This window comes from Platichthys flesus, chromosome 2 (genome assembly GCF_949316205.1).
Source record: "Platichthys flesus chromosome 2, fPlaFle2.1, whole genome shotgun sequence".
NCBI classification, from domain to species: Eukaryota; Metazoa; Chordata; class Actinopteri; order Pleuronectiformes; family Pleuronectidae; genus Platichthys; species Platichthys flesus.
This window is the reverse complement of record NC_084946.1, coordinates 24,369,365-24,652,975: the sequence shown is the minus strand read 5'-3', so window position 1 is coordinate 24,652,975 and position 283,611 is coordinate 24,369,365. Positions and strand designations below refer to the sequence as shown.

At 42.0% G+C, this 283,611-nt stretch overlaps 20 protein-coding genes, 1 long non-coding RNA gene and 1 other non-coding gene across 38 annotated transcripts; 14 read left to right on the top strand and 8 right to left on the bottom strand.

Moving 5' to 3' along the window:
* The first annotated feature begins 16,516 nt into the window (after positions 1-16,516).
* On the top strand, positions 16,517-33,807 carry lactbl1b (lactamase, beta-like 1b). The gene is made up of 8 exons (XM_062411808.1): positions 16,517-16,642; positions 20,382-20,457; positions 23,560-23,734; positions 24,964-25,070; positions 26,686-26,843; positions 29,366-29,613; positions 31,087-31,192; positions 31,875-33,807. The coding sequence occupies exons 2-8, from the start codon at positions 20,398-20,400 to the stop codon at positions 32,851-32,853; spliced, it is 1,833 nt and encodes a 610-aa protein (XP_062267792.1). The 5' UTR covers positions 16,517-16,642; positions 20,382-20,397; the 3' UTR covers positions 32,854-33,807.
* Positions 33,808-35,582: 1,775 nt separating this feature from the next.
* Positions 35,583-38,672, bottom strand: nmur3 (neuromedin U receptor 3). Its single transcript, XM_062411820.1, has 2 exons — positions 37,811-38,672; positions 35,583-36,030 (listed from the first exon to the last, which is right to left on the bottom strand). The coding sequence occupies exons 1-2, from the start codon at positions 38,655-38,657 to the stop codon at positions 35,600-35,602; spliced, it is 1,278 nt and encodes a 425-aa protein (XP_062267804.1). The 5' UTR covers positions 38,658-38,672; the 3' UTR covers positions 35,583-35,599.
* Positions 38,673-56,249: 17,577 nt separating this feature from the next.
* LOC133973802 (guanylin-like) lies at positions 56,250-57,339 on the top strand. Its single transcript, XM_062411861.1, has 3 exons — positions 56,250-56,409; positions 56,560-56,752; positions 56,887-57,339. Exons 1-3 carry the CDS (start codon positions 56,335-56,337, stop codon positions 56,943-56,945), a joined length of 327 nt encoding a protein of 108 aa, XP_062267845.1. The 5' UTR covers positions 56,250-56,334; the 3' UTR covers positions 56,946-57,339.
* Positions 57,340-60,794: 3,455 nt separating this feature from the next.
* Positions 60,795-62,217, top strand: LOC133973748 (guanylin-like). Its single transcript, XM_062411784.1, has 3 exons — positions 60,795-60,946; positions 61,066-61,252; positions 61,939-62,217. Exons 1-3 carry the CDS (start codon positions 60,869-60,871, stop codon positions 62,007-62,009), a joined length of 336 nt encoding a protein of 111 aa, XP_062267768.1. The 5' UTR covers positions 60,795-60,868; the 3' UTR covers positions 62,010-62,217.
* Positions 62,218-63,831: 1,614 nt separating this feature from the next.
* On the top strand, positions 63,832-63,903 carry trnap-agg (transfer RNA proline (anticodon AGG)). The gene has a single exon. It is a non-coding gene; the product is annotated as a tRNA-Pro (tRNA).
* A 16,955-nt stretch (positions 63,904-80,858) lies between these two features.
* On the bottom strand, positions 80,859-95,475 carry alpl (alkaline phosphatase, biomineralization associated). 3 transcript variants are annotated; one of them, XM_062407542.1, is made up of 12 exons: positions 95,337-95,475; positions 92,226-92,393; positions 91,273-91,392; positions 90,007-90,122; positions 87,455-87,629; positions 85,975-86,150; positions 84,789-84,929; positions 84,564-84,633; positions 84,293-84,427; positions 82,226-82,417; positions 82,024-82,143; positions 80,859-81,341 (listed from the first exon to the last, which is right to left on the bottom strand). In XM_062407542.1, exons 2-12 carry the CDS (start codon positions 92,344-92,346, stop codon positions 81,073-81,075), a joined length of 1,635 nt encoding a protein of 544 aa, XP_062263526.1. In that variant the 5' UTR covers positions 92,347-92,393; positions 95,337-95,475; the 3' UTR covers positions 80,859-81,072. The 3 variants fall into 3 exon arrangements, with proteins under 3 accessions (XP_062263526.1, XP_062263534.1, XP_062263517.1); XM_062407550.1 differs by lacking the exon at positions 95,337-95,475 and adding an exon at positions 94,016-94,211; XM_062407533.1 differs by lacking the exon at positions 95,337-95,475 and adding an exon at positions 93,753-93,955.
* Positions 95,476-97,085: 1,610 nt separating this feature from the next.
* ece1 (endothelin converting enzyme 1) lies at positions 97,086-119,221 on the top strand. 3 transcript variants are annotated; one of them, XM_062407520.1, is made up of 19 exons: positions 97,086-97,231; positions 104,302-104,388; positions 106,579-106,717; positions 108,902-109,114; positions 109,257-109,381; positions 109,479-109,625; positions 109,755-109,820; positions 110,131-110,319; positions 110,524-110,666; positions 110,879-110,993; positions 114,082-114,192; positions 114,278-114,376; positions 115,595-115,672; positions 115,768-115,871; positions 116,134-116,244; positions 116,619-116,686; positions 116,795-116,985; positions 117,564-117,659; positions 118,278-119,221. In XM_062407520.1, exons 2-19 carry the CDS (start codon positions 104,302-104,304, stop codon positions 118,452-118,454), a joined length of 2,259 nt encoding a protein of 752 aa, XP_062263504.1. In that variant the 5' UTR covers positions 97,086-97,231; the 3' UTR covers positions 118,455-119,221. The 3 variants fall into 3 exon arrangements, with proteins under 3 accessions (XP_062263504.1, XP_062263495.1, XP_062263487.1); XM_062407511.1 differs by lacking the exon at positions 97,086-97,231 and having other exon boundaries at positions 104,245-104,388; positions 108,926-109,114; XM_062407503.1 differs by lacking the exon at positions 97,086-97,231 and having other exon boundaries at positions 104,245-104,388.
* A 1,319-nt stretch (positions 119,222-120,540) lies between these two features.
* On the top strand, positions 120,541-164,617 carry LOC133970562 (eukaryotic translation initiation factor 4 gamma 3-like). 6 transcript variants are annotated; one of them, XM_062407480.1, is made up of 34 exons: positions 120,541-121,202; positions 133,444-133,611; positions 135,265-135,357; positions 136,182-136,214; positions 139,646-139,666; positions 141,757-141,933; positions 143,162-143,273; positions 143,454-143,614; positions 144,188-144,313; positions 145,890-146,340; positions 147,145-147,915; positions 148,792-148,880; positions 150,171-150,453; positions 150,572-150,696; positions 152,544-152,663; positions 153,110-153,265; positions 153,957-154,154; positions 154,660-154,806; positions 154,892-155,125; positions 155,880-155,984; positions 156,617-156,755; positions 157,093-157,214; positions 158,460-158,550; positions 158,957-159,074; positions 159,390-159,613; positions 159,725-159,834; positions 159,952-160,124; positions 160,609-160,734; positions 160,851-160,932; positions 161,311-161,409; positions 161,612-161,758; positions 162,729-162,810; positions 162,925-163,068; positions 163,600-164,617. In XM_062407480.1, the coding sequence occupies exons 1-34, from the start codon at positions 120,990-120,992 to the stop codon at positions 163,779-163,781; spliced, it is 5,622 nt and encodes a 1,873-aa protein (XP_062263464.1). In that variant the 5' UTR covers positions 120,541-120,989; the 3' UTR covers positions 163,782-164,617. The 6 variants fall into 6 exon arrangements, with proteins under 6 accessions (XP_062263464.1, XP_062263441.1, XP_062263432.1 ...); XM_062407457.1 differs by having other exon boundaries at positions 143,135-143,273; positions 145,893-146,340; XM_062407448.1 differs by having other exon boundaries at positions 143,135-143,273.
* A 3,333-nt stretch (positions 164,618-167,950) lies between these two features.
* LOC133962975 (eukaryotic translation initiation factor 4 gamma 3-like) lies at positions 167,951-183,004 on the top strand. Its single transcript, XM_062398219.1, has 29 exons — positions 167,951-167,956; positions 168,652-168,813; positions 169,223-169,337; positions 169,953-170,077; positions 170,454-170,573; positions 171,020-171,175; positions 171,365-171,562; positions 172,267-172,413; positions 172,499-172,732; positions 173,314-173,418; positions 173,956-174,094; positions 174,430-174,551; positions 175,307-175,397; positions 175,921-176,038; positions 176,222-176,325; positions 176,439-176,548; positions 176,667-176,839; positions 177,202-177,327; positions 177,444-177,525; positions 177,923-178,021; positions 178,211-178,292; positions 178,677-178,989; positions 179,281-179,539; positions 180,119-180,200; positions 180,585-180,897; positions 181,182-181,440; positions 181,944-182,025; positions 182,141-182,284; positions 182,819-183,004. Exons 1-29 carry the CDS (start codon positions 167,951-167,953, stop codon positions 182,980-182,982), a joined length of 4,230 nt encoding a protein of 1,409 aa, XP_062254203.1. The 3' UTR covers positions 182,983-183,004.
* Positions 183,005-187,237: 4,233 nt separating this feature from the next.
* LOC133962885 (eukaryotic translation initiation factor 4 gamma 3-like) lies at positions 187,238-201,669 on the top strand. The gene is made up of 28 exons (XM_062398214.1): positions 187,238-187,285; positions 187,690-187,804; positions 188,420-188,544; positions 188,932-189,051; positions 189,543-189,698; positions 189,888-190,085; positions 190,790-190,936; positions 191,022-191,255; positions 191,837-191,941; positions 192,478-192,616; positions 192,952-193,073; positions 193,826-193,916; positions 194,424-194,541; positions 194,725-194,828; positions 194,942-195,051; positions 195,171-195,343; positions 195,828-195,953; positions 196,070-196,151; positions 196,551-196,649; positions 196,837-196,918; positions 197,303-197,615; positions 197,907-198,165; positions 198,745-198,826; positions 199,211-199,523; positions 199,808-200,066; positions 200,570-200,651; positions 200,767-200,910; positions 201,440-201,669. The coding sequence occupies exons 1-28, from the start codon at positions 187,238-187,240 to the stop codon at positions 201,601-201,603; spliced, it is 4,110 nt and encodes a 1,369-aa protein (XP_062254198.1). The 3' UTR covers positions 201,604-201,669.
* A 1,429-nt stretch (positions 201,670-203,098) lies between these two features.
* On the top strand, positions 203,099-212,829 carry hp1bp3 (heterochromatin protein 1, binding protein 3). Of its 2 annotated transcripts, XM_062407426.1 has the most exons (13): positions 203,099-203,182; positions 203,639-203,723; positions 206,288-206,492; positions 207,221-207,283; positions 207,395-207,551; positions 207,641-207,784; positions 207,901-207,960; positions 208,163-208,302; positions 208,754-208,844; positions 209,480-209,639; positions 210,151-210,262; positions 210,604-210,774; positions 211,495-212,829. In XM_062407426.1, exons 1-13 carry the CDS (start codon positions 203,108-203,110, stop codon positions 211,988-211,990), a joined length of 1,959 nt encoding a protein of 652 aa, XP_062263410.1. In that variant the 5' UTR covers positions 203,099-203,107; the 3' UTR covers positions 211,991-212,829. The 2 variants fall into 2 exon arrangements, with proteins under 2 accessions (XP_062263410.1, XP_062263419.1); XM_062407435.1 differs by lacking the exon at positions 207,221-207,283.
* A 2,967-nt stretch (positions 212,830-215,796) lies between these two features.
* sh2d5 (SH2 domain containing 5) lies at positions 215,797-221,310 on the top strand. 3 transcript variants are annotated; one of them, XM_062407406.1, is made up of 10 exons: positions 215,797-215,945; positions 216,390-216,455; positions 217,387-217,467; positions 217,575-217,649; positions 217,754-217,900; positions 218,241-218,441; positions 218,824-219,004; positions 219,483-219,588; positions 219,678-219,837; positions 220,238-221,310. In XM_062407406.1, exons 2-10 carry the CDS (start codon positions 216,405-216,407, stop codon positions 220,439-220,441), a joined length of 1,206 nt encoding a protein of 401 aa, XP_062263390.1. In that variant the 5' UTR covers positions 215,797-215,945; positions 216,390-216,404; the 3' UTR covers positions 220,442-221,310. The 3 variants fall into 3 exon arrangements, with proteins under 3 accessions (XP_062263390.1, XP_062263398.1, XP_062263382.1); XM_062407414.1 differs by lacking the exon at positions 215,797-215,945 and adding an exon at positions 216,036-216,054; XM_062407398.1 differs by lacking the exons at positions 215,797-215,945; positions 216,390-216,455 and having other exon boundaries at positions 216,469-217,467.
* A 1,075-nt stretch (positions 221,311-222,385) lies between these two features.
* Positions 222,386-228,866, top strand: kif17 (kinesin family member 17). The gene is made up of 14 exons (XM_062398208.1): positions 222,386-222,616; positions 223,149-223,295; positions 223,765-223,866; positions 224,113-224,302; positions 224,907-225,359; positions 225,494-225,588; positions 225,729-225,930; positions 226,021-226,124; positions 226,270-226,385; positions 226,714-226,942; positions 227,519-227,777; positions 227,894-227,955; positions 228,043-228,166; positions 228,457-228,866. Exons 1-14 carry the CDS (start codon positions 222,386-222,388, stop codon positions 228,645-228,647), a joined length of 2,505 nt encoding a protein of 834 aa, XP_062254192.1. The 3' UTR covers positions 228,648-228,866.
* A 556-nt stretch (positions 228,867-229,422) lies between these two features.
* On the bottom strand, positions 229,423-236,199 carry zgc:158258 (uncharacterized protein LOC791186 homolog). The gene is made up of 4 exons (XM_062411770.1): positions 236,155-236,199; positions 232,917-233,072; positions 232,483-232,678; positions 229,423-232,369 (listed from the first exon to the last, which is right to left on the bottom strand). The coding sequence occupies exons 2-4, from the start codon at positions 233,019-233,021 to the stop codon at positions 231,270-231,272; spliced, it is 1,401 nt and encodes a 466-aa protein (XP_062267754.1). The 5' UTR covers positions 233,022-233,072; positions 236,155-236,199; the 3' UTR covers positions 229,423-231,269.
* A 1,870-nt stretch (positions 236,200-238,069) lies between these two features.
* yod1 (YOD1 deubiquitinase) lies at positions 238,070-242,399 on the bottom strand. 3 transcript variants are annotated; one of them, XM_062407370.1, is made up of 3 exons: positions 242,280-242,399; positions 241,123-241,335; positions 238,070-240,755 (listed from the first exon to the last, which is right to left on the bottom strand). In XM_062407370.1, the coding sequence occupies exons 2-3, from the start codon at positions 241,328-241,330 to the stop codon at positions 240,058-240,060; spliced, it is 906 nt and encodes a 301-aa protein (XP_062263354.1). In that variant the 5' UTR covers positions 241,331-241,335; positions 242,280-242,399; the 3' UTR covers positions 238,070-240,057. The 3 variants fall into 3 exon arrangements, with proteins under 3 accessions (XP_062263354.1, XP_062263362.1, XP_062263371.1); XM_062407378.1 differs by having other exon boundaries at positions 241,123-241,331; positions 242,280-242,391; XM_062407387.1 differs by lacking the exon at positions 242,280-242,399 and adding an exon at positions 242,063-242,210.
* Positions 242,400-243,415: 1,016 nt separating this feature from the next.
* Positions 243,416-251,686, top strand: LOC133970497 (oocyte zinc finger protein XlCOF7.1-like). The gene is made up of 2 exons (XM_062407337.1): positions 243,416-243,756; positions 248,836-251,686. Exons 1-2 carry the CDS (start codon positions 243,447-243,449, stop codon positions 249,915-249,917), a joined length of 1,392 nt encoding a protein of 463 aa, XP_062263321.1. The 5' UTR covers positions 243,416-243,446; the 3' UTR covers positions 249,918-251,686.
* Positions 244,742-247,121, bottom strand: LOC133970503 (uncharacterized). The gene is made up of 4 exons (XM_062407350.1): positions 247,015-247,121; positions 246,238-246,383; positions 245,727-245,995; positions 244,742-245,558 (listed from the first exon to the last, which is right to left on the bottom strand). The coding sequence occupies exons 3-4, from the start codon at positions 245,857-245,859 to the stop codon at positions 245,089-245,091; spliced, it is 603 nt and encodes a 200-aa protein (XP_062263334.1). The 5' UTR covers positions 245,860-245,995; positions 246,238-246,383; positions 247,015-247,121; the 3' UTR covers positions 244,742-245,088.
* A 2,150-nt stretch (positions 251,687-253,836) lies between the features above and the next one.
* On the bottom strand, positions 253,837-261,154 carry pfkfb2b (6-phosphofructo-2-kinase/fructose-2,6-biphosphatase 2b). 3 transcript variants are annotated; one of them, XM_062407324.1, is made up of 15 exons: positions 260,979-261,154; positions 260,715-260,807; positions 259,904-260,029; positions 259,196-259,292; positions 258,170-258,236; positions 257,944-258,018; positions 257,624-257,680; positions 257,391-257,515; positions 257,003-257,210; positions 256,675-256,821; positions 256,037-256,141; positions 255,818-255,947; positions 255,673-255,735; positions 255,513-255,577; positions 253,837-253,878 (listed from the first exon to the last, which is right to left on the bottom strand). In XM_062407324.1, the coding sequence occupies exons 2-15, from the start codon at positions 260,782-260,784 to the stop codon at positions 253,852-253,854; spliced, it is 1,362 nt and encodes a 453-aa protein (XP_062263308.1). In that variant the 5' UTR covers positions 260,785-260,807; positions 260,979-261,154; the 3' UTR covers positions 253,837-253,851. The 3 variants fall into 3 exon arrangements, with proteins under 3 accessions (XP_062263308.1, XP_062263299.1, XP_062263292.1); XM_062407315.1 differs by lacking the exon at positions 253,837-253,878 and adding an exon at positions 255,057-255,231; XM_062407308.1 differs by lacking the exon at positions 253,837-253,878 and having other exon boundaries at positions 255,057-255,577.
* Positions 260,368-261,335, top strand: LOC133970510 (uncharacterized). Its single transcript, XR_009924314.1, has 2 exons — positions 260,368-260,478; positions 260,565-261,335. It is a non-coding gene; the product is annotated as an uncharacterized LOC133970510 (long non-coding RNA).
* Positions 261,336-261,655: 320 nt separating this feature from the next.
* Positions 261,656-269,098, bottom strand: phtf1 (putative homeodomain transcription factor 1). Its single transcript, XM_062407295.1, has 17 exons — positions 268,787-269,098; positions 268,512-268,669; positions 267,655-267,711; positions 267,504-267,573; positions 267,158-267,316; positions 266,480-266,660; positions 266,180-266,300; positions 265,320-265,499; positions 264,961-265,206; positions 264,545-264,673; positions 264,164-264,433; positions 263,631-263,762; positions 263,438-263,524; positions 263,178-263,333; positions 262,925-263,020; positions 262,491-262,616; positions 261,656-262,345 (listed from the first exon to the last, which is right to left on the bottom strand). Exons 2-17 carry the CDS (start codon positions 268,539-268,541, stop codon positions 262,325-262,327), a joined length of 2,061 nt encoding a protein of 686 aa, XP_062263279.1. The 5' UTR covers positions 268,542-268,669; positions 268,787-269,098; the 3' UTR covers positions 261,656-262,324.
* Positions 269,099-270,481: 1,383 nt separating this feature from the next.
* Positions 270,482-271,423, bottom strand: LOC133974061 (olfactory receptor class A-like protein 1). Its single transcript, XM_062412139.1, has one exon. It carries the CDS (start codon positions 271,421-271,423, stop codon positions 270,482-270,484), a length of 942 nt encoding a protein of 313 aa, XP_062268123.1.
* A 5,296-nt stretch (positions 271,424-276,719) lies between these two features.
* LOC133973918 (olfactory receptor class A-like protein 1) lies at positions 276,720-277,685 on the top strand. The gene has a single exon (XM_062411996.1). It carries the CDS (start codon positions 276,720-276,722, stop codon positions 277,683-277,685), a length of 966 nt encoding a protein of 321 aa, XP_062267980.1.
* The last annotated feature ends 5,926 nt before the right edge of the window (positions 277,686-283,611 follow it).

Below are 283,611 nucleotides of genomic sequence, written 5' to 3'. Positions count from 1 at the left end.
TGGAAACAATTGGTTGCTGTGTATTAAATATTTGCCTGGTACAAGTTAAAATTCAGAGACGTATATATTTCCCTGTAAATCGCGGATAGCGCTGACTCCCGCCGTGACGTCACCAGCAGACCTGGTAACTTTCCAAGGCCGAAAGCTTGTGGCGAGAGTTTTTCTCTCTTTGCTGGCGAGCACAAATTTGTCAGCACTGACCAGAGTTTGTCTGGAGGCTTAAACATCTTAAGATGACGCTCAGCTCGGGAGGACTCGCCAAAACGTGTTAGAAACGACATATGGTTGTAGAGAATATCTCAAACAGCATGAAAAGATATAAGAATGTCCTTTGGCTGAAACATCCTGGTTTGATCAAGAAGGAACATGCATGCAAAAACTGATGCATGCGTGTGTGTGCGTTTTATATGAGTAAATATGTGTGCGTTGCGCGGGGGGGTTGTTTGTGCGTTTGCGGCTATGCATACACATGTATGTGTCAGCATGCATGCGAGTGTCCAAATGCCACTGCCTGTAAACGTCTGTGTGTGGTTGGAGAGGGAACAGAGGGAAAGGGCTGAAACTGTTACAAAAGAGGAGTGGGGAAGTAGAGCAGAAGAATCTGGGCCTGACATAAAGAAAAATCCTGGATAATTCTGCCCTGAGACGTGAGAGGAGCGCAGAGAGCAGAGTGGAGCATCCAGAGGTCGTTCCCATGGCAACCTCTGCCCAAGGAGATCACTGACCCCCCCCCCGCCCCCGTCCCCCACCCCCACCCCCGCCCCGCAGGACAAGCGGAGCACAGATTGTAGGTCACATATGGCACCAGCGATCCAATCAGGCCTAATCTGGCTTGACTCGTGGGTCATAAATTATACTGGAAAGCTGGTTTACACCGTGGCTTATCTCGGCGTTCGCCTCAACTGTAGGATAATGGCTGTGTTTATGGTAACATGATGAACTGACCTATTAAACGTATATGTCAACAAATTCATGTTGTGTCTATAGGTGGAGAAACTAGAGTAGTCCGGGGGCGAGTGATATCCTGTGGAGTATTAAAGCACCATTATGAAGATTTGAGGGGTTGAAATTAATCCTGTGCACTGTATTTGTTCAAATTACAAACATGACTCACCTCATTTTCTCTAATCGGGGCATTTTCAAAATGTTTCATATTTTCTCCATAGTTAAATCTCTTTAACAGTTATGTCAATTTAATAACAATATATATTTTAATTATTTCACTTTTGAATCATATTGCAGTTATAAAAACAATGCATATGAGTTTTTAATTCTTTACCCTGAATCTTGATTCCAGTATAGTTAAGAAGAAATTGATTTTTTTTTTTTGTACTGACTTAACATTGGCTCATTTGTCCTCAGTTCCACCTATTGTGTGTTGAAAAAATTATATATATATATATATATATATATATAATAACTGCAATTTCTACCCATTATCATCCAATATTTTGCATATTTGATAGTGTATAGCTAATATATCAAAATCCTTATGTGAAAAACACAAAAATTATCATAAAGAACTGTAATTATGAACAAAAATGGTTAATATGTACAGAATAGTATCCATATATTGATATAACTCACAATATCTTTGGAGCCAGACACCTGGGAAATCTCACTCTCACAAAGATATTTGGGAGGATGGTACTATAAGAATTAGTAATACGAAACAGATTTTACAAATTTTTAAAATCCATTGTATTTATACCTGTGTAACAGCTGGAGTTTTTAAGACCAGAGACATAAGATAATGTCTAATTTATTTCCCCAGACTTACAAACACGTCCTCAGTTCAAACTCAGGTTTATGAGCCATTCTTATGAAATCAGTTATCAGATATCAAGCTGTTAAAGAGGATCCTGTGTCTCCAGGAGCCCAAACACAACATTAGGGTTGAAGGATTCTCCTCATATGTTAAATATTAGGGTTCCGTGTGTGCTTTATCTGGCTCTTTAGTGAAAAAATATATTTTTTGACATCTTATAAAAGCTATCGACCTGTGTTCGTACCAAGCGTCTCGAGATGTAACTTGATAAATCCAACCTCACACAGAGTCATCAGTGCGAAACACTCGGGGAAGCACTCTATCCAGGATGTGAGACTCGGAGCCGGCGGCCATGCGGCAGAAACACAGATATGATTTGAATGATTTATACGCCATGTTTCTGGAGTATTGGAGTATAGTGCGGCTAGCCAGCCTCAGAGGGGCCTTCGAGTTTTATGTGACTTTGGTTAAGGGTTTCCAGATACGCTCCCATCCTGCAAAGTGGGAGCTTAATACAAACTCCTACTTTCTGAGGTTCAGAGAAGCTGTTAAATCATATTTAAGTCAAGTCAGCTTCATGGTCTGGATCATCTAAATTCTTAACACTCACTTATGCATTAATAAAAGTTTGATTTGTATATGGGAAGACATTCATTTTCTGCAGGCGTGGCTGCAGAGGATTCTTTTTTCACCTTTATCTGCAACTCTCACAAATACTCCTGATTCAGCTTTGTTGTGCTGATACAAACCCTGAATCGAATCTGGATGTAATAAACACAGCGCTGCAGGAAATGGAAGGAAAAGCTTCTCGGCAAGAGTATAAATATTTCATGTGTGTGAATTTAGATTAAGACAGTATTGGCTGTGGATGACTGCTTGGCATATTTTCTTTTCAAACTGCAGACAATGAAAATATATATATGTTTTCTCTCCTGGTGTGTGTCAGATGTCGGAGCTGAGCAGAGCAGTGTGTGAGTACGGGTTCAGCCTCGGCCTGATCTCTGACGCCTTCCTCCATCACTGCCCCGTGGTTGGCAATTTCATGAGTGAGCTGGTAATAATCACGGGTGACTGGATTCTCACCTTTTTCGCTGGGATCTATAGGAGAGAGGGCAGCTACACTTGTCGGGCCCTTCGGAGCCATATGTGGATGCTTGAGGTCTGAAGTCAGAGGAATCTCACATCTGCTTTTCATCGCTTTATCTGCTTCGTGTTCGCTTCCAAGTCGAAGAAATAACAGATCGTATCAGGGACGATTGCTACGGCTATTAAACTAAAAGTGAATGTGTCTTATCGAAGCTGTTGGGATGAAGAAGACGTTACACATTGTGAGATAATAAGCTTTTAAATGGGGAGACCAAATATGAATGCGTGTAATTTTACACATCTTGAAATATGTGAGAAAAGTATTTGTAGATGTTAGTAAGTATAACTGCAGTGTGGAGCAAAAAATTCCCTCATTTGAATTTAATCTTTCTCTTTTCTGGAGGCAAAATATTTCACATGCAACAGAAAATGTGTTGCAGTCAAATATAAGTGACGTTTTAAATGGAATATTTTAGAAGTACTTCAGTGTGCTTGTTGGATAATCATTTTATGCAGAATTAAACCCCTTCATCCCTTGATTCTTTGCAGCGTTGGCGCCTGCACATAATGCATCATGCAAACCGGGCACTGCCTCGCCTGCAGACACGGCCTCGCTCTTTCTTTCAGCTGAAGCCACGATCTTCACCAGTGTTGACATCTGCCTACACAAGAATAACTCTGCACACCGCCCAGTCTGCACAGAGGAAAAAAACCAAAGCAACCGAGCTGTCTCGTTGTCTCTATCGTCAAACTCTCTTACACTCCAGTCCCTTTTCATTTGGAGGATATTCTGTGTATCTAGTTTGAATATATTTTAATAAATGACTAGTGACTATTCAAATGTACTGCATGGGGTCCTCAAAAAAATGTACCCGTTTAAATGTTTTTTTTAATTGAATTGTAGTAATTTCTCAAACTGTTTCAGAAACAAATATTTTAAATATTTAAACTCCATCTACAGACATTTTAAACTCTTAAAATATATGATATTTATGAACATGATAAGTTATTTAAAAAAGTCGGCTATGTTTCAAATATTCAGCTCCGGTGGAAAATAACTAGCTAACTCTGTAAAACTCTTTGTACATATTTTCAAAATTCAAATTTGATTTATTGATTAAATCCAGATATAACTTCTTCCATGAAAACAGTTTATTTTTCTGTTATGATTGTTGTAAACTTTTGAAATTAGGTTTAATTATTTTCTGGTTTAAAACATATAAAAAAACAGAGGATGATGTGGAATGCCCGGGAGCCATCAGGCTCGATCATAACACATCAGTCTAGACAGTTCCCAGCTCCCACGCTGCCCTTCTGAACTCTGCGGCTGAATCTTTAAAATGTCTTCAAAGTTCACTGAGCTTGGATGGAACTTTCTGGTCCAGTCAACTGCACAGGGCGTGAGCGGCCGGGCCACATCTCGTTACTGAATCATGCCATGTTCAAGCTCTCAGACTGCTTGTTTTGGGGACTGACTCCTCCCCACCTGAACGCAGGAAAGAGGTATGTGACGGCGTAGAGGAGGAAAAAGGTGACAAGAGCAGAACGGTGACGCTAATGCAATCTGAAATGGCCTCTAATGCCTGGTTTCTAAATTGGAAAAATTGACCTTCCTGCTGAGAGGTGACACAAGCCTGCACTTGGAGACGTTTCAGGGGCTAAGTGGAGGTTTTCGGAGCAGAGCCTGGAGGCCAAGCAAATATTTTATGAGTAATTTAATATCTGGAACAGGAGAGCGCACTCCACTCCGGATGCTGGCCCGGATATAGACAGTGATCTGGGAAGAAGGAGGGAGAGAAAGGCGAAAGGGCAAACCAATGAGTAGTTAATGCCGTACAACAAGTCTCCTCCGGGGCTGCTCGAGGGATGAAGTACGACCTCTACCTTCAATAAATCTGGTTCTGTGCCTGGGAACCAGGTCTGAAAGCCTCCTGTTGGAAGGGACCTTTCAAAATGAAAAGAAATATTTGAAAGAATTGTTCACAATCTGCCCCGATGCTTTTGTTTCTGCAGCCTCCGACATTCATTGACCTCAGCCTGTAAATCCCCTGACATTTAAAAGCATTCAACTTTATTTGAATAGTTTTTTTTTCTATCAGCAACAAGGAAAAAGCATAAAACATGCCAAGTTTTCAATAGGTCTCCTCACTGAGCAGGGAAATAAATGTTTCTGTTTACCAGCGTGAAACCATCTTGCTTCGCCTTCCACTCATGGATGGATTACTGGTTGTGCTGGTTGAGCAGCTTCCACTGCAGCGGACGGCCACTGGGTTTTATGAACTGGATCCAGTGTCGAGTTCATAAAATACCTCGCATCCATGGTTTCACTGGACCGCGCTGCAACGTGGCAGCGGAGAGAGAGTCCTCTGAGCTTCTGTTACTGTTCGACTGAAAACAAGTTTTAGGGGAAAGTTCCCAAATTGAAAGTTGAAGAAATTATGATGCTGGGAAGTGCTGACTGGAGGCAGACATGTTTGATTTGAGATACAAGAGAAGCTAATCACATTAATGATCCTGTAGCTCCTCTCCTCCATCGCTGGAACCTCTGCATGTGAATGGAATGTTATCAGTGTTATCAAAACACCAGAGGCTGTTTCCTGTCCACAGATATAAAATCAGCTCTGAAAAAAGGCTTGTGTCATGTGAGTGAGTTTCTATTTCTAATATTCTGACTCATTTGAAAACTCTGATATTTATCTATTAACAGTTACTTTTAATCAAGGCAAATAAAATGCTCTAATAATAACAAGATCAAAAGATGACATCAACTGTACAAATCTATCTATCTATCTATCTATCTATCTATCTATCTATCTATCTATCTATCTATCTATCTATCTATCTATCTATCTATCTATCTATCTATCTATCTATCTATCTATCTATCTATCTATCTATCTATCTATCTATCTATCTATCTATCTATCTATCTATCTATCTATTTCACTATCTATCTATCTATCTATCTATCTAAGCATCCATCCACCCAACCATCTGTCATGCAGCTGAACTGTAATCTACCATGACTGTGACAGAGATTTCATTCATGATAAAGTTTGTCTTGTAAATACAAAGTCAGCAGATGGAGATAAAGACCTGAGGCAGAAGAGAATGTTCATGTCCTTCATGTGTGAAGTGACAAAATCACTCCTGAGTCATTTCACTCAGCAGAGAAGCGTTTAGACTTCCAGGAGCAGGGAGTCACAGGCGGAGGCTCGGGAGTCACATGGGGTCAGTGATGGGAGGGTCACGTAACACTGGGAGGTTCACACTGTTCCCGTTGCAATGAAGTGGGATGAGGCATCATCTGTTTTCGCTGCAGTCAGAGCCATGTATTATTGAGAGGAACAGCTCTCCGAACACAGCGAGGGAGCATGTTGACGTGTTGTTCAGAGCAGAGATGTGCTGTAACACAATACCAGGCTCTGATACACAAGTAAACTCGGCCACAACACTAAAAACGACTGTCCCCCACATGTCAACACAATCGATCCAGGCTTGGTGACTGCACGGACTCTGGAGGTTCCTGTGGTATCGGGTCCTTTAAGATCCGAACCTGCAGTAACTTCATCACTTTTATATCGCTGCTGAAGAGCACAGCCTTTTATCAAATCAAATAATTACTCATTTCTTACACTGTTACTCTGAATTCTTAGTTTTTTCAAAGTTGCTCTTAAGTTTTGTCACAATTTTATATATTTTTATCTTTAAAGCTTTTTATTAGCATTGCTGTTTGACGCAAATCCCAGAGACTCTTTATCGAGCTCTTCTCCATGTTCCTCAAACTGTTCTTGACGTTTTCCAGTAGATGTATAATACAACAGGCCTCCTTTTCTTCTTGTCTTGAACATGTAGCTTTAATTGTCTTCTTTGGGCATTTACCAGTTATTATTTATGTTTATTTACGGAGCACTCACGTTTATTCAAGACCATTTTTGAAAAGAATCAGCTGAAAATAAAACAACCAACTTTTAGCACAAGCACAGAAATGGGGGTTAGCAAATAGATTTTATTCATATTTTTTCTTTTTGAATTACCAAACATCAAAATATGATTTAATAAATCCAATAAAATTCTGTCATCATGTGGCACAAATACAAAAATCAATCACATTCCATGACGCTGGATGGAGGGGTACTGCTAGGGCTGCAGCATCACCTGCTGGCCAGGGGTGTAACTGCACGGTAAAGACTTATATTATTAAATTACATTTTCAACAGTAGCATAGTAGCATGTCATGTAATGATTGATTCCATTTTTAGAACATTTAGCACATTTTGGTGTATTTAATTAGAACATGATGCAGCTCGAGTTCTGCGTAATGTCTGTGTGAACTACAGCTGAATATGAAAATGTGGTTTCTTGTCTGTTGTGGTGTAAAATGTTAATGACCACTTTAATTGACGCTACATTTAACACAGTGTCATTATCTTAATCTTTCTCTCCGCAGCCCATCTCTGACTGGCCTCCAGCGTCCCTCATTACCCGTACTTATATTTCTTAATCCATATCTTCCTTACAGGGTTAATACTGACCCGCTCAGTCTCTGATATCTTCCCTGATAACGACTGCACAGAGTCTCTTGAACGGGCCCTTTGTCCCCATGTGATTTCCAGCCCTCCTCTGTCGTGACTAAGTGCCTCGTCAGTCACTCTCCACCAACAATGTCTTCTCCCACCTCAGGAGGACGCCGTGAAGCTGCTGACATGAAAATCGATCGCTGTCATCACGCCGCCACTCCCGATGCCACGAGGGACATTGATGGCCGGGTGTGAAGGCCTGCAGACGAGGACACGTGTCCCTGGTGGGCCGGAGAGGACCGGAGGGGGGGGGGGCCACAGCACAGGAGAATGTGCAGGTTTTCATGCACTAACGTGTCACTTCCCAGTTTAAGGTGTTTCTTGATGTGACTTCACAGCTGGTTCAGGGGCTCATGGGATCAATGACCTTTGTAAAGCTGCAGGTGTAATAGGTTTGAACACCTTTAAAATTGCAATGTGACTTAACTGTGTTAGACTTCTTATAGTGAAGGAATTTTCTCATAATTCAATTTGACATGGGAAGAAAATAATATCTACTTAAGGATTTTAGACCTTTTTGCTTTCTTGCTCTCTCCTTTTTTTATTAAAATCATTTTTCCAAATTTTATTTAAAAGTAAACTATAACAAATTATTATATTTAAAGGGTACTTTCGACCTTTGTACGTGTAGTTTTTACTAATTTAATTAAATATATTTTTTATTTGTTGCATTGTTTTGTATTGTAATCCCTTGTAGGATCTAGAAATAAAAAATTCAAACAACTTAAGTAAACATAATTATTATTGCCGTTGTTTTAATATAATTGAGAAATAGTGTTGTTTATAAGAATTGCAATAAATCACAATTAATATTCTCAGTGGCTTAATTTCATAATGAGATATTACATCAACGTTGTGTTTTCTTAATAATTCATCCCAATGCTTCACAACTGTTTGTTGGACGTTAAGTTTTTGTGTGCGGTTGCGTGCGTACGTGCTTGCGTGTGTGAGTGTGTGTGTGTTTGTTTGTGTGTGTGTGTGTGGGTGAGTCTGTGTGAGAGAGAGTGGCTACGAGGCAGAGTGCTCATCCTTCCTCGGCTTCGAGCGTCACCATAAGCCGCTCGCTGGCTGGAATCCGGAGTGTCACACTGGGGTCATCGGGAGTTTGCTTCCATGAACCCTCCGATGTGAGCTGGAGCATGGAAGCATCGATGCCCCTGGAGCCACTGCTGCCCGCCGAATCTGGGTCAAACTTCATGAACCCGATACGTCTCCTCTGCACCGCAAAAACCATCAGAGACCTCGGCTGCTGGCCTGTGTTGGTGGAGCCAGATCAATGGGCCGCCCATGGTTATTGAGCGGTGTAAATGACCAGTGACAGAGTCGGTGAAACTACAGGCTCGGATTTGGCTGCAAAAGGCATTAATACGTATATCGAATGAACTTTTTCTAACAATCCTTAGTTTTAGGCAGTTTATTGTGATACCAACACTATATGAAATGATCTCCAGTTATGAAAAGGAGTTCTTATCAGTGACACTGCAATGACTGCTTCACACACGCTGAGGAGATGTGGTATTTCTCTGAAGAGCTGAAGGATTAAATCAGAGCTGAACACTGACGAACACACACGTGGAGAGAAGAGGAGATTTTCTTTTTTGCTGCCCATGATTTCTGCTTGTTTACCATCCAGTAGTCACTTGTGTGTGTGTGTAAGATTTGTTGTATGGAGTTTGTTCTGGGTTCTTTGTGAAGGATTTTAAGCAGAATCCAGTTAAATATAATAATTAACGTCATTAAATGCATGTTACAAACGTTTGATCATGCAAACCACATGAACGGCTGAACAAGCGTGAAGCATAAAGAATCATTGGCAACAGATGGACTTTTCCCCCAGTGCAGTGGCCTCCTGTGAAATGCACATCAACCCTGCAATTAGTTGGCTGCACACTCACAAACACACACTCACAAACAAACACACACACGCACAGAGTCGTCCATTCTTGATCTGTTTATGGTTTGCAAGTGAAACTGAGGGCCATCCGCTGACCTACATAGAGCATGGCGTTTGTGTGGCTCGCACGGGAACGCGCGTCCAGATGCCCTGCTCTCTGTTCTGGAGTGGAAATAGGTCAGAGGTCAGGAGGAAAAACCGGAGAACGAAGAGAACGAGGAGAACGAGCACACGATCACACGTAATGTGCTGCAGGGACGAGAACACAAAGCCTTGGATGCTTGTTTGTGCCATGTTTGCAGCAGGATTGACTTGTCTGGACGCACACAACAGACACCACAGGCGTGAAACTGTGTGGGTGTGTGTGTGTGTGTGTGTGTGTGTGTGTGTGTGTGTGTGTGTGTGTGTGTCAGTGAGCCTCAGAAATATCCTTTAGTAAGTCAGTTGTGGATCAATTAAAGGTGATTAAACATTTTGCATCTCTGCTGCCTGAATTCTAACAATTTATCTCCATACCAGTTTAACACAAAAGTCAGCGACTGTAAATAAAGTTCTTCTTCTACTAATTTGGATCATGTCACATATCTGCCAATATTGAGGAAGTAGGGTTTATGACATGTACCACAGCCAGCCACCAGGGGGCGATGCAGACGATTTTTTAAAGATTTTTAAGCCAAATCAGCTCTGATGGAGGTTCAGATTTTTAGTAGCCTTTCGCTCAACAAGTATGATGCTGATCAGCCACTGGTTGAAAGGATGGTGGTGATGGTTTTGTCAAATATTGTGATAGTGTTGAGTTTTCACTCCTTTATTAACATTAGACAGAAGTAGGCTTCATATGGACGTCATGAAAGAATGACACTTTCAGGCAGGTTCAGTAACTTTACCTGGTTTCTATCATTTTGGTTTGGTTTTAAATTATCACCTCCACCAAGGAGATTTTAATAAAAATAATAATAATAATTGATTGATTGATTGATTGATTGATTGATTGATAATAATAATAACAACAACATCCTGTTTGTTTGTTCCTCAGCTAGACAAAAAACCACAAAACACATTTTCACTAAACTTGGTGGAAGGATGTCGAAAGAAGAATGAATCTGTTGATTTGGAGGATTTTTCTTCTTTCACTTTCTTTTACATTTCAAATCAGGGCGATTTCAACATTCTTAACATTTTCCAGGAGAGTGATTGATGGATCTTGATGAAAGAAATCAGGCAGAGCGAGGTTGGTGATGAATATGTGACATTCTCTGCAGCTTGATTGGATTTAAAGGAACATTCTAGTTCTCTCCTTTAATTAGGTGAAATAATAATAGTGACAGCTCACAAGTAATTTGTGGTTGTTCTTCCTGTAGCTTGTTTGTGGAAAAAGTGACGTTAAAAGTGAGAGAATGGAAAGAAGAAGATAACTCAGCTGCCTCTTGGTCCAGCGGCTCCTCTGTTATTATAATTGCTTCTATTTGACTCATTTAAGTGAATTTCTCTCCGTCTGCTCTTTGTTCGTCAAAATAAATTCTTTAGAAGGAAGAGGAGCCTTCTAAATAACAGTTCTGGGACTTTTCCCCCCCTCCACACACTTTTTAATAAAATGTCCTCCCTGTAATTTCCTGAACGATCAGACGTGACCTTCAGTGCGGTGCGTGGATGCTCTCAGAGCTGGTGCTGCTCCAGAATGAAGTTAGAGAACCACACTGGGGATCTGTGTGATAGTGTAATTGAGTGTCACATGTTGGTGCATTAGCTGGAATGTTCCTAATCCAATACCATGCTCACCACTTCTCCCATGAGCCGCCGTCACGTGATCGCTCTGGCAATTGGTACTGGTTCATTTTCCACCACCACCCCCCCCCCACCACCACCACCCCCATCCTCCTCTCTTAAAGCTCCCGGCTCGACATGCTGACTGGCAGCCGGCTCCACCGAGACCTCGTCGCCGTCCACACAACATCACAAACATGAGAACCCCAACTTTCCCCCGAGGACCTGACTCGACTTGATTGCAATTTTTTGTACCAGGCATTGGAAAAGTCCTGTGGGTTTTTCTCTGTGCGTTGGTGGCAACTGTTGGCAGAAGCTGCAGAGACCTCACAGATATCCAATAAAAGGGCAGGGTGGGAGGCCAAGTGGCAACACAAGCCACTGCTGCTCTCTACTGCAGTTATTATTCTCCTCTGTGCTGGAACACAGATGGAGGCTAACTGGGAACAATGGGAGTTTAGCTGTGTATTGATGAGTTCTTCTGCCACACACTGTTTTGTTATATAAGACCATCACCTTCATGTGTGTGGTCACTCAGGAATCTTCACATGTGATCTGTGCTTCATCTGAGGGGGTCATTTTTAAAAACCTGAGTGGAGCGTGAGCGGCCTCTAGTGGCGAGGACATGCCACTACACATCAGTATTTCATTCATGAAGCGGTTCTCTCTCTCTCTCTCTCTCTCTCTCTCTCTCTGTTGAATTCTGTTCAAGAGTGAAAACAAAACTTCTTTGGCAGAGGTAAAAATGAAAACGCACAGATTTCATGATAAACAGTTTCCATGTTAAAAACCCTGCTGTTAAAGAAGCATGATATATTTATAAAGCTAATTTGTGAAATAAAGGTTTTAGTATTTTAAGATATCAAAAAAGATATTATAGACCTCAGAGCTGAAGCAGCTAAAGGTACTTCCACCATTCTTATATAAATGTTTTACGATTCTCCTCTTCTACTGTGAAAATCGTCCATCTTACTCGACTGTGAGGGTGATGATGATGATGATGATGATGATAATGATGATGACGATGATGATAATGAGGATGACCTTGACCTGATTTGACCAAGAAGTATTAATTTAAACTAAATTGAAAACACGTATATTGGGTGAATCTACACCTTCTTTTAGATGAATTTGAAAAAGAAGACATCAGGTTCCCCACAGCTGAGAAATTATGTTTTAATTTCTATGAGGTGCTAATATTGAATCTTTTTTACCTCAAATTTTCACTCCCGATTTTCTTGAACTCATCTGTTCTTTGCTTTTTATGTTTTATGAACAGAATAAACCTTCTTTCTCGTGTGCATTGCAACCCAGTGGGAATTAAAGAATTTTGCAAATGGATTTGTTGATTCAGTCTGATAAACGAGTCAGGATCAACTGGTCTGGACCAACAGTGTGATTACATTTCCATTCTTGTGATGATTGAACAGAAAACTCACAGTGCAGAAACGACACAGGAGCATCCACCTGCTCAGCAACAACAAAATGGATATTTGCTAAAACTGTTCAATTCAATAATTAAATCATATCCAGTTTTCACTGAACCCCACAAATGACCTTGTGTTGAAGATTTAAATTAGTTTACTTCATTCCAAAGCTCAGCTGGAGTCCACAGACCTCAAAGCCACAAAGAGAAGTCGTGCAGAAGCCAATCAGCTTTCAAACAGATTCACTCTCACTGGGACTGTAGCTTTGAAGTCGCCACAGGGATCAGATCATCAAAGCGTCCTCACATCATCTTGTCTCACCTTTTAGGAAAAAGGAAATTAAAATATCAGACGATGCTGTCGTTGATATTTCAGATTGAAATCCTGGGATACATCTAAACAGTCTGACGGTGCCACGCACATGAACACATATTAACCACTAGAGGCCGCTATAAGCTGTTCAATGCAGTCTGAAATAATCTGTTGATCCTGGAAACATTCGTTCTCTTCCACGTCCATCATTCTAAAAAACGTCAGCCCTGAATGTGTTTGTAGGTGCAGAGCTGTGAGGGGAAGTAAATACACTTCAGATACAGGTTGAGATCGAAACCCTGACCTGTGATATAGTTAGTTATAGACAGTAATTACTTGTTGAAAACACCAGAAACACAACAAATCAGGTAAAAGTTAAGTTATTTCTTCTTCTTCTTCTTCTTCTTCTTCTTCTTCTTCTTCTTCTTCTTCTTCTTCTTCTTCTTCTTCTTCTTCTTCTTCGTCTTCTTCTTCTTCGTCTTCTTCTTCTTCCTCAAGATCCATGAGTTATTTCCTTGGAAATTCGTGAAAATCAAAGGATCGGCCCCTTTTGACCGGATCGACGCCAACGTTTAATGGGTTCTTCTAGGCTCATGTTCCGCCCCCCCCCCGTCACTGAGTTTTATGTAAATCACTAGATTTTGTGTAATCCTGCTCTGAAACAAACATTAAAAAAAAAAAAAAAACATAATCTCCTTTGTAGAGGTATTTAAAATAGTCTGAGGGAAACAGTGAAATACATCACGACCACTTTCACTGGTGGAAGAGTTGATGTACAATGTTCATTGAAATAACAAACAGCCTGGTTTGAGTTCATCACAACCTCAAACAGCTTTTGATTTCACCCGAACACTTAATGTGAAATGTGTGCAGGCCATCACCACTCTGCTCCCGTCAGGAACTTTTAATGAGACTGACATTTAACTTCCATATGTCTAATTTCTATTTTCAGTTTCATAGACTTTGGCCTTGTTGTTTTCCTTGCGTTTGGTTTTTATATCTCACTTGTCTCCCCTTTGGGTTCATTATTTCCTGTTTTTGCCCTTGTGTGTCTGTTTTATTGTTCTTCATGAGTTTGGTCTGTTTTCCCTGCTCCCGGGATTGTCTGCAGCTGCTCTAACGTGTCACAATCCTCCTCCATCATCCAGCCTCATTTTGTGGGAAATAGCCTCTTAGCTCCCTTCTCTGCTTTCTCACTTCATCTCTTATTGTCCAGGGAGTTGCCTGCTGCTCAGGTACTTTTCATCTGCCAGGCAGTGTTGGAGTAAATCTGCTGGGACCTGTCTCTGGATTCCAGACCTGATCAACCTTTAAGCTGTATTTACCTCCAACCCTCGACCCTGAGAGCTGACACCTGGCAGCCTGACCAGGCCCTTGTGTTTACCTGTTGTCTGTTCAGGCTGCAGCTGCCTCCACTGGTGAGACGATCAGGTGTCGTCTCACCCATCTGACCCAGTGCACCTTGAAAGCTTAGCAAGGTTAAATCCTCACCTCAGCCATGACACTTGCCAGCAGGACCCCAGGGAGCCAGACAAAGATGGACGACGCTTTTCACTTCCTCCCACTTTTCAGAAATGAAGCCAAAATAGACCGATACTACGGTCGCCATCTTGGACATTTTAAACCACAATCTGGACCAGAAACAATCTAATATAATAATGGATAATGGTGAGTGGGAACCGTTGATACACGCTTATACCCTGATTGTCTCATTTGCTGTTGTAGGAAATAAAGAGGAATCATATTAAAGTGATGTTACAAAAAATCCAGTTTGTGAACAGGAATGAAAAAAATTACTTAAAACTGAAACCTTTTGTATTATAATGCAACTGCTAAATAAATTAAAAAAGTTGTTCTATTCTAGTTTACAGCTCGAAAAACCAACAAATGAATAATTTCACTAATGCACACGAGCACTGTCTCTGATTAGTGATGAAAAACAAAGGATTGTATTTTTTCCATTTCTGTAAATGCAGAAGTCTGACGGATTACTGATGTCAGCCTCGCTAATGATGGATTGTGATCACACATCATACCTCTGCATTTAATGAATGTAGAAGTAATCAAATGGAGTGGAGATCAGAGACAGATGCACTCGCCGAGAGGATAAGAATGGATTTTTACATTTTATTGTGATAAAAATATCAAAATGGTGACTATCTCTATTATTGCTCACGTATCGACTGTGTGTGTATATATATATGAATATTAATATCAAGGATGTTGCTTGGGAACACGAGCAAATTGTGTTTTCCAGAGGCTGTTAGCGATTCCCACATAGCTTGTTTGTGCTTGTAAAACGTATGAGCTCAAATGTGCATAAAACACATTAACACACACTCCACCAAATATTACTCTCCCGTGGTTTGTTCCATATCTATAATTTCCTCCAGGCCTGTGTGAGGTACCAGAGTAAAGAGCGGTTTGATTACTAACACTCATCCTGCAGGGGCCGTGCAACACAGCAGCCTCTCTCTCATATTACCTGTGATTGAAGGCATAATCAAAGTGGACGCAGCAACACGCCTGCAACTTCATGCAATGAGCTACATGCACTGAATGAGAGCTGCCTGCGTATGAGCCGTAACCCCCCCCCCCCGGCCCTCGCCCATTTTTAGATCCGAAGTGTCTGTCTCCCTCGTGCTCGCAGGAAACAAGGGACAAACTGTGCAGCCGACGTTACAGCGGGTCACCCATCTTAGTTTTCACGTTGCTGTTGTCAGGGACAGCACTTATCTGAGATCATCAGGTTGGTATTAAAATGCATCTGACCCCCCCCCCCACCCTCCATGTTCCTACTCAACATGAAACGAGAACATTGAGGATAATTAGGTCAGACGTCGTCTAGAGATCCTAAAAAAAAAACTAGAACCAGAGGCAGGGGAAGGAGTTTGGACGTCTTGAGATTCTCGGCGTCCGCTGGTTTTCTGTGTGAAACATCATGAGGCGAAGGAAAGTGCTTTGTGTGTGCCAACAATACGGCTCCCTGCAAGGGCGTGATGAACTGGTTTGGTAAGCAGGCTGCAAAACAACCCCCCCACCCCGACATGACAGAGCCCTGGAAAAGGGATGTTTTATTTCTATCATTCATTATTCTGGATCCGATGTGCTCCCTCCATCTCTGTCTCTAAATCTGGCCTGGGGACAGGTTTTTTCTATCCAGTGGCCTTTTTGACTCACTAATCTTTCAATCTGTTGTCTGATAACTGTTTATTTGTCTCTTGTTTTTTCGTTATGCTTTTTTTCTCTTGACTCACTTGCTAATATTCCAACTTCCTTTTTTTACAGCACTTTGCGCAGCTTTAAAGTGCTTTAGAATTAAACTTTACTCACTTTTCCATGGGAGGATGTTCTCTATATAAAACTAATAACATCTAAACTGTGTAATCTTTCCCCATCTGTAGGGAGAAAAAAAACAAAATCAGCCCAGGGAAAAGCACCAATGGCTTTTTTGGCTCTTTGCTCAATTGAATGACCTTGTCCTTCAAAATCCAAAGGCTATGCAAAGCAAAAAAAAGAAAAGAGAAATCACAAATACGCACACACACACATAAACACACACACACACACATACACACAACGAATAGGAATCCATTTTTGTGCCGTGGCAGATGTGGCCATTGGCTGTATTAGTTAATCCAGAACGCTGGGTTCGCTACAAGCAGGACTTAGCCATAACCATGATACTAACATCTGTCGGGATCCCGTCCTGAGCTCCCAAACCCACACGGTGAAACAAAAGCGGAATGTTTTTGTCTCAGCATCTTGATAGAGAAGAGGGGAAAGGCGGTTAATAGATTCATAACCTGAGGTAAGTTTACCAGGAATTAATCAACGAAGAACGTTTCCCCGGACGAGAGAAGAGGTGGTTTGATTCATGACAACTTATGTAACATGTTTTTTTTCCCCCCCACACAGTCTGGTTCTCGATGCTCGGTGCGTGTGACGCATCGCTTCATTTACAACTGCTCTGCATTTTGGATAAAAGTTGAATCCATAGGACAAAAAAAGCTTTGGGTACTCGGACAGCAGTTTAGTGTTGATGCTTATTGTCCTGGATACAACAAATATATTATATAAAAATTAATCTGACAGCTTCAATTAGGCAGAATTTTATTATACGCCTGTCACTGCTTTGTTTGAATCAGTGTGTGAATTGTGTTTACTAACAAGTTACTTTATATTTAGAATTTGTTTTATTGATAGGAAGTTATTTGAGCTGATGAACTAATCAGGGGATTTGTTGTAAAGCTCTTTCCTCTCAGTTGATGTTGGTTTTACTCTGTATTTACTCCAACTCACTAAGATCTGCTTTTATCATCATCTCATGTATAGTTTGAAATGTGAATGTTTATCTTCCACTGCAAATAATGCTGTGCACAATTCTATAGATCGTGAAGTTAAAATCCTCACCAGTAAGTCGCGTGACAACTGATATTTTAAACGTCATTAATTCTTAACAGAAGACAGGTTTTATCATGAGGCTCCAGCGTTACACCCTCATTGGATAGAGGTCACGCCTGTTTTGTCACAATATGAGAAATGTATTTGTATTATAAATATGACGACAGTGAGAGCAGCAGTGGACGTTCTAATCTTACACCGATCGATGAAATGAAAAGTCGAACGATCATAACTAGACATTAGGTCATTGCAGCCGCAGACGGATGAATGAATATAATAATAAGCAAGTGTCCGAGAATAATCAATTTAATGAATCATTCCAAATCAACCTGCTGATCCACTTATTTTCATCTTGTGTCGTTTATCTGAAACTGGAGTTTATGACCAAAATAATAAACTAAGGAAAGTCTTGTCGGCCTTAATTATTTAGCTAAAATAAGACGCTTAACATGATTAACATCATATCTATCTATCTTAATTTTAACGTGTTGCACTGGGGTAAACAGTTAGCTCAAAGCGCAGCAGTGCATTGAAACAGCCTCACAGAGCTGGACTCATTTAGACCATCACCTATTGTTGTCCCAAGCCTCATCTCTCTGCAGGCAGTGGATGAACTTGATGTCAGACTTCCATATAAACACGTGCATCTGAAATCACAGCCGCACGACCATCACGTCCAACCGCGACCTAATGACATTGACGAAAGGATGCAGCTGAGTCAGCACACTGTGGATGTGCTCAGTGAGAGTATGGGCTAAAAAGCCAGGTCAGGTTTTAGCTTGATGCTGAATTTCAAATGGACTTTTAATTGGTTTGGAGGCAGAGAAATGTAGGTCAGCCTTGTTTTTATATTCCGCCTCTTGTATAAGGATTAAAGATGAACATGCATAATCCGGTTTGACTATTTTAAACATGAAATATTATGTCTTAATATCAAAAATCAAAGTGATGCATTTTCTTTCTAATTGGCTCAATTATCAGCTGATGCCGGGATTAGAAGAGAACACAAGGCATAATCCAGTTCTTTTTTATTTCATTAATTTATGACTGATCTGATTTTATAGTTATGTTTTAACTTGTGTGTTTCATCTAAATTGTACAAATTACTGTGTATTGCCCTCAATCAGGCCATTTATATTTAAATACTTTGTATTTACATCTGGAGCAGGTCCTCTCTACGGAGGCCGCCATGTTGTTTACAGTAGCCCAGACTGGACAAACTAAACATCTTTTGACAGCAGCATGCAACTAACCACTAGATAATTCTACTCACTGAACCATTCAGGTGAAGAATCACAGACACGTAGGCCGCCATCTTGCACTTTTGCGTTCATTTAGAATCAGAGTCGTATCGTTGTCCCCGACCAATCACGAGTCAATTAACTAAATGAAAACAAACTTCATGGACAATTGAACACTTGAACAAACTTCATTAAATGGTCTGGTTGGTTCTTTTTAGGGCGGTTGATATGTCCTCCATCTTTATTAGCAGTCATTGTATCAGGATGCTAATACGCTTTAGTGACTCTGCTAATATTCAGATGTTAAAGGGGACATATTATGAAAATTCCACTTTTGTAGTGCTTCTACACGTTAATTTGGGTATCTGGCATGTCTACCGTCCCAAAAACTCTGGAAAAAAACAACTCCCGCGATTTGTTGTGGTTCCCCTATTTCAGAAAAGATACGCTAGAGTGCGTCCAATGGGATTACGATCGAAATAAGCGTCATAGTCACACCATGCCCATGTAGGGAGTCTCGCTACATGACCTTGGATGAGTAAGCTAACACTAGCTGGGCTCCACTGGCCCGGTAAGCTTGTGAGCTAACACTAGCCGGGGAGACGGGCTCCATAGGGGTTCCCTGAGGAGATAGCGTTAGCTCGCGAGCTAACCGGGCCGGTGGAGACCGGCTGGCATTAGCTTGTTGCTGCTACCCGTCAGACATATAAGTGGCCCACTGCGGGGCTGTGCTGGGGAGCTGGGGCTCTCGCAGCCAGGCTCACCGGGGCTGAGGGGGACGGGGCACTCAAAACAGGTCAATCTGAGGAGGGCTGTTTTAAACAGGGTAAAAAGGTGCTGCTTTAAATGATCCTTGTGGTTTTTTGACCAAAATATGTTACAGACATTTCATTAAGACCCCAAGGAGCCATATCAACTGTGGTAAAATGGGCATAATATGTCCCCTTTAAAAGTCTTGATTTCTCATGATAGCATGCTAACATGCTAATACTTGCTGGGTGACTGACAGAATCAAAGAATCGACTGAAGGTCCTGATGAGTCTTGGCTCCCACCATCATGAGCCGGCTTTTACATTTAAATATTAGACTGCTGTCTTTTCATTCGCGGCCAGCAGCTGCTTCTGACCCTTTTATTTCCTGAAATTGACCATTGTCTGACCAACGTTTGCTTTGTGGTCCCAGTTTGTACGACATCATGTCTCGCCCCTTTGTGACAGAAAGCCAGTCTGCCAGGCCTGAGTGGAAAGTGGTCAGACAACCTCACGCTGCTCACACTGTTTCATTTCAAGCATTATCTGACCTCAGGGCAAAGTGTGGGGGAGGAATCTGTTGGCCATTCCATCCTGCAGACGTGTTGCAGAATAGAGTCTGTGTGATCTCTTGGGCAACCTGAGCCCACCTCTGCCTCCACTGGGTCTTGTTTAGAGAGAAACTGGTCAGAGTGAGCAGGAGGTCAGCGGCTGCATCGTGTGTTTCCTGTTCCTCCACTGGAGGCTGAAAGCAGACGTGCATCTGGCTGTCTCCCTGCAGGTCTCTGTCTCCTTTCCCACCGCTCCAGTGACTGGCTGTCAGCTCCTGCCCCGCACTCAACAACACTGGGTGGATGAAGTGCTCCTGCTGAAGTGGATAATGGTCAAGTAGAGCAGCTCTCCATCAGGCCCTGTGCCTTTTAATATACTGAGAAAGGGGAGAGCACTTTCTTCTTCTTGCTCATTATGAGTCATTAAGTGCTTGGTGGTCCATTATGTCGCCTTGTTATTTGTAAGAGTGTAAAGTAAATGTGCGGCAGAAATGGTATGTGCAATGGTAATGCATTGTCATTCTAGTCTGACTATTTCTATTTAAAACATTCCATTATGCAGTGTGAAAAAGAAAAGTAAGGACTTTGTTTTTTCTGTGTAACAGCTGGTGAAGTGGAGCCATGGGCAAGGCGGGGAGTAAAGTCCCGAGGGAGACGCCTGTGGACGGGGTGCAAGCACCGGTAAATGCAGCCCTCACACACACATACACACACACACACACACACACACACACACACATACACACATACACACAAGCTGTACAAAGTCCTTCCTGCACAAGTACAAACTCAACACTTGCAGGAATTGAACCGGTACAGATAGAAGCAAAGGTGTATTAAACTAAAAAACGTGTGTGTGCCCTACCCAGCTGCTGTGCTCTGCAGCAGCCACAGGTTATGTAACCAGGATCAGCAGCAGCTTGCTTTCACACATTCCCACATCCTGCATCATCATCAAATCTATAATCATGCAAACACATCAGTGAGCTTTGAACAAACCATTTATATCTGATTCAGCTGAAGGAAAGATGGTCACTGGATGTTCTCGGGGAAGAAATTATATTTAGAGTGTATTTTATTTATATAAGCCACTCACCACAAGTAGATTGATCAAAACTCTATCTCTAATGGCAGGAAAGACTGAACCTGAATAACTGTGTATGGTCAGCTGCTGAAGCGGAACTGAAGCATTACACTGTGTCCGCATCAGAAGTTTTGGTCTCGTCACTTACAGCCGCCATTATCCCTTTGAAAAACATTAAGTCACCTGCATGCAGTGAATCCTGGGAAAGGTTATCTGGAGAAGGAAGGTCGGCCCTTTGTGGGACACCTCCAGATATTTAACAACCTGTTTTGCAATCAAAGACCTCGAAGAGTTTTTGTGGTAAATCCAATAATTCCACAAAGAGTTTCTTAATGCTCATCTTGTATCTGCGTTTAACAAGTTGTGTCCAATATTCAACAAAAGCTCATTTCAGACATGCATTGGATTCCTGAGATCAATGCACTTTCTCCGTAGGGGGTGTATGTGTGAACGCATATCTCGGAGTGAGAGGCCTGATTATCTGCAGAAGATCAGGAAAATCCGATGTGAGAACACAGCAGGAGGTTCATTGCTGGATTCACAGTGATGAGAAGGGGGGGGGGGGGGACACTTCTAACACCAACGAAGAAGTCTAGAGAGTTTGTGGTGGTGGGAGCTGATGTTGATGTGTTCACAAAAGCAGAATGAATACGTCACTTCCTGTCTCTGTCTGCTGCAACCGGCTGCTCCACCTCTCATCTCAATAATACAGATGATTTGTCGCTCCCGCTGCGCTGGACCCAATTCTGCAGAAATCCTTTGCAGGACACATCTGAAAATGGCTTAAGACACTCACACGTTATTGAAATAAAACCAAGAATCAACTTCTAAGCACTCATTCAGTTCTGCTATCAATGACTGGGTTGGAGTTATTACCAGAATATTACAAATAACTCCCATTGTTTCGTTCTCTCACCAGCAGCATTATCACTCTTTAACATATCATCTTCTACCATCACCCAAATATCACCTTTCAATTTCTATGATTCCAGATGTTCCATTTGTTCCATTTTGCATATTCTCTGAGTTATAATCAATGTAAATATCCTCATAAGTAAGAAGATATTAGTCAGTAAATGTAATGTTTTTGGACTCAAGACTCATCTTGCAAACAGGAGCTGTACTATTGAAATACAGCAGTACTGTGATACTACATGGGACAAGTACTGCTCTACCAAATCAAATTCCTGGAAGGATAAACACTTTGGTAGAAACCGTAAATCTCATCATCTCATGGTATCATCATCATCATCATCATATCATCCAAACCTACCGTCCACTTCTATTTAAGAAGATAAGACGAGCAGGCTTAGCAACCGCAGACATCAATATTCAACACAAAATACAGAAGAGAATATCATTTATTTAACGAGTCAATTTCCCTGGTTTATGGATTTTTCATCAATTCATCAAAAAAAGACTCTAAATGCAAATACATAAAAGAAGAATAATCGAAGCAATTCCAAAAGGGTCGTGGCTCTGTAACTGCTCGGGCGCTAATGAAGGAGTCAGTAAATCAGCCTATATAAGTTTATCACTATATTTGTACCCAGTTTAGTTAATTACCTATTTCTGCCACCAGAGAAACTTCCAAAGTTTATCTTGAATATTGAAAGTAAAAAATTCGTTGATTTCTCAAAGAATAATTCATGGATCTTGATGTCTGATGCACTGATCTGTATGAGTGTGAGTAATTTGGTGCATGATCCAAATACAAATCAGAATCTATATGGTGAATTTAAATTTGGTTGCATTAGGAGCCTGCTGGGCCCTTTTGGCGTTCTGAGTGTTAATCCAGTTAATCTTGTATGTTCATATTTGATAAAAAGATTGATAGATGGACGTGTTATTACATGATACTTGAAACTGTTCGATATTTGTGCTGTCCAGAAGAACCCAGTGCGATGGATGCCGTGTCTGTGTGTCGGCCAGCAGTGGTCAGTGCTCGTCTAAACTCCCCTCGACAGCCCGAAGAGTCTCATCCCCTCACAGAGTTGATCCATATTCAGTGCACGTCTTGGTATTTCCAGCTCATGCTCACGCTCTGCCCCCCAAAAGGCCCACCCTATCACCCCCATCCCGATTGGTATTGGCTGAGTGGGTTCCATCTTTGTCAGCTTGTGCGGCTGGGCGGTGGTCTCCACAAGGCGAGGCTGGACTGAAGTGAATTGATTCACTGGGATTAAGGATTAAGATTTCCCCCGGCCGCTCCGTTAGAGTAAATCTGGGGGATTATGATGTCAACAGCCTGTGGCTGCTGGAGAGGAAATTGAATTGTGAGAGACGGCAGCGCCGATGGCCCAAAGTTACAACAGAGTCAGTGGGAAATTGAAGCTGGGAATCCATATCTGTTCCTTTCTCCTGCTCAGGGAAACCTCCCTGTGGAAACCAAGACGGCCTTCAGGGCGTAGGACTCACTTACACAGCAGAACTAACTCTGAGTAAATGTCTGGGATGTTGATTGAGCGATAAGAGGCTTTCTGTGTCGCTGGTAATCCGTCCTGCTCGGGCCTGGGAAGCATCAAGTGGTGAGTCCGACTAAGTGCAGCAGAGATCACTTGTATAGTGAACAAGGTGACAGGGATTTCTTCTCTCGCAGCCGGAGTCCACAGATAACGTGTGGGAGATCATGGAGAGGAAACGGATCTACACATTCAGTGCTAACCTAGTAGGTGCTTTGTGTGTGTGTGTTATTTAAGACGCCTCCTGCTGCTGCGGCTGCTCCTGCTGCCACCGTTAAGTTTGAGGGACTCACAAAAAGCAGCAGGATGAAGGTGAAGTGGACCCAGCTGGGGTTGGTCTTCTTCCTGGTCCTGTCCCTGGTGATGACCGGATGCTTCTTCTGGCAGTACCAGCTGCCCAAGGTCCTGCAGGGTGAGTACCAGCACACTTTCTCACAACAGGTGATGCACCATGTAGCATGGGATGAGATTCACTCTCAAATATTGTTGCTGTCCGGTGAACAACGCCTGGAAGGAACTGTATGCAAAACAGCTCAGGCCACATTATCCATATCACTGAAACATTAAATATGCAAACAACACAGTGATTTATTTGCCTTATTTAAGATTTGACTGGCTTAATATTTCATCTTTCTTGAGACTTGAAAGACGAATACAGCAAAACGTTTAAAATGTTCTTCCCATGACGCCTAGTTCAGGTTCATCTTTATTTATTACACTTAACATTAAGACATAGCTTGAAGCTCAAACTCTGGATGCTCGTTGTCTCTCTGCAACAACAACTACACAACCTCATCCTCCACTGATAATCACTACTTCACTTTTTCCCCTATTAAAAGATACAGATCCTTATTGTGCAGATTTTAGAGGAGTCCTAACTTGACAGGATATCCGCCGGCAGGTGTGGTGCTGGCTGAGGGTTTGTAACCGCATTGAGATCTAATTAAGGCAGCCTTGATTAAAACTGAGTTAACAATCAGTTCACTGCAGTAGGTTGATCATTTAAATTCTTAAAATCGAATCATTAAAGGCAACATTCATATTAGAAATGTGAAGTGTTTTCAGTCGTGGCAAAATCAGTGTTGGTGCGTCATCCCTCCATATGAGGCTCTTTGACATCTGATATGTCTTTAAACAGAGCTCACAAACAACTTCATGTCCGGGTCCCGACTCTGTGTGAGTGTCCTTCACGGGGACATCAGGAGATATCGTTCCCTGGGGGGAAGCAGCAGCTCCCTGCAGGCTCTGATTCATAAATCCCTATAAGCACTAATGCATCTCTTTATATTCCGAAAAACGAATTTCTTCATGTATGGCCGTCCTTTAGAATGGAGATGCAGATCATGGCCTGAAGCTGCAGTGAAACATATTGTAATATCATCTGGAGTTCACAATGGGAGCGGGGCCACGTCTCTTTTGATCAGCGCCTTGTAAACAGTACGTCCTATCAACTGCTCTCCTGTATGATCAACAGGGTTCATCAGCCAGCAGAGAGAACAAATGAAGCCCCCATTCAGCCAACTGTATTACACCACATTAATTCTATGAAATACGGAGTGAGAATTACAAAGCCCCCGTCCCCTCATTGTACTTCCTTTAATGTCCCCTGTTTTTCTGTCTCTTTTCTCATTTTCTTTCCAGACGAGGGGATGGGTCGCAGCGCCAATGCAGAGATGATATGTCCTCGCTTCCCGGAGCCCCTCCCGCTGGAGCATCCCCTCCCCAGTCTGAAAGAGGCCCTGGAAAAGGTGAGAGGAGTCGACCCATCGAGACACTGATCTAAAACACGCCCCCTTTGCCACGTGTGAGGAAATGTACAGGCTGTGCGTGCTGTAATCCTTCACACCTAAAGCCGCTGCAGTCGACAGAAGGAGATTAAAAGATACAGTGGATGAAAAAGTTACTGAGGAAAAGGGGTTTGTGATCAGCTGCTTTCAGATACTCGCTCGACTCCGGAGAGCCAGACATTCTCCGGAGGGGCTGCACGTGTAAACGCAAAATGTCCGACTAAGAGCTTCCCGACTTTCCGCGGAGTTTCTCTTAGTATGTCTGCAGATTGTCTGAAGGAACCGATGTGAGAACACGGCAAGAGATCCTTCACAGGCTCCTCAACAAGCGAGGGGGTGACGCTTCTAACCTGCATGTGTTATGAAGATGCCATCAAGAGCTCTTGGTGACAATGGCCGACACCATAGTCGATGTGTTGTAAACAAAAACGTCATCAGCAGCAGAATGAATATGTTATATCTGCCTGGTTCTGTGCTGTTGTCAATGCATCTGAGTGAAGAATCTCCTGCTGGGTTGTTCACGTGTGAAAGGCAAAGTCCAGAGAATGTCCAGAGAAAGCTCGGACCCAATTCTCTTTTTAAGATACATTTATTAATCCCACACACAGACACACTCATGCAAATGGGGGGAAATAATTTGTCCTCTGCTTTTGACCCATCTGGTGAACACAGCACCCGGGGCGCAGATGTTGGGGGAGTAAGATGCCTTGCCAAGGGCACTTAGACAGTGGGGGTAGGGAGAGTCCTCTTGGACTTTTTTGGACAGATCCAGGGGTTGTCGATCCAGGTGTGTTTTTTTTTGTTCAGAGACCATCCAGCCTGATTTTCTGCTCATGGTCCAATTACACGGCCACCGCCTCTCGCTTTCTGGAGTTCATGACTAAAACTGATTTTCTCTGTGCACCTGGAGCAGCAGTGGTCCCAAATGGTCAATGACATTTAAATATATAAAAAGAAGATGAATATCAACGAAGAAATTTCATTATTGGAGCCAGTTTAATTTGAGTTTGCGAACCTTTCATCTGGGCAGTGACCAAACACTTGAAGCCAGAGAAATAATGAAAATCAAATACATGAATTGTTTGATGTTCATTAAAGTGAAAAGGTTTGTGCAGAAGTTGAAATCAAATTAAATCTTTTTTTTCAATTAAATTTGAAGAGTGATGTTGTTTTACCTGGGTTGCTCATTTTAATAAACCAATGGCTGTAAACAGTTTGGTTCCTTGGGTAAAAAAGGTCTGTATACAGATTTTAATCATCAGTCAATATATTTTTACCATCCGAGGTAGTGATATATGCTCCTTATGTCCTTATCCACCAACTGGGTTTTAATAAAAATGGGTTTTATCCCCAATATGATGCTCATGTATGGATGCATTAAATCATGAATAGTACCCAATAATGTCATAAGAAACAACACAACAGAGCTTAAATATCGTTTTTTTTACCAGTTCTATTCTACAAGTGGTTCCAAAACCCAGCAGCCTGTTAGCTTACTGTAGCTTTAAGTCTGGTATAGGGAAACAAGAGGTGTTTCATTGGACGCCCCCTGACTTCCTGCTCTGTCTCTTTCCAGGTGGACACTTTGCTTCGGCAGAGCATCAACCCCGTCAGCCTTCCCGCTCTGTCGGCCATCGTGATTTTAAACGACACCGTTTTATGGACCGGCAACTTCGGCAAGAGGAACAGCAGCGACCCTCTCTCAGGCTCCCCCAATGAGTACACCATCTACAGGTGAGCGCTGGACCACAGCCCACATCAGAAATGTCCCAGTTAATTCCCTTTTAACCATCACAAACCTCCTGGTCTAAAGAGGACTCTTATCAAACTAGAAACTCTTACTAGACCTGCAGAGGCACCAGATAAAACCTCAGTGTGGTCATTTTGGATTTGCTGTCAGAAGAAGCTGAGTCCATGTCGTCTCCTCGTTGTCTTTTCATCCTCAGTGTTCCTCCTCATTCTCTCCCACCAGTTGTTGCATTGCTGATTTTTTTTTTCATGAAACCCACTGGTTGCTATGCTACTGGGAAAGTTCTTTGTTATGAGATGAGCATTTTTATATCATTAAGATTCCGTCTAATGGGAACAAAGGTGATTCCACGACTCTTTTGTGTAATTGATGCTGTGTGATGACAATGCCGTTGCTCGTGACAATGATATGGACGCAAAGGATCTGCTCGATGTGTCTTTGCAGGGAAAAGCAAGCTACATAAAAACTGAAATTTGCAGTTGAAGTCATTTATGGCAGGGACAGATTGTTTTTTTTTTTATAATTAAATTTAATAAATTGCCGTATAATAAAATGACAGAAACAGGGTAAGCCAATAAAGATTTACAGTAGTTGTTACAAAAAGTGTTTTTTGAGTTTGTTCACGTTACGTTTAGGACGATGTGGCCATGTGACGATGACTCAAAAGCAACAGGAGACATGAAGCAGCCCTGTTAATAGGCTGAGACGGAGCCTATCAAATAAGAATCAGAATCAGAATTATTTGTATTGCCATGTATATTTGCACATACAGGTAATTGCCTTGGTGTGGTTGGTGCACTGTACAAACAGTACAACTCAGTCTGTGTTTTTCATGTGTGTAATTTGGTGAAATGCCTCTTTTACGGTTGATGGGTACATCAGTCATTTGTGAGCTGTCACAAGAAAGTGTGATTAATCTGGAACAAATCTATATTCAAATATTCCAGCAGTTGTTTGTCTCACATTATTTGACAGGAACACAAACGTTGATAAAACCAACGCACGTTCGGCAGTAAATTGCTCCTATTGCTCAGTAAATGGAAATCTTTAAAAGGTTCTCTGACATATTAGCAGCTGCTCCTGAAAGTGTCCATGTTCCATTGAAGTCAATTTTCCAAAATTGAATATATTTATATTTATCTTACCATGTATTCACTGTAAGACTAAAAGATTGTTTTACTTTGCTTTATATGTAGAAAGCAGCCTTTGTGATATCTACATGGCTTCAGCACAGTTTCCATATTGGACCAGTCTGTGTTTAGAAGTAGTATTTAACCTCAGGAGACACATAACTAGAGTAGGTTTTAGTCACAGACTGTATAGAAAGACTGTTCCCCAGAAGTGAAGCCAAGGTGTCTTGATCGCCTCCTGGTGGCTGGCTGCAGTATAGGTCATAAAACACACCTCCTTCCTGTTTGTGGACAGGACATGGGTCAAACTAAAAAGTCAAAGTACGTGTGAATAATAATTTTTCTTGTATGTTTTACTTTAAGCAGTTATTAGATGCTATAAAAACAAGGTGAAATAGGTTGTTATCCTTCTTTATACACGGTCTATGCCTGATTTTAACTGCTGCCGTGTGTATTGATATGAAAATACATTTTGCACCAAATCACAAACTTCACAGATAAAAAGTGTCCCAAAAAATAAGTACCCAACTTCACCCAGGATAATAATGTCTCGACCTTGTTTGGTTTGGTTTAACCTGATTGTATCCGGACGCAGCAGATTGCTTGTTACACAGAACCATCTGTGAAGGCTCCATTTGAAACCACGTTGAAAGTGTGAGTGCGTTGAAGCATCATTTGGCAGGTGAGCGAATGAGCCATCTGTTCGACCCGTTCATCACGGCTGTCAAAGGGAAGAGAGTGAAAACACATCATCCACGAAGAGAAACTTTCTGTGTTCTTTGTCCTGCTTCTCTCAGTGGCAGCATTCAGGTCAAAAACCCTGAGCCCACTATTTATGCTTCCATTGACGTAACCGTCTCTGCGTCATCCTTCCATGTGGTGGTTGTTCAGCAATACATCCACTAGAGGGCAGCACCCTTTATCTGTCAACAACAAACATGGCAGTAATGGAGGTCGTGACAATGTGCCACTTAAGAAAGAAACAAAAGAACCCACATTGTTTAGTCTTTCTTGAAAGAAAATTTTGACATTGTCGAGATTTCTTCATCATTTCCAATGGTCGTCTCGCTTGCACTATCAGCCACACTGCCCCCTTTGATTTCCAGTGGAACTGCATCATTTTGTCTATATCTGTAAGCTTTGAGAATACGTGCACAATATAAACAGAATGCATAGAGGAGCTTTGAGTGGGGAATTAAAGGAAAGAAACAAACAATCAAATAAATAAAAAATGTCAAGTTGCAAACGTGAGAAGATGCTAAACACTGCATCAGTGGAAACACAAAGATTATCTTGAAGGTGTTTTTTTGTTGCTGTTGTTGTCAGATAAAAAAATAAAAAAAAACAATCCCGTTGCTTCCTTATCCGTCTTTCAGAATTGCCAGCTTATCCAAAATCTTCCCGACACTGATGCTGTACAAACTGTGGGAGGAAGGGAAGATCGGCTCCCTAGATGACCCCCTGGAGAAGTACGTGGAGAACTTCACCATCAAGAACCCTCTGGGGAAGTCACGCGACTCGGAGCTGAAATATGTGACAGATGGTCTGATATTTCTGGACAGTGGGGAGGTTCAGATCCGCTCGTCCTCCGTCACCCTGCGCAGGATGGCCAGCCAGCTCTCAGGTACTGAGACACAATGGGTTATAACGAACTAACTGAATTTAACCAAACTCCATTCCTAGTGTGGGCACACACACATATACAGTCTCACATTTACATGGCAAAAGCTAATTCTGATTCTTTGAGGATTAAACAAAACGTGTAAATACGAGTTTACAGCGTTTCAACAACACCGTTACAGCTTGTTCCAATAGTCACACGATAATGAAGAAGAAAGAAAATGGATCACATGTGATGGACAAAGATAATTTAAAACATACAGATGTTAATCATAAAAACTACTGCATCAGATATAAACATGTGTGAGACATGTAAAAGCATTGAACATGTCACAATTTCACCAAATTATCTTAAGCGGTTTGTACGTTCTGATTTTTTAGTCAGGAACTACATATTCCGATCATTGCAAAACCTTATGAATGCCCAATCTAATCCACAAGATGGATGACATGATAGTTCCCTTAAAGTGAAGCCAAAAGGTTTTGATCGCCCCCTGGTGGCATGCAGTAGAAAAGTTATTAAACCTAGCTTCCTCCATGTTATTGGATCAGACATGAACCAAGCTGAAACATATTGATTGGCAGCTGAGTTTGCCTGAATTCTAGTACTGAATATGGACATGAGTATACCCACAGGAGCTTTTATATATATATATTATATATACAAACACTTAGTTTCTTATTTAGGAAAGAATTTAATACAATTATTCTAAGCTTCTTGAATCTGAGACTTTGCTGCTTGTCCTAAATCACACTACATGTTGGGGATGGTTTTATTATACAATCTTTAGTTTAATTTTTTCTGTTCATCAGATCAAAAGACAACTTGGTCTCAGGAAACTACAATAAACAGATTTGAGTTAGTTCACTTAGTTTGGTTGACTTCCCTCTTTTCTGCCATTTAAAGTCACCGACATAAAAACATATCTTCTTAAAACATGTTTGTTGTCGATATCTTAAACGATATGTGTATAAATTGTTCCAAAAGACTGATAAAAACAAAGTAGACTATACAAATGAAATATGAATATTCCACTCCTGTATTTAGAAGCTTACAGACATACCTGCAGTAGAGACACTGAACACTTTAGATTCCTGCCGTCACATTTGTTTTTCAGCAGCTGCGTCTATATAACCCGCTCAACAGAAGAGTTGAATGTATGATACTTTTCTATGTGTAATGAATTCAAATGAAAGATGAAAGAGATTCCTGAGAGACGAAGAATCATAAATCTTTAACGGATCCTCCCTGTCTCAGGTTATCATCGAGGTATCGGGTCATCAATCGAGTCTGAAGAATTCTGAATCTTTCACGCACCAATAATGTATTTTCACAAGTTCAAAAAAAGAATCACACTGAAATAAGAAGCTCAGGATGAAATGTCTGCTTTTTTGTGTTGTTTTCATGTATAATTCTTAGTTTTTAATAAATAACTGTTTTCTGTTGTTGTTCTTTTTTTACCCCGGGCTGATCCAGGCCTGCCCAGGAGACTCCGGGCAACAAATCTGCTTTGGAAAGGAAAAACACAATCTGCAATCAATCTGCTGCAAGACGATGTGCTCGTCGCAGACCCAGGCACCAAGTGAGAGTCCTTCCACTTTGTTAAGACATACACTACTTCACAGAAAACTCAAACCAACACATTCATAGACAGTTTCTTCCCCAAGTTCATTCAACCTCTTAACCAAAATCAAACAAACAGCACAACCCTCTGGACTTTATTCTTATTTTACTCTTTTAAGACTTTAATTGTTCTTTCTGAGACTACGTCATATCCTTCTGAAGACAAAATAGACTTTATTTGATAGAGTGATTAGAGGGGGAAGTTCTTCTTCCTCTACGACTGTGTGATGCAGTCAACAACACCCACTCTGATTGGTTGGATGTGTCCATGCTCATTGAAATTCCATTACTTATGTGAAAGTTTGCTTTGACGTGATACAGATTTCAAAATGAACCACACACACAAAAAAACCACCCGTCGTGTTCAAAGGCATTAAATGTTCTTTTCACAGCATTTCACTGTTAGAAAAATGACACAGACCCAAACTCACTTTTACTTCAATCATGATCAAAATCCTGTGATTTACTCAGAAATGACCAAATTGATGATCATAAAAGTCTGACGTGTAAATTCCTTACTAGTGTTTCACACTTTGAAGATGTGTTGGAAAAAGATTTAGTTACATTTGGACTCCTCCAGGCTTTGTGCTAAGCTAACTGAATGCTAACTGTTCTAACTAAAGCACTTTCAATCCATCTAGATGTCACTACAGCAACCTCGCCTTCTCTCTGCTTGCTCACGTGATGGCTGAGCGGGTGGCCGGCGTGGACTACCAGCGCTGGATCGCAGACAACATCCTGGACCGGCTGGGAATGGAGGACACCGGCTTCGACATCACCCCCGGGCTGCAGAGTCAAATGGCTGTAGGCGTGTACACCAACGGGAAGCCGGCGCCGCTCTACGACCTGGGCTGGTACCGGCCTTCTGGTCAGATGTTCTCCACGGCGGCGGACTTGGCCAAACTTGCCATGATGCTGCTGGGCGCTTATCACCGCAAGCTGCTGGAGCCAGACTCTCTGAAGATCATGTTGATGCCACTCCTCAGGTGCGATAAGGACTACTTCGCCAACCGCACCGGGACACCGTGGGAGGTGAACGAGCTGATGGGCTACGAGATGATGAGGAAAGATGGCGATCTGGACGGGTACTCTGCCACCTTCTCTCTGGTTCCCAGGCTGAAGCTGGGTCTCGTGGTGCTCATGGCTGGCGGCAGGTCTCAGAACCAGGATGTGGTCACCAAAGCCTACAGCCACATCATCCCAGCCATAGAAAAAGCCTTCAGGGAGGCAAAGAAGATCCTCTTTGCTCCGCCAAACCCAGACCCTTACATCGGCTTCTTCACCTACGGCAACATCACTTTCTACGAAATCAAAGTGGGGTCGGACGGCGTCCTCATCATGCAGCAGTTTGGGCCTCAGATCGAAGAGCTGATCCCCGAAAAGTTTAGGACAATAAAGCTCAACTACCTGGTCGACCGGGTCTTCAGAGTGGTGTTTGAGAAAGAATACCCTTGTGTTCTGAAGGTCGGCTCGGCCTCGGTGTCCCTGGAAGCCCAGGATGGTCAATTATTTAACTTCTACACGTTTGACAAGCGTGGTCTTTCCACTGGGTTCGACGCTCCGGGACTGAATACGTATAATGTGGTCAGAATAGCCCGCAAGCCGTCCTTCTCAAGCTGAACTGCTGCAAACGACTGTGGCCTAAAGACAAAGGGACTGACACTGTGTGAGGTCTGTGAACAATGAGAGACAGAAATTTAAATGTGAGCGGTCGGAGGAAGGACCGAGCTCTGGATATCCAGAGTGCAAACAGGGACAGTGTTGCGTTCTCCCTGCTCTGAACTGTCTCACACAGAAAATGAGTGGATTTCTCTTTCTGAATGATGTGTAATGTGATTGTTCTTTGTCCTTCATTGTCTCCTGATTGAACATGATGGTGATTCAGTGCTTGTGCTTTTCCTGCCTTTGTTTAAACTAGTCGCTGCCGTCCTTAAGTTTTCATGAGTGAGGACAGAAGAATGGACTTGCAGCTTTTATCTAATGTGCACATTTATCTACCGACATTTCACTCTTCATTCTTTGGACCAGATTTGCAGCTCAACCAACATCATGGTCTCATACATATTTATCCTCCATCTATTGTGAGAAACAAACCGATTACATCTCTCTGAGGTGCTGTTTTTTTGACGGGTAAAATTGGAATATTTCATGACAAATGTGTTTAAACAAAATCGTGAGCTGCGGATTTTATGTCGACAAACATGCACTTAGATGAGAATGAGTGTGAAATATTTTGGCTCCCAAAATATCAGTGATTGAGGACAGAGAGGCTTTCGGTTGCCTGTCTGATGCTTTCCTTTTTAATCCCCTGAAAATGGAGTCCTGATTCATCCTGACCTTTCACACCAATATAAATAATACACTGCACTGGCTGCGGCTGCTGCTGGATGACAGATTCAAGTGGACAAAAGAAAACGCTGCACACAAGACAGCAGCTGATCTCCTGTGATTGATTGACTGTCTGGGGATGTGATGGAAACAGAGATTGAAAATGTTGCCTCGTCCTAAAGCATCAGGTGGAAACGAGCAGAATCGAGGAAGTGTGAAAAACATATTAAAAAATAAATGTGTTGTGTCCACTTTATCCGACTCTGTGTGAAATACTGGGGCTCACCTTTGCAATCCACGGCCTGCAGAATGAGGCTTGTTCTGATTAATAGTGGGAAGGAAAATAACCAGTTGGCTCATGCAGTATTCACCATTGTAGTAAACCAGGCATTAACAGAGGTGAAGGGAGAAAACAGCCACATGTGGATAGCGGAGACATTTATTGTGAAGCTTTTCACATTAGGCACTGCACAATAGCCATAATCACTTTTCATTTCTGCAATCACGGTGAACAAGAGCTTACCAGTCATTCAAGAGACAAAACCAAAGGCAGAAGCCCACGATAAAGAATTACATTCATGTGGTTGTTTGACACACACATTGATTTGACCTGTTTTTCTCCGCCTAGCAACACAACATCAATGTTCCAAAAGAATAAAGAGGGGATGATTCAAGTACAACATTACGATTCAGGTCAGATAGCGTCCTATAAGGCAAACAGCAGTTATGCTTCTAGACAGCAGGTGGAATGTGCAGGCACTGTTGATCGAGAGCATCCATCGTCAATCAGGGCGTTCGCTGTGCGAGTTGAGCCCGATTTTGTGTCGGACCGAATTCCAGCCTCGTTGTGCGTTGTTTGTCTTGCAGTGAAAAACAACGCATCAAAGGAACCAAACCAAAGTTTACGTACAAGCTTTGCAATGACACGCAGTAAGATTAAAGGTATCAGCTTAAAGACTGGAATCCAGGGGACACATGTAGCCAGGATCTGTCCGTGAGCAGAAAACAGGGCAACACACTTTAATAGTTTAAAACTGAAGGACACTGTAGCAGGGGTGCCATGGCCCCATGTTCTTTTGTGTCTGTGTGGGTTTCCTCCCAAAGTCCATGGACACGTAGATAAGGCTGGTTGGAGACGATGTCTTTAGGTGTGAATGATTGTTTGTTACATGTTGGCCCAGTGCTACTGTGGCAACCTTCCACTATGGTGAACAACATATATCACATTAGATTCATAAGACATTAATGAAAATACACTGACCACAACAAAAACAAGTATTGTTCCTTGTTACATTATTTAAGATTTTCAATTGGTTTGTTTTCTTTTTTTTGTCAGGAACAATTTCCAACCTTTTTATTTTTCTTCCAGTTGAAAAAAGACTTTACATTCCCGACAGTAACAGACAACTGGGACGTCCCTGTGAACTGATTCTGTCTGTATCTCTGTCAGGTTTTCCACATCGAGAGATGGAAAACTTCAGGAGACTCTCTCCAGTTTGGCCTTTTTCAAAGTATGTTGCTTCATTTTTGAAAACATTTAGTGTTCCCTGATTTTTTCTTCTGAATATCTCTGTATTACATATAAACTTTAAAAGCCCCAGGATTGGTTCCAGGCAAAGTCAACGAGAAATAGATGATTATTAGCAGGTGAGTCTTTGCAGCATCCAAGTAATTATCATCATGAGCAGGATGCATTAATGTATAATAATGTTAATGCATAACAATGTACATGAATACCTGTAGAAACATAAAGTTGCAGTTTTAAGGGGTTATTTGCTGGACATTTTAAGTTATTTACAAATTAAATACACAATAACCAATAAATAAGTAAACGTTTTGTTGTCTCAACAGAACCAGGGCAGTTTTTACCACAAGTCTTTATGCATCTCTCTGCTAAACCAAGCTGGAGCTTCTAGCTTCAAACTAACTTGTATCCATCTGCTCATAGAACTCTCAGCAAGAAACAACAAGCTAATTTCCTCAAATGTCTTTTAAAGTGGTTGATTTGCTCGTTAGTTAATTCAAATCAAAATCTCAGTTAGAACACAGAGGTCTGGCAGGTCAGCTCTTTGCATGCACACGTAAGGATGGCGGTGTCCATGCTCAGCGTCATGTTGGGCGACAGCAGGGGGATAAAACCATTTGAGTCGTTGCCCTTCGCCTGAGCTCGGGACCCTGAGACGGAGGGACCGAGGAGGATTTTGGGGAATGGCGGCGAGTCTCTGACGGAGCTGTTGTCCTCCGTCTGGGAGCACACGAGCTCTCGGAAACTCTCCCTGAAGCGCGTGGACAGCAGGCTGTAGATGATGGGATTGACCGCGGAGCTGAGGTAGAAGAGGACGCCCGACAGGATGTGGACGTACTGATAAATGTTGTGCATCAAGTCGGTCCACTGGCTGATGGAGCTCCACAGGAGCCGCTCGATGTGAAAGGGCGCCCAGCACACTCCGAACACAGCCACCACGATCGCTAGAGGAGCAGAGAGAAGACAGGCTGTTACACATTCATAGATTTTCTTTCTCAAAGCTCTATTTTAATGGTATTTATTATTAAAATGTGATTTCGATGACATTCTCCCTTTGATTAAATGAGACAGAGTTAGAAAAGTTATTCACATGAGACCGTGTACCATGCTATTAATAAAACAGGTCAGGATACATGACGATCCAGGGATTGAAGGCTTAGTGCAGTTTTATGTTTTGTTTTTTTACTACATTTATCTCAAAGCTGTACTTACATCTCAGGTTAAGCTCGTTGAATATATGTCAAGGATTAAATCAGTTTTGCAGATTTTGCCACAGAACTTGTAGGTTTAATCATGGGGGCTGAAAAAAGGTAAATTTATTGGGCGCAACACATCCAACAGACAAAGACAAACAACTATTCACACCTATGGTATAATTAGTGTCTCCAATTAACCTAACCTTAGACTGTGAGAGGAGTGCTCAGAGAAAACCCACGCAGACAACATGCGAACTCCGAATATAGAAGAACCTCATCTGAAGACTTCTCCTCCACACAAATAACCATCTCATAACCCGATGGATTTATCTTGTCACTCTTTAAAAGGGCACGGCTGCTTAGCTGTGAGCCACTGAAATGAACTAACTTTATATAAAGTGTTTTTAGAGTTATTGAATGCAAAATAACATTTCCAGAGGGGCAGTACTTGCTGCAGTTTAACAGAAGTCTGCAGAAAATTCCCAAGGAGCCGAAGTGAGAACACAGAGATGTGTTGATGGCTTTTCTAATACGCAAAAAATTGCAATAAAACAATTCACTGGATGAAAAAGTGACACTGACAAATATGATAAGAGAGTTTTTGGTGATATGAGCCGACGCCAGAGTCGATGTAAAAAGCAATATGTGATCTCCAAAAATGTATAAGTTAAATCTTGACTCTGCCTCCTGAATGTGAGGGGCGACCTCCGGACAAAGTAATTGTGAGGCCATTCTCCAAATTCATGTCTGAAAACACTTCTTTATAGTCACCATATCAACTTCGTAAGTTATGAAACTGACAAAAAGTCCATGAAAGAAGGAATTTCGATTTAGAACATTAAATTATGGTTTGAACCTCCTACTGAAACCTCATTACCTCAAAATCGAGTTTCATCAGGATCAGCAGCAGTGACCATGTGAGCAAAGAACTGTGGTTTCCCCCTCATCAGAATTGAATCGCATTTATCAAAGTCATTATTCTCCTCACATGTATTTTTTTTACTCTCCACCGAGCGCTGCCCACTTCAAACCAGTGAGGAGAGCAGAGAGAGGAGCACGGAGGGAGGGATGCATCGTTTCTAACCAGTGAAGATTACATTGTTTTCATGTTGGTTTCAATCAGTGAAAACCTTGTTAAGAAAACTCAGCCTATATGGAGACGGATCCGACCAGAATTCCCTCTCAGGCGTTTTATTCCCTGTCGTCAAAGTGTTGTGTGTAGAAAGGCTTTACACTGTGTATTTGATGCACTGTCGAGTGTAAGAACTACACTAACACTGTACACTCAATCACATCGAGCTCCAGAGCTCAGCGGATGTGATATGACAGCAGAGGCCCCTTCAGAATACAAATGGTTCTTACAGAAAAGCCTCTCTCTTTCCCACACTATGTGTTTAGCTCAGCTTCTGTCTCTTGAACATGTCTTGGCACTGACAAGGCAGATTAAAGAGGGATCTGCTCTGGAATCACAGCCTGTCATGTCGCCTGTCAGGTTTCCTGCGGGAGGAGGGAATGAGGAGAAACTCACAGAGCATCTTGATGACCTGTCTCCTGCGGCCGCTCTCCGCGCTGATCTGCCTCCGGGTGCTGCTGCTGCAGTTCTTTCCCAGGTTGCCGCAGGGCTGCCGCGTCTCCCTGCCCAGGTGAAGGCCCATCACCAGGTACAGGACGCTGATCACCATCATGGGCACGAAGTAGAAGCACACGGTGGTGATCTGCATGACCATGTTGTAGATCCACAGGGGCTTCAGCACGGTGCATATGGCCGACTCCTCCCTTCTCTCCGGCAGGTAGAAGATGCCGTGCAGTGAGGTGTTGGGGATGGCGCAGGTCATCGACGCCGCCCACACGACGGTGATGACCTGCTTGGCGTGCTGGTTGGTCGACAGGTACCGCGTTTTCAGGGGATGCACCACGGCGATGTACCGCTCCACGCTCAGCGCCGTCACGTTGAGGACCGAGGCGAAGCAGACCGTCTCGAACAGGAAGGTCTTGAAGTAGCATCCGCCCTCGCCGAAGGGGAAGGGGTAGTTCTGCCACAGGTCGTAAATCTCCAGGGGCATCCCGAACAGCAGCACCAGCAGGTCCGACATGGCCAGGCTCACCAGGTACAGGTTGGTGGGGTTACGCATCTTCTTGTGCTTCGCTATCACCACACACGTGAGCAGGTTTCCAGACAGGCCCGTGAGGAAGATGAGGAGGTACACGCTGGTCACCTGGAGAAAGAAGGGGGATCGTTTCGGACCCAGGATATCCAGGAGGTTGACGTCGGTGAACTGGTCGTTGGTGTAGTTCCCAGTTCCATTTAGTAGCATGCTGGTGTTGAGGAGAGTTTGGGAAAGGTTTGAAGCGGAGCCCTGCAGAGAGATCTCCATTTCAGAGACGAGAGCTGGAGACTCAACGGGAGACGTCAGCGCATCCTGTGCAGATGTGAAGGTTCACTCAACACCAGGGACCTGCGACATACAAAATACTATCAGGAGAGGATTTGATGAATTCAACCTCCTATGGGGGTCCAAATTCAGTTCAACAATTTAGTTTTGTTCCATAAATTCACTTTTCAACTCAAACTCAGGGATTTGCATAGTTCTAGGATTATCTTTACAAATAATTTCAGTTTCAGATGTTTTGAACTAAGAGATTAATCGTTGGGCAGCGGCAAGGACAGCAAGAAGGTTATTGGTTCCAATCTGCAACCTTCTGAAGATGTTATGAGTCAGAAATGAGTCACAGCAAAGTGGAGGTTTTAAAAATGGTACATTTTCAAATTCTGTGTTTTAACTGACACAGGTAGAAACAAACGCCATATGTTTTGAAGTTTAAAATCACATATGATTCAGAAAACCAGCAAATTCTTCACGACTAAGAAGCTGCTAAAATGGGAGACGTTGTAAAACGAAAATGATGATGGGAACACTGGACCAGTGAGCGGTTTAATTACTAATCCGTGAAACCACTTTGTGGAGAACCATTTCGAACAACAACACTTTTGCGGGATAATCATCACCTGCAGGCAGAACACGAAGTCAAACATGTTTCTTTACAGCAAAATCATATTATCCAGATAAGATCGGGATCACCTGGTTCAGAATGCATCACTCCAAACAATCAAAACAGCACTCAGGTTGTGTGTTTACCCTGTGTGCATTTATTCCTCCATGTCTTTAGGTAGACGGATACACATCATTTGACTGTGTGGTTCATGTCATGTCTCACCAACACACACACACACGCACACACACACACACACAGACACACACACACACACTCGGCGACCTGAGGATAATTGTCATTACACTGCAGAGGTGGAAGCTTGGCCACTTCCCCCGAGAAGGTCAATTGTTTTGGCAAATCTCGTGCGTCACGCTGCACAGCCAAGGTTATGCGCAAAATACAAAGTATGAGGGAGATGCTGCTTTAATGCGTGTGGGCTGCGCGTTATCTAACAGGGAAACCGAATGGCAGTTAGACAGGGGATTGAGCTCTTAGTCCATTTAGCCAAAGAAAATTCTACTTTCTTTGTATTCTTTCAGAAATGACGGCTCACTGTCCAGGTTGGTTTCTCCACACACTTACACGCGCCAGTCAGAAAGAAAATGAAAACAAAACATCTTCATCTTCATCTAGTAGCCGATAACTAATCACAGGCAAATATAATTAACGAGAATTTAAATCCTCACCTTGCTGCTGCAGCCGATTCCTAGTGCGCGCTCTGCGTGGCCATGGCGGGAGGTGAGAGCACGATCCCGCGCGAATTAAATCAATTAAAACATAAAGATGGGATGTGGCTGTAGATTGGAGAAAAGTTGATGAACAAGAGGAGAGGAGGCAGATGGAGGCAGCAGAGGAGGCGCGTTACAGCCACGTCCAGTTCCCACTGCTACTTAAAGGGTGAGATGCAAAGGAGAGAGAGGCAAGAGAGAGACACGAGAGAGGGGGAGAGAGAGGGACGAGAGAGGCAGAGAGATAGATGCAGAGAGAGACTGGGGGTGAGCAAGAAATAGAGACATGAAAGAGAGGAAGAGATAGAAAGAAAGAAGCTTGAAAGAGGGAGAGAGAGGCATGAGAGAGTGGAGAGAAATAGAGACAGAGATAGAGAGAGAGAGAGAGAGAGAGAGAGAGATGCAAAGAGAGAAGAAGGATGAGAGACAGATAGAGAAGAAGAAAAAGAAAGAGAGGGAGTCAGAGACAGAGGGAGGAGGGGCCCATGAGACCCACATTTGCTTTCTATATGTAGGGAAGCGTGCATGAGCCTTCATACACTGTAAAAAAAATATATATATATATTAATCATGTTACACACATGAGAGGCTGCAGCTAATTGTGCATTTGTATGATTCACATTATAAAATATCAGTTCATTAACAATTCAATATCCAAACTGGAAACATACAATTTATCAGGAACATATAGGGTACCATGGAGCAGTGGTGCAGTGGCCACGGCACTGTTGCCTCAAGGTTCCCGGTTTGAATCCCAGTTTAGCCATAGATTTGTGCTCCTCGTGTTAGTGTGAGTTTTAAACTTTGTCTTCCTCCCACAGTCCAAAGTTAGGTGTGTTCATTTAACTGAAGATTCCAACTTGACTGTAGGTGTGAATGGTTCATTATTGATTCACTGGTGTCCCCTGCTCTCTCCCAGTGTCTGCTGGGATTTACTCCATATTCCCCCCACGGTTATTATTCCCAATCCAACCTGCCTATTAAGGGCAGTCAAAACTTTTATCAATGTGTATTTAGCTCCACAATACTGTTGTCGACTTTTTTTGTGAACCTTGTGTGTTTGTATCGACTTCAGCCTTTGTATTTTGTATTTATTACTTCCTGTTTTATTTTGTACATACCTGTGTTTCTTTGTTCAAAGCACTTCATTTCCTGCTATCGTCTGTTGTCCCCGCCCCCTGTCGGTTGCGTACCGCCCCCCCATACTTCCACCTGTGTCTGTGTATCCTATCCCTGTGTTTCAGTTTCCCAGTCAGCATTTTCCTCCTGTTAGCTCTAATAAGTTTACTCTTTTAACTTTTGTATTTCTGATACCTTTGCCTTTCTGTGTTAAGAATCTGAAGATCATTTTCTGGGTCTTTTTCATCGGGTGAAGTCTGCATCTGGGTCCCCACCTGCTCTAAGTGTAACAGTGAGTATCTTCTGATGATTGCATTGAACATAATTTAGTCTTTTAAGGTCAGACAAGTCAAATGTGCAGCACACATCTTGTAAATATATCTACAAAGCTCCGTTAGTGGAAAAAAACGAATTAAGTGTTGTTAATGTTGAGAATACACAGAGCAAACTTATTTTGGGGAAATTCAAAGCACAGTGCGATGCCTTGTATTCACAGTATGGATGATCTGGATTTTAGCTTCTGGCCTCAACAGGCTGCTGAGACACTTCCTGTCGGCCATGGATGTTCAAACTAGAACAGAAAAGCAGAACGCATACAAAAGCAGAATCTCCACTTAATCTGTTCTCTTAAGATTTGATCCTCTATTTAAAAAGATAAAAGACAAACGACAGAAGTAGGTGCGTGATGATTCATTCAGCACCAGTGAAGAGCGAGTGGCCTGATTAGATACTTCACATCCAATCTCTCCAAGAAGACTTAGTGATACACACAGAGATGTGATTCTCATTGGTATTCACTGCTGATCGGCCTTTTCCCATTTTACATGTTTCTCAGAGTTCTCCCCATTAAAAATGCTTGACTTTGTCTGATTTCTGATCCTTACCCCTGCGCGGCATTTTTATTAATTGGTTTGGTGTCAGAAAGCTCACTCGAGGAAATTTGTCTTCTTATAGATTTAATTGAATGTGGCTCCACATGGTATATTTTATTCTATAGTCCTTGAAACCTACTTAATAGAGAGGAAAATATTCCTCTCTATGCCAGTTGCTGGATAAGCCATAAATAATCCATAATAATCCAATCCTGACTGGAAATGTATATATGGGAGTAGGAGGAAATGCCAAATTACATTAGTGTTGTATTTGGACAGATGCTCCCATCGGCTCGCGCTGCACTTCAGAATACATGATTACATTTCATTGACACAATCAAATCAAATGATGATTGACATTTGCCAGCGCCCAGACTGAAGATGAATATTGACGATGCAGCTCTACTTTCTCCCGTCGTGTAAAAAAACTATTCCAGACACGAACGCTGCTGTCTTGTGCTTCCAAGGAAATTCAGAGCAGTGACCGAACAGTGGTCCTTCTAAAACACGAGACTTGACCAAAAGTGAGTCTGTCTCAGCTGTCAGTCACGATGCTTTGCCTTGTTTAAAGAACACCAGAAAATTAACGCAAACCAAACTTATCAGAAAACTTTACAGTTGGACATCGTTGTGGTAAGAACTATCTAATATACAAGAAAGCATCTTTGATCATGTATTTAAAGTGTACTTTGGCTTTTTAGTTTGCACCATTTCCCATCTACTCACATGGATGACTCTTGGTTTATAACCGATACTGCAGCCGGCCACCAGGGGGCAATTGAGACAATTTGGCTCCATTTTTCTTCACCATCTTTTTATAAAGTCTACAGTTGCAATCAGAAATATTCAACCCCCTCACCTAGACATTAAAGTGATGTGGATGACAGATAATGACAATAAATGACAAAAAAAACTCATCAAACAACAAAAGATATTTATTGATGCGTATTTTAGTTATTTTGACAACAGAAGTTGACTTAACTTTGAAGTTCAAATGAAAAATGTGACTCTTTCAACACATGTGCATGTGCAGTATTATCCAACCCCCCAGCTTCAGTACTTTGTGGCGCATCCTCTACCTTTTATAACTTCTAAAAAATGTTTTCGGCAAGTGCGGACAAGCTTCCTACACCTCTCGATTGGAATCTTTGTCCATTTTTCAAGTGCAAAAGCCTCTAGATCAGTGATGTTTGATGGCTTCTGTGCTGCAACTGCCTTCTATAAATCCCACCAAAGATTTTCAATCAAATTTGAATCTGGTGACTGTGAATGCAACTCCAGGACGTTCCAGGATCTTTTTCTCAACCAAGCTTTGGTGGACTTGGAGATTTTGCTTTGGAAAATTGTCTTGCTGGAAAGTCCAATGATCATCAAGGTTCAATTTGTCAACAGAAGGAATCACATTCCTCTTTAAAATGGCCTGGTATTTCTGTGACTCCATGATGCCATGTACACAATAAAGATTGCTAGTTCCTGCCGCAGAAAAACAGCCCAACATCATCTTTGACCAACCTCCATGCTGGACTGTGGGGATGGTATTCTTCTGGTCATAAGCCTGTCCTTTCACACACCAGACATAACGCTGGTCCATACGTCCAAACAGTTCCAGTTTGGTTTCATCAGTCCATAGAACTGTCACCCAAAACTCTGTAGGCTTATCCAAATTCCTCCTGGCATATTCTAGTCGACTTTTGATGTTGCTTGTGTTCAAGAGCTGAGTGCGTCTTGGAGCCGGCCATTAAGTCCTTTATTATTCAGTGCACGTCTTATAGTTGCCACTGCAGCACTTGCACCAGCCTTCATCAGGTCATCCTGTAGGTGTCTTGCAGTCACACAGGGATGTATCTGAGTTGTTCTGACTAAGTTGCTGAGGGTCCTTGATGAAATGCTGGGCTTTCTTCCACGGCCAGGCAGGTTTGAAGCTGCTCCATCAGTTGTAAACTTCCTATTTTTTGGGGAATTCTTCTTCTACCCAAGGCCTTTCAGGTGTGATGAAATAATCTCCTCTCTCAGCTTTTGTGTAAGCTCCTTTGTCTTTCCCATGATTGCAACTCACCTTGAATACCTTCATGGGTGGGGTTTATATATTCATCCCAGCTGAAGCAAATGAAGGATCAGTATAGAGTTCCCAAAGGCTTAATAATGTTTCAACTCAACTTTAGGACAAAAAGCTTTAAAAACAACAATATAATATAGGGGTTGAATAATTGTGACATGGCTATCTTAACAAAATATACTGCTACACACAAATACTACATAATGCATTTTCCGTGTTGATTTTCTTTATCACTCAACTCATAAAGAAGTCATCCGAAGCAGAATCTTGATCAAAGAACAAGATTCTGTCTACTTTAATTGATAAATCCTTAAAATCTTTGGGGGGTTGAATATTTCTGATTGCAACTGTATGTTGTTAACATTTTCTCTAAAGTATATTTCCATTTAGAAGAACTACACTGTCCTGGCATAAAAATGCAATAGAAAATACTACATGTCATTTTGTGGAAAATAATCTTTATTAAAAGAAAAACATAAGAAAATGTTAAAATTACATTAAAAAGAAATTTAAAAAAAGGAGAAGACATAGAAGTAAATTTAAGAACATATATAAAAACTGAAAATGAAGAATGTTCAAAAAGAATAATAGAGTGCAGGCCAGTGAAAGATAAGCGCAGAGCCAAGCAGCGATAGTTTCGGCGTCGAGTATATTTTTTCCGCTTGACGCGAGCATATCGAAACAGGAAACATACTGAAAAATGATTTTAAACGATATTGACGACATATTTTAAATGATATAAATGATCAAATATGCATCCCATACTTTGTATTCACCTTCTGTTGTCCAGAAGTTTTAATTTTACCACTTTTACCAACCACATTATTAAATGTCCCCCTCTGCCCATCCACTACTGCCACACAAGCAGTCATAAAGATAAAAAGAGATGGAAGTTCTTCAACACGGATGACATTAAATTAATAATTGAAGTGGAGAAGTACAGTGAGTTGTATGATCCTCTGCACATGTTGTATAAAGACAACACTAAAAAGGACACATGTGGGGACGCTGTTGCAGTTAATTTTGGAGCAACAAGTAAGTAAATGCTTGAAAAAAAGTATTAAATGCCGTTTTTACTGCAGGCTGATAACAGCAAAAGAATTTGCTAGTATTAGCGCTTACGCCACGCTTCGGCGTCGCTTCCGCGTCCGGTGTGAACCCGGCGTCAGTTGAAGGCTGAGGCAGAGAGAAATGTCAAACTCAATGATTCAGGTCATACAGTCGTTTTTCTCTGTTAACTCCTGAGGGAAATATGAGAGAGCACCAAACACACACAGAGGTCCAGTGCTACAGGATGAACCTGCCAGAACAAGCACAGGTTGTCAACCTGTGACCTGAGAACAATAAATAGTCTGCGATGCTCATTGCAAGAATCATACTTAACTCTAAAGATACTACCAGGAACTTATTAAAGCTGGGTTATCGTTCCACTGATGATCTTCATCTAATGAAGCTGCTTATCACACAGGAAGAGGAACTAACAATCATTGATCAATACAGCCATAAATAAAAAAAAAATACTATTCAGTATCTTGAGAGGATCTAGGCTGTGACTTTGTCTTTTATCTTGGTGACATCATTTACCTTATATCATTCAATGTGGAATCATTTTCTCGTCAATGTAAGTTTGACCTTGTCTCTGTTCTCCTGTTATTTGCAGAGATGTGTTTGAAAATGTGCTTTTCTGATCATATTTCTGCTCGACCTTGACCAATCAGCTCCCTCCAAAAAAACACTCAAATGGAAAAAGAACAACAAGATAAATGGCTCACCTTCCACCTGATAAAACACTGAGTCACTGCTGGTTTTGTGTTGAACTGAAAAGTTTAGCTCTGAAGACAAACATCACTTAAAGAACTCTGAAAGGACACAGCCCGTCTAGTTCAGTCACATCATGTCCTTTAACTCTGTACAAACCGGAGCCATGTTTTTCAGTTTGTAAAAAGGTATAAACAAACTCTTGTTTCATAAACTCTCCACCACTGCACTTGAATTTCCTTCATTGAAATCAGGCTGTTTCTCCTCTTTGTCTCAAAGCTGAATGCTCCAGCTCACACACACACACACACACACACACTGCAGCAGGTTTTCTTACCATATGCTGCCCCTGCCAACAGGGGGCGCAGTCAGGTCAGTTTGTGTCATGAGTGTGTGTTGATAAAGCATCAGTTCAAGGTTGTGTTAGTAACCATCAGCTGAGATAATAATGTAAATACAAACACATGCTGCTCTTTGGTAGATGGTTTGAGAAAAATAGATGAAAAGAGATAGAAATAGATTGATAGATGGAGGAAATATTGCATGTACTGTATGTGGACTTGTCTGCAGTGATGAAGTCCTGGAGATTATCACCCAACTCTTCTGCTCCAGGACCTGTCAGCACCTGTTTAAATTACCTTACTTTTGTTTTTTCCTTGTTTGTGTCGCTCTCCACCAGCAGCAGGCAGGTGTTTCAGCTAGAAGGTTAAATAAGTCTCCTCTACCGAGCAGCACCAGCAGCAGGACACAGCCTCTAGCTGGTGAATACAGCAGAGCAGTTAGCAGCTTAAGAGACTGATATTTCCCTCAGGAGTCAGTGGGAAGAGAACAGAGCTGATGGAGTAAATATGTTGGACCTGTATTGATTATTGGGCACAAACATGACTCCTAATGAATGCTAATGTCGTCAAGGACCTTAATGGCATCTGCTTGCTAACACGCCTGTTGAGTTGCCCTCTACTGGCATCTTGCACGGCATAGGATTTGTTTTTTTTGGCTCACACATTAATAGTAACGCCTTGTGGAGGAAGCCTCTCTCTGCCACAACCAGACACAACCCCCGTGCATGTGAAGTTCATGAAGAAAAGAGTCTCCCAGTTTGATGTGGAGCCACTTGACTGGGCCGCACAGAGCCCTGACCCTCAACCCCATCCATCATGCTTAAGACGGGAAGAAAAGCCCACCGGGACGCGAACCCTCATCACCTCTCAACATCCGTGGCTGACCCCATTAATGCTCTTTTGTCTCAAATCCCAGAATAGTGGAGGAAGATGTGTGTCTATCCTGTGTATAGACTAAAATTGTTGATATAATAGAATGTATAAAACATTTTTTACGTAGACTCCAGGTCCCGAATGTGAAGCCAATGCTGGTGCACCTGAAACCTGTATTCTGTAAAATGGCCAGCAGAGGGGGACTCCACTAGACTCCAAATTTCTAGAGAAGTCTATGATTGAAAAAATGTCATACTTGATTTATTTCACACTTTCATACTGCGTTAAGCATGAGAATAAAGTTAATTTGGAAAGTTATCGTCCCATTCAGAGTAAAATTCACGACAAAGCTTGATATGTGTATGCATATGATTGACAGCTATACTGTCCAGAGGGTGCAGGTGTAGGGGGGCTGACTCACACGCTGTCAGTCTCCACCCCCACTTCTCCAAATATGGTTATTTGGTGTCTCACAATGTCAAACTCGAGTTATAAAACAACAAACTAATGGGTGATGCCATGCTGGGTGGACACAGACCTGACACACCTTGATGAATAATACTTAATCGCAGCCAGGGAATTTGTATCCTGATCTGGTGTCGTAAAAATCTTTTTTGGTTTATTTATGATTCACATGTAAGCCTCAACGTTTTTGAAGCTCTCCCGATATGTTTTTTTCATTTGCATGCTCGCAGATTCCAGCAAAGTGAATAAAACACTCACATCTACATCTATCCTTCCTATGTTCTTCACATTGGCTTCTCACAAAGATCATACAAATCTGCCCGAGAGAAGGATTTTAAGTATGTCAGGGGCTTGTTGACAAGTGATGGGGAAATGGAGCCGGTGATGGACAGGTGGATCAGTGGAGTCTCAGCAGTAACGGCTTTGTACCAGGCTGATGGGGGTAAAGAGGGAGCTCGGCTGCAACTCATTAACTTTACCGATCAATCTACAAATGTTATGAGCTCTGAAATAATGAGACTGTGGGTATGAATGGCTGCAGTGAGAAGTTTGGACATGTGAAGGGAGCTCAGAGCGGAGGTGCTGCTTTAACACGTCAAGAGGAGACGTCAGGATTCCCTGGGAGGTTTTACCAGGCTCGCCCAACGGAGGAGGAGACCCTGAGGTACACCCATGATCTTGGGGCTGATCTGAATTCTCTGTCTCTTTCTTAAATGTTGCGAGAGGTGTGTCTATGTGTGTGTGTGTGTGTGTATGTGTATGTAATTTGGTTAACTATTGGATGATAGTGTCCCTCTGGTTCAAACTGGCATTTGTCTTTTACTGACTAGTTCTCCAAATGTGTTTTATTGATCTGATCTTTATACTTTTCTCAAACACAAATAAAATGCACCGAAACGTCAAGTATAAACAACTTACTTCAGCAAAAGAGTAATAAATGTAAAAAAGCTGATTTAACTTAATGCACCGAAGAAACATGAGGGTTATTCATCTTTCATAAATGATCTGTCTCTGGTTCCTTTGCAGCACTTCCTCTTATCTTTATCATGTGATAATATTTGTTCCCTTGAAAAGACGGAAATATATGGACATCAATCAAAATGACTGCGCTCTTTGCTTTGAGTTGATGATTTACAGAGGAGCAGTCGGTATCGTCTGCCTGAAAACAAAACAAGATATGTGTGCAGATGTAAAATAGCATAATGCGTTCTGTTCCCTCAATAAAACGGGGCTGATTGTGCGAGGAGGGCGCTGCACAGTTTCCTTGACCTCGACTTCAGAGCTTGTGTCATTTCTTTTTTTTTCAAGGCTCAACAATCTCAGAAACGTTTGTCCGTGTAACTGTCCTTTTATTGTGTGTGTGTGTGGTGAGTAACCACGACAATAGAGGAAACATTGCTTCACAGACTAGTAACACACCAGGGGCCTTTCTTTTATGAGCTGACACATTAACCACATCAACAATTCCACTCACTCCATTCATCTGACTTAACTTAACCTAGATTTGGAACTTCAGACCATTCACACAGATAAAATATAAGGAAACACATCAGAATAACAATGAATTGCCTGTAAATCAACAATAAATATGAAATGATTGACATAATGTAAATGTCTGTATTCATTCAGAAATCATTGAGAGTCCCTCGGCTGCAGTATTGATCTGTTTTGTAACGTTTGTGAAAGAGGGGCCGACCACCTGCTGAGTAATGCATCCAGTTACTGCTATGACCAGGATATGTTACAGCGAGGGGAAAGACCTTGTGACAGCGGAGGAGAGACAGCTGATCACAGGGAACAGACAGGGGTTAGGAGACATCCACCTAAAGCTACAACAAAAATGTCCTCTGTTCCACAATGTTGTTCGATGTGTTCCTTAAACACATTGTGTGAGTGGGACTCGATCCAGACTCAGTTCGTTCAAAAGTCAGTATCTCAGGAAATGCTTCTCCCACAGCAGCTTCTGAAATGTTCAGATTAATGTTGATGATATTTACCCTTTGCTCTCTTCTCAACTGTGTCTTCACTTTATATTAAACATGTTTTACAACTTGTTTTGGTTGCTCACTTTAATCAGCGCCTGGCCGATTAGATTAACTTGGCACTGACTGATAATTGGAGACGATAAAGGAATAATAATAATCAACGTGCAACTGCAAAGCTGTAACATTTTACGACAATTTCCTCCTGTTGCTCCATCGGGAGAGTGTTTTTCCTCCGCTGGCTCCTCAACACCTCAACAGATGAACATTTGATGAACGGATTTATTGCATAAAACTGTGATTTGATGAAGAGACTGTAGAAATGAACGGGGGGTGGGGGCTGAAAAATGCAGAGGCCAAGGCCACACAAACTCTACCCCTGGCCCTGATTATCCTATTGTCTAGCATTAGACCAAAACTGTTCCTGCACATAAAGGTCACAAAAGCAGATGCAGTCTGTGAATCACCTCGACTGTGGAGCTTCCTCTGAGCAGCTTGTCTTATCAATGCAGAGAGATAATAAGTGACTTCTCTCAGATAAGGAACTGTCTGATTGTTTTGTGCAAGGCAAACACTGGCACTGCTCGGCATTAATTCCCTGACAGATAAAATCGATGGCCACTGAAAATGGAAAACGGATCTGCAACCTGTCAGATTCTTCACTTGTGTGTTTAAGTGAAACACATTGGAAACACAAGTTCAGTTTTCCTGACCAGTTTGGATATTGAATATTATATGTTCTATGTATTTAAAAGTGATGGAGCACTGCTAACCAGTCCTGGACATTTGACAAATAAAAAAACTTTAAACCCCTTTTAATGGAAGTCTGATAAAATGAATGATCTGTACATCATGTTCCTCATCTCGTACCCTTCAGATTTGTCTCTTGGGAGATCACGCAACATGCAACATTGAATTTGTACATTTATCTATGCATACAGTCTTAAAGTAACTTCACATCTTATTAATATATTTCATACATCATATTTCACAGTGTTCTTAAGAAGAAGGTACAATCAGACTTCTACCCATGTCGTCTCTACTCACATGTGTTTCTGTGGCGATATAAGGCTCCATCAAAGTGATGGGAATAGACACAACACAAACACAATCTAGTCTGATAACCCTACGCTGATTTATTGGTGAGAATTAAATCAGTAAATCCAACACCCTCTGTAAATCTCCACTTTATGACGTCCCAGTAAAGCCGCCACTGTCGCTCCCAAGTCCCATAAATGGTGGGAAAAACGAAAGCGTGAGTGTGAAGAGTGTGAGACCTATGATCAGCGATGAGATCGTCTGTAACACCACAAGACTTTTTAAGTAACGTATCGATAGAGTATGTTTGGTTGACACCCACACCGGCAGCCGCCAAGTGATATTCCTGGTATTGTGTCTCACGGTGGCTGAGCCAGAACAACATGCTGCGAATTAATATAAAACACATGCAAATGGAAAATTACGTGCAAATTAAGAAAAATCAATGTGACGACACATGTGCTGCAAAAGGTCACAGCTCAATTAAACTCAGAAAACATGAAGACGTTTTTTCTCGGTTGTTTTACCATTTGCATGTGTTCTCTAAATTTGAGCTCTTCCGCCCACCGTAGTTTCTACTTTTCGGAAAATAACATAATCTGGTTTAAATAATTAGAATTAAATGCTGACACAGCAGTGAAACTTTAGTTTAGTTCTTCTTCTGTACGTTTTCCATTCTCCCAACAACTCCTTGCACACTTCCACTGATTTAAAACATTCGAAGACCGGGCTGCTCTCCTTTTTCTATCATCAACTCCTCCATACTTTCTGAAATATTTAGCTTTTAAAGCAATTCTATGGGAGGCTTCTATAGTGGCGACATCAGGCAAGGGCCTGGTGACATCATCACATGTCTTGGCCGTGTGACATCGTCATGTATATTCTGCTTGATTCAGCAAAGAGTCACAGCAACTCTTCATTTTCTTGTCTAGTTAAGATTGCTCCTCCAATTAAAGACACTATTAAACACGGGAAAATGTCACATTCAATGTTCCATCTCTTTTCTACAATGCACTTTTAAGTGTTCTGCCAAGTCAGTGTCAAGATGTTTGAGAATCATTATCTCTTTATTGTCTGTGCTGTGATGTAACATGACATGAACAGGGAGGATTTCTCCAGTTTACACCTTCAGATACGACCCAGCGTTAGATAAGAGGTCACACATACCATAACTGTGACACCTGAATCTGATGTACAAACCTATGGTTTATGTAACTGCCAGTCACTGGGTTTATTCTTCGGATCGGAGATATTTATTCTGCTTCTCTTAAACGTCAGCTTTCCAGTTAAAATGTCTTTAAAGTGCTTTTTTGTTTAATATTGTTTGATTTATGTCAAAACTATCGATGACTCACATGTATCACAAACAGCTGGTTAGCATAGCTTAGCACACGGACTGGAACCCAGAAGAAACAGTTTCTTCTCAGTCTCGAGGTAACTCAACACTTCTAAAGCTTTCAGGTTTCTTTGTATAGTTGTTTTGAAGTTGTTCATTTTTATTTTTGTCAGGTTTCCAAGCTCAGCACCAAGGAAACTGGAGCTACTTAAGAAGCTTACAGTCACTTCTACCAGTTTCAATCTTCTCCCTAATCAGTGAGGGCACATTTTAAGAACCGAGGTTCGTTTTATCTGAGTTCAGTTATTTCTCTGCTTCAGTCCCTCTCACTCGGACGAATCACTTTTATCCTCCTGGGAATTCACAAGAGATGTGTGATTCAGTTAGGTTTTGTCCTGTATCGTAGCAGCGAGGATCAAATGATGGCCACCAACAGATTTTATTATCGCTGATAAAGCACTCAATCAATCAACAATCAAGTTTTATTTGTATGGCCCATATTCACTCATCACGATTTGCCTCAAGGTTAAAACTACCAAACAAACTCTTTGCCAACATAATAAATATTCTCCGACAACACAACGAACCCCCTCAACTACTTCTCCGTTATCAGAGACCAACCTGCTCAGAGTTGGATAATCAAAACACAACAGTGTGAAGCTGCGTTTCACTTATCATGCTCCTCACAGCTGGATTCAAACACCAGAGGATTTCAGATGTGCCGCGAATGTGGATACTTTTAAAATACAGGCTTAAAACCTTTACTTGCATGTTTCGGTACTTTTTAATTTGTCCATGCTTTTCATTTGCTTTGGTTTTTGGTGGCACCTTGTCAACAATGATCTACAGCTTGAAGATGATAAACAATAACTCATCAGGCTTTTCAATCCCTTTCTCACCGACATGCTGTCAGGTTATTGCCTCTTTTTTCCCCAATTCTAGAAACGGAGCTCCAACTATCTCTTCAGCATGAGATTAATGATTTATCCAGGTCGCACACATCTGGATGACTCACGGCTCCACGTCACCACACATTAAGTGTAAAAACGAAAGTGGTTATCTCACAGTAGCTGATAACAATTAATGTTTTGACTCTATTTAAACTCTATTCTAATATGATGCAGACTCACATTCCCTTATGAGTGGGTGGAGACCAAAACAGAGTTAGAGAGTAGATATTAGACCAGAGAAACAGGGCTAGTAGTGAATCCCCTGTTTTTGTTGAACGTGTCGAGTGATAGAGAACATTTTTAATGGACGTTAATACGTGGTGATTAATCCTTCTTAGGATTAAGATGCATTTATTAGTTTATTAGACATGCAAAGGCACACTCATGCAGGTAGGGAAATTTGATCTCTGCTTTTGACCCATCTGGTGCAGGACACACAGAGCAGTGAGCGACCATGTACGGCGCTCGGGGAGCAGATGTTGGGGGAGTAAGGTGCCTTGCTCAGGGGCACTAGACAGGGTAGGGAGACTCTTGTTTGTCTTTTGTTGTCTCTCCGTGGAGTCGAACCAGAGACCTTCTCTGCCCATAGTCCAAGTTTCTGCCACTAGACCACCGCCTCTCCTCTTTTGCTGCCTGATGTGAATTAACGATTGTAGGTTTAAAGAATTTCGATCATCTTTTCCTCGGGTCACAGGTTCACGCCCAGACGTTAGAAGAGCTTGATGGAGCGTCTCTGAAGAGATATAAACACTGCTTGCTCACCCACTTGACTGTAAAAAGTCTGTGGCGAGAGGAGGTCAGATAAATACTCGTTTTCTATTCACACCCGGGCTGATGATTTACCTCCCTCTGGCCTGAGTGGCCGTCATTAGTCTTACCTGTCTGAATCACTGCCCTCTCCCATGACTCGGAGCCGGGACTAAAGCATCATACCTGTGGACTAGAACAGCTACACCAGTAACAGACTGCTGTTTGCTCTTTGAAGTTTGGAAGGATTCGTTTTTGTTTGCATTTTAGTTTTGAAGAGTCCGGTTTTGGATCTACTTATTTCTTTCGATTTAAACAGCATCCACTCGTTCCGTTAATTATTTTGTTAATCATTTATCTAACCTCCCTTATATATATCTTTTATTTTTAAAGACAAATCCCGGGTTTATGTTGCTCCCTATACCTCTCACAAGCCACATCGGAGTATAAGTTCCACCTCAAGGGAAGAAAAATATCAGATTTCCCGGGAAAAAAGTGATATCTCGAGAAAAAGTCATAAATACACGAGAATGAAGTCATACTACTAGAAAAAAGTTTAATAAATGTAGCCAGGAAAAAAAAGTCCTCATTCTCCAAGGATGGAGTCGGAATTTAACCCCCAAAAAATATGATCGAATAAAGAAGTGAAACAAAAACCTCACAGGCGACCACCATCAAACATTTCCTTCTCTACTGATGAGGCAACTTCCTCCAAGTCTGTGTGATTAATTCTTCAAAGTCCTGATACATTTTAATATTACGGCTTAATTCTCAGAAAATCAAGAAACTGACTTGACACCAACATTAAGTCAATGAGCTTCATGTTTTTGATCATAGGTTTCTTCGAGGACACGTTTTCTAGTCGGGGTTTATCAGGAGGTTACTAAAGTGCAGTGAAGCATCAGAACACGCTTTCACCTTCAGGCCCAACATTTCCTCACATCACATCAGGGTGTGAAAATGCTGAGTTTTGAATATTTCAACAACAGTGAAATATTAACATGATTTCCTGGCTGCTGTGCGTCAAACTCCATCACCCACACAGTTCAGCCCTGCTTTCATGGCAGCCGGCGGGCCACACCTGATTGGATAGAGCCCTACCTGTCTGAAGATTATTGATTAATAACAGCTATCTCGGCCTCAAACACTCCTCCCCCATGTCTGTGTGATGCATACAGTGTGATTAGTGGAGACTAACTTGAGCTTTAACACTGCAGCTTTTATCAAACCATCATGAGAAACTGCTCTTCCTGCGAGTTGTCATCGGGGGGCAGCAGCCAGCCCCGTCACACACGTGGGTGAGAGGTCAATGGTTTATCTGATGCAGACGTGACACATGCAGCACACCCAGTATGGATGTGATTAGACTGTGGTGTGCATCCTGTGTCTGTGAGGTAGACGGTCACGTCCCTCATGCTCTGCGTAAAGAATTGAGTTTAATGAGCTCATCACAAACCTCACCCATGTGTCGCCGGCTCGTCACGCGCCCGCACTGCTGTGTATGTGCATGAACGCTCGGTGCCTCTCGCAGGTCGAATCGATTGATTTGTCTTTTTTCCTTGAGAGGCGTAGCGATTGGGCGCTTGTGCTGTTGTCGGAAGGTCACAGGTTTGATTCCTGCATCATGCCGACGAGTCCGTCTCAGCTGGAAATGCTGTCGACCTTTCTCGCCGGACTTCTGTCCACAGAAATGATGAATCTTTAGCTCCTAAGGAAATGCCACCGGATGCACTGATGGAGTTTCTAAATCTTGTTATTCAGCTGACAGCACATCTCCCCTAACCTTCCGTGAATGTTGTTTAACATGCGCAGCGTCTCGTTGGCCTAAAAACCTCCTGGAAAGTAACACATCCTACATACGTTTCCAAAAAGTTCATTCAGATCTGCTCGGAGCCAGAGGCCGAGGATATAAATTCAACTTAATGTTTTATGCAGCAGATGCAGAGAGTCTTGCAGCAGCAGAAAAATAAATACTGAGTAATTCACTTTCGGGCTAGTGGGAACACTGAGGCAGGAAACGATAATTTAGCACTGTCTCCTCACAGCGAGTAGGTTACCGGTTCAAATCCCAGCTTAATGCATGGAGTTTCCATCTTCTCCCCACCTGTGCCTTGGTTTACTCTGGCCTCCCCCACAGTGACCTAACATCGAGTGGGATTGCCTGCAGCTCCTCCGGGAACCCAGGATAAGCTGTGTAGATAATGAGTGGATGCATGGCCTTATTAGGTGCAAACGGGTGCGTCCACTTCCATAAGAAGATAAGAAAGGCAAAGATAGGACAGGAGAGTATTTGACATTTAATTGTGGTGATGCTATTTCCAGTTTTTCATTGTGAAACCGTAAAAGTGACCTGAAGTAATTGAGTCGCTGCGGGTAAAGACCGGCTGCATGACCCTGAAGCTTTGGCCCCGCTGTCCAAATCACACCAAATTCAAGGTGGAGGTATGAAACCGTGCTTTCTCACAATGGGCTGGTGCCGGTACATCAGTGGAGCTCATGGTCACTCTCCATCCAGCGATGGGACTAATCCTGCGGAACAGAGCAGGACATGTGGTTCCACTAAAACGATCAGGCAGGTGCTGAGGTCAAAGTAGATTTATGAATTCCTCTTTACAACCCCCGCCGCTACTCATTAACCCGTGAGAACGACAGCTCTGGTCACATGACTCTGTGGGGCTGCGGGGCAGACGTGTTTAAAAGGGAAGCGTGTGGACGGAAGGAACGCAGACATCGAGCTGAGCACTTGTTGAGCGATCACACAGCAACAGACCAACGAGACAAACTGCTGTCAAGATGAAGGCCACACTCGCCACCCTCGCTCTCCTGGTCCTGGCTCTCGGCTGGACTTCTGAGGCCGTGCGGGTCGAGGTGAGTGCATCATTTAGCGTTTCAGACGACTGATGTCTTCGAACCTGTAAACCTGTTTATTGTGCAAACCAAGATCTATTATCCCATTGCTGCAATAACTGTGTGCGCCTTATAGTTTGGTGGATACAAAAACCTGCCTCTTTCTTCCAGGAGAATGGCTTGTCGTTCTCGCTGGAGGCTGTGAAGAGGCTTCAGGAGCTGGCGGTGAGCCGGGCGTCACCAGGCCAGCTGAACCCTCGTTTCAGGGCGAGCACCGTGACCCTCTGCGCCGACCCCATGCTGCCACAGGAGTTCCTGCCGCTCTGCAAGCAGAGAGGAGCGTCAGCCTCTCTCGCCAGACTCGGTGAGACCTTTGTAAATCGAGCAGCTCCCGTCTTTGTGATGGAATTTCAAGTGAACTTGTCAGATCGTGATTATTAGATCGCTGGTGATTCTGTGATCTCTGTGGCTCACCTGTCGTATCTCCTTTTATTTCAGGCATGGTTCCCCTGGACGTCTGTGAGATCTGTGCTTTTGCCGCCTGCACCGGCTGCTAAACAACCGCAGCAAACCACCGACATCTTGCCGAGCTTCAGACTTGTGATTTTTTTCTTTCTCCTTTAAAGCTACTTCAGGGAATTTCTAATTTGTTTTGCCCCCAATGATAAAACATTCTTTCTCCTCAATACTGAGGTTGCGACCCCGGCCCACACCGTGACTTTATAGATTTAAAAGTTGTGTTTTATTTTATATGTTTTGCTGTGGCAAACTGTTACTTCATAGCATAGTTACTATTTTATTTTCCTGCTGGAAGTTCTCTCTCTCATGAATTTTTATATTTGCAATAACATTGTTTGTTACATCCAACCAAGCTTCATATATGTATTTAAAGGAGGTTCTTGTTGAATTCTTCTCCTTTTTTATTGTCATAGTTTTGAATAAAAAGCCTTCATTGAAAGATTGTGTGTGCTTTGTGTGAACTTCATGCTGCATGCACTGATCTTTAGCCAATAGGGGGCAGAAAAGACTCAAAACAAAGTGACATAAGAACTCAACACTGCCACTGTGTCGACATCCACACTTAATACATTTTAGTTTGAAAACCCAGAGTCAACACTACTCTACTCTGCTCTTTTCAAGCCTCTAAAACGCTGATGACCTTGTTTTATTTTGAAAATCCTGGGTTTTGTTGTGGTCTGGAAAAGCAGAAACAGAGATTTTAGGTAACGATTACTGACGTCGTTTTCACACATGAACTCCAGATAATATCCAGACCTAATTTCCATATACTACCAAATCAATTCTGATGTGAAAATCATAGCTTTTTGTTTACAGAGCATCATTGTCGGCTGTTATTGTCAAAAGCTCTCGAATCTCGTTGTCGTTTTCAGTCTCGCATCTCTTGCTTGTTAGAAACGTCTTGAGCACGCCCAGGTGAATCCTGCAGGTGAACTCCTGCTCTGTTCTCACAGCAGGAGAGACTCAGCAGACTCTCACTCAGACAGCTCCGATCCGCAGAATGTCAGGAGATTACCCAGAGTTCAGTGCGTGTCTGAAAGCAACCTGTGCAATGTTTATTTTCAAGCTACTAAACAAGCTATAGCCCCATTATTATTAACACAACTTACAGCATCTGCTCGACCCTGCACTGCGTTTGAATTCTGCCTCAAACACGTCTTTGTCTATGAATAATGTATCTTATGCACCGTATCTGACACGGCTCCTTCTGCAGATATACCGTCCTGCAAATCAAAGGCACATAACTAATGTAATGATATTTACGCTTACGTATGATACCATAAAAACAAGCTATGCAGTATTTTTATTTCTTGCTTTCTAAGGAAAACAATTTATTGCAGTTTCCCTTACCCCTTTATTATTGGGTTTAAGACACACACGGAAATACAGCACTGAAAAAAAAGACTTTACAAACTGAAAGCACCGTGAACTCTGGATTATCTGGAAACTGGGGGATTCGATCAAACAAATCCTTGCTTGGCTGATTCCAGCTGATTGTTAAAATATATTTTTTTATCTGGAAATATCTCTCAGCATCTGTGTGTGGAAGTATTTGAAACAGCACTTAGGGAAATAAGATTAATAAGGGTTATATCTAAACAGGTAAACTACTTGATATGATTTGAGGGGAAAAAGCTGAACTTTTTTTTTGTGACTGTTCCAAAAACGTCTTTGCGCAGTGAAACAGAAGCAGCTTCCCTGATGTGTAGTTTAAGATCCACTAATGTTCCCTTCAAATGTATTTTATGAATCCCTGTTCACCGCTTTATTACCAACTTGCCAGTTTTATTACTTGTGTTGTTTTAAAGCTGTATTTATTCGTATTTACCCCAGTCCTGAAATGTTTCATCCTGTTCCAACCATGTAAAACGCGGTGTTTTGAGAAGTTTTGTATAAATAACAGAAAACGTTATTTCAGATGTAAAGTTCATCTCATCATTTTTAAGAAAACTGAACATTTCTCCGAATGCAGTCATAATGAGACCTGCTCTCACGGGGGACCGCCGCACGAAGGGACTAACAAGAGGTACCGTCTCTGAGAGTTTGTTTAAGTCCCAATTAACAGCAGAGTTCAAGCAGCAGACACATCTCAACAGCAACAGCACAAAGAGAACTGCATAAATCAGGTCGTCCTGAAGGAGCTGCTGCAGAGAGGCCACTTCGGAGGATAAGAATCACTGTGGAAGAATCTGTAGTTTAGTTTGAGGAGTTTAAGATTTCTGGGTCTGAGATGCAGAGAAAGTGAAAGAATAGAGTATGACCTTTTTACATTAGAAAAGTCTACTTGTACTACTATGTACTATTTGTAGTACACGTGTATCAAGTTCCTGCAGCCTGTTCCTCTGCATTGTCCCTGTGAAATAAACAAATATATAAATAAAGAGTGTTTCTGTTCCTGGTTCCCACAGGGACAGGAGGAGGAGGAGGAGGAGGAGGAGGAGGAGGAAGAGGACGTGTGATAGCATGTGATTTTATTTAGAATTTAGAATGATTGTCGTGACCACAGAAAACTGAACCCCCTCAGGTTTGCACTCATCGACTTTTCAACATTTTCCTCCTTGCGAAATCAATCACCGAGAATCCCGAATTAGTTAGAAATGTTTTTCTGTGATTATTATTAACTTTGTTTACACCTTTCATAACTTAAATGCTTTTTTGAAGCACCACGAACAAAAGATGATTTCGGCAAGAAGAGATAAACACGACAGCTTATTGTGAAAGACAATTTAATAAATTGGATTAAATGAAAGTCAATGAAATAAAACACTTTTTAAATAAGTCGAATAAAAAAATGTTTTTTTCTTATTTGAATCTGTCCAAAGGAGATTGCCTGTCACCTCTCAAATGACATTGCAGAGAATGTTGTGTTTAAATCTCCACCAGGACCAGATGAACTGTACATTCTGACTTATATAATGAACATTCGATGAAAACCTTTGGAAGTCAATGAAAATTTCTCACATTATTCATTGATTTCCCAAACAACACCTGTCAGTACCAGTCAGTTTAGCTTTTGCAATAAGAGCTGTGCGCGTGTGTGTGTGTGTGTGTGTGTGTGTGTGTGTGTGTGTGTGTGTGTGTGTGTGAGAGAGAGATATCACATTGTAGAACCTCAATTTCTATTCTTAAAGTGTGGAAATTGAAACGAACCCGAACTCACTAGGAGTAAAAGCTGAGAGAAACTTTGAGACTAATGTGAACTCAAGGACTTTGAGTTCACACGCTCCGACCACAAACTGCTGCCGACCGACTCATTGTGACATCACAGGTGGACATCATAAACTATGGGATGGATCGGCCCCCCCTCAGACCAATGCTGCACTGAACAATGATGAACAATAGTTTTCTTATCTAGTATTTTCCGTTATAGTTGGAAATAAGATAGTAAAGTGTCTTTTAAAATCAAGTGTTTTTCCTGTATTTCAAACTCACATAGGAGATTTAGTTTCATGGTGCACGTTTGTCCGTGTGAGCAAACTGAAGGATTTACAATTTGGGTCAGGATAAAATATATGCAAATATCACAACTATTCAAACAAGTGACCTACATGGCTCAGCTCTGCAGGTAGATAGCCCCTCGCTTATCAGGCCGCTCCGTGAAGACTTGAATGATGAGATTTATTAGGTTGCACTGTGGGTGGGGGGTGAGTTAGTATGAAACCCAAAGTAAACAGTGAGATATCGCACTGACGGAGGAAGCAACAGCGATAGAGGTTATAAATAAATTGAGAGAATAGTGGTTATAAACTTAAAAACAGGATCCACAGCCCTTTGAGTAAAGTGAGGTTATCTTTGACCCCCCCCCCCTACCTTGACTCTCCTCCACCCGCCAGCCGCCTCGTTAATAAATCATTCACTAATCTGCCCAGACACTTTATAAGAGGCAGCGCAGATCCACAGAGAGAGAGAGCACAGAAGAAACCCTCCTCTGCACCGACAAGGCAACTTGCATCATCTGAAGATGAGATCCCTCAGTGTGGTTGTCGTTGGGGTTGTGTTGCTCTGTGTTGGCACTGGAGCTCTGGGTGTGCAGGTGAAGGTGAGTATCCACTGCTCTTGGAAGTACTCACAGTGTTCGTTAAGCTTTAAAGTGACCATCTTTATCCCCCTGAACTGAATCTGAACCTTCTCTTTCCTCTTGTTCCTGATCCTCTCCAGGTCGGAGACAGGAGCTTCCCCCTTGAGGCGGTGAAGCAGCTGAAGGAGCTGATGGATTTAAATGAAGACCTCAACCCTCGCCTCGCCGAGACAAGTGTCACGGCGGCTTGTGAGAACCCTCTGCTGCCTCAGGTCTTTCAGCCAGTTTGCCAGGGGAGGGGCACAGGCACTGTTTTCTCCCGACTAGGTAAGACCGGACTGAGCCTAGGGTAAATTAAGAAATATCGACATTATATTATATTATATATATGGATTTATTTGGGCACAAAGTGGACATTTAATCATACAGAGGATTGATTTTTTCCATTTCTCAGAATTTGCTACTTTCCCCACTAACTATAACTTTCAGACGTGAATCCTTTCATTTCCATTGGAGTTGTAAATCATTAAAAAATTTCGAGCTGTTTTGTAAATAGTAAAACGATGCCAACAATGGAGCTGTGAGGAGCAGAGGAGACTCAGTTGTGTCAGGGTTTCAGGGTTTCAGCTACACTGACAATACTTGATTCAATTAATTGTTGGTTTTGCTCTTTTGGTGAAATCAAATTATATTAACTTTTATTTGTACCTCAACCCCTGTTGTCCATCAGACTTGAGCTTAAGGACACAAACAACAGGCAGAAGCTGCAGTGACTTCACCTTTAATTAATACCTCGAGTTCAGTGTTTACACATTACACACATCCTATAACCACTGCACCGTAAAGCAGCTCTGGAATGATAATGTCAGACCAGAGGCCAATGAAAAGCAGTGTAAACAGTCCTTTGGAACAATAAAAAGCTCAGAGACGGCATCTTTGTCCCTGCTCTGACACGGATATGGATCCTAGAAGCTTGTGTGTAACAGGTGATGTTTCATTTTGTTTCTCTCCAGTGTATATCATCACACCTTCGGATCCCTGTGAGATATGTGCCAACCCCTCCTGCTTCGGGTGTCTGAACTGAGGCCGCCACCGGCAAAACACGCAACATTCCGGATTTTAAAAGTTTTGTTTCAAATGTTTTGGTAGATTTGGTTTCCTGTAAAGTGTCTAACAGGTGTTCTAGTAATCTGGAGTTTTCAAATTGCTTTCATATTGAATTTTTTTATTTATTGAGTCTATTGCAGCCTCTTCAGAATAAAAAAATGAATCTATTCTTTGCACAATAGAAAGGATTTCTTGTTGTGTCTAAATTAAACACACACATACACACACAAACACACACAAAGGGAGGATGCTGCTTCATACTGAAAGGGGAAAAATGAAAGACTTTAAGTTAAGTCTGATGAAAACAACTGATAAAAGAATTAGAACTTGAACTTTCGCTGGTTCCTGTTATTAAATCGAAGATTGTCCATGAGTCACTAAGTGGTTCACATACTGGGCTGCAAATCTACTCATTACTCTCCCACTGACCAGTTTCCCTTTGTGTTGCTATATGTGACTGATTTTGACGCAGGGAAGCCAACTAGAGCAGCTAATTTATTTAAAGTCGATCAGGAAAAAATACTTTGCTGACGTCAGGTGTCAATATACATATCATCATCGACCTGCTTTCCCGACCACAGAGGCTCATGAGGATCCTGTGTCCCAAGACTCAGATACAGAGACTCCTCACTCCTCTCATTATTCAACGCTGCACTGTTGAATGCATCGGGTTCAATTTGCATCGGCAGATCAATAAACAGTAATAATGTGAGTTTAATCGATAGGATGATGCACTGGTCTAATGAAGGTGATCGACCTCAACAACCGCTGTTTTGACAGCTGATGTGTTTCCCTCCGTTCTGTGCAATGAGAAATAAAGACATTTCTTTACTAGAGGTACTGACACACAGATTTAAAAAATTCACTCCCATGGTATGGGTTTGGTTCTTATCCTTCTTCAGTCATATTTGGATTCGTCCAGGTTTTTTCAAACCAGGAGAGAATGTTTACATGTGCCAAAGATAACCTGGATTCTCTTTTTGAATAGTTTTTGGCCCATCTAACACTGGCCTGTGTACTTATAGATACATCTTAATAGTGTTGTGTATTAACTGCATAAACTGAGGCCCCTTTTTTAAAAGACTGACAATAAAGAAACACTACACAGGGCCATTTAAATACAAAAATTAAATATTAATATTAAAGCTTTATTTATTTGGTCATTTTTTTGGATGTTATATGAAGTAAGTTCCATAAACAAGAAAAATAACATCAGCTCAAACACTGGAGATAATATGTCATTAATCACATAATGGATTATTTGAACAAAAGTCGATTTAATAATTAGATTTATTAATTATAGAAAAAGACACAAGAACAAACATTTAAGATTATAAAGAACACGTGTCTGTGTGTTTTCTTATTCGCTCTTTCCTTAACTTATCTTATCTTGTCTTATTTTAGAGGAAGTAGGAAGTGAGTTCTTCCTGTTCGGATGCTCTTCTCACCGTTAGATGGCATCGTGACGCGACTATAAATACAGGGACCCACGTGATCTCTGTTGCTCATTCAACGTCGAGCTGCTTCTTAAAATGAACTGAAAATGAAGTTAAATTAAAAGATAAAGTTTCAGGAGCAGCAGGAAACTGTTCAGCTGGATGTGTGTGAACCCGGGTGAGTCAACCTAGAAGGAATGACCGAAACCTGAGGTGGTGAGTGAATCATATTTAAGAGTCGACAAGTTGTCATATTAATTTCTGTGTCTAGGTCTGAAACGAGCATTTTACCCCCCACCGTAGTCAGTTCGTCATTTTTGCATTTACTTAATCTAGGATAGTACGCTTTGTGGAAAGTCACGTGGCTCGTTGGTCTAGGGGTATGATTCTCGCTTAGGGTGCGAGAGGTCCCGGGTTCAAATCCCGGACGAGCCCTCACCTTTTTTATCCGCAGGAGAAAATCTCGTTTCCTTTAATTTTGCAAATATTAAACATTCAGTCTATTAACACTTCATTAATTCAACTGCATTCATGTTTCTATACATGCTGCACTCTCACATGTGTTTATGCTCTCATATGAATGGAGAACGGTTTTGAAACTTGCATCCAGGTGAAATGATAATTCAAAGCAATGAATAATAGTAAAACAGAACAGAAGGTTGATTAATACACTGTGTAGATCTTCTTTTAGTTTCTGTATTTGTGTATGTTTTTTTTCCATCTGCAAATGGTAATTTGGAGGCTGAGGAGTATTTGTTCAATAGAATGCAAAAACCTTAATTACCATAATACACTCCATTAGCGCTGTATAAATACAGATAATTTACAGTAAATAAAAAACACGACCACAACATGATCATGGGTGAGGCAGTGTTGACGCACTGAGGGATACTTGAAGATTAAGACGTTTATTTTTGGTGCTTAAATAAATAAATACTGTTCAAAAATCCATTTAAGTGGTTTGACACATTTTCTTGAGCCCAAAAAAGTGTTTCACGTCTTTTAAAAATACCTTTTTGGAAGCTTTACTCATCATGAACCCAGATTCAGTAAACGATTGCTGATTATTTTGTCTGATAAAAACCGTCCCAACCGAAGGATCTGGACACATGCATGGTGGACAGCACGAAGAGGCAGTGCAGGGCGCAGAGCCTTAGAAAGAACTATTTAAAAAATAAATAAGCAGCTTTATATGTTAAAAACATCAGCTCTGATGTGTTAATGTCTCTATTTGCTGTAGTCAGTGGGCCGTGTGCTGATTCCTCTCGATATCCAGGAGAGGGCACAATTCACTAGAGTATTTTTTCTACACACTTCAGATTTCTGTGTTGGTGACATTATGCATATACCCTCTGCTTCCATTCATTCCTGTAACTTAACCATAAACAAGGGAAACAACTGGTGATTTGCATGCTGCCATGAGAATAGATGATTTAACTATATAACATAATGTTTTATTAGTCGTCAATGGCACAGGAACACACTTGACTGTATTTTACCTTTCACCATACTACCGTAGTATTAATAAGAATAGAAAGTTAAATTTGATTTAACAAATACATATTAACGTGTCCACACCTCATTTGCCTCCCATATGTTTGCTGTACGATCACCTGGCTCCTTTTAATAGTCAACAACATCAGAGGTCCCTGATGCTACACGCGTGTGAAGTTCGGACTGGTTTCCTGTCTCAAACAGCTATGACAATGAGAAACATACGTGTCCCACATTGAACGTTATGTAACTTCTCTGGAATCTGAGGTTTTTTATTCTCATAGCGTGATTCATATGGTCAACGGGAACAGTGCATCCATTCCTCCTGTGGCTTTTCTCATCATTCTGCTCAGGGTTGAGCCGCTGGAGCCTGTCACAGTGCAGAATTGGTCATTTTTGATATTTGTGTCAAGGCCAAAACACACATGTGGACACACGAACAATCGGATTCACACGAAGATTGAGGGTTTTCTGTTCGGTTTAATGTTTGTCTTTAGACTGTGAGAGAACAAGCAGTGTCAACATGGAAAAGCCCCGGCCAGCAGATCACATTTAAACCCAAGGACTTGTTGTTGTAAGGCGATATATGGGGAACCATGTGAAAAGGGGTATTTCACAGCCTTAGCAGCGTTGAAAGGCTTGTGTTTTTCTTTTTGAGTCATATCCCAGGTATTTTGTCATAAACCGATTTCCACAGCTTTACAAATCTTTATTTCAGCATGTTGCGGTTGCATCACATGATCAAACCTCCTGCACTTCCCCCTTTCGTGCCATAAAAAAAAGCCAAACTTGATCAATTTCATCTTGTAGCTTGAAGTACCTGTAGATTTCTCAGTTGCTTGTTTGCCAAACTCTGCCTCCTGCAGTGACGGTTGCTACACCTTTCACTGCTCTGCGGTTTGCAATGATCATGCTGCCACTTGAAGTTATTGTGTATCATCGAAACTGCTGGTGTCAGACATGGGTTGGTAAATACAGTATTCCCGTATTCCCGGTTACGTGACACCGGAGAAAACAGAGACTGACTATTGCCCAAATGTTCTGTTTAATACAAGAAAAGCCATCGAAGAGTTGCACTTAAGACTGGAGCTTTGAAAGACTAGCACGCTATCTCACCAAGTTAAAGATAGAAATATCTGGATTGGGTTCTTCCAGGAGTCATGTCGGTTTTAATGGTTTTTCAGTGATCCAGCAGTCAGACAAACAAATAGCAATGAAATCCCAGATTTGCGGAGGTCAAATGACATTCTAGAGCGGGGGAAGTGAGATCTGATCATAAATGTTCATTCTAATGCCTCCTCTGAACCGACGTACTTCGAGCTGTCCGCTTGTGATCACACAAGATGCATATTAATGCCAGGTATCAACTCGCTCAGTGTAGCTAAGCTGGGACTTGACACTGGCTGTTTGGGGGAAGGATTTAGTAAATGTCAATATGGTCAATACGCTGGTCCCTGCCTGCCACATCTGTCTCCTGCTTTGGTAAAGGACAAGCTGCACCTACCTGTGAATGTGAACCGTCCTCTTTCATTGCTCATGTGGAAGAATCCTGCATTTCACCGGAGTCGCTCTGTATTCAGGACACAACTGCTGCACATCGCCCTTCACCTTGGAGGGACACACGTGAGCAAGTTAACGCTTCAGTTTGTCCGTCTCTCTGCCTCATTCGTCAACACTCTCTCTTGTCTCTGCGAATCTACGTCCATCGCTCTCATTGTGGCCCTGACTGTGTTATCCTGACTGGCTTGATTATCTGTAGGATGTGCAATCCAAAGTTATCTCCTTCAGTTGTAAATCAAAACTAGAACGGAAGTAGAGCCGATACCTCCGCTGAATGTCTCCTTCTCAAAACCACATTTAAATCAACTACATCTACATTTTAAACGGTTCTTAAATCACAAAAGTTTAAGTCTAGAAATGTCAAATCGAGCCGCTTTTTGATTCACTTTTAGGTTTGAATTAAATGCTTCACTTCAATTTCTTAATCACACTTTCAATAACAAGACCTAAAAGTTGGCAGCGTGGGTTTATGGGCTTTAAGTGGCAGTGACACTCGTAATCATCTCAATGCTAAACGCATAGTTCCCTCATTTATACAGCATGTGTCTGACAGAGCTCCATTAAAAGTCACTGGATGTTTTCTGGACTAAAATCTTTGACCCAAACCCCTGAGCACACAGAACTTGTAGCCTCTTCTGCTGTGTGAGGATAAAGTCCCGGCTTGAATTATTCCCTCAGCATCTCAAGTCTGACTCAAGCACAAATTACACACCTCAAACTATATGATATTTTCCCCGACATGACAGCCTGCAATAAGTCGATGGTTTACAGAGCGTCTGGAGTGCAGCTGTTATTACTGCTGATATTTGGTTTTAATGTCACATCAAGCAAACAAAACCACTTCAGAATACAGGGGTTCTCTGGTCCTCTGGGGTTCTCTTGTTGTTATTGCCAATAGGATGAATTTTAAACACTCTTTAATGTATTTTTTTATCTTAAAATAATTAGATTACTTCATTTTGCCTTGTTGAAACATTGTCTGGATAGATTACCAGACTTTTCTTTTGCTTATTGGTATAACTTTAAGGCCTTAATTTAACATTTCTCCTGATTTTCTTGCCATCAGATCTTTTAGGACTGTCAGGTTTTCACAGAGGCCTGAACCAGTGTTCCAAAGCTAACGTCATTGAATCAAACTTGGCGTTGTCCTTCCACATTTTCTCATTTCCGGCTACAGTACTTTCCGCATAACTTGAGGGGGACGGTGAAAATCCCCCAGTGAATGAGTGATGAAGAGTTTCCATTATTTCATCAGCAAGTTTGCCATCGCATTGACCTTGTGTTCGCAGCATACGGCCTCTAAATCCATGTGAAACGATTTTGTTAAATGCTTGGTCTTTAGGACATCTGTAAAAATAGTAATCCTGCGTATTTATTTAATATCCAGACATCCCAAGGAACAAACCATTGAAACTTAACTTGAATTAACTGAGCCTTCCAGTTTCTGTAAGGTGACCAATTCACCCTTGCGTAAAATACACTCTTCAAATACAAAGTTGAAAATAATATGCTTTACCTCCCAAGAGCCATCCTTAGACATATCACAAAACTTGTGAACACGTCAATTCCATAGTTGTACTCACACATGCAATAACAGTGCAATTATAAGGTTTTGACTTAAAGTGCCTCGAGACAATGTATATTACGATTTGGCACAAGACAAATAACATTTAATTGAAATGAATTAAAATGAAACAATAAACATTTGTTTTTTCAAAAAGCCTTGTGAGCGTCTCTATGATGTGTTGTGCAGCTGCAGGGTTACACAAAAACTACCCATCTCCCTATAAAAAAGCTCAACCCCACATTTACCTAGATATAATAACCCAGCTCCTTCGTGTGTGTAGCGCTGGTAGCTGGTTATTATGGGAATCTTATACAATAACATCACATTTGTTAAAAATTCTTGTTTAAAGTAAAAAGCAAAACTGGAATGCAAGCTAGCTAGCTAATCGTTTCATTTTCGACTATAAGTAAAAATTCAGTTTTAAATTCATCTTAACTTTACATTAGGGAGTGACAAGTCAAGCGATTCAACACTGAAGTTGTTCCTCCTGGCCTTTCTGGGAAACACCTCATCTTCAACAGTCCAATGGGATGTGCTGCAGCAGAATCACCAACCCAGTCCAGAAGAGGATATTTGTCTGTGAATCATCTGAGCTGTGTGACGTGTGCTGCTATTTGATCCATGTTTAACTGTTTTGAAAAAGTCAAAAGCATCTTGTTTTGGAGATCTATATTTTTTAATTAACTATGATAAGCATTTTTAGACCATCTTTTTCTTTTAATGTATCGTGTCTTATTTCCTGATGTAGAGACCTGAAAAAAAATTAAAAAAAAGTTAATATTTTGTTCGATATCTTTAATTCTCAAGTTTGTATGACAAAATGTAAACAGAGTAGCAACATGTTTTAGAGACATTAAATTAAGTTGGAAAATGAGTCGTCCTTCATACAAACAATCATTAGCCTGTGAATTTTTGTCATGAGCGACCATTTGATCTTTATTTGGTTTGGCTGAACAAAACGTTCCACCGCACAAGTTTATGGAAAGGAAACATAATCATCTGTGTTATGTGCTCTGGCTCTTCTGCCAGTGTAACAAACTCCCTTCTCCTTTTCTCCAGATGTTGTGAAGGAAGAAAAGATCTTTAACCCAAACACAAACTTAAAAGTCTCATGAGCATTTCAAAGTCTGAGAAAATTCTGTAACTGCACGTCATATTCTATGCTGGACCATGCTGTGTTATATAAGTTTCCTACCATAACAAAAAAATGGCACTATAGACCGTACCTCTGCCAAATTAGTCCCCTTATAAAACCAGATTTAAATCAGCTATATCCAGATTTCTATTTGGATCTGCACAAATGTCCACATTCTTATAGAAATCCATTCCCCAAATATGTCTGATTTGCTTTATAAACACCGATGAATCATTTCTCAGATATCTGCATAAATATATATAACGCTGTTAAATAAAGTGCCACAAAAAATGTAGTCTGGATCTGCTCCAGTTCTTTCTCGGACCAACATGTTTCGTACAAATGTTTTGCATAATCTTGCTAACAGACAAACAAACAAAACTATCAATAAGCAAACAAACAGACAGGGATGAAAACAGAACCTCCGAGCTGGAGGCAATAATAAAAATGTGCAACCAGCAGAATTTAGCTTGTTTGTGCTGGGACAGCCGCAAATTGTTACCAGAACCTAAAAATGGTTCTAATCATTGATGAAAGAAACAGAAACGACTACAAAACACAAATCAATTCCTTTTAAGCTGTCTCTCTTCTTCTTTCATTGTTCGCTTTATATATATATATATTTATGTCACTGGGTTTGATCCTGTTTCCCTCCCCCTCCATTTTTCAACAGTAATCAGTGGTTAATCCCAATTTATGGCCAGATGGACAGATATGGTCTGGGTTCTTAGAAGCATGGGATTACCTTCTGATTACTGTCTACTTATCAGCATGGTATGGAACTCATATTTTATAATGGTCTTTCACTTTCCAGTGCACTCATGCATATACTGGAGTTAAATTAGATAAAATAAACTTTTTTTTCGCAAATGGGGACGATGACAGAAACAAAGACTTGATGATGAGTCTGGAACCAGGATGTTGCAGAGTCCACATTGAGCCACAGGGTAAAACACAAGCAGATGTCTACACGAGCTATTAAGTGTATAGTACGGCTCCAGTCAGTCGAAGGGAATGAAGAATGTGTATATGTATACAATGGTTAGCCCCCAACGTTTGTTTGGTAATACATTGACCCAAAAGTCACTCATTACCATGTTACCCCATCAAAGAGGCCCTTGTTTCTGGAGAATTCAGCAGCCATTCACATGCTGACATCTAGAATGAGTGTATAGAACCTACAGCATTCAAACTAGTAACAGGACCTAATATTAATTACCATGTAACGAGGCAAAGGCCCAGAATGTGGTGTTTAAATTGGGGGCATTATCAACAGGAGCAGCCTGTGGATGAAGGGATTTGGGTTCAGCAGTTGGGTTAATTGGATATTAACTGAACTTGGCAAGTTGTTCTCCCTGATCATCAGAGGAATAAAGCAGTTGTGAGACCTCAGTCAAAGTGTGGCGCTCAGCTGACGCCGGCCCCGCAGCAAAAAACATCTTGAAGCGATCGATCCCGGTGGTGACGTGTGATAATTCAAGAGGAAAACACAGATGGGAGTTCTGGATGATTGTTTTTTCTAGTCCTGCTAGTGGGAATTGTGTTTTATCCCTTCATAGAACAGATTTATGGGGAGTCGGGATGAGAAACTGGTCGTTCTGTGACTTCGTCATGAGTGAAACCACCTTCCTGACCTTGGCTCTCCAGCTAGAGTCAGATCTGATTGTCCCATCTCCCAGTCGCCACACAAAATGTCATGTACAAGATTAAAAAAGATGTTGAGTTGATCCTCTTCGCCAAAGGATTGTTAAAGCAAAGCTGGAAGATGCCAAAGGTCACAGATAAATCCACTAAGCCATGACCTATGGTCAGTTCAGACAATAAATGTTTTGTCAAACAAGGGCTGAAGAAGAAAGAACATATATTTCCCGTTATGACTTAACCACAGAGCGTGTGAGCTTGGTATAGACACTGTTGTACATTTTAAATTAACATTTCTATTTAATAGTTTAAACTTTATTGATTGCAAAAGCAATGAAGCTTTGCATTTTGCATGATATTAATTTTGCATGGTATTCAATGGATGTGACCAAACTCTTGTATCCCAATTGTGTTCATTTCAGATATATGAGTGTAAACTGGGGCCATGTCTTTAAGTAACCATATCTCCATTCCATTTTTGTGAAAGTTTGAGGTATGATACGTCACGGGTAAAAAGCTTCCAGCAACCATTTAACTGACTGTCAGGATTACATCGCTCTGTGTCACGTTCACTGTCCTCAATGTTTTCTTGTGTTGCCTTCATGCAAATGTCCGACCTGTATCTGTGTTTTGTGGAAGAACGCAAAGTGATGTACAGAGAATAGTAATAATCTTGGTGAATTCTGTGAATTTATTGGTTTTATTTTATCTGCAATTATACCTGACATCAGACCTACGATGCTGGGAACTCCAACAAGTCTCATCAGCGCTCTGTGTCCCGTTTGATCTATTGCCAACACTGCTTCCTGGCTTTAAAAGCTCATTAAAGGTCGTCCTCTCTCCCACTGGGTCTTCCACGGAAACAAGAGGGGGATAGTACTATGTTCACTATGTGGATCCGCTTGTGTATGCAGCAGTGGAATAAAGTCAAGACGCTGGCGGGGGGAGGTGAGGGAGGACTAAAAGGAGAGGGCAGGGGGTTGTGTGGGACCCAGGAGACTACAAAAGAGATCGGGCTCCTCATCTCAAAGCTCTGCTCTCGGGAAACATACGAAGTAAAGAAAGCTGGTGGGGACGTGAAGCATTCGACCAAACAACAGAAACATCCATCAAAACTGTCCCATTCCAACAACCATAGACTTCAAGTGGACCACTTTATTAAGGTTTGTTTTTGAAAGGACCCTCGTCTCGTTAGAATCGTATAAATTGTGATTCAAATTATGTTTTGATGGAATACTGAGTTTTCTGATATGACACATGAACTTGTGTCACCACTTAATACTCAAAACTTCTCTGGCATCTCTACAGGTATTTCAGCGGCTTTAGATAACTGTTGACTCGACTGCATTAAACCTGTGGTAGTCTTATTACAGCTCAGGAAATCTCAGACATCCTGCATTCATCCCTTTGGTCCGTTTTATTGTAGTTTCCATATATTTGTATCTTTGTGTCCAGGACAGGTTTAATTGTTATTTCTCATTAGACCTGAATCACTGAAGCTCTGCTGCCGGTAAGGTCGTCACACACAAAGTCACAATCATTCTCTCTCTATCTGTATTTCCCTCACCCCACCTCCCCTCACTCTCCAAGCCTCAATTACAGCAACTAACTTCTCAAGGTCTCCTAGATGTCCGTTCGGTGTATGTGCTGAACATAAATCTGGTATTTCCACACATCCCTGGAAAACGTATATATAGATACATGATAAATGCAAGCCATGATCTAGCACATGCTAAGGGTTAGTGCAATTAAAGGAATTACCAGGGAAAGGACAAGGGGCAGTCTACCCGTCCTTCAACAGCAGACCATGTGCAGTTTTAGAGCCTGTAGGATTGGCCTCATGGTATTGAAGCCTGTGCGAGCTGGGTGGTTTCAAGATGGCTTCCTCTCCTCCGATTGGAAGGCTCCAAGCTGGGTTCGGTTTGGATTGTGTTTCATTGAGACCTTGGTTCATAGTTCAGGTAATATAGGTTAACACCACCATGGTCTATCAATATTCGTGACCTAATACGTCAAATTTGCCAATGATTAAATTAATTTATTATTAAATTAGGGATTTGGCAACATATTTGGCAGCACCACTTCTCAAAAACTGACAAGATACAAAAAAAAGGCTGAGTTAAGGGGAATTGTACAAGGTGGAGCTGTTTATGCCAAGTTCCAGGCAAAGGTATGTGCTCCACTCAGTCAAAAGCTGTATCTTATCTCATTGTCATTGATAACTTCACAGCTAACCAAACAACTTGTCTAAGGCTGCTATAGATTTATAGCAGGCCCTTGTGATAAGACACAGCCCTGGCTTCATCGGCGCACCTCCCTCCCCCCACTCCTCTTGCGTTCAAAGAGATGATTCGACCCTGAAAATTTCCAAACTGCAATTATAAAATGGAGACTTGTGCATTTACTCCACTAACTGTTCTACAAATCGACCCCAACACCACTCCATAGCAATAAAATCCATCTGGTAGACTATCTGAAAGAGACGACTACACAGTCACTTACAGTTTTTTTCGATTGCTTAAGCACGATTTTCAAAACAGGGCCCGGTGTTTCAAACACTAAACACAATCAGCACATCCACACACCCAATCAGCAGAACACCTCAGATCCTTTGCAAAACTAAACACTCTTGTAATAACTATACACTTTTTTATCAAAACAATATTATTTTGCCATATGAAACACACACGCTTCATATTACTTAATTCTGCTTTAGCCAGTTACACACTGCTGTTGCTTACCTTAAACACTTTGAGCAATTCCAGTTCTCAGTGATTAGACTACTGTAAGTGAAGTACTCTGAGAAAGTGCAAATATACAATAAATTCACCAAACACTACACAAGACCAATGCTTCAGACTCATGAAAATATAATTTATTTCTCTCCATATCCCCAAATCAGTCAACATGTCAACATGGAGAATCACAACAAAACATGTCCCAGTTGTCATGCTACTACAGGAGTGTGCATAACACTGTAAGCTCGACAAATATCAGACAAGCAGAAAAATCTGTATCCAGTACAGTTTCAATGAGGGGAACCTGAGCCTGGGGCCGGAGATCGTAAACCCTCCACCGCCATGCAGAGAAAAACTCTTTGATTGGGTTTAGAGACGGAGAGTATGGTGGAAGGTATGGTAATGTTAACTGTGGATGGCGTTGAAACCAGTTCTGGACCAGAGCAGAGCGGTGGAATGACTCATTGTCCCAGTTGACAATGGATTGCATCTGGTGCATGTGGTTTACTGCTGTGACGATGTTGTGTAATCGGTCAAAACATTTGAGAATGTGAGGTGTGTTGTAAGGACCCATGTTGGTGTGGCGGAGGAGGACCACATTCTGTGTAGTGGCAGCACAAAGGGTGATGTTACCCCCACGTTTTCCTGGGACATGGATTATAGCCCCGTGGCCAATGATATGTCTGCCTCTCCTTTTTGATTTTGTCCTATGAACCCTGCCTCATCTATTTATATGAATTCATGTGATTTCCTCATCCATCTGTAAAACTCAGAAATACAGTGAAAGACAAGATTGTGTAGTTCAGCATAGGTCTGGAATACAGTACATTTACATTATGAAAGTTATGTGTGCAGTATGCAACATCACACACACCATCATTACTAATGCCACAGCCGCAGCCTTCTTCACCTCCGAGGATTCTCCCTCTTACCCTCTCTCTTCTTCTTTTTTGAGCACAAGCTCCATTTTGGTTGAAAAGCGGTGAACTCAGCTGCTGCATTGCTATAGTGCTTAAAACTGATTGGTGTGTCTACAATTAAGCAATGCTGTGTTTAAATGCCAAATGGTTAAACATGTTGTGTTTAACCAATTGGCCCATAGGGGTGGTCATTTGACAGGTTGTGCTTAGGAATTGCAAGGAAGTGACATCTTGATATCCTTCTGTGTTTAATGTATACAAGTGTGTTTAGTGTTTTGCAGATCACTGTGTGTTTTGTTTTGCAAAAAGTGTGAAGCTGACATTGTGCTTATAGTGGTGCAGATCTGGGCCATGTTTTGCTCCTTGAGTGTCAGGTTTGATTATTGTGTTATACTTTGGATTTTAGTGTTTATGCATTCGTAAAAAACTGTAATTCTGCTTTAGCCAGTTACACACTGCTGTTGCTAACCTTAAACACTTTGAGCAATTCCAGTTCTCAGTGATTAGACTACTGTAAGTGAAGTACTCTGAGAAAGTTCAAATATACAATAAATTCACCAAACACTACACAAGACCAATGCTTCAGACTCATGAAAATATAATTTATTTCTCTCCATATCCCCAAATCAGTCAACATGTCAACATGGAGAATCACAACAAAACATGTCCCAGTTGTCATGCTACTACAGGAGTGTGCATAACACTGTAAGCTCGACAAATATCAGACAAGCAGAAAAATCTGTATCCAGTACAGTTTCAATGAGGGGAACCTGAGCCTGGGGCCGGAGATCGTAAACCCTCCACCGCCATGCAGAGAAAAACTCTTTGATTGGGTTTAGAGACGGAGAGTATGGTGGAAGGTATGGTAATGTTAACTGTGGATGGTGTTGAAACCAGTTCTGGACCATAGCAGAGCGGTGGAATGACTCATTGTCCCAGATGACAATGGATTGCATCTGGTGCATGTGGTTTACTGCTGTGACGATGTTGTGTAATCGGTCAAAACATTTGAGAATGTGAGGTGTGTTGTAAGGACCCATGTTGGTGTGGCGGAGGAGGACCACATTCTGTGTAGTGGCAGCACAAAGGGTGATGTTACCCCCACGTTTTCCTGGGACATGGATTATAGCCCGTGGCCAATGATATGTCTGCCTCTCCTTTTTGATTTTGTCCTATGAACCCTGCCTCATCTATTTATATGAATTCATGTGATTTCCTCATCCATCTGTAAAACTCAGAAATACAGTGAAAGACAAGATTGTATAGTTCAGCATAGGTCTGGAATACAGTACATTAACATTATGAAAGTTATGTGTGCAGTATGCAACATCACACACACCATCATTACTAATGCCACAGCCGCAGCCTTCTTCACCTCCGAGGATTCTCCCTCTTACCCTCTCTCTTCTTCTTTTTTGAGCACAAGCTCCAGTTTGGTGGAAAAGCGGTGAACTCAGCTGCTGCATTGCTATAGTGCTTAAAACTGATTGGTGTGTCTACAGTAAGCAATGCTGTGTTTAAATGCCAAATGGTTAAACATGTTGTGTTTAACCAATTGGCCCATAGGGGTGGTCATTTGACAGGTTGTGCTTAGGAATTGCAAGGAAGTGACATCTTGATATCCTTCTGTGTTTAATGTATACAAGTGTGTTTAGTGTTTTGCAGATCACTGTGTGTTTTGTTTTGCAAAAAGTGTGAAGCTGACATTGTGCTTATAGTGGTGCAGATCTGGGCCATGTTTTGCTCCTTGAGTGTCAGGTTTGATAATTGTGTTATACTTTGGATTTTAGTGTTTATGCAATCGTAAAATTGTAACACACCTGGAATCTAAAGGTGTTCTTCTGGGTCAAGGTGACTGTGCAAAAAAACACACTTTTCATTTTCATTTCCCTCGTGCCTGTGTTCTCAATATGCACCAGCGTGTTCCTGAGTCGAAAGCTGTTCTTAATCAGCGATGCCAACGATCAGGTCTCTCTGAAGCTGTTCCACTCTGGAGCAAATGGGAGGCTGATAACAGATTACCTTATCAATGGCCAACAGTTGGCGAATGCAGCCGCCGAAATGAGTTTGGTTGACAGGCAGACAGAACAAAGGAGGAGACTCAGGCAGAAGTCACTCTCAACAATTAGTGGGTTGAAATCTGCCCCACAATCACTCACACAGCAGGTGCCTTGATTATTTGCTACACAACAAGCTGAAGAATCAAGGCTTTGTTTCACCTTAAGGCCTAATTATAGTCCTGCGACTGCAACCGCGGAAGGCCACGCAGCTGCATCGACGGACTCGTTGTGGTTTATACTTCTCTAACGTGCTCCACGTGTTGCAACGCAATTCACCGCCAGAACACTAGGCGGAGTAACGTTTTTTTTCAAAGACAAAACACACAAAGAAGAGACGTCTTCTTCTTCGTCGACTGTTTATTTACATCGCCACTGCGGCTCCTCATAGCCTATATCTGGTGGACAAATCGGCCAGTCAGTGACGGGTTATACAAGTGGTCATACTTTCGGATCTCTTCTGCCAAGTGCTCTTCTATTTGGTCCATATTCGTTCTTCTAAATCTTCCGTGATTTCCGCGTATTGTGGGACCTGAAACCGGAAACTAGACTCCGGACGGGATGTAGTAAGCAGACCAATCACAAGCCTTGCGGGCTGCGTGAGGCTCGCGTCGCTTCGTCGTGTTAAGCCTGAAACATGCTTCTGCGTTTTCACGGGCCCGTAAGCGCAAGAGCCCTTCCGGGTCCCTTACGTGCTTATGTATCCCTCCTTACGTGCTGACGGGTGTCGACCCCCTTTTCTAAAATTTACGGCAAAGCTCCGCAAGCTCACTCAGCCCGCAAGGCTGTGATTGGTCTGCTCTACATCCCTTCTGGAGCTGCATTTCCGGTTTCATGCCCCATAATACCGGCAGAAATCACGGAAGATTTAGAAGAACGAATATGGACCAAATAGAAGAGCACTTGGCAGAAGATATCCGAAAGTATGACCACTTGTATAACCTGTCACTGACTGGCGGATTTGTCCGCCAGAAAAAGGCTACGAGGAGCCGCAGTGGCTATGTAAATAAACAATCGACGAAGAAGAAAGAAGGCGTCTCCAAGGTCGTCTTCGACAAAAAGCATTACTCCGCCTAGTGTTCTGGCGTGGAATTGCTTTGTAAGACGCGCAACGGTTGGGGAAGCATGAATGAAAACTAGTCTTGTGCCACAGCGGTGTGAAAAGACGCAGACGCAGTCGCAGAAGCATGTTTCAGGCTTCAGAATAATTGTCGGACACACACAAGCCGCCAGAGGGCTCGAAAGGTGTCCCCTTATAGAGGGCTCGAAAGCAGCTATAAGGGGACACTATAGCTGCTTTCAGACATTCACCGAACTTTCTGACTTTCTCCGGCTGACCTCTTCGGTATAACGTCCGTAGAAATCCAGGAGAATTCGATGCATTCACAAGGAGTGGGGGTGGGGAACAAAAGGAAACAACTAACTACAGGTGAAAAATCCCTGACCCACACGTTGAAGACACTGACAAATAAGTCAGGAGAGTTTTGTGGTGAGAGCTGACAAACTGATTGGTGTGGATGTGATCACTTCATCAACCCAACAGAGTTAATGTATCACTTCCTGTCTCTGTCTGCTGCGCCCAGCTGCTCTGCCTCTCGCCTGAAAAACGTGGAGGATTTGATGCTGTTGTGAAGGCGTCTGAGAACGGCCCCCCGCTGTGCTGTGCATGTGTGAATTGCAAACCTATTCTCCAGATTTTACCAGCAGGTCGTGTCTGAAAACGGCCTATGGCTGGTCTCATTCTCAGATTCATTCAGCTCCTATAGACTTAAGCCCCGGCACATTTCCTCGGGGCACTTTCAGTTATTATATTCATGATTTTAAGGCTGCACTGAGAAGAATTTGAGAAGCCAAATGGAAATATGTGCTAAAGTCAGGGCCATGTCTTGATTCTCTCTGCCCTCACTGTCTGCAGAGGGATTAACCCTCATGCTAGCTGCCCCCAGAGGGATGATGGGAGCTGGGGGGTGTGGAGCACGGCGATTAGGACATGTTTAAATCTTCCCAGTTGGAAACAATAAGAGATTATAGAGATTATGAACAGGTTCAGAAATATGCAAGGAGAATGACAAGATAACTCAACATTGAATCCAAAGAAATAGAAAGTGTAATAGCTGGAGGTAAACCTAGGAAAAATCCATTTGAATATAAAACATTTAATCAAAATTACATTGCGATATGAGTTTTTTTCATTTTAAATACTAAACGAAACCTAAATAAATAAAGTGACTTGTGTTGTTGATCAGTGGTTAAAGTTCCCTGCCTGGTGCTGATTAAACCCTGAAAAGTCATCTCAGCGTCTCACCTGCAGCTCCAGCTCCGCTCAGCAAACACACAAACCTCTGTTTGTTTTCTGTCGTGAACCCGAAGAAGAGAACTGTATGAGGTCGCCTACACATCAGTGTATCAGAGTACAATATATAACTGATGTTTTGCTCTCTGCAGCCCTAGAAATGTATGTAGGGACACCATGAACCTTTGGAAACCTTGGTCCAGCTTGCACATTAAATATCTTCATATCATTAAAACTGCCGTACAGTCATGGTATCGCTGATCACCCAAGTGAACGGGGTCAATGACTCCATTTCTGCCCAGGGAAGGTTCTCTGCTTTGAAAAGGGGAGAATTAGCATCTTCTTGCAGCCTCAGTGCTCCTTTTATACAGCAGAATCACAGCTGTCAGCCCTACGTTGCTTTCTTAGTTTGATCTGTCTCAGGCTTTGTAATCTCAAAACACTCCTTTTCTTTTTCAATTTTTCAGCCGGGCCCACCACAACTCAAAGGGCTGTAGATCATGACACAGATTTGAGAGAGGCTCCTTAATAAAGAGACGGATAGATTGATTGATATAGAACCACTCAGAGTTAAAGGGGGGGGGAGAGAGAGAGAGAGAGAGAGAGCGAGAGAGAGAGAGAGAGAGAGAGAGAGATGGAAATGACTGAGCTGCTGGTCAGATAGATTGAGGTTTGATGAGAGACTTGAGAGATGATTTGATGACAGTCAGAACTTTTAGTGGGTCAATCAAGATCAGAATTTTTGGCAAAAGCATTTTTCAGTGAACGCTCTGTCACAGATGAGCAACTGATACATATGTCTAGCAAATTATGTATCTTGAAGTTTTGCATGGACAGAGATAATACTGCTCTATGTATATTAAAAGATTATGTTATTCAATGTAATATTTCGAGTCCAACAAAATGTCTGATTGGCTAAATACAACTTTAAAGAAGAATATTTCCCCTCTTAAGTAGCAGTAAGTTGGAAAACTGGCCTTAGTTCAACCTAACAGTTCCATATGCAATTTGTACAGGGAAAAAATATCACCACCTATTAAGCTCTGATTGGTTGATTATTTCTTCCTCAGAGGTTAATGTTTGTTGCCTTTTATTAATTTATCTCATCATTGATGAATTTAAAAACAACAACAAACAAAGTCCTTCTTTAGTTTCATCAGATCTTTCGTCATTTTAGAAAAAACAAACCGTTTTCATTATTCTGAGATTTTCATGACTGTGAGTCATGTAGAAATACATCTGAGAAGGAAGATGAAGTTGGGAGTTGAAAGCCCACTTGAATATTCATAACGTACAACCTGATACCCATAATTGCATATCTCTAAATATAGAATACAAAAGATAACACTGGATTACAGGGTAAGGATTTGTATAACTGCCAGGAAGCATAAGAGAAATCGGGAAAGCAAGTTCACAAAGTGGCCCCTGAGGCTTTCGGTGGATTCCAAGCAGCCATTGTGTGTGGTGATACTGAGGGTATAGTGGAGACTGCAGGAGAAGTTCATTTCATACACATTGAGCACTAACCTCCCCCTTTTCATGCTTCAGCCAACAGGAGTCCTCTGTTTTCCCAGAGAGCACGTGATGCCACAGAATGAGTGGCTTCAGTCCATTCACATTCCACACAGGCCACAACCGACTGGATGGAAGAGTACAACATACAACATGTGGTACATACAAAAAAAAAAGATATTCACTGTTACATCAGGTTATTTCGCTGCAGACGTGTGTTGAATGGTGAATTTGTGACATTTACAGGAAAAGAAAGAACACACAGTAGGATTTTGACCTTGTGTTGTCTGCAGAGTAATTATCCTTTTTTTTATTCGCAGTTTTGAGAGTTTTTGCTTTTTAAAAACGATTAAATGTCGACAAATTTAACTGCAGTAACATTTACATCTTTTCATTTTAAGGAGAAAGTGTATTTAGGAAATTAAAAAAATTAAAAATGTCAAGCATTAACTTGGCAACAACACTGACACGAATATCAGAAAAACAAACTTTTATTGGTCAAGAGAGTTTACAACTTCCAATACTGGACACAGCGGTATGTGAGGTTTTCAGTGCTTTCTCTATGCACAGGGTTGGGACACATCCTTATTTTTATTTATTTTTTACTGTTTCGCTAACTATACATTCAGTTGCTTCTGGATTCAGTGTCAAATTAGTCCTTCAAAATGTGTCGCTGTCGGAGGTAAGTCAGCAGAGAAGTCGGGCAGCTGTGAGAAGGGCTGCGATGCTGGAGAGGGCGGGGTGTAGAGGGGGCGCCTTCCCGCTGGACGACATACAGTGTTCCCTGTTCTGGCCGATGCAGGCGGCGTAAGCCATCACGTGGGGGATGTAGTTCTGCTCGTGGATCCCATGGAGCAGGTGAGCGAGGGGACCTTTGGCAAACACCGCAACATCCTCTCCGCCATGAGTCTCCATGCTTAGAGGTACAGCTGCCTGGGCCTGGTAGTTGTTTTCCTCTGTAAGGACACAACACGGAGACACATGTTAATAATATTCTTGATGGATAAATGAGGGATGGATAAAAGCACCTGTAGAGGTTTGGACTTCTAGTAACTCCAAGAGGATCCCCATGTTATTATGCACATGTGAAAGGATATAGAGACACATGCCACACAGCAAAAGATGACTAAAGAAACATGGACATAAACAAATGATGGTTTCAAAATACTCAAATAAAGTTGGCTTTTTCAAATGTTTTATGAAGCAAGAAATGTATTGAGATCACTTATGACCACGACAACTCCTGTAATGAATCATTTGTGGAATTTTACTCTACTTTTCTGAGTTACTGTGGATATAAACATCTGTCCTGAGGAACCTGATCAAAAGTCACAGCTCACACCTCAGTTCACCTCACAATCGGTTCATACCAGGCATTTGAAATCATCCCTGTGTGTCTCCAGTGACCACTTGTGATCGGATCTCCCCCCCACTCTATATGCAAATAAACGTACACTTTGAAGCCAGCAAAGACCAAACCAACCCCACACACATCCACAGCAGCAGGTGCAGCCTGTTGCATGTGTGCACGTGTGTCCAATCACAACCCTGCATGAACCCGTGCAGAAGTGTCTTTTAAATATATTAATCTTCCCTAAAAGTTATACACCAGTCTGGTGCCTACATGATTTCACTTACCATAATCAATAGTGGACACGTTCTCCCTCACACCACTGACAATTTTATAACCTGGTCCGTTCCCGTATAAAATGGAGGTAAAGGGCTTCTGGTCGACATCACTCATCATGGGGGCCAGACCTGCGGACGCAGAAGGGGCATTAAGCATTTTCACTAGGCCATCATTTTGCATCACTATGAGCACTGAATCGTGATTACATACCAAATATTGTGTTTCCTCTGGATGTGTAGCCTCCGAAGTTGAACATATGCGAATGGTCCGCAGTAACTACGGTCATTGTATTGTGGCTGCTTGTCAAGAGGCCTGCCTGGCCGATGGCCCGGTCCATTTCCACAGCTTCATGCAGAGCGTGCTTGGCCTTTCCCTCGTGGTGTCCATGGTCAATACGGCCGCCTGGAAGAGGAGGAAACACCTGAAGTCATTGTATGCTTTTAAATTAACTTCAGCTGTCCTGAGCTGTTTGACCAAGAGAGGCTCAGTGCAACAAGCCGTCCAATGGTTCTAGAAGTGTGAAACAGCCAAAGTGGTAGTGAGAAGAATGATAGTAATGGACGCTAAAAGAGACCCTGTTATGTTCTCATCCCCACGAAACTTGCTAATCACTGGGTAAGTAGGCATCAATATTAGACTGACGGTTTTACAAAGCCACAGAAACAAAAGTCCTACAATCAAAAAGGTGTTAGGGTTTCAATCAACACCATCTTAGAGACAAACTGACAGCCTGTAGCCGAACTCTTACTGACAAACTTGCAGGTGTTTGCCAAGTACAGAGGCTTATCAACAGCAAAAATCCTCTTACTACTATATATGCAGTAAAAATAAAACGTATATTTATACCACAAACTGTCACATTTACTTGTTTGCATAGTTGATAGATTCTGTTTTCTATTCTGTACCTACAACATCGTTTTCCTCTCCCGTCCTGCCGCTTTCTCTTGGCCCCACATGCATTTTGTGATTATGCAAATAAACACGTTCATCATTTCTGTTCACAAAGATTATGTCATGTTGTTTTTACGCAGTCTGAGTACATAAGTGTGTCTTATGTGTGTGTGTGTCTCTGTTTGAGGGAAGATTTGACCAATTTAAGGAAAGTATCGATCATTCTGTGGTGATCAGTATTGATATTGTGGCAGGGGTCACACACAAATCAATGAGAGGAGAAAAAAACTGTTTGATTCTTAGTGAAACTGCAGCAGCTCCGAGGACGTCAGCTGAGTGGGAGGACCTTCATATGTCCAGGAAGGATGTGGGTTCACAGGCGGGGAACTGTTTGTCTTACTTAGTTTTATTACCTTTCCCTTATTTGCAGCGTTTTCCCTTGACCTGAGTTTCCTTTTGCGTTGGCAATACCCGTGGGACTCAAGGTTGAGATAGGAAGCCAAACACGTAGCAACTAAAGGAAGTTACACATTTATCTCTGCAAAAATGCACTGTGAGTTTTTTTTGCAGAGATATTTTGGAAACATACAACAAGGAATAGGCGAGACGAGCCAATGTGCAGATATATTCTGTCAAATAGAGAAGCTCCAAATATAAGCCAAGAGCCAGCTTGAGCACCTTTCTAACGGTATCAATTCAGAGAGTGTAACCTCTGCAATTGGATTCAGAGAAGTGTAGATCTGACAACAGCTGTGTCCCAAATTAGACGCCAGCTCATTTGGGTGACTTGGTTAATGTTGTCACTGAAGGTGGCTCATAGACTGCGGTTGCAAGGCCAACTGAAAGGACACTATGTGTCAAGGATTTCCTCTTGGTGCCACCAGCTTGTTTGCCACTTTGAGCTGCTGCACTTAGCTTCATCACCATCAAGCAATAAAACCTGTGATAGGTTGACCTGAGGAGGATCAACCAGATCTTTTTTTTGGCCAACATTTTTTGTAAATATTTCTTAGCCACGTTGGAAGGAAGGCGCTGTCACTCTTCGGCCAACCTAAGAATGTGGCCCCTGAATTTAGAAACATATTCTATTTTCGGGCAATCTAATGAGCTTTAAGCTTTATGCTGCAACATCCAAGGTGTGGAGGTAAACAATTGTCCTCAAGCTCTCTTTGTGTCATTTTTCACACAACTACCTCCAATGATTTTTGTTTGTACAACCGAGTCCAGCACCACGGATGCCTTTTGATCTGAACAGGCAGCTCTACACATTTGTAGGGTTGGTTTAAGTCAAGAGAGAAAGGCATGAAGCATTTTACCCAGTAAGGACAAACTTTGAAACAGTACATCAAAAACTACTTTCAGTACAACACAGGTAAAAAAATGCACCTTCTACAAGCAGGTAAAATCCACTGGGGTTCCTCTTCAGGATCTTGATGGCCACCTCCACCATCTCTGTCAGTGAAGGATCAGTCTCTTGGTTCCTCTCCAAGTCAAAGGGCAGATCCCCAGGTTCAAAGAGACCTGGAATAACAGTTCAAGGAAAAGTAGAATATTACGAGCAGAGAATAAGCCCCCAGCAAATTCATGCAAGTACAGCATGGCTCTTCATTTACACTTCAATGAGAGTTGCATAATGACGCTAAGGCTGAAAACTCACCCAATAAGTAATCCACGTTGTTAGGGTTCAGTGATAAGAGCTGCTTCTTGTTCCATACATAATGGCCTTTCTGCATATAAAAAAAAAAGACAAACGTACAGCACAGTGTGAGCGGTCACGCCATAGTCACTTTGAACTCCAAAATATGCAAATGTGATTGGGAAGATAGAAGAGGGAGCAGAAAGAAGAGAGGAGCTAACAGAGGGAAGAGGAGGAGAATTTTACTTTAGCCTTCGTTCTGTCGATCCACTCCTCGACCAGGTTTCTGCCGTCTTTGCGCGTGCCGCTGTGCTTCGCCACGCTGGGGTACTCCACATCTGACTGGTTTTTGGGGAACATGTACTTCCTGCCTCCACCCATAATAACCTGAAAGGATCAGAAGAGAGGACACAATTAAAATGTCAATCGCAGCCATTTTTGGATCAAATGAGTGCATGCACAGGGAATGACAGCTTCACACAAAGGAGAGAAATTTAAAACTGCTATGGTAAAAGCATCAGGTACACTGTTTGGTTTGTTTCAGTACAAAAGCACCTGACAATTAAATGTTCATGTTTGTTTTAGCCCACTTGGGTTCCTTTAAGTTGAATGGAACCCGTATAATCCTAATACCACCTACAATTCGGAGAGCTACTCAGTTCACTTGCAAAATACTTTCTTGATTATTATATTAATTGCTTTGTCCATAAAATGCCCAAAATATCAAAAAAAGCCTCACAGTGGTGTAATATCAACTTTCTTGTTTTGTAAGACCAACACTTAAAAAGCTTTAGCAGGACACTTAACACCATGATAAGGATTTTTCGGGCTATTTAGAATCAGAAGTACTTCCAGCTAAATGCACATTCACCAATTTACGTAAGAATGCTAGTATGTAAACATCTGATGAACTCAATGTCCAGCTGAGACCATAGGGCATGTCATCCATTTGAAAGAAATCAATCAATAACAAAGTTAGACAATTAACATTATGACCTGATGGAGGCTCTGAAGGAAGTTATAACAGTTTATTCTGAGGGGACAATGATTTAATCTCGATCCATTCAACAGTTTTTTCTTTCAGATAATTCGCAATAAAACTACTCGCATGAATGTTAGTTGCTAGTACTGGTGGTGCTAGAGGAAAAATCAGAAGAGTCACTGGGTTTAATTCTTTGGATGTTGGGATGAATGCCTGTGAACATTTCAATCCATTGCAATCCATCACATACTTATTTTAATCTGAGTGATAGACCCAAATAGCCATAAAGCCTAAAACCATAAAGTAGCATGGTAAAAAACACACATAAAACAAAAATGTTTGGAATTTTTGACAAAAGTTACTAGTAAATCATCAAAAAGTTGTTTTTTGTTTAATTTATTCATCAGCGAGTTGTTTCAGCTCTGGTCAGAATCAATGCTTGTCACTCACATCAATGTTGGGAATGTTTTCGAAGAGCTGCCTGGCGATATCCCTGCAGCCGGACTGCAGCGCTTCCTCTGGCATCTCGTTGTCCGAGTACCAGTCTCTGTCCACACTGTGGGCGTAAGCGGCACTGGGAGTTGCGTGGTTGACCCGCGTCGTGGTCACAATTCCCACTGACTTGCCTGCATTTCACACAATCACATGCGGCGGTCATTTTCTGACAAAAGCAAAGGTCGGAAAATTCAAAATCATTATATGGACAATTCAACACACAAAATTCCAATTCTAGGAATCAATTCTTAGGCAGATAGAGGAGTCAATTACCATCAAGACAGAGGCAGCACTTATCCTTTAATCATGTAGAGGCCGTCGTAAAACATGAAAAACATCTTAGAGAGCTCAAATCAACTAATATTAAAGACGCACATCACATAACAAGTTTGTGTTCAATAGGTCCCCCAAGTATTTCTGATATCAATCAACCCTGGCCATAAAGACATGTTACGTCGACTAGGGCTCTGCAATTAACTGGAAATTATTGAATATTTGGCATTTAAAAAAAACAATTAATTCACCATAATTGAGGTATATTATGAAATAATAGTGATATTGATTTGAAGAGATATCACCCGGCCCTAATGTCAACCAATGATCACTGGTTGGAGGTATGTAGCCAGCATAAAAATGATCCATGCCAGACTCTGGTTACTCTTCTGGGTGCAAAAGGTTAAAAAACAAACGACTGGTAAAGCAAGAACGGGACAGTCTCGTAAAATGACCTGATGAAAACCACATTTCTCTTTGCTTTGTGCAGGAGGTCAGCTGCTGCCTGCCATGTCCCCTGAGGAATGATTGGATTTCTTATTATCTGTGACCTCTGAGCCCACACACACACACACACTCTTTCCCTCTCACTCTTTAACACACACACACACACACACACACACCATGACCCTCACCCACCCCCAAGTTATCACCACCGCCGCTCTCTAAAAATCCAAGGTTCAAATTCCTTTCACATCTTGTTTCCTCTTCTGTGGAGCCTTTCTCATTTGGTCTTCAAAGCGTTCAACGGATGAAATAGCACCGATGCATCCTTGAAAGATAAATGCTTGTACTCAGACAAATTAAAATGTCTAATAAACTCTAATGAAATGGGGCATGTTTGTGGCTTTTGACTGAAACAACTTGTATGAGATGTTGCTCTATGTTTTTGTCTGGCACTATGGATACAGCATTTAACTTATTATTGAAACTAGAGACCCTCAAACCCACATGTGAAAACCTTGTGGAACTTCATAGAAATGATGGGTAGACTACTTGAAAATCCACTTTTTAGTAGAATAAATGTCCCATACAGCTCTAACATAAATTGGGTTTGAAGGATGACCAAATAGGGAGGTGAATAAGAAAGTGAATAAGCAGCATTGACTTGAGGTAGAATTCTTCAAGGAAAGTGAAAAAGGCCGGTTTTAAATCACATTACCTGCATCTTTGGCCCATTTGAGGATGGAGGTGACCTCGTTCCCCTTTGCCGTCTTACAGTTGGATCGGACGGCAGCTGCACTCACGCCCACTGTGCCCTCGTTGGCCTTCACCCCGCAGAGGTAGGCTGTGGCTGTGCCAGCGCTGTCTGGCACCTGTGCATTCGTGTTGTATGTCTGCAGGGACACAGGGGCATTGGATCAGATCAGATAGTTTACAGTCACTCTGATGTAATTTGTGTAAACCTGCTATTCCATCAATAACAGCCACTGACTAAAACACGATGACTAGTCAATAAACTGATCTATTACTGATTGTTAAATTGCTGCTCTTCAATGTTCAATCATTGTAAACTGAATATCTATACATCATATCTCCTTTGGTTTAACATTAACTGGTAAATGGATAATGTTGTCTGCCATCTCAGCTCCTTCTTTACCACAACAGTCTGGTACAGAGCCATCCTCATATCTGCCACTACCCAAATCTGCCCTTCAATCTCCTGCTCTATTCTACGTTCTGTCATAAACAAGACCAAAATACAGAATCTCCAGCTTAAGATAAAAGAACCACAGGAAATTGATCCAAATTATACAACCCCACCCTCCCTGACCGCACGCCTTGAAATCCTGTCAATGAAAATACAGGTGGCAAGGGAATACATTGTTAGAGACCTTTGCCCTTAGGGAACTTGTTTGTCTTCCCAGGAATAGAAACAAGTTTACACAAGGGCAGGATGGCTCATAACAGCGGAACCTCCTATTCCCTCAATATTTATCTCATGATCACAGAAGAGACCGGTCATCGTTCTCCTCACAAATTTATAAAACATCTGTAGACTGGATTGGACAAACTCAAGCAACCCTGCAAGGGTCGGTCCACTGTGTTCCTCTACTGTTTCATCCACGTTGTTTCAAAGGAATCTGATGTTCGTCAGTGCACCCTGGCTTTCCTCTGGTGGCCGAACGGTGGCAACCACAAAGAACATTACTGGAGAGCAATCCTCCCCAGCTGAAAACAGTTTGGGCTAAGTTCTGTTTCCCATTCCTGAGATTGCCTGAGCTTTCTTGAGGCCAGCTGAAAGTCTTTCTCCATGGCCTCCTTGAACTCCCCCTACACAAAGGTTACCACGGCCCTCTCGGGTTCCCAAGTTTTACTAATCCGGGCACGATGATGCAGTCTCAAAGTCCCTGTTATTGTGAACCACTCTCGGTCTGGCCTCTCCCCTGGGACAACATTTGCCTTGGTAGACCCTACCAGGGGATAAGGCTCCTGACAATCCTGCTCTCCGGATCACTGAGATACATGAATCCGTCCACCATTTTAAGGCAGCAATTTTCTGAGAAGTACGGGAAACAACCCAATAAAATGCCAGGCCTTTCCACTAAAACATTTTTCACAAGTTGTACAATATAGTTTTCATGTTTATACAGTGATGTAATGTTAACATTTTTTGTTGAAACTCTGTTTCCTCCAAATCCAAATAGAGTTGATTTATCAAAAGGTTTCTATAAGTAGGCTGACTCTTTCTCTCACAATATTTACAGTCAAGGCTATGTAGTGCACTCGTAAGTGTACTCTATTGAGACCAGATTGAATTCAAGCTAATTCAAATTTCAGTTTCAGCTCTTGTCTGGGATGCCACCGATACACCACAGCTGCCACTGAATGCTCGTGCAATGAAGGAACATGTCATTACAAGTGTAATGTGCAGCTCAGTTATGTGTTTTCAATTAGGTTTGGACAACAATTAAGCTCCTTAGCATCGAGAAGCTATATCAGGCTTTGGTCACACAGATATTACTCATTGGTAAGATAAAGTCATTTTGTGGTTAACCAGGTAACTTCAGGTTTAACCCTGGGTTTATTGGCACAAAGTGTGTTGACCTCCTACTGGGGTTAATCACAGTGGGAACTTAAGGCTGACTCATGCTTCTGAGTCAAAGCTACGCCGTAGCACGTAGCCTATATGGACAGGGCAGAGCATTCATAGTTGTGCGTAGGTGTGTGTAGGGTTGCACTGCAATTACACCGCCGAAACGCTATTGGCGGTAGAGTTTCTATGCTGGTGGTGAGTGTGTTCCGGTTTCTGGTCTGCTTATTTACAAATTCTTTGTCATCTCTGTTTAGGCCACGGCATGGCTTCAACACAGAAGCATGGATTGAACTGTACATTGCTCCTCTAACTTTCTTGTAGCCGGATAGGAAACATTTCAGGGATTAGTCAAAGTTAGGTTTAGTGAAGCCAGATTAGGAAAATACATCTTCTAAGTACAGGCCCCTGGTTTTTTCATGAGAGTTTTTGACAGTGAGGAAATAATGAATATTGCCAAACTTGTTCTTAAACGAATACATGGCTATAAAGGTGTAAACAATGAAACTACTCTACAATATCTGTCTGACTAATATGAAATCTGTGTGACAGCCCGAATGACATAACCCACTAAATGACCTTGTTAACGGTCAGAGACCTTTGTCAGGGAATCATCAATGGCCAAAGCAAGATCAATACATTGTCCTATAGTGTGTTATATATAATGAATGAAATCAGACCTTAGCCAGAGACACAAAAGGGAACTTGTCCATCTCCAGCTGCGTCTCCTCTCCGCTAAATCCGCTCAGCTGACCCTTCAGGATTCGAGCAGCCGTCACCGTTGGAACGCCCATCCCTAAACACCAAAAGAATACTGTTAGGTGGTTTTATCTTTTTTCCTCAGGTTGGGAGATAAAGACAAACATTGGATGAAAAAAATCACTGCTGTGCTCATTTTGCAAAAATGTAACTGACTGTTTTTTTTTTGGCACTTTAGTGCAAAAGTAAATGTTTTGCTGTGAGACAAAACATTTACTTATAAAGAAACCCCTTTTAAAACCGATACTTTGGATGGGACAGGAAGAAAAGAGCTGGTATAGTTCATCTGCAGCCTGCTCGATTTAACTTTCCATAATTTTTTGTGTTGTTGCATTGTCTAGGATCAATCTGAAAGTCCCCCCTACACTCATGATGTGTCTTGTACCATTTTAGGTCACAAGAAGTGGAGATATCTTTGGAAATCGGACCTGGCAGAGCTGGGTGAATTCCAAAGTTCTCCACGGTCTTGTATTACTTGTTTGAAGAAAAACAAACTGTGATAAAACTCACATTAATGTGTAAGTCTGTCCTGCACAATTAAATCTAAGGCTCATAGCCACAATGGGTCAACGTGCAGCTGAGACTCATTACTTTCACCCGAGCCAGGGATTTTCTTGGGAAATGTTTGAGAATCAGTTTCTAGTTGGACAATCATCTCCCGTTGCGTACTGCCAACTTTTCTCTCAACACCATAAGATGCTGCGTGTTATTCTGTAACTATACTAACATGAGCACGTATGCTGCAGTGCACAAGAATGTCTCTCTGTGCATGTCCAAACAGAGGGAGCAGAGGCCCGATGGAGGATAAAAGTTATTATGCAACCAATGAGCGTCCCGGCACAAACAGAAGCCCAGTGATGTGGTGGCCGCGCAGTCTAGTTTACTGTTAACCATTAGAAAACAAATCTTGTTTATTTTCCACTGGGTAATTTTCAATTTACATAAAACTATTACCTTGACTGGGTTGTTTATAATTAATCACATCTATAAGCAAAAATGAGGGGGGCGAATGTGGTCAAGCCTGAAGAGAATCAGACATCTAGGGTGTTTACTGATGAGATTACTGAAAACATTTCCTCCTTTAAGTGGTTTTACAGATGGTTTGGGTTGGGGGGGTAGGGGGGGGATCACTTATTCAGTCTCTTCCAAAATCAGTACATGAAAAGAATGATGTCCTCCTGACTTACCATCTCCGAGGAAGAGGATGAGGTTGTCTGCTTTGTTTGTATTGAGTTTTTGCAGACTCAGGGCGTTTTTCAGGGTTCGCTGGGCCCACGCATTCCAAAACTTGGGCTCCTTTTCTTGATCTGTGCATCGCAATAAACAATATTAATACTGGTTGGCTGTGGATGGTTACAGGATTCAACACATACATAAATATTCCAGTAAATGTGGATCAGATTCGTCAGAATATAGAAATGTGTTATACTTAAAAAAAGGGGAAATATATTTACGACAATGGTCACAAACTGTCAAAAGAAATTACAACACTTTACCACAACATGTACAACAACTGAGATTAAAATCTATTTGGTTATTTAATTAATTGAATTTTGAAAATCAATGTATTAGATATACATATTACAGTTTAAGTTGATTTGAAGGAAGACAAGAAATTATATCAATTATTAATTTAATCATCTATAGATGTCATCTTAGGTTCTGGGGGAAATATGAATACGTTTCACGGTTTTGTGATATTTAAAAAAACAATTTATTCATTCAATTACTTGGGGAACTAGTCAGCTGATTAATTGATAATTAAGATAAGTGTCAGTCGCTGTTATAACTATAATCATGGTAGAGTCGGATTGACAAAAAGGATTGTACATTAGCATTTGACATGTTCAGAATCTGTGCTCGTAACAGTGGATAAGCTTTTATAAACAATTTACAAGAAAAGGTCTTTCCGGGATGAACCTTTTATAGAAACAATCAATTCCTGTTATTTTCTGTAGTGGCACAAAAGTCCTCTAGGAAAACAGGAAATCCTCTAGACAGAAAAACTTCCTTAAGACTTTCTAACATCCTCCAGCAAACTCAAACAACCTTGTGTGTTCTGAACATCTCTTCTCCAGTTACGCACGTTACTCAGTTGTTGTTTGTGCGGCGTCTGCTGACTAACAACACAGTAACTTACCAGGGAACTGCGGCTTCCCCAGACTCCCCGAGATCAGACAGGAGCAGATGATGAGCACGGCTGTCACCTTCATGTTTTCGTCTCCGCGCGGCTGACGTGTTTCTCTAGACGGCCATAACATGCCACTTGGAGAAGCTGAGGGAGCCCGTCTGCTGCACAGCCTCACAACTGTGGGAGAGAAGGGACACACACAGTAGTGGTTAAGTTTGTGTCATCTTGTCACACCATGACTCTTACGCACCGGTTTAATAATTTAGCTCACACTGTTGCCCTGCAGGTCGAGTTCTACCACAGGCGCATTTTGCAGAGTGACTTCAGTGATTTTAAGCGCACAAAATGTGGACATGACATTGGCAGTCAGATAAAGTGAAAGTAATTTAATCTGAATAAACAGGTATACATTTAGGCTCTGCACTCCAGGCTATGCAAAGACACATGAGCTGAGCAGATGCGCATGGAGACGTCAACGTGAAGATGAACAGATGAAGGAGGCAGGGATGATCCAGACAGGTGAAACACACAAATTAGACACAGACACTCAAGCGTGAAGAGGAAATAAAAGTCCTAAGAGTCCTTAAAGAGGCGCCCATCAGGACAACGCAACAACTGGAGCATTAGTTCTTTGCTCAGTGTGACCTTAAAGGAAATAGTGGAGAGACGTGGTGGTATTACTCATCCCCTTGCTGCCTCACATAGGCTTTCAGAATAAAACAAGAAAAAAACTTTGAAGGCAAACAGCACAAGGACACGAGCAGCAGATTGTTTCATGTCATCGAAGCAATATCTAATTTCTTAATTTTTTCTTATGCATTCGTGGCCTTGCTTGTTAAAAAGCCCAGTTCCCAGCCCAGCACTGGGCCTCGCAGCAGAAACAAAAGCAACGCTTGGTAAAGTGAGGCTTTGGGCCTTGCTGTGAATGCAAGCAGTCACAACAGGGGCCCTTGTGGGTCCTGGCCAGTAATGCTTTCATTTATAATTATCCACACCCTCCTGCTTTCTTCCCCATGCTTATAGTCAAGGTCACTTTAATGGGATTGAGCTCCATAGCACCGAGAGGTTTACGGGGCCATAACAAAGCCGATTAACACCAGATGATTGACTGGACACATCCGACCCTGTGAGAGAAACTCAGCACAGTTTTACTTTTATCTCAGAATTACCTGTGGTTCTTTTTATGTTGAGTATACACAAATATCTGATATACAAATCCTCCCCAACACAAACTGCAGGGTAAGTTCAACTCCTTGGATGTAGTTAACACACTCCAATTCCAACTCAAGTCTATAGACCTGATGTCGACAACTCTACATGCAGCTTGATACTGAACTGCCCTCTTCCATACTGACTATAAGATGTTTGTGCCACGTCTGCACCAGGATCGAATCTGAACCAGGACCTGTTAAACAGGTGTCCTGCACCAAGCAGACACAAGTCAGTGGATTTAATAACAACATAGATGATATTCAGTAGAGCTTATACCTCTGCCGGAACCACACCAAGTTACACACACTCATAGAAATCAATCACCTGTTTTTATATTCAAGATCCATGAATTACACCTTAGGAAATCAGTCGATATGTTAAAAAAAGGCTTATGTGGAAAATAAATTCCTTGATGATCCCTTTTGCCTTGATTTGTGCCAATAATCCCTCGTTCCATCCTTCCACCAAGTTTTGTGGCAATCCTTAGAGTAGTGTATGTGTTCTCCTGCTGACAGCCAGGCCACCGAACAACCAAGTGGACCAAGGCCACAACTTAACCTCCTTGGCAGTGTTGAGGTCCTGTTTACCATTCCTCAGATGCAGCAGACCAGAGTGACCTCACACGGTGCCAGGTCCACCCAGAGGCAGCGCACCGGCCAGTCTGCAGGTGAAAAAGCAGAGCAGAGCCACCACAGCTCCCAGCAGTATGCCACACAGGACAGTGGTCAGAATCACGTGAAGTCCCACTTCAATCATCGTGTCCCCGAGTGTCCCGCTGCTCCGAGGTGTCGACAGCCCGCAGCCGGTGTCACGTCTGGAGAGATTTCCCCCTCAGTGACTCTACATCCCCTCGGCTCCATGCTGAGCTGCTACCGAAGCCCCGGAGCCCGTTACTGCCCCAGCAGGTGGCAGCTTCAAAGCCTGGCTCGGGCTTTCATTTCTGCTCATGAGCGTGGAGTTGACTTCCATAAACATTCTATCACACCATTTATCACTGCTTCACTTAAAGACAAGGAAAGCCGACGAGTGCTCTGTGTGGCTGGCAGACACATTAACCCCCCCCCCCCACCCACCCACCCCCTCTCACTGGCGAGGACTCTTATCACAGTTGCCAGTTTTTAAATAAGCAACTTGGTTTGCTCCTCACACCAAAGTCTGCATCACCCAGAGTCGTGTATGCACACAGAATAACTAGCATTTAGAGAGGAGCTCTCTCTGAGGGGAACATCTTACTTATTCGGCTAAATACCTCATCTCTCACCATGTATGAATATGTATCAGTTGTTTTTTTTAAAGAGAGAAAGATAATAAAACAGGTTTGTATAATAAAACTGAAACTGTGTAAGGAATTAAACGAGTTTTTATTTCTGCAGTAGAGCATCCCAAACTTTGCCATACCCTCAAACCGTTCAATCGTGTCTATGGAAGTCTACACCACATATGGAAATCTGGCTTTTCAAACAAAAAATAACCCACAACTGGGCATTGAGTTGCATGCAGCCTCTTATATGAAAGGGGTTGGGGGTTGGGGCACCGAAGGGGGTGCAGGGAAACCCACCACATGCACTTTTACAATCTCCAATCGTCTAAATCACTTTTAGGATGTCAGCAAAATGACGTGTTCCAATAGGTTTTCACTTAAATTAGTACAAAAATAAATTAACTAGGAGAGCAAAAAACAGCAAGTGTCTGTGCAACAGGCAACGAGAAGCTCTTTAAATCAAATAAATGCAGATTGAATGATTCGACTCTGCGGAGCAAACTCACAGGAATGAGTGAATCAAGGAGGAAGATGCCAAAATGCAAAGACATAAATCTGAGGAAAAGCCACCTGTGCGCTTATTTATGTATCTATCCCCCAAACGCAACCTGTTATAATCTAAAAAAAGAAAAGAAAACTTTACTTACTGCAACTGCTTGTCCAGGAGGAAATCTACATGCAGCTCATTCACTCTCCTCTGGATTAAATGTGCACCGCTGCTTCCACGTCCCTTTTATAAGGCCACGATTGTTCCACACTGCTCCTCTGGAGGTCTGAGAATAGCGGTCTGTATCCCACGAGGGGGAAAAGACAAAAAAGAAAAAACCCTAGAAATAACGGAGCTGCTGATGCGGCTGCTGGGGGAGAAGATGGACCGAGAGCGCCGCCTGTCGGGCGACCCAAGAGTTGCTTCAAGGACAGAGCACCCACGCAGGACTGTCAGTGGTGTAAGAATTCAGATACTTCAAATAGATGTTACACAATGTACAAATACTCCATTGTGAGCAAAAGTTTGGTAATAGTACAGAGGTATTGTCAGAAATATCAATATTAGATCAAAAGTCTTCAAGCTGGAGAATGGTGATTTCTGTGTTTGTGATATATACGAGTGAGCTAGTGTGAAGTACTCACTCCTAAACTGGCCTTTAAAATACTAAACAGCACAATAAGGCCATAAAGTACTCAGAAATTAGAACATATCAAATGCATTCAAAACAGCACAGAACATGAAATTCAAAAAGATAAAACACACAAATACATAAAAAAGTATAACCAACAACAAAATACATGCAAAACAGCACATCAATATCATAGGGGTACATTGATACAAAACACAACTTTCAAAAGACAAAGAACATCCATAGCATTTCATATTGATACTTTTATTTAAGTACAGCAGTATAAATAAAGCAGGGAAGTCGAAAGTATACATTTCCCTCTGAAATTAGCTAGATTAAAAGTATACACAAAACATGAAATACAGATCAATTTGTTTATTTGTATAACCCACCTTTGCAAAACCCAATTTTCCTCGTATAGGGCTTAGCAATATGCAACATCCTCCACCTTTGTCCCCAGACAAGAAAACTTCAGGGCAAGTACCTAGAGTGAGGTACTTATCTTGTTTTTCAAGAAATATCTGGAACAAAAGTCTGTTTTCCTGTATTCATGTGAATTGTGATGATTGTATACTATATGTATGTGCTGTGTTTTGGTTTTTACTTAATTTGTATCTTCATATTGATGGATCTAAGATAAGTCAATATAAGATGAGATAATATATAGATAAGATAAAATAAGAAAATACTATTGCAAGTTTAGAAATAACAATAGAAATGAAAGTGAGTCTAAGATAAAGCTGAAAACTGATTCGCTGTTAAAGGTTCAAAGTGTAAGATTTAGGTTTAATAGGTCTATTGCCAGCGATTGAATATACATAATATATATATTATATATATTGATATCAGGAGTGGGTTTTCTCTACAGAGGCCGCCATGTTTTGTACAGTAGCCCAAACTGGACAAACTAAACTGAAGATGTTTGAGCAGAGGGGTATTCAGATGCAATATTACCCTTCACCACTAGATGTCACTAGACGTCCCTAAAGTCTACACACTGAACCTTTAATTTAAAAGGACCAACACACGTGCTCCAGCTCATATTAAATGGACCAATGCTCCCATGATGTGCTGTAAACAACATTTACACTCGAGTAGGTTATTTATTAGCTTTATTTAACCATTAATCAGACTGGCGAAACAGAGTTCCCCCGCTGTGACGCACGCTGTCTCTCCCACACAGGGAGACAGGACCATGGACAGGACCGCGGGAGGGTTTCGGGTTAAAGAGACGTCCGCGCGGACATGACTTCCGGGTTGTGGGCGGAGGGCGTGTTTTCAGTGAACCATCTTGACTGAGCAGCCGCAGCCTCTTTGGTCGCATTAACCCGCGGCTCGCGCACGGTTCCCGGTCAGAAGATCACCGGAGTCACGGCAGCAGCAGCAGCAGCAGTGGCACCGGAGCCCCCGGCAGCAGCAGCAGGGTAAGACCCCGGCTCCTCGCACCGAGACCCCGCACACACATGGGCGACTAATGGCGAGAGAGAAACCCTCCAGTGCAGATCCACGCGGGGACTCATCACTCGTGGCGTGTTGTTTACAGAAACGTCAACGTCACAGACAACGTGTGTAATTATTTAACAGTCCGGTGTTAAACAGTCGCGTGAAAGTGTGTATTTTCACCTCTTCTCTATTGGGACATTAATTTCTCCATTATAATACACCATATGCATTATCCCCCCCCTCAGGCAGATACAGATATTCACACATCTGCATTTGTCCTTCCTCTTTGAGTCAGTTTTTCGATTTGTTTCCCCCATCAGAGCCTCAGGGACGCTCAGGTTGCTTCCACTGACTTTTACAGTCAACATGAAATGACCAGACCAGTGTTTGAATCATTTCCAGTGGCCCTGTGCATCGTTTTCAAAGCCTCTTGGCTGCAACCACAGAACCAGAAGGACCCTGCAGCCACAACAAACTGGTGCATGTCAGTGTTTTGTATTTAATGGCTGCAGAGACATTAAAAAATTGATTAATCTTCCTATGGGAGGGGAGATAGAGTGAGCAGATGCATGAATTAGAAATGTCTGCAAGTGGCACATGTGACAGGTTTTGTTTTTGAGTTGTTTCTCTGAACTCAACTGTCAATGCTTAGCCCAGCAAACAATTATTCACAAACAAGGGTTCGTTTTTATTAATCGTGTAAGGAAAGAGTGGGAGAAAAGCATGCCAGCTAACTTTATTTATATAGTTCTTACAAGCAGAAGTTACACAGAAACTAAAGAACCTTAGATGGAATTTTAAGTGAACTGATTCTTGATATTGATGAAAGGATTTTTCCCAGAATCCAGATTAAGTTGCTTCATTTCATGTCGGCTTCCTGTGTGTGTCCGTTGCGTTTCCTTTTTATCCGAAGACCAGTTCTCCTTTAAAGTGTTGTTCCAAAGCAATTAAATGGTTGTTCATGCAGCAATCAAAGCTTTAAACAATCCCAGTGCTGCTAATTCAAAACAGGTTTGCAAATCCTGTTAAACAGCTTGCTTCAGTCTCTTTTTTTTTTTTTTAACTGCACCAGGCCTGGAACACACAGATCACCGATCACAGAAGCTGATGATCTCCCCCCGAGCGGGTGATTGATTGGTTCAATAACATTACAGGGCTCTGGGTTTGTCGCACTTGGAGGGAGATTGGTTTGCTTTGCAGTTATTCATTACCTCGATGAGATGGCGAGTGCGCTGCGGGGCACCATAACAACAGTGGGAACAGGTAATCTCCTGTTATCTGTCTCCACCTGGGGCTGGAACCACTCATTGTAAACAAGCTTCCGTGTGCCGCTCATATTAATGCTCACCTCACCCTGGCAGAAAGTCAGAGGAGGAGCTCTTCAAATTACATTTAGGAAACTAAATCTGATTTAATCAACTATATTAGAGATTAGACTGAGATATAGAACACCTGGTTGGGGGAGATTTGTTTATTGCTCTTAAACGTCCGAGCACCTGAAACGTGCCCATGGGAGAATGACTCGGGTTGTTCTGTCGATCCAAGAATCCGAAGAATTCCAGATCTGCTGCAGCCGGCATATTAATAACCATGTGAGGGGGAAAACGCAAGCTCTTTATTTCATTTAAAATAAAGCGCTAACCACTAAAAATATACCAAACTTGTTGTGATTCCGGTTAAACTCCCTCAGCTTAGTCTAACAATCCCACTCAAAGCTGATTCCCTGGGAAAGTAGCTTTGTTTTCTTGTGGTTTGTTAATACTTGACATTATTATCAGGGTGTTTTCCCCAAAGGAAACATCCCTGAGCTGCGAAAAGAAAGACAATTCCAGTGGTGTCTTGGCGTCAGAGGTCAGGAGCCGAAGCCTGGGACAACTCTGTCTTTATCTGCGGCCTTCAGGCAGAAACACGTGGGGTGGCTGGACCCAAAAGATAAAAGAGCTGCAGTGATTTTATGTTTTCATGAACGTGTTGCACGTTGAGCGATCGTCTGAATGTTTGTTTTGCTTCGGTCGATGCCTGAACGCTCAGACGAAAGCACGAACCGTACGCGGCCCTGACCTCACGTGGGCAGACTGTGCACTTTACCTTCAGCCGCCCAAAGAGCTGAGTCATGCGAAAGCTCTTTGAACCGTTCCTGTCAAGTCTTGTTGTCGTTGGAGCTCAATGTGGTTGTGTTTATGTATGACACGGCGGTATCTCTGGAATGTTTTTCCCAGCCTCACTCTTCCTCTGGGATTTACAAAAATAAAGAAACGCGTGTGTGGTTTTTACACCTGCAGATGAAGTGGTCTTGGGTCATTGCCGTCGCTTTGTGGCGTCTGTGTTTGCGCGGAGACGTGCCTTCAGTCACAGAGGTCACGGAACTTGTCACGCTGAATGTGAGGCTCGGGATTGTTTTACTGGTGCAGCCTTTAATTACTGATCCTCCTGTGGTCTGAAGCCACATCCATAGACTCGGCATCTGCCTGGATTACCACAGTGGTGTAATGAGCCGCCTTTCTTTGGAGGCAAAATGTGTTTACTGCCAGCTTGCATCAAACACACAGCCGTAAATCATCTGCAGGAGGAGTCTCCTTCCTCCTTCCTCCCTCACCTCCTCCTCGACAGCCCCTTCTATAGATTCTTGTCCTCAGAAAGGAAACGTACACTTCACGTATACACGCTGCAGCCAAACCCAAACACAAACATGCTCCAGTTATTCCTGGAGGAATGCCTCCCCCCCCCGCACCCTTGCGCTACAAATAATCGTCTGGTGTGAAGGATCGTGACGCATGTTTGTGGTTGACGGCCTCACTCAAAGGTCGCAGGCCACACGCTGCTTCCAGGAACCGCGGCATACTGACCCCCTCATACCAGGGGCTCCTCTGTGTGAAGACACCCTCACGCCCTGTAAGACACAATAGGAGGTTCCAGCACCGACCTTGACCACAGCCTCTTACGTGTGAGAACTGCGTCTTGCTGTGTTCTCAAATGGCTCCCAGGTGCCACTGCCGGCGCCTTTCAGCAACTAGAAGGGCATCAACAGGAACTCCTCTGTATCAGTCTCAGTTTTTGCAGATGTTACTTGACGCCGCTTCGATAGCAGTTGATTGTGACACAGATGTGTGTTCATGTGTGACTCCAAAGTTTCAGGATTGCGTCGTTTACGATCCTGACTTATTGCTTCAGACATAAAAGTCCAAGAAACGGCTGATATTAGTCATTGAGTATCGCCGACAGGAAAGGGAAGGCAGCGTTGGTCTGTGCAAAATCACATCTGCTCAATGCCAAGGAAGTGTTGGGAAACAGTGAGTGAGTGTGTGTGTGTGACGAGGACATCAACATGTTCTGTGCGGTTAGATACTGAGATCGGCTGCTCTGCATTGTGATTGCAACAGTCTCGACTCGGTTGTGTCAGCCAGTCTTTGTCTTCTCAGCTGCAACTAGTACAAAACACTGCAGCTCTGTTTTTTAACGGGCACAAGCAAGTGAGACCTCATTTCATCTGTTCAGGCTTCCATTAACCGGCTCCTGGTTCATTTAAGGATTTCATTGATCGGTTTAGTGCCTCTGATTGTTTAACTTTGCACTCGCGTGCACTCTGGGTTCCAAGGTCCAGAGTGAAGAATACAAGAGATCGGGCCTTTGCAGTCGCCCCCCTAACTGTGGAGCAGTAAAACATCAGGACACCAACCAGCTTTGGACACTTTTAAAACTCAACTCAACCCATTTTTACTCTCTGGTTTAAAATGGGTCCCGACTTAAATTTGTTTGGTTTCATTTCATATCACAGTTTTATTTGTTCACCAATTGGTGAGGGTCATTTTGAAGAAAAAAATAATAATTGAAGTTTGACACCTTTATGATGTTAATTCATTTTGAATATGTCATGTTTTGCTAAATGGAACAGCAGTAAGGTGAATTTTGTGTGTTTGTGTCTGTGTAATGAGAACAAAGTCAAGTAAAGTCAAACATCAATAGTCAACAATCAGTGTCCTCTCACGTCTTCCCCTCCCCCCCGCTCCGTCTCTGTGTCTCTCTGCATCTTTCATCACTTCAGTCGTCCATAAGCTGATAACAACACACCAGCACAGACAGGGTTCTGATGCTTGTGTAATGCTTAGTCGTTGTTGTGGTGTCGAGTTCCCTCCTGGGCCCTGATTTGTGGCATCTTGTCCTGACAGAAAACAAGATTTAACAGGAATCAGTCTCTCGCTTTGCCCGGAGTTCTCTGGAATGTTTGTGTTGAGGACCATGCTTTTTCTCCTCCGAGGGATGTTTATGTGAAACAAGTGGGAAACAAAATAAAGTGTGGATCTTGCAACTGGACTGGGCTCCCGGTTGTGTTTATGAGAAACTCTCATCCGTCTCCATTAAGTCAACATCTCTGTTCAGTCTCTGGATCGTCTTGTGTTGAGATGGATGATAAGATGGAGGCCGGAGAAGAAGAAGAACAGAGCCGGAGATTGTGCTGATAAAACAGAGACAGTCCTCGTGTGCTCTTTTAGAATCTGGCTACACATGTGATGTATATGTAAAACTCATACTGAATAGAATCTTTATTATTATCCCTTGAACTCACCTCTGCGTCAGATACAAAACCACTGCCTCTCTTGTTGTGCAGTGTATTGAGCAACCACCCTGGGGTGAGGTGTATTTCTGTCTGGCTGACAGGCAGCTGACGTTAATTATTGCCCTCCTTTCTCAGCGTTGGAGGCGTAGTGTCAGAATCAGATTTAAAGCTGCTGGACCTTTGGTTTAAGGTGGAGCAGTCTGTTTAGTGTTCAGACAATAAAATGCTCTGTGTGTGTGTCTAAAAGGATTGTCGCCGTGCCACAGAGGTTCAGCTTTCATCAGGATTACACACAAACTGCTGCATTTCTCACCGTGAAACGGAAAGATGTGGTGTTGGTCAGGGACAAACCCAGGAAATGTTGTTGTGTATCCAGGATTTTTTTCCACATACATCAACATTGTGATTTCAGCATTTTCACAGATTTTCAGTTATTTCTCAAAAAATTCACACACGTTTAGGAGAGTGAATGCAATTTGGTGCAGATCCAAATGAACATCTGGATCTGGTGAATTAAAAAGGAGACTGCTGGGCCTTGGTAGAGGTACAGTCTGTCCATTCGAGTTTTCCTTAGCGATGAATCTACCAATTACTTTCTCAATTTAGCTCTAATTTGTTAAGGCTATGAGCTGTGGTATATTGGCGGCAGTGGCTCAGAATACAGAGTGAGATGTCTGCTAACCAAAAGGTTGGCGGCCTCCCCCAGCCAGTGTGCCATAGTGTCCTTAGGAAAGAGCCTGAACCCTGAATTGCCCTGGAGGGCTGCGGCAGTGATGTGTGATAGAGAAAGGGTAAATACATGCACTGTAAATCACTTTGAGTGGTCATAAAGAGAAGTGTTGTATAAATGCAGACCATTCAGAGAACAAATGTGATTGTTAAACTTATATAATCTACACTAAATGGTGAAAAAAAGCCGAATAGCCTCACAATTGAGAAACTGATTTTGGCAAAAAAGTTATTTTTGAGGCGGATAATGCAAATTTATTACATTTGCTTTGAATCATGCTGTCTTGAACAAAATCAGGAATGTAGAAATTCTGCTCATCTCTTTTAAAACCAGTCTTTCCCACTACATCACAGCCTTGTTAACCTGCTGTGGTTTCATTCACATTCACTTACAACCTGTGAATGGAGCTGTGCTGGTTATTTGCAGATCACAGTTGGTGACTGAGCGTGACTGGGCCCAGGGCTGGGGAGGAATTACCCTACTGAGATCAGGCACGCAACATCCTTAACTGCATTTTAAATCTTCTTAAAACATTTTTTATCATAAAACATTGATGAACACTTCACATATGCAACTTAATTTGAGTCCCGATCTGTTTTATTAGCTGATTGTCTTCCTCTTGTTTTGATTATCTGTTATTTTTCTTTCAATGAAGCACTGTACCTTTTGTCAAAGGGCTACATGAATAAAGTTTATTATTGAATTTATTATAAGTAAGGTACATCTCAATTTAGCTGAGCTTGATTACTATATTTTAGCTGTAAAGTTGTAAAGTCCTGTGGCGCACACACACGTTCTCTTTACATCTTTTTAAATCAGGAGAGTTGAGCTGACAGACTCTTCCTGCCTTTAATGAGGAGTAAACGCAGGGTCTGGGTGACGTACCATTGGCCCTGGGGGGGTGTGTGTGTGTGTGTGTGTGTGTTAAACAGCACAAGGAGTGACTGTCGTGCCTATCAGGTAACCGTCACCAGGGGCAGCCACTCCAAGCATTTAGTGGGAGGAGGTGCATTTCTCCACGCTCCTCCCCCGGCTCTAGTTGTGACCTATAGAAAACGACCCTGGGTGTAAACTATACAGCTGTTGGGTTCCCTCCCATAACATAACTGAAACCACAATGGGGGGAATGTACACACCCGCCAACACACTCGCGCACACAAAAACACAATCACTCCCACACTCTCAGTCTCAGTCGTGCAAGTCGCTGTAGTCAGTGCTACTTCCTGTTTTTCACTAGTTCCGTCTTCTCCCGCGCCGTGTTTGCACAGACCGGGCTGAGGAGGAAGTCCTGAAAGAAGTTTGCGTGTTAGAGCCACGCAACGGGGCAGAGAGGGGAGCCACACGGCGTTTTTCAGAGGAGGACGTTCAGGATGAGGCTGTTGTCCGTGCTGTGACATTTGCCCCCCCGCCCCCTCCCCTCCCAGGGCTATCTGCCATCGGCCATGAGGGATTACAGAGATGGTGTTGAGGCGAGCAGGGAGAAACATACCTTTGAAAGGAGAGGAGCGACGCAGTCTGTGTAAGCAAACTGCAAAGTGTTTGAGGGGAAGAGCTCCAACCAGACAAACCAGATTCCTCCCCATGGATATTGGAGGGAAGCCCTGCCCAGGAGCCTCAGAGCCTGTCGACGAGTAGCCGTCAAACTGCAAGCCCTCTCTCTCTCTCTGAAAAACAAACCCACACACCAGGTGGGGGGAGAGTGAGGAGAGGAGAGGGGTTGAAGGATGGAAGCACTGAGAGAGACTTTTCTCCATTTTCCTTTTCAGATGTCAACGTACAAAAGAGCCACGTTGGACGAGGAGGACCTGGTGGACTCCACAGCCGACGACATCTATCCTTCATCTCCCATGCAGGTAAACATGCACAAAACACCTTGTGCTAAAAATGCACAGAACTTCTTAGAATTACTTGGAAGTGTGAAACTTCTCCCTGTACGTGTTCCAATGTAAAAATCTACTTAGAAGGATGGTCTCACTGCAGATGATCCTCTTTAACGGGGTTTGCCTGTTGTGTGATGCTTCTGATACGACGCTCACTCGTCCCTCTGTCTCCCGTGTCTGGAAGACGAGGACATACTTCTTTGGAGGCCTGAATTTCAAACTGAGGTTTATGTGCTAAGCTCATGCTTCAGGGTTGCACTGAGGATGCTGTATATTCTGTATTGACATAATGTACGTTATGGAATATGAGATGTAAATGATAATTTTCCATTCAGAAAACCTCGCTGAAATTTAGATTTCTTATAAAGGGACGGGCCTGACAACCAATTAAATGTCCACGTCAGCATAACGAGATAGATCAGTCTCACCGAGCTGCCTTTACGCAGACAGACACTGACTGAATCCTGTTAATCTTAAACCCTTGTGTCGGTTACGATTTAATTTTAATCCTGAGATTGTAGATTATTTGCTAAAATGGATCATGAGGATATTGGAACTGAATCCCTTTTGTCAAACAGCGCAATGTTCACACAGGCCTGTGGTCACAAAGCATATTGTATCAAAGTATTGAGTCACACCTGGATTTTCTGCTTCTTACTTCTGGGTTTAAAGATGACATGACTAAGCAGTGTTCTCTGGCCACTCTTTAAAATCTCCTTTTTAAAGGATTGAATTGTCTTTCATAGACTATAAGGGGCCTTAAAGTTTCAGGAGGTTGAATGAAGGAGATGTTTAACTGCAGTCAGATTCATATCTCCGATGATTTATTGGATCAGAGCTCAGAGAAAGTGCTTGAATTCAAGACACTGCCACGATTCTGCCTTCATCATATCTCAACCATGCGTTGGTGGTAGTTGCAGGTTTCTAGCTCTATTTGAAAACATGTAGCAGCTGAAAGAAAATCTACTTTACCAAATCCCCTGAATTCAAAGATTCAAGAGTTTATTATCAAATGCACAACAATAACATTAAGCAGTCGCTGGCAATGAAATGCTTGAGTCAATGTGTTAGATCCATAAAAATCTGTAAAAAAAACAACATTTTTGACAATGTTACAGTAAATGATAAAAACGAATCCTGGATCCACAGCCCAGTTTAGTGGGTTCTTTCTTGGCCTATGTTGCGGAGTTTCATGGAAATCCGTCCTGCAGTTTTTTCGTCATCCTGCTGAAGAACATACATACTAATGGACAGGGGTGAAAACTTGGCCAGTGTGGTTTGACTAAATTCAAAACGTTTAGCTCCAAACCAACCAAACACACCAAGCTCAAGAGATTAAGAAGCCACTGGGGCTCACAGCAGTAAATCTGATCCTTAAGCATTCACTCCTCAAGGGCTAATAGACCCCCACAAGATATGTGAGGCTCGATCTGCCCTTTATTTACACTTTAAGTGGTAAGTGGTGCCCTGTGAAGGGTTTGTGAGCGGCACGCTGGACTCATTCCTTTAGGAAATAAATTACCCTGGTGTCTTTCGCCGAAAGAGAAACCTTCACCAGAAAACATGGAGGAGCGGCGTTTGCTGTTGTGAGGTCGGCTGCACCAATCATTCCATCAACAGTAAAAAAAGTCCATTCATTTACCACAAAGACAGGAAGTTCCTCCAACTTCTAAATTCTTCTTCTGGGGAATGTTTCTTAAAAAACTTTTTCCTCTGGAATCAACTGGTGGTTTGGTTTGTCGTCCTCGTTTGACTCAGTTGCTCGACTTCCTCCTCACTTTATAGGTCAGCCACAAAATCATCAGACACGGTTCAGCAGGATTATTGTGTCGATTTCCCAATCTGGGGCAGAGGGAAACTTATCTCTATGACTCTGTGCTGAACCAGAGGAGAGGGAACAATAGGAAAATGCCTCTCAGTGTAGGAGGGTTGAAAAGGTCGCTGAGCTTTGAAACCAAATCTGTCATCAGATCCTGAAAGAAGCTGTTTGAAACCCACACAGTATTTTCCACAGTGCATTAGTCCAGCACGGTGACAGTATGAAGTGTCTATATTTGTTTATCTTAAAGTCTTTTTATGTCTGTTAATCTCTCCAAAATTGTCATATTTGACTTTTTAGGTGAAGCGCTTCAAGGTTTTTTTATTCTCTATTTGTTTGAGCAGGTGAATCTGCTGAACGGCCGCGGCCCCATGTGTTGTCGGCACCGGACCAAGAGCGAGAAGCGGGTGCTGTTTCTAGTGTGCGTCGTGACCCTGGGCCTTTTCATATCGCTCATCACAACGGGGGTCTTCTACAAACAGAGTGAGTCGGAGGTTCTATTCCAAATCTGGGATGCTGTGGAATACACTGGGAATACACCTGCGTTTCCTGTGTAGTGGGCTGACCAGGTGACTCCTGATTGAACTCCAGCTCGACCAATTACAAGCTCAACCAAATACACAATTACCTGATTATTTAAGTAGTATCAATACTGAATGTATCACGGTTCCAAATTGCTTCCTTTGGCCGATTACAAGTGAAAATTTAAAGCAACGGCCAAAGTCAGTATCGGTCGGGCTGTAGATCAAACTGCTTTTGTGCTATCTATTCTGATTTCTTTTTATTTATTGAATATGCTGTCAACCACCTTCCCAAAAACAAGACTAACTGACAATAAAAAAAACTCCCACACACTAAACGGAGGACGGCTTAAAGAAGTAGTTCAGCCGTTCCAGAAATATGAGCTTTAGTTTTTTTCTTGCTTAGAGTCGGATAAGAAGAATGATACCAGTCCCATATATGAAGCTGCAGCCAGGAGAGGGTTAGCTTAGCTTAGCAGTTAGCCTCGGCTCTCCCACACTGTTTTACAAGAGGTGTGTGCTGGACTACTTAATTGCCAGTGAACTGCTCTTTGTAGACTTTGTGCAGATGAAACAAACAGGATGTTCTTTGTTAATCAGTGAGCATTAGGGGTGTGGATCTTAATATCTTTGAACAGACAGACTCTTTGTGCAAAGATAATCTGGTGGTGGCGCCAGCTTCATATTTATCTTGCAAATATGAAGAGTGATGATGATCGACTCATCTGAACCGTCTGCCAGAAAGGGAATAAGGATTTTTCCTACAATGTCAACTGAGACTTTAAATTTTTAGTAACGTTTCCATCATCAGAACTGGTTTTGTACTGTCTGAAAACAACCATGTTTCTGTGTGTTATTGTTTGTAATTGTTTTATATATGAATATGTTATAAATCGGGTAAAAGCAACAAGTAAGTAATGAAGCTGATTCCATCAAAAGAAGTGAGCTGAAAGACAAAAGACCAGTCTAAAAAAAGATCTGGAAGCTCTGAGAGGCTTTTAAGTACAAACAGGACTGAGACAATTAATACAGTATATGCAGGGTATTATTTCTTTTAAAGCCACACCTTTGGCTAAGCCTGCGAAAAACAACTCTAAATCACTCCCCTGAGCTTTTTCATTATGGAAAAAGTGCTTGTGGATTTACCATCAACGGTCGGGCTTCCTCAGATGCACCATGGGAAACCTAATGCCACTTCCTCCCATTCAGAGCCGCATGTCAGGATCACGCTTTGAAATAATAAAAGGAACAAGGATGAGGTCTCCTCCGGGTTCTAATCTCATCAATGCTTGTTTCTGTGTCTCCTTCTTTGTCTCGTCGCCTTATATGGGCATGGGGTGAAAGTCTTTACACCGAGTCAAATATTAATTGTGAGCCGTTCGCCTGGGATCGCAGCGTCTGCTCCGGGACGACCGGCTCTTGCACTTCTCTAAACACTGACATTTTTCTAAAGCTCTTCTTGTTCTTCAGCTTTTGTGTTTAGACGTTAAAATATAACAGACCAGCCAGAACGCCTCCGGTCATCGCCTCTGAAAATGATTCTAGAGAGCAAACTAAATATCCATTCACTGAAAATATGTGTTTTTGGAAGCCACATGCAGGAACAGACACAGGAAGAGGAGCAATAACGTTTATCTGCTAGCCAGGTCAGATGAAAGTGATTAACCTGAAGTTTCCCAGGCTCCTTCACCCTCATCTGCTCTCTATTTATTTATCAGTCGGCAAAAGTGAACTTTCTACATGGGGAAATATTCCCTTCAGGTTGTATATCTTGGCTTTTACCGCGTTTGAGGTAATAATTTGTGGATGGTCTGAAAACCTGCATGACTACTTGGACGTCCAAAATGAAATATTCTCAGATTACTCAAAGTTGTTTTTGGGCTGGAGCAAAGCTGCAGGGCCTTAAGACCATGAACTTCACTCACTGACTGATGAAGTTAAATTCGAACAAAATGAAAGCACCTTGTAGCTTTCTGGAAAAACTTAAGCAACTTTCCAAAAAAGTCTCTTATTGTCCCTGTAATAATATCATTTCTCTCTGCGGGTACACCATTCTGTGTTGACTGACATGGATGTTTGAGACTTTTTCATTGGGTTGCTCGGTGGTGGTTAGTGGTAAATTTTGTTTAAATCTACTTTTGTACAGCTCACCCTGGCTTGTGCCTAACAGAGCCGTGCGTTACTGTGGCCAGTACAGTGATGGGAGCACTTGATCGATCCGTGGACCCCTGCAATGACTTCTACAACTTTGCCTGTGGGGGCTGGATGAAGAACAACCCCCTCCCCGAGGGCAAGTCCCGCTGGGGACCTTTCAGCAACCTCTGGGAGCACAACATGGTTGTAATGAAGCAATTATTAGGTAAAGGCCCTTGTCTGAATTCTGCACCGTGTCCTCAGCCGCCTTTACCCCAGGCAAAGGTAGCAAGATTATTTTTCCAGCGCTGGGGAAACGCCTTGTTTTTCATTCACACCCAATTTATTTTCTATCTTTATTTATTCAGAAAACAAGACGATGAAAAGTGTGAGTCAGGCTGAGGGAAAGGCCCAGCGATACTATCAGGCCTGCATGAATGAGGCCAAGATCGAGGAATTGGGAGCTAAACCACTACAGGAGCTAATCAGCCAGGTATGCCTAGTTCCCAAAGCTGTAAAAAAAAGTTCAATAATGAATTTCCCTGGATGCGGGTGACTTTGAGTGTCTGATTAATCCCTGTCTGTCTTAGATTGGGGGATGGGCCCTGACAGAACCCTGGGACAAGGACAACTTCGATGAAGTTTTGCAAATGGTGTCAGGCAATTACCGGACGTCGCCTTTCTTCACTGTGTTTGTCAGCACCGACTCGAAAAACTCCAACAGTAACATCATCCAGGTGAGCGGCTCAACCGGGGGCATGTTTTATCTTTGTTGAGACCCTGTAGCCTGCAGGCCTGGAAACACAGGGATGAAGCCAGAGGCGATTTGTGAGCTAAAAGTCATTGGATGTTTCTCTTGACTCCAGGTGGATCAGTCCAGCCTGGGACTTCCTTCACGGGATTACTACCTCAACAAAACGGCAAATGAAAAGGTACTGTGCACATTGTTAACAGTGTTACACTAGAAGTTAGACTGAGTTGGACAGAGTTGGAGAGCTAATCCAGATGTTCTCTGTAATGAAAATCATATCCAGTGGCTCATTGCTCATTTAGAGACAGTCTGGAAATATTAAAAGTTAAATATTTCAGCTTCAGGCAAAAAAAGAAAACAAAAAAAGCTCTGCATAGTTTCGCTTGTGTTTGCATCATTTAGGATTACTGACCTAATTACATTTTTAAAAAAACACTGAAACGACCCTCCTCTTCCCGACCTCGCCCATCTCCGCCTCGCTTCCTTTGCAGTATCTGACAGCTTACCTCAGCTTCCTAGTGGAGTTAGGGGTTCTTCTGGGAGGCACCAGGGAAACGTCTCAGGTAGTGATGATGGAGATTGTGGACTTTGAAACATCTCTGGCCAACATCACAGTACCTCAGGAGGAGAGGCGTGATGAGGAGCTCATCTACCACAAGATGGAGGCCAAGGATCTGTCGGTGAGTTTCTTAATGAACAACAGAAATGGCACACAGCTTTTCTACAAATCATGAATCTTAAGCCGTTTTCAGACATGAACTCTGGGTATTTTATCGGAGTTTGCTGATATATTGACACTGGAGAACGAATTACATGTTTGTGTTGAGACCTTTTCCATCGTGTGTGTGTGTGTGTGTGTGTGTGTGTTTTGTGTCTGTCTGTAGACTCTGGCTCCTGCAGTGAACTGGATGCCGTATCTCAGAGAAGTGTTCTCTCCAGTGCCGCTCAACGACTCGGAGCCCGTGGTTGTTTACGCCAAGGAGTACCTCCAGAAAGTCTCTAAGCTCATAGAGACAACAAACAAAAGGTCAGACGATCAGCCATGCCTCAGAGTTTTTCCATTGACGTGTGAAAAACAGCGAAGCTACTCAATGTGTGTTTACTTTGATTTATAATGACGTAGTTAAACCGGAATGAAGAAGCTACACTTTACACTGTAAACTGTGTATGTACAAGTACAACCCCTTCTACAAGCATTCAGGCAGTATTGAAGTAATCAACGTCATATTTTCTTTGCAGCCTCCTCAACAATTACATGATCATGAAGGTGGTGAGGAAGATGGTTTCCATTTTGGACCAAAAGTTCCAGGATGCTGAGCAGAGCTTCCTCGAGGTCATGTACGGAACCAAAAAGGTAAAAAAGATGCAGGCCCTCTTTTTTTTTTTTTTTTTAAACCCTGTGATCCAACGTGACTCACGTGGATTAAAACACAGGGATGGGATTAAGCGGTGAGAAAAGTAATCCTCTGTTCCTGTTTGACCTGCAGGCAGATTCTCATCCTGATAATGTATTTTTAGTTTCTGTTTGCTAACTGCTTGCTTTGTCAGTTTATTACGATCGACGGTTAATGTTTATTGGAGCTGCTACATGGCAGAGAAAATGATTTGAATTACTTTAAAAAGTCATTTAAACCCTGGTACCAGTGGGATTTCAGAGGTCCAGCACGGTCGGAGGAAGTGGCCCAGAGCCCAACATCTGGGCTTGCACAGCTTTTCTCCTGAACTCTTGTTCTTTTGTGTGATACTCGGCAGAGGATTCATTTCGGGTGCGAGCAGATAAAGGAGAACAAACAGAGAAGCGAAGCCTTTTCCCCTCCACTGTGACGAGATTTCACAAGAACTGTAAATCATCGGCCAGCGTTTTATGTCGGTCCTCTGTGGAACCTGAATCATTCAACTCCGTGTCAACAAATCAACCAAAATTGGTTCCAGAGTTTTCAAAGAGAGTGTGATTCACAGAGCTACAATTCAGCCAGAGAAAACTAAATTGTTGGTGTATTGATATAAATTAATCCAAAGACTCAGCACAGTGAGAGCAGCTTAATGAAGGAATGGAGGGAAACATTACAAACTGACAAGTAATTTAATAAATTCAAAAGAATTTATACAAATCCTCTCCTCGCACTGTGATAAAAAAAAATGGTCCAATTAAAAATTTTAAATATCAGTTCATGAAACTATAAAGGACATTATTACACTATATGTATCACCAACAGTTTATAATATTAGTGAATGAATGACACATTTTTTTATTTTGTAATGATGATATTGGCCGGTATAAATTTTCACAGACATATCGCTATCAGCATATTTGCAGAAAATCATTTTTTACATAATTAACAAGGACGAAAAGATTTATATTTCATGTTAAGATGATTAAAACAAGTCTTAGTTTTATATCATTGTTTGTTTTGTTTTAAATATTTATAATAAAGATTAAGGTTAAACTATAAAACATCACTAAATCATTAGTCATGTGTGTTAGTGAGTAATTACCTCTCATTGTATCCAACCCTGCGGATAATTTGGACCTTACATACTCGGGTTTAGTGATTTTGGCAAATACTCCACAAATAGCAATGGATTGAATTTTCTGGCATTCAAGATGTAAAGGAAAACCTAGAAGCGTCTTTCCAGGACCGGTGACCTGTCTTCTTTAGATAACTCACCGACCTCTCTGTGAACGGCTCTAAGTGGAACGACTCCTCGTAAGACCAGTGTGTTTTGGACGGAGATGTTACCGTTACATTTTGTCTCCAATGCGGTGAGCAACACTAACAAAACTCAGCTCAGCTGTGTTGTATTGGAGGCAGATGTCTCAGATCCACAGTAAATCCAAACAGTGTGTTGCTGCAGGACGCCACCACATCGCAGGTTGTGTAGCGGAGTTTGTACATTTGCTGAATTTACCCTTTAATTAGCAAACAAGGTTGTTTATCCACTAGAACCTGTGAGAAGGGAGAAATGTGTTGACTCTGCAGCAAGAAAAACTGATTTATTTCTTTAACTGTGGAGGCTCCAGTGACTGCAGCTCTTATCTGACCAAGATCCTGTTTCCTCTGCCTTGTTATCCACTGGGTTCAAGCTGTAATAACAAGTCCTTAACTTGCTGTGTGTCTCTTTTGTGTATCTTTTAAAAACAAGAGTGCGAAACTGTCTCTTTTTCCATCTGTGACTATGTGTCCGAGCACACTTTACAGCTTTGCCTGCTCAGAATACTCCTTGTTTCCTCACGGCGACCTTGTTCCTCTCTGTCTGCGTATACATGCAGCTCTTTTTGTCCTTGTCCTTCCCTTCACCTGATAATGACTTTGCCATATAGGGACTTTTACGTACCCACGGAAAGTGACAGAGTGGGTTGAACGGGAGGCTTGGATCAGTTCAAGATGTGAAATCGTTGTTATAAGAGTCATGTTTGTGTACGTGTTAACTGTATGTTTAGATCTTTCTACGTTTGAGATGGCAAGAAGAGGCTCATGAAAACAGATACAACTTTATGTCCAGAATGATTTCTTTGATCCCAAAAATCTTTTTTTGACTTTTGCCAAATAACAAGACATTTTCCTCACATTTATAATCAACTCAAAGTGCTTTGCTAGTCTTGTTTGGTCTTTGAGGCTCAAGGCTGTGTCACAGAACAGCTCGATAATAAGTAACATCCCTTCACAAATTAGGATTTTATCTATTTTTCCCACTGAAATCACTCCTGCACCATTCGTCTCCTCTTGTGTTCTGTCCTGGTGGTCGTCCCGCTTGCCTCGCTTCAGTCTTGAGTGTAAATTGACCAGGAGTTGGCCTGTGGCTTGTCCTGTTGTTGCTTTTTTATCTACCAAAAAAAAAAACACAGCACTTGTTCCTTTCGGCAGGAACACTGTGTCTCTCAGGCTGCTGAGGGATAACCGCTCACTGCTGCTTCACAGAGGTCATGAATTTCTCAAGATCGCAACTCTTTTCTTTGTTACTTGAATCCACTGAACAAAGGATCACTGGGATTTCTCAGTCTTCATTGGATTAAGGCCTATTAAAATATCAAAATTTAACAGAGGCAGTTTGTTAATGTTTGATGTATTGTATAAATCACAAAAGCCGAAATCTGACAAAAGACCAGTAAATACAAACTAATAAATACTTTGAAATAGAGCAGTGGTTTCACAGAATGGACATAGTTTGTTCTTGTCCAACACAAATGTCGTAGGTCCGTATTTGCATATATAGAGCAGGAAGTGAGATCAGATCACATGTGGTGACAGGTGACACATTCAGGAGGCCTTTTAATGTCCGATTTTAACAGACAAACTCAAAGCTGTGCACCTGTGATGTGACCGCTCAGGACAGACGTGGATACCAGGTCTGAACGAGGCCTGTGTTCTCTCCACAGCTCATTTTAATCAGATTGAAGATATCTTGAGGATGTATTCATGTCTTTCATTCTGATGTTGCAGAGCTGCACTCCTCGCTGGAAGCTGTGCGTCAGCGACACCGACATCGCCCTGGGCTTTGCTCTCGGAGCCATGTTCGTCAAAGACACCTTTGCTGAAGAGAGTAAAGCCATTGTAAGTCCCTCTCTCTCATCGGCCGCCTGCTGTGTGAGATGATCAGCTTTTTTCCTGACTTTCCTTTGTGTCCTCTGTGCTCCAGGCTGAGGACATGGTCGCAGACATTAAATGGGCGTTTGAGGACAGCCTGAAGGATGTGGGCTGGATGGACCCGGACACAAAGAAAGCAGCCAAAGAAAAGGTGGGTGAGAGATCCTGCTGTGTGTCCTCCTTCACACCTAAGACCTGAGCATTAGAGAGACAGGGACGCAATCTGAGAGCAGCAACACCAGAAATGACCTCCGACAATACTTGAGCTGCAGAAAAAACACTTTATGGTAGAAAATACTGGTAAAGGGACGTCTCTAAATCTGAATATTTCTAATCGTTAGAAAGAAAGCTACTGAACGAAGCTAACATGGAACTGTTTTAATAGACCCCTCTAAATAACTGGAACAAGTGTAACGGAGGATTACCAGTCTGTGGGTCCAGGACGATACAGAGAGCAGAGGGAGGAGCCTCAGGAGGTAGCTACAGTTCCTGAGACCTCCTAAATCCCCCTGCGCTCCTCTCCACTGTTCTCAGCCCACATCCCACAGACTGAGCCTCTCAACCACACCCCGGCCTCTTACCCCTCAGCCTCTGGTTGGGAAAGTCACTTCGGGAATGTTTGTTGGCTCTTCTCATGCAGCGACCTCCTCCCTGCTGGCCAGGATGATCCCACCCCCTCTGCCAGCCAAGCCAGAGGCGTAGGTGGTGTTACTGATGGAGGTTTGCAGAGACGTGTTCAAGCACTGGACATTTTTTAGAGCTGCTTCAATGAGACTTTATTGGCCTTCCCCAGATCATCATTGTCCACACAGGCACTGACAACCTGCAACAAGACACAACCCCAGGAGACTGAGCCGACCACTGGTAGCAGAGTCACGTCTTATTAGAGTCAATCAGGATGAGAGAGAAAGCGTTTCTGTTTTTGTCCCAACTATACCACACACCTTTTTCTGGGGCCACAGGGCCACCAGCATTTCCAATTTGTATGTTTCAGGAACTCAAAAGCTCCAATAGCATGGTCGGCAGTTTTTTATTATTTAGCATTCATCTTCGTTATTATTTGTATTAGTTTTTAAGCAAAGAAAACATGGTCCTGATAGAAGACTAATCAAAATGCTGACAGCACAGTGGGTCATTCTAAAATTATTCCATGCGTAAGTTGTGCAATTTAAATGATCAATATCAATTCCTGACATTTTGAATGGCTGCGACAGATCATAGAGACAAGACCTTCTTAGAAGGAGAATAGACACAACTAAGACCTGCATGCAGAATTTACACAGCCAGTAAGGAATAGTAGTACAATACAGCACTGCCACCTGGTGTGAATATGTGTCTTTTACAGTTTTTCCAACGTTATCCTTCACAGGCAGACGCAATCTACAACATGGTGGGATATCCAGACTTCATCATGAACGCCACCAAGCTGGACAAAGTGTTCAATGATGTAGGTAAACGTGGAACCACTTGGTCTGTCACTTTTATTTGATCTAAATAATAAATAAATAAAAACACTGACTATTTCTGTCCTCTACCTTTCAGTTTGAGGTGGTGTCAGATCTCTACTTCCAAAATGTCATGCAGTACTACAACTTCTCAGCCCGAGTGACGGCCGACCAGCTGAGGAAAACCCCCAACAGAAACCAGTGAGTGGCTCGTCCTGCCAGAGAGGAGGTCGCACGCTCGGCCCAGGAGAGACATTCTCATTATACTGACTCAGCAGAGCGCCGCTTCCATCCACAAATGTTCCCAGGCCACCAACTTCTGTCCGCTGAACTGGTCCTGATCTCTCAATTAGGCTGCGGGGGAGGGAGTGGGGCAGATCCACTAGACCAGGCACAATCAATATTCTTAATTTGTAGTGACCTTGTCTTCCGCCTCATGTTGTGGCTCTGTCCGTGTCTGCAGGTGGAGCATGACCCCGCCGACTGTGAATGCATATTACAACCCCACCAAGAACGAGATGGTTCTGCCTGCAGGAATTCTCCGGGCTCCGTTCTACAGTCCATCCTGGCCCAAGTAGGTCTTGATATAAAACATCATCGACACGCCCACTCGCTTGCTGTGGATTTTATGGACTTTTTCCTGCTGTATTTTCACATGGGTTCATTCAGACATCTTCAGGACATTTTACTAAGGGGCTGGAAGGAAAACTCCATTTGCATTCTAACACGTGCCTCAAGAAAATCTCAGAAAGTTCGGTGCATGTCTGAAAGCAGCTTATCTGAGATTCAGATGTGTTCTGTGCTTCCAGTTTCAATGCTAAGCTAAATTAACCTGCTGCAGCTTCATATTGAGTCTCAGTCTGTATCAGTTATCTTATCTCACTCATCTGCTTTTACAAACTTGCAGTCTTTAGACCAGATGTCACAGGTGTCTCTTTTGTTATCCAGGGCTCTTAACTTCGGTGGAATAGGCGTAGTCATGGGACATGAGCTGACGCATGCTTTTGATGACCAAGGTAGGTACTTTTTAATATTATTCTAAAATAACTATAATGACATAAAATAGTGTTAAAACACAAACTTGGTAGAGAACAGAGTTACATACCACTGTTCCATTCAAACAGGGAGGGAATACGATAAGGATGGGAACCTGCGTCCCTGGTGGAAGAACTCCTCTGTGGAGGCATTCAAGAAGCAGACTCAGTGCATGGTGGAGCAGTACGGAAACTACACCATCAACAAGGAGCCTCTGAATGGAAAACAAACCCTGGGAGAGAACATCGCTGACAACGGTGGACTCAAAGCTGCCTACAAGGTACAAGTCCAGGAAGGAGAATTCCCCTCAAATGTTGTCTGTGTTACATTCAGGAAAAATATGGCTTTTTGTCACTGAGGTGTAAAAACAACTAAATGCTAGAGCATTTTGATATGTGTGGACATTTTATATCGTTATCTCTTTGTCACCGAAGTCAACTTTGTCGGATTTTTGCGAGGTCACGAAACTGTCGCTGCGATCTCGGATTAATCCCCTGCTCCGGTTTATTTGTCAAGGCGGTTGTGTGTCGCATACATGAATCTGTATTGGAAAAAGCAGGTTGTCTGGTTTACAGTGAAGCCTGGAAATGCAACAGGGGGTTACGAGTGGCCTTGTCAGCCTCTGGTTACTTCTTCACACGCACACATTCTTTCCATGAATTGAAAGGTCATGGGCTAGGAAGCAGATGAGCGAATCATATGCAAGTAAAAGCGTCGCACATCAAATGGTGCATGTAAATCTGTAGAGGACCCAAAATGATTTTGATGTAGTCTTTGGTTTATGTGACTGTATAGTTTTCCCTGTGCTAAGCAAAGATTGATGGCACGTGTGTAACATGAGCATTTGCTTCCTGGAAGGCTTATGTGAACTGGATCGAAAAGAACGGAGACGAGCCCACGCTGCCCGCCCTGGGAATGACCAACCATCAGCTGTTTTTCGTAGGATTTGCACAGGTTTGTACCAATCAAGGTATTTTCTTTTTTACTTTATTCTACTGTAGACATGCTCATACTATAACTGTACTTACAATATCACTAAGGTTCCCCTCGAGACATGTTTTGAGACATGAAAATGTATTTTGCTATAATATCTGATGGGCAACAAAAATTAAGAATAAGAATTACGCCCCCCCCCCAGCTTCACTCACCTACAAAAAAAAAAATTTAACTGCTGGACAGAAAATGTCTCCTACTTCATTATAAAGACCATTCTCTGTGTATTTGCACTGAATCCTTCTGCAAGACGCCCACGGGACTGAATGATTCCAAACTAACTGCAAAATCCTCATGCTCCTGTGCACACATATTAAATTGTGGATTTAAGTTCGACAAACGAGTGTGAAACCGGCGTGCTAGTGTCAAAAAGTTTCGCATAAATCAGCCTGCACATTGAGGCTCAAACGTCACAGTCAGGTAACAAAATAGAAAATAAACCAAAATGTATGTATCTGCCAGGAAGTTTTCTAACTAAAATGTCGGAAACCAGGCCAGTGTCTCTACTCTCTCTATAATTCTCAAAAGAAATCAACAGTAAATAATCTTCTGATGTGTTTATTGGTTGTCACGCTGCAGGTATGGTGCTCCGTCAGGACACCGGAGAGCTCACACGAAGGCGTGATCACCGATCCTCACAGTCCGTCAAGATTCCGAGTCATTGGCACCGTCTCCAATTCACATGAGTTCTCAAAGCACTTTGGCTGCAAACCCAATGCTCCCATGAACCCTAAACACAAGTGTGAGCTCTGGTGATACCTCACCACTTGCTGCTGTTTATCACCGAGGAGTGAACAGACGTTTATGGGGGAGAACAGCTATTTTAATAGCTTGATACTGACAGTCTCTCTGGACAAGGAGCATGAGAACCACTGAAACTCCCGGTGTTGTTGCCACTATGAGGCTCCTTATCTGCACACACTGTGCCTGCTCTGTACAGAGGATTTCAAATCTTCGATGCTTCTCCTCAAGTACTGCTTGTATAGCAAACCGCTCTCCATGACTTCTGAAATCTGATCTGGATGTAATGTGCTTTTAGAACACTGGAAACCAAATAGATAGTCGCAGAAAGCAGGGGAACCACTGTCAAACAAGCTGTTTGTCACTATGTGACACTATGTGACAAACATAGTGACGAATGAGCAAGGTGACGTTTCTTTCACTTGTTACTTGTCACTACGCTCGGATCTGCTACGGTTTTATTGTTATTGTATTTTAGTAATGCCGATATTCTTTACTTGACAGTGAACCAGGAAGCTGCAAGATTTTTAAAATCTGGTAGAAGATGAAAATCTGGTTCACACCCGGTTTTTAAAGATTTAAATCCGTTTATTAAGTATTGGTTTTTAAAAACATTTAACAGTGCATCAACAGTTTGTCTTTGAATCTTTGTAATATTTCATGTTGCATACTCTGGTCAAATTTTATAGAGATTAAATCAGAACTTGGTCATGTAGACTAAGCCATAGCCATGTTTTTATGAGTCAAATATTATTTTGTATAATAAAACCAGTCGTAAAACATCTCTGCCTCGTGTCTACAGTTTGTTCAATTGTTTGAAATCTCTTTCTGACGCACAAACATAGCTTTGGTTCACATGTCATCTGTGAATAACAAATAACACAGTGTATATGGTACATGTGATTGGACTGTAGTTCAACGGAGAGCAAACAATAGGTCAGCAGCAAATACCCCCGCCTCCCTGATCCAGAGTTTTATTCAGACCATCAGTTTTGCAGTTTAAAATCAGAGCAGTGGGCCAACGTTAACAAATCTCATGATTCACAAGTGTGAATGTGTGGGCAAATCTGAATAGTGGGGGCTGCAAACTCTGCTCTGAGGTAACAGACCGAAGCAGGAGAGTGCAATGGTGTACAACCGAAAAAATTTACCTGGAAAACAAACTGCACTGGGGAAAAATTGTAAAAGTTGTAATAAAATGTGCTGTACTTTTGAAGACTGACAACTTTTTTTTTTACACATTATCTAAGGCTTCAAAACTAAATTTCAATCATGCAAAACCTTTTCATGAGATTTTTACAGTTCAAAGCCTCCTTCCTGCAGCCGTTAGACTGGACACGCAGCTCTGCTCCCAGTTATACTACATCCACCCATTATCGACTATGGTTAAACTCTCTTGACTGTGCAATATTAATATTCTCCCACTGCACACATTTCTCTTGTTTTTACACTGTATATACATTTTTATTCCATTTATATATATTTCATTACACTTAAGTAATGCATGTTACTTATTACTAACTGATGCCTATTTTTGAATCTTGCTGCTGTAATATTGCAAATGTCCCCGTAGTGGGATTAATAAAGGATCATTTATCTTGTCATATCTCATCTCATATGGAGAAGCGCTGACTAGATTCTGATAATTGCCAGTCTCAAAGGATCAATTAACCAAATCAGGGGTAACTGCAAGGCAACCAAACAGACAGTAGGTGGCGCAGTATTTACACACAGGTCCATGGAATAGTTTGCCGCAGAGAATCGGACATTAACCGAACCTCTCGGAAATAACTGAATAAAACATGTTAAATCTCCTGAACATTGATAATCACATATCAATATTTATTTAGTATTTATTGAAACTTTTCTTGAATTCTCACTTCATAAAGTTATTGTTCATCATTTATGAATTTTAAACCTTCCACCGCGACCTTTTCATTCTCTTTAAATACGTTGCGGACTAAAATACATGGAAAAATGGATTTTGCGCGTGAACCCGGTTTTTGAATCTCCGCGGTGGATCCGATTGGATCGAGCCCACCGAGCCGTGCTGTTGGCTGATTAGCCGAGCGATTCCGGAGCTGGCCGAGGATTCCCGAGTCGTCCTGTCCTGCCCGGACTGCTGGAAGCGGCCGCAACGCCATGTTGGCGAAGTCTCTCATCTGTGCGAGAAGGAAAATGATGGAGAACAGACCTGTCGAGAAGAGAAGGTAGATCGCCGACGGAGGCTGAAGACCGCGGCGATTATTCCGCCCCCCCGACCCGTGAGAGAAACGAACCGAGCCGGATCCGCGGAGGTTCCGGACGGACGAAGGGAGGCGAACCCTCCCACCGTCCCCATGAGCAGCACCGCTGACCCGAGCAGCGACTTTCCATGAGAAAAGAGACGTTTGTGTTGCTATCCGAGCTTCGCTGTCCCGCTTCGTTAAAGGGATCCGCGGCCTGCTTCGACATACCGCTACGCTTGCTCCATGCCTGCAGGCTAGCCGCCGCTCTTATCCGTATTTATTCAGCTATTGTTTTTATTTGTTTCATATTTTTTTTTTTGCAATGAGTTTGCCACCGAAAGTGGTCCCCAAACAAGCCGCTGTCGCAGTGAGCGGACCTGGAATTGGCCCCTCTCCGTCGAGCCAACTGCGGGCTACCCTGACCTCCGTGTCTCTGCCGCCGGGAGCCCCACAAGCTCCGCAGCCCGGCTCCGTGCCGCCGCCTCAGTATCCCTTCACGCGGCCATGGCTTGTGCTTTCAAACATTTCCCCCCATGTGAGTATCCCCACTTTGCTAGTTTTTTTAGCGGGGGGATCGGAGCGGCTGGATGCGGGGGATGATGGTTTCGGTCGGGGGGCAGCTGGGAGGGGAGGGGACAATTAGCTAGCTAAGTGTGCTAGCATTAGCTTACCGAGCCGGGTGTCAAAGCTAACGGAAATGTCAGCCTGGCTGTCGGTAGTTGTCGCTACACTTTTCCCCCGTGTAGTTTTATTTGTAATTAAACTCGAGAGCCCCTGGAGCACCGACACGAAAACAGCATTTATCACATGTTGGCTCCATCACCGGGAAGCTAAGTGGCTCTCCACACCGGCTGCCGGCTTTGTTCACTTACCGCTGTGGGCTAGCAAGGTACATTAGCCTCTCCGGTGCTAACATTTGTGCGGCTAGCAAGTGCACAAGTCACCACCGCAGAGCAGGAATGCTCCCAGTCCGTATCAGGGTGATGACCTGGCCCTTGTTAATGGGGACTAATGGTCGCCCCTACAAGGCCCGGCTTGTGGGAATCGCCCATTTCACACAACATTAGCTCGTTGGAAGGATGGGGTGGGGGTGTTCCCGTGCACCTTGACGGGCCTGTCAGTCCTTGGGCCGGGGAGAGTCTCTCTAGCCCGCATAGCTTAACGTAGAGGAGCCATTAGGAAGTGGCGGGGTAGTTTAATAAGCTGTAGCTACGTTTGCTTTATTATAAAACGTGCAGGAAACCATCACCCGCTCCTAAACGTGTTTTAAAATGCCTCCTGATGCATCGTAACTGTGTTTTACCCCCCCTCCCCACACATACACACACATGCAGTGAATGACTACATCAGCGTCTCTTCCCAGGGCTTCGTGCTGCCACTGCCCCCGGAATATTCATTCACCTTTTCGAGTTGACTCAGAGATGGACTCGGCGTCTCTCTCTCTCTCTAGCCTACTTTCGGTGGAATGAAGTCACTGGTTATGTCACCTAGGCTCCTGTTTTATTTACAGCATGGTGGCAGCAGCAGCGTGAGGGAGAGGATTAGATCCACGTCTCCTGTCTGTCAGTGGCACAGAGATGTGTCTGACAGCTTCCGCGGTGGCTTAGCTTTTCTTTTTTCTGGGGGGTGCCTCAACCTGATTTCCTGCCACACATGATCACAGTCTACCCCGTCTTCCCTGACGTGTGGTGCAGGGAAGCAAGCTGCAGGGTATGGCCATAAGAAAGCCCTTCCTCGCTCTTTAGATGAGTAAATCAAACAACACGGGAGATAATGGTCTCTGTATTTGTTGTGCCTTGTCCTCTGCTGACTCCTTCAGCCTTTTTTGAAACGACTATTTGAATTGGCTTAACCTACTTTAAGCTCTGTGATCTAAAGGAAGCTCCTACCAGTTGAGTGCATAACAGCATCCTCAGCATTTACCAGACGAATGTCTCGCTAAAGGCGTTGATGCGTAACGATAAAAGAGACTAATGGTAAATTCATATTTCTGTTTGTAAGGAAGAGAAATCGTAGCTTTTTGCTTTGAGGTTTGCTCTGAACACTCTGGCTAAATTAAAAAAATTAACTTAAGTGATTGGTCGGACCATGTTGCACCTGTAGCACACAGCCATCCCATCTATGTTGCACAGTAGCAAGTTAATTTATAAGAATATCTCTACATCTGCCATTTTCTGCATTTGTTTGTTAGTTAGCGGGAAGATGCAGAAGATACTCAACCAATATACATGACATTTTTTGGAGGGGTGGGGCTTGAACCAAGGAAGAACCCATTAAGTATTGGTTCAGATCCAGGAATTTTATTTTCACTCTCTTTAACATTGGTGATATTGATGGGGGGGGGGGGGGGAATCCGGCATACAAATGGGACTGATCAAAATAAAAATAAATCCTGATCAGGTACATTTATATGTTGGAGGCTGTTGGGCTTTGGCGGAGTTAAATGCTCTTTGAATGCCATTTTATTTACTATAGCTTTTAAAGGACATTAATAGACAGGATTTTGCCTGACTTTTCTATCGTAGTTTGACGGAATCGGGATGATATCATGACGACTATTAAATTCAATCCAGAATACCTAATTCCCTGTTGGGTTCATCTGATATCTCCTGGCGTACGCACCGGCGGGAGCTGACAAAACACGCCATAATGGTTACACCTGTCGAATATACCTTTTTAATTCAATCCAGCAAAGTGACCGTGCAATTAATCCTCATTCTATGAAATTAACCATTATTAGTGTTAATTTTGGCGTTATGTGTTGAAGGGTAGTTTGAGTTATTTAGCATATCTGGTGTTTCTGCTTTGCAGAGCTATTTCAGTGGATTTTATTGTATGTGGAATGTCTTTCAATATAATGAAGTGTGATTTATACGCGTATTATATCTTCTTTTCAGTAGGTGGAGAGTTCACAGGAGAATAAATTATACTTACATCAAATGATTGAATATGTATGGACATTTAAAACTAGTCTGTTTTGTCCTTGGAATTTTCTTGTAAGATCACCCTGATTCACTCAGTTCTATTTACCTCAGCAGTTGACTAGACAATATTTGATTTTCATTTCTGTATGAAAACAATCCGTCTGAGGGTCACCACTTGTCTGACCTCTCACTCTGCCTAGACCTCAGAGGTCGGGAGTGTGGGAGAATCTGACTGTCTGGCCGCGGCTTCTGGTGTATGGGGATTCCCATTGGAGGATGTCGTCTTGAGATGCAAAGAGGTTGTGAGGGGGGAGGCGTGTGTGTGTGTGTGCAGTGAAGGGGGGGGCAGTTTGTTACTCTTCCTGGTTGCCAGAGAAACGCCCAGCGCATGCGTCTGCTGCTGCACTTGCCAGACAATGGCAGCACTGCTTAACATTCAGAGTGAGAGGCCAAGGTGGCGCTTCCCACCATCTGCCAACAAAGGCCCAGGTCACTCAGCCGGCTTTGGCCCTCCCTTATTTCCTTCCATCCCCCCATAACTCACCTCATCCCACTGCTGGCCCAGCTGAGAAAACTGAGGCTTTCTCCCCACTTTCCCCTTCTTCTCTCTGTGTGCCCCTCCTCTTCCAACCCATCAGCTTTCATGATACAGTACTTTTCTCACTCTGTGAATGGACTCACTTCTTTTTCTGTCCCACAACCTTGCAAATGTTTCCCCCTTCTCTTCCCCCCATGATTTGTGTTAATGCTCAGACAAAAAGAACGACAGCATGTGCCTGTAAAGAGAAGAGAAATCCAATGTTGGCCAGGAACGCAGTGTCAGCCAGAGCTACTTCTGAGGTGTTGCAACGTCATGGGTGGACCCAGCTGGGAGGTCACACTGCGCAGTAGTTGTATATTCCAGGACAGGTGTGTGCAGCCTGCATGAGAAGATATTCTCATGAGTATACGCTCTGTGGGATGTTATAAATAAACTGCTGAGTTGTTGTGAGCCAGCATGCAGGACCGTTCTCTACAGAGAGGGAATGGCTTTTTGAATAAGACATCCTGCACACTGTCAGTGGTTTTATCTGAAGTGATGTTAAAACACACGACTGTGGATATATATAACTTCAGTCTAGAATTCCCTGTATTTGTTGTTTTCAAATCAACTTAGTAAATTATGATATTGGACATTTTACTGTCAACGCCTCTTACAGGACAGAGTATTTGTGTAGTTCGACACTTGACAGCATATAGGGCTTTAACTTTTGCCAAAACTTGTGTCAGAGCAGTAACTTTGTCTAGTTTCGTTCAAGGGCAGTTGCAAGTGTGGTAGATCTGCCAAGTCACAACTGTTGACAGCTAGCTATGCAAGTCATTTTAGGCATTCATCTGTCAGTTGACCATATGCAGGTCCTTGTAACCTCCTTCAAGAGGTCATGTTTTCACCTGTGTCCATTTGTATATTTTCATTGAATTTGACTGTTGGGCCTTGGTGGAGGTGTGAGCTCTACTGAGTCCCATTGTAGTTGGTTATTTGTTCTGGTCTTAATGCTACCATCATACATTAGGTACTATAATGGGTATTTCATGGTGAAACCTGGTATTTGATATTAATTGAATACCTTTTTATGGGCAATTTTGGCAATTGTTTTTTTCAGCTGGGTCATATTTTTTTATTGCTCTGCCTTGTGGTGCTGTTTGCTGAGTTCATTGCTGCTGCTGCTTTAAACATGACCCAGTAACCTAGTGATAATTTCTGTTCAATTTATCTGGCAGTGTAATTTTGGCTACTAATAAAATGATCACCTGTGTCTAACACCCACAAACAGTTAAACAGCACAACCCAACCACTTCAGATTTCCACCAGCAGTTGTGTTGACAGACTTTCCCAGAAGATAACTGCCACTGCAAAAAAAACTAAATTCCACCATGGTTGGGTACTAAATTATAGGAAGCAAAGATTGTCGTCAAAAACTATTTTCATGCATCTTGTGAAATGATTGTTAATGGAACACATGTGAACACATGCTGTTGAAAGTCTATTGCAAAAGAAAGAAGGGTTATGGTCACTCTGAGATCAGTTGGAGGAGAGTCACCCGGAGACTCGACTTTATGACATTATAAACTTGTGTTTAACAGGTGAAGCCCCTTCTGTGCTGCACATTCCATTCTTTTAAGTATTTAAGAAAAGTTATTTTCTTCATTTCATCTCTTCATCGTGATTTTAATCCCTGAACTCTATTAAGTGATACATTTAATGAGGATTTGACCTTGTCATACTAATTGACGGAAGGAGGACAAGTAAGTGGAGCTTAATCATCTTGATTGCTCCCTGGTGGTTGGCTATAGTAAAGACCATAAACCCCCCCTCCTCCATGTGAGCAGATGTGACATTGACCAAACCAAAAAAGTTACTGTGCACATCAAATAAATGTGACTGTCCTTTTAGGTAGTTATCAAATTGATGTGTGTTTAAGCGTTCATTTTTCTGGTAAGTTTATTTATAATTAGTTTTAATCTAAACTGGGTGGAGTATGATTTACTTCTACGAATCTCATTTGGTCAAGCATGTGTATCGGCAGGTCCTCGATATTGCACCTCAATCAATTATTCATCACACAGTAAGTGGAGACGTGTTCATAGTGGTAATGATATTATTCAGGTATTTATTTACTTTGTTGCATTTATATCCTCAGACGTAAAAGATTTCTGTCCCTTTTTTAATTTAACAACAAAAGCAAATACAGTCGGAGCTACAAAGATCCAGAACTATTGTTGCCTAAGATCTGTTTTGGAAGAATTGAAACCATCAACTGAGTCCCAGCAGCAGCAGCAGGCAGGCAGGGAGTCAGTAAGGGACTGAGTTGCCAGCAGGCCAGCAGGAGGAAGGAGGGATTGTCTCAGCACCATCTGGGTCGTCTCCACTCACTTCCTGTGCCTCACCTCTGAACCCTTGGCACTGACACTTCGAGGTAGACGGCATCATTTAAATGAGACATAGCGCGTTCTTTTATTGTTATTATAATTTTTTTATGCTGTTATGAAATAACCTGTGAGTAATGTGGGTGACATTTGTCTTCAGAGCAGCTAAATCAGCTCACCTCATCTCACAGGGATGAGGGTATTAACCACACAGCTGTGATCCATTACGTTTTTCAGTATTTTGTTAGTTTATTGAGCTGTATCATCCTCTTGATCCCACCCTGCTCCTTGTAAGGCTGCAGCTCCTCTCCAGTCTTCCCCTTTCTCTCCCCCTCAGAACTTAAGTGGCTTTACAGTAAGCTAATGATGAAGCAGCAGCCGCAGCAGCTTTTTCCTCCTAAATGTGGCTTACAGGTCAGGAAGGGGACGGGACGGGGGACAGGGAGGAGTGGCCGAAGCTACTTTATGGTCTCCTCGGGGAAGCAGGGTCAGAGCCAGGCTCGTTTCATTAGACGTTACATTGTTAACAGTAAACTAAAAGACAGCTTGGCCCTCTGTCAACACATTTTTTCTTTTTTCCTCGATTTCTCAGAGAATAATTCATGGATCGTGGTAAAAAATATATCAGACATTTTTAGGGTACAGATTTGAGTGTTCAATTTGTTGCAGATCTAGTGAATTTGAATGGGGTTTCATAAGGGCTGTTGGGCCTTGTTGATGGTATGTGCCATTCTTGTTGGATTAGGATTATACACCCATTCATTTCCCATTATCTAAACATTGCAATTCCTCTCAGAGCTTCAACCACTCGTGTATTTCTGTCCAGTTTGATGTTCGCCGATACGGTCGTGCTGACCGCAAGTGTCCCTGTCCTAAATCCTTCAGTTGACATTGTGCCTACCCTCTCTCCTCAAGCAGAACATTAACGGAGATCAAACTAACGACTAATTTATAATTAGTGCGGTCAGCCACTTTCATGCTTACGCCTGATGCAAGAACTTTAACTGCATGGTCAGCAACCATATGGTCACCTGGCCGCCAGCACGGACGGCCTGACATAGATTATGTTTTACCTCAGGAATTGTGTTGACTCAGCGTGATCACCTTGATGTGACGCTGCAATGGAGCTGTTATGAGACAACACCGATATCTTTACCGGCGCCGCCAGCTGTCAATCCTGCACTGTGCCTTATTTATGTCAATAATATGAGGTAAAAAAAGATTTTCTACTCCATCTCCTTGATTGAGATTCAAAACAGCTTTCTCCTTAATATATTCTGCAATTACTACACATGTTTGTCTTCTGAGATGACAAAAATCAACATACTGCTTTTCAGCCTTTTTAATTAATGTCAGTTATTTTTTACAATTTAGCTGCAGTCTTAACAAGAGTAGCTCAAATCCCTAAGTCTCTCATTGTAACTGATCGTTTGCTTTTCCTGCCCTCGCTGCTGTTGATGATGACCCCTGAACTCCACATGGAAGTGAACCTGTCGCGCTGGCAGGTTTAGCCCCAGGTTCACCTGTGCACGTCCTGCTCCCTTCTCTCTGTTTATCAGTCCTCTACACAGCAGACGGATCAAGTTGCGTGACTGCCGCACGCTCTCCTCTCTCGGTCTGTCACCCACCAGATGTGGCTGGGTTGTGAAATATTTGCAAATAACCATAACTGTGAACTTTTTTCTTTTCATTTGTGCTTTGTGGCTTAGATAAGCATTATTGTGGCTTTCAGACAATGAAAGGTAATCTGTGAATTATGGGGAAACCATAACGAGTCACATTATGTGTGGAAATCTCCTCTATTGGTTTTTCATAACATGACAAAATGAAAGTAAAAATTGTAAACACTATGTTCCTCATAGCTCACTGTTATTGTGCTCCTTCTCCCTTCGACTTCCATGTGAGAGTCTGAGTCACTAATTACTCCTAATTCCAGCGTACAACATTTACTGTGTGTGGGGATAGGCGTGTTGTTTTTCCAAATTCCCTGGCGATGAAACAGATAATGCTTCCTGCTGTGCTTCTGCTTCTTTTTTTTATCACAGCCCTCTTTTTAAATGATTCTTTTCACTCTTTATTCTCCCCCTCCCTCTCTCCCTCTTGTGTTGTCGGTTACAAGTAGAGGTGCTGGCAGGGGGCCAAGGGAGATGACGGCCCCCGCAGGCGAGAGCAGAGTAAAAGAAGAGGACTTAGGGGAAAGGAAGGCCTGATTTGGATGAAAGGAAGAAAGCCAGACGTTCGGTTTCCCTTAAACCATATGACCAGCAGTGTGCGAGTCTGTCTGTTGGTCACAGACCACTGCTCAGGCAGGTTATTAACCACAGGGCCTCCTTATTTATGTCACATTCCGTCTTTGGACAATATCTGATTTATGTGATACTCATATTTTATGTCTTTAGTTATAAGACTTAACGAAACCTCGATTGTTACAGGTTTATTCAGTGTCGTGACAGGAGAGTTATATTTGCCCTATTAATGTTTACAAACTAAAGGGAATTAGTATAGACAGTTTGTTCTTCCCATTAAAGGCGTGAGCAGTTGTCTAATCTGCTCTCTGTGTCCCCCTGCCTGAAGCAGTCCAGAAATCCATTTCTGCTTTTCCCTTTAACTCTTGCAAAATGGTGAAGGTACATAGTGTACTCTCAGAGATGGGGCATTTTGGGCGGGGTGGTGGTGGGGTGGGGGTCGGCCGGGGGATCCTTGAAACCCATCTAGCTGTGCCATTGGGGTCTTTAGGAAAGCCCTCTGGATCAGCTAACGCATTGCTCAAAAACACAAATGTAAAATCAGACAATCAGCAGAGTTACATTAGCGTACGGAAAACTCTCAAACATACCGGGTGAACTCTTCTCACAATGGTTTAGTCAATAACATGTAGATTAATCAGTGCCTCTGACATGACTGTAGAATTGTACCTGTCAAACCTTCAGACTAATCTGTATAGTGAAACTTGTTTTCAGTTTCTAGTTACTTTGAGAGTTCTCCTTAATGGAACCTTTCCAGAATCCCACGGGTTCAGCCATCACTGGACGATCACATCTTCCCCACACAGCCTGGAGTCACTGCAGTCTACAGCGTGAATCACTGCATGCAGCCAAACACGCTCAAACTCTGTACATATCCACCTGTAAGGATACCGCATTAGACTCATATGACTCATAACTACACTATGCATACAACTTTTAAAAGCTGTTTTCATCCTTACCGACTCACCTGGAAGTGCACAGCAAATGACCATTAATGCACAATGGTCATGCACATATACGTGATGCAGCAAATGGTTGCTTAGTTGCAAAAAAATACTATCAATGAGAAACAACAATGGTTAGAATAAGGATGAGCGATTTCTTTTCATAGACCAACGGCGAGGTGGAACTGTTACTGACAGTAAGTGTTGGCAACACTCTGCTCTCACTGCTGCTAGTTGAGTTTCTGGTGAGACCCATTCAGGGTTCGAATGAGTCATCGTATCCAAACTCCTCTGTTTCTGCCCATCAAGACTAAAACCCAGAACCTCAGATTCAAACAAAAGCAAAGACGGCGGCGTTTCCGAATTTCTCTGAAAATTCGGTAGTAGCGTGGATGGCAGGTGTAAATGTAAGTGTTTTAAAATGTAAACTGATTTATATGGAAGAGTTTGGTAGCATCCAAGATAAAACTGTACTCGCCCTTTAAATGTTTTCAGAATGTATAATTTCATCATACTGTCACAGTATTTGTAATTAAGGTTTTCGATAGAGCAATTCTTCATTTTGGTTGAGTAGCTTTTACAGGCACAGTAAACATTAGTGTGAAGGAGAAGACATGATGTTGTGATCTGAACGCTGCAGGCCTGTTGTGCAAACTCGACACTTCAGGGGACCGTTGCCATTCACTGACTCCTTCAGGAGTTAATTAACATTTCCTGTATCAGATAATTATCAAGTTTCAATAGATATTTTATTTGAACCTGCTCGGGGCATCAACATGTGAGTTAAAGGCTTCAGGCGGACAGATCTATAATGTTCTTATCTGAACTTTGCTCTTGGTTTCTCCGTTGAGCAGTACAGGATATATATTTTTACCTTGTGGGCAGAAATATGATTGACTGATTGTGACAGTCCTGACGTTACAGGCACAGAAGCCTCTATGCTCATTGTTGCGCATCTTGTAAATATATATTTACTACGGAAAAAGCAAGAAAAGAATATTGATTTCCAGTCTCACTCCACATTGTATTTATTTCTGTTACCACAAATAACTCGAACTGGAAAAAATGTATTCATTATGGACATTGTAGTTGTCATTTGTGAGGAAATATTGGCTTATATGTTTTTGTTACCCCTATGGTGTTACCAACCTTATTATTTGACACCACAAAGAAGTGATAACAATCCTGTGTCAGGCAGCGGCACGATGAGAACTCTGCACAAATAAAGTCACTGTCTATTCAGCTTCGAGCTTATTTATCTACTGTAACACAACAATAGTGCAAACATTTTATTAATTTTTTCTTTTCATCTCATTTATGGGGGTTAAGGCTACAACAATGATGCCACTGCTGGAAATAAACTGAGCCTGTGGCATGAAACTGATTTTCTGTGCAGTGGATGTTGGGTTTAGCACTTGTCCCCCCCCCTCTGCTCTCTGCCCCTCATGCATAGCCGCTATACAGCCGCTTGCCTCCCCTCCCCCATCCCATCACTCTGTATGTCCTCAGAATCAGTCACTTGCCTGAAGCAGAGCAGGCTCCTCCCATGGCAACAGCAGCTAGATTAGTTGCTTTATCCCAGGTCATCTGAGGGAAGTGGGCCACACAGAGAAGATGGAGAAATGCAGAGCGGCTTGGTACTATAGAGGCTGTACAGAATGTTCCCTTCAGTACCAGGTAGATGTGAATGCTCTACTATTGGAATGCATTTTTTAAAATGCCAGTGTTGTTCTTTAAGGGGCTTTAAAGCTCTAATGGCCAGGTTCTTTAAGAGGGGAAAGGGGCTGTGGGAGGAGAAGAGGGTTGCCAAGCTTTCCATAGCGTCTCAGTGCCTCCTACCTTTTCTTCCTGCAGTATCCTCTCTCTTTCCCTGTGGTGTCAGGCATGCTGCAACAGCAAGCTACACCTGCAGTGGTGCCAGCCCACAGCTGCAGCAGCCAAAGTCCATCTTGACACACTGCGGGCAAAGCCAACATCCACGCTGTTGCCTTCTAGTTTCTGAATGCATCACTTCTGCTACGTTCAAGTCTGTCATCCAAGCTACTCCATAGTTTGAAACGGGGAAGTTAAGGAAGCATTGCTGGCGCTGTTATAGTTTGAGAACTCTGGGGTTGTGTTTTAGTCTGGACAGGGCAGAACCAGCAATATAGTGCAACAGCGACCACTCCCCTTTATAATGGCTCTGGCTGCGGAAATTATTTTCAGATAAATTTTCCTGCCATTTCAGAAAATCTTTATAAAGAGTTTCAAGCCTCGTTCCAGGCTGAGTCTTAGCACTTCTCTTTGACGTTGCAAATTAAACAATTTTTTCTGTAAAAATTGAATGGTTATAATAGTATGCCTGAAAATCTCTTTTCAGAAGATGGATGTGGATTTTTTTTTGCACTTCCATAACCAGACTGATTTCTATGACGTAAAAAAGATCAAATTCGAGTGAGGAGTCAAAAACGTAGTGGTAAGGTAGCAAAGCGTTGGCAAACCGTACTTTCAGCAATATTTCCAACTTGTCGGTGATCCAAGAAAATCTAAATCTCCAGTCTTACTTTTCACCACTTCTGTTCCATGTTAAGGCCGAATAACAGTCCTTCAACACGCAGTTGCATCGACGGACTCGTTTTTGTTTATGGTTCCCCAAGGGTTGCGCGTGTAACGTGTTTTGTCGAGGACGGCCTTAAAGACGCCTTCTTTGTGTGTGGCAGTCGTCGTCGACTGTTTATTTACATCGCCACTGCTGCCCCTCATAGCCTTTTTCTGGCGGACAAATCAGCGACGGTATATACAAGTGGTCATACTTTCGGATCTCTTCTGCCAAATGCTCTTGTATTTGTTCCATATCCGTTCTTCTAAATCTTCCATGGTTTCTGCCGTTATTATGGGGCATAGACCGGGAATGCGACTCCGGACGGGATGAAGTAAGCAGACCAATCACAGCCTTGTGGGCTGCGTGAGGCTTGCGTAGCTTTGTCGTATAGTTTGAAAAATTGGCGGACGCACGCAAGCCGCAAGAGAGGGCACGCAAGAAACGCAAGGGGCTCTGCGTGTCTTGCTTGCTTGCGTGCCTGCGTAAAATCCGACTATAAATCGGCCTTAAGTAGTATTTTCCGCAACTCTGCAACCAGATGCAGAGACGACATCGGCTTCCTCCTAACACCTGCTTACACGACCAGTGCACATGAGTGGTAATATAATATGTTTGTTTCAGGAGCGTTGGTTTGTCTGACACAGAGCTGTGTTCGTCACGACCTGGATGGTTTTACTTTAAATGGCTTTTATGTCAACGTAACACAAGAGCAGATTCAAATACTGTATTTTTTACAGTGCTCTCTGGGAAGGCACCACCCTCCTTTGGCTCATCGACAAGGCTTGTTTAACACGACTCAGCTGTACCAGGTGCACTCTCTCTATCACAAATGAGTGGGAATGTAATATAATTTACTTGACCCAGTTTTGCCATATGAGGCCCAGACATCCTTGCACAACATGTTTTGGCACAGTGGGCTGCAGGAGAGGCCAGATCCCCGTCGTTAGCCAACCGCAGCAGGCTTCAACACCCACAGATCCAGGTCCTTACCTCGGCACACACACAGGGCTAATCCTGGAGCTTGAGTGCTTATTTTACATTCCTCGGCAGGAGGCAGCAATAATGACCTGTGGAATCCTGCCATTGCTGTTCTTCCTTTTCATCAGTTTTTTTTCATCAATCTGACTGAAGTCACATTTGTCATGTGTATAATTTTACTTTTTATGTGATGCAGGTACCCAGGCATGCTGGTCCTCCTTACACTGCTCACGACATCACAAAGGGACACCCTAATTTGGCGGGTACCCCTCCTGGTCATGCCCACTCCCCGGCGCTCTCTCAGGTATCAATACCCACATCTTCCCCATATCGCTACCCTAAGGGCTGGGAGACAGGCGGAGGGGTGAGTTAATCACTGTGTCCGCCGTCATACTCTCTGCATGTTCATCCTCTATCTGTCAGTTTGTCTCCTTTGTTTGTTTGACCTGTGTTAGGTCTGGACGACACTTCATTACTATATCTTATCGTTTCTTAATAGACTCAAATCATATTTTGTTTCACTTGTTTAAACATTTGAATGAATGAGAGCTTGTATTTAACCAAAACTTGACAAAGTAAGAATTTTAAAATCAAAGTTTTTGCTTGAATTTTTTTATAATGGTTTGAAAAACCGCCTACCCCTAAGCTGTATTATTTGACTCTTATTACATCAGTCTTTTATTTTCCTGTTTGTCATTCTCTCTTTTAATATTCATACACGGCAATAATCCGTATATATGACTGTTGTTTTATTAAATTCAGATTACATTCTTGAAAATTTGGTCAATTTCTAGAATAACTTCTGAATACTGCTGTATCAACAAACATCTTCTGTATATTCTATTCTATTCTGTACGACAGCTTCTTCACCATGAGGTCATGATGTAGCTCAACCTCAAATCAGATCACATTGGTCTGTTAAACACTGTAAGGCTTCAAAGGGAAAGAGGTTTGAAAAAAATGCGTCAACATTATTAAAATTTTTAAGCATTGGCGCTTTATGGTTAGACCTAAACTCTTAGTGTTAAAGCTCTTTTAAACAAGATCTCAAATCCTTATGAATCAATTAGATTTATATGGATTTGAGATGGTAGAGGTTTGGTTAGTTTAAAGGCCACTGTCTTCTCTGCTTGTAACCACAATGGCATCCATATGTGATGCAGGCTGGATGGGGAAATAACAAAATACAGAGGACCTGCAGGTAAATCGAGGCTAGCCATTATGGGAAAGGCTTTACATCCTTCATTTAGTTGGGTAAAATCCCTAAACCATGGGCATGGACCTCTCAGTTTAACAATTACTCATAAAGATTTTTGCTGCTGTGAAACTGGCAACCGTGCTCTCATCAACAGGCATCTTGAATCTATGACTCGGCATCTCTGGAAGTATGTGACAACGCTCGCAAGGAATCTAGAAGTTCCTGTAAACTGTTACAGCCTAATGGCCCACTGCCTCAACCCTAAAGCAGCTCTAGTCTCTCACCAGCACTCTATAAATAGCCCTGTCAGCCAGCATGCACTGAAATGATCACAACCGTAGCAGCAGCAGCAGCTCGAGGAAGAGTCAGAATATCTGTTTAAACCCACCTCAGCCGGGCACCACTGCTCACGAGATAAAGGATAAAGGGACACAGGATTTGCAGTCCTTCAGGCTACCAATTATTTACTCCTGATGCATAAACCCCTCACACATCGAAAAACATTTTTTCCTAGCAACATCTAAAGTAGTCTGGCATTTTGTTAGGCTATGTTAGAGTTAGTCCTTTTAAACCCTAACATCAGACGTATGTAAACATATTTAAACCCTTGTCATGGGTCATTTTTTTTCCATAAGTAGTATTAGCTTCCATAGATACAATGTGTTCAACGCACCACGGTTTACCGGTGAAAATTATGAACTTGAATATGTGCATAATGTCTCCTTGTAAAGTGTGACTTGTGACAAGTGACAGATGCCGCACAGCTCCTGGTTTGTGTTTAACAAGCCGTCTCCCTCTTTCCATCTCTTCTCTTCACAGTCTCCATACAACCCTGGACAAAATGCTGGCTCCCCCTCTCTAGTGTACTCTCCCCAGACACAGCAAATAAATGCACAGCCACAGAGTCGCCCGGTGAGTGTCCCTCCGGTGTTTCATTTACAGCTCCCCCACCTCAGAGCAACCAAACTGTTGTGATTGTTATGATTACCGCTGTTGAGAGTTGGTAGCACATTAAGACTTTTTGTGCAAAATCTCCAAAGCAGCAAGCCTATACAAATATTTTCCAACATTCTATGTATAATTAAACTTAATATTGATTGGTGGCTTCCCATCAAGAGAGCAAGACTAACCAGACCTGAGTCAGTGTATTCACTCATGCAGGAAGTCTTTTTTTTTTTTTTTTTAAACCTGTTATGTTCGTCACTCATACACAATTTGGAATTCTAAACATTGTCCAAGGTCTGGGTGATATATCAAGAATTATCAAGATAAATGTCACATTAGTTTTCTAATACGTTTAAAGACAGATTTTTGCTCCTGAGTGATGGATGGGGTTTTAAACAAACAATTTATAGAGCTGAGGTAGATATTATTATACCTCCTCTCGGTGCTTACACAATAATAAGCGTTACATCAATATAAATTGGACTAGTTATTTGGCTATTGATGAGAATTTTATTATGATAATTATTGATATCGTTTTATAGCCTAGCTCCCTATAAATCTAGTTTCACTGCCGCTTAAAACAAGTCAAAATGTACAAGCAACCATTTCCAAACTTTGGCTTCGATCTTTGTCTTTTAAAGCTTTGTTGTGTGATTTTGTTCTGTATTTTCAAGCCTCTGCCTCCATCACTCATTTATCTCTGTCTCTCTTATGCTCTTTGTTTCCCCTCGCAATGCTTTGCCATCAATGCTTCGCTCTCCTTACTGGACCTCTCCTCACTCCCCCACCAGTTTGCTACGGGCCCTCGACCGACCCATCATCAGGTAATTTACCCCACTGTACGTCCCCTCCTGCTTCTCTTCTTGCACCATCATCATCATATCAGTTTGCCTGTACCTGCATGCAATCCTACAAATAAGATGAACACAGATTAACATGTTTTACTTGTCATGTTGTTTTTCCTGAGTGTGCTGCTACTTAATCATGGGAGCCAGGCGGGTGCACAGAGCAGTTTCTGGATGGGTGTGATTTTGCTCTTTTCCAGGTTTATTTTTATGGTGACATTTGTCTGACTCACCAGATATAGACTGTGGATATAAGCTTGACATTGGCAGAGCATCTCATACAGAATACTGTTAACCATCTGCTTCAGGCTTGTTACTGTTTAAAAAACCCTCTTCTACCTCAAAGCGAGCAACCTGTACACTGAAAATGAGTTTTGATGGAGATTAGGATCGTAATATTGCGCTGTTGACATTTATTTTGCTGTGTTTTTGTGGGTAATCAACCATTTTAATAACAATTTCCCCCCAACACTATTTTTGATTCTCCATCCTGGCGTTGGCACCACTCATGATGCCTTGGTTTACAAAGAATTGTTCTATTCCCTCGTAGCAGAATGATAATAAGTGCAGCCAGACCTTTCTCCAGTGCTGACACCGCACTGTGGAGATGGGCCTGGCTGTGAGAGACTATGATGAGAATGAAATTGGTTCATTCCAAATAAAAGTGAATTGGTATTACATAGTCTTTATAGGTTTTATTGTAATGAGGCTTGTGTGTGTCTTGGGCGCCAAGTGGAACAAATAACAGCAGAGTCTCTCAGCTTTCTTACAGATGATATATTTTTACATGTGTTTATAAGTCAGTTTCACATGATAGAACCTTGTCCTTGATTGGATTTAACACAGTTTCACAAACACACACACAGACAGTCTGCAGCCAGACACAAGCTGATTATAGTTGTATATTCTCTGCTTGAGTAAAGGAACCTCATCAGTCTGCATTTGCAAACTCAAAAAAAATTGTATTTAAAAAGAGTGTCTGAAAGCAAAAGCCTTGTGAGCTCATTGTATTTTATTTTTGGAGTCTGGGAGCTGACTTGCTGTCACATCTCTGCACCATTCAACACACTCTATTAGCTGATTAGTCCATTGAATAAAGCCTGACTAGTGCCAGTTGTGCTTTACACAATGAAAGGCCCTTATGTGCAGCTGAAAATTGGGGCTAAATATCAGTTCTTGCGCCCCTCGCCAATCAAAGTTTGTTTTCCCCCTTTTATTTTTAGTTTCATTAAAAACGTAGAAGAGACGTTATCTCCTGTCAGCACTGGTCTTCCAGGGTATTTTTGCTGAATCGTTTAATTCATGAAAATAGAAAAGGGGCACATTTGTAATTTCTGTGCATGCATTGCTAAAACTTTACAATTTATTGCAGTGACCACACTATCATGACACCATTGGTTCATGGTTTCCATTAAATCCATTTAGGCACTGCGTTCAATCTGTGGAACCTTATTGTTTGTACCAAATTTCGAAGACCGCCCTTAACATTCTGATCCACAAATTATTCCCTGGTTATAGGTGAAACTAAAAAAAATATCCTATCTCACAATGTCAAAAGAAAGAAACCTCCCTGGATCCGCCCCTTTGTCCGTGTAACTGTATCTTTTCCCAGTGTCAGAAGGTAAAGATATGAGGGATGGCCGGTGGTCATCAAGTTCGCTGTCGACAAGGAAAAGGGCTGGAACAACTGTGTGGCCCCAGTGTTTGTGTTCATGACTGACATTTGTGTAAATTACACTGTGATGAATCCTGTTGGACAGTTGACACTCTGTGAACCAAGGTCATTAGATTATGAGAGCCACATATTATCTCACAGACGCTAAGAGTCTCGGACATTTCGAGATGCTGACATTCAGTCCATGTGACTTCCTAATCTTGTTGTGTTCGTTGATTCATGTTGTAGTGATTAACACGATTGCCCACTCCAAAGACTGATGTGTTGTTCATGCCCCTGTTCAGAAAGATGTGCCCTGACTAAGTTGTTTTCTAACATCCTCACCTTCTTGATGCTTCTGTGTGGGTCAATTTTAACAGACTATTAATAGTATGGTGTCAAAGTGTGTCGGATGTGTTTACTGCCATTGGTGCTATACACACGCACACACACACACACACACACACACACACACACACACACAGTCCATGCCCTGGCTGTCACAAACTGGCGCTGGGGTCTCTTGTGCCACCACGGAAGTGGAGTTGGAAGCAGATGTAGCTGAACAGTAGCCTTTTATACCAATGGAGAAAACAGCCATTGTCCCCCTGAAACACACTTGATGCACAGTGAAAGGTTGCAGAGGGATCAGAAAATTAATTAATTTGGCTAAATTGTAAGTCTGTCTTCAAACAAGCATCATCTTTATTTCCTTTCATCCCCCACTTATGGGTGTAACCGACCTATTTAGATTTTAGACACAGCTCTTGAGTGTGACTGTGTTTTTGTGTTTGTGAACCAAAAGGTCAAAGTCAGGGGAGATAAAACATAAAAACAAAAGCGCTTCACAGTGTAAATTACTCTATTAATCTCAATTTGATCCGCGAATTTGTCGTATTTGTTTGCCTTCAATAGTGGAAATGTCACACGATGTCAACACCAGACTGAGAATTAAGATGGACAACATGTCTCCAGTTCCTCCCGTTGTACAAAAACTAAAGTAAAATATATACTAGGTAACAGTGATACCATCTTGCACGTTTGATGCCGTTTGGAGACAGTCTGCAAATTGTTGATTTGTGGAGCGGCTGTAACAAGATTGCTCGAGCAATTGTAAGTCAATCTCAGCTGTCAATCATGATGACTCATTTTTATAACATTTAATAACTAATTATGACTTTATGTAATGGAAAAATTATTTTTATTATTAACCCGTCCATTGACATGGAGGAGGCAGGCTCTATGACCTAAACTGCTATATTTTTAAATAACAGGAATAATTGCGTCACTAGTTTGGCAGCTGCATCAATCATGAGTTCACAGTGCGCTACTCCTGTGCTATGCAGCAAAAACAAACGGGAACAAAAGGTTTGAACTCTATTGCCTTTGTCATAAATACTGTACCGGACTACCAGGGTAATGAGGCAAACACCTATCAGCTTCCTTATACTGAAAGATGCCTGTGGATCAAATCCCACTTGGCTCGCGGCCCTCAACATCATATCTGCTGCTAAGTCAGCTCTGCAGGTGACAGCCGAGTCCCGTCGGGACCTTAAAAAAAGCAATTTGGCATAGGCTCAGGCTGCACAATGTGACAATTGCTCCGGACCACTCACTGTTTCGAGTGGTGGAAAAATGCTAGTTTCCTGCCTTCATGTGTGTGGGTGAATGATGCTTGTTGTTTGTACTGAGGCTTCAGTGTCACCAGTGCAGTGTCCCATTGGCTTTTCTCTCTTTCCTGCTTTCAATACTCAAGGGAGGATTCAGGCCCATCCAGGTAACATTTAACTGTTTAAAAGTCTCTTGAGACCTGCATGGCATGATGAGGATCGTTCAATGATCCCACCTCTTCTAACTTCTAACCCTATCCATCTCCCTTCATTCTCACTGCAGTGAATGCTCAGATGAGAGGTCCTTCCTTTTGTTATCATCATTATATCTATATGTCCCGTCCTTAATCCTGTAGTAGATCATTACTAAACTTCTCAGTTCATATTCTTTGCTCCATTTCATGATTCATCTTTTACGAGCTTGTACAATTTAATGAACAGCATGAGGGATGAGAGTATTTTGCAGAATATTACTCCTTGAAATATGTGTTTCTAGTTCCTTTTTATGTTTTAAGTGTGTATTACTTGTTGGAAACATATATAATGTTATTTAATAGACGATCTGAACTTTGCCTTAAACATATAAAGAATACAGCAGGAGGTTGTTCGGGTCTGACACATTCGCAACAGGAAAATCTCTTAAGTGGTCGGGTTGTCTGAGTAGAGCACATTGTGTAAAGATTCTGCTCCAGAAAATGCATGTTTTTTGTTATTAACACATCAGCACAGGCTTTGGGCCTTGACATCTTTGTTGGCGTCTTCCACGTCTATGACATCTCTTTTGCATCCTAACATGTATATATATTTTCTCACTTTTGTGTCCATTGCATGTTATCAACATTTCTGCACATTTTCCTCAGGAACCAGTTAGAAAAGTTCCAGACATTGTCCGTAGCAACTGACACTGTCATTTCAGTTCTCACGTACATGTCTGAAAGCAGCTAGACTTGTATATGGTGTCAGTGTCATTGGCTACACTAAATGTTTCAATGATTGTTTTAAGGCTGACATACCAAACACTTTTGGTTGTCAGCTCTTAAAAAACGTCCTCCTTACTGTTGACTCACACTTCTTGTCACACCATTGACTTAACCGAGGCCGTCTCAGGCTAGCTGATAGTGAACAGTTTCCTGGTCATTTCCCAGACTTCCACAGGGCTATTTACAGTAAAGTAAGTCATTGGACCTGATTTATTATGTTGAAGGTGATTTCCCGCCTGGGTATTTTTAGACGGTTTACAGCATTGTTTATTCTGCTCTCCCTCACTGGAGCACGCTCACTGCAGGCAGGTGTCCCCAACCTGGGCCTTAGTTGTTTGGAAGTCCACCGTTCGTTGTGCTCCTCTTTCTCAATGAAACTCAAGAGAATCCTGCATTAAATTTTATGCGCTGCCCAACAAACACAAAGCTTGTCATTAAACTTAATTAAACATTAGAGTCTCAACTGATTGAAACATTTTCTATAGAATCTATTTTAGCTGCAGTCTTTTCAGCAGCTACAGTGTTATTTTCTACATCGTGAGTGCTCCTAGATCCACGAGAAAAGGCCACATTGCTGATTGATGAACACAGCCCTGTCACGTGTCACACTTTTAGTACAACTGAAAGTTGGCTGAGCAGCTTGGGCACAATAAGAGGTTTTTGCAGTCATTCGCCAGCTTTCGTTTTTTAACAGCTGTGGAGTCTGGTGCAGCATTTGTTGAGCTTACCAGAAAATCATTTGAGTTTCTCTGAATTAAACGCTGAAACATCAATAGCCATAAAAACCAAAGCACCAAAGTATCGGAACAGGGTTGTGCTCCCTACTTTGTAGATGTTTTTTATCTGATTCATGTTTTCTTTTTTATCAAATATCACATTCACATTTCTGTAAAGTTTAGTGAAGTAATTCAGGGTAATTATGAGTTTTTTATTGAGGCATAAAAAGGAAGTTTAAAGGGCTGCATATCTGCCTGAAAAGCATTAGGCAGTTTATCCCTCCGAGTGGTTGAAATGTGATGGTCTGAATGGTCTGCAGCAATGATGAGAGTTCAGCGAAATCTGTGGTGCTGGTTCCTTTTTGTTTAGTTCTTTTTCGCTGCTGATTAAACACCAGGGGAGCCTCACTGTGAGAGATGTGTTGGCCAAATGGTGAAGTCGCCTGAAAAACTGAACTTGTTTGTACTTTAGATTAAAGCATGGCAGCCTGCAGAAATGAGTTGGCTGTCTCTGGGATCATTTTTAATGTCTTCTGTGTTTCTCTCCCATCCTACCTACAGTTTTTCCAGAGGACTCAGATGCAGACTGCTAGGCCCACCATCCCGACAAACACGCCCTCCATACGGCCTGGCTCACAGAATCCTACAGCCGTCTACCCCACTAATCAGCCAATCATGATGACCATGGCACCCATGCCTTTCCCTTCCCAACAGGCTGCACAGTACTACATCCCACAGGTGAAAGAAACACACTAAGCTGTTTACAGTTGATGTTTGCTCTCATTCAGGGGTAGGGGAACCTTTTTTCCCATCAAGGGCCATTTCAATATTTATAACCTCCTTCAAGGGCCATGCTAAATTATTGATCACTTATCACACTAGCCTTTCTAATGTAATGGCTGGCCCTGCCTGCTCTGATGTCAGGTGATAGAAATGGCAATGCTACCTGCAGTTTTGTGTGAGTTTGTTGAGAGGAACTGAGTCTTTGATTGAGTCTGTTTGGAAAAGAGCGGCTCACATTAGTAGGCTGGCTCAAACAGAAACACAAACTTCAGTGTATGTCTCCTCTGAACAAGAGAATCCTCATGCTTAACATATAATTTATCGAGCTTGAGCAGAGGAAGGTTGTTTTAATTATTTTGGAGCTCTTAACAAATATTCTCCCGAAGGAGTGTTTTACACAACTTATTCAGATGTCATAGCAGACTCTTCCTCTTGCAGGGTAGGAATTTACCCACAATGAACAATTTTACACAATGCTCTGCAGTGGCAACAAGGCACTCCCCTATTCTCCTTCTGAATGAGAGTGTTTTCTGTTTCATGTTGCATTATGAGGTATTGAGTCTGGACTGATGAGGATTTTAGCTGCAACACAGCAAAATGTGAAAGTGTGTGAATACAGTTTAATGGAACACATAGTCAGAATGTAACCTCACGTTAACTGTAGGGTTTAAAACAATTTATATGCTTAACCAGAAAGGCACTCATTTTCCGATATAACTGAATGAAAACACCTCCCCAAAAGTACTTATTTTGATTCACAAAATCTGGATCCACACTAGATTTCTGTTTATAGATATTGCCACTCTACACAAGCATAATTTTTCTATTAAGCTCCTTTTAAAGTGAAAGTGAAACCTTAACAGTAAAGCGGTGAAAACGTAACTTCCTTTGTGGAAGAATGAATCAGTCATATGGTAAAATGGGTGTGGATGCAATTTTGAAACTGAAAATGTATTGGTACTCTGCAATTCATTAATCATCATGTTTATGTATATATCCTTGTTAATAGTTGAATATGTGAGAAATGTGCTAAAACTAAATGCATAACATTTTTATGGAATAATAAAAGATAAAATCATACCACAGATTGAAAAGTGCACCACTTTTGTATAATGTTTGTATTTCCCTCGCTGATGTTTTTTTTTTTTGATAATAGGTTTCTCCTTCTCCTCTTTACTTGCAGTATCGCCACAGTCAACCCTATGTGGGAGCTCCTCAGCAGTATTCTGTTCAGCCCCCAGGGTCTGGCACCTTCTATACTGGTCCTGGGCCAGGGGAGTACCCTGCCCCATATCGTGAGTCATTAATCTATCACAGATACACATCCTGCACTATTCCCACATCACATTTTATAAAATAGTTCACCGAACAGTAGCACTAATACACACTACCTATCAGCCATATGTACCACCAGAGCAGGGAGCCTGTCTGTGTTTTACTAAAATATATTTTCTTTTTCTCCGAAACTCATTCAGATCCCCTCAGGTACCACCCACCTGTCTCGCCCTCTGTCCCTGCTCCCGTTCCCACAGCTGGCCCACCTTACTACCCAGGACAGCCTGTGTACCCCCCATCACCCCCCATCATAGTGCCTACACCACAGCAACCTCCACCAGCCAAGCGTGAGAAGAAAACAGTGAGTATCTTAGGAGTTCCTGTTGGCCGCTCCAGGAACTACATCCCTGAGTTCAGTTCAGCTCAGTCGTTGAGTCAAGTTCAGTTGAGTCGAGATGAATAGATTAGAATTGAGGTCAGTTGAGTCAAATGGTTCAGCTGAGCTCAATGGTTCATTTCAGTTGAGTTCAGATTTTAAGTTGAAAAGATTTAGTTTAACTTTAAGACTTAGTTGCTACAATATGTTATGAATATAACCCACAAACTACATTTTATAACACAAAGCCATAGAATAATTAATTGTTTTGCTTATAATGTCCGCTTGTAAGAGCCTTTCATAGACATAGCAGTATTGGTTTAATTTTAAGGAATAAAAAATGTAAAAAAAGATTATACAAGTTCTATATATTTTCTTTTCTATTTGTTTTCTTTCAATTTATATTTTGTGTCCATGGTTAATGGATTTGATACATCAAGTATAAGTTCTTAGCAGTGTGTAACACAGCTGACGGCTCACACACATGTGGCAGACTACGTATCTTTCAAGGACGTGGGTGCTTAGTGAGGTTTGTTTTTTGTGTCATTGTCCTCCCAGATCCGTATCCGGGACCCCAATCAGGGTGGCAGGGACATCACAGAGGAGATCATGGCAGGGGGTTCAGGGAGCAGGAATTCAACGCCTCCTGTAGGTCACCCCTCCTCTACCCCCACTCCACCACAGGTGAGGCTCTCTCTCTCTCTCTCTCTCTCTCTCTCACGCTTGCCCAATCTCTCACCCGCAGTAGTTAGAGGTAGTGTAGAGTTAGCAGCACCTCATCAGCCTGGATCTTTAGCTGAGGGACGGAGAGATGTCTTGGGTTGCCTGGTAGCAGTGTGCGGGCTCCGCTCTAATCTGTTTTGCTCTCCACCCTGTGTGTGCCAGACAGGGCACAGCGCCTGTGTCATTTACGCGTCTCACTTTCTCATAAGAAGATCACCATTACTCCTACTGTTACATGTCTGTTGGCTGTCGCTCAGGACATTATCTAATTAAAGAGTTACTGATAACAAAATTAACCAAAAAGAGTAATTGTTACCATCATTACACACTTTTTATTTCCGGACGTGTGGGTAGAGTCCATGACTTGTGAAAAGCACTTCTCTCTTTATTTTCCTCATAGCTGTAGAGTAAATTCAATGTACTGTTTCATTTTATACTTTCTTCCTTCCCGTCACTGTTTCTTATCACTCGCTGTCTCTTACAGTAGATTTCCTATGTACTGTGTGTATGCTCCTTCTACAGAATTCACTCAGGTCCGCCTTTCCCATTCACTTCTCTCCTTTAAACCTGCAGTGTGGCTCTTTTGTCTCCCCCTGGCAGTGAGAGTAATTACACAAACACTGGCAACATGTGCTGACGACATATGCTTTGTATGTCTCCTTGCCACCAATAGATTTATTTCTTACTTAGACTTCAGCCAAGTTTCTTAATTTGTCTTTATGTTTTTATCTGGAAGAACAAAAACCCCTCTAGGCTCTTCGCCATCAGCTCGTCCAAATTCCTAGTTGCTGTTTTCTACTTAATTTCTGTAACTAGGGTTTTTCCATCAAATCAATCATTGCTGGTTGATGTAAAACGCATCTCGACACCATATTTAAAACTCTGGTAAACATCAAAATACAGAGGGATTGAATCAGAATTGATTGATTCCACTGTTTGGACGTAACAAACATCCATTTATTTATAAAAAGTTCCATATTTTAGCTTTATATCAAATAATCAAAATGTCTTCTAGTCAATAGGTAGCGATGAGTGTTTTCACCCCAGATCTTTGAACACTGGTTTCACAGTCCCAGGAAGCCACCAGGGCGCAGGTGTTTGTGCTAAAAACCACTATACAAACGCCAACTGCATTCATAAATGAAATTACCCTACAAGACAACCTTCCTGGATTCTGAAGAGGGGCGTTGTGACTTCTTTCTCCCTTTGTCCTTCTGTAGATGTTAACTGTGTCCTTCCTCTCTTTTTCTGTCTTTTTGTGCCCCTTTTTATTTTTTATTTTTGTATCAACCCCCTTTTCTCTGCATTGATTGATTCTTCCTACATTGGTCTTCATTCTCTCTGGCTCCCCCCTGTCTTTTACTTAATTACACCCCCATTGGACTGTCTGCTTAATCCGGCATTTGGGCTTGCTTGTTTGTTTATCTGTTTGTATGTGCTCTGCCTTCATCTCTGTGCCTGTCTTTCTGGTTTTCTGTGTTGCTAGTTTTTATGGCCACACCCTCATTATCCTCACATTTTCTACCTCAAATCGCAGCAGCTGAGCAGCAGCCAGACTCCAGAGCCGCAGCCGCAGCCTCCTCAACCACATCAGGCCCACACTGGAGGCTACACCTTGGAGTCCCTGCAGCCCCAGCAGCCCCAACAGCAGCAGCAGCCACAGCATCCCCAACAGCCACAGCAGCAGCCCCAACAGCAACAGCAACCCCAGCATCCACAACAGCCCCAGCATCCACAACAGCCCCAGCAGCCCCCACAGCCTCAAAAGCCTCAGCAGCCACAGCAGCCACAGCAACAGCCACAGCAGCCCCAACAGCCACAGCAACAGCCACAGCAACAGCCACAGCAGCCCCCACAGCCACAGCAGCCCCCACAGCCACAGCAACCCCAACAGCCACAGCAACTCCAAGAGCCACAGCAACAGTCCCAGCAGCCCCAACATCAGCTGCCGTTGACAAAAGGGGCCTCCGACACCAAACCAGGGCCAGGTCTGACCCAACACTCTCACCATTCTATTAAACTATTTCCACAGATCCTAACAGGAAGGAGTGCAACTCTTAACAATCTAAGCAAGGCAGTTTTAACCCCAGAGCTTTTAACATGATATGGGAAACATTCTCATGTTAAAGGAGATATGATCAGTCAAGTCAGAGTTCCCCTAAATAATTGACTTGGATAGCCCATATCGCCATTAATTAGGATCTGTTACATGTCAAATGTCAGTTCCATGTGTGTCTCATGTGACCAAATCAGCACATTCAATTTAATTAAGATCTGTTACTGTGTGGCCCAAAAGTACGATGATTTGGCATGAAATGACCCAATTCTAAAAATGTAACATCAGACCCTCTCGAATAAGTTGAGTATTATTTTACTGCTGTGTCATTGCCTCCAATGCCAGACCATATCATCTTTGGAGCACAAAAGTTTTTCAACTGAACTCTCTGCACACTAAACATTTTGACTTTCGGTTCACTTACGGAGTGTGATGTCAGCAGGGTTCCTTGAACTTAGGTTGAACCTTTCTTGTGCTTTATGTTATCTGTCTTCCTGCTGCGGTTTCACACTCGCAACCTCCACAAAAATGTTGACGAAAGAAAAAAAAGTCCCTGTCTGGCTTGTTGAACTTGAAGCTGTCACAGTCACAAATGTCACAGCTTTTAAACAGATTTATGTTTGTTTATTACATTACATATTTGTGAATAACTGTTAGGGGTAGTCTGTGATGCAAATATTAGCTTTTGCTGATTAAATCTGAAGACATGTAGTCATCTGTATTTTCCTTATTCCAGATGATGCGCCAAAACTGCAGCCAGTTGTCCAGAAGTCTTCCTCACCTGGGCTTGTGCAGCCCGAAGCCCCCGTGGAGAGACCGGAGGCCAACACACCTGAAGCTGAGCCCACTCCTCCTGCAAGTGAATCGGAGCTTCCCCTCCCCGCCTCGCTCAGCACCCCTGTCAATCTACCACTTACAGCGGCCAACTCAAGTGAACATCCCTCCACCAGGGAGTCAGTCTGTTCTCACTTGTCCTCAGTCGAGGAGCAGAAACCCTCTTTGGCGCCACCTCCGCCTCCCAACACAGACAAGCCTCTCTTAGACACCCCAAGAACTCTGGCTGCCTTGTCTGTAGCAGCCCCCAAGGCTTTGAACGGCCTTGCCGAGTCCGGGACTGAGCTGGAGACAGCGGGCCATGAGCCTTCTCTCATGCCCCCTGCTGCACTGCAGCCCCAAGCCTCTAGTCCTGCTTACAGAGAAGCCTCCTCTGAAACTTTGCCTTGTGACATGAGGCCACAGGTTCCTATTGCTGCTGCGCTGGCCCCTATGGCTCCTGTGGCTGTGGTGCCAGTTACCCTGAGCTCGAGCCCGGCCCCAGCTTTGCCCTTGATGCTTCCCCCTGGCCTTCCGCCTCTAGTGCAGGCCACAACAGAGGCTGACGAGCCGAGCAAATCCATAGACACTAAAGACCTTGTACCCAGAGCAGGGACGGAGGCACAAGGTGGCATTACTGACAGCAAGACAGAGTCCCAGCATCAAGCACTCATCAGGAAGAGCCCCACAACAGGTACTTTCATTTGTTACATTTCAGGAACTGTAAAATTCACACATAACTCTCAGTTACCAATGAATGTATTCTGCTCTTTGGGAATTTTTTGGGGGAAAGGGCAGTCAGCATGAGACATAATTTTATGAGTCTGCTACGTTCATATTTTTATTTGCAAGAAACAGACACTATGTTCAGAACAAATGGTTTGATTATTTGTCGTAGAAATGCTCCTCGAAGTTGTGAGTGACTGAAAGTACTAAGGGTCATAGTAGGAAATTGGGTATCACAGATTCCGCTGCAGAGAAATACATGATAGGTAGAACTGAAAGTTTTCAGCATCAGTAGATTGACATCCATGCAGTAGCATCACACACCGTTTTAAATGTAATTATAACGGGCCTAATCATTTCATCATGTTTCTGTTTTTGTTATAAATTATAACAAGCAAATACTTATAGGCCCATAAGTAAGGAATTTGAAGAGCTTATTTATTGTAAGATACCAATGGGTTTTTTAATGAGTGTAATTTGTGTCGGTAATAACAGCTGTATGTCCTCCTGGAAACCATAACAATAATAACTCAATGGGAAAACATACCCTTTTCTATTTATCCCTCTTTTTCTGCCTTTTTAAACGCTTTGTGCTTCTAGCTGTTTGTTTTATGTTGGTCTGAGATGAATGAGTTTTAAATCATCAAGGCAATGAAGACCTAACAATGTAACCATAAAGCATTTTATATTTCTTTTATGTGTAGAGACGGTTTTAAGGTTTCAGGATACAGACCGATTATTCCTGTCATCGCTGCCTTTGGGACACAAACTTCACTTCTAAATCCATTGTGGTTCTGCTGTTTACTGACTAACCGCTCGTTCCTGCGTCTGTGTTGTTCTGCAGTAAATCAGACGGCTTCTGCAATACCAAAGACCTGGAGGAAACCAAATGAAGGGATCTCTGCTGGAGACGCACCTCAAAAGCAGGATGAGGTAAAAAAAACGACTGGATGAAAAGGGGGAAAGAAAACACGAGCTTCAAAGTATATATCATCAATTGTATGTGTATTCTTGTCTGAAGTCTGTCGACACACAGACAAGAAATTGTGTTTTAAATAATTGAAAGAGATATTCACCCGTCACCATATTTTTTCCCCAAATTGTTGAAATCTCATTTTAAAAGAATGAGAATCAAAGGAGTGAGACAAAGGTTGAGAGAGAAGAGGAAAGGCACAATGTCGGCAATAGTTAAAGTGAAACATTTTTCCACATGTGTGGTTGGGGATGCAGACCTAAATGACTTTGGGGTGTTGTTATCTTCTGAGAACGACATCGAAGGAGTTATCCATCATGTTCACCCTCGGCCGGCCCACTGTCTGTTCAATCAAGCTCTGTTCTGTGCTCATTTCCTTTCCTTTATTGTTTGGTTCTGGCCTCGTAGCTGTGGGAGAATTTTCATACTGATAAATGGCAGGTTTAACAGGCTGTTACACGGCTTCTTGTCTACACAGAACAAACACTATAAAGTTGGCGTACCTACAGCTGAGCTACCAAGATGCGTATGTTTTTGTCGGAGTTTACTTGTTCGTTTGCAGTATTACACTAAAACTACACAATTGATTGCAAAAGTATATTTTAGAGAGATGGGGAATGAACCATGAAAAACAAAATCCTGGAACTGTTCTGTGATCTGCACCAAAATTATGAGATCTTTCATTTTCTTTAACATTGTGTGATTGCATTTTTCCCCATTTTCTTTGAGAATAATTCATAGATCCCATGAAAAACTGAATCAAGCATGTTTAGGTGACTGATATTTATGAGTGTGTGCAATTTGTTGTAGATACAAATGCGGATCTAGTATTTTTCATAATGGGACTGTTGGACCAGACAAACAGTTACTAAGAAAAGAATTAACAATATTTGTTTAATGTTACACTAAACTTCTAACGTTTTATGCAGGAATGCACGTTCCCACTCTTAACGTTTTAAGGATATTGCATATGATTAAATATAGTGCAAAAAATATAGTATGACAAAAGTAGCCCTCCACATTGTAGAGAGAAACACATTTAGTTTTACAATAACGAAATCTTTGGACACCTGACAGGGATTACTGTAAAATAATTGTCTTTGCACTTTAAATCCCCCTCAAGACACAGTACTACATGACAGCAGCCATTGAGCTGTTGGGAATTTATTATCTTGCACATTGATTTAAAAGGAAAATGTTTACTGACAAATAATGAGGGATCTGAAAACGGAATCTTGCCTCCTCAACAGGACAAGCCAATGTCAGTGGATCACCCTGCTGGAGACCAGGCCCTGCAGGCAGCTCCATTGAGCAACAGCCCTGTGCCTCTAGCAACAGTCTTCACATCCACCCCTGCTCCCGCCAGCAGCCCAGAGGCCGACGGGAAGCTCGCCGTCCCAGAGGAGAACGGTGAGGCTGAGATGGAGCCAATGAGGAACGGAGCGGGCCACACCTCAGAGACGGAGAGCTGCGACAGCGGAGCCACCCCTGGGGACAAGGAGAATTCCACAGGAGCTCCACAGGATATAGAAGGTAAAGAGGAACCTTATTCTCTGGACAGTTACCAAATGCAGCACTTAAATGTATTTCTGCCTTTTGGAGTTGCCAGTGTGTAAAGCTACTATATTTACTCTTTCTCTTGTTTGTCCAGACCTGGCCGATCCCAGTGGGAAGCGTCAGTATAACAGGGACTTCCTGTTGTGCTTCCAGTTCAAGCCTGCCTGCATACAGAAGCCTGAGGGACTCCCCCCAATCAGTGACGTGGTGTTAGACAAGGTATGTTACACACTCATAGATTCATAGGCTGTTAGACAAAAGTGAACACTGTGATTAAACCTATTGCAGCCGAGGGTTAAAAAATCAATGAATGGAAATAACCCAATGGCAAACTGTCTGAATGTGACTATAAAACTGGAATGTGGCGAGTGAATTGTCTGGTGACCTTGTAAATATATAAATATTTTAAACAGTAAAGTCTTTATTCAAGAGTTTAGTCTTTCAGTTTGAGAGCAGAACATTTGTTTGACACTGACAGTTTCATTTGTCAGCACTACACCCTGCACTCTATTGGTTGGGGAAATTGTGATAGACGTGTTGCCCAAACAAATCCAAGTGCAGAAGAAGAAAAAAAATCCAAGAACAGAGGTGAAATCCGAGACAGAGACATTTCTCGCATGCTCAGAAGCAGTGTGAGCGAGAGGAGAGGAGCCAAAAGCTGGAGTGCAGGAAATCTAAGCTGAAACAGGGGCTAATGGAGTGAGAGGCAGGGTTTTGAAAGAAAGCATCACAAAGTCTGAATATGAAATCATTGAGTGCTCTCAAACTGAAACACCAGGCTCTAGAATAAAGATAGGACGTTTTGTATGAATGCAAAAGCTCTTCGGCTTCCCTGAGACAGATGTTTTTAAGTCTTGTTTTTATCTCTGACCATCAGTTCAAATGCTAAAGATATTCCATTTGTGATCCCTCACTCATATTTGAGTCAGAAGTAGTAAGCGTTTGGCATTTTCGCATTAAAAAATACAAAGATTAATTTATTTATTTATTAAAATTGTTTCTAAACACGATCCTATTGATCAGGGAGTTGTATCATTTCTGCTGTCGTCCATTTTTCCCACAGAGTCATTATCTGCTTCTTTAAACAGAAATGATTATTATTTGGAGCTGTAACAATGAGTAGATCAGTCATGAAGTAAACAAAGTCAAAGATTCTGTGTCTCCAGCTGCTAAAATGTGATTATTTATAATCTGATCTTTTATTTCACTTGGTTTGAACTTTATAGTTGGAGAATTTGAAAACCTCAGATTAAGCTCTGGAAAACTGTAGCGGTAATTTCTGCGGAAGTAAGGCTGAGAACTTGGGCTTTTAAATGATAAATAAAATGAATAAATAATGAAAGTAATGGTTATTTGCACCTCTAATGTAGAGTGTATTGCATTGTTCTTCGTTATTGGCTTGCAGCAAAAGGCTTTGTTGGACTCCTCTACATGCACTGGATAAAAGATGCACCACAGAGAGTTAGGGCCATTGCTCTGATTACATATGTATGGGTGGAGCATATAGCCCAGTAAATGCTGTTTTGATTAAAATCACATAGCCATTATGTCACACTTGGCAGTGTTGAGAGTAAGGGCCCCTCCCCAACCTCTCTTAGAAGAACAACCAGTCTGGCAAACACTTGATTGGTACAATGCCACCATCTCATATTCTCTGTGGGAGATCTCACTGGGAAGGAGTTTAGAGGAAGTCAAAGACGGTTGAAGGACAAAGAGCTGGATTTGTTCTTCTCCCTCCTCCCCCACAACTATCTCACTCTCTCCCGCGTTCCTTTCTTCCTTCCCTCCCTCCCTCTCTTAAACATCTGGTTCTGACTTCTCTCCCTGAGCAGCTTGCTGAACCAAACCAGTTTAATTTATTGCCGGTAGAGTAAAAATACATAAAGCAAGAGCTGGTAATGTGCTACATGACAAGGGTCACCTTTAAGGGTCCACTGAGTTAGAACGCGTGGGCACACACATTCTCAGACCAGACTCTTTTTGCCCACTACTATTTGGGGGTTCATTGCTCCCCCTGCTGTCCAGTTCATTGCGAGTGTGTGTGTGTGTGTGTGTGTTTGTTGCAGATGAACCAAAACAAGTTGCCAACTCGAGTCCCGGATTCTCGGGTGATTTCCAGAGGACCTGATTTCACACCTGCCTTTGCAGATTTTGGCAGACAGATGATGGGAGGACGAGGCGCTCCAGTAAGTTACTAACAAATAAACAAACACACTCCACCACTTCCTAGCTTCTGTTTCGGTCAACACTTGATAACATCCCGCTTTTAAGAAGAGGAGGTTTTTCTAATTCAGAAAAAAATTTCAGAGGTCAGTGATCTCTGGAGGATTTGAGTTTCTTCTGATGGTTAATTCAACACAGAAAAACTCTTGGGATATTGAAGTAGGGTTTTTGCTTTGCATGGGTCAAAATCAGGTTGATCAGAAACAATATTTTGGGGGAAATTGGCTTATTCATTTTCTTCACAGGAGTCAGGCGAGAAGTTTGATTAGACTTATCCAGCATCTTTTTGTCAAATACAAGGCGAGAGCTTTGCTGGGTTCAAAGAATGGAAGCAGTTACTAGAATGTTTTTTTAAAAAGATATTGAGTCATGGTAATAATACTGTTTTTCTCTTTCTTCCTGTGTAAAGCTTATAAACCTTGGGGCGCGGCGACCACCACCCAGGAAGATCATCATGACCATGTCTGTGCACGACGATGTTCAGCTGAAGAAATCAGAGAATGCCTGGAAACCAGGCATGAAGAGGGAAAGCCTCCCAGCAGAACCAGAGTCCAACAAAACACAGGTACGACCAAATATACACAATCTGAAATCCACAAAGCAGTGGGAATATATAGAAATTACATATACGGGAAAACAAAATTATAATTTATGTTGGTTCAATCACATTACAAGTATTATAAATTCCAGTAAAGATATTGTTTAAATGTGTAAATATTAGGGGTGTAACGTTTTTTTTTTTAGCACTTTGCCTGTCCTTGGTTTTAAATGGACAAAAACTTTTTCTATGCATTTGTGTCAACAGTACTCTAATATGCAGCAAAGGTTATTGAAATAATTTTTTTTTTTATGAAGTATCGATCTTAATTTTCAGTCATCACATGTCTCGAACAACCTCAAGCTAAATTTAAAAGCTGTTTGCTAAATAAGAGCAAATGAGAATTTGTGTCATTCTTAATCCAATTAATCGATGATTAATCGATGACTAATCGACTATCAGAATAGTCGTTAGTTGCAGCCCTAGTAAATATAGGAAAATCATTGTATAGAGTATTTAGTTTCCGTATTACTTGATAAATGATTTAATGTTGCACAGAATAAAATGAGATGACATAATTTCATCTCCCAACTTGTGTTTAGAAACGTGCCTTTATCATCAATTTACAACAGGACTAGTTTTTCCTGTGGAGCGAGAGATTGGTCTTTGTGATCGATGACCTCAGAGTTTAAGTACCTGTTATGACCTACTCCCTCAGGACCTGTTCAAGAAGGTCCGTAGTATCCTGAACAAGCTGACGCCTCAGAAGTTCAACCAGCTCATGAAGCAGGTGACGGACCTGACCATCGACACGGAGGAGCGGCTCAAAGGAGTCATTGACCTGGTGTTTGAGAAGGCCATCGACGAGCCAAGCTTCTCGGTGGCCTACGGGAACATGTGCCGCTGCCTTGTCACGGTAAGCTGGTCGCTTAGTTGAGCAGAGAAGTGTGTCGACTTTGGAACGAGAGTCTTGTGTTTGCAATGTTATTGTTTAGATTGGTTCATATTCAGCTCTGCCTTGATGCAGAATAATGCTGTGAAAAGCAACACAATCCAGTACAGTGGGATGATGTAGTTGTATTGTTTTGATGTCTCTAGAGTCTACACCAGACGACAGACACTATTTATTACGTAGTCAGAAATAATCCTTTAAAAAAACAATTCATTAAACGTGCATATCCTTAATTATAGACTCTATTTACTAGAGTTCTAGAGAAACTATTGAATTTTCTGTCTGCCACCATTTGATAACCATACATATATTAGTCATTTACATCAAAATAATCCAGGTACGAAAATGTTAATATGTTGATATATAAAAAACCTGCAGAAAACTATTTTTTCACGGCTAGTTCATTATTTATTTTGTCTTAATGCTTATGTTCTCTACTGAATTCATTCCACTTACTGTTCATGTGCAGCTCAAAGTGCCCACAACTGACAAACCCAACAACACAGTGAACTTTCGCAAGCTGCTGCTAAACCGCTGTCAGAAGGAGTTTGAGAAAGACAAGGTGGATGATGTGGTGTTTGAGAGGAAGCAGAAGGAGCTGGACTCTGCTGCATCGGTAAGTGTGACACCGGATCTTTACCGAATAATTTTTAGTGTCTGTTTCAACTCTGTTCAAGAGGTTTGTTTCCTTGTCCCATTAGACGGATCGTGACCGACTTCAGGTAGAGCTGCAGGAGGCCAAGGACATTGCCCGGCGGCGTTCCATCGGCAACATCAAGTTCATCGGCGAACTCTTTAAGCTCAAAATGTTAACGGAGGCCATCATGCATGACTGCGTGGTCAAGCTGCTGAAGAACCATGACCAAGAGTCTTTAGAGTGTCTTTGCAGGCTGTTCACCACCATCGGCAAGGACCTTGACTTTGAGAAAGCTAAGGTGAGCTGGTGGTTGTACATTTTACATAAATCTTAAATTTATTTTATAACGGTCTTAGAAAGGTCTGAAGGGCTACAGATTGAACGCTTCTACAGGATAATATGCAGCTGGTTTCCCTTTTTAAATAAAATATTAAGAGCGATGCGTTATTTCCAGGGATGAAGATGTGATGAGAACTTTTTGTCAGCTGTGTTTTTGACATTAGAGCAGCCAAAGATCAGTTCATGTCTCTGCTTTCATCCCAACAAGATGTATTCTTCTGCACGTTTCAAATAAGTGATTTAGGAGGTGATTCTGATTTACAAGGACACAGTTTCCAAGACTTAAAAGAGAAAAGTCTGGTGTGATTTAATTCCACAGCAGCTGCTTACAAGTAGGTTATGAGGAATATCCCCTCAGTGTCGCCACTCAGCTCTGCTCACTCGGTGACTCCCAGCTGGACTCAGTCGGAGTCCTCAGATACTTGGAGAGACATGAATGATCCGGTGGTCTCTCTCTCTCTCTCTCTCTCTCTCTCTATCTATCTCTCTCTCTCTCTCATATATATATAAATATCCGTTTGTTTTGGGCTATTACGGTTTTCATGCTGCTGTTGATGAAATTTTCTGGTTTCATCTGTTCCAAGTGATAAACTGGACAATTGGTCAACTCTGTAGAATAATAGTATCTGCAACCTGCTGTCTAGTAGATTGAATGGAGACATGCTGAACATGACCTTCAAATTAACCATCTCTCTCCCTCTGTGTCTCACCAGCCTCGGATGGATCAGTATTTTAACCAGATGGAAAAAATCGTCAAAGAGAGGAAGACATCGTCTCGGATACGGTTCATGTTACAAGATATCATAGACCTGAGATTGGTGAGTGGGTCTTTGCCATTTCACTTTTACTTCTTCTTCCTCGCAAAGGACGAACAATCCCATTTAACTACTTACAAGCTCGATATGATCCTGAGATGGTGATATAAAGTTCTTACCACCAGTAAATTAGTCCTTTCTGATGGATTTTCATCTTGAGAAAAATATCTCATCAAACACAGCAAACTCAGATGAATGTGTAGTCTTTTCCTCACATCGATGTACTGAACATAATTACTGCAAAATTAGGCGCTTTTTACTTTAATTTCTATTGCCCAAAATTGTCCTCGACGCACACAGTCTGTACATCACACGACAGCCTCTATCCATAGGCCCTCAGTATGGAAAGGGAACAATTTCATAGAAACATTGAACAGGGAAAAATGGAATAAACCTGAGCAAGACGTGATCGCTAATGATCTTTAATGAATTCATCAGTGTGTCCCCAGTCATTAGAATATTCCTCTGTGATTGACTGATTATACTAAAATGTATCAGCACTGTGTGTTAACACCAACACATGCTCCTAAATTCTCTGAACTGTCAAAGATAAAGAGCAAAGAAATCTGTTTAACACATCTGTCTGATTCCGGTTTGAAATCATTGTTGTTCTCCACATTTTTTTTTTTCTTCAGCACAACTGGGTGTCAAGAAGAGCCGACCAGGGTCCGAAAACAATCGAGCAGATCCACAAGGAGGCAAAGATTGAAGAACAGGAGGAGCAAAGAAAAGTGCAGCAGGCACTGCTCTCCAAGGACAACAAGAGACGGCCAGGTCAGGCCTGCAGTCTAAATCCTCTTTAAGGCTTAGAATCACATTGGCACAGCTATAGTGACTCAGGAAGCCAGTCTGTAGACTTCCTGTCCCTATAGCCTGCAGAGATGCTATTGTGCCCAACAGCAGACAGGAAGCCCCCTCGCTCCCTCCCATCTAATAGCTGACCTATAATATTTCATCTTGTAACGCAGCATGCCACTAAAGCAGTCAGAAATGTCACTCTGTCTGCCACTTTCACAGCCATTTGACTCCACTGTATTTTCTGTGAACTAATCTTAAACCTGTATTTCCCTGTTTGTTTTTTTTGTTTTTTTGTGTGGGTGTGTCTCCACAGATCCAAGGGAGCAGAGAGAGCAGAGGGATCAGCGCGTACAGAGAGAGGAGACCTGGAACACTGTGCCCATGACGAAGAACAGCAGGACCATCGACCCCAACAAGATCCCAAAGATCTCCAAGGTGAGATGAGCTTTCCGAGGCTTCGACGCAGATCTTACCATTTTACCTTTTTCTTACCTTCTACTGTGTGGATTAATCAAACACTTCATACAGGAGACGTGCAGCTGCTATTTACTTTCGGTCCCCTTTAGTTCAGTTGCTCATATTTATACAGATGGAGATTGACAAACAACAAGCTATTGGTAACTGACTCGATCTGAGAGATTTGAAAGGTTAATTTGAATTAAAGTTGGAACCTAAAGTAGAGTCAGGACTTGTTAAGAGGATGCTGTACAATCAGAAAAGTATAACAAGTTCAAGGCATTTGGGTCTACACTTAAACTTCCTTAAACTTATCAACCTGGGTCGATACTTAAACAGTTAAGTTTTGTATGATGAGTTTAATATAGTAAAAAAATTATCAAAACAAGAGTATTTGAAAATAGTAGATTTTGTGAAATCAGCAGTGACCTCTGAGTAGAAACCACAGATAACGTGAAAAGTTGTGAGCCTCATTTTTTGTGCCTGATTGTCTGTGCTGAATCTGGAGGCTGTTTTGAAAACTCTATCTCGATCGAACATCGGCAGCTTTGTAATAATGATAAAGCTGTGAGTTCTTTCTTCTTGTTGTGACAAGTTCGTCTCGTGTTCATTAAATGTTTTTCCATTTTAGTCTCAGACTTCCTCGTCTGTGGTTTCTGTTCTCTGGCTTGAAAACCGTACATAGGGTTAGATAACTTGGGTCCCATAACTGTTTATGATTAATCCTTGGAATCTGCACAACCGGGCTGTTTGTACAAACTCTCCCCGCTCCCATCTGATCTACATTACTGTAGTTTACATGTTCGGCAGTGCAAAGGTGGCACAAAGGATCCATGAGGTACTGCAGAATAGAAGGAGAACAGACTTTATGGGATCTCCACCTGCTGGATGCACTCTGCCATGTTTCAGTGTAGAACAGGGAGCACACTCGTTCACTAAGCCGTTGGGTCACCTCATGTTTACAAAATACAACTTATGGTATGGAGACAGAAATTAGGCTGGGACTTGTCCTTGATTAACATTGGGCATTGCAGAATTCAGACAGTGCTTTGGAAAGAAGCTTAGTTCTCCCTCTGCTGGACATTTTGAGAACATGGAATAGTTGAAATCTGTACCTGTAGATTTCAGTCTAAACCTTTAGACTTTTCCTTTCAGATTTTCTACTATTGTCATCTGTATTTTTTATTGCTGGAAATGTGACCATAATCGCTTCTCTTTCTGCAGCCTCAGATGGACGAGAAGATCCAGCTGGGCCCCCGGGCTCAAGTCACATGGGGGAAGGGCAGCAGTGGAGGAGCCAAGGCCAATGACTCAGGTGAGGTCACACCACATGACTTTTAAAGCTGTCAGATCACTGTGCAGTTCAAACTACATGACCTGCTGTCTTGTGATCGGGAGTCTTGTAGCTGTTTAGAGTCTGCGAGGACAGGGTGTCACACACTTCACATGTTACGACTGTTCCTCTCTGTTTAGCTGTAGGAATCTGGGAGTGTGATAGTCTTTCATATCTATTCCGTTTAAAGAGAATTTCCTTCATTATGTTCTTAAAAATGTTTTAAATGTAACTTGATGAAACCCTGATATAAAACTGTAACTTACAGCATATCCTGTATACAGGGTCAGGTGACGTATCTTCCTCTTAATGACTGGACCTTGACTCTGATCATCCACAATTGTTATTTTTCACTTATCTCTCCCATAACGTTTCATCTCTGTAACAGAACTTTCACGCACAGCCGGCCTCAACCGCTTCTCGGCGCTGCAGTCCACCCCCACACCTCAACCCTCCACCACTCCTCCACAGAACCCAGACCTCGACACCAGGAGAACTCTGGGAAGGTATGAGATGACAACGCTGTCTGATTTGAAGAATCCTGTTGGTGTTAGGTTTCTCTGAAACATGAGGAGAGTCTCTGTGATTCTGAGATTTATCTCTCCTGGTTTATTAAATTTATAACTCTGCTTAACTAGTTTCCATTGAATTTGAAAATAAATCAGTTTTGTTATTAGTTTTTGTTTTTGTTTATGTCAGTGATAATAATTTGTAGGAGCAAGTTTACTTTAGGTTCCAAATTGGTTGAAAAGCTTGATACTCAGAGTTTCTCATTTACACTGACATCCTTCCTCACTCTTTGTTTATTCGTCCCCCACCAGTCGTAGCAGTACAGGCAGAGAGCGCAGTGACAAGCCGCTGATCTCTGCACCGCCATCTGTACGGCCTGGGCCGTTCACCAGGGGAAGCAGTTCGAAGGAGCTGCTGGAGAGTCAAGCCCCGGAGGAGCCGCGAAGAGACAGGGAGCGAGAGGGAGCCGAACCCCGGAGACCGAGTTTCACCGAGGACAAATCTGAGCCAGAGCGCAGCAGTGTCCGAGAGCCTGGTGAGACACGTCGCTGTCCAACACCAGACAGACAGGACGATAATACTGACACATTCACTCTCTGCCATTAATCACACTGTTGTGACTGTGGTTGTTTATTTGCATCGACAGTGAAACCTGAGCCTGTCCAGACGATAGAGAAACCTGCTCGGTCTGAGGAGGAGGTCGAGAGGAAGTCCAAGTCCATCATCGACGAGTTCCTGCACATTAAAGATTTCAAGGTGATGAGATCCAGTCAACTGATAACGGATTATTTTCTTTTCAATTTCATAGATAAACGTTCTTAAAGGGAAAAATGTAAGTATAAGGCTTCAACATGCGTCTTTGTTTTGTTGCAGGAGGCTGTCCAGTGTGTGGTGGAACTTGATCTGGGCTCTCAGTTGCACATCTTTGTACGCGTGGGGGTGGAGTCGACGCTGGAGCGCAGTCAGATCACACGGGACCACTTGGGCCAGCTCCTCTTCCAGCTGGCGCAGAAGGGAATCCTGCCCAAACCCCAGTTCTACAAAGGGTCAGTTCCCCTGCTCAGTTCTACTTAAGAGTTCATTTGAACCCCTGTGTGGAGAAAACAATAGTAAATAGATTTATTTGATGTTGTCCAGCCATTTATCTTCCTGTTCATTATTTTCTAAACCTATAATTATGTTGATACAAGGAAATAGAGAAATGTCTCTTCTAGAATGGACTGTTTTTACATCTAATTTTTTATTTAGTTTAAAAAAACTAAAATGTCTACTTTACTGTGGCCAATTTCCAGTGTATTTTTGGGTTTTCCTTATGTTCTTACAGATTTATCATCAACTCTCAAACTTTAAGAAACTTTGCCAACGATTCATTGATTTCTTTCGGGAACATGTAAACATTTTCTACTTCTAAACTTACTGAATTTAAATTGAGTAGAAGAACTCATTTGTTTTTGCTCAATAATTTGAAGCTGGTCCGTGTTTCAGTCAGGCTCTTTTTCCTAACCACAACGTCCTTGTTTCTCTTCCCAGGTTTGCAGACACGCTGGAGCAAGCGGACGACATGGCCATCGACGTTCCCCACATCTGGCTGTACCTGGCCGAGCTGCTCAGCCCTGTGCTGAAGGAGGGGGGCTTCTCTATGAGAGAGCTCTTTAGGTACGAGACCACAAACGTGTCGACTGTGATGAACTCTGCTCTAAACTAAGCTGTGTATGAAGTAAAGATCTGCTCAGATTGGATTCTAATTTCTGTCATGTTCTGTTTGTTCACAGTGAATTAAGCAAACCTTTGCTTCCTGTGGGAAGAGCTGGGATCTTGATCTCTGAAATCCTGCTCATACTATGCAAACAAATGGTAAGAAACACTTCAGTCTGTTCTTCACTCTTTTTTCCTGGTACCTGTCATTATGAAGCAGGTGGATTATAACAAGTGACTCAGCTGCAGATATAATGTAAATAAACACAGATTATTGACTGTTGCACTGCACTGGAGTTCACTGTAGCATTTTTTTTGTATTATTCATTCAGTGTTATTATTATGATTCTGTTATAATAATTATAAACCAGTAAATGAAAAATATCAATGAAATCCACTTTTCAACTGATTTGATCTTTTGATTTGAAGCAAATATTTTCTAATTCATTAAGTAAGTTTATGGATGAAATATTTCTCGTAATAGAAAAGACATTTCAGAGCATAGGTTTGTGATGTTGTCCCATCTCGTCTCCACAGGGCCATCGTACTGTGGCTTCTCTGTGGGAAGAATCAGGCCTCAACTGGACTGACCTTCTGCCGGAGGAAGAGGATGTCCAGGCTTTCATCTCACAACAGGTCAGTGATGAAGGTCAACGCTCCTCAAGGCCCAAGAAATACCAATAGGGGGGAAACCCAGTTGTTACCATCTATCAGCTGTTTGAAGACTTTTTAACTAATTGAGACAAATAAGAACTTTCTAATGTTTTTTGTATTGTTTCCATGCCGTCCTTCTCTTCTATACTTCCTCACCGTATCAATGTTGTCTCCACTCGAACAGAAACTCCAGTTTCTTCAATCGGACGCCTCCAGCTCTGAGGCGACTCTGTCCGAAAGAATCTGGTCTCCCGAGGAGCTGAGACAACAGCTGGAGAGACTCCTGCTGGAGGACATGGCCAGTGATGAGCAGATCTTTGACTGGGTGGAGGTACGACAAGTGAAATCAACCAGTCTCTGCGAGTTAGTGGTAAAAATCCTGAAGGGCAGACGGAGTGGGGCTGAGTTACACCTCGTAAAGAAATAGAATATAATTATATTTAGGACCTTGAAGCTAATGTTGGTCCAAGACTGCTGGTTAGATCTCATCAATACAATTCCTGGATCCACCTGTGCCCCAAAATGTTTACGGTTTCCTCCCTGGGTCCACAAACGTTCATGAAAATCACTTCAGTAGCTTTTGATGAATCCTGCTGACAAACTGACTCAACAAATGAAAACATAAGCTCCAGTTTTAGACCAGAAATATGTTAGTTACACATCTACATACTTTGAACTCGCACCAAATTTCTGGTGAATATAAATAATAAATAAAACCAAAAGCACCCATTAGAGCACGTACCTCCTCTGTGGCCCGACAGTCTCCACCAAATTTCACACTCATAGAAATCAGTACTCTTAATATGTCTGGTTATTTCTTTATCAAATTCTCTCCACAGGTTCTTCATTGGCCCGTAACCCTTGAATTTGTAATATATTTTCAGTTTTTCAAAATATACATTTTACAAACAAACAAATATCTCTCTCTATCTGAAAAACAGGCGTCACAGGTGTAGAAGACACCAACGGAGATGTTTATGGTGACGAGAGCCAATGACAGTGTCGGTACACGATCATATGATTTCTGCAGCAGAGTTAATCCGTCACTTCCTGCCTCTGCCTGCTGCACCCGGCTGCTCCACCTCTCGCCTGAATAATGCGGAGGATTTGTTGTTGATGTGTCTGTGCAGAGAATCTCCAGCAGGGTTGTGCATGTGGGAAAGGCCATTCACATTCAGGTCCTGTCTGAAAAGGGCTTTGTGTTGACTGCTCTTCAGTGTCATCACTTCTGAGCTGATTCTTGTGAATTTGACAGACGCTGTGTTTTAACTCTTCCTCCTCCTCTGTTCTCTGTTTCTCAGGAGAACCTGGATGAATCACAGATGAGCTCGTCTCACTTCCTGAGGGCGTTGATGACGGCGGTGTGTAAGGCAGCAGTGAAAGGTAAGCTCTCCACCAGCTGGAGCAAAGACTCCTCTGCTCAAATCGCACCGCTGATTACAATATTTATTCTCTGCCAGCATATGAATTTACTCTGTCTCCTTCTTCACTGTGCAGATAACACCAACTGTCGAGTGGACACGGCCCTCATTCAGAAGAGATTGCCTGTATTACTCAAGTACCTTAACTCAGACACTGAGCGACAGCTGCAAGCACTTTATGCACTTCAGTCGCTGATCGTCGCCCTCGATCAGCCTCCAAGTAAGTTCTGCGTCCGAGTTCACTCCAAATGAAACTCCCACATCATCCCTTTCCTTTGTTTCTTAAGAATAAACTGTGGAACAAGTTCTCAGTTGTGATCAAACCAGTGGAACAGTTCAATCTCACCACGAGGTCCATTAAGTAGCTTTTCTGGAGCTTTACTTCTTGTCACATGATTCTCATCAGCAGAAGAACTTTGCCTTGTTATATGGAATTTTCATTTTGCCGTTAATTTTTTTAGCACTTTAAGGACATTTGAAGAATTTGAAAAAAACGTTGAATCTCAAATTTTTTCTCCACTGACATTAACTTGATTCGTTCATTTGAGGAACATCACTCCAAATCACTTTTGCTAAACACAATGCCGTCTTCAGTAGTTTCTAATCATCAATTTTTTGTTTCTTATCAAGATACAAAATCCCATTTTATTGAATTGATAACATAATGAATTGGTCTCACCTCACAGAAAAATGTGATTCATTTCCGTTTCGTCACAGCTGAAACGATGACTGACATGTCTTTGTTCTCCAGACCTCCTCCGGATGTTCTTCGACTGTCTCTACGACGAGGACGTCATCTCCGAGGACGCGTTCTACAAGTGGGAGACGAGCAAAGACCCGGCCGAGCAGCTGGGTAAGGGCGTGGCCCTTAAGTCCGTCACGGCCTTCTTCACCTGGCTGCGGGAGGCAGAGGAGGAGTCGGAAGATAATTGATGAGGGGAGACCCCCGGGGGACATGACGTAGTAGAACTACATCCTTACAGCAGAACAAACGTTCAAAATGGGTGCGTGAGCAGGACGACATGTTTACGGCTGGAATTTTTTTCTGCGGTACGGTTCTGAAACATGCCGCCATTTTGAGTTTGGATTCCAACGGCAGAAGCACTAAATACCTGTATTATACATAGAAAATATTTTTGTTTTAAATTTTAACTTACTTTTCTTTTGTTACTTTATAAGAAGAGACTTAAGATACATAGGTTCCGGACTCTTTAATTTATTATTTTTTTAAGGACTGCAAATATGAAAGTTATTTAACATTTGCAGATGCTCACGACAACAGAACAGAAATAACATATAATTAATTATAATAACAAAAATAATAATGAAATGAAATGGCCTCCCCGGACTCCACACTGTTTGGTTTAAAACAGGGTAAAGCAAAGTTATTTGGGATGAAGGGGAAGCAAAGATAAAAATCAAATGGATGCACAGGAACTGTCACCGTTGTCCGTGTGTGACGGCCGGGGTTCAAAGGTCATCCTCCTGATAACCACAGAGCCTCGGCCTATTCTGCGTTGATATGTACATACACCTCACGAGAGGTCGAGGTATGCATTCATGAAGCGATGCAGGTCAGTCCACAGAACTGTCGAAAAACAAACGCAGACGATCAAACCAGATACATTCAAACGAAAAAATGCAACTTTAAAAATCAAATGGCCAGGTTCGCTGAGCAAGAAACAAGACATGCTTGTAATACTCAAGACCTACAGAGCAGGTTCAACGCTTGTAAAAACATTAAAGACAAAAAAAGGTATTTAAAAATGCTCGTTCTCATGATTTGTTCTTTCCATGGTTTGGTGCTCATAGGGGATACGACTCAGTTTGTGTGTCTGTCTGTGTGTGTGATGAACTGAGACAGTTGTGTTGTGTTGGAAGTTGCCGTAGCATCGACAGAAGAACTGTGTGATCAGACAAGGAGGAGCAGCTGAGCGATGAGCTGCCGTCGCCTCAGGATCAACGACACTGGGTTCCACTCGTTTGGTCTGTTTAGTCGTCGAAGCCCAAACAATCAAACAGCACCGTGTCGTTGGAAGTGTCTCAGCAGCTTGACGCCTCATATATTTCTTATTTGTACCATCTTTTGTATGTGTGTATCTAGATTGTGTGTTTATGAAGCTATGACATGTTTGAGTGTTGTGCGGTATAATGTGGTCACGTGACCACCTGATCGCCCAAAACACACCCACTGTGAACATGGATACCGGAGACGTATTGGTTAGCTGATGATTCAATTTATTGGCAATTATTTAGGTAATGTCCAAGCAATAATCTTGCACTGTTCAATATGACTGTATATAATTGTTTGACAGGTATTTTCAAGAACTGAAGATTAGACACAAAACCCTGAAATATTCACTTTACAGTTAAATACGACAAAAGTGGTAAGAGGCTGAAATATGAAAATATTGTACAAATGTTTTATATTATCACTGTTGCTTTTTCTCAGTGAAGGTTAAAGGCTCATGTTTCAGGATATGAGTTCTCTGTTCAGTTTGTGTGTTCTTAAGGGGTTCATTTTTTTACTCTTGAAACCAGTGACTTATGTTTACAGATACAAAACGGTTGTCTACCACTGCTGATCAGAAGAAGTTGTTTTGTTGTGTCATCATTAGACAGAGGTTACCAGATGTTTTTTTCCACTTTATTTCCCATGAAGGTTTTACTTTTATCGGTTTTTACTTTTAAGTCTATTTTCACAGTTCAAGTTTATTATGTTTGTGTACCCATGGCTGGACTACCAACTGAAAGTGGGAAACTGCCACAAGGATCCCAAAAGCCAGAGGTTTTCCCTCCATGTCATCACTACATAATTTAATTCATTGAAGGTTTCTTTCCAGTTTGCATCAGTGAAGAAGAATATCATCTATGTAGGATCTTCCATAAACCATTTAATGGTGATATGCTTTTGAACTAGTTTTAAGACTAATATTGTTACAGTTAATGTTTGTGTTGATTTTATTTTATCAAATTGCTTAAATTGTTTAAGCAATTAAGAAGTTAAACACTCACCGAACCTCAGGCAAAGTTGTATTAGTAGCCAACCAGTTTCAGTTTGAGTTAGTTATAGTTGGATAGTTAAATAATTTGAAGTTGTCAACAAGCTGTCAAAAAACAAACTCCTTTCAGACTTCACCAAGGTTGAATTAGTTTGTATAGTTTCTGTTGAAGAACTCCAGCTCCCATGAGTCACAGCAGACAGACATCCTATCAGAATGTATCAGAGGTAGATAGTTTCAGGGTTGAAAGATCTTCATTATCTCCATATTCAATTACAATGAACCTGAAGGACTCTTCTCTCTCCAAGATATCTATATATACACGTAAAGGACATAAATATATATTTTTTTCATATTCAGACATGTTTTGTAGTTATTATATGGCTATTTTATTTTTGTTTTAATTATTTTAAACCTAGGTATTAATAGTTCAATTAATATATTTTTATAAAAGTTCACATTTTATTTTCTCTTAAAATATATACATATATTTTTTATAAATTAGATGGTTAATTTTTTCATTAGATTCAATTTTATTATTAGATTCTCATTTTTTGAATCCTTTAAAGTTTCCATATCAATAAATGAAATAAAATATAAACAAACATAAATACATCATAGAAGCCCACAAATCCAAGATCATTAGATTATTGTTTAGACGCATTTGTTCCAAAAATGAGGAATAACTTAAAACCAAGATGACATTTGTTGAATCAGGTAATCAACACAAAGTTGGATATTAAATAAAATTCCTTCTATCTGTATCTATATATTTAATCAGGTGGTTTAAATAAGCATCTGTTGAATGACACATACACATTGAGTTGAGTAAAAACGCATAAATATCAGTCTTATATTGAAAGTGGCTCCTCACACTTGCACCGTGTTTTTGAATATATTTTAAACTTTGGAGGGGAAACAGCGCCTCCCGGCGGACGGCCGGCACCACGACTATGGGACACCTGCGGCGTCACTGTCGTAATGGGGCAGAGCCGCTGAGCAGGAATCTAAATCTAAATAAAACATTGTTAAGGATTCAAACTACAAACTCTTTCACTTTTCCTCCGACTCTTAAGGTGAGTTCGTCCCGCGGTGTCGTTTGTTGTTCGCCGGGCGCACAGATGCACGGAGCCGGTATTACAATAGTTATAGTGGCTGCAGGTCATAAGTCCTGCATTCTTCATAAAAGTGACACTAAAAACTCTTCAAATAAAGTTTCTCCAAATGTTTTTGTTTTTTTATGTAGTTAATATCACGATAATCCAAGAGTCCATTTCCCCGGATAAGATTTATTCCTTATTTGCCACTATAAACACACTCTGACCTCCTCAAGCTTTTTTTTTTTACTTTCTGTTACCGGCATTTGAATTTGCATATTAGTTAAATATTTGGTTTCACCCAAAACATTTACATTTAACATTTAACATTTAGATTTAGATTTAATATTTAGATTTAACATTTAGATTTAGATTCATATTTAACATTTAGATTTAGATTTAACATTTAGATTTTACATTTCATTTAGCTGACGCTTTTATCCAAACAGACTTACAATAAGTGCATTCAACCCTGAGGGTACAAATCTAGAACAACAAGAATCAAGAAAGTACAATTTCTTCAAAAATAAAGCAAAACTACAAAGTGCTATAAGTAAGTGCATTTTAAGTGCTACTAAATTGTTAATTTCAAATTTTATTCAAGGTATAGTCGGAAGAGTTAAGTGTTTAGTTTGCCGCAGAAGATGTGTGAGCTTTCTGGTGTCCGGTTGTCGATGGGGAGCTCATTTAGGAGCCAGGACAGCAAACAGTTGTGATTTTGATATTTGACCTGTCACTGCCACACTCATCCCCCTCTTTACGGTTACAGTTTAGATATGATTATAATCTGCACACACCGGTGTTGTAAACAGTTCTAATAATAAGTATATAATTATGTCTTCAGAGAGAAGTTGAGAGACTTGATGTGGATTGTTATCAACAGCTCTATGGGAGATTATCACCTTGAATATAACATATGAGGTAGAAAGACATTTATTTTGTTTAATGTTTTATTTCTTTCAATACATTTATCCAAAGCGTCTTACAATATGTGCATTTAACCATGAGGGTACAAACCCAGAGCCCAGTACATCGGTTCTGTTTGAAAATCTGTGGTGCTTCCACCTGCTGAACACAGAATAAACTATAAGAACCAGATGGAACATACACAGCACATAACATTATTTTATAGTGAGTTATTCCTTTATATTAACAAGGGAATTGACCCCTTCTTGGAGCCAGCCACTAGTGGCCACCCCAGTAAACTGCAGCTTGTCCAAGATGTCCATCGGTTTAAAGGCAGATTTTCCTTTGTCCTATAATGTGCTATGTGGTTCCTTTTATGTGTATTTAACATCATTACTTCTCTCCCTCATTGCTGGACATCTGCTCACAACCCACAAGTTTGCTACAGAGTCACCACAGACACAACAATAAGTGCCTAACTCGCTGTACTATTTGCAAACTTTGGCTTTTGACTTTGTCCACTAAAGTCCAAGTGCTAAGTGATATATCAGACACCACCAGATTGCTACTGAGACGTGACAGACACATCATCAGGTAATTATTCCCTGGTTATTGGTAAAACTTGTTGGAAATGTATATAATGTTACTTAATAGATGTCCATCAGAACTTTGCCTTACACATTAGAAGCAGAACTTTTTTGTACTTTAGATCAAAGCATAGCAGCCTGCAGAAATGAGTCAGCTGTCTCTGGGATCGTTCTTAATGTCTTCTGTGTTTCTCTTCCATCTTTCCTACAGTTTTTGCAGAGGACTCAGATACAGACTGCTAGAACCACCATCCCGACAAACACTTCTTCCAAGCGGCCTGGCTCAAAGACTCCTCTAGCCGTCTACCCCACTAATCAACCAATCATGAAGCCCAGGGCATCCATGCCTTTCCCTTCCCCGCAGGCTGCAAAGGTGAAAGAAACACACTGACCTGTTTACAGTTGATGGTTGCTCTCATTCCGGGGTAGTGGAACCGTTTTTTCTATCAAGGACCATTTCAATATTTATAATCTCCTTCAAGGGCCATGCTAAATATTGATCACATTTCTCTATTTTTCTGTCTTTTTTCGACCCTTTTATTTTTGTATCAACCCATTCTTCCGACATTGGTCTTCGTTCTCTCTGGCTCCCCCTGTCTTTTTCTTAACCACACTCCCATTGGACTGTCTGCTTAATCCGGCATTTGGGCTTGCTTGTTTGTTTATCTGTTTGTAGTGTACCCGCTCTGCCTTCATCTCTGTGCCTGTCTTTCTGGTTTTCTGTGTTGCTAGTTTTTATGACTGCACCCTCATTATCCTCACATTTCTACCTCATATCGCAGCAGCTGAGCAGCAGCCAAACTCCAAAGCCGCGGCCTCAGCCACAGCAACAGTCCCAAAAGCCTCAACCGCAGAAGCCTTTGATAAAAGGGGCCTCCCGCACCAAACCAGGGCCAGGTCTGACCCAACACTCTCACCATTCTATTAAACTATTTCCACAGATTCTAAGAGGAAGGAGTGCAACTCTTAACAATCTATCCAAGGCAGTTTGAACTCCAGAGCTTTCAACATGATATGAGAAACATTCTCATGTTAAAGGAGATATGACCAGTCAAAGTCAGAGTTCCCCTAAATAATAAACTTGGAAAGCCCATATCTCCATTAATTAGGATCTGTGATATGTCAAATTTCAGATCCATGTGTGTCTCATGTGACCAAATCAGCACATTCAATTAAATTAAGATCTGTTACTGTGTGGCCCAAAGTACGATGATTTGGCATGAAATGACCCAATTCTAAAAATTTAATTATTACGGGCTTTATTATTTCATCATGTTTCTGTTTTTGTTATAAATTATATCAAGCAAATACTTATAGGCCCATAAGTAAGGAATTTGAAGAGCTTATTTATTGTAAGATACCAATGGGTTTTAAATGAGTGTAATTTGTGTCGGTAATAACAGCTGTATGTCCTCCTGGCACCATAACAGTAATAACTCAATTGTCCAGACGATAGAGACAAGTTGCCAGTGTGTAAATCTACTATATTCACTCTTTCTCTTGGTTGTCCAGACCTGGCCGATCCCAGTGGGAAGCGTACGTATGACAGGGCCTTCCTGTTGAGCTTGCAGTTGATGCCTGCTTGCATACAGAAGCCTGAGGGACTCCCACCAATCAGTGACGTGGTGCTAGAAAAGGTATGTTACAGACTCATAGACTGTTAGACAATAGTATTACACTGTGATTAAACCTATTACAGGGTTAATCAATCAATCAATCAATGGAAATCTGTAGTGGTCCTTTCTGAGGAAGTAAGGCTGAGTACTTGGGCTCTTAACTGATAAAAAAAAGAATAAATAATGAAAGTAAAGTAAAAATACATAAAGCAAGAGCTGGTAATGTGCTATATGACTGTCATTCAGCAAGGGTCACCTTTAAGTGTCCACACACACACACACACACACATTCTTAAACCAGACTCTTTTTGCCCACCTACTATTGGGGGGGGTTCATTGCTCCCCCTGCTGTTCATTTCATTGTGTGTGTGTGTGTATGTGTGTGTGTGTTTTGCAGATGAGTGCATTCAAGTTTCCATCTCGAGACGTGGATTCTCCAAAGATTTCCAGAGGACCTGATTTCACAACTGCCTTTGCAGATTTTGGCAGACAAATGGTGGTAGGACAAGGCGCTCAAGTAAGTGACTAACAAACACACTCTTCCACTTTCTAGCTTCTGTTACAGTCAACAGAAAATACTGTTGGAGGTCGGTGATATGACACCACTGGAGGATTTGAGTTTCTTTTGATGGTTAATTCAAAACAGAAAAACTCTTTTGAATTTGAAGTAGGGTTTTGCTTTAGCATGGGTCAAAATCAGGTTGATCCGAAATATTTTTGGGCTTATTCATTTTCTTCACAGGAGTCAGGCGAGAAGTTTGATTAGACTTAAACAGCATCTTTTTGTCAAATACAAGGCGAGAGCTTTGCTTGGTTCAAAGAATGGAAGCAGTTTCTGGAAGGCCAATCTTTTGACACTTACACAAACTTAAACACTGAAATTGAAAATCCGTTATTTTGGCTCATTTAAAAGATATTGAGTCATGGTTATAATACTGTTTTTCCCTTTCTTCCTATGTAAAGCCTGTAACCCTTGGGGTCCGGCGACCACCACCCAGGAAGGTCATCATGAGCCTGTCCTTGCACGACGATGTTCAGCTGAAGAAATCAGAGAATGCATGGAAACCAGGCATGAAGAGGGAAAGCCTCCCAGCGGAACCAGAGTCCAACAAAACACAGGTACGACCAAATATACACAATCTGAAATCCACAAAGCAGTGGGCATATATAGAAATTACATATACAGTGTTTTCTGATAATAAATGTTAGTCTACGTGATTGAAGATTGGGTCAAGAGATGGGTGAGAGATTGGTCTTTGTGATCGATGACCTCAGAGTTTAAGTACCTGTTATGACCTACTCCCTCAGGACCTGTTCAAGAAGGTCCGTAGTATCCTGAACAAGCTGACGCCTGAGAAGTTCAACCAGCTCATGAAGCAGGTGACGGACCTGACCATCGACACTGAGGAGCGGCTCAAAGGAGTCATTGACCTGGTGTTTGAGAAGGCCATCGACGAGCCCAGCTTCTCGGTGGCCTACGGGAGCATGTGCCGCTGCCTCGCCACGGTAAGCAGGTCGCTTAGTTGAGCAGAGAAGTGTGTCGACTTTGGAACAAGAGAGTCTTGTGTTTGCAATGTAATTGTTTGAATTGGATTTGGAGAAGTACATAAATATAGCTTTTTCGTAAACTGGCGCATTCATCAGATGCAAAAACACGAAGGAGGAATTAAGTGTAATCTTTAAACCATCTATTGGAGGGGCGTGCACACAGTGTCTCAATATGGAGTCAACAATTTGCTAAATGTTTATGCAGCAAATGGATCAATTGGTTCATATTCAGCTCTGCCTTGATGCAGAATAATGCTGTGAAAAGCAACACAATTCAGTAGAGTATGATGATGAGGTTTTATTGTTTTGATGCCTCTAGAGTCTACACCAGATGACACTATTTATTAAGTAGTTTGAAAATCAGTCACAAATAATCCTTTAAAACACAATTTATTAAATGTGCATATCCTTAATTATAGACTCTATTAACAAGAGTTCTAGAGAAACTATTACATTTCTGTCTGCCATCATTTGATAACATAACCTTAAAAATCAAGTCATTAAAATCAAAATAATCCAAATTCGAAAATGTTAATTTGCGATATATAAAAACAAATGTTAAACCCGCAGAAAACTTTTTTTTTCACGGTTAGTTCATTATTTATTTTGTCTTAATGCTTCTGTTCTCTACTGAATTCATTCCACTTACTGTTCATGTGCAGCTCAAAGTGCCCAGCACTGACAAACCCAACACCACACTGAACTTTCAAACGCTGCTGCTAAGACGCTGTCAGAAGGAGTTTGAGAAAGGAAAGGAGGATGATGTGGTGTTTGAGAGGAAGCAGAAGGAGCTGGACTCTGCTGCATCGGTAAGTGTGACACCAGATCTTTACCGAAACATTTTTAGTTTCTGTTTCAACTCTGTTCAAGAGGTTTGTTTCCTTGTCCCATTAGACGGAGCGTGACCGACTTCAGGTAGAGCTGCAGGAGGCCAAGGACATTGCCCGGCGGCGTTCCATCGGCAATATCAAGTTCATCGGCGAGCTCTTTAAGCTCAAAATGCTAAATGAGAACATCATGCATGACTGTGTGGTCAAGCTTCTGGTGAACAACGACGAAGACTCTTTGGAGTGTCTTTGCAGGCTGTTCACCACCATCGGCAAGGACTTCGACTTAGCAAAGGCTAAGGTGAGCTGGTGGTTGTACATTTTACATAAATCTTAAATTTCTTTTATTACGGTCTTAGAAAGGTCTGAAGGGCTACAGATTGAACGCTTCGAATATAATCTACGGGATAATATGCGTCTGGTTTCCCTTTCAAATTATCCTAACAAGATGTATTCTTCTGCACGTGTCAAATAAGTGATTTAGGAGGTGATTCTGATTTACAAGGACACAGTTTCCAAGACATAAAAGAGAAAAGTCTGGTGTGATTCAATCCCAAAGCAGCTGCTTACAAGATTTTGCTTCCTACTGAAATATATTTCTGCAACATTTTTACATCTCCTATATTCTGCTGTGAATTAAATCTGACAGAATGTGGTAATGAATCATCCATCTTGTCCTTCAGAGGAGTTTCATCCTGTTTAATGTGGTTGTTTCCTCTGCACGGAAGCTTTAGGGCTTTTACGGCTGTTGATGAAATGTTCCGGTTTCATCTCAGGCGGTCAGGACTGTTCCAAGTGATAAACTGGACAATTGGTCAACTCTGTAGAATAATAGTATCTGCAACCTGGGTTAACCGTCTCTATCCCTCTGTGTCTCACCAGCCTCGGATGGATCATTATTTTAACTACATGGAAAAAATCGTCAGAGAGGGGAAGACGTCTTCACGGACACGGTTCATGCTTCAGGATATTATAGACCTGAGATTGGTGAGTGGGTCTCCGTGATTTTTCTTTCAGTTGCACAATTGTAAAGAGTTCAAGAATCAAATTCTTAAAGGTAAGATGGATTTTACCAGAGAGATTTATTTCATCGATCTCTCTGATGCCCAGGAACATAATACGCTATATTCTGGTCATATTCTGTTTAATGAATATCTACACTGCTGTTGTTAAGGAGTTCTAATGCTTTTTAGAAGGACTGATATAGATAGATACACAGATAATGCCGAAGAAATGTAAGAAAATTCCATAGAAACATTGAACAGGGAAAAAGGGTTGAAACCTGAGGAATACGTGATAACTATTGATCTTTAATGAATTCATCAGTGTGTCCCCAGTCATTAGAATATTCCTCTGTGATTGACTGATTATGCTAAAATGTATCAGCACAGTGTGTTAACACCCACACATGCTCCTAAATTCTCTGATCTGTCAAAGATAAAGAGCAAAGAAATCTGTTTAACACATCTGTCTGATTCCGGTTTGAAGTCATTGTTGTTCTCCACATTTTTTTTTTTTCTTCAGCACAACTGGGTGTCAAGAAGAGCCGACCAGGGTCCGAAAACAATCGAGCAGATCCACAAGGAGGCAAAGATTGAAGAGCAGGAGGAGCAAAGAAAAGTGCAGCAGGCACTGCTCTCCAAGGACAACAAGAGACGGCCAGGTCAGGCCTGCAGTCTAAATCCTCTTTAAGGTTTAGAATCACATCGGCACAGCTATAGTGACTCAGGAAGCCAGTCTGTAGACTTCCTGTCCCTATAGCCTGCAGAGATGCTATTGTGCCCAACAGCAGACAGGAAGCCCCCTCGCTCCCTCCCATCTGCTAGCTGACCTATAATATTTCATCTTGTAACGCAGCATGCCACTAAAGCAGTCAGAACTGTCACTCAGTCTGCAACTTTCACAGCCGTTTGACTCCACTCTATTTTCTGTGAACTAATCTTAAACCTGTATTTCCCTGTTTGTTTTTTGTTTTTTTGTGTGGGTGTGTCTCCACAGATCCAAGGGAGCAGAGAGAGCAGAGGGATCAGCGTGTACAGAGAGAGGAGACCTGGAACACTGTGCCCATGACGAAGAACAGCAGGACCATCGACCCCAACAAGATCCCAAAGATCTCCAAGGTGAGATGAGCTTTCCGAGGCTTCGACGCAGATCTTACCATTCTACCTTTTTCTTACCTTCTACTGTGAGGATTGTACAAATGCACTGCTACAGGAAATGTGAAGCTGCTATTTACTTTCTGTCCCTCATAGTTCAGTTGCTCATATCTCTACATTGGAATCACGTAAACAATGACAAACAATTACCATGTGGTAACTGGTCATGTTCCATGGAAACTTAAGCCGTTGTCAGACGTGACCTCCGGGTAAAATCTGGAGAATTGGCTACAGACTTTAAACATTTAAATAACTTACCTAATTTTGATTTAATGATAGTTTGATCTGAGAGATTTTAAATGTTCATTTGAATTAAAGCGTGAACCTAAAGCAGAGTCAGGACTCGTTAAGATTCTGCTGTATAATCATAAACATATAATATTTTATGATTTATACAGATATTGGTAAACAAGTTTCTTAGATTTTCTACTTATTACTGATAAAAGACTCATAACAGGGGCATTTGTGTTGATTTGTTTGTGCTTCTTCCTCATGCCCACGATTTCACGCCCTCGACTCAGAGTAAATCAATTGAACAATATACATAATGATTTGTATAATGATTTTAACAATGTAAAACAATTTCAAAACAAGAGAAGCTGAATATAGTATATTTTGTGAAATCAGCAGGGACCTATGAGTAGAAACTGATCACAGACAACGTGAAAAGTTGTAAGGCTCATTTTTTTGTGCCTGATGGTCTCTTTCTCTTTCTGCAGCCTCAGATGGACGAGACGACCCAGCTGGGCCCCCGGTCTCAAGTCACATGGGTGAAGGGCAGCGGTGGAGGAGCCAGGGCCAATGACTCAGGTGAGGTCACACCACATGACTTGTAAAGCTGTCGGATCACTGTGCAGTTCACACTACATGACCTGCTGATCAGGAGTCCTGTAACTGTTTGGAGTTCATACTACAACACTTAACGATGGAGGGGTGTCACACACTTCACAATGTTACGACTGTTCAGCTCTGTTTAGCTGTAGTTGTCTCGATTCATCTAAGACAGTGGTTTTCAACTAGGGGTCCGTGGTCACCTGGTGGTCCGAGAGGGCATTGCGCGTTTGAGGATCTAAGATATTAAGCCTGTTAAAAATCTGGGAGTGTGATAGTCTTAAATATCTATTACATTTTACGAGAATTTCCTTCATTGTGTTCTTAAAAAGGTTTTAAAAGGTAACTTGATGAAACCCTGATATAAAACTGTAACTTACAACATATCCTGTATACAGGGTCAGATGACATATCTTCCTCTTAATGACTGGACCTTGACTCTGATCATCCACAATTGTTATTTATCACTTATCTTTCTTATAACGTTTCATCTCTGGAGCAGAACTTTCACGCACAGCCGGCCTCATCCGCTTCTCGGCGCTGCAGCTCAACCCCTCACCTCAACCCTCCACCACTCCTCCACAGAACCCAGACTTCAACGCCGGGACAACTCGGGGAAGGTATGAGATGACAACGCTGTCTGATTTGAAAGATCCTGTTATCAGTTTTGTTATTAGGGTTTTGTTTCCTCCATGTTTAGGGCAGTGATATTAATTTGTAGTAGTTTCCAAACAGGTTAGAAAACTTTATATTCATTTACACTGACATCCTTCCTGACTCTTTGTTTATCCGTCCCCCACCAGTCGTAGCCATACAGAAAAAGAGTGCAGCAACAAGCCACTGACCTCTGCGCCGAATGTCACCGAGGTCGAATCTGAGCCCGAGCGTAGCAGAGTCCGAGAACCTGGTGAGACGCACGTCGCTGCCCAACACCGGAGGGACAGGACGATAATACTGACTCATTCACTCTCTGCCAATAATCACACTGTTGTGACTGTGGTTGTTTATTTGCATCGACAGTGAAACCTGAGCCTGTCCAGACGATGGAGAAACCTGCTCGGTCTGAGGAGGAGATCGAGAGGAAGTCCAAGTCCATCATCGACGAGTTCCTGCACATTAAAGATTTCAAGGTGATGAGATCCATTCAACTGATAACGGATTTTTTTTCATTTCAATTTCATAGAATAAACCTTCTTAAAGGGAAAATAAAAGTATAAGTCTTGAACATGCGTCTTTGTTTTGTTGCAGGAGGCTGTCCAGTGTGTGGTGGAACTTGATCTGGGCTCTCATTCACACATCTTCATACGTGTGGGGGTGGAGTCGACGCTGGAGCGCAGTCAGATCACACGGGACCACTTGGGCCAGCTCCTCTTCCAGCTGGCGCAGAAGGGAATCCTGCCCAAACCCCAGTTCTACAAAGGGTCAGTTCCCCTGCTCAGTTCTACTTAAGAGTTCAGTTGAACCCCTGTGTGGAGAAAACAATAGTAAATAGATTTATTTGATGTTGTCCAGCCATTTATCTTCCTGTTCATTATTTTAAAAACATGTCGATACCAGAATAAGCGAGAATGACCAACAATTTTCAGTGGTTTTTGGTTTTCTAAAAGACCAAGTTGTCGTTCATTGATTTCTTTCGGGAACATGTAAACATTTTCTGCTTCTAAACTTACTGAATTTACATTGAATATAAGAACTCATTTGTTTTTGCTTAATAATTTGAAGCTGGTCCGTGTTTCAGTCAGGCTCTTTTTCCTAACCACAACGTCCTTGTTTCTCTTCCCAGGTTTGCAGACACGCTGGAGCAAGCGGACGACATGGCCATCGACGTTCCCCACATCTGGCTGTACCTGGCCGAGCTGCTCAGCCCTGTGCTGAAGGAGGGGGGCTTCTCTATGAGAGAGCTCTTTAGGTACGAGACCACAAACGTGTCGACTGTGATGAACTCTGCTCTAAACTAAGCTGTGTATGAAGTAAAGATCTGCTCAGATTGTATTCTAATTTCTGTCATGTTCTGTTTGTTCACAGTGAATTAAGCAAACCTTTGCTTCCTGTGGGAAGAGCTGGGATCTTGATCTCTGAAATCCTGCTCATACTATGCAAACAAATGGTAAGAAACACTTCAGTCTGTTCTTCACTCTTTTTTCCTGGTACCTGTCATTATGAAGCAGGTGGATTATAACCAGTGACTCAGCTGTAGATTTAATTTAAATACACATAGATTATTGACTTGTATACAATCTATATTGACATATTTTTACTGTTGCAGTTCACTGTAGCATTTTTTTTGTATTATTCATTCAGTGTTATTATTATGATTCTGTTATAATTATTATAAACCAGTAAAATGAAAAATCTCATTGAAATCTACTAGGCTGATTTGATCTTTTGATTTGAAGCAAATATTTTCTAATTCATTAAGTAAGTTTATGGATGAAATATTTCTCGTAATAGAAAAGACATTTCAGAGCATAGGTTTGTGACGTTGTCCCATCTCGTCTCCACAGGGCAATCGTACTGTGGCTTCTCTGTGGGAAGAATCAGGCCTCAACTGGACTGACCTTCTGCCGGAGGAAGAGGATGTCCAGGCTTTCATCTCACAACAGGTCAGTGATGAAGGTCAACACTCATCCAGGCCCAAGAAACACCAATCGGGGGAAATCCTCTGTTACCATCTGTCAGCTGTTTGAAGACTTTTTAACTAATTGAGACAAATGAGAACTTTTTTTTCTGTTTTTTGTGTGGTTTCTCTTCTATACTTCCTCACCGTATCAATGTTGTCTCCACTCGAACAGAAACTCCAGTTTCTTCAGCCACAGAGTCCGAGTGTCTCCGAGGACGGATCTGAGCCAGAGCGCTGCAGTGTCCGAGAGCCTGGTGAGACGCACTTCTCTGTCCAACACCAGACAGACAGGACGATAACACTGACCCATTCACTCTCTGGCATTAATCACACTGTTGTGACTGTGGTTGTTTATTTCTCATGTTAAAGGAGATATGACCTGTCAAATTCAGATTACCCCTAATTAATTTTCTTGGAAAGCCCATATCTCCATTAATTAGGATCTGTGATATGTCAAATTTCAGTTCCATGTGTTTCTCATGTGACCAAATCAGCACATTCAATTTAATTAAGATCTGTAACTGTTTGGCCCTTTTCACATAACTTATATGTGAAGAACTGTTAAGTGTAGTTTGTGATACAATTATTACCCTTTGCTGATTGAATTCTGAAGTCATGTATTCATCTCCTTCTTCCAGATGATGGGCCAAACCTGCAGACCAACCCACCTGAAGCCGCCATATCAAATGAACGTCCTTCAGCCAAGGAACCAGCCACTTCTCACTCCCCTGGAACTCTGGCTGCCTTGTCTGGAGCAGCCCCCACGGCTTTGAACAGCCTTACAAAGTCAGAGACTGAGCTGGAGACAGCCGCCATTGAGCCTTCACTCATGCCCCCTGCTGCACTCCAGCCCCAACTCTCTAGTCCTGCTTACAGAGAAGCCGCCCCTGAAACTTTGCCTGCTGACACCACTCCTCAACAGAGCCCCGACCCCGGGACAACTCTGGGAAGGTATGAGATGACAACGCTGTCTGATTTGAAAGATCCTGTTGGTGTTAGGTTTCTCTTATTCTGATATTTATCTCTCCTGCTAGCAGGATATTTATAACTCTGATTAACTAGTTTTCATTGATTTAAAAATAAATCTGTTTTGTTATTAGGGTTTAGTTTCGCTTCTGTTTAGGTCACTGATAATAATTCGTAGTATTTTCCAAATTGGTTGAAAAGCTTGATATTCAGAGTTTCTCATTTACACTGACATCCTTCCTGACTCTTTGTTTATTCGTCCCCCAACACTCGTAGCCGTACAGGCAGGAAGCGCAGGAGGCACAGAAAGCGCAGCGCAAAGCCGCAGAGCTCTGCATCGTCTCCAGATCTGATCACCAGGGCAAGCAGCTCAAAGGAGCTGCTGGAGAGTCCAACCCCGGAGGAGCCGCCAAGAGACAGCGAGCCAGAGGGAGCCGAACCCCAGAGACCGAATGTCTCCGAGGAGGAATCTGAAACCTTGCCTTCTGACACCACTCCTCAACAGATCCCCGACTTCAAAGTTAAATGTGTGAAGGTACGAAAAGTGAAATCAACCAGTCTCTGCGAGTTAGTTGGAAAAATTCTGAAGGGCAGACAGAGTGGGGCTAAGTTACACCTTGTTGTAAAGTAACTGAATATAATTATATTTCGGACCTTGAAGCTAATGTTGGTCCACGACTGCTGGTTAGATCTCATCAATACAATTCCTGGATCCACCTGTACTTCAAAAAGTTTACGGTTTCCTCCCTGGGTCCACAAACGTTCATGAAAATCAATTCAGTAGCTTTTGATGAATCCTGCTGACAAACTGACAAACAAATGAAAACATAAGCTCCAGTTTTAGGCCAGAAATATATTAGTTACACATCTACATACTTTGAACTCCCACCAATATCAGGCAAATATAAATAAAACCAGATGCACTCAGTCAGTGATGAAGGTCAACACTCATCAAGGCCCAAGAAATACCAATCGGGGGAAACCCTCTGTTACCATCTGTCAGCTGTTTGAAGACTTTTTAACTTATTGAGACAAATAAGAACTTTCTAATGTTTTTTGTGTGGTTTCTCTTCTATACTTCCTCACCGTATCAATGTTGTCTCCACTCGAACAGAAACTCCACTTTCTTCAGCCACAGAGTCCGAGTGTCTCCGAGGACGGATCTGAGCCGGAGCGCAGCAGTGTCCGAGAGCCTGGTGAGACGCACTTCTCTGTCCAACACCAGACAGACAGGACGATAACACTGACCCATTCACTCTCTGCCATTAATCACACTGTTGTGACTGTGGTTGTTTATTTTTCATGTTAAAGGAGATATGACCCGTCAAATTCAAATTACCCCTAATTAATTTTCTTGGAAAGCCCATATCTCCATTAATTAGGATCTGTGATATGTCAAATTTCAGTTCCATGTGTTTCTCATGTGACCAAATCAGCACATTCAATTTAATTAAGATCTGTAACAGTTTGGCCCTTTTCACATAACTTATATGTGAAGAACTGTTAAGTGTAGTTTGTGATACAATTATTACCCTTTGCTGATTGAATTCTGAAGACATGTATTCATCTCCTTCTTCCAGATGATGGGCCAAACCTGCAGACCAACCCACCTGAAGCCGCCATATCAAATGAACATCCTTCAGCCAAGGAACCAGCCACTTCTCACTCCCCTGGAACTCTGGCTGCCATGTCTGGAGCAGCCTCCACTGCTTTGAACAGCCTTACAATGTCAGAGACTGAGCTGGAGACAGCCGCCATTGAGCCTTCTCTCATGCCCCCTGCTGCACTCCAGCCTCAAGCCTCTAGTCCTGCTTACAGAGAGGCCGCCTCTGAAACTTTGCCTGCTGACACCACTCCTCAACAGAGCCCCGACCCCGGGACAACTCTGGGAAGGTATGAGATGACAACGCTGTCTGATTTGAAAGATCCTGTTGGTTTTAGGTTTCTCTGATTCTGATATTTATCTCTCCTGCTAGCAGGATATTTATAACTCTGATTAACTAGTTTTCATTGATTTAAAAATAAATCCGTTTTGTTATTAGGGTTTAGTTTCGCTTCTGTTTAGGTCACTGATAATAATTCGTAGTATTTTCCAAATTGGTGAAAAGCTTCAGAGTTTCTCATTTACACTGACATCCTTCCTGACTCTTTGTTTATTCGTCCCCCACCACTCGTAGCCGTACAGGCAGGAAGCGCAGGAGGCACAGAAAGCGCAGCGCAAAGCCGCAGAGCTCTGCATCGTCTCCAGATCTGATCACCAGGGCAAGCAGCTCAAAGGAGCTGCTGGAGAGTCCAACCCCGGAGGAGCCGCCAAGAGACAGCGAGCCAGAGGGAGCCGAACCCCAGAGACCGAATGTCTCCGAGGAGGAATCTGAAACCTTGCCTTCTGACACCACTCCTCAACAGATCCCCGACTTCAACGTTAAATGTGTGAAGGTACGAAAAGTGAAATCAACCAGTCTCTGCAATCAAGCTCAACCAAGTTACACACTCATAGAAATCAGTCCTATTAATATGCCTGGTTATTTTAATTTCTTTCTCAAATTCTCTCCACGAGTTCTTCGTTGGGCCGTAACCCTTCATGTCTCAATACATTTTCTGTTTTTCACAATCTACATTTTACCAACAAACAAACAAATATCTCTCTATCTGAAAAAGCGGTGCCACACATGTAGAAGACACCAACGAAGATGTCTAGAGTTTCTGGTGATAAGAGCCAATGACAGTGTCGGTACACGATCATGTGATTTCTGCAGATTTGTTGTTGATGTGTCTGTGCAGAGAACCTCCAGCAGGGTTGTGCATGTGGGAAAGGCCATTCACGTTCAGGTCCTGTCTGAAAAGGGCTTTGTGTTTCCTGCTCTTCAGTGTCATCACTTCTGAGCTGGTTCTTGTGACGCTGTGTTTTTAATCCACCTCCTCTGTTCTCTGTTTCTCAGGAGAACATGGATGGATCACACCTGAGCTCGTCTCCCTACCTGAGGGCATTGATGACGGCTGTGTGTGAGGCAGCAGTGAAAAGTAAGCTCTCCACCAGCCGGAGCAAAGACTCCTCTGCTCAAATCGCACCGCTGATTACAATATTTATTCTCTGCCGAGCGAATTAATTTAATCTGCCTCCTTCTTCACTGTGCAGATAACACCAAGTGTCGAGTGCACACGGCCCTCATTCAAAAGAGAATTCCTGTCTTAATCAAGTACAGGAACTCAGAGAGTGAGCGACAGCTGCAAGCACTCCGTGCACTTCAGTCGCTGATCGTCGCCCTCGATCATCCTACAAGTAAGTTCTGCGTCCGAGTTCACTCCAAATGAAACTCCCACATCATCCCTTTCCTTTGTTTCTTAAGAATAAACTGTGGAACAAGTTCTCAGTTGTGATCAAACCAGTGGAACAGTTCAATCTCACCACGAGGTCCATTTAGTAGCTTTTCTGGAGCTTTAGTTCTTGTCACATGATTCTCATCAGCAGAAGAACTTTGCCTTGTTATATGGAATTGGAGTATTTCATATTTCCGTAAATTTTTTAAGGACATTTGGAACAATTGGATTAAAACTTTTAAAGTCTTTTAAAAAAAATTCTCCACTGTCATTAACTTGATTCGTTCATTTGAGGAACATCACTCAAAATCACTTTTGCTAAACACAATGCCATCTTCAGTAATTTTTAATCCATCAATTTTTGATTTCTTATCAAGATACAAATCCCATTAATTGAATTGATAACATTAGGAATTGGTCTCACCTCACAGAAAAATTAGATTTATTTCAGTTTCGTCACAGCTGAAACGATGACTGACATGTATTTGTTCTCCAGACCTCCTCCGGATTTTCTTCGAGTGTACATACGACGAGGACGCGTTCTGCAAGTCGGGGACGAGAAAAGACCCGGCCAATCAGCTGGGTAAGGGCGTGGCCCTTAAGTCCGTCACGGACTTCTTCACCTGGCTGCGGGAGGCGGAGGAGGCGGAAGATTATTGACGAGATGGATTCCAACAGCGGAAGCACTATATACCTTAAATATCTTACTTTTCTTTTGCAATGTTCCGCACTCTTTAATTTATTAAAAATAAAAGGTATTTAAAAATGCTCGTTCTCATGATTAGTTCTTTCCATGGTTTTGTGCTTATAGGGGATACGACTCAGTGTGTGTTTGTGATGAACTGAGACAGTTGTGTTGTGTTGGAAGTTGCCGTAGCATTGTCAGAAGACCTTTGCGATCAGACCAGGAGGAGCAGCTGAGCGATGAGCTGCCGTCGCCTCAGGATCAACGACACTGGGTTCCACTCGTTTGGTCTGTTTAGTCGTCGAAGCCCAAACAATCAAACAGCACCGTGTTGTTGGAAGTGTCTCAGCAGCTTGACGCCTCATATATTTCTTATTTGTACCATCTTTTGTATGTGTGTATCTAGATTGTGTGTTTATGAAGCTATGACATGTTTGAGTGTTGTGCGGTATAATGTGGTCACGTGACCACCTGATCGCCCAAAACACACCCACTGTGAACATGGATACCGGAGACGTATTGGTTAGCTGATGATTCAATTTATTGGCAATTATTTAGGTAATGTCCAAGCAATAATCTTGCACTGTTCAATATGACTGTATATAATTGTTTGACAGGTATTTTCAAGAACTGAAGATTAGACACAAAACCCTGAAATATTCACTTTACAGTTAAATACGACAAAAGTGGTAAGAGGCTGAAATATGAAAATATTGTACAAATGTTTTATATTATCACTGTTGCTTTTTCTCAGTGAAGGTTAAAGGCTCATGTTTCAGGATATGAGTTCTCTGTTCAGTTTGTGTGTTCTTAAGGGGTTCATTTTTTTACTCTTGAAACAAGTGACTTATGTTTACAGATACAAAACCGTTGTCTACCACTGCTGATCAGAAGAAGTTGTTTTGTTGTGTCATCATTAGACAGAGGTTACCAGATGTTTTTTTCCACTTTATTTCCCATGAAGGTTTTACTTTTATCGGTTTTTACTTTTAAGTCTATTTTCACAGTTCAAGTTTATTATGTTCGTGTACCCATGGCTGGACTACCAACTGAAAGTGGGAAACTGCCACAAGGATCCCAAAAGCCAGAGGTTTTCCCTCCATGTCATCACTACATAATTTAATTCATTGAAGGTTTCTTTCCAGTTTGCATCAGTGAAGAAGAATATCATCTATGTAGGATCTTCCATAAACCATTTAATGGTGATATGTTTTTGAACTAGTTTTAAGACTAATATTGTTACAGTTAATGTTTGTGTTGATTTTATTTTATCAAATTGCTTAAATTGTTTAAGCAATTAAGAAGTTAAACACTCACCGAACCTCAGGCAAAGTTGTATTAGTAGCCAACCAGTTTCAGTTTGAGTTAGTTATAGTTGGATAGTTAAATAATTTGAAGTTGTCAACAAGCTGTCAAAAAACAAACTCCTTTCAGACTTCACCAAGGTTGAATTAGTTTGTATAGTTTCTGTTGAAGAACTCCAGCTCCCATGAGTCATAGCAGATAGACATCCTATCAGAATGTATCAGAGGTAGATAGTTTCAGGGTTGAAAGATCATTATCTCCATATTCAATTACAATGAACCTGAAGGACTCTTCTCTCTCCAAGATATCTATATATACACGTAAAGGACATAAATATATATTTTTTTCATATTCAGACATGTTTTGTAGTTATTATATGGCTATTTTATTTTTGTTTTAATTATTTTAAACCTAGGTATTAATAGTTCAATTAATATATTTTTATAAAAGTTCACATTTTTATTTTCTCTTAAAATATATACATATATTTTTTATAAATTAGATGGTTAATTTTTTCATTAGATTCAATTTTATTATTAGATTCTCATTTTTTTAATCCTTTAAAGTTTCCATATCAATAAATGAAATAAAATATAAACAAATACATCATAGAAGCCCACAAATCCAAGGTCATTAGATTATTGTTTAGACGCATTTGTTCCAAAAATGAGGAATAACTTAAAACCAAGATGACATTTGTTGAATCAGGTAATCGACACAAAGTTGGATATTAAATAAAATTCCTTCTATCTTTATCTATATATTTAATCAGGTGGTTTAAATAAGCATCTGTTGAATTACACATACACATTGAGTTGAGTAAAAACGCATAAGTATCAGTCTTATATTGAAAATGGCTCCTCACACTTGCACCGTGTTTTTGAATATATTTTAAACTTTGGAGGGGAACCAGCGCCTCCCGGCGGACGGCCGGCGCCACGACTATGGGACACCTGCGGCGTCACTGTCGTAATGGGGCAGAGCCGCTGAGCAGGAATCTAAATCTAAATCAAACATTGTTAAGGATTCAAACTACAAACTCTTTCACTTTTCCTCCGACTCTTAAGGTGAGTTCGTCCCGCGGTGTCGTTTGTTGTTCGCCGGGCGCACAGATGCACTGAGCCGGTATTACAATAGTTATAGTGGCTGCAGGTCATAAGTCCTGCATTCTTCATAAAAGTGACACTAAAAACTCAAAGTACTCTTCAAATAAAGTTTCTCCAAATGTGTTTGTTTTTTTATGTAGTTAATATCACGATAATCCATGTCCAAGAGTCCATTTGCCCGAATAAGATTTATTCCTTATTTGCCACTATAAACACACTCTGACCTCCTCAAGCTTTTTTTTTTTACTTTCTATTACCGGCATTTGAATTTGCATATTAGTTAAATATTTGGTTTCACCCAAAACATTTACATTTAACATTTATATTTAGATTTAACATTTAGATTTAACATTTAGATTTAGATTCATATTTAACATTTAGATTTAGATTTAACATTTAGATTTTACATTTCATTTAGCTGACGCTTTTATCCAAACAGATTTACAATAAGTGCATTCAACCCTGAGGGTACAAATCTAGAACAACAAGAATCAAAAAAAGTACAATTTCTTCAAAAATAAAGCAAAACTACAAAGTGCTATAAGTAAGTGCATTTTAAGTGCTACTAAATTGTTAATTTCAAATTTTATTCAAGGTATAGTCGGAAGAGTTAAGTGTTTAGTTTGCCGCAGAAGATGTGTGAGCTTTCTGGTGTCCGGTTGTTGATGGGGAGCTCATTTAGGAGCCAGGACAGCAAACAGTCGTGATTTTGATATTTGACCTGTCACTGCCACACTCATCCCCCTCTTTACGGTTACAGTTTAGATATGATTATAATCTGCACACGCCGGTGTTGTAAACAGTTCTAATAATAAGTATATAATTATGTCTTCAGAGAGAAGTTGAGAGACTTGATGTGGATTGTTATCAACAGCTCTATGGGAGATTATCACCTTGAATATAACATATGAGGTAGAAAGACATTTATTTTGTTTAATGTTTTATTTCTTTCAATACATTTATCCAAAGCGTCTTACAATATGTGCATTTAACCATGAGGGTACAAACCCAGAGCCCAGTACATCGGTTCTGTTTGAAAATCTGTGGTGCTTCCACCTGCTGAACACAGAATAAACTATAAGAACCAGATGGAACATACACAGCACATAACATCATTTTATAGTGAGTTATTCCTTTTCATTAACAAAGGAATTGACCCTTGGATCAATTCCCTTGGAGCCAGCCACTAGTGGCCACCCCAGTAAACTGCAGCTTGTCCAAGATGTCCATCGGTTTAAAGGCAGATTTTCCTTTGTCCTATAATGTGCTATGTGGTTCCTTTTATGTGAATTTAACATCATTACTTCTCTCCCTCATTGCTGGACATCTGCTCACAACCCACAAGTTTGCTACAGAGTCACCACAGACACAACAATAAGTGCCTAACTCGCTGTACTATTTGCAAACTTTGGCTTTTGACTTTGTCCACTAAAGTCCAAGTGCTAAGTGATATATCAGACACCACCAGATTGCTACTGAGACGTGACAGACACATCATCAGGTAATTATTCCCTGGTTATTGGTAAAACTTGTTGGAAATGTATATAATGTTACTTAATAGATGTCCATCAGAACTTTGCCTTACACATTAGAAGCAGAACTTTTTTGTACTTTAGATCAAAGCATAGCAGCCTGCAGATATGAGTCAGGTGTCTCTGGGATTGTTCTTAATGTCTTCTGTGTTTCTCTTCCATCTTTCCTACAGTTTTTCTAGAGGACTCAGATACAGACTGCTAGAACCACCATCCCGACAAACACGTCTTCCAAACGGCCTGGCTCACAGACTCCTCTAGCCATCTACCCAACTAATCAGCCAATCATGAAGCCCAGGGCATCCATGCCTTTCCCATCCCCGCAGGCTGCAAAGGTGAAAGAAACACACTGACCTGTTTACAGTTGATGGTTGCTCTCATTCCGGGGTAGTGGAACCGTTTTTTCTATCAAGGACCATTTCAATATTTATAATCTCCTTCAAGGGCCATGCTAAATATTGATCACATTTCTCTATTTTTCTGTCTTTTTTCGACCCTTTTATTTTTGTATCAACCCATTCTTCCGACATTGGTCTTCGTTCTCTCTGGCTCCCCCTGTCTTTTTCTTAACCACACTCCCATTGGACTGTCTGCTTAATCCGGCATTTGGGCTTGATTGTTTGTTTATCTGTTTGAATGAGCTCTGCCTTCATGATTGTGCTTGTCTTTCTGGTTTTCCGTGTTGCTAGTTTTTATGACTGCACCCTCATTATCCTCACATTTCTACCTCAAATCGCAGCAACTGAGCAGCAGCCAGACTCCAAAGCCGCGGCCTCAGCCACAGCAACAGTCCCAAAAGCCTCAACCGCAGAAGCCTTTGATAAAAGGGGCCTCCCGCACCAAACCAGGGCCAGGTCTGACCCAACCCTCTCACCATTCTATTAAACTATTTCCACAGATCCTAAGAGGAAGGAGTGCAACTCTTAACAATCTATCCAAGGCAGTTTGAACTCCAGAGCTTTCAACATGATATGAGAAACATTCTCATGTTAAAGGAGATATGACCAGTCAAAGTCAGAGTTCCCCTAAATAATAAACTTGGAAAGCCCATATCTCCATTAATTAGGATCTGTGATATGTCAAATTTCAGATCCATTTGTGTCTCATGTGACCAAATCAGCACATTCAATTTAATTAAGATCTGTAACTGTGTGGCCCAAAGTACGATGATTTGGCATGAAATGACCCAATTCTAAAAATGTAATTATTACGGGCTTTATTATTTCATCATGTTTCTGTTTTTGTTATAAATTATATCAAGCAAATACTTATAGGCCCATAAGTAAGGAATTTGAAGAGCTTATTTATTGTAAGATACCAATGGGTTTTAAATGAGTGTAATTTGTGTCGGTAATAACAGCTGTATGTCCTCCTGGCACCATAACAATAATAACTAAATTGTCCAGACGATAGAGACAAGTTGCCAGTGTGTAAATCTACTATATTCACTCTTTCTCTTGGTTGTCCAGACCTGGCCGATCCCAGTGGGAAGCGTACGTATGACAGGGCCTTCCTGTTGAGCTTGCAGTTGATGCCTGCCTGCATACAGAAGCCTGAGGGACTCCCACCAATCAGTGACGTGGTGCTAGAAAAGGTATGTTACAGACTCATAGACTGTTAGACAATAGTATTACACTGTGATTAAACCTATTACAGGGTTAATCAATCAATCAATCAATGGAAAACTGTAGTGGTCCTTTCTGAGGAAGTAAGGCTGAGTACTTGGGCTCTTAACTGATAAAAAAAAGAATAAATAATGAAAGTAAAGTAAAAATACATAAAGCAAGAGCTGGTAATGTGCTATATGACTGTCATTCAGCAAGGGTCACCTTTAAGTGTCCACTAAATTAGAACGTGGGCACACACACACACACATTCTTAGACCAGACTCTTTTTGCCCACCTACTATTGGGGGGTTCATTGCTCCCCCTGCTGTTCAGTTCATTGTGTGTGTGTGTATATGTGTGTGTGTGTTTTGCAGATGAGTGCATTCAAGTTTCCATCTCGAGACGTGGATTCTCCAAAGATTTCCAGAGGACCTGATTTCACAACTGCCTTTGCAGATTTTGGCAGACAAATGGTGGTAGGACAAGGCGCTCAAGTAAGTGAATAACAAACACACTCTTCCACTTTCTAGCTTCTGTTACAGTCAACACTTGATAACAGGCTGCTTTTAAGTAGAGGATGTTTTTCTAATTTAGAAAATACTGTTGGAGGTCGGTGATCTGACACCACTGGAGGATTTGAGTTTCTTTTGATGGTTAATTCAAAACGGAAAAACTCTTTTGAATTTGAAGTAGGGTTTTGCTTTTGCATGGGTCAAAATCAGGTTGATCCGAAATATTTTTGGGCTTATTCATTTTCTTCACAGGAGTCAGGTGAGAAGTTTGATTAGACTTAAACAGCATCTTTTTGTCAAATACAAGGCGAGAGCTTTGCTGGGTTCAAAGAATGGAAGCAGTTTCTGGAAGGCCAATCTTTTGACACTTACACAACCTTAAACACTGAAATTGAAAATCCGTTATTTTGGCTCATTTAAAAGATATTGAGTCATGGTTATAATACTGTTTTTCCCTTTCTTCCTATGTAAAGCCTGTAACCCTTGGGGTCCGGCGACCACCACCCAGGAAGATCATCATGAGCCTGTCTTTGCACGACGATGTTCAGCTGAGGAAATCAGAGAATGCATGGAAACCAGGCATGAAGAGGGAAAGCCTCCCAGCGGAACCAGAGTCCAACAAAACACAGGTACGACCAAATATACACAATCTGAAATCCACAAAGCAGTGGGCATATATAGAAATTACATATACAGTGTTTTCTGATAATAAATGTTAGTCTACGTGATTGAAGATTGGGTCAAGAGATGGGTGAGAGATTGGTCTTTGTGATCGATGACCTCAGAGTTTAAGTACCTGTTATGACCTACTCCCTCAGGACCTGTTCAAGAAGGTCCGTAGTATCCTGAACAAGCTGACGCCTGAGAAGTTCAACCAGCTCATGAAGCAGGTGACGGACCTGACCATCGACACTGAGGAGCGGCTCAAAGGAGTCATTGACCTGGTGTTTGAGAAGGCCATCGACGAGCCTAGCTTCTCGGTGGCCTACGGGAGCATGTGCCGCTGCCTCGCCACGGTAAGCAGGTCGCTTAGTTGAGCAGAGAAGTGTGTCGACTTTGGAACGAGAGAGTCTTGTGTTTGCAATGTAATTGTTTGAATTGGATTTGGAGAAGTACATAAATATAGCTTTTTCGTAAACTGGCGCATTCATCAGATGCAAAAACACGAAGGAGGAATTAAGTGTAATCTTTAAACCATCTATTGGAGGGGCGTGCACACAGTGTCTCAATATGGAGTCAACAATTTGCTAAATGTTTATGCAGCAAATGGATCAATTGGTTCATATTCAGCTCTGCCTTGATGCAGAATAATGCTGTGAAAAGCAACACAATTCAGTAGAGTATGATGATGAGGTTTTATTGTTTTGTTGCCTCTAGAGTCTACACCAGATGACACTATTTATTAAGTAGTTTGAAAATCAGTCACAAATAATCCTTTAAAACACAATTTATTAAATGTGCATATCCTTAATTATAGACTCTATTAACAAGAGTTCTAGAGAAACTATTACATTTCTGTCTGCCATCATTTGATAACATAACCTTAAAAATCAAGTCATTAACATCAAAATAATCCAGATTCGAAAATGTTAATTTGCGATAAATAAAAACAAATGTTAAACCCGCAGAAAACTTTTTTTTTCACGGTTAGTTCATTATTTATTTTGTCTTAATGCTTCTGTTCTCTACTGAATTCATTCCACTTACTGTTCATGTGCAGCTCAAAGTGCCCAGCACTGACAAACCCAACACCACACTGAACTTTCAAACGCTGCTGCTAAGACGCTGTCAGAAGGAGTTTGAGAAAGGAAAGGAGGATGATGTGGTGTTTGAGAGGAAGCAGAAGGAGCTGGACTCTGCTGCATCGGTAAGTGTGACACCAGATCTTTACCGAAACATTTTTAGTTTCTGTTTCAACTCTGTTCAAGAGGTTTGTTTCCTTGTCCCATTAGACGGAGCGTGACCGACTTCAGGTAGAGCTGCAGGAGGCCAAGGACATTGCCCGGCGGCGTTCCATCGGCAATATCAAGTTCATCGGCGAGCTCTTTAAGCTCAAAATGCTAAATGAGAACATCATGCATGACTGTGTGGTCAAGCTTCTGGTGAACAACGACGAAGACTCTTTGGAGTGTCTTTGCAGGCTGTTCACCACCATCGGCAAGGACTTCGACTTAGCAAAGGCTAAGGTGAGCTGGTGGTTGTATATTTTACATAAATCTTAAATTTCTTTTATTACGGTCTTAGAAAGGTCTGAAGGGCTACAGATTGAAAGCTTCGAATATAATCTACGGGATAATATGCGTCTGGTTTCCCTTTCAAATTATCCTAACAAGATGTATTCTTCTGCACGTGTCAAATAAGTGATTTAGGAGGTGATTCTGATTTACAAGGACACAGTTTCCAAGACATAAAAGAGAAACGTCTGGTGTGATTCAATCCCACAGCAGCTGCTTACAAGATTTTGCTTCCTACTGAAATATATTTCTGCAACATTTTTACATCTCCTATATTCTTCTGTGAATTAAATCTGACAGAATGTGGTAATGAATCATCCCTCTTGTCCTTCAGAGGAGTTTCATCCTGTTTAATGTGGTTGTTTCCTCTGCACGGAAGCTTTAGGGCTTTTACGGCTGTTGATGAAATGTTCCGGTTTCATCTCAGGCGGTCAGGACTGTTCCAAGTGATAAACTGGACAATTGGTCAACTCTGTAGAATAATAGTATCTGCAACCTGGGTTAACCGTCTCTATCCCTCTGTGTCTCACCAGCCTCGGATGGATCATTATTTTAACTACATGGAAAAAATCGTCAGAGAGGGGAAGACGTCTTCACGGACACGGTTCATGCTTCAGGATATTATAGACCTGAGATTGGTGAGTGGTTCGTCGTGATTTTTCTTTCATTTGCAAAATTGTAAAGAGTTCAAGAATCAAATTCTTAAAGGTAAGATGGATTTTACCAGAGAGATTTATTTCATCGATCTCTCTGATGCCCAGGAACATAATACGCTATATTCTGGTCATATTCTGTTTAATGAATATCTACACTGCTGTTGTTAAGGAGTTCTAATGCTTTTTAGAAGGACTGATATAGATAGATACACAGATAATGCCGAAGAAATGTAAGAAAATTCCATAGAAACATTGAACAGGGAAAAATGGTTGAAACCTGAGAAATACGTGATAACTATTGATCTTTAATGAATTCATCAGTGTGTCCCCAGTCATTAGAATATTCCTCTGTGATTGACTGATTATGCTAAAATGTATCAGCACAGTGTGTTAACACCCACACATGCTCCTAAATTCTCTGAACTGTCAAAGATAAAGAGCAAAGAAATCTGTTTAACACATCTGTCTGATTCCGGTTTGAAGTCATTGTTGTTCTCCACATTTTTTTTTTTCTTCAGCACAACTGGGTGTCAAGAAGAGCCGACCAGGGTCCAAAGACAATTGATCAGATCCACAAGGAGGCAAAGATTGAAGAGCAGGAGGAGCAAAGAAAAGTGCAGCAGGCACTGCTCTCCAAGGACAACAAGAGACGGCCAGGTCAGGCCTGCAGTCTAAATCCTCTTTAAGGCTTAGAATCACATCGGCACAGCTATAGTGACTCAGGAAGCCAGTCTGTAGACTTCCTGTCCCTATAGCCTGCAGAGATCTTATTGTGCCCAACAGCAGACAGGAAGCCCCCTCGCTCCCTCCCATCTGCTAGCTGACCTATAATATTTCATCTTGTAACGCAGCATGCCACTAAAGCAGTCAGAAATGTCACTCTGTCTGCAACTTTCACAGCTGTTTGACTCCACTGTATTTTCTGTGAACTAATCTTAAACCTGTATTTCCCTGTTTGTTTTTTGTTTTTTTGTGTGGGTGTGTCTCCACAGATCCAAGGGAGCAGAGAGAGCAGAGGGATCAGCGTGTACAGAGAGAGGAGACCTGGAACACTGTGCCCATGACGAAGAACAGCAGGACCATCGACCCAAACAAGATCCCAAAGATCTCCAAGGTGAGATGAGCTTTCCGAGGCTTCGACGCAGATCTTACCATTTTACCTTTTTCTTACCTTCTACTGTGAGGATTGTACAAATGCACTGCTACAGGAAATGTGAAGCTGCTATTTACTTTCTGTCCCTCATAGTTCAGTTGCTCATATCTCTACATTGGAATCACGTAAACAATGACAAACAATTACCATGTGGTAACTGGTCATGTTCCATGAAAACTTAAGCCGTTGTCAGACGTGACCTCCGAGTAAAATCTGGAGAATTGGCTACAGACTTCAAACATTTAAATAACTTACCTAATTTTGATTTAATGATAGTTTGATCTGAGAGATTTTAAATGTTCATTTGAATTAAAGCTTGAACCTAAAGCAGAGTCAGGACTTAAGATTCTGCTTTATAATCATAAACATATAATATTTTATGATTTATACAGATATTGGTAAACAAGATTCTTAGATTTTCTACTTATTACTGATAAAAGACTCATAACAGGGGCATTTGTGTCGATTTGTTCGTGCTTCTTCCTCACGCCCACGATTTCACTCCCTCAACTCAGAGTAAATCAATTCAACAATATACATAATGATTTGTATAATGATTTTAATAATGTCAAAAAAAATCAAAACAAGAGAAGCTGAATATAGTATATTTTGTGAAATCAGCAGTGACGTCTGAGTAGAAACTGATCACAGACAACGTGAAAAGTTGTAAGGCTCATTTTTTTGTGCCTGATGGTCTGTTTCTCTTTCTGCAGCCTCAGATGGACGAGACGACCCAGCTGGGCCCCCGGGCTCAAGTCACATGGGTGAAGGGCAGCGGTGGAGGAGCCAAGGCCAATGACTCAGGTGAGGTCACACCACATGACTTGTAAAGCTGTCGGATCACTGTGCAGTTCAAACTACATGACCTGCTGATCAGGAGTCCTGTAACTGTTTGGAGTTCATACTACAACACTTAACGATGGAAGGGTGTCACACACTTCACAATGTTACGACTGTTCCGCTCTGTTTAGCTGTAGTTGTCTCGATTCATCTAAGACAGTGGTTTTCAACTAGGGGTCCGTGGCCCCCTGGTGGTCCGAGAGGGCATTGCGAGTTTGAGGATCTAAGATATTAAGCCTGTTAAAAATCTGGGAGTGTGATAGTCTTTTATATTGATTTCCTTCATTATGTTCTTAAAAAGGTTTTAAAAGGTAACTTGATGAAACCCTGATATAAAACTGTAACTTACAGCATATCCTGTATACAGGGTCAGATGACTTATCTTCCTCTTAATGACTGGACCTTGACTCTGATCATCCACAATTGTTATTTATCACTTATCTTTCTTGTAACGTTTCATCTCTGGAGCAGAACTTTCACGCACAGCCGGCCTCAACCGCTTCTCGGCGCTGCAGCTCGACCCCTCACCTCAACCCTCCACCACTCCTCCACAGAACCCAGACTTCAACGCCGGGACAACTCGGGGAAGGTATGAGATGACAACGCTGTCTGATTTGAAAGATCCTGTTATCAGTTTTGTTATTAGGGTTTTGTTTCCTCCCTGTTTAGGGCAGTGATATTAATTTGTAGTAGTTTCCAAACAGGTTAGAAAACTTTATATTCATTTACACTGACATCCTTCCTGACTCTTTATTTATCCGTCCCCCACCAGTCGTAGCCATACAGAAAAAGAGCGCAGCAACAAGCCACTGACCTCTGCGCCGAATGTCACCAAGGTCGAATCTGAGCCAGAGCGTAGCAGAGTCCGAGAACCTGGTGAGACGCACGTCGCTGCCCAACACCGGAGGGACAGGACGATAATACTGACTCATTCACTCTCTGCCATTAATCACACTGTTGTGACTGTGGTTGTTTATTTGCCTTGACAGTGAAACCTGAGCCTGTCCAGACGATGGAGAAACCTGCTCGGTCTGAGGAGGAGATCGAGAGGAAGTCCAAGTCCATCATCGACGAGTTCCTGCACATTAAAGATTTCAAGGTGATGAGATCCATTCAACTGATAACGGATTTTTTTTCATTTCAATTTCATAGAATAAACCTTCTTAAAGGGAAAAATAAAAGCATAAGTCTTGAACATGCGTCTTTGTTTTGTTGCAGGAGGCTGTCCAGTGTGTGGTGGAACTTGATCTGGGCTCTCATTCACACATCTTCATACGTGTGGGGGTGGAGTCGACGCTGGAGCGCAGTCAGATCACACGGGACCACTTGGGCCAGCTCCTCTTCCAGCTGGCGCAGAAGGGAATCCTGCCCAAACCCCAGTTCTACAAAGGGTCAGTTCCCCTGCTCAGTTCTACTTAAGAGTTCAGTTGAACCCCTGTGTTGAGAAAACAATAGTAAATAGATTTATTTGATGTTGTCCAGCCATTTATCTTCCTGTTCATTATTTTCTAAACCTATAATTGTGTTGATACAAGGAAATAGAGAAATGTCTCTTCTAGAATGGACTGTTTTTACATCTAATTTTTTATTTAGTTTAAAAAAACTAAAATGTCTTCTTTACTGTGGCCAATTTCCAGTGTATTTTTGGGTTTTCCTTATGTTCTTACAAATTTATCATCAACTCTCAAACTTTAAGAAACTTTGCCAACGATTCATTGATTTCTTTCGGGAACATGTAAACATTTTCTGCTTCTAAACTTACTGAATTTAAATTGAGTAGAAGAACTCATTTGTTTTTGCTCAATAATTTGAAGCTGGTCCGTGTTTCGGAGCGGCTCTTTTTCCTAACCACAACGTCCTTGTTTCTCTTCCCAGGTTTGCAGACACGCTGGAGCAAGCGGACGACATGGCCATCGACGTTCCCCACATCTGGCTGTACCTGGCCGAGCTGCTCAGCCCTGTGCTGAAGGAGGGGGGCTTCTCTATGAGAGAGCTCTTTAGGTACGAGACCACAAACGTGTCGACTGTGATGAACTCTGCTCTAAACTAAGCTGTGTATGAAGTAAAGAGCTGCTCAGATTGTATTCTAATTTCTGTCATGTTCTGTTTGTTCACAGTGAATTAAGCAAACCTTTGCTTCCTGTGGGAAGAGCTGGGATCTTGATCTCTGAAATCCTGCTCATACTATGCAAACAAATGGTAAGAAACACTTCAGTCTGTTCTTCACTCTTTTTTCCTGGTACCTGTCATTATGAAGCAGGTGGATTATAACCAGTGACTCAGCTGTAGATTTAATTTAAATACACATAGATTATTGACTTGTATACAATCTATATTGACATATTTTTACTGTTGCAGTTCACTGTAGCATTTTTTTTTTGTATTATTCATTCAGTGTTATTATTATGATTCTGTTATAATTATTATAAACCAGTAAAATGAAAAATCTCATTGAAATCAACTAGGCTGATTTGATCTTTTGATTTGAAGCAAATATTTTCTAATTCATTAAGTAAGTTTATGGATGAAATATTTCTCGTAATAGAAAAGACATTTCAGAGCATAGGTTTGTGATGTTGTCCCATCTCGTCTCCACAGGGCCATCGTACTGTGGCTTCTCTGTGGGAAGAATCAGGCCTCAACTGGACTGACCTTCTGCCGGAGGAAGAGGATGTCCAGGCTTTCATCTCACAACAGGTCAGTGATGAAGGTCAACGCTCCTCAAGGCCCAAGAAATACCAATCGGGGGAAACCCTCTGTTACCATCTATCAGCTGTTTGAAGACTTTTTAACTTATTGAGACAAATAAGAACTTTCTAATGTTTTTTGTGTGGTTTCTCTTCTATACTTCCTCACCGTATCAATGTTGTCTCCACTCGAACAGAAACTCCACTTTCTTCAGCCACAGAGTCCGAGTGTCTCCGAGGACGGATCTGAGCCGGAGAGCAGCAGTGTCCGAGAGCCTGGTGAGACGCACTTTGCTGTCCAACACCAGACAGACAGGACGATAACACTGACCCATTCACTCTCTGCCATTAATCACACTGTTGTGACTGTGGTTGTTTATTTCTCATGTTAAAGGAGATATGACCTGTCAAAGTCAGATTACCCCTAATTAATTTTCTTGGAAAGCCCATATCTCCATTAATTAGGATCTGTGATATGTCAAATTTCAGTTCCATGTGTTTCTCATGTGACCAAATCAGCACATTCAATTTAATTAAGATCTGTAACTGTTTGGCCCTTTTCACATAACTTATATGTGAAGAACTGTTAAGTGTAGTTTGTGATACAATTATTACCCTTTGCTGATTGAATTCTGAAGACATGTATTCATCTCCTTCTTCCAGATGATGGGCCAAACCTGCAGACCAGCCCACCTGAAGCCGCCATATCAAATGAACGTCCTTCAGCCAAGGAACCAGCCACTTCTCACTCCCCTGGAACTCTGGCTGCCATGTCTGGAGCAGCCTCCACTGCTTTGAACAGCCTTACAAAGTCAGAGACTGAGCTGGAGACAGCCGCCATTGAGCCTTCTCTCATGCCCCCTGCTGCACTCCAGCCCCAACTCTCTAGTCCTGCTTACAGAGAGGCCGCCCCTGAAACTTTGCCTGCTGACACCACTCCTCAACAGAGCCCCGACCCCGGGACAACTCTGGGAAGGTATGAGATGACAACGCTGTCTGATTTGAAAGATCCTGTTGGTTTTAGGTTTCTCTGATTCTGATATTTATCTCTCCTGCTAGCAGGATATTTATAACTCTGATTAACTAGTTTTCATTGATTTAAAAATAAATCCGTTTTGTTATTAGGGTTTAGTTTCGCTTCTGTTTAGGTCACTGATAATAATTCGTAGTATTTCCCAAATTGGTTGAAAAGCTTGATATTCAGAGTTTCTCATTTACACTGCCATCCTTCCTAACTATTTGTCTATTCGTCCCCCACCACTCGTAGCCGTACAGGCAGGAAGCGCAGGAGGCACAGAAAGCGCGGCGCAAAGCCGCAGAGCTCTGCATCGTCTCCAGATCTGATCACCAGGGCAAGCAGCTCAAAGGAGCTGCTGGAGAGTCCAACCCAGGAGGAGCCGCCAAGAGACAGCGAGCCAGAGGGAGCCGAACCCCAGAGACCGAATGTCTCCGAGGAGGAATCTGAAACCTTGCCTTCTGACACCACTCCTCAACAGATCCCCGACTTCAACGTTAAATGTGTGAAGGTACGAAAAGTGAAATCAACCAGTCTCTGCGAGTTAGTTGGAAAAATCCTGAAGGGCAGACGGAGTAGGGCTAAGTTACACCTTGTTGTAAAGTAACTGAATATTATTATATTTCGGACCTTGAAGCTAATGTTGGTCCACGACTGCTGGTCAGATCTCATCAATACAATTCCTGGATCCACGTGTACTTCAAAATGTTTACGGTTTCCTCCCTGGGTCCACAAACGTTCATGAAAATCACTTCAGTAGCTTTTGATGAATCCTGCTGACAAACTGACAAACAAATGAAAACATAAGCTCCAGTTTTAGACCAGAAATATGTTAGTTACACATCTACATACTTTGAACTCCCACCAATATCAGGCAAATATAAATAAAACCAGACGCACTCAGTCAGTGATGAAGGTCAACACTCATCAAGGCCCAAGAAATACCAATCGGGGGAAACCCTCTGTTACCATCTATCAGCTGTTTGAAGACTTTTTAACTTATTGAGACAAATAAGAACTTTCTAATGTTTTTTGTGTGGTTTCTCTTCTATACTTCCTCACCGTATCAATGTTGTCTCCACTCGAACAGAAACTCCACTTTCTTCAGCCACAGAGTCCGAGTGTCTCCGAGGACGGATCTGAGCCGGAGAGCAGCAGTGTCCGAGAGCCTGGTGAGACGCACTTCTCTGTCCAACACCAGACAGACAGGACGATAACACTGACCCATTCACTCTCTGCCATTAATCACACTGTTGTGACTGTGGTTGTTTATTTTTCATGTTAAAGGAGATATGACCCGTCAAATTCAGATTACCCCTAATTAATTTTCTTGGAAAGCCCATATCTCCATTAATTAGGATCTGTGATATGTCAAATTTCAGTTCCATGTGTTTCTCATGTGACCAAATCAGCACATTCAATTTAATTAAGATCTGTAACAGTTTGGCCCTTTTCACATAACTTATATGTGAAGAACTGTTAAGTGTAGTTTGTGATACAATTATTACCCTTTGCTGATTGAATTCTGAAGACATGTATTCATCTCCTTCTTCCAGATGATGGGCCAAACCTGCAGACCAACCCACCTGAAGCCGCCATATCAAATGAACATCCTTCAGCCAAGGAACCAGCCACTTCTCACTCCCCTGGAACTCTGGCTGCCATGTCTGGAGCAGCCTCCACTGCTTTGAACAGCCTTACAATGTCAGAGACTGAGCTGGAGACAGCCGCCATTGAGCCTTCTCTCATGCCCCCTGCTGCACTCCAGCCTCAAGCCTCTAGTCCTGCTTACAGAGAGGCCGCCTCTGAAACTTTGCCTGCTGACACCACTCCTCAACAGAGCCCCGACCCCGGGACAACTCTGGGAAGGTATGAGATGACAACGCTGTCTGATTTGAAAGATCCTGTTGGTTTTAGGTTTCTCTGATTCTGATATTTATCTCTCCTGCTAGCAGGATATTTATAACTCTGATTAACTAGTTTTCATTGATTTAAAAATAAATCCGTTTTGTTATTAGGGTTTAGTTTCGCTTCTGTTTAGGTCACTGATAATAATTCGTAGTATTTTCCAAATTGGTGAAAAGCTTCAGAGTTTCTCATTTACACTGACATCCTTCCTGACTCTTTGTTTATTCGTCCCCCACCACTCGTAGCCGTACAGGCAGGAAGCGCAGGAGGCACAGAAAGCGCAGCGCAAAGCCGCAGAGCTCTGCATCGTCTCCAGATCTGATCACCAGGGCAAGCAGCTCAAAGGAGCTGCTGGAGAGTCCAACCCCGGAGGAGCCGCCAAGAGACAGCGAGCCAGAGGGAGCCGAACCCCAGAGACCGAATGTCTCCGAGGAGGAATCTGAAACCTTGCCTTCTGACACCACTCCTCAACAGATCCCCGACTTCAACGTTAAATGTGTGAAGGTACGAAAAGTGAAATCAACCAGTCTCTGCAATCAAGCTCAACCAAGTTACACACTCATAGAAATCAGTCCTATTAATATGCCTGGTTATTTTAATTTCTTTCTCAAATTCTCTCCACGAGTTCTTCGTTGGGCCGTAACCCTTCATGTCTCAATATATTTTCTGTTTTTCACAATCTACATTTTACCAACAAACAAACAAATATCTCTCTATCTGAAAAAGCGGTGCCACACATGTAGAAGACACCAACGAAGATGTCTAGAGTTTCTGGTGATAAGAGCCAATGACAGTGTCGGTACACGATCATGTGATTTCTGCAGATTTGTTGTTGATGTGTCTGTGCAGAGAACCTCCAGCAGGGTTGTGCATGTGGGAAAGGCCATTCACGTTCAGGTCCTGTCTGAAAAGGGCTTCGTGTTGACTGCTCTTCAGTGTCATCACTTCTGAGCTGGTTCTTGTGACGCTGTGTTTTTAATCCACCTCCTCTGTTCTCTGTTTCTCAGGAGAACATGGATGGATCACACCTGAGCTCGTCTCCCTACCTGAGGGCATTGATGACGGCTGTGTGTGAGGCAGCAGTGAAAAGTAAGCTCTCCACCAGCCGGAGCAAAGACTCCTCTGCTCAAATCGCACCGCTGATTACAATATTTATTCTCTGCCAAGCGAATTAATTTAATCTGCCTCCTTCTTCACTGTGCAGATAACACCAAGTGTCGAGTGCACACGGCCCTCATTCAAAAGAGAATTCCTGTCTTAATCAAGTACAGGAACTCAGAGAGTGAGCGACAGCTGCAAGCACTCCGTGCACTTCAGTCGCTGATCGTCGCCCTCGATCATCCTACAAGTAAGTTCTGCGTCCGAGTTCACTCCAAATGAAACTCCCACATCATCCCTTTCCTTTGTTTCTTAAGAATAAACTGTGGAACAAGTTCTCAGTTGTGATCAAACCAGTGGAACAGTTCAATCTCACCACGAGGTCCATTTAGTAGCTTTTCTGGAGCTTTAGTTCTTGTCACATGATTCTCATCAGCAGAAGAACTTTGCCTTGTTATATGGAATTGGAGATTTTCATATTTCCGTAAATTTTTTAAGGACATTTGGAACAATTGGATTAAAACTTTGAATCTCAAATTTTTTCTCCACTGACATTAACTTGATTTGTTCATTTGAGGAACATCACTCCAAATCACTTTTGCTAAACACAATGCCATCTTCAGTCATTTCTAATCCATCAATTTTTGGTTTCTTATCAAGATACAAATCCCATTAATTGAATTGATAACATTAGGAATCGGTCTCACCTCACAGAAAAATTAGATTTATTTCAGTTTCGTCACAGCTGAAACGATGACTGACATGTATTTGTTCTCCAGACCTCCTCCAGATTTTCTTCGAGTGTACATACGATGAGGACGCGTTCTGCAAGTCGGGGACGAGAAAAGACCCGGCCAATCAGCTGGGTAAGGGCGTGGCCCTTAAGTCCGTCACGGACTTCTTCACCTGGCTGCGGGAGGCGGAGGAGGCGGAAGATTATTGACGAGTTTGGATTCCAACAGCGGAAGCACTAGATACCTTAAATATCTTATTTTTCTTTTGCAATGTTCCGCACTCTTTAATTTATTAAAAATAAAAGGTATTTAAAAATGCTCGTTCTCATGATTAGTTCTTTCCATGGTTTTGTGCTTATAGGGGATACGACTCAGTGTGTGTTTGTGATGAACTGAGACAGTTGTGTTGTGTTGGAAGTTGCCGTAGCATTGTCAGATGACCTTTGTGATCAGACCAGGAGGAGCAGCTGAGCGATGAGCTGCCGTCGCCTCAGGATCAACGACACAGGTTCGACTCGTTTGGTCTGTTTAGTCGTCGAAGCCCAAACAATCAAACAGCGCTGTGTCGTTGGAAGTGTCTCAGCAGCTTGACGCCTCCTACATTTCTTATTTGTACCATCTTTTGTATGTGTGTATCTAGATTGTGTGTTTATGAAGCTATGACATGTTTGAGTGTTGTTCGGTATAATGTGGTCACGTGACCACCTGTTCGCCCAAAACACACCCACTGTGAAATGTACAGAACAAAGCATCACAGCCAATGCTGCTCTTTGAGTTTTCAGATGTGGACTAAACTGGTAACAGTTACTTTTATCGGTTTTTCACTGGAGTTGTTTTTCTATTTTCTTTTCTCCCATGAGTCATAGCAGACAGACATCCTATAAAAATGTATCAGAGGTAGATAGTTTCAGGGTTCAAAGGTCTTCATTATCTTCATATCCAATAACAATGAACCCTGAAGGACGCTTCTCTCTCCGAGATATCTATATATACATGTAAAGATGTATAGAATAATATGAAAAACAAATGGCAGCATCAGCAAATATATTTTTTTTTCATATTTATACATATTTTGTAATTATTATATGGCTCAGTTTCATTAGATTTGTTTTAATTATTTTAAACATATAGGTTTTAATAATTACATTACATTTATTTTCTCTTAAATTATATACGTTTATTTTTATAAATTAGATGGTTGTAGTTTGTTGTCAGATTCAATTTTATTATCATTAGATTCTCATTTTTTAATCCTTTAAAGTTTCCATATCTATAAATGAGATAAAATATAAACAAACATAAATACAATCATAGCAACCCACAAATCCAAGATCATTAGATATTGTTTAGACGCATCTGTTCCAGAAATGAGGAATAACTTAAAACCAAGATGACATTTGTCGAATCGGTTAATCGACACAAAGTTGTACTTAAAAAAAAAATCCCTCCTAATTTTATCTATATATTTAATCAGGTGGTTTAAATAAGCATCTGTTGAATGACACATACACTGTGAGTTGGATTAAAAACGCATAAATATCAGTATTATATTGAAAATGGCTCCTCAAACTCGCAACATGTGTTTGAATATATTTTAAACGCTGGAGGGGAAACAGCGCCACCCGGCGGCCGGCCGGCGCCACGACAATGGGAATCCTGAGACTTGACGTGCGACGCAGCGACGTCACCAACGGTCGTAATGGGGCGGGGCCGATGAGCAGGAATCTAAATAAAGGATCGTGCAGGATTCAAACTACAAACTCTTTCACTTTTCCTCCGACTCTTGAGGTGAGTTCGTCCCGCGGTGTCGTTCGTTGTTCGCCGGGCGCACAGATGCACGGAGCCGGTACCGGAGAGCACGCAGGGGCCGCTGTGTGTCCGCTCCTTTCCCCCCCTACTCCGGGCAAAGTGAAATGAATTTTATCTGCCGTGTGCGACGCCATCACTGTGCGTAGACACCAGCGGACAAAATGGCGAAATAGCTGTTTTAAAAAAAAATCCTCGCTGCTCCTCTGCAGGGCTTCGAGTGAACGCGGCTGTTTGGCTAATGCTAACGCAGGAGTCCGTGCACCGCTCGACCGCGCTCCCTGTTTCACCAGAAACAAACGCACCTCTTTATTCGTGTTATTCTCGTGTTTTCGTGCACTGGGCCTCAATGAATGAAACCCCGTCCGGGCAGCGTCACCGTGTTTCCGCCTCTCACGCTCACTCCAGCACCGGCGTTTGTTGTTCTCCTCCATGCAGATTCATCCCGTGTGCGTGATGCCGATACGCCGAGCAGCAGCGCCTCCGACCCAGGAGAAGGCCCCCTCCGCTGCAGCAGAGAAAGGTGAGGCCCCCGGGGTCGAGCATTACCTGAGCTCCAGAGCCCTCCAGGTCCCAGCCCGGCACCAGTCCCCCTGCAGCCCCTCACTCACACACACACACACACACACACACACACACACACACACACACACACACACACACACACACACACACACACACACACCTACCTCCATGAGTCTGGAGGTGGAGGTGTGGTCATCACTTTTTCTAATTTCATAATCATAATAATACCTTTTTATGTGCGTAGCACTTTTAACACTGCACAGATACATAGAACTTGCTTAGAAGTATAAATAAAGCTGATGTAGAGTCCACATCATATTCAAATGTACATGTTCATCACACAAATAAGATAATTGTGGCACAATCACACTCACAGATGTCGGCCCTTTCATCAACTTCCACGAGTTATCCCCTGAGAAAACACTAAGACTGTCAACAGATGAATATCTCGGGCTAGAGCGGTCGTCCTCTGACCAGAAGGTTACCAGTACAATCCCAGTCTTCACCATTTGCATGCCTAAGTGTCCTTGGGCAAGGTGCTAAATCCCTAAATTTGCACCTTCTCATCTTGAGAGCGCTGCATGTTGATGTATGAGTTGTTGAATTGCAAGAACAGTACTAAAGCACTTATGGGGTCATCAAGACTAGAAAACATCTACAGTTGCAATCAGAAATATTCAACCCCCTCACCTCAAAAAACATTATAGTGATGTGGATGAAAGATAATGACAATAAATGACAACAAACCTCATTAAACAACAAAAGATATTTATTGATACATATTTGAGTTATTTTGACAACAAAAGTTGACAAGGAAAAATGCAGTATTATTCAACCCCCAGCTTCAGGACTTTGTGGCGCATCCTCTAGCTTTTATAACTTCTAAAAAACGTTTTCAGTAAGTGCGGATAAGCTTCCTACACCTCTCGATCGGAATCTTTGCCCCTTTTTCACGTGCAAAAGCCTCTAGCTCACTGATGTTTGATGGCGTCTGTGCTGCAACTGCCTTCTATAAATCCCACCGAGGATTTTCAATCAGATTTAAATCTGGTGACTGTGAATGCCGCTCCAGGATGTTCCAGGACCTTTTTCTCAACCAAGCTTTGCTTGACTTGGAGGTGGGCTTTGGATCATTGTCTTGCAAGAGGGTGCAATGATCATCAAGGTTTAATTTGTCAACAGGAGGCATCACATTCCTCTTTAAAATGGCTCGGTATTTCTGAGAATCCATGATGCCAGGTACAGGATCTAGATAACCAGTTTGTGCTGCAGAAAAACAGCCCAACATCATCAATGACCCACCATCAGACTTGACCTTGGGGATGGTATTTTTATGGTCATAAGCCTGGCCATACGTCCAGCCAGTTCCAGTTTTGAGTCGTCAGTCCTTAGAACTGTCATCCAAATCTCAGTCATCTTATCCAAATTCCTCCTGGCATATTCTACTCGACGTTTGATGTACCTTGTGGTCAAGAGTGGAGTGCGTCTTGGAATCCGGCCATGAAGTCCTTGAAGCACTTCATCAGGTCATCCTGTAGGTGTCTTGCAGTCATACAGGGTTTCCTTTAGTTGTACTGACTAGGTTGCTGATGTCCCTTGATGAAATGTTGGACTTTCTTCCACGGCCAGGCAGGTTTGAAGCTGCTCCATACATTTTAAACTTTCTTATAATGCTCCCAATGGTGTCTCTTGGAATATACATTTTTGGGAAATCTTCTTATACCCAAGGCCCTTCAGGTTTGATGAAATAATCTCCTCTCTCAGCTTTTGTGGAAGCTCCTTTGTCTTTCCAATGATTGCAACTCATCTTGAATACCTTCAAGGGTGGGGTTTATATATTCATCCCAGCTGAAGCAAATGAAGGATCATAGAGTTCCAAAGGCCTAATTATGTTTCAACTCCACTTTAAGCCATAAAAACGGTCAGGCAGCTTTAAAAACAATATTATATAGGTGTTGAATAATTGTGACATGGCTCTTAACAAATTATACTGTTACATACAAAAACTACATCATGCATTTTCTGTGCTGATTTGATGTATCGCTCAACTCAACTCAACGCAGATTCTTGCACTTTGAAAAAACCTTATTTGATAAATCCTTAAAATCTTTGGGTGTTACATTTTTCAGATTGCAGCTGTATAAATATACAGACCATAAAGAAAATGATCATGAATCAGATTTTTCCATTGTTGGTGTTCAATTGAAAGATAATTCTGGCCCTGATCCAGATCTGCAGCTAAATCTAATTGGTTCTTCTCTGACCCAATCTGCTTATTTCCACCTCGTCTCTACCTTTCCAGTTGTTGTGTAATTTGCAAAACGAACAGACGGGTGAAAACAACAGATGATGTCTTTAATTATCTAGTTTTGTCATAACTGAAGAAGATGCAGAACATTGCTAGCAGGGTTTTACTGTATTTCAGGTTTTGACTCCTTCAAAAAAAGATTCTCTATTAGCTATAAATTAAGGTTAAGTTTAAAAAAGTGGCTATCTCATAGTGAATGCTGTTTTTAAAAGCCAGGGCACTCTTTTGAACACTAATCTTTGTCTCCCCCTCAGAGCCCGAAGCCTCGGAGGAGTCACCCTCTCCTGAGGAGGAGCCGGCGGCATCTTCAGGCACAGCGGCCGAGACTAAGGAGGGTGAGAGCGAGGCGGCAGCAGCAGTGGTGGAGGCAGGCGATGCAGGGCCCACAGAGAACGGAGAGCAGAAGGCCAATGACGATGCCGGGGAGGAGAAGGAAGGAAAGGGCACAGAGAAGAAAGAGTGAGTCTCAGCCAGAGACTCAATGAGTTTGTCAACTCTGAACACTGCGATATTTCACTTTGATATCACTTTTATCTGTTAATATGATCCTTACCTCTGCTGGATTACTGCAGACTGCTCCTCATGGTCGCAGTGTTGCATTTCCGCAAGATGTGACCTGTCACCGCCACACTCATCCCCCTCTTTACATAGCTGTCAGGCAGATGTACCAGTCTCTTGCAGGAGACCAGGAGGAGGAGACCACGATGGCATCAAGAAACTGTTACCAGTTCAGTCCACATCTGAAAACTCAAAGAGCAGCATTGACTGTGATGCTTTGTTCTGTACATTTTAGAATAAGGCTCAGATTATATTTTGGCTTCCGTACAAAAATAAATCCTCTGAATTCAAGAAAAATCCGATTACCTGTAGAAGATAACATTTTGGGGCATTTCAAATCCCAAAGATCTTTATACAAACCCAGAAAATATGTAAGGTAACATTAATGTTTCCACTTAGTTTCACTTGCACCATCAGGGACTTAAACTTTCCCTTTAAACTTATCAGCTTAAAGTCTTGGTTACTTCTCCTTCTCTTTTCCCAGAGCTGGACAAAGAAAATATTAACTTTTCTTCACACAGTTCAGTAGATTAGAAAACTCCTGTCAGGGTCAAACTATCACGGTGGTCATTAAGCCAGATGTTCTCAAACTTAATTTTGTCTTTCCCGTCGGTGACAAATGGACAAAGTGAGAAATGCAAGGACTGCGCGGCTGGACAGTGCGCTACACACTGCTATGTTCTCCTACTAAGGTGAGGATGGGATAAAGATAAGGGTGAAAACGATCACAGTGAAATATCGCTTCCAAAGAATCGGGCCGCTTCACTCAACTTGTGTCTTGCTCCTTTTTTTTTTGGCGACAGGTTAAAGGATGGCTACAAGTACGAGAAAGCCAAAGTCAAGAAAGTGAAACGGACGATTCCTGCGTGGGCGAGTGTCGCTTCCAGCAAAAAACTACCGGTTACCAACTTTGCAGGAACTCAGAACAAAGTGGATAATATTCTCATTGAAGCGATCACGGTGTGTGCAAAGTCTGTCAATCCAGCACAGTCGTACAAGTGACATTTTTCCCCCCTTTTTGAATGATTTACATTTTCTTTTCTTTTCAGTCTTGTAACGACAAGACCGGGGTTTCGTATCAGTCCGTCATGAAATTCATCGGGAAAAAGTATCCAGACATGGAGCTCGACAGGAAGAAGTTTCTTATCAAGAAGGCGATGAAGAAGCATCTGGAGAAGGGAACAATCAAACAGGTAAAGAATGAAAGACTATATGATTTCACTATGTGGGGTTAAATAGAAGAGCTGTCTCGAATCCGTAAGAAACAACATTTATAACAAAGACGTTTTTGTTTCTTTCTCCAACACAGCTGAAGGGTAAAGGTCTTTCAGGAACCTTTGCAATGGGGAAGCAGACGGCCTTGTCTAAGGTACGTTAAAGCAGAGGTGGGGAGGGAAGTGATTTTTCCATTATATGCTCAGTACTTTAGTTTTATCAAACTGTCTTCATGGGTTTTTTAAATCTCTGTAGATTTGGGTTTTAGGTGAAGCTCTGAAAACGTTTTGGTATTGTTAAGAAAATGAATTTAAACCTTCAGCAAGAGATCTTGTTCAATGTTTGGTTGTTTTTAGAAATCTGGTCAGAAGCTGGAGTCTCTGGGAGATGCTCTTCCTCTCATCATCACTCGGCTCTGTGAGCCCAAAGAAGCCTCCTACAATCTGATCAAGAAATACCTGGAGCAGCACTTCCCCAACTTCAACATTGAGAAGAGGTACAGTCTCACACATGCGTCATAAGCAGGACAAGTACTGTTTGACCTGCTTTTATGAAAGTGAAAGAAAATTTTCCAAAGATTTAAGGATATGAAATGTCGTAGAATTCAAAATGGTGTAATCCTGCTAAAGTAAATTTTTCCTTGATTGAAGTTAAATGAATCCTTAATCAGAGTTCGAATTCAAACTAACTTTATCACAGACTCAAATTTTCTCTTCATCATAGTTAAGCTTCACACGTAAAAACAGAGGAACCGAATTTAGAACCGAATTTAGAAAGACGTAATCTACCAAATTAAAAATGTGAATTTAGTTTAAACCGACGGCTCTGTAGTTTTACCTGTGGCCTGGATTTCAATGGATCTCTAAGTTTTACAAATGAGTGTGTATATCAAAGTTGTTTCATTGGCTGGGGTTATTGATAATATGAACGATTTGATACGTCCTCAGGCCAGACGTCCTAAAGACGGCTTTATTAAAGGCGGTGGAGAGAGGACAATTGGAGCAGATCACTGGGAAAGGAGCCAGAGGAACTTTCCAGGTGGAACTCAAATTATTTTTTACTTCAGTGACAGATGTTGTAAACAATGACTGATGAAATGAAATCCTATTTGACGGACAATGTGCATTACTGGTTTCTATCACAGATTCACCATTAAAGGACCTGTTTGCTTCCCTCTGCCCACTTGAGCTTCACTGTTTTATTATACAGTTTCTGTGATATTAGATATTTCCTGAGGAAACAAGTGTTTTCAAGTTCAACTTCTCTCTTTTTTTTATACTGGCAGCTGTAAAAAAAAAAAAAAAAAAACCATTATGCTGCTAAAAGATACAGACTCAGTGAGATTGAGATGACGGGCGGTTGATTTGTATGTTTGCAGTAAGGATACAAACAACTGTTCTTGTTGTTACTAGATCTTTTGGTAAATATGATGTCAGAAGATTGTGAATACTGTCAAATCTCATGTTCCCCAAATCCAAGAAAAATCCTATTTATCAAGACTAATGAAACCAGACCAATTCACTTTAGAGCAACGGAAACCCATTTTGTTTTGACTCTGAACTATTGTTGAGTTTACCAAATAATTTGTCTGTAAATGAAGAACGGACCAGTTCTCTGAGCTGTGGTTTGAAACAACCTTCCATCCTAAACGTGTTCATATCTGCCCGTCACAGTTAAAGCGTACCGGGAACCAGGTCCTGCTGAAGGGCAGCACCTTGGAAGATGCCATCACAGCCGCCATCACAGCCATGAACGAACCTAAAACCTGCAGCACCATCACTCTACGCAAATACCTAGTAGACGCCAACAAGGACAGGAAAGAGCACCAACTCGGTGAGAAGCACTCGCTTGCATACACGGCTTGAATTAAAGGTTTACAGTTGGAAAACCATCGCTCGTGTTTAAATTTCTGTTCTCCATGTTGGTTACATTGGATTTATGTAGACACCAGTTATCTCAGCAGAACATTCAGCACCTCATTCTTTAGTCCGAGGTCCTGTTGATTTTGTCCCTGACGTTGTGAAGCAGTTAAACAGTTGTTTCCTCTTTAAATTAATCATTAGATAGTCGATGAACAAGCAGGAAGACGTCAGGAGTCGCTCAGAAACAGAAGTGGATTATGGTGCAAGATAATTCATGTTTTGTTGCTTCTGTTATTGGTGGGATCTGCTGTAACACACACAGCTTTTGTTCTCTGCAGAAGATGAAACTCTTCGTTTACACACATGTTTTTTTAGGTTTGAAGCCTGCACAGTTTAGACGTTGTCTCTTAATTCATTTTTTAGAGAGCAAAGTTTGTGCGTCCAAATTGGATTGCACTAAAAGCGCATCTTCTTTTCTTCAGTGGCCAGTCTGAGGAGGACCCTGACAAAGTGTAAAGTTCTGGGCTGGATGGAGCAGATCACTGGTCATGGCCTGATGGGAACCTACCAGCTCTCGTTCCCGTTCTACCCAAGGTAAATGCACTGCAGTGGAAGAAAAGCAGATCAGTTCATGTTCAAAATGCATTTTGTTTTTCTTTATCATGCTTCGTTTCTATGTACAACTAAGAAACGGATTTTGTTTACCTGCGGCAATTATCAATGCGCAAATGATCTTCTATTTATGAGACATTTTTTAATCATCTTCTCCTGATATAGGAAACTTATTATTCTGAGATTCTAAGACAGTTGGTCTCCAACATATTTTCTTTAGTGGATGCCGTCATAGAATAGTCTCACAAAGTTAACATTTTTTAAATAAATAATAAATGAACTTTCCCTTTTGTCATTTTTCTAACTGAGATTTCTCTCCTCAGTCCCACCATCCTGTATCCAGACAAGTTCCTCCAAGAGCCTGAGAAGAAAAACGCTGCTACTCCAACGAAGCGGAGGCGCACGGCAGATTCTTCTGATGAGGAAGAGGAGTCGTCAGAAGAAGAAGAAGAAGAGGAGGAAGATGAGGATGATGAACCTCCTGCCCGTAAAAGGTAGGTGTTAACTTTTTTAATTAACAAACATTGATCTTAAATGTGAGCAGGCGTGTAATCATTCCTCATTAAGACCTAATGCACAGAATTAAAACTCACTCTAAAACATGAGAGCCATTTGAAAACAATCACAAGGTTCTCTGGAAATTAAACAAAACATTAAATAGATCAAACTTCTCCCTAAACTTCATGAACACTGAAAAAAGAAAAAAGGGACCAAGGGAGACATGCAGCGATTCAAACTTCCCCCTCTTCCTCAAACACGTCTCTTACAGAATGAGTCTTGTTCAGCATCGTCTGGGTCTGAATCTTCTTCACTGTTTTTCATGTCGATGAAACACTCCTCCACTCCCCTTTTTAATATCGCTTATTTAGATAGTCAGCCGTTGTTTGAAACACTACTTTGAAAAAATGTTAGCAGGCTAAGAAGGCTAATATACAAAACACATTTACCATAACGTGTGTCGCCTTTCCCGGGAGTATGTTAGCAAATCACGATGCATCAGTCACACGTCTTTAAAAATATGTCATTGAGGATGAACTGCACGTCTCATGCAGCTCTATGCGAGAAGCACGTATAAGTCTTAAAGGAACAAACGTATGTTGCATCAAATCTAAATGGGTTCATTAGTGTTGTACTTCAGGAGCCTGACGCCAACATGTGATGTTTGTATAGTTACTGCTTGTTATGTGACTTTTGTCTGTTCTCCACACTCTTAGGAATTCTCAAAAGAGGCCTCCCCCCAAGGTTCGCCGTCCTCCACCGGCCAAAAAATCACGGAGCTCCAGTCAGTCAAAAACTAAAGGCAGAGGACGATCCCTCGCTAAGAAGTCTCCGGCCAAGAAAGTGGTGAAGACATTGGGAAAGAAAGAAACCACGACGCCGTCTAAAGCCACGCCCGTCAAGAGAGCTGCTCCTGCTAGAAAGCCCAAAACGCCAGTCGTCAAAAAGCTGAACAAACGAGCGACCAAGCGGCCGGTGTCCAGCGAGTCGTCCCCAGAGGAAGCTGTAGTCCCAAAGGAGACGACAAGGGTGTCCAAGCGATCTAGAGCCGAAGAGTCCACCCCTGTGAAGCCCGTGGCTAAAAAGGCAGCGACCAAAGGTGGATCCAGGCGCCCTGAGCCAGAAGAGTCATCCCCCAAGGTGCCCATAGCGAAAAAAGGGGTGAAGGGCGTCAAGAAGACGACTCGTAAGTCAAAGAGAGGGAGGAACTGAGCCCAGGAGCCACTTCCACGAACTGCTCTCAGTTTGCAGCTCTGTTTCAGAGCTCGCTCTCTTGTTATCCTTGTTTTCTCCTCTTTTTAACGAGGCAGTAGTTTATTTTTTATTTCTATTGTAGAATAAGAATTTTACGTCACCCTAACATTAAGTTAACTGTTCATGGAGGGTTTCCCAATTTCATTTTTGTAATCTTCACGTGTAGAAGCTCAACTAGCATTGAGGTTGAAGCAGATATGTGTCCAGCTGCCAGCAGGATCCGACGTTCTGTAAACTAGAGCCACATGGTGACTTCTGTTTTTATATCTCCCTCTCATCCACTCTGAAGGTGTTGGCAGCACACATTCCTAATATCAAATGACGTGGGTGTTTCGGAGTGTTGAAACAATGTGGGTTAAAATCTTAATATTTTATAAGCCACAGATTTTAAGCCTGTGTTCTGAACACACATTTATTTGGCCATGCAGCACTGCACCAGAGTCTGAACTGTTATCCACTTGTCCTTTGTATAATTATTTGTTTAAAAAAAAAAAAATTTAAAAGATCTTGCTTGCTGGTGACAGGCTGAGGCTTTAACAAGAGAATAAGATTAGTGTTCATTTCAAAACAAGTCACATCGGTTTAAAAGTCTTTTTTTATATATCTGTGTGTGTAATCGAGCATATACATAATGTGATTCCATTGCTTCACAGCTGTAATTCAGTACAAACTGTAAGAAATGTGTGTTGTGAATAAGGAGGATAATAGTTCATACAGTACATACCCTGCATGCATGTATTCCTTGTGTTGATAAGCTTTTTTTTCCAAGTCATTAATAAAATGGCTATATTTGTAAACTTGCGGCATATATCGTCATTTCATCGACTTGTGGAAAATATATTTACTCTTTTAATTAGTTTATTGTTCTGCTCAAAACTGCACTAACCATCTGTGTGATGCTGGGACAAGCAGGTGTTAGAGGGATTTTAAAATTAAACTGAAAGTTTTAAAGCATTTTTACTTCCTGGAAGATCAATCATTGTATTCAATGTCTGATAATGTTAAGATCATTTTTAGTTCAAAACTTCACATTTATATGTTTGACTTAAATAAGCGAAATATACTTTGTCCCTATGAGCGGGGGTAATTGAACTAGAGTTTTGCAGTAATGTTGAATTGCATCAATCATGACTGACCACTGTGAATCTTTTTTTTTTTCACACTATTTTTATGGCATCAAATAACTAATTAAAATCAAACATAATATGAACATATCTAGAAACTTTCTAAAATGACAGAAGACATCTAAAAGCTGTATTTGTCGCCGACTTTGACCTTTTGGTTTGGTTCCTGTCCCATCCATTAACACGGGGGAGGTGGTACGTAAGAGCTATACTGCGGCCGATCACCAGGAGGCGAGTGAAGTGCTCAGGCTTCACTTTTGGTGAGCCGTCATGTCCTTCGGGGGATGCAGTCTGCGTTGCCTGTATCAAACGGCGCCACCAACACTGGCCTAGAAAAAAATGAATCCTGGGCCAGAAAGGATCCACCCACTGGAGCCTGCGTTTCTCGTAGGTGCAAGGAAGCATCGGTCGAACACATTAGCAGGAAATCTTTGAAATGGGACGGTCTGGTCGCACCACTGCGAAGAACTTAGTCTCCACATGCAGCCTCCGAAGGCCGTGGGAAGCCCCGAGTTGAGACATAGCTAACAGGTCAAACCTCTGGACTCTGTGTTGCCCTCTAGTGGTCGTACTGCTTAACAACCACGTAGCATGTAGGCTACATCATACGAAACATGTGTATTTCTCTTAGTATGTTAAGGTCGCATGACTGACACCGTTCTCTTTATTCCCAGTCAGTGAACCATCAACCTAATCTTGAAGTTGCTATTTTAACGTAAAAACAAAAGTGACCTAGTTTAACTTTAACCTGATTCTATTGCTGCTCTACATCCTGTTATCTTCTCAGTTGCTCTGTGGCTGGAGACTTGCGCAATGATCAGGAATGTGAGGGGGGGGGGGGGGGGGGGGAGTGATTCACTGAGTTAAACTTCAACTGAGAGAGGAAGAAGTGTTCTATGGAGGACCATACATGACATAAGTAAAAATAAATAAATAAATAAATGTATAAATAAATACAGAAATAAATGAATAAATAAAAATGGAAATAAATAAATAAATACAGAAATAAATAAATAAATATGTTAATACCAAAAGAAATGTCAAAAGAAATGTCTTAAATATATTTTAACATTTATTTTTTCCCTGATACATTTCCTTTGCATTTGCAGTGTCCTTATGCTAATGAGAAAGGCGGGCCTAACCGCAGTCTCATGCAGGATTGGTCACAGGAGTGTAATGATCCAGCCCTACTACTTCTGCCTTTCAATGCTGGTGTCCAGTAGCTGTTTGCAGCGTTGAGCCAGTTCACACTTAAAATGAACTAGTTCAAGTTCAGAGGGTTAGTTAAGGTTATTTTTTATTGGGATGATTTAGGTGTCAGTAGTCCTGACTGTGAGCGTCACGTCTCGTGTTGTACTGAGCACAAGGAGCGAGCCGAGAGGAGGAGGAGGAAACAGAAACTCCAGCTCGGTACAAACCACCTGCAGCTTCTGCTGTGATCATGAAGCCGCTGATCTCTGAGCAGATGTGACCAGAGAAACTCTGTGTTTCCACTGTTTCCACTGTTCCACAGAGTCACTAACTGGCTGTTGCACGGTGAAGAGATAAAGTCTCAGTCACTGCCCGTGTCTCTGAGCGAGTGTGTGACGGAGCGCAGGGGCTGTGTGTGTGTGTGTAGCTCAGTTGACCAATCCTGCTGGAGACTGAGGTTAGGCCCGCCTTTCTCATTAGCATAAGGACACTGAAATGTGGAAATAAATAAATGTGGAAATAAATAAAAGTTGCAATAAAAGTGGAAATAAATAAATAAATGTGGAAATAAGTTTAAGACATTGATTTATTTAATTCTGCATTTATTTCCATATTTATTTATTTATTTCCACATTTATTCCAACTTTTATTTTTCGATTTCAGTGTCCTTATGCGAATGAGAAAGGCGGGCCTAACCTCAGTCTCGAGCAGGATTGGTCAACTGAGCTTAACACACACACAGCCCCTGCGCTGTGCCACACACTCGCAGTGACTGAGACTTGAGCTCTTCACCGTGCAACAGCCAGTTAGTGACTCTGTGGAACAGTGGAAACAGTGGAAACACAGAGTTTCTCTGGTCACATCTGCTCAGAGATCAGCGGCTTCATGATCACAGCAGAAGCTGCAGGTGGTTTGTACCGAGCTGGAGTTTCTGTTTCCTCCTCCTCCTCTCGGCTCGCTCCTTGTGCTCAGTACAACACGAGACGTGACGCTCACAGTCAGGACTACTGACACCTAAATCATCCCAATAAAAAATAACCTTAACTAACCCTCTGAACTTGAACTAGTTCATTTTAAGTGTGAACTGGCTCAACGCTGCAAACAGCTACTGGACACCAGCATTGAAAGGCAGAAGTAGTAGGGCTGGATCATTACACTCCTGTGACCAATCCTGCATGAGACTGCGGTTAGGCCCGCCTTTCTCATTAGCATAAGGACACTGCAAATGCAAAGGAAATGTATCAGGGAAAAAATAAATGTTAAAATATATTTAAGACATTTCTTTTGACATTTCTTTTGGTATTAACATATTTATTTATTTATTTCTGTATTTATTTATTTATTTCCATTTTTATTTATTCATTTATTTATTTATTTCTGTATTTATTTATACATTTATTTATTTATTTATTTTTACTTATGTCATGTATGGTCCTCCATAGTGTTCACGCACCTTCCTCCTCCTCTTCCTCCCCGGAGCTCCGCCTCTGGCCCGGAGCTCACACCTGGAGGACGGAGGAGCGGCGGCAGGTAAAGCTGAGGAGGAGCTCGGTGTTGTCGCGCTGAGGAGGAGGAGCAGGAGCAGCGGCGGAGAACAAGTGAGTCCGACGGATTTCAGAAGCTTTCAACCGACACGTGGACCGAGTCCGGAACCGGGGGGGGGTGCCGCTCCAACACTGGAGGAAACTGTTCGGAGTTTCTAGCAGGGTGTGATTTGTTTTTCTGAAACCGCGTTCGGAGCATGTCAGGACTGATGAGGCCGTAAAACACGATCCCGACACTTTGGCGGAAACTCTCTTCCACTGCGTTGGAACTGAGATTTAAAGTTTTAAACAGATTAACGAGATTTAAAGCGTTAAACTCTTCATGGGAATCCTCACCGCTCCACTTTACACGAGCTTATCACGACCGTGTGATCTCCTGTTTCACTTTCTAACTTCCTAAAAGTTTGTGTTTTCACAGGGTTGTAACTTACTCCACTTTTCTTTAATTTGTTGTCCTTTGCTGAGATTTGTATGTTTTTATCATTTATGATTTGACAGAGAAAGTCATTCATCATGGGTGAGGCCCCACTGAGAGAGGATGGTGCAGTCACACGATCAGCAGAGGTAACCCCAGAAATATACATGTACAAATATATATTTGCAGGGCAGTAGGTAATTGTAAGGGAATCAGAATCAGAAGGTATTTATTGGCAAGTAGGTTTACAATACGCTCTGGTTATTGGTGCATACAATGAACATAAAAACACAATAAATACAACACACATAAGAAAAACACTAAAAAACTATATATAAAATAAAAAATATATCAAAAGTAAAGTAAAAAGTGAAATGCAAACAGTGTTGAATTGCAATATTATAATATATAATATGAGAGGGATTCTGACTTTGCTCTTTAAAACAAAATGATCACAAAAAAACATCCAACTGAACAACCTGCCAATCCCACCATCCCGTCTCTGCCTTTACGAGAGAACGTGTTGTATTCAAATTACTTTATAAATCACCATGGAGGCAATTCATTTAGAACAGCTTGTACAAAAAAAAAACACAGATTAAAGGTACGATATAAGGGAGCAATATGAGGAATGAGACTCTATATATATATATATATATATATAAATTATAAAGTAAATAACAATACAAAAGGTTTAAAAGGTAGTGCTAACAAATTCACAGGATCTGCAGTTTATTTTTAGAATTGGGAAATGCCTGGAGGACAGTGTCTTTGCCTCGCTCTCCCTCTCTCTCTCTCCCACAGGAACACATCTGTGACACTCAGATTGACCATCGAAAAGAAATCCTACCCTCGTTGGTGGCTGTGAATATTTTGCGTTTCAGCATAAACGCAGTAGAAAACGCCTGTATTCTTGTTTCATGTTCATCCAAAGCGTTATGGTTTTTGCTTGCATAACCACACAGGGTTGAAAACCATTTGTTGCTGTTTGTAATGAAGCATCACCCTCCCTGTGTTGTGTGCACGGGTGTCCTCTTGTCCCCCTGTGTGCTTTCAACTTTCCCTGTCTCTGCTGTGAAGTACGTCGGCTCGTTTCCTGTGGATGACCGCTGCTTGGACGACCAGATAGAGCAGCTGCACGCTCAGCTGAAAGTCCTGAAAGTAAGTGCAGATCCACGTGAGGGTTCTTGAAATGATCCATGTCTGAGGAAAAACAAATGTAATGTAGTGCAAGTGACGGCAGCTGAAACACTGGTTGTCCCTGACAGACGTGCAGGAGGAGACGACCTGTGTCCCTGAAGTTCTCCATCAAAGGTGTGAAAATGTACAACGAGGATGAGACGGTGAGGATTTGTCTCTGATGATCTCACGACCGAAATGATTAACGTTGTGGAAGTGGGTTCAATCCTCTGGTTGTCTCTGCTGTCCCTCCCCCCCATGTCCGCAGACCCTCCTCATGGCTCACGCCCTGCGCAGAGTCTCTCTCTCCACCGCCCAACCCACCGATGCCCAGTTCGCCTTCGTCTCTCACAACCCAGGCAGCACTGACGCCCAGCTGTACTGCCACGTCTTTCAGGCTCGGCACGCCAGAGCGGTAAGAAGGGACGTCCAGATTGGACCTTTATTCAGGTCATCACTGCGTAGAGCTATGCCGGGAATTCACTAACTACCTACCAGTAAGAATGATTAGAGGGTAACTCGCCCTTCCACCACCACAACTACAAAATGAGTGACGGAAAAGTCACTTAATAACACCACCACAGCCCATGATCCTGATGGTATTCATTCATTCTGTTGTGTACACATTCAAAAGGATTGGACATTGGAAGCTTAGTGTTTATTGGCCGAGGTTTGTGTTTGTTTGCAGTTTGTCAGATGACACAGAAAACTGTTGAGCAGTGTTTCCCCTCTCTCTCTCTCTCTCTCTCCTCTAGGCCCAGTTCCTGAACCTGCTGCTGTGCCGCTGTTTCCAGCTGTCGTACCTGGAGAAGCATCCCGACGAGGCTCAGACGGACTCCGAGGGTTCGCTGCCTCGTCGGAACCCGTCACTGCTCAACCACGGCTTCCCTCTCAGTGTCAGCGCCCTGGTGTCCTTCAGGAGAGCCCCCTTCCAAGGGCTGCTGCCGGGCATCAAGGTTAGATCCTGGACATCCTCTCCACTCTCCACCCCCAGGACCCGCAGCATGGATACATTTCATTATTCTCTCATTATTTGCTTTTTAATCAAACTTAATTTTGCCTGTTTGGGCAGCAACACTTATGGAATCCTCCGCTATTGAAGTGGACTACTGGAGGAAAAATAGATTCCTACAATGCCACTCAATCTGTTTTATAAGTACGATCTGTGGTTGGAGCGGATGACTGTAGAAAGACGTCTGTGATAAGCTGTCATCACATATGAAAGATACAATTATGGATTTATCAAAGTGTCTGTGGGTAACGAGACAAAACAAATCAAGACTGAAACTAAATCCTCACAACACAACGAGATAACATGTCCTTCTCCCTCGTCCGTAGACAAGCAGCAAGTCCTTGGATCACTCACCAAGCAGCCCAGACGACGTGTTCCCCACCTCCTCCCCCTCGCTGGTTCGGAAGAAGGCCATGCGCACCAAGGCTCTGTGCGGGGCGTACCGCTCCTTCACGTTCACGCCCCTCAAGCAGCGCCTCGTTCAGGAGCGCATGAGCGCATCACAAGGTGGGCCCGGTGTTCACAGAGTGCTATCAAGAGTCAGAGAGTTGATTAGGTAAAGAACCCCCCCCCCCCCCCCCCCCCCCCTACTCAGTGTTGGGTGATGGCGACCACTCACCGTCTGTTGTGGTGTCGAGAGGACGTTTTTACCACTCCCACTTTTCGATAGAGGTGACGGATAAAATTCTTGTTTCACGTGGGTCATTTAAAAAATGTTTAAGCTTCTCACTGTTGAGGTTCTCTGTATAATAATAATAATAATAATAATAATAATGTTCTCTGTTTATTTGACTGGTAGCTTTAACACATTGATATACAAGCTGTGGTTTAATGGTGATATCGTCAAATGTTGCCTTCACCGATTGTCTGGGTTGAATTAAACGTTTTTCTACACAATCGTGGGTTGTGGATTACCTCAACTATTGAAACTCTGGAGATTAAACAAATCCAAATTCAAAACGATTTCTTCTCATGCGTGAAACAGAAAAGGCGGAAGACAGGACACCAGCCAGAAGGTCCCGAGCTCCGAGTCTCGCAGAAACGGAGGAAGCACTGGCTCAGGCGGTGTGGTGCTGGGCTGGTATCGCCACGTGAGTATCCCCTGAGCTTTGACATCACTTCTCTAACAACAGATGACGTCTATAGAACTTGTCTTTTTTTCTTTCCCCCGACGTTTCAGTGACAGCAGCTACTCTCTGCTGGCCGACGATGTTCTGGGCTCGTACCTCCTGTGCCCTCATCCCAAAAAACCCAAATGCGGCTCTCTCATCATTCGCTTCCCCTCCGGCCTGATCACCCACCTCATAAAGAACTCTCGAACGGGGAAGTTCCTGCTGGAGGTAACTGTTTCATCCAGGCACGAAGGCAACTACAAAGATAACATGTGCTGAGATTCATTCATAAGATGAAGACTGAGAGAAGGAAATGGTTTACTCTCCAGAAATGTATTTTGTATTAGTTATATTATGAATAACCTTTACCTTAAAATCAAGTTGGTTTCTAGGATAGAACATTGATATTTCAAAGATACTAATGTCAGATATTTCCGACAATGTCTGAAACACTTTTAAAATCGAATCCTCCATAAATGTTTTCTTGGGTACATGTTTTTTGAATCTGTTGGGGGGGGGGGGGGGGGGTGAAAAATCAAATACCCAAGATTAGAATTTGGTGGAACGCTAGTAGTGACGTGACTTTCATTCTGAAATCTTTTTTTCTTTTGTTCTGTCTCTGTGTCAGAAATGCAGGACTGAGTTCAGCTCCATCGCAGAACTGATTGAATTCTACACTGAGACCCGGGAGGAGCTGCCGAGCCTCCTGAGCTGTGCCCGAGTGAACCACTGCTACGAGTGGGAGGAGAACACCGGCAAGCAGCCGCCTGTCAAGTTACCCAAGGTCTTCAGCATAGCCAATCTTAAAAGTTCCTCCAGAAAATGGTTCTAAACTCTGTGGCCTGCCAAACTGTGAAGATCCAACCTAAGTGACACCTTTCTTTCTCTTTTGCACAAACTGTAAATCGTCTCTTACTTAAAATGCATTTATTAACATTGTTGGCACTTAATGTATATAGGGTACACGCCATTTCATGGGAGGGTACTGCTTTATCAAAAATGTAAGCATACATTTAATGCTAACTAATTCTCTGTCTTTCAGTATATAAGTGTTTTTACATGTGCCTGCAGGGCGTCAGAGGTTATCTGTGTTTTTAATGGTGTGATATTGAGAACTCAGATTTTTGCACCTGAAGCCATTTTTTTTAATCTTTTTTTCTTGCGTTTTTAAGACAAATGTATTTTATCGTTGCATTGAACTTTAATCTTGCTTACATGCTATTTTTTTCTCAGTTTAGACATTAGATCTGGAGAATATTGCAAGTGGTTCTATACAAGGAATGTCCTGGTTTAAGAAAACGTTACAGGGGCATCAGTCATTTTCTAAATCAGTGGCGTATATTAGAGCACTTATATCGTGGCCATTATATTTAAATGTATTCAAAGTTTTCTGTGTTTTTAATATTCGTCAGTCTAATACGTTGTTATGTCTGTTTTACTGGTAATTTTAAGTGGTAAACTGGTATCATGTATCCTGATGTCAGATCATTGGTTTTTCAGCAGAGCATAAACCAAGATGTCATGCCATAAGATTAAGATTGCATTGGGATGTTGGTTATCATAAAATAATCTGATATTATCTTTCCTGTGTAAGGAGCCATACTACCGTGAAGGTTCTATATTTATTGTAAATCAAATGTATCTTCTTTTCCACTTTACACAGACAATCCTTTGTTGAGATTAAATTACACAATTTCCTTACATTTTCAATCCAGTCTTATTTATGACACTTCATGATGAAAACTCCCCTGAAAGGTGATACTTCTCTGCAGTGAATGGTGTTGCTTGATTTCTATACTCCGATACATGCACTCAGTTGGGAGTTCATTAAGTACGGGGAATGACAGTAGTCTAAAAGAAACATCTGCAGTAAATCACTATCGTCATTAAAGGTTAAATGTTTATTATAGAAGTCTTGATTCGTCAAAGAACATACAGTTGAATCCAGAAACATCTTGAACCTGTGGTTTACCGCAAAACAGTTGCTTTAGCTTTAAACTGCATTAGGTTTTAACTCTGGTTCTATTCTGTTCCACCTGTCTCAGCCCCAAAATGAAAAACCAAAAACACATCCATCTTCACAAAATCCTTTAGTTCGTTTTCCTAAATTCTGCTGCATTTGTGACTCTCTCGAAGGGATAGTTGAAGTACAGCAGCTCTCTCTTGTGTGTGTGTATATATATATATATATATATATATATATATATATATATATATATATATAATAATGCTATATATATATATAGCATTATTTCTACTTTAGTGTTTATAGTATTTCTGCTTTTTTCCTACTGGTGCTGCTACTTTCTTGTGCTGCCCTCATTTGTGGAAATTCCTTTCACTAAATGTTCACCTAATCTAACAGATAAACTGACATTTTAATGTTTAATGACAAGACGGATTAACTTAAACTCATTTAAATGGTTGTAACTGGAAACACTGATGTTTCCAGTATCACAACCACAGTAAATATACTCCCCTCGACCTCACCAAGATGGCCGCCACTGTCAGTCACTTTGCTCACGGCCTCAGCTGTAGTTTGCGGTCACTAGGCAACGTGGAGACGCTGTGTGGAGAGGAGCTGAGACGATGGAGGAGAGTCGGCTGCGGCTCTAGAAGGAACTCCTCCATTCAGCTCAGGTTCTCTGTTTTAATTCTTCTTTGAACCACTCCTTGTCAATCGTGATGTTATCCACCCATCGGCTCTGGGGATGTTTAGTGTTTGGTAGCTAACTCAGCTCTGGACACAGCTTCTTCCTCTTCCCGCTGGTGAGTGATGGGGTCGGAGTCGGTGAAGGTGGTGGTCAGGTGCAGGCCTCTGAACGACCGGGAGACGGCCCTGGGCTCTAAGACGGTGCTGACCATGGACCTGCAGCGCTGCCAGTGTTTCATAGAGAAGCCCGGGGCGGCCGATGAGCCTCCCAAACAGTTCACCTTCGATGGGACCTACTTCATCGATCAAACCACCGAGGAGGTGTACAACGAGATCGCCTACGCTCTGGTGGAGGTGAGTGTCTGTCTGTTGCTGTCAGTGTGAAAGCAGAGGGACAGGGTGCAGATGTGTGCAGCTTCACGGTCACTGGACACCACCAGTCCAACTTCAAGAAACTATATCTTATTGCTACTGATGGCCGACCTCATTATTTACTTAACAGGCTGCTGTCAGTCACCTGTAAAGGTCAGCAGTGTGTGGATGTGTGTGGGGGGGGGGGGGGGGGTAGGTAGCTGGTTAGGTGTGTTGGTAGTTCAGTCAGTAGGTGAATAGGTGTGTGGATTTACTTGCAAAAAATATCAACAGACACAACCAACACTTGCGTTGCACCTATACAGCTCTGGTTTGACATTTATACATTTGGTACAGACTAACTGGACATTCTATTATTTGTCCACATTTACAAACATAGTATCTTGTCAAATAAATTATATTCCTTTTTTTTTTTAAATAGAAGGTGCAGCCTTCTTAAGTTGTTGCTCCTCCATAAAGAAAAAAGCTGGATTAAAACATCACTAATGACCTAAATAGATTTTCTTTTTAACAGGGAGTCACTGAGGGATACAACGGCACCATCTTTGCCTATGGACAAACTGGAAGTGGAAAGTCCTACACCATGCAGGGGGTGTCCGAGCCTGCAGCCCAGAAGGGAGTCATCCCACGGGCGTTTGAACACGTCTTTGAGAGTATTCAGGTGAAGGCACTGTTGCGGACATTATTTTATACTTTAGGTGTAAATTGATTTTATTAAATCAATTTTTATTCTATGTATAACTCAGGATGACAGAAAATAGGCTGAAAACTCACCAAATATATTTTCATAATCCCCTTTTCTCTATTGCAGTATTTCAGATGGCAACTGGGGGTTTACATAATATCTCTGACTTCTTAGAGACAGACAGAGAATACACAATGATTTGGCGAGATGAGCCAAGGTTTAGATATATTTGTCCAATAGTACTTGGTGATGCATCCAATATTCATTCAGCTCCACAAAAAAACTGAATTCCTTCAAGGTTTCACTCACTGGCCACATATTAATTTTATGCAAAACAAAAGTTCCAAGACAAAGACTCTGGATTTTCTCCTCAAATTTAATCGAGCAGAATTGTCTGAACTGTTTGTACTCATATCATATTCGTGTTTGTGTGTGTGCAAGCTAGTGTGCAGAAAATACAAAGTTCCTGGTGAGGGCGTCGTACCTGGAGATTTACAACGAGGAAATCCGAGACCTTTTGGGAAGCGACACCAAACAGAGAATGGAGGTGAGTCTGCTAAATCCCGGTTAACAACATTGTGTAACATTAGAAGACAAAACTATTAGTGTTCTTTGTTAAATTCATGATTGTGAAAGTTCTTTCTCTGACTCTCCTGACGGTGAACACAGCACTTAGTTATCATGGTGATTTTAAAGAACAGTGATGATATGGATACTTGCAGGTGAAGGTGAACAGGGGGACACATTTAGATTTAGTTTGTTTTTGTGTTGTTTTGGGTTGATGATTGTTTAGCTGAAAGAGCACCCAGAGCGTGGGGTGTACGTGCGTGACCTCTCCATGCACACCGTGCACAGTGTGGGGGAGTGTGAGAGGATCATCGAGCAGGGCTGGAGGAACCGAGCTGTGGGCTACACGCTGATGAACAAAGACTCCTCCCGCTCCCACTCCATCTTCACCATCCACTTAGAGATCTGCAACACTGGTGAACACGCACACGCACCCACACTATTATACAACACCGTTATCACACAACTGTTTAATGTATGATAAATAAGTTTTTATTTGCATTAGCCTGTGCTAATAGAGGTGTGGTACCATTATGTCTGATGTAGATGTACCCACATCTTTTATCTAACACAAAAATATGTGTCTTTCACTGGAAAGCATTAAAATAAACCAGAATGTGTAAAACATTTTCCATGTAGCTGACATGTTTGTGAAAAAACAAACACTTTGTATTTTGCTTCCTTGCTATATTAAGTAGAGAAACTCCCCTTTAGGGACTTCATAGAATTATAGAGCTAGTATCGTGAGTATAACTAAAATCTTTTCAAAATAAATTTGGTTAAAAAATCACAGTCAAAGAATATGAAGAAATAGTGTTGCACAATAATATCAATTGATAGAGCACAAATTGACAACAGTATTTCACAAAGAGATGTAAATTTGTAATAAAAAAATGTATAAATAAAAATAAATGTATTTGTTGTTTGTTGTTAAGAGTTGATTTGATAGTTTTATTTAATACAGCTAAACACCTTCATGTTGCAGTTTCTTCACATTCTCTTTGTCGCTCACATCCTCAGATGCAGAAGGGCAGGACCACCTCCGAGCAGGTAAACTCAACCTTGTTGACCTGGCAGGAAGTGAGCGTCAGTCCAAAACCGGGGCCACTGGCGAGCGACTGCGTGAGGCCACCAAGATCAACCTCTCCCTGTCGGCCCTGGGCAACGTCATCTCAGCCCTGGTGGACGGACGCTCCAGATACATCCCCTACCGGGACTCCAAGCTGACCAGGCTCCTGCAGGACTCTCTGGGAGGGAACACGCGCACCTTGATGATCGCCTGTCTGTCCCCGGCTGACAACAACTACGAGGAGACCCTGAGCACGCTGCGCTACGCCAACCGGGCCAAGAGCATCCAGAACAGGCCACGGATCAACGAGGACCCCAAGGATGCTCTGCTCAGAGAGTATCAGGAGGAGATCAAGTCGCTGCGGGCCCTGATCTCAGGCCAGCTGGGCATGGCTGACCTTTCCAGTAAGTGATGGATTTAAATTTAGGGGAAATAGAAACTCTTTTAATATAAATATTACTAATATTACTAATTATTGACAGATGTCTGACTATTCTTTTCTTGTTTGATTGATTTATCGTTGGTCTTCATCGTGCAGCTCTGATGGCCGCTCAGTTGTCTCAAACGTCCCCTGATCTTCCTTCAAGGCCAAAGTCAAATACCACAGAAGCAGAGAAGGAGCAGATAAAAGAGGCAACTCCAGGCTGTTCCCACACCAATAAATCACTTCACTTCACCAAGTGCATTGTACAAGGATGAAGTGATTTATGGCTCTGTGTTCTGCTCTTACTCTCTCTCTCTCTCGCTCTCTTTCTGTCTCTGTCTCTCTGCAGGAGTACGAGGAGAGGCTGGCCAAGTTGCGGGCCGAGTACAACGCAGAGCAGGAGTTCAAGGCAAAGCTGCAGGAGGACATTGCTGCACTGCGTTCCTCTTATGAATCCAAGGTGTCCAATCTGGAGCAGGCCCGAGCCAGCAGGGGGAGAACTGTCCCAAAGAATGATAAAAGGAAAACATCTGGACACAGCAAAGACACATGTAAATAGATTATCAATCAGTTTTCAGTTCCAGTGCTTATTCTTCTGTCAATTATTTTGTCAATCTGTCATTTTTGATTTTGTTTCCCAGCGCCAAGGAGCTCGAGCTGCACGACACAGGTTATTGAAGAGGAGCTCAGCGTTAAAACTGATGCTTTGTGTCTCAGTGCACCTGGAGACACTTCCAATTCCAAGGTACAGTCCTCCACCACCATTACCACTTCTTATCCAAATATATTCACTGTATCCAACACCACCTGAAACGAGTATGTAAAAGAAGTAAACAAAGAAAGATGATTAAAAACTACTTGGATGTTACTTCCTTGTGTTGGTGAATCAGCCTCCTGCTCCTTGTGCTGGAGATGAGGTCCATGAAGGTTCCGGTGGAGACGAGCTCATTGACTCAGGGGACGTCACCACAGCAGAACCTCTGGACCAGCAACATGTCCTGGAAAGGTCTGAGGCCTCCTGTCCTAATACAGAATTACAGTTGGAATTCATAATAAACGTCTCTATTAAAGCTGGGGTTGGTAATCCTTGAAAGAAAACTTTATTTGTTGATTGCTGTCAGGAAGTGAAGAGGATTTAAGAAACAATTTACCAGCCCTACCTTTTAATTTATTTATTTGTAACTTTGCACACTGGATATTCAACATTATCCAACATATTATGGCTCTATTAATATACACACCATTAAGCAGCTTCTACTGTCTCTTGGTCTAACACACTGTGATGTTATTATTCCTATTCCTCCATCACTTCCATTCTCTTCCCTCGTCCACAGGCTGCAGCAGCTGGAGCAGCAGGTTGTCGGAGGAGAGCAGGCCAGGAACAAAGACCTGCAGCAGAGACACCGACAGAGGAAGAATCTCGCCGACCGGAGAAAGGTGCAGCTCATCCGAGCGCTGTCGGAGAACAGTGAGGAGAGTGAGAATGTGCTGCTGAATGTCTACAACTCCATCCAGGAGGAGGTCCACGCCAAAAGCCAGGTTCTGGTCAAGGTGCAGGGAAAGGTGGGTCACAGCTGCAAGTAAAACAAAGGGGACTTACAGGACAGTAGGTTTGGAGACAAAGGAACAATCATGATATTTTGGATATAATACCATTTTTTTTTTTATTCCACTTTTCACTGTTGCTGAGACTATATTTCATTAAGTTTTCTTATTCGTATATCTTATTTACCCAGACTCGTGCATCATTTCCAAGCCTCACAGAGAAGGAAATCAGTCGTAACTGGGCAAAAATTCCTGAAGCACTTTCTCTGACTACTATTGAGCTTGAAAGTAAAAACATTTCATCAACTCTGACAATGTAGAAAATTATAAACCCTCCAGGATAAGAGGTATGGAGCATAGACTGTATTTAAAGATGGACGAAATGGCCGCTTCCCAAAAGGGACTTGAAAGTGTCTTCATTCCTGCCTGGTGGCTGCATTGTAGTTTTTAAAACCTGCCTCCTCCGTGTTAGTGGATGGGATATGGACATAACAGATATAGTTGCTTACTGGCTTCCTGGTTCATACTATTTTATGCTGATGACCTCTATGCACCACCCTTCAACCATAAAGCCACATTAACCTGCTGTGACAGCTGAAAGCGGCCAAGCTGGAGATCCGTGACCTGCAGGCAGAGTTCGAGGTGGAGAGGAACGACTACCTGGCGACCATCCGCCGGCTGGAGAAGGAGGGACAACTGCTGAACAGCCTTCTGGAGCGCATGGTGCCCCTGGTGCGCCGCGACTGCAACTACAGCAACCTGGACCGCCTGAAGAAAGAGGCGGTGTGGGACGAGGACTGTGCGGCATGGAGGCTGCCGGATGTGATGGTGCAGAAAACAACGCTGCCTTCAGGTGCAACTCATGAACAGGGGAATTCAAAATAAAGGTTTTAGCAAACTTCTAAATCCTAAATGTGTTTTGCAACCTCTTCCATGTAGATCTTATCCTGTTCTATTTCTCTGTCACAGCCCTTCATCCTAAACCATCAACCAGACGAGGCTCGGCTGCTGATGGTGGAGAACCATTCTTGGTTTGTTGATGAGTCGATGGTTCATGTATCATGTCTTACTCCCTCACACTGAAACCCTGACGCAGCCTCACCCCTCTGTGATTGCAGCAGGTGGAGGAGGACCGGTATAAGGAAATGCTCGCCCGCAGTGACAGTGAGAACATCGCCAGCAGCTACTTCAAGTCAAAGAGGACCAGTCAACTGCTGGGGGGGGACGCCACCAGGGGACACTGTAAGAGTAGGACCTGGAGACTCTTCCACTGATTGTATAGGAACCTTTCAGTTAAATAAGAATAGAGTCTTGTCTCTCTGGTCTTTTTACTTTTTGAAGTGTAAGTCCTTTCGGGGGGAACAAATGGAAAAGAAATATAAAGTATTACAAGAAAGTAATCATGATTAGATTGGAAAGTGTTAAGAAAAACCTAAAATAATGTTAAATATTTTATAACTTTTCCTCAGTTACAATGACACATGTTTACATTTTGGTTTTTTCCTCTCATGTGTTGGTCTCTCCTCCTTCAGCCGTCCACTCTCCTCCCCTTGTCAACGGAGCCGCCCACCTATCACTGAGCAGTTCTGCTGTGAGCCCCCCCGTCGGCTCGGACTCCGTCATGCCTCGACCCTTCCGCCTGGAGTCGCTCGGTGCCCCTGTGTCCAACAGCAAGGGGAAGCGCAAAAAGAGCAAATCTCACATTCATAGTGAGGGGATTTAAAAAGACTGAACTCTCATCTGCTACCTTCTCTAACACGTCTCACTTTGTTTTTGACTTAAAGGTCCGGTATGTAAGATGTAGAGGAATCTAAAGTGGAGTATAATGTCAATATTTATGTTTTAACTAGTGTATAATTATTATGATGCTACCCTGGAGTTATTCCACTGTACTTGAAAACGTTCGTACTGTTGTGATAATCAAAAATGTTGTAACGTTCCCCTGCTGCTGAGCAGATCAAATAAATGACTGTATCCACCTCACGGCTAATTTACTGGACTTTACGAAAACCTGGATGTGTTTGCAGTGTTGTAGTAAGAAGATCTTAGCCGACGACTCGCCAGACCGCTTTCTGGTGTTGGAGTAAATAGTGACTTCACTGGATCAAGGGGCTGTTGTCCTGGCAGCAGCGTTGACAGATAGCAGACAGTTATCTCAGGTTCCATGTGACCTCTGGGGTCAGCATTGTGGATTGAGGTGTTCTTTTACTAATCCTTAACAAACACGTGAGAGTTGATTAAGGCTCGAGCCAAATACAAATCTGTGAATTATTTAGAATAGATTTGGATCCTAAAATGGAAAGTTTGCTGTGATTAACTTAGCAGAAATCTATTAGAAATAACCCGACGATAGCTACAGAAAATACAACAAACACTGCAGCTGTAGTTGTATGTTTTAGAAACTCAATTCTGTCTGCAGTATCATATTTCTATTTCTATATTTCTGGCCTGATTTTCTTTATCCATTGTTTAATATTACTGACATGGACTCGTGGTGGTTACACAACTCAACAATCTTTATTTGTCTGTGCAGACACACTAGACACAGATAAAGGCCCATCATGCAACGTGCTTGCCTCATCGAGAAGATAAAACAACAGAGGGCTACTGTAATTGTCTCTCACGATTATCTACCGCACCGTAATTAAGCTCAGGCTCCGGAAGCTGCTGCGTAACGAATCCCCCGGTCATTCAAATAAATCTTTAGCAGGAATTAGCAAACTAACATGCGACGGACATCAAGTAAACAAAGACAGGACCGTTCACAAGGAGGCAGGGCTGCAGATAATTGGATAATGTAAGAACAGCTGAGCTGGCATTTCCCGTAGCCCGAGTGCTGTGTAAGAGGAGCAGTGTGGTATGACTGGTAATCATTCTGTAAGTGGAGAGCTGGATGGAGTCCAGAGGTAGAGTCACTCTGCAGGTTGACAGGGAGGAAGAGTTGAAGCCCCGTGAGGAGGACAAGTCCCCATATGTGACTGTGGTGACAGATTGTAGGTCCCCACGACATGAGTTATATGTGAACACACACACACTAAAACACAACAAACCTATTAATAAGAAAAGAACAAATGGGAAACAGTGGCTAAAATGAATTATGGAAAATATAAAGCACATTTTGAAAGCAAGGTCTATTTATCTTTAGATTTTTCTCTGATGATAATTTATTGTAGCAGTTGGGGCAGAATAAAAACAAATTAGATGATTGTGTTGGTAACGTAACACAGTGATGTCCATAGAACCGTTTCATTTCAGTGACGTGTGCGAGTTGTTACAAATGAACCATTTATCAGAATTAACCTCATGGTAATTTCCATCTCAAGGGGGTCACGTGAACAGTTTGTCAAACCTTGTGTGACTATCTCTAAATACACTGATACACTTTGAAACTTATAGTAGAAACAAATCTTTCAACTACTGCTACATCAGATTTAAATATTCATATAATGCTTATAGCTACTGTAGTTTAAAAAAACAATGAAAAAATCAACCAACAACATTTTCAGAGTTTTGCTTTACGTTATTATTAAACTGCTCCAAGACAAGTTATCAAAGATCCACTTAAAGGCACATCTGTGATCCGGGCTGGATCTCGACAAAGGCGGCAGATCAACTAATATTTTCATCACTTTATTAACAGTTTTAGATTTTCTCGGTTTTCCCAGGGAATGATTCTATGATTTTGATTTAGAAAAACTAAAGCAATCATTAAGGGAACTGATCTCTATACATTTCTGTACTTTGGTGCAGCCTGATTTGATGTAAGGGGACTGTTGCAGAGGTATCTACTTCTAATTTGTTTGTCTGTCTGATAGCAGGAAATACAAAACCACAGATCCAATTTCCAAGAAACTTTCTTGAGGGGCATGTTATAACCCCAAAAATTACATTTGGATTGTATGAGGAGGTCCATGATTTATTATTTCACTTTCTTTAACATGGAGAGAGAAGGTGTTAGCCTTAGTGTACGGATGGTCTTCTAGTTTCACACTAGTCTTATGCTGGTTTAAGATCTTGTTGTGACTAACTGCAATTTGTTAAAGCAAACACAATGAGACATTTAATCAGAAGGGGTTTTGAAATGTTCACGTACATTTCCCAAAACTCCTGAGACCAAATAAAAATAGCTGGGGAAAGAAACTGCCCTCAGGTATGTAAACTTAACCTAGAATGAAAGACCTGGTTTTCCCTTTTAAATTCTTCTTCTTCATCCTCCTGGGTTACTTTGCCAAAAGTGTTGAGTGCCAAGTTCCCTCTTAATGCTCTAACTCTCTGTAAGCTGATGGTTCTCTGAACTCTCTGAGCACTGCAGCCACGCAGTCACACTCCTGCCGTTCACCTGTTCTCAGTGTTTAAGAAGTCCAAGTTTTCTGAGCGCTTCCCTCCGATCAGCTCCCATCCCCGGCACCACCATGACAGAATATCCTACAGAGTTTGAGGGTTTCTGAGGCTGAGCTGCAGAGGTGGTCTTCATTGGCCCTCCTGTGAGGTGTCCCCGTTCAGGACAGTTCCCACCTTTCCTTGGGTCCCCCAGAGCATCTGTCTTTAATCCTTTGGGCTGAACAGGATGTGGTACCGATGCAGACTGATGGTCAGATCTCGAGCAGTGATGGAAGCTGGCGCTGCTCTGCAGAGGCTTGTTCTTGGGCACTTGAGAATAAGAAAACGATGGGCTTCTCGGTGGATTACCTGTCGATGAACCTCTTGTGAATCTTCTAGGTGTCGGGTCCAAAGTGGAGTGAGGTTTAGGGGGAGGTAGTGGAGCAAATGTCTCATTTTCTTGATCTTTCAGGAGGCCAAGCTTCAGCAAAGCCTTCTGTCTCACCACCTCAGGGTCTTTCGCATGCTTGATACTGTACAAAGTGTTTGTGATTGACGAAGCTCCGTTCTGGGTTTTTGCAGCAATGCTGGCAGGAATCGTTTTGGGTTTAGGGAGCACAACCGGAGGACTTGTGTTCAGCCTGGAAGACTCTGGGTTGGACTTGTCAGATCTCTGTATGTTTCCGAAGTCCGGTCCTTCCATCAAGGCAGGAGGACGTTTGTCTGATTCTATAGTGTGATCAACTGTTGGGCACAGAGGGGTCTTCTTCGTGGACGCACTCCTTTGCAGATAAACAAGAGCATCGTACGACAGAGGTCCTCGAGGTAAAGGACCCTCCACTGTCCTGACTGAGCTGTCCTTGGGTTTTGTGGGAGGAGGTATCTCAACATTCACCTCAAAGTGAACGACCGGTTTCTTTTGGGGTTTTTGATTAGATTTGTTGATTGAAGGTGCGATCTGAGGCTTGGAGAGGTTTGAATCTGGAGGACAGCCTGATTTGGTGCTGGATAGAGAAGAGAGGGCGCCGCCTGCCATAACAAGAGGTGTAGGAACCAGGTAGCTCTGCAGGGGTTTAGTGTCAGTGTTCTCCTTGATGTTTTCTCTGGAGGGATGTTTCTGTAAATCTGATTCAAACAAGCACATCGTTTGACACTGGAAACAAACTGCAATGCTCTTCAGAGTGTTTCATCAACTGATGTATTAGTAGTTCTGCATCTGTCCCCAGAGATTAACTCACCGTTCAGCTTGCTCTTGCTCAAGGAGGCCGACAGGTCAGCCAGTTTGATGGCGAGATTACCAGGATTGGGCATCTGGTCGGGCTCGTCATTGGACAGTCCACTATCCTCCTCGGTGTCCAGAGACTCAATCGTCTCCTCCAAAAACATGAGGCAGGCCTTCTCCTCAGCAGACAAGTGCTCCAGACTGTCCTCGCTCTGTAACACAGGGAGGAAATCAGATATGTGTCAAACTCTTATACGCAATTGTGTAATGTCTCAAACCCTTCATTTCTAAATATATAAAGAAACAATTACACCTGATAAATCCCTTAGTTTTGATGTTCCAGCTCTCAACTGCTACCCAGTTCTGTCTTGATACTCAATGTGTTCTTTTGTACCATGTTGTACAACTCTACTCCTTCTCAGTGTGAAGGAGGGAAGCTCAGGAACTCACAAAGCCAGAATTGGCACTGACGACGCTGTCACAGCTGCCGGCAGAGTCCATGGCGCTCATCGTCTCCAATCCAACGCCACCTGGCCAGGTATCCCTCTCAGGCATGTTAGTGCTCTACTGGTTCAAGGTTAGAGGCCCAGATTGCTGCGTGTCACTCTGCACCCAAAGAGAGAGCGATAGAGAGTTATCTTTCAGTCTTATCTGGTAAAATCCTTCAAAAGTAGATTAAATTGAATGCATCATACCATCATTTAATCACACTGTTTATACTTTGCATCTCGGAGCCATGTCCTGCAGGTTCTTAGTATAATTCAACATCACTGCTAATGTTGCTCCAGTGCTTTTGCATCGTCTCCTTTGTTCCAACCTTATCTTTCGTGTTGCCTCACGTTAACCTTATGGAGGAATCTGTCACCAGTGTTTCCAGTTAACCGATTGAGGAGGTGTGTGTTACCAGAAAGCAGACAACATGTGACGTGATGTGATTATGGCTTTTCTCTACACATTTTTACAACTTGCTGGAAGTGTGTTGATTTAACACAAAGACTTTTATCAGCTGATCATAAACCATTTAGTGACGGTGTGAACTCTGCATTGAAGGCTCTGCCCCAGTTTAACATATATTCTACCAGAAGCTGTGGCTGGACATCGTCTTTTTAGCTGTGAAGGAATTTAGACTTTGACAGTTCAATGTGCACAGACTCTGATTAACAGTACAGGACATGGACGCTATAGATGTTTTTTCAAGAAACGTACGAGGACATGAAGAGGAAGGTACATCAGCTGCTGTGTATGTGTGTGGGGGAGGGAGGGGGGGGGATCTAAATAAGTGCTTTGAAGGGGACTGAGTGGGTTTAACAAGCTTCTATATTGAAACTGTAATCGGTCAGAAAATGTATTCATACAAGGTTTAAGAGGTCTCCGCAGTCAGTGCCCAAGCTACTAAGTAAAATCTAATAAAATCCATGATTGTTAATATGAACATTTACAAGTAAAAGCCAATGACAAATAAATAACTATGATATGTAAAGAATTTATATAAAGTGGGTTTGATTAGGGTCAGGGTTATGTCAGGGTTAAGGCTTGGGATTAGTTACCCTAACCTTAACCCTTAACCCTGAAATTATAGAAAACATCGCCTGTGAGGGAAACTTTGGTTTTAACAGCCGAGACAATGAGGCTCTCCGAAATATCTTTTCAAAACAACATCACCAGGCAATTGAAATTTAATCTACATTGGGAAAAACAAGAAATTAAAGGTGGCATATAATGTTAAACTACGGTAAAAAATCTAAGACTTTAGCCTCTCCTCTGCAAATTCATTTAGAGCTACTACCAGTCACTCTTTACTCATCTAAAAGTGAACCGAAGGAACAGAGGTTCCTTTATCGCATAAAATAAATAATGTGTAACTGGGTTGTGATTGCTTAGACAAGAAACGTATGATTTATGAGTTTGTTTTATAGATTTGTATATGGCTCAGTCGCTCACGCCGACCTCTCATCACCGTCTAACATCCTGTGCAGCCTCAGAGAAAGACCGGCCTTGTTTCTGACAGATATCTCTCTCGTCCTCTCGCGGCATGTGACTCAGATTACAGAACACATGCCGCTCCTAATCTTCCTCAACTGGATCAGTTTCAGAGGGAGCGGGGGGGCGGCAGAAATGATCTCCTGAAAGCTATTTGATATCCCGGTCGTCCACGTTGGACGGTTGTAACTCGGTTGTAGGTTCTTCCCCTGAATCGACCATGGAAAAACAAAGAGCGAGTAAACGCTGACACCTTGAGTATGGGGTTAGTTAATTGGAGATACGATCCTGCAACACATTTAGCATTGTTCTAATTGTGTATTTGTTGTATATGACAATCAGAATTTGAAATCACATTTTTTTTTTGCAGCCATTTGAGCGGAAAAACACATTTTAGAGAATAAACACATTTGACCTTCTCACTGTGTTTTGTAAAAAAAAGAAGCTGGAGACTTGGTATAAAGAAACTTCTGTCACTTTGGGATAAGTTCGGACACCTGAGAGGAAGCTGCTGAGGAACAGAAGCACTCACTGTTCCCTGTTCATCCACCCGGTCATCCCATCCCTGGGAAGTTTCAGAGCTACATATCAACAGGCCACCATGTACACTCCCCCACGGGTCCTGCCTCATGCAGCTCAGGATATGAACGTGAACAGTGGAAACTCGCTGATAAGGTTTATTGTGTTTTTTAAGCCAACACAATCTGGCTTGACCACACACAGATAACCGCAGCTGCTGCAGCCTGGAGATGATTTATAACAGTTTGTAAAATATCGATTCAGTATTTGAAAATAAGAGCTAACTGATTTTTGGTGATCACGTTAAGCATCCTCACCTATACTATTTATTATTTTAATATTTTCTCAGCTATTAAATGTGTCTGAGTTTCAGCATTATAGGTTATCTATATATGTAGACACCTATAGGTACAGTCTCTCTCACTCCTAACACAAATGTCTGTGGAGCATGTGACCCATTGGCACAGTTCTGCCTTGATTGAGGTTATAAAAGAGCAAGTGTACATTGTTTTATTATCTATTGTGTAATGTTTGAAACTGATTTCTGGCACAAAGTGAAAGCATCACTGTGCAGTTTGTTCATAGCCTTTAACACTCGGCTTCTTCTGGAGAAACTATTAGTAATTTTAATCATTATTTGTTATGTTATTATTTCAAACAGTTTTTCTATAGTTTGTCCTTTCTAGTGATTATCTGCCCTAATGAAAGTATTTACACTAAAATACCAAATTCCCACAGATCAAAAGACGCATTTATACATTACATAATCATTTAAGAGTATTTTTTACTCTTTTCTCATCTGTGACATATTCATTTTTATATTTTGACCGTAATCTTCCAATTTATCATAATTGTTTTTACCTACAGTTCTTCATTTTTAACTATACCAACGAACTAACAAATAATTATAATAGAAAATAAATGAATGAAATCCTAAAACTATTCTGCAAAATATGTCAATGTGAGTCAATTACATTAGCTAGAACGACAGTATACACAAATATGAAGTCATGTAATTATAAAAAAAATGTAAACATGGTAACAGATAGAAGAAAAATCCTAATGTTTTATTAAACCACCTTTACCCAACATCAATACCAGAAGAAAAGTTTTTTTACTAAACCTCTTAGTACTGAACCCTCATATTAAAGTTTAGCTGCACATCTATTATTTCTCGTGTGAAACGTACCTTGTTGTTTGCCTCTCGCTGCATCAGCGGGTTCCTCTGTCGTCTCCCGTGCGAGTGAAGGCAGCAGACACCTGCATGAAGGACACGCAGCTCTCAGCCAATCACGGAGCAGCGTTTCCTCTAAGACGCACAAGCCCCCGTCGTCCTGGCTACCACACTTGTTAATAATCTGTTAATCTCCGCTGAGTGAGAGTGACAGGAAAGTCTCAGTGGTGTTACTCTAATATTACCCAGTAACTCATAATCATATCATCAAGAAGAGGTAATTTTTTTCAAACTCCTCTTAACTGCAACAACTCCACCAAACAGCACCGTGGCATATTTGCATATTTGCACTATTGCACAAATTGCACTGTTGTTGATGTATTTTTCTTTTCATCTTTAGATACATATATTTTATTTTCTACTTTACATTTTTGATATTCTATTTTATACTATATCTATTTCATTTTTATTTTTTTGGTTGTAATTACTTGAGCATTGCTAGAAGAGAGCCTGTGACTCAAGCATTTCATTGCCAGCGACTGCTTAGTGTTATTGTTGTGCATACGACAATAAAAATCTTGAATCTTGAATTTGTTACTGTTTCTTATTAAATTACTATTATTACTCTGCTAGTATCTGTATTTTCGTTACTCTTTGAACAAAGCTTCACCTCAAATGAACCATTAGTTATTCACATGTATACTTTCTTCACAACATCTGCTTTTCCAAAATAATAACTATGAAATAAGTATAACATTTGTATCACACATTTTAAAACCTACAAAAAGCAAATATTTGATCCTGTTTAGGAATGAAAGTTATTGATGACACTTTTTGGAAGATTTTTAGGCTACAACAGTTTTTTCAGAGAAGCAAATATTAAAAATGTATTGCTGAGGGAATACTTATTATATTAATAGCAATATGCTACAAAATCTGTTTATTGGAGAACTCAAAATTCTTGATTAAAAAAATATTAACTTCAATCGAAACTAATTTGAGTTTATTTTACAAATGTGGATCTGCCAATGTCAAACTGCAAAATAATTTAGAAACTTTATCTAGCTATTCAAACCTTATTTACGCACATAGTTTTGTGTTTTCATACATTACAGACAATATCTATAAGGCGTTATTAAGGGAGAAGGACTCTTTACAGGGTATTACTTCCCTGTGAGACCCATACTTAAGCTTATGTAATTCATAAACAGTAACTTCCTGACTTACTTAATTAAAACACATTTAAGTGAATCGCAAAGACCACCAAAGAGACAATATGCTCCTAATATGCACATGAACTAGAAACTAGTTAATGACAAATAAGTTATAATAAAAAAAAAAGTTTCTCCTATTTTCATGGCAGACATTACAGATGGTAGAAGAGTTCCTGATTGCTTATTCCCATTGAGCCAGTATGTAGCTTTAACTCATTAGAAATCCCATCAACATGCTAGTTCAGGCCTGGACACAAACTCCAAGCTAACTTCATAGTAGCAGTGGGAGCTGCTCCAGTCAGTGAGTCAGTGAACAACCATTAGATCCTATTAGGAAAAAGTAGATGTTGCTTAAAATAACATGTAGGTAGTTTAATCCCACTACGATGGCAAAGGATCAGTGATGTTTAGACAACTGGGGTTGATCTCCAGTGGATCGTCAAATCTGAGTTATAAATAGAGACGGTTATATATACACACACGTTTTCTATTTGGATCTACACGTACAAATATCTATTCAAATTGTTTATTTTGGATTCTAGCTTTTACCTTTTTAGTTTTTTATAATGGTTTTATATTTATTTAGACATGAGAACTATGGAGCGTTATTGTCAAGATACAATATGTCTAAATTAACAGCATTTAACATGGAGCCCTTAAGTAAACTCTAAAAAAAAGATTTTAACAGCTCGATACAAAAAGACTTGTACTCGACACCAGAGGCTATAAGTTTTAATTGTGACACAACACTGACAAAAATCAAGTAACTCCAGTTGTTCTGTAGTGCTTTGTGTGCAACATTCATGAGAACTTACTTAGTTATGACAAAAGACAACAAAGCCATTTCATAGTTTCACTTAAATTCAAGCTGATCAATCCATTACTGCTGAAATAAAAAGATGGGGGGGGGGGGGGGGGGGTATTATAATTCACATTCAAACAAAGAAATAAGTGACATTTTTGCCTGTAGATGAGTTTAGCATGAGTCATGACTGAAAGCAAGAAAGAAATTACTCAATTGAAGTCTAAATCCAGTCTTCACTTGTAAAAAAAAAATCATTTCCTGGCACCAACTCAGTGCCAATATCACAGATGTGTAACATAGAAGTACTGGTTCTGCATAACAAACAGAGCGTCAAGAAAAACCCACAAATATCAAAGCTTCATCCTTACAGGCAGCCGGTGAAGGTTGAGATCATGCCTGATTTTAGCTGAGGACATACAGTGGTAGAGCGTGAGACTCTAAAGACGAGCATTGAAAAAAATAAAACCCAAATCTTTACTCGCAGTTTCTCAAACATTCACTTCAAACCGAAGACGTTCATGTTTAACGAAGGAGACGAGGGAGTAATGTGCGGACAGTACGTGAACAGTAAACGCTGTAGGGTTGAGTAGGATTTCCCCCCCACAGCTTCATTGGTTGTGCCTTCACGTGGTGTCGGGAAAATCTGGAAAAAGTGTTAACGTGACAGAATCTGAAGTCAGACCTCGGACAGTCAGTGAAAATCCGAGATGATTACGTGATCACTCATTAACCAATTTAAAGAATTGTACCATTAGCTCTAAGTAGTAGATTCTAATGTTGCATGCGACTAACGATGCAAACGTTTTCAAGGATTTATATGCCTGTTACATCTGATTGATATTGGAAAGATGTGTCAATGTGATGCTCTGAATGCATGAATACATTTTGTTTACTGCGTCCATGTTTTGTTTTCCACACGTTCCGTCTTCAAAGCACACAAAGACCCCAAACACACCGTTTAAAAAATACACCACCCTCTCACCATGACTTGTGTTCTGAAATACGCCGCACAGCTTTCTCAAAAAAATGCAGCAATATAAAACAAAACACTGTCTAATAAGATTAGTTCTTACAGCATGACACCCAATAATACACCCTTTAAAAAATGTACACTCCTGAAAAAGAATCTGGCGTACCGATGGAGAAAAGCAAAGCCCTACAGATTTTGTAAAATGTTTAGTTTTCAGCACCATCCTTTTTTAAAATTATTTTTATTTCATTTAAAACAAGTTCACTTATAAATGGTGTTGCAACTTAATAAAACACAGAATAAGTCCCCCAAAAATAATAAATTTGGCCTCATGTCATTTCCAAACCTCAATCCGCAAATTCATCTTAGTGTCCAAATAACTCTGTCCATGAGGGAACAATAAAAAACTAAACGCTACATAACCAGCATCATGTATAACAGTCAAACATAGTGTTCTGCGGTTAAGACAACAGTGAGTAGGATAACGTCGTAGCACAAAGAATTCTCAGTGGTTGTTTTAATTCAGTCACATTTAAGTGTTTGGTGCGTTTCAACACAGCCCGGAAACATCGAGTGATCTCAACGGATTAAATCAAATCCTAAGAATTGTTTGCATATTTTCCTGGACCCAGTTACATCTGTTTGAAAACCATCTGTAACAGACGACTGTGATGGTTTGTGACACCAGAGCGCTGCAGTAGTGTTTCTTCTGACTTTCAAGAACTGACTGCAGTTTAAAAAGTATAATACTGAACAGGTTAGAGGCTGAAACACAGTGTCTGCAGATTCTTGGTGGATGTCGCTGGGCAATGTGAGGTAGAGGATCACACAAGCAGACAGAGACAGACTGACACAGTTGCCAGACATGGGGAACGGGATTGGTTGGTGGTTCTATCTGTGAGAAGGGGGGGAGTGAGACAAAATAAAAATCACACCTCCCCAAAATTGGTGTGGCCCGTTTCCTTGGCGTGCTCTCGAGCTTCCTTCTGTCCCACCAGGCCGGTCTGGCACACCATGCAGCGAAGCGCAAAGCGGTTTACGTCCGTGAACTGCCGCTTGCGCCGAGCCTCGTCTGCCAGCTCGAGGGCCAGGGCCAGAATTACGTCGTCCGTGGTGGAGAAGATAGTCTGGGGTGGGACGTCGGAGCCGGGGGTTTCCTTCTGCAGCGGGTCGTAATGGATGCCGTCATAGATGAGCAGCACGCGTTTGTGGTAACCGGCGTCCTCCCCGAATCGATCCACTCGGACTGTCTGAGTGTCCACCACGCAGATCTCGCACTGGTAAAACTTGGACAGGATGGACACCTCGATGGCGCCCCCCCAGGTGTCGTCGCGGCTTATCCAGGTGCAGTAGTCCTCGTTGGTCTTCCCCAGCACTGCTTCACAGTACGCTGCAGGGTCACTGGACACGATCTGGGCGATGAGGCTTCGCATCTCAGGAGCACACACGGCGTCGTACACGCCTCCTTCCACCACATAAAAGACACTGGTGAAGAGGCAGGAGTTGTCGGCTGGCACCACGCGGCGTGCCAGCACGGGTGAGGCTTCCAGACGCGGCACTTTAGTCACAGTGGGATTATCCTGAGGCTTTGGCTTGTTTTTTTCTTCCTCAACAATGAGTGTGTCACCTGTGGACGATGACACATCAGTGACACAACACAGATCAGCCTGTTCACACATTGGTTGACAAGCACAACCGGGGTTACAACTATTCACCTGCACCTTTCGCATATATTTAAAATCTCAAAGAGTAGACATAAGGTGCATGAACACAAGCTGAGATAAGGGCCAATTACTTTATTTGATGTTCATTTGAGAGTTCAATCTCTAATAATACATTTATTTGTAAAGTGCTTTTCAAGGAAACGCATACACACTTTACAAAGGATTAAAAAAGAGACTGTGAGACAAACTAACGCTAAAAAAACAGCAATAACTCACTCATATCTGCAATAAATAGTGTGGTCCATATAATTCTGATGTCTGTCGACGCACCTGATTTGATGGGGTAATCCTTGAGGTGAGCGTCTCCGTTTTGGAGATCAAGGCTGGACGGTGGGTAGCCCACCATGATCTTCTGCACGTCACATGGGATCCCAGTAAGCTCCTCCACCTTCCTCTTCAGCTCCTGGACGCAGGACTGGTGGGTCAATCCCTGCATTAGGTGGCTCCCATTTTTGGTCTTACAGCGAAGCCTCAACATCCTGCCTGCGAGGGAAACATGGGAATTAACTTCAAGCAACGGGTGTAAACATCACTGATACAACAGGGCCCTTTGTTGATTTGGGAGTCTGGAGCTGTTGCAGCAGCAGGATCGTGGAAAATGTTTATTTACATCTGTAGAGAGGTAAAGTCAGAGAGTAGCAGCCTGCCATTTTATGTTCAACAGTGCAAAAATAGAAGAATAAAGTACCTATATGAAATAAGCCTGTCATAACATTACATAAATCTTATCTAATCTCACAAGTTCGTCGATGAGTTGTTTACCAGCTTCGACTGAACTTTTACAGAACACGATTCCCTCGAGCTGGAGATGAGACGCACTGTGGTCACAGGTTCTTGTTGTTATTTACCTTATAAGTACCTTGCTTTTTTTTTATCGTATAAGCTTCAAGCAACACTAGCTAACCGACAGTGGGTTAGCCTCAGTGTTTACATAGCAGGACTCGGCCCCTGGGATAAAACCCCGAGCTGGCTGAACAAGGACTCTGCTGACAGACATGTTTCTTTGTTTTGTAGTTCCTTTTGTTCAGTGACAGATTTAACACAACTAGAACAACAACACACACACAGAGAGAGAGCTAGCAGGATAGGCTAACAGCTAGCAGCTACATGCCGAACGACAGAAAAACACCATGAAGCCATTTCCCAACTCGACAAACACCCACAGCATTTGTGACATGTCTAATAAAAAGGGAATAAAACCAACAACAACCTGGACTCAATCTACCGCAGATGGTTAAACACACGTAGCCGGTGTGCTAGCCTTAGCATTGCTAGCTTGGCCGTTAGCCCAGCGTTTAACCGTCAGGGTTTCTTTTTTTCTCCGGCTGAATCACACGCGAGGGAACTTGATTTAATTCTGCCAGGAACACCACAAAGTAAAAAGTAATAATTTGACAGTGACTACGGTTTGACTCCGGTTCGCTCACCTTCCTTCGAAAGCCTTCAAACAATGGACACCCACTGAGACCGCTGCTGCGTGCCGCGTCAACGGCCTCCCTGTGACGTCAAGACGCACGCTAGACCATACCGTAGGTCCCGTAGTAGATGTAAACTCCAGTTTTGTGCTGTGATTTAAAAAAGAAAAAAGAATTGCTCTCGGTCTCTTGTCTTTACAGTATTTGGTAAAAATACATTAACACACTGTGAGAACGATCGAACAGCATCACATGTAAATACTATTTTATTTTTTTGCTATACTTTTACTGTTTATATTGTGGTTTTATGTCCAATTGTTGTTTTATGTTTTAAGTAGAGTGCACAAAGCACACCGAGGAAATTTCCTGTAATTGCAAATATACTTGGCAAATAAAATAATTCTGATTCTGATATGAATAGTACTTCATCTTTTAACAACGTTTATTGAACCATGGCAAAATTCGTATGAAGCTACTGTTATGTAGGATTGTACAATACCATATTAAAAAGTACCTATATGCACTTTTCTTATTAAGCAGCACATTCGCCGAACATCGAACCCAAAGAATTAAGGAACATCACAACTTAAACCTTTTCTCCAATTCTACTAACAATTGTTACTTGAATCTCTAAGTTGACATTATCTGGAGTAGTGGTGTTAGTCTATATATGCAGTCCTTGATTATATGTGCTTAGTTAGTACGAGGTCTTTTTGAGGGCTTTAACATGCTCAAATTCTTACCAAAATTTGCAGAAAATTTAGAGTGGTGAAAATTCACGTAATCTGGAGTAGTGCGTTCACATTTACCGATCTTCGAAAAAATCAATTCACAGGTGTATCATGACCAGACAAACAAAAAGTCCAGAGATGCATTTAGAAAACATTGTCTTTTGGTTTTACTGTCGGAGTTTGTTTAATTCAATTATTGAGTATTTCTACTTCACTGTCTTTACTTTCTTGGTCTTGGTACTTTTACCTCAGTGAATGAATCCGAATTCTTCTTTCACCATTGGTTAAGTTTTTTTAGTTGCTTATACTTGTAACGGAGTATTTCTTCTGTGCAGAATTAGTACTTTATTTTCCTCTTCGTCCTCCAGTCCTCCAGGTGTCGCTGCTGGCTCGGAGCTCGGAGTGTCTGTTTCCTGTCGATGGCTGTGGCTGTCCGCTCAGAGACTCCATGTCCGCAGTAAGGAGGAACATGTTGCTGCTGCGGGAGACGGTACAAGAGCCGATCAGCGCTGCCGCTGAAGACTTCCTGCTGCAGTTGGAGAAAGGAGGAGGAAAGGCTCGAGTCCCGGAGCTGAGAGCGATGCTCACCGAGCGGCTCGCGGCGGCGGGGGAGCAGATCCTCGCCGGGCTTGAGGAAACCTTGGCTGGGTACGAGGACCGAGTGCAGCGGTTAGAGCGGTACGAGCGGTCCGAGATCTGCCGCCAGACGAGGCTGCTCGATGCCGTGATGCAGCCCGTAGTCCGGCTGCACAGAGCAGGTCAGTTCCGGGAGCTGGGGGCAATTCATGTTCCCAAGGGGCCAAATGAGAACATGGCCAGTTGTGGAGGGGCGGTGTTCCAGTTTAACTTGCGGCCATATCAAATGGCGAAATGTTTACCTTTTTTTTTTAACCAGCTGTTGAAGGTCGTTTGCTGAGCAGGTCGCAGATTCGTCATTTGCACAATGCGCTTGTGTGTGAAGTGCGGTGATCTACTGAAGGTCTCGCTGAAATAAAAAAAAACTACAAAAACTGTTCCCGTGTTAATGCGTCAGAATCAGGTCGAGACAGCAATGTAAATCAAATGATTACAAAAAAAGAAAAAAGTACACGGGATTCGAAACAGCGAACCGAAGCACGATTAGCTTCCGGCCTGATGACGATCTCATTACGCCACCGATACCATAGATATATATAAACACTAGATGTCTCGTCCGCGTTGCCAGCCAATGGAGTCGAACGTCCGCACATGGCGGCCATCTTGCCACAGGCTGCTCGCTCAGCCATAACATTGTGTTGGTAGTGGAACATGTACTTTTTAATTAACTATAACTTGCTCAATTTTCAACCGATTTTTAAACGGATTAGTTTGTTATAAATGCTGGAGATGTAGTTATGACACTCCATACTTATTAATAATGATGTTATGTTCTAAAAAATAGAATAATGTCCTTAAAAATAGGTACAAGATTTCCCTCTACAAATGAGATGTATTCTTATGATTAATTATAATTATAACCATGGGTTTTCATATGGAAATATCATTAAACAGAACAGATAGGGGCAATAAATACACACATGCACAAGGTTTTTATGTTAAATCAATATATAGGCTACTTAAACTCAACATACACAATGGCAACATGAGATATATGTATACGTTTATAATAGCAATATTACTAATATAATACAATAATTTGAATTATCACATGTTTAGTTTAAACAAGTAATAATTCAAATTATTGTATTATATTAGTTACATTCTTTTTATAAAAGTGACATTTATTTGCAGTAAAAAAAAGGTGTAAGATTTCCATTTACAAATATACATAAAGAAATGCTGCATGTTGAAAATTCCCACCCTCTAGAGAGAACTAGACTACTTCGGAGGTATACAGATGGAGGACCGACATAACAAATTACAAAAAAAACAGTGAAATCAATTGAAAATCTATAATATTTACTAACCTCTGAAGAGGCTGGTGATATATCCCTAAAACGCTGATATGATATGATAATGGTGATTCTTAGGTGAGTCGCATCAAGTTTGTGAACATTATTTTTTCTATTTCCTGTCTGACTGAGACGTGGTAAAACCGTGGTAACATTTGGCTAATGCCCTTTGAAAAGGACTGTTTTATTCAGCTGCTGTCGCATGTTGTTGCTCTGTAAGTTCAGTGTAGTAATTTTAGCGATGTGGTGTAGCCTTATTTTAAAAAACACTGACACAACTAATGTCAGCAGCGTTTGGTGGTGGCTGTCTATGCCATACTGCGTGTCGACGATGTGCTCCCCAAGCACAAACACATCCTCTGACCCGATCCTCTTCCGTACAATGTACATGACCTCCAGCAGTTTGATGGGCCGTGATCGTCCGAAACTCGATGACGCCTGGCGAATGACCCACTCTGCTGCCCTGACGACCTTCACTGTGCCCTCTGATGGAATCACCAGGCCTCCATTGTTTCTTAGAGACAACAGGTGGTAGCTCTGGTCCTTGATGGCAGATGCAGCCTCTGTCACCAGGCTGGCACGGCAGACATCACAGGACAGCTTCTTCAGAGCCCTTCGCACACCAAGTCCTGAAATTTGAGTTGGATAATAATATCATAACTTATAATAATAAATAATAAGCGTGGAGAAATAAAGGGGACATTTCTCTTTTTGGACTATCGTCAGATTGTTTTCCCACAGATTTGACTATTGGCTCTATCGGTTATAGGCAAAATTGACATTCAGTCAGCCTTTACCGGAAATGTACACAAGAGCGTTGTCCACAAGACCATCGAAGCGGATGGGAAGGTAGCTGTGGTCATGTACTAGGGCAGGAATGTCAGCAAACGGGGATGGAAGATCTTCTTCTCCTCCTGCTGCAAAGGACATATCTACAGCCGATAGGCTTGTAGAGGTGTCGATGACCGCTGGTAGGGACTCTGTCTCATCCTGCGTTGTCACATTGCCTCGGCATGGTTTAACAACTACTTGAACTGGCTGGCATTAGGGTTGTTATTCCAGCCACCTTAAAAAAACAAGATATACAAGTATATTACACAGATATTCAATATATGATATAATATAAAATGTTTGATGCTTAAAAAAAAACAAACTAGCCACCCCTGAATGATCTTTCCAAATAAATTAAGTTGAATGACATTATCAAACAATTCAGAAAAAAACAACATATGGACCAACCAACTGAAAACAATATAAGCTTTGTGTCACCAAGTGTTGCGGTTGGTAAATAAAATTTATGAACACTACCGGATGCTCTGATGGAGTTAAAGAGCAGTTCCAAGTGGTCCTTGCTGAATCTGTAGGTCAAGACATATCGCTGTCCTTCAATCAGCACAGGAACCATCGCCAGCAACGTGTCAATGTTTATGATGTAGCCCAGGACAGAGAGGAACCTTCAAAAGCAAATATTGTATTACTATGATGATTCTGCCAAAACAGGACACAAGAAAGCAGGGATGCAAACAAATAGTATAGGCTGAAAATAGTGAATGCTCCCAGTGCAGCACTTCTCAAGGCAGACACAAATCCACATTTCAAACAATTCACTTCATTGCCATGGGGGGGGGGGGGGTTAAAACTGACTAGTTTGCATCCCTGACCTTAAATGTAACACAGAATTGAGGCCTGGGGATATGAGTCAAAGACAGATGGGGGGTCCACTGGCAATAAAGTCAGCAATTTCCTGTAGAAATCATAATGCAAGATGTTTTTTAAAAAACAACCCAATTTGAAATCATGTGAAACCTCAGTTAAATCATGTGCAGCTTAAGTTATATTGAAAAGAAAGAACAATTCTGCCATTCCTATAAATATAAAATTACCCGGTACTAGCCTAGCCTAGCCGTGGTACACAACTAAGCTGCACGATTAAGTCGTTTTTCGGAGAGAAAAGCTGCGATTTCAACATGTTCAAGCATCCAGAACTATAACCACATTAATAACGTTTGTAAGAAACCAAACCATTTGTAAATCCGTCAAGATTTCAGAGAGATAAGAGTATAAGTGTTTGAGCAGATCACTGACCCTCCCTCAGGTACCACAGATCCTTCCAGAAAGCCTGCCTGTGGCAAGATGGCCGCCAGTGATGACGTTCTAGACTCCGCCGGAAGACATCTAGTCTTTATATATATCTATGACCGATACGGTCAAATCTCCGTCGCGCGTCAGAAAAATGTCTCGTTCTTTGCTTTGTTAGCTGAATAACACCAGATGTGCTTTAAGGTAACGCCCATGTCATCTGGTGATAGTCCGAACACAGAATAAATGCATGCATACTTAATACCAGGCTTCACAATCTGATGCTCCTCTTGGAGACACAGGGAGCTATGAAGAACACATACGCGTGACCAGCTCCACGCAAAGTGCTTTTGTTTGACGCTGGTGATCATTACAACGCGCACACACCAAACAAGGCGGAAGCTCGAGCGGTGTTTTTATGAGTAAAGTTGGTGAACGTGCTTCTAATGGACGTGTGGAGCTTCACGTGTCATCCTGTCGCTGCTGGTTAAAGTCGGTGGACGTGATTTTAAAAGAAGTTCACGATGATCAGCTACAGTCATCAGAGAATGAAAACAACCCAAACGCTCATCAGAGAATGGGTGTGTTTGTTTTTCGTAGTTTCTGTAATGCAAGTTTTGTTAAACGGTTCGAAATCAACAGATGATCTGTCCGAAGTGTTTCGAGTGTATTTACAACATGTCACGTGTGTCGAGGCAAACCTGGAAAATTAACTTAACGTTTTCATTGTCGAACAACGTGTTGTGTATTTCTTCTCTTCTTTCAGATGGCTGCGTGGTTTGTTGGCGCTGTGTCAGTCGAAGGAGTAAATGAAGTTCCCTGTTTAACTATGACAACTCTGTAAAATTATAGTAGTGATGAATATTAATAATTATAATTCATATTTTGTCGTATTTTCACGAACATTGTGGTGATATGGGCAATTGTGGACCCTTCAGAAAACATCATTAAATGCCTTTGTGTCAGTATCATCTTCAGACTAAATATAAATGTGAAAGAAATCCCACCACGGGAATCGATCTGCTGGGGTCCACATAAAAACAAAAGTAGTGGCAGTGCCCACTACGCCACTGATCGAGGTGGTTATTAGATTCACCTCTATCTTGAGATGACTGTGAAGCCTGTGCATATATTACCATGAGTAATTGTTTCAGGGAACACGCCCAGGTTAACTTGTGACAGCGAGTGGAAAATGGCAGAGGGAGGGCAGAGCCGTTGACCGACAAAAAGGGCAGAAAAATGTCTCTTGTATTTGATGATGATGGCCCTCATAGCCATCTCCCACCCCTCCAAAATTATTGTGATTATGATTTTTTTTTTCTTTTTCATAATCGAGTAGGAACCGCTAACATAAGCTAGCATCAGCTCGAGCAGCAGAGTTAATACGCCACTTCTTGTGGCGTATTTGATGCGGATACATCAAATACGCCACATATGTGGAGGATTTGATGCTGTTGTGAACGAGTCTGTTCAGAAAACCTGCTGCTGTGTTACTCATGTTTGAAACAGAAAGTCTGGACAAATTTCTCTCTGAAAGCATCTTAAACAACTAACTATCTCCCCTCGCCCTGTTCTCCTCTGTTAGTGACCTAATTGGTTTATTTGGCCTCAAAAAGAAACCAGACACCTTTTTTTTTTACCAGACACCCTTTGTTTTATGTTGCTTCCATTACGAGCTGCGTCGTAACACCAATTGTACACAAACTCAACATCTTGATTTCCTGAATGCGATCGTTCAAAAATGACAACAGTCGACATTAAACAACACAAGTTTTTCAAAACATTTCAGGAATCTCTGAAATTATACTTGCTGTATTTGTCTTTCAGTTCCTCCTGCAATCGTCCAGCAACTGATGGTGAGTAAAAAAGAGGTTCCCCCTGAGCAGCCTCAGTGGAACCCCCTTGTAGACCAGGAGGACCCAGAGCCCCCCCACATTAAAGAGGAACAGGAGGAACTGTGGACCAATCAGGATGGACAGCAGCTTCAAGGACTGGAGGAAGCTGATATCAAATTCACATTGAGTCCTGTCGCTTTGAAGTGTGAAGAAGAGGAAGAGAAACTTAAATCGTCAAAGCTTCATCCGAGTGAGAGGAAGGAGAACAGAGCGGACTGTGGAGGACCAGAACCAGCCAGGAACTCAGGTCCTGATGGACGTTTACAACAAGGTCCTGAGGACAAGAAGGAAGACTCTTCTGAGACTGAAGAGAGTGAGGATGATTGGCTGGAGACCAGGGAACCTCAGACTGTTTTAAATACAAGAAACAACAAACAGCCTCTAAGTGATATGGGATGTAAGACAGAAAAAAAAACGTTTAGTTGCCCTGAGTGTGGTAACAGATTTAACCAAAGGGGCGATCTAAATAGACACATGAGGAGTCATACAGGAGAGAAACCTTTTAGTTGCTCTGAGTGTGATAAAATATTTAACAATAGGAGCACTCTAAATACACATATGAGGATTCATACAGGAGAGAAACCATTCAGTTGCTCTGAGTGTGGTAAAGGATTTAACCAAAGGGGCGATCTAAATAGACACATGAGGAGTCATACAGGAGAGAAACCTTTTAGTTGCTCTGAGTGTGATAAAATATTTAACCATAGGAACAATCTAAATACACATATGAGGATTCATACAGGAGAGAAACCATTCAGTTGCTCTGAGTGTGGTAAAAGATTTAACCAAAGGGGCCATCTAAATACACATATGAGGATTCATACAGGAGAGAAAACAGTTAGTTGCTCTGAGTGTGGTAAAAGATTTAACCAAAGGAGCAATCTAAATACACATATGAGGATTCATACAGGAGAGAAAACAGTTAGTTGCTCTGAGTGTGGTAAAAGATTTAACCATAGGAGCAATCTAAATAGACATATGAGGATTCATACAGGAGAAAAACAGTTTAGTTGATCTGAGTGTGGTAACAGATTTAAGTTTCAGTCCAATTGTACGAGACATGAGGATTCATAAAGGAGAGAATTGATTCAGTTGAAACCTTCGCAACAAAGATTTATTAGGATTTATCAACAGATATTCATAGTATACATATTCGTAGTTCACTGCTTTAATTAGATTATTAACAGTTTTTATGTCCCTAGAACAGTGGTTCTCAAATGGGGGTACGCGTACCCCTGGGGGTACTTGAAGGTACTCCAGGGGGTACTTGAGATTCTTATTTAATATATTTAAAAATAGAATCCATTCAAAAATCCTTGAAAAATTGTTATTTAACACATATTCAATAAAATATAAGTGTAAGTTCATGAACAAAAAGTTATATTCAATAGGCTTTTCAATTTCATTATCCTAAAAAAACAAAGTCTCCCCCATACCGATGGTTTGTCCCAACCTGGCACACGCCACCTGTCATCACCTGTCATCACTGCCGCCTTGAAAACTTCAACAATGGAGTCGAGTTGAAGTGCAGCAGCAATGCTGCTGAAACACGGAGGGACAAGTACCAAAGAAGGCGAAACCAGAGCAGAGAGCCTTCCCTAAACAACACCGTGAGAGCTTGTGCCTCTTCGGAGGGGCGCTAAAACGTAAAAGTTTTCTGTTGTGAAGTTAATGATTCATAACAAGAAGTCCGCGTCTCTACCGGTACCCTTTCAAAATAAAAGCATGTAATACAAAAACAAATAAATTGTATGACCTTAAAGCGAGCAAATATTTCACAATAAGATAACAGAAAGACACTTCAACAATATTAACAATAACATAGATTGGGTTATTTACACTTTTTGTTTTTTCTGTGGGGAGAGATTAGCCAACAGTGGCATTAAGCCACCACATCTTCAGCGTAATCTTCAGACAAAACATGAAAGTCATGTTGGTAAGAGTTTTTTAAGAGGAAACTTTCTGAATTCAGGTCATCTCAAGACACGATGCGAAAAGCCTCCCATAAGCAAACGGAAACAAGCTACCTGTCAGTATTCTTTTCGATCCTTAAAGAAGATTTTTTAAGATGATAAATATAAAAAAAATATGTTTTGAGCTAATCTTTTATTTAAAACTAAGTTAATGATTTATTTTTTTGGAAGAAGTGTTTAGCTGTAATTAAGTTCATGAGTTCAACTTGAGAAAATATCTTTATTATGATCCCAAAAGAGGTCACTTTAAGTTGATTTTGATGTGTACAAATCTTTATTGATATTGAGATAATAATAAAAGTCTTTAGTTATTTTTATATCTTTTTATTTCCAAATAGTTCAAGAGACACCACTACAAATGAGCAATGTTATGGACATTGATGGAGTTTTAAATTTGAATGTGTCTAGTTACAAGGATTAATAAATCACATTACATCTTTCTTTCAACCAAAAATGCTTTGCGCTGGTTAGGGGGTACTCTGCAGAATTTTTTTTTTTCAACGGGGGTACGTCACTGAAAAAATGTTGAGAACCACTGCCCTAGAAAATATCACGCATTGAATAACGCGAACGATTTGTGTTTATATCTTATTTTTACATTATGTATCAGTTTTTCTTAATGTCCTTCATGGGATTTTAAGGTTAAAGTGTGTTCTTGCACAGTATGTATGTGTTCTTAACTAATTCATGTGATTTAATATGTTTGTTTTAAAACAATGGTTTCTTGGTTCGTGAGATTCAATGACAGTGTTTGTTCTCCTTTATGTATTGAATGTGTTTCCAAGAATAAAAGTCTAATATAAAGATAAATGCGTCGTCGCCCTCCTCCTCTTTGTTTCAGTATGAACGGAGGCTGCACTGGCTACAGTTGAATTGTCTCGTCACGAGACAAATTAAACAGCTGACGTGAACAAACGTTACTTTTTGTAACCTATAGTTTTTGTTTTCATCTCAATTTGAAGTTGATCTGATGTAAGCCCTGGTATAAGTACCTCACAGTAAAAATGTGGAATATAGCCACTTAATGCAAAATGGCTGGCTTCCTGTTGTGTTTTTGATAATGCCCATTGAGACTTTCTTGTTTTTCTGGTCATGATAGATTGGTCAATGTGAACGAGAAGCTCAGCACAGTGTTCCTTTTCCAGTGCCTTTGTTGATAAAAAAATGTGTTCCCTTCATTTGTAGTTGCAACAAAAGAGTGATAATGATGATGAAATATCAAATCTATGAAGAGAAACTGAGCAGTGGTGGTGTCTGTTTAACTGAGGATTATGTGTCAGTGGTCACATCAGGCTTGATTGTCTTATTTATTTCAATATTTTAATTTTTTGGGGATTAATAAAAAACAAATGCTTACTAGGTACTCCAGGGGGGGGGGTGATATAAAAAAATGAATATTGATAGGAGAAATAAGCAACTGAGTGAATTAATGAATTACTTTACCTTTTTCCTTTTTGCTATTCAACCTGCTGAGTCATTAAGCTTCTCCATTCCCCCTCTCCATTTCGTGACACTTTGGGCCTTGTGCTGATAGACAAGGTAAAACAAAGCAAATTGGCGAAAAATCAAGAGAAGCTTACTTCTTTAATTATATTGACCACGTTTTTTATATAACAAGGGATAATACAATGAAAATCAAAAGGGATCAATAACACAGTTGAATGCTAAGATTCATTTGACTCTGATATTTCTTTGAGAAAAAAAAAGACTCATTGAAACTCACTTTGATCGTCTGCTAAAAAGGCACAAGGAGGCTGATTGGAGCAGGGCAGTAACTTATCAATGATCAAACATTACACAGTCATCCAATGAAACTCTGCAATAGTAAATAAAAAGGCTGATGTTGAGGAAAAGTTAAGAAGAAAATAAACGTTTGCAAGAAGCAAATAAAGCAAATTCTTTGTTTGTTAACATGAACAAAAGTATCTCAACAAAATAGCAGTAGTACCTACAAATCCCTTCATAGAACACATAATGAATATGTATCATTAAGAGCTGATTGAGACACATTAAAAACATTGAACAGCAGCTCAATCTGTTAACTACTGCCGGGACAATATGTCAAGTACTGTGAAGTATTTTCTAACGATGCTTCTAAAACAAGAGGGATAAATCTTTATACATCATTTTGATCTTCCTTCAGAAAAATCTCTCAAATCTATAAGATGAGACAACACATGATGGCTTCAGATAGCAATCAAAAGTGCAAATGTATGTCTATAGGATGAGTGGATTTATATTATAAAAAGTTTTTACAGCATTTACTTTATAACATGATCTGTTTGCAGATTTAGAAATTGGTTTATTATATAATAATGTGGTTCTATTGAGAAGAATAGAGGAACTGATACTCAGTGTATGTAATGATCAGTAAGGCTCTGTATTATTTACAGTACTCTAAGGAATAGTTGGCAGTTGTGTAAAACACTGTGTTGTGTTGTTTTGTTGATAGATTTCTTGTACTGCACATGCAGAATGGTTAATGATACTAATGATAAGGCCTCCAGGTCAAAGCCTCAGCATGCAGAATAAAGACAAAGACACAAACTGCAGATATAAAGAAACAAAAATGACCCTGTGTCCAAGTTGCCTGGTTTTAAAACACAAACTCCTCTTTGACTTCATCCTCCTCTGACCACGATTTCCAAAAACAGTAGTTCAAAAATACTTCTATCCATCTTCTGAGTCATGATCGAACCCAAACTGTCCCAGCCATTTATAAATTTTCCAAAGAATCAGGGTGTGATAGTTGTTCTTGATAATGATAATGTTGCTGTTGAACATATCGACAGCAGCTCTCTGAGTGCAAAGGTCATGGAAGGTTGAAGAAACCAAAGTGCTGGAAAACCATAAAAAAAACATGAAACACCATGATAACGTATATTGAGATAACATGACTTGAACAATTGGTTGAATTGTGGGAATAAAAATGAAACGTTGGCTACACTTTTTAACCAAGTCTTACAAAAAAATACTCACAGACATCTGCTTCCTATTCGGGGCTGAAAGACAGGTTCAGAAGGAGGGAGGGAGGGAGGGAGAGGGAGAGAGAGAGAGAGAGAGAGAGAGAGAGAGAGAGAGAGGGGCTGCTGAAGCAGTTTACCCACAAGCCAAGGTCAACACATACACAACAAATATACTTATGAATATGCATTTGTAAATAAAAAACAAATTTTTTATGGGTTTAAAATCTATGATTTATATTTATATTAATTTTCCAATTGCAGATAAATGCTCTCAAATGTATTCCAAATGTATTCCAGTAAAAAAGAATTGTCGCTCTAGAAAAGAGTGTAAATCGAAAATTTAAGGTAAAAAAAATGTATGCTGCTATAAATGATTGTCTTATAGAAGAGGCCTCTGAAGTGATTACTACTCTTAAACCACCTCTACTCCACATTATGTTTTAAATACATTTTATTTCAGCAGAGGCTCAACTCATTGGGAGTGTTTCTCACAAAGAGACATGCTGTTCTGCATATTCACACTGGAAACAGACCAGTGGTGAAGCAAAGGTCATGCAAGACAAACATCTCTAACTCTTTCACTAATTTGGCTTTGCCGTCCCTCTGGCATCAGAGCTGATGGCATGGGGGCAAGCGGTAGCCAGGGCGGGTTTCCCGCACTGTAGAGCCTGGGACGCTTGACCGGGGGACTCCTGCTCACAGCCGAGCAGAGAAACCATCCTCTCCACATTGACTCGTGTTAACAGGTTCTACAACAGATGCCAATTCAAAGGAGACGTATCAGGATTTTCAGTTTTCTTTCCTCTCCTGTGTTTTATTGGTTTTCTGATGAAGCTTGATTGAATTTAAGGGGACTGGTAATGAGTGTCATTCTAGTTTGTGCATGTAAAAAATCTGCAGTTAAAAAGCCCAAAGTCCTCAGTGAAGGCAGCTCCTCTCCCCCACAGACAACACAGCTCCTGAAGCTCCTCAAGCACCCGAAGCTCTTCAAGCTACTCAAGCACCTGAAGCACCTGAAGTATCTGAGGTATCTGAAGCACCTGAAGCTCCTGAAGCTGCAGAGGAGCTGCAGCAAAGGACAGTCTGAAGAAAGTGATGTGTTTTCGGATGATTAGAGCAAGTAAACCTTTTCAAATCAAAACACAAATTCATATTATGACCCTGAAATTTTTCCTTTTAAGGATAGAAGAAGTACAGCACAACCCTCACACACCTTCTCTTCATTTAACAGTGCAAACCTTTAAAATATTTCAAAGGAGCTAAAATACAGCTTTTCATTCATCCATAACCACAGCTATGGTAATAATGATTATTTCAGCCCAGCAGGGCAGCATGATCAGCCAGGGCTTCAGTCCATAACATATAAAACATTTCATTTAATAAGCTGAGCTGCAGGCAGGTTCAAGATTCAAGGTACAGGGATTAAAAAGAGGGAGTTAAAGAAGAAAGGCATCACAAACAAGCATTAAACTAGTGGATACAACAGACAGGAGCCCGATAGAGTCTAGATTAAATGTTGTGGTTTGCTGATAAATTGTGAATTATTTTATGAGAGTAAACAACACACACATACTTTACAAATGTGACAACGTCTGTGGCTTTAAATCAACAATGGTGAAATCACATTTATGTAAGAAATGTGATTTTTCAGCTTGATGAGAGGAATTTACAAGGGGCCGGTCTCGATGTGTGTTCACTGCCTCCACGTGCAGATAAAACAGTTCCACTTTGCAACCTGCAAGATAGGAAACAGAAAATGTCAATAAAACAAAGGGTCATAGGGTAAAATTGATAAAGTGAAGTTGTGTGTCCTGGTGGGGAAGGACCTACCATATGCCACAGGTGTGAGTTTGAGCACAGTGTGGAGCGGACACTTCATGTACGGCAGATCTTCTGGAGGATGATTCAAAAAAGCACAAAGTCAATATCTGTGTGTCCTGTGTGTCCTGTGTGTATTTTGTGATCATTCTTCTACCTGCACTTTTATCCAGGAAGTACGCCAACAAACATCTCATCACGGCCTGGTGGCAGACGACCAGCACGTTGCCCTGTCTCTCCAGCTCCATGATGACCGGCTCCAGTCGCTGAACGAGATCCTGGTAGGACTACACAGCCAGAGAAGATGAGTTAAACAAAACATCAACCTGACTAACATCTGTGAACATGAGGGGATGGAAGGAGTGGGCCAGGTTACCTCTCCTCCCTGGTAGCGATAGTGATACTTGTCCTGGTCTCTCAAAGCAAACTCCTCTGGGAAAGTGTTCTCGATCGTCTCATAGCTCATCTCCTCACACACACCCTGAGGAGGGATATTAAAAAAAGAAAAGTATATTCATTCTGATATCAAAGACCAAAGTAAAGTAAGCTGAAGCACTTTCACTGCACATAATACAAAGAAGTAAGTATTTCAATTCCACATATTATACATAGGGATTGTTTAAAGACAGTAGCAGAAGATTTTAATACATAAAGATGATTTAAAAAAAACACACAAGAAAATTGAACTGATTTTCAAAATTTTGTTTTCTTGAGGGTTTTTTGTCTGATCCTTGAAAAGAAAGAAAAGGGACGAAATGATTGTGAAAACGGTTTTTGCGGCTCCAAGCTACATCGACACATCTTCCTAATTTCTTCTGTTTTCCTCACTATCATGAAGCAGCTCTTTCCCCCCACTAAACTATATGTGTCAACATCATCATGTGATGAAAGATAGAATCGAATATGCAGGCAGGGGCCCAAATTGGATTTTTCTCTATCTTAACCAGATCTATGTGAAAGTGCAGTGATTCCTATCATTTCAAAATGTGGGAGGTTGGATGTCGGGGTACTGACAGCATCGATCTCGTTGAGAATCTTCCACTGTTCATAAGGAACCCCGAGCTCCTCCGCCGTCTGGATGGTTCTCCTCAGTTGACTCGTCCAAACCTTCAAATCCAACAGTTGGTGCTCCTCGATGAAGCCTCTCAGGGCGTGGGCGAACTGGGAAACCAGAGAAACACAAATCGACAATCGTCATCTAGATATCATCAATTCTTTTCTAAGGGTTACTGTCTGTTTTATTAGATTAATGCTTGGGAAAAAGTCAATGGAGAGAATTAAAGTAAATCTCAGCCCAGGGAACTAATGAGCCTTGTGATTGGTTCTTTCTGGGTAGTCGTACCTGTTTCCCTCGAGGAGAAAGCTCGGAGTCCCCCCCGATGCGGCCCTCCACATTGTGGTTGCTCTCTCCGTGGCGGCACAGGTAGATGGAGTGAGAGTGCACGTGGATGTTCATGAGGTAATACACGATCTTGCTCTGGATGTAGTCCTGCACCCGGTTCACCAGGAAACGCCGGCCCACGTTTATCACCTTGATAAACGACAGGTCCCTGCATGTGGTGATGGATCATGGGGGGCTGAACTTTTAATCTGTTTACTGGCGCCATCTAGTGTTTACTTCTTGCAAACTGCTATAAAACCTTTTAGGATTACAGGAGCGATCCAATGATCCAGATATTAAATGTAATGACCTATTGAGATAAAGAGAGGCAGATGTGATCAGCTCTTACTTGTCGTAGTTGTCAGGATCTAACGGTTGATAAGTGACCTTGTAGCACTCGATGCGTTTGAGGAAGTCGTCCATTACTCTCTCTCTGTGTCTCTCAGGGTAGTCAGGACTGGACACCTTCACCTCCTGTCGCCGGTATGCAGCACAGTCAGACCATGTGAGCAAGCAGCATGGTTCTTACATAACTAAGCAGACACCGGGAATATTTATAGATTATGGGTTTGAGTGACGTACCAGAATATTGGCAGCTATCACCTCAGGGTCGTCACACACCGACTCCACGAAGAACACCTGTTGGAGAGAGGTCAGAGGTCACGGTACGACTAACATGCAATCAACACAAGATCATCCAGTTTTTAAATTAGACACTGGAGGTGTCTAATTTAAAGTGTTCTTGTTAACATTTGTGTTCTTGTTAACATTTAAAAGTCTCACATTCATCATTTCACGTTCAACGCTAAATAAACTGAATGTTTGAATGTGAATTACAATTAAGTCCAATTTCCAAAGAAAATATAACAGCAGAATATAATAAAAAACACTTCCAATGTTACCTTGAATCCATTCTCCTTCACAAAGCCTTGGATGAGGTCTCTACGTTCTCTTGTTGTGTTTGTCGCATCAAAAACCTGAAAAACAGGAAAATGTGTATAACTTTGACGTCCTTCAGGATTAAATCTGTCGTGATGTCAGATGTGTTGCTGTCATGGACATTTCAGAGCTTTAGGAAATGAGCCGACAGAGACCCAGACAGAGACAGATGGACAGATGAGTCCTCACCGCGATCTGACCTCCCTCCTCCGTCAGGTAAGCCCCCACATCCTGCAGAGCTACCAGAGCACACTGTCTGCGAGGGAGGGAGGGAGAGGGAGGGAGGGAGAGAGAGTGAGAGAAAGAGAGGGAGAGAGAGAGAGAGAGAGAGAGAGAGAAAACTAGAATTTAAGATATACAAAACATCGTGACAAATTGTTAAAGCAAGATAAGAAAATTAAAAAAAAGACAAAATGAGCACATGCACATATATCAGTGACCAATACTGCAGCCAGCCACCAGGTGGCGATCAAGATAATTTGGCTTCATGTCAAGTATCTTTAGATCTATGGTCAAAACCAGGCTGACATCTCCCACCTCTATCTACACTAAAGTAACCAGCAGCTATCTGTGGCTTCATATTCTGCAGACACAAGATTATCAATCTTTTCATCTCTCTTTCAGCCAGTAACCATTTTTAATTAAATCCTATTCCTTTAACCCACGTGCCTGAGACCCCGAAGATTAAAAAAACAAGGACAAAGTCGTTCTCCTTTTACAGCAACAGTTTGATTCAGGTTTAATGTCTGTGCGACACCCGGGGGGGGGGGGGGGGGGGGGGGGGGGGGACGGTGTCAGCTTCAGAGTGACAGCAGCAGCCTGTTTGATATCTAGGTCACGATTCAGCAGTGGGATGCTGTCAGGAGCCTGTCACGTTTTCACGAGACAAACCCCATTTCCACCAGACACGGCCGTGAGGGGGGGGGGGGAGGCAGCTGTGCTTTGTGGAAATAAGCAGTGATTTTAGTATTTATCTGCGTACAGTCTAATAACATGAACACTGTGCTGACGCCGACTCGATATCGACTGCCTGCCTTAGTCACTGATGCAGCAGTGGAGGCTGCAGAGAGCCAAACAGACTCATGTTGGCTGAGAGAAATGTGATAATCCAGACTGGAGATGCTCCAGCTTCTCTCACTGTGACACACATGCTACGTTAATGTCGTAGGCCGGACGAGAGCACGTGATGAACACACCGGTGGAAGGGGAACTTACTTCCTTATTTTCATGGCTGCCTCGTTGTCGTGGCGGAAGAAGTCGTAGGACTTGTACGCTCTGACGGCCTCCCTGCGGTACACGCCAAGGTTAAACACTGCCAAGGAACAGACGACATTCACACTCAAGTCACTGCCGAGTTCATTTGAACTATTACAACTCCACTGAGGCTAAACTCTCTGATATACAGTACATATCTATTTTTTATCACACTTATCATCTAACAGTTTTAAACAGTTTGCCATTTGCCCTATTTTGCAGAGTTAAGTATAAAAACTAATCCTGAATCTTCCCCTCGAGTTCCTTCTGGGGCCCCGTCCCGCCCCTCCACCAAGTGGGAATCTAGAACGTTTCCATCTCAGGGACCCGAGTCTGAATAAAGTTCTGGGTAAATCTTTTTACCTACAAAAAGTAATCCACTGTAATACTTGACAAAATTACCCGCACTTTTAGTTTCTTGCAGCAAATCATTGATTGGTTGATTACTCCAGCATTTGATTTCAGCCACCATTTTTAAAAATGTGTAGCTATTTAAGTAAAGTGATTTAACTACAACACACTGTCCTGAAAAGTTGAGCATGGAATCCATGTACTGCACCTGAAAACAGGAAGGTCAAATCCTCTCTGACTTGAAATATGAACAGGGGACTTTAAAACAGAGAGTTAAAGAGAAGTAAAAAGAAGCTTTTGTCTGGAGTGCTGTTGGACCTTTGGTTGGGACTCCGATCCAGTTGAGGTACCGAGTGAGTTTCTTTGACATGTACGTCTTCCCTCTCGCCGGCAGGCCGATCATGACGATCACAGTCGGGGAGTTTGTCATGTAGGAGGCCCAAGCTGCACAGGGGACAGATATATTATATTATATCATATTATGGTCACGAAAAAGCTTTAAAATGAGAAGTAAAACGGCAAATTGACATCCTTTGCAGAAGAAGATTTCCATTTTTTTTTTTTAAATTAGGTTGTGTTGACCAAGCTGGATCCTCTCTTGCTACATATATACTTTATATTTTCATACTTTATTTTGTATGGTTTTGTTTTAGTACAGTTTTATATCTTGATTGTTTTGATACGTTGCTGCTGAAAAACAGGAATTCCCCAGTTTGGGATAGATAAAGCAAATCCCTCCATTCCTCTATCCCACCTCCCAACAACTTACTAGGTCGTGTGTGAGTGCTGGAGTCCAGTCTCTCTGGACACAAACACCATTTGTGGAATGGGATTTAAAAATAGCAGCATGTGGAGAAATTAGAGGAAGAAAAAACTACCTGGGAGAGAAAAAGGTCATTTTCCTTATTAAGGGGCAGCAGCAGGAGGATTGTTTTTTTTACATCACTCTTATAATCTAGATTATTTTTCTATCCTGCAGAGGTCAAAGGCTGGCGTCTATAAATGGAGGAGCTTGAGAGACAATGAGTGAATTGAGTCCAAAGGGGACAACACACGTTCTAGAATTACAAGTGCACCTGTGGACCACGAAGCGGTCATGCAGCAGAATCTAATGGAGCAGTTCACTTACAGCACTTCTTCTCCCGCAGGTCGGATTTCTTGGCTTCTGCGCAGCCGTTGTCCCTCTGAGAGCTGGACATGATGTTGTCTCAGTGGGCAGCTCCTGTAGAGGGAACACAAGGGAATCGAACGTGTGGTGTTTCTGACTTTGTGTAAACCTGGCAACACGGACCGACTCTGCCACATCATCCGACGCAGACACACACGGAGACGCTGAGACATGTCTTCTATCAGCAGCTCATTCAGTGTTTATAATGATTTATGTAGCTTTTACCTGATCGCTGGGTGAATGTGACGAGCACAGCTGGACGGAGACACATCTGGACACGAGGGGGATCCGTGGGTCTGCCGCACCGGGAGTTTGCGCGCACCGCAGCGGGCTGAGGAGCCTCTCCGGTCGGCCTGTCCTTGGTCCTCAGTCCCGGCGGCTCCGTCAGCTGGAGCTGGAGGTGTGTCTCCGTGCGTCACATGTCCCTGCGCGGCCGTAATGTTCGTAATAGATCCGGAGCAGGATGCGTCAATGGCATAGATCACGTTTAATAATTAAAATTCTGTTAATATTTTGTGAGCACAGCAACAAATCCCAACATACTTTATCTTCAAGCACTTTCAATAATAATTTTAAATATTAGCTTTTTTCAACGTCTGTCTTTTGTTAATTGATCAATATAATTAAAGTTAGATTTTTTGATATGCTCAGATTTAGACGTTCTAGTCTTCAACCCCATCTCAGAAGTTTTTTATATTGTTTGTTCCATGGTGTCATGTGTTATCTGTACATATCATTTAAGAGAGTGCTTCACATAATCTGCATTGTGGACTGACTTTATCAGGCAATCCTGGGGGCCCCCCTCTCAGCTAAGGGCCCCGAGTATAGCTGCCTGCTTTGCCCACCATGCTGCCACGGCTCTGGAAGGAGCACCAGCAATGAAAACCTGACGCCAGCCTCCATCGATGAAAAACATTTTATTCACTTCTATCAAAGAATTCCTTAACCCTCTTTGCATAGTTATTTTGTTCAACAATGGTCCTCGATACAAAAGGCAGATAGTGGTCACAGAGTCATGACTAACAGGTACCAGTACAAGTGTAAGTGCTTAAGCAGAAACCCCCGAATAAATAAACCCTACTTACAGTCACAATATTTCCTTGTTAAGTACAAGTACAAAAGGTTAAAATCAAAACTGACACCAAAGAAAGTCTAGAAAGCCCCAGCTTGTTTTATAGTTAATTATATTATTATACGGATTAATAAACTATCCATTATCTGTATTTAATTATTTACATCTCACACATCTGTACAAAACATACTTGGAAAAATTTGATGCAACAGAAGCCGGAAATGACGTCAGAGCCTCGACTCAGGAACATTCAAGGGTCAAAGGTTAGGCAGTGGGTTAGTGGATTGGCCGAGGGAAACACCAGGTGAGGAACCAGCCACGACGTGAGAGCGATTGTCAGAGCGTCTCAGGCTGTGGAACTGACGAGACGCAGACAGACGTCGGAGTCGGAAGGCACAGACGATGAATATACTGTCAGTAGGTTTGCACGCTTTCTGTAGCTGATACAAAGATCTCTGGTCGCCAGTGTCCGACTCTTAGTGGTTTTGCCGCTTTCACATTAAGGCTTGATTTTCCACAGCTGAAAATGAGACAGACACATTCGTTAGGGAATGACCAACAGAAATTCATAAACAAGTGTATTTCAAGTGTCATAAAAACATTAAGCAGTTAAACAGACACCCAGGAGCTGCTGTTTTAACATCTAGAGGAAGGGGTCCACTCACTCTGATGTTGAAGCCGAGCAGGTCGCTGACCACAGCGGACACAGCGGACAGGATGACCACTCGGGTGATGTTATAGATCAGAGGGTTCACTGTCAGACCTAGAAGTCTGAATGGAGTATCCAGCTCCTGATGAAGGGAAGCAGCGATCACATATAGATAAGTAAAAAAGCTCCATAGGTTCTCCCAGTGGGTCTCAAACTGAGAACTAACTATTTTCTGTCTGGCCAAAATGATTCTTACTTTTTGAACAGTCTTTAATGTTTGTAAGAGTTGTATCACATTTTTCATTTTGTCTCATTTTCTAACACATAAAAGAAAAACATTCAAAAGGGATTTTGTTCTTCATGGGAAACTACTTAGTTGTCAAGGAAAACCAATTTAATATTCAACAGTAAATCAATGCTGAAAAACAAAACAGACAAACTCATGCTCACCTTCATCAGCTTTGTAGCCAGTTTCAAAACATTGTTCACGATCCCGAGTTCTTCTTTCTTATTGGGCTTTTTCTCCATCTTGAGATACAAGTTGATCTGAAACCAAGAGGAGACTGTTCGACCTGGTGATTTATTTAACCCGGCACTGACCCACACTTTGATATTAATAATGAATCGGCTGACTCATCAGAGTGTCACTCCTAGAACCGATATAACCTTTAACTCTGCACGCTCTGCAGCCTCGGCTCTTTACCTGCTCAGTGAGCAGCACCGACGAGTTGCTGTATTTGCAGTTGGTCTCTGAGCCCAGTGTGGCCAGCCGCAGCAGAAAGAGGATGAGGGAGGAGCCCCACACCATCAGCTCCCAGTTTGTCTGAGACTCCAGGAAAGTTTTGTGGCTTCGCAGGAGCTGAGCAAGAACAGAAGCAGCAGCATAGTTGATATTTGCAGTTCGCATCACTTTGGTAGAGGTTTGCAGTGCATTATTAAAAGTGTAAATGGACATCTACTGACCTGGGCACAAATGATGAATGAAATTGAAAGGGCCAAAAGGAAGATGGTGGAGACGATAACATCAACGGAGCGCTGTGGCCCTCGTCTCTGCAAAGAATAAGAAACTTAACGATGAACCATTAGAAAACAAAGGTGTGTCAGTGCCCTCTAGTGGTAAAACAACGGAGTCATAAAAGAAAAGGAGACTACAAACCCTGAGAAAAGAGCGAAGAGACAACCACATCTTTATGTTCTGGACTTTCTTCAGCCGGAAGTGAGGGATCTCTGATTTCTTGGCCTTGCGACCTGAAGTGATGTGGCTGAAGTATTTGGCAAATACAAGTCTCTGTTGAAATGTGGACAAACAGTAAGAGATACTGAGAAAGAGAAGAGAATTTCCCAGTCCTGCAAAAAGTAGGCAATCGTGCTGTCTGTAGACACTACCTGCTAAATGCCACTAGAGGGAGGCATGGGTGTATAAAAAGATGGATCAATGTGTAAAACACAATCAGGATTAAGTGCAATAATTTAAAAAGGTTAAATAAACCGTGACAATACCAATGATCAGGGATTAAGCTTCAAAATCCTGAGGCTTTAGCGCTTCTCTTTATGTAAAGGCTTTTAGTGCATTCATATATTCTTACATAGATTACTATTGTTACAGATTTATTACAGAAGCCACATAGGATGGACAGAGCTGGAAATAAAGCACAGTAGATTTCTTCAGACCAAACAGTGACCACTCACCTGTTTGTACGTTCTCTCCGCCACACACATCATGAAGAAGAACAGTCCGGTGAGGCAGACTCTTTGCACTGTTGTGATGAAGAAAAAGGCGTAGGCCTTGATACCATGCTGCCCGACCACCTTTTGTGCCAGTTCTGTCAGAGCCAGGGAGCCAAGGCTCGACATGTCCAGTTGCTGAGCCAAGTGGAAGGCGAGTGGAAGCAGTGCCAGTGTGGTGGTCATGAGGCCACCGAAGACCAGGTAACCCATGCCCTGCTCCACTAACTTCACCTGTTTCCAAGAGAGAGAAGCAGGAGACATGTTGTTTACTGATAAAAAGCTGTAGCAACTCAGACAGACAAGACTGTTGGTCTAAATCAGCACAAATAGGAGCATATTTACCCGTGTGAGGATGATCCCACTGATCTCCAGCACAGACATGTCGGCTTTCTTACACTCTCCCTGCTCCCATATTATGGCACTGACACGGTCCTTGGATGGATGACAGGCCTGAAGCCAGGAGAGCTGGCTCTAAAACAGGAGCACAACAGATAACATCCCGTTAACAGGTGGTTTCTAGTCTGCAAAACCATTAATGAATATACTCAATGTATTGTATGTAGTGTGTATGTACAAGGTGAGTTTTACTTGAGCTTAATTGAGCTGCTACAAACTTTTGATTTATCATTCAGTCAATTGACAGAACTTTTTCTGTGACTTGTTATTATATGTTTGTCTTTTCTAAATTTTTCATCACCAACATCTTATGTTCAGTAAAAACTATGACTTGATTAATCATTTGACAGATATTGACTTACTCCGGTGATCCCCTGCTGCAGGCTCTCATCGTCACTGCTCAGAGCCGTGGTTTGTGGCAGTGTCAGGCCGGCGTTGTACCTCCCGTTCCCCTCACTGTCACTGCTACCTGTGCTGGCAGAGTCAGGGTCTTGGAGAAGCTCCTCCCACAATGTGTCGTCGGTATCGGAGGCCGGACGAGAGCCAGCGCTCGGCCTGAGACGCTCCACCTCTCGAGGCTTCGCCAATACGGAGGCTCCAGTCCCTTCCTGCTCTCAAATCAAACAGTGCATATTAGAAACAATACATTTAATTGTTGTTGTACATTGAACATTAAATGTCCCTGGACTTTCATTGACAGAGAGTGAAGTGATACGTTTACCTGAGTTTTGGGGTTGGACTTTAGCTTTCTCTTTCTAACAGAAGACACGAGTGCAGATGCAGCAGGGGGTCTCTCTGGATGAGCAGGAGCATGAATCTGTTCAACAGGTTGTATCCCCTCCTCCTCCTCCTCCTCACTGGAGAACTCATCAGATGCACCAAATCCGGACCTTCTTACATTCTGCAAGAGAACATGAAGACACAAACACAGAATCTTACCAATACAAATTATTTTTTTTTGTTTCATTTTTTATGCATTTACTAATCACTTTGAATATAAATTAGGCATCATTCCAGAAGTAGAAACACATTTTACAATGGTTAATAATGAAAGTTCGTACATCAGAACTTCTTTTAAATGTTTAAAACTTTAATTTCAGTAAATCCTTTTACAAATACACGACATTGGCTCCTCTTTACAGCGACTAATACTTCTCATTTATATATATAATATCAGATATTTGATGGTTCTAGTTTTTTCAGCTCATGTTTCGTCTTTTTCTCATTTTATCGGCTGGTGCTAGTTTTTCTTCGAATGCATCAGTAGGCATGATATTATTTTTACTTTTTCAAACTGGAGTTACTCTGAAAACCATCCTTTACAGAGATAAACAACATAACAAGCCCATCCAACGATCTAATGAACATGAATGATATTACCCAGGAGTAAATACGACATTAACGAGGGTTCTAATATTGATCAGAAGCTCTAGTCGCGGCTGAGGAGTCATTAACTGCATTGATCATTCAGGTGTTCATTTGTATCATCAATGACATGTTTCATTAATATGCCAATGTTGAGACTGGAAGAATAAACTTTCTACAAATGAAACATTAGCTCAGTTCAGTTAAAGACAGTACCCTCCTCTCCTCATTCCCGTATAGACGTTGGCTCTCTTCAAAGGGCCAGGACCCCGGCTGTGGTGTGTCCGCTCTGTTGTTCTTTTCTTCGGATTTTTTCACCCCTCTGCTTTTCTTCGGCCTAATGGAGACAGAACAAAAATAACAGTGAAAAACAGGAGTTGGTGAATGGAGCAGATACAGTATACAACCACAGGAGTGAGAGCATGCCACAGCACGGTAGACTCTATCTGTCTGCATAATGTGTGGGTTTAGGCTGAGAGGTGAGAGTGTGCACTGCCTAACAATGAGAAAAATCACCTCCTTCTGCGCGCAGGGCTGGTTGTGCTGCTGGCAGCCGGACTGCCCGAGGGCCACCGGCTGGACTCAGTCGACACAATCTGGCAATGCACAGTGCCCAGCAGCAGCATCAGACAAATGGGTCCAAACACCTCGCTGGCACTCGCCCCGGGGACCTCCAAGTACAGCACCACTGCTGCCACTGAGGGGAGCAAAGCATTTGGAAACAATAAACAAAATGGTCTCTTAAGGGAGACATTATAACAGAATGCTCACTAATGAGATCTTCCTGCTGCGCAGGTTTTACAGGGCCGAGAGCGCAACAAATGCAGACACTGACTTTCAGCTGTAATAGATTTAAAATAGAAGTAAAAAATCAAAAAGTCTGTGGATTTCAAGAGGTTCAGGTTCAATATTATATAAATGCCAGAGTCTTTAAAAAAAAGAGACACTGTCAAATAGATGTTTTCATATAAGAAAACTTCAGCCAGCCAATAAATCTGTCGCCTCTGGAGCCAGGTTGACATTTTTCATTTTTACAAGACAAAAAAACCCACAGAATAATGAGTAGTGTGTTACTTGAGCCCTGGTTCCTGTCATAATGTCAATGTTTAACATTCAGAGCCTTTCAGATTTCGAGCCCTTTTCCAATAAAATCACAGCCCAAATATGAATGTGACTGATCAGAGTGATTCTAACCTTGCATGAAGTAGAGGACAAGGATACATGAGGAGATGGACCTGGAGGTCACCTGAATCCACCACTGGAAGAAGAAGGGGAACAGCAGCACTCGGACCAGACCCTTTCGAGTCAATGCTGCCCAGGGACTCTCGGGTTTGGCTTTGCCGAATGTGGATCCTGAGGGTAATTACAAATATTGGTATCTAACTACACAGTAGACAATCAAACTAATGTATATTTAAATCCTACTTCTCCGTATTTGGTAAAGAGTTCAAGCTAGAGGAACATACAACTACATGGGTGAGCAGAGCCTTGCAGGTTAAGTAACAACAATAACAACAAACATCTCATTATTTATTCTTACCTCTTACTAAATCAACATCAATGAGGTCTTGTTTGATGTAACAGGTCTTTTTTGGTTTGCGGTCTAAACCCTAAATGAAAGGACACTTCAATTTAGTGGTAATTCACATATAAATAAATCCATCTATTAATTTGATTTGCAGGAGCCTCACATTTAGATCTGCCTTCTCAAGAGATTTCTCCCAGACTTGTTGATCGTAGGCACCGATCTGTAACAACAACAAAATAAATTCTATGATTAAATATATAATACATTTTGTCATTTGTCATTTACCCCACTACACAAGCATGGATGTACTGTGTGTGTGTGTGTGTGTGTGTGTGTGTGTGTGTGTGTGTGTGTGTGTGTGTGTGTGTGTGTGTGTGTGTTTGTGTGTGTGTGTGTGTGTGTGTGAATCTATGTGAGTGGAAGAAGGATTTAAACAAATGTAGCTCATGAAGATATATTTTGTTTTCATATAATGTTTATAAAATCATTTGTTTTTAAAATGTGAAGCTTCAGACTGACATTTTATATAAACCTCATGTTAAAATATATGCAAACACTTGATATAAACACGATTCATTCAAAGACATTGCGGAGAGATAATGTGCAAATAAAGATCAACACATTCTTTTTGATAATCATACAAAACCATTACGTCAGAATCAGAATCATATACAAATATAATATATAGATATATACAAACTCACGTAATATAAACACTACAAGCAAATATGTGATAAACACATACAAACACTTTATAAGAATGTGTACTACACTAAAAACAATGTTTATCAAATGTGATATATATTCACGTTTGCCACATTCTTAATTAAACTCATTTTATTCTATTCTATTCTTTATAACCCTCCAAAGCATCTAGAACATTTCAGTTGGATAACATAACTGATGTCAAAATAAGACTATCATTGCAATGATAACGTGACATTAGATTATTTATATTTAATACTTTATATCTGGTATTGAGATTGTTGTGTAGATGTACACGTGCTGCGTTCACGTTACCTTCTCTTGGTACCAGGCGATTCTGGCCATTCTGGTGCGGAGCAGTGAACCCAGAGTCAGGTCATGTCACTCGGATCTCTCGGGCGGAGGCAGCGGAGGAACCGGGCTTCGATCCAGGACCGGGCATTAAACTCTGCAGCGACTCCTCCACACGGATCCTGACACATACACACACAGAGAGAACAACAGTTCACATTGAGGTGTGTAGCGTCTGTAAACAAACGTGGAGGTAAACAACACAGTTAGCAAACAGCAGCAGCTACACAACCACTCACCTGCAGCAGAAACAACCCTCAGCACAAACCAGAGGAAACTGGAAGCATCGCAAACTGTAAAGACTTCAGATTGAGCTCCAGCTGTTAGCATGCTGAGCTAACGGCTAACTGCTAACCTGTGTGCTTCCCCCGAACCCCCGCGGCCCGGCGACATTAAAACTCTCGCAGCTTCGAGGCTACATTTAAAAACGTGTTTTCCTTTCCGGCGCGTGTTGTTCTTCGCAGACACGTTTGTTCCTCATTTACTTCACTTCGCTGAACTCCAGTGTTTGTTGAAGCTCGTTTTCCGCCTTTCATTTCCGGGGTTTGTTTTGTTGCGCCTGGGTTTGTTTCGTCCCTGGTTTTTGTCTGTCAGGCGGGACTTCATCGTTTAGTGTGGGTAAGATAATCAGAAAATTAATGTTTAAAAGCTTGATTGAATCAAAAGTTAATATTTTAATTCGATCACTGATTTATATAATGTAAATGTATTACAGCAGATGGAAGGTGCCGCCTGACAAGCTAATCCCAGAGCATAAATTACTCATTAAACTTATTCTACAATCAGAGCGCAGCAAGAGAAAAACATGAAAACAATGGACTGCAACTAATTATTATTTTGTCTTTATTAGTAGATTTAATATTAGATTTGAATCAAATTTTATCCCATATAACTGTATTGCTTTTGAAATGCTTTTCTTTCTTATAATTTACATGTTATATTCTTTTTTTGTTTTATAATTTCATTGCACTTGATACATTATTAAGTCAAATTCCACCCACCGTAATACAGCATATTTTCTTTGTAGTCTCATTTTATCCAATATTAATATTTTATTTAACTACATTTTATTTTATTCTATTCTATTTAATGGGCTCAGTGCTGTCTTGTTCCAACATTTGTGATCATCTTCAAGGTTTCATGGATTAATTTCAACCCCTTTCTTCCCTCGGAAAGAACTTTTTTCTTATGATGAAAACATCCCTTATGAATATTATACAATATTAAATACTTATCTTGAATCTGATGATCAAGCTGCCAAATAATATTGTGATTTATAAAATGCTGGAAAATGTAGAAAAAATATGCCCCCATTGCAACACCAACCATAATAAGATTTAGAGAACATTTTCTTTCCTTCACATGGTCAGTGTTGTAATCAGATGTATAAATTCCAAATCCTGATGATCAATGTATATTTAACAGTCAAATTTTAAGGGTTGAAAATAACTGTACCTAACTTTAAAGCTAAAACTGATTCTTGACACATTAAAACCCACAATTTCCCCGAAACACTGTCAATGACATGTCAGTGCTTGTGGTTTTATCTTTCCTCAAATAGCATTTTGCACAATCTTTCTGTCACAAATAAATACAAAGAAAAGCAACAACTTCTCACAACTAAGAAACTAGATGATGTTGCCTTTGCTGCTTGACGTTGAGAACTCTGTGTTTTTTGGTTGCTGCCATAGAAAATGACCACAAACTACAGAGAGTTCAGTTCAGACACCTGTGCATTTATGATTCAGATGAAAATGTGCACTCAAGAGACGACAACACTGCAGACACTTGTCTTTGTTACTTTCTAAAAGGTCCACCACTCAGCTAAATGACAGTCATCTGGGCACAAGTGCTCAAAATGATAACGTCTGATAGAACAACTCTGCCGCTGTCCTGCAGGTGCGTCAACAGCCTGTCAGGACAGAGAAGTGGAGTCATTTGTCATTCGACTCCTGAGTGTCCGCTGATGGCTGCTCCCGCTCCGATGCACATATGATCTTGGCCTTGACCTTCTTGTTGGAAGACATGATGAAGTAGGGGCTGAGAGAAGCGTAGCAGGAGGAGAAGAACACTCTCATGTCAGCCACCACCGGCAACACCTTGGCCACCGTCAGCATGTAGATCCAGATCACGTTATCGATCCCGAAGAAGACCACGTACAGAACCACCAGGGTGATCACCGTTTTGGCCGCTCGGGTCTCCAATCCACCGCCGTGAGAACGACGGATCCCTCTCACCTTGCGGCTGTGGTGATGGAGAAGCACCAGGATGTAGCCGCTGGAGCCCAACATGAGGGCGACAAACGCAAAATCCCTCACGGAGACAGCCACCCCGTTGATCACGTAGGACAGGTGGTCTCTGAAGTCCACATGACAGAAGCCCAGGTTGAGGGTAAATGCGGGGACAGTGCCGTTACGTGGCGCCATGGAGAAGAACGGGGCTGCGATGCATACGGCCATGTTGAGGAGCCACAGCCCTGCAAAGGTTGGGAGGACCAGGGAGGGAAGTGCAGGCTTCAACCTGGACAAACGGGGCCCAGCGGGGGCGATGGTCACTGCCTGGAACACACTGAGCATGCAGGTGATGCACACCGACAGAGCCCGTCCGATGCGGTAAGCGTAGATCACCACCTTGCAGCCCCCGTCGTTCAGCAGATGCCTCAGCCCGAACACGGTCATGGTCTGAGGGACGCAGCGGGTCAGCAGCAGCATCAGGTTGGCAAAGGCCAGGTGGCACAGGATCATGTCCACGGGAAGGAGCTTGGTTTCGGTGTAGATAATGTTGCCGTAAGCCAGCAGCACCACGGCGTTCCCCAGGATGCCCATCCCTGTTTGCAAGAGGAAGGAGACACCTTTGATGGTCACACACAGATCCATGACATCACAGGCCTGCAGCGGTCGTGATCGGCAAAGTAGACAGAGAATCAAATCTGTTACAAACAGGCAGCAACAAAACAAAAAAACCTTGATGGAACAAGATATTCTCGCAGTGCAAATGATGCTCACCTGAGGTCGTGGAAGAAAAGTGAAGCCTGAGCGTTACCTGTTTCATACCCTGTGTAATTACGATTTATAGTCTACATTGCCCCTTGAGACCATCGGCCAACATTGCAGAGTTCAGCCCAGTTTGGCAAATTAAAATAACACATTAAATCTGAGATGGTCTCAGAGGGCAAGGGCTGCCAGGGAATTCAGTACCACTGCAGGATACACACAACTTTTCAAGTCTGACTTAAACCAATACAACAATAATCAGGTGCACACATTTGCAGCATGGAAACGTTTTTCCATGCTGTAATCATTCCTCCTCAACAGAGGAGGGGGAGAAGATCTGCAGTCCTTGTTCTGCAAAGTTCATTTGATGGCCTCATATCATATTTTAATATGATGCGAGGCTTCAGCCATCTGGGTTGAATAAATCACTCCAGCATCTTCCACAGCTACAGCAGTTCAATTATGAAATTCCCTCTTTGTGTTTCCTTGACAATGTTTCTGTGCTGAGCTGCAGCAGATGGTTTGTAACACAGGTACTTAAAAAATGACTTGATTTGATGAACTCAGAATGCTGAACTTAGGAAAAAGCTTAGGAACATTTAGTTTTGCAAAGGACAAGGTCTGTGGAGTTTTCCCTCCATCACCTCCACTGCTATGATTAACACTCTTTTCGGTTTTAAACGGTAAAGGTCACAACAGGAAAGTGTAGAAACGCAGAGAGGAACTTAAGCAATACAATAAGGAAACATCACAAATCTATATATACACACATGCTGTTACAAGTCCAAGCTGAGAGAGCCGTACATGTGCCGGAGGTGAATCAGCAGATTTCCCCCCTCTCAAAATAATCCTCAGACCAAACTCTGGAAACATGTCCGGATGAGACATTTTCAGGACCAGTGTGAACAGGAGAAACAATTACAGGAAGCAACAGTTTCTTAAAAAGTGAACCAGCCTTTCAGTTTTTATGTGACATCCTAATTAACTTGAAAATATTCCCTTTTATTTCAAGGGAGAGAACTATGTCACACTTCAAGGACCAGCTTAATAGGTATAATAAATTAGAGTGGGTTCTAGTTTAGAGTCGGATGCAGAAGCACAAGTGTGACCTAAAACTTTCAAACAAATGTGGCGTGAGTTTGTAGAGCCCCCTCTTTTTTTTCAATATGATTCACGATGCTCCTGACCCAGCATTTCAGATTAGTTTTTAGTGTTGGGAAAACTTTCATCAGTCATAAAAAAGTTACTGAGATAAAATACGAAAAAACATAAGTGAACTCTAAACTTCCTCCAGCTGTTAAGTTTCTTTGGACAGAGAAACAACACGTCAGTCTTCTGAATTGTTATAATGCTTAATTCCCCCGTGGAGTTACACAAAAAAACAAAAAGAGTTAGACAACCCCCACAGAGACGATAGCGTGAGGTTAATATTGATGCACAATGGGCCTGATGATGCCTTGAATGAGTCATCAGGAGGCTTTAACGTGCACAGCTGGTGCTTCTAGTGCACGCTCCCTGCCTCCTGCATGTCCTGGGAGCGTGTTAACAGACACAGAGGAGCGAGACAATTAGCAATATAACAAAACGTGTCTGTACTAATTGGGGGCACAGGGACAAGCGGCTATTATTCATTAATGTTCTTGACTCTCAGTGCTGACGCGTGCTCGAGCAGAGCTTTGGAACATGTACACTGCAGCATCTGCTGTGGATGTCAAGTTAAAAATCAACGAATCGGTCAGGAATCATCTATTTTATGGCAGAATTCAAATTGTGAGCAGATGCGTTGGTGTTTGATATGCATCAAGAGACGTGTCATTTCCCTGTGTGTTTATAACATGTTTACAAGTTCAGAGAGCTCATTAAAAAGGCAAGTTCAAGCATGTCCTGCTCAGGGGAAGTCATCATGTTCAGTGTGCTGCAAGGAGACTTCCCCCTCTGGACACTATTCATTTAGTTTGTTACGAAGGGAAGATGTAAACAGTTTTTTCCCACATTACGCTAATTAAATGTATATATTTTCAATAACTGATTCAATCAAAAATAACAATTATTGTAATTATCGGACATTAGGACACTACAACCAGAATATTCAATCCAGTTTGCTGTTTATATGCAACTTAAATGAGCTCAGAGAAATTTCACTTTTTAACCTTTTGCTACTTAAAATATGTTAAACGTCTCTGGCTGGTGAGGAGAGAATATTCAGTTCACTTCTCACTGTGCCAGTTAAGCTGTCCCACAGCAAAATGTGTTATTTAAGAAGCTTTTGGCTCAGCAGACGCTCACTCTGACGCTGACAGGCCTCACTCTCTTCATCTGCATTTGAGGGGAGGAGGAGGAGGAGAAGGAAGAGGAGGAGGGGGGCAAACGTGATTTGATTTGATTTGTCTTTTGACTTCAAACTGGGAGACAACTTATCTGTCCATTATTTAAACTTCTTATCCTTTTCCCCCATGAAAGTCTCCAGTAACACCACCTGCATGTGTTTGGACTGTGGGAGGAAGTCGAAACAGGATTCAAACCAAGAACCTTCTTGCTGTGAGCCAACTAACCGCTGCACCGCTTCACAACTTAGGTATCCTGATATCATTCAAACATGCAGACAAAATAAAGGTTTCATTCATAACGCTCAATGGATGCACCTTCATTCCTTTTGCCGATGCCTTTATACGATGTAGCCTATGTCCTTAAAGCACTGATTTGTACAAGGAGAAGAAACGACCTATGACGAGCAGCAGAGAGAGTGATCCCTCCTCTGAACTAAAGGTCATATATCCACTTAATAAACTGGAATCGCACTCAGTAGAGCGCATACCTCCGCCAAGGCCCAACCCTCCCCTTAAATTCACTCGAGCTGCACCACATTGCACTCACACATAGATGGCAGTCCCCTTAATATACCTGATATGATTCATAAAGATCCATGAAGGATTCCCTCTGGAATTGTTGAAAATAACAACAACAACAACAACAACAATGTAACATTTTTTATCCACCTCTTTGTTTAGATCAGCACCAAAGTTTGAGAAGTTCTTTCTTGAGTAATTTTAAATCCTTCCGCCGAGTTCTGCAGGATTACATTCAGTAGTTTATGCGTAATCCTGCTGAAACACACACAAAGTAAAAAGTAAAGTAAAGTAAAGTAAAGTAGCTTTATTGTCAATTTCTTACATGTTCAGAACATACAAGGAATTGATACGTTTCCCACTCTCCCACAGTGAGACATATAAAGTGCACAGGCACAACAGATAATACAAGACATTTCCTAATACTAAGTAAACATACAGAATTTTTTAAGTACAGCAGCATAAGGTTCTCTAAAAGTGTAAACGTAGTGATTTAAGTGATAAAGTGCAAACAGTACAAGAGACAGTTTGTTGCAGAAGTAAACATACAGAATTTTTGTACAGCCATCTTGTTCTAAAAGTGTAAACGTAGTGATTTAAGTCATAAAGTGCAAACAGTACAAGAAGTACAAGAGAGTCCTGAGTGTTTTTAGTTTTTTGGGGGGGATTTAAGCCTCCAGTCAAACTAGAGGTATGGCTGGGGGGAGTGAGGGGAGAGAATTTAGCTTCCTGACAGCTTGGTGTATGAAACTATTTCCGAGTCTGGTGGTGCGGCAACGGAGGCTCCTGTACCTTCTTCCAGAGGTAAGGAGGCTGAACAGACCGTGTGCGGGGTGGCTGGTGGCGCTCACATAACAGCAAAATCCCACTAAAGTAAACAGACATATAAAACCAATGCACCGTTATGTAAAGTGGAAAGTACAGATGTGAAAATGCAAGATAAGTGGTAACTGAACCAGCATCGCTATCGGTACCAACATACTGAGCTCGGCCTCATGAGGTTATTGTACATGCAGCTAATCTCATTATGGTCATATTGTAGAATCACAAGAGAGGTTGCTGTTAATTTCAGTGGAGGACGTGTCTCGCCGTGCTCCTGTGATAAATGGTCTTAATACTCATTACAGAGTCCCCTGCTGGGGGACATGTTGCAGTTAAATCACGCGGCCCACCCACACTGATTCGCCCTCACAACATCCTCACGGTTTAGCTTTATTTCCATTTTAAGGACTTTTATTGCTGCGGATGAATTACGCAATCATAAATCGGATGCTCTGTCGGGCTCTACAGATGAAACTGCAGGTGATCGATCACACCCGACGTCCTCTGTGATTTACTGTGTGTCAGGTTTCTCCACTGGAGGACACTGTGGTGTTGGTGTCTGACGGGCCGCTCTCTTTAATGGCTGGCGTTTCGAAAATTTATTTCAGAAATAAATAAAAACTTTAGTGCTTAATTAGAGGGAAAAAAAAACTTTCAATAGTCTCCACTTGGTGCAACAGTGACACTGAGAAATGGTTTTAATCTCTTTTTTCGGGGAATAAACATGAAGCTAATTGATATCATCTGTTAATAAACACCTTTTTTCTCCGTCCTCCGGTTGGATCTATGTTTCTCCCTGTCGGTAAATCCAAACACAGCTTTCTCTGTGTTATCCCATCGGTGTGAAACCCAGCGAGGGGACAGAGGCAGTCATCTGAATTGATCTCAAGTAATTGGAGGCTGAGGGAAGAGAAGTCAATGGACCGTACGAAGCAGATCCAACAGCCGTCACCTGTTTGCAGGTATAAGAGCACAAACAAGTCGACGGCTTCAGGAGAGAGGGATCGGGGACAAGGTCCAGCTCAGACCTCTCGCCTGCAGGTGAGTGGGTGACCTTTTGTTTCTCTTATGTCATTTTGAATGTGAGGTTTCATTTAATATTCAATGAAGATAAGAAATGATTGAATGCACTACCACTAAAGGCCTAGATTGCATGTTGCATCATAGTTATTTGCATTTGTAAACTTTTCTATTAAATGTCTGTATCTTTACTATTATTACTACACACACACACACACACACACACACACACACACACACATACTCATGGCATTTTTTGCAATTGTTTCTTATATATATAGATGTTTTTCAACATTTTTCTTTTTTGGGGATCTTGATTTAAATTTTTTTTTTTTCACATTTAGGGAGCGGATCTTTATAAGTGTGTGAGATTTCCGCTTGGTTGAATTTAAGGGGACGGTTGGCCCTTGGGTTATGTGGTATGCGCTCTACTGAGTGAAATTGTAGTTATTGATTGAATCTTTTATTTCCTTCTCTCTGTCCCTGCAGGAATGTCATCAGAAATCTTTGTTCGTGGGATGCTCTATCTATCCCTCACTGTCGTTGGCGTGCCGGGTAACGCTGCAGTCATCCTGGCGTTCCTCCTGCTGCGGCACCAGGAGAACCGGCTCCTTCCAGCAGACGCCATCGTCCTACATCTGGCCAGTGTGAACCTGCTGGTGGTGGGCGTCCGCTGTCTGCTGGAGACCCTGGCCTCCTTCTCCCTGGCCAGCGTCTTCAGCGATACAGGCTGTAAAGCTGTGATCTTTGTCTACAGGACGTCGCGCTCCCTCTCCATCTGGCTCACCTTCGTCCTGAGCGCCTACCAGTGCCTGAGCATCGCCCCTCCCGGGTCACACTGGGCCTCCGCCCGTGCCTTGGTCGCCCGCTATCTGGGCTGGCTGTTCTTCTTCCTCTGGCTCCTCAACACCTGCATGAGCTCGGCAGCCATTCTCTTCTCCTTTGGCAAACAGAGTAACTCCAGCATCACCAACCACGGCATTAATGTACAATTCTGTTACGTGCGCTTCCCCTCAAAACTGTCCAAAGAAGCCAACGGGGCAGTGCAGGTGGGCAGGGACGTGGTGCCCATGGCCCTCATGACCCTTGCCAGTCTGACCATCCTGGTGTTTCTTTACAAGCACAGCCAGCAGGTGAAAGGACTGCGCAGCAGCAGAGGCGGAGGTGGAGGGGGCGGTGGGGCCGAGCAGTGGGCCGCCAAAGCCGTGGTGGCGCTGGTGAGCCTGTATGTGGTCCTCTATGGGGTAGATAATGGGTTTTGGGTGTACACTCTCACTGTGAGAAAGACCATGGAGTCCTCGCTGATCTCTGACCTGCGAATATTCTTCTCGTCGCTCTACGCAGCGCTAAGCCCCATGGTCATAATTGCATCCAACAGGAAGGTGAACGGCAGGCTGAGGTGTGTGGTGCAGGAGAAGCCAGTCCAAGAGAGAGCCACGAGTCTGTCTACCATGTGAAGCCCAGAGGGGAGGTGATAGAGACTGAAACCTGAGCCTTCTGTCTGTGTGTTATACAGGTTAAATTATGTTTTCATCTGTAATGTAACTCATAACAATGATGCTTTTTCTTCTTAGCTATTAAAAACATTTCCCTTATGAGACTCTCGTGACAGATTGAGAAATAACCTGTGATCACCTGTAGCTTGGGATGACGTGTTGTGCCTGTGTGCAGGAGGGAACCTATTGTCTCACTGACTATAATTAAGCAGGGAAACTGTCATAACAACCCTGTTACCTAACACTGCTCTGTGTGAACCTCTGCTTATCTGGCACCATCTTGCTTCATTTGTTTATTCGTTATGTTTCCCTCCACCTTAATTGGGTGGATGAATTATAGCGGGGGTGACTCGGGGCCCAGTGTACCTGTCAAATGATCTCCAGCTCCCCCATTCAAGATAATTACAGCTTTGAAAAGAATCTTGGAAATGTCCCGTGCTAATGTCACAGGTTAATTTCCCCTCAGGGTGTTGGTTAAAAACTGCATTTTATTTTTAGAGAGGAAAAGATGTAAAACAAATTCATTAATCAAAATTACTCATTACAGTTCAGACAATATATGTTTGTACGGGTGCAGTCGCAACACGAGGAGACTTGAGGGACACGAACACGCTTTGCACTGGGTTTGGAAACGTGGGAATTCAGGAGTGATTATGTAATTGCCGTGTCTCGGCGAGGCAAGGGCAGAAAGACGGAGTGAGGACACGAGAACGTCTGTGAGTGACAGCCTGAGAGACTTAAAGTGGGGCTGGCAGCACTCCGTGATCCTGCAGTAACTCTTAAGTGCAATCAGTGCAGCGGTTTTCAACTGCTGTCGCAATGCAGGTGAGGACAAGTCCCTCGGTCTGTGCTTGTGTAGAACCGTTCAACAACACCAGGTTGACATGAAAAGACAGTAGAGTCCAATACGTTTTCTCACAGAGCAACATTCATCTTTATTTTAAAAAGTAAAGCTTTAAACGGTAAGTTGGTTTTTCCTCCAGATGACAAATTCCATGTGTCTTACTCTTCACACCACTGAAATCTGATTGGCACATTACACAGACTCCGGTGGAATGAAGGATAGAATACATGGATGGTCTGATTAGAGCTTTGCTTGCCGCCGGTGAGGAGTGGCTGGGACACCTGACGTGGATGATTCCCTTTGACGCGCTCTCTCCCTCAGCTTCTGTCGGGGAAGAGATGTGGCAGATTAGTTAAAAGACACAAATACATGAAAGACGGGTTCCAGCGGTGCACATGCTCCCGTCTCTGTCAATGCGAGCGTGAAGGGTGTGAAGGGCGTGAAGGGCGTGCAGGGTGTGCCAGGCGGGCCTCTCCCTGCACAAGACAGGACCTGTTCTCACTGGTTCCCATCCTCCTGGAGTCTTTTGAGCCCGGTGAACACAGGGTGCTGTCGAACATGTAGAGCCCAAAACCCACAGAAACACAACTCACCGTTACTGCCTGGCTCTCACATCCCCACCAACTTTCAGCTCACACATTCACCCCCCCCCCACACCTCCCGAGACTTAATTCTGCACATAAGACAGAACTCGTAATAAATTCAACCTCAACTCACCTGCGTCAGAAGGTGGGATTCACCAAATGCACAATCTGGAAACACGAGAATCGAACCGGCAACTGAAATGAACCAACTCATTTGTTTGTGAACCCACAAACACTTGTAGTTGGCAGTGGAGTGCACAAAAAGCCGTGGAGCCATCCGGAGTAGTCCATCCCTGCAGTGCCTGATGTCAGTCTGTTTACCTGCAGCAGGTACAGGTATTTTTGTCCTCAGGTTCCACCAATGACAACGCAGCAGCCGGCTTAAACCTCGCCCCCTTTCTTCCTCGGAGCCAGTCCACACCCTAATATAGCCTTTTTTTTTTTAAACTCAGTAAATGCATGTTAGGCCACAACCCTCTCCTCCCCCGCAGAAAACTCTACACCATTACACCATTATCTACAACACAAGAGCCACCGTGTAGTAGGAATTTGTTCTGTTTATACTGATTAAAGGGGAAAGTTGACAAGTGATGTGGTAATGTACAGAAAAGAACGAGTGATTATTGTAAACGACTCCAGGATGATTCACTCTAAAATAATCTATGAATCCAGTCACCCTGAATCTTACTTTTCTTGACCAAACTACAACAAAGTTATTAATCCCATCAAAAAATCTTCTCTGTCACGTTTTGAGTGACTGGGGCTACTGGAAAATAGTTATTTTTCACAGTGGTGAAAATGCATCAGTAATAAGCACATCCTGTGGCACTTCCAAACCCTGAATTTTATGGAAATGACAGCCATAATAAGCCCTTTTTAAGTTTGCTGATAGCGTCTTTGCTTTTTCTTCAAAGGGATGTTTCTTCAGGCGCGTTGTTTAGAGGATTTATTCCCTGTTTGAGTGGAGCTACTGATGGAGAACGCCACAGAAATTAGCTTTACCTTTATGTAAATCAACTTATTCAATATTTTGAAAGTGCAGGACAGAAAGAAAAATGCCATCGCAGAAGCATTTTGAATCCAGTCCAGGGCCAGTTTAGTTTTTCTCCTGAGCAATAATAAAAAGAAAAGATTCCTGTTGTTGCTCTAAACTCTACCTCGGAGAACCTGCCGGGAGGTTACCTGAGTTTCCCGTGTTCTTTATATCGTTTTTCTGCAACTCTTAAGTCCCGGAGTTGTATGTGGGTCACTCACTTCCCTGCATCCACCCAGTTTAACTGATTCCCTCGGACAGGGAGCGTGCACGGACGTGTCTCGACTCGCCTGGAATGTTGCGCTGCACGTCAGCGAGGAGCAAGATGGTGGGAAGAAAATGTACTCAACTGGGGCGAAAGTTAGACCTGTTCTGTCTTGAGAGAACTGACTAGAAGCTGCTCTGTTGAAAAAAGGGCACCTGGAATTAAAACAGCAGGTTCTGGAGTTTGGTTCTGAAAACTTGATTTTGATGTAACGGCAAAATATAAAAAAGTTTTCAGACACTGCTGGAAATAAGCTTCTTTCCTTTCTTGCAGGGAATTAAATGAGAAGATCGATCACTTTTATTACTATTCTCTGATTATGTTGTTGGAGCCAGCTGGTTAGCTCAATGAGGAGTAATGGGGGGGGGGGGGGGGGGGCCTCCCGTCATCCCCTGACAACAAAATCCCTGTAGCATCATCTCTTGATCGTCCTCATTAACACGTCATATGTTTTTCATTGCAGCGACCAACGTGTCAGAAAGAAAATCTAGTTTTACAAGTTGTTAGTTTCCTGTTTCCAGTTTCCGAGCCGAGCTGTTAGCAAACCTGCTGCAGCTTCATGTTCACTGTACAAAAACAAACGAGTGGAATCAATGGTCTAATCAAACCGGCCTCAAGAAAGCAGATAAGTGCGTTTCCCAAAATGTCAACAATCAATGTAGCTTATTGAAAAGATACAAGCTGCGGCCGTTTCTCAATCAGTATCAACTCAAGAGAAAGAAAATGATAAAAAAAGAGAAACTACAACCACAGTGATATCTGTGTCATCTACGGGAGGGAGGCATTTGACCCCCATTACCATTGAGTTACAGAGGACAGTGACCCCGATGAGCGGGGGGGGGGGGGGAGTGCAGGGTTTAGGGTGTGGTTCAGCCTCAGAGGCCCCCGGGGGCAGCAGCCTCCTGCAATTTCAACCCGAGATATGCAAAGCTGTGCCGAGACTTGAATGACACGGATGGTGTGGCTGCGTATCCAGCGGACGGCCTCACTGTAGGTTACAGAGGAAGAAGGGAAAACGGTCCAGACAGGAATGGAAGTGCTGTCACATGAGCTTCTGTGAAATAATGAAATATTAATAATCATTCCACAGAAATGATGAGGGTTAGAGATTGAATTGGCGGAGACCTGCCCTGACGTGAACCAAGTATCGGCACGTCTGAGCTCTCTCGACGTACGACTCATGATTTGTTACTCAGGGGTGAATCCGGTTTTTGTCTTGTCCTTATTAAGGTAGTCTCACTGAGATCTTTTTTAAAAGGAAAAGAAACATTTTAAGAGAGAAATTAATGTATCAGGGAGGAAAAGGGCTTCGTTGACATGTCAGTTTGCAGAGATTTACGCTTTGATGAGCCAATCCAGAGCCCGCCCCCCCCCAGGGACACTGACTCATGCTGAACACTGTGTGAATGCATCAGCTCAGGGCCCAGATTTTAATCTCTTTAAATGGTTGCAGTTAAAAGGCTGCTAACATGGTGGGTCTCAAACTGGGGCTTTGAAAGATGAATTAAAATCAAGGAAAAAGAGTGACGCTGCATCTGCAAGTTAAATACTATCAGTTCTTTATTTGTGAATAGAAAGCAAAGTGCAGAACCGAGGGTTTGTTCTTCACCCTCGAAAGCCGCAGAGACATTCCTGATCTTATACGTAACACTCGATCTGATATGAAGCCGAGATGTTTCTCATACAAAAATGTCCCTTGTAACTGATACTGAAATCCTATGTCTTCAAAACAAAAAGCTCAGCATTGACTTTGAAGATTTATGGGATGTTTTATATTTAGCTTGGCATGTAGTGCAAAGTTCACAAACTTATTAGCATGGCAAAACTTATTTACGTTCAAGCTGTAAAACTACTTTGTTAACCCCGCTTCCGGGTTATGCTAAGCTAATGGTCTCTTGGCTGTGGAGCTTCATGTTCACCAGATGGGCGTGACTGTGGTAACAAGGATTGGTGTGATTTCCGAAATGGCATTACTCACATGAACTTTCACTGACATAACGTTTACAAGCAGATCCAACAATGACATTTAAGTAAAAGAATACGGTTGACTTCTTCATGTCAACTGCAGTAAAGCCGCGTTCCATTACACCTTGGATGTCAGCCCTTGGAATGACATCTCAAGTTTGAAGACTAATTTGAAAGTTAAAATTGAATTGTTGTTCAATCTGTACAAAACCTTTTTGTGACTTGATCCTCCAGGCAGGTTTTCCCCTTGTTCCGGCCTTTATTTTATGCTAAGCTAACGGCTTCATCGCTGTCTAGCCTCGTAAACCAGAAAGATATGTGAGTGGTATGTCAGGGAAGTGTTGATTTCTAAAATTTGTACATCCGTATTTTCACAATTACAAGCACAGACAAAACCGACTCTGTCATTAAAAATCAACAAACCTCTTGACAGCTTTTCACCACAACAGTAAGGTTCCTTCCACCAGCAGCTTAGCTGTGTAGCCTTGTGTAGCATGAGGATAGTAAACTAATTAGCATTTTAAATCCTGTTCTCATTAAATCAGACGACCAATATATATTGCAGGATTTTCCAACTGTCTTCAGTCTTTGTGTTATGCCTCATGGCTAAAGGTCTCATGGCTGTAATTTCCAAAATGTGTTTGTCCACAAGTACCTCCACCGCTCGCTGATCCAACATTGGTCATAAATTCAGCAGCAGATCCAACAAAGACCTTTAATTAAAAAGCATCACAAGCCTCTTCATGTCAACACGTCACTGCAGCAGTTACCAGGTTCCTGCCCTTTATCGTTCCAATCTTCCCTTCTAAATGCCACAAAGGTGGAATTTTCCACAAGCCACTTCCAGTGAGTTCGCTGTGGAATGCAGACAAGATGGAGCAGGCCTGCCGAGCCGCGGCACCTCGGCAGTAACAGCACGTTGAGGTGCTTAGCTCCTGCACATCATGTCCACCTCTTTAATTCTCCCTTCAGGGAGTTTGTTACAGCTCTGTGTGGCCCTGCCCTGATCTGTCCTGTGGGCGGTTGCCACTTTTGCTGTTGAATTTCATGAGAATCCTGCCTATGGCTGTCCCAAATCCTGTACTCGCTGCACACTGCATTCTGTGATTGTGTTATCATTTAGTGATTTGTAATCTAAACACACCATCCACTACGTTTCGATGTCTGAAGAACTCTCGCAAAAATAGTCCTGAAAG

Coding starts and splice junctions, on each gene's coding strand:
- LOC133974061 (XM_062412139.1), bottom strand. CDS start 271,423: ATGGATCTGTGTGTGACCATCAAAGGTGTCTCCTTCCTCTTGCAAACA.
- LOC133970562 (XM_062407448.1), top strand. CDS start 120,990: ATGAGTTTGCCACCGAAAGTGGTCCCCAAACAAGCCGCTGTCGCAGTG. Junction 150,697..152,543: donor GTGACGTGGTGTTAGACAAG/GTATGTTACACA, acceptor TGTTTGTTGCAG/ATGAACCAAAACAAGTTGCC. Junction 162,811..162,924: donor GTGTAAGGCAGCAGTGAAAG/GTAAGCTCTCCA, acceptor TTCACTGTGCAG/ATAACACCAACTGTCGAGTG.
- LOC133973918 (XM_062411996.1), top strand. CDS start 276,720: ATGTCATCAGAAATCTTTGTTCGTGGGATGCTCTATCTATCCCTCACT.
- LOC133970497 (XM_062407337.1), top strand. CDS start 243,447: ATGTCCGCAGTAAGGAGGAACATGTTGCTGCTGCGGGAGACGGTACAA. Junction 243,757..248,835: donor AGTCCGGCTGCACAGAGCAG/GTCAGTTCCGGG, acceptor TTTGTCTTTCAG/TTCCTCCTGCAATCGTCCAG.
- LOC133973748 (XM_062411784.1), top strand. CDS start 60,869: ATGAGATCCCTCAGTGTGGTTGTCGTTGGGGTTGTGTTGCTCTGTGTT. Junction 60,947..61,065: donor CTCTGGGTGTGCAGGTGAAG/GTGAGTATCCAC, acceptor GATCCTCTCCAG/GTCGGAGACAGGAGCTTCCC. Junction 61,253..61,938: donor CACTGTTTTCTCCCGACTAG/GTAAGACCGGAC, acceptor GTTTCTCTCCAG/TGTATATCATCACACCTTCG.
- lactbl1b (XM_062411808.1), top strand. CDS start 20,398: ATGGGCAAGGCGGGGAGTAAAGTCCCGAGGGAGACGCCTGTGGACGGG. Junction 20,458..23,559: donor TGGACGGGGTGCAAGCACCG/GTAAATGCAGCC, acceptor GTGTTATTTAAG/ACGCCTCCTGCTGCTGCGGC. Junction 26,844..29,365: donor AATGAGTACACCATCTACAG/GTGAGCGCTGGA, acceptor TCCGTCTTTCAG/AATTGCCAGCTTATCCAAAA.
- yod1 (XM_062407370.1), bottom strand. CDS start 241,330: ATGTTGAGGCTTCGCTGTAAGACCAAAAATGGGAGCCACCTAATGCAG. Junction 240,756..241,122: donor GGATTACCCCATCAAATCAG/GTGCGTCGACAG, acceptor CATCGTCCACAG/GTGACACACTCATTGTTGAG.
- LOC133973802 (XM_062411861.1), top strand. CDS start 56,335: ATGAAGGCCACACTCGCCACCCTCGCTCTCCTGGTCCTGGCTCTCGGC. Junction 56,410..56,559: donor CTGAGGCCGTGCGGGTCGAG/GTGAGTGCATCA, acceptor TCTTTCTTCCAG/GAGAATGGCTTGTCGTTCTC. Junction 56,753..56,886: donor AGCCTCTCTCGCCAGACTCG/GTGAGACCTTTG, acceptor CTTTTATTTCAG/GCATGGTTCCCCTGGACGTC.
- LOC133970503 (XM_062407350.1), bottom strand. CDS start 245,859: ATGTCCTTTGCAGCAGGAGGAGAAGAAGATCTTCCATCCCCGTTTGCT. Junction 245,559..245,726: donor CGCTCTTGTGTACATTTCCG/GTAAAGGCTGAC, acceptor CTCAAATTTCAG/GACTTGGTGTGCGAAGGGCT.
- LOC133962975 (XM_062398219.1), top strand. Junction 172,733..173,313: donor TCGACTTAGCAAAGGCTAAG/GTGAGCTGGTGG, acceptor GTGTCTCACCAG/CCTCGGATGGATCATTATTT. Junction 176,840..177,201: donor AAACCCCAGTTCTACAAAGG/GTCAGTTCCCCT, acceptor TTCTCTTCCCAG/GTTTGCAGACACGCTGGAGC.
- sh2d5 (XM_062407398.1), top strand. CDS start 217,300: ATGAAGCATCACCCTCCCTGTGTTGTGTGCACGGGTGTCCTCTTGTCC. Junction 217,901..218,240: donor AGGCTCGGCACGCCAGAGCG/GTAAGAAGGGAC, acceptor TCTCTCCTCTAG/GCCCAGTTCCTGAACCTGCT. Junction 218,442..218,823: donor GGCTGCTGCCGGGCATCAAG/GTTAGATCCTGG, acceptor CCTCGTCCGTAG/ACAAGCAGCAAGTCCTTGGA.
- zgc:158258 (XM_062411770.1), bottom strand. CDS start 233,021: ATGCCTGAGAGGGATACCTGGCCAGGTGGCGTTGGATTGGAGACGATG. Junction 232,679..232,916: donor TCAGTGCCAATTCTGGCTTT/GTGAGTTCCTGA, acceptor CCTGTGTTACAG/AGCGAGGACAGTCTGGAGCA. Junction 232,370..232,482: donor GAGCAAGAGCAAGCTGAACG/GTGAGTTAATCT, acceptor TGTTTGAATCAG/ATTTACAGAAACATCCCTCC.
- kif17 (XM_062398208.1), top strand. CDS start 222,386: ATGGGGTCGGAGTCGGTGAAGGTGGTGGTCAGGTGCAGGCCTCTGAAC. Junction 224,303..224,906: donor CTTAGAGATCTGCAACACTG/GTGAACACGCAC, acceptor TCACATCCTCAG/ATGCAGAAGGGCAGGACCAC. Junction 226,386..226,713: donor CAGCAACATGTCCTGGAAAG/GTCTGAGGCCTC, acceptor CCTCGTCCACAG/GCTGCAGCAGCTGGAGCAGC.
- phtf1 (XM_062407295.1), bottom strand. CDS start 268,541: ATGGCCAGAATCGCCTGGTACCAAGAGAAG. Junction 264,674..264,960: donor TGCAGCAGGGGATCACCGGA/GTAAGTCAATAT, acceptor CTCCTGTTTTAG/AGCCAGCTCTCCTGGCTTCA. Junction 264,434..264,544: donor GTGGGATCATCCTCACACGG/GTAAATATGCTC, acceptor TCTTGGAAACAG/GTGAAGTTAGTGGAGCAGGG.
- nmur3 (XM_062411820.1), bottom strand. CDS start 38,657: ATGGAGATCTCTCTGCAGGGCTCCGCTTCAAACCTTTCCCAAACTCTC. Junction 36,031..37,810: donor ACAGGTCATCAAGATGCTCT/GTGAGTTTCTCC, acceptor CTGCTCCTCTAG/CGATCGTGGTGGCTGTGTTC.
- hp1bp3 (XM_062407426.1), top strand. CDS start 203,108: ATGAGCAGGAATCTAAATAAAGGATCGTGCAGGATTCAAACTACAAAC. Junction 203,183..203,638: donor CTTTTCCTCCGACTCTTGAG/GTGAGTTCGTCC, acceptor TCCTCCATGCAG/ATTCATCCCGTGTGCGTGAT. Junction 208,845..209,479: donor GAGCCAGAGGAACTTTCCAG/GTGGAACTCAAA, acceptor TGCCCGTCACAG/TTAAAGCGTACCGGGAACCA.
- ece1 (XM_062407503.1), top strand. CDS start 104,260: ATGGAAGCACTGAGAGAGACTTTTCTCCATTTTCCTTTTCAGATGTCA. Junction 104,389..106,578: donor ATCCTTCATCTCCCATGCAG/GTAAACATGCAC, acceptor TTGTTTGAGCAG/GTGAATCTGCTGAACGGCCG. Junction 110,994..114,081: donor TCATGTACGGAACCAAAAAG/GTAAAAAAGATG, acceptor CTGATGTTGCAG/AGCTGCACTCCTCGCTGGAA.
- LOC133962885 (XM_062398214.1), top strand. CDS start 187,238: ATGAAGCCCAGGGCATCCATGCCTTTCCCATCCCCGCAGGCTGCAAAG. Junction 191,256..191,836: donor TCGACTTAGCAAAGGCTAAG/GTGAGCTGGTGG, acceptor GTGTCTCACCAG/CCTCGGATGGATCATTATTT. Junction 196,152..196,550: donor TCATACTATGCAAACAAATG/GTAAGAAACACT, acceptor TCGTCTCCACAG/GGCCATCGTACTGTGGCTTC.
- pfkfb2b (XM_062407308.1), bottom strand. CDS start 260,784: ATGTCCAGCTCTCAGAGGGACAACGGCTGCGCAGAAGCCAAGAAATCC. Junction 258,237..259,195: donor GCAGCCATGAAAATAAGGAA/GTAAGTTCCCCT, acceptor CCTCCCTCGCAG/ACAGTGTGCTCTGGTAGCTC. Junction 255,948..256,036: donor ATCGCTACCAGGGAGGAGAG/GTAACCTGGCCC, acceptor CTGGCTGTGTAG/TCCTACCAGGATCTCGTTCA.
- alpl (XM_062407533.1), bottom strand. CDS start 93,885: ATGGAACGAGGGATTATTGGCACAAATCAAGGCAAAAGGGATCATCAA. Junction 87,630..90,006: donor CTTTTGTGTCTCTGGCTAAG/GTCTGATTTCAT, acceptor GTGTCCCTGCAG/ACATACAACACGAATGCACA. Junction 82,144..82,225: donor CAGAGGAAACACAATATTTG/GTATGTAATCAC, acceptor CTGCGTCCGCAG/GTCTGGCCCCCATGATGAGT.